Source organism: Callithrix jacchus, chromosome 7 (genome assembly GCF_049354715.1).
Source record: "Callithrix jacchus isolate 240 chromosome 7, calJac240_pri, whole genome shotgun sequence".
NCBI classification, from domain to species: Eukaryota; Metazoa; Chordata; class Mammalia; order Primates; family Cebidae; genus Callithrix; species Callithrix jacchus.
In genome coordinates, this window is record NC_133508.1 from 64,306,555 (window position 1) to 64,545,251 (window position 238,697).

General features: G+C 44.5%; 4 protein-coding genes, 2 long non-coding RNA genes, 4 other non-coding genes and 3 pseudogenes across 32 annotated transcripts; 8 read left to right on the top strand and 5 right to left on the bottom strand.

Annotated features, from left to right (window-relative positions):
* Positions 1-16,390: 16,390 nt before the first annotated feature.
* LOC118155378 (uncharacterized) lies at positions 16,391-26,742 on the bottom strand. 2 transcript variants are annotated; one of them, XR_013519892.1, is made up of 6 exons: positions 26,153-26,742; positions 25,641-25,802; positions 22,520-22,603; positions 20,879-20,970; positions 19,060-19,127; positions 16,391-16,526 (listed from the first exon to the last, which is right to left on the bottom strand). It is a non-coding gene; the product is annotated as an uncharacterized LOC118155378 (long non-coding RNA). The 2 variants fall into 2 exon arrangements; XR_004745841.3 differs by having other exon boundaries at positions 25,641-26,742.
* A 5,988-nt stretch (positions 26,743-32,730) lies between these two features.
* IFI6 (interferon alpha inducible protein 6) lies at positions 32,731-38,910 on the bottom strand. Of its 11 annotated transcripts, none has more exons than XM_009000744.4 (5): positions 38,819-38,910; positions 35,663-35,776; positions 35,099-35,179; positions 34,867-35,016; positions 32,731-33,130 (listed from the first exon to the last, which is right to left on the bottom strand). In XM_009000744.4, the coding sequence occupies exons 1-5, from the start codon at positions 38,871-38,873 to the stop codon at positions 33,030-33,032; spliced, it is 501 nt and encodes a 166-aa protein (XP_008998992.1). In that variant the 5' UTR covers positions 38,874-38,910; the 3' UTR covers positions 32,731-33,029. The 11 variants fall into 11 exon arrangements, with proteins under 11 accessions (XP_008998992.1, XP_008998991.1, XP_078187011.1 ...); XM_009000743.5 differs by having other exon boundaries at positions 35,651-35,776; XM_078330885.1 differs by having other exon boundaries at positions 35,651-35,846.
* Positions 38,911-40,835: 1,925 nt separating this feature from the next.
* On the bottom strand, positions 40,836-40,939 carry LOC118143393 (U6 spliceosomal RNA). Its single transcript, XR_004727614.1, has one exon. It is a non-coding gene; the product is annotated as a U6 spliceosomal RNA (small nuclear RNA).
* A 6,264-nt stretch (positions 40,940-47,203) lies between these two features.
* Positions 47,204-49,137, bottom strand: LOC100405503 (charged multivesicular body protein 1a-like; annotated as a pseudogene).
* A 5,107-nt stretch (positions 49,138-54,244) lies between these two features.
* LOC118155379 (uncharacterized) lies at positions 54,245-80,156 on the bottom strand. 3 transcript variants are annotated; one of them, XR_004745843.3, is made up of 3 exons: positions 80,099-80,156; positions 77,605-77,761; positions 54,245-54,498 (listed from the first exon to the last, which is right to left on the bottom strand). It is a non-coding gene; the product is annotated as an uncharacterized LOC118155379 (long non-coding RNA). The 3 variants fall into 3 exon arrangements; XR_004745844.3 differs by lacking the exon at positions 54,245-54,498 and adding an exon at positions 69,714-70,350; XR_008482646.2 differs by lacking the exon at positions 54,245-54,498 and adding an exon at positions 78,996-79,091 and having other exon boundaries at positions 76,335-77,761.
* A 6,474-nt stretch (positions 80,157-86,630) lies between these two features.
* Positions 86,631-121,879, top strand: FAM76A (family with sequence similarity 76 member A). 4 transcript variants are annotated; one of them, XM_054258992.2, is made up of 9 exons: positions 86,631-86,830; positions 88,142-88,206; positions 91,398-91,452; positions 93,406-93,558; positions 102,731-102,888; positions 106,396-106,482; positions 112,600-112,735; positions 118,310-118,411; positions 118,628-121,879. In XM_054258992.2, the coding sequence occupies exons 1-9, from the start codon at positions 86,750-86,752 to the stop codon at positions 118,685-118,687; spliced, it is 897 nt and encodes a 298-aa protein (XP_054114967.1). In that variant the 5' UTR covers positions 86,631-86,749; the 3' UTR covers positions 118,688-121,879. The 4 variants fall into 4 exon arrangements, with proteins under 4 accessions (XP_054114967.1, XP_035164248.1, XP_078187013.1 ...); XM_035308357.3 differs by having other exon boundaries at positions 119,300-121,879; XM_078330887.1 differs by lacking the exon at positions 106,396-106,482.
* LOC118143339 (U6 spliceosomal RNA) lies at positions 93,939-94,045 on the top strand. Its single transcript, XR_004727566.1, has one exon. It is a non-coding gene; the product is annotated as a U6 spliceosomal RNA (small nuclear RNA).
* LOC118155215 (thioredoxin domain-containing protein 17 pseudogene) lies at positions 97,786-98,217 on the top strand (annotated as a pseudogene).
* Positions 98,376-102,724, top strand: LOC128932608 (ribulose-phosphate 3-epimerase-like; annotated as a pseudogene). The gene has a single exon (XR_013519893.1). The product of XR_013519893.1 is annotated as a ribulose-phosphate 3-epimerase-like (transcript).
* Positions 121,880-132,675: 10,796 nt separating the features above from the next.
* STX12 (syntaxin 12) lies at positions 132,676-183,620 on the top strand. The gene is made up of 9 exons (XM_002750499.7): positions 132,676-132,894; positions 149,284-149,353; positions 152,430-152,529; positions 163,458-163,595; positions 167,496-167,539; positions 171,130-171,235; positions 178,946-179,018; positions 180,132-180,214; positions 182,398-183,620. Exons 1-9 carry the CDS (start codon positions 132,777-132,779, stop codon positions 182,494-182,496), a joined length of 831 nt encoding a protein of 276 aa, XP_002750545.3. The 5' UTR covers positions 132,676-132,776; the 3' UTR covers positions 182,497-183,620.
* Positions 183,621-184,919: 1,299 nt separating this feature from the next.
* On the top strand, positions 184,920-185,023 carry LOC118143390 (U6 spliceosomal RNA). Its single transcript, XR_004727611.1, has one exon. It is a non-coding gene; the product is annotated as a U6 spliceosomal RNA (small nuclear RNA).
* Positions 185,024-187,587: 2,564 nt separating this feature from the next.
* On the top strand, positions 187,588-207,414 carry PPP1R8 (protein phosphatase 1 regulatory subunit 8). 6 transcript variants are annotated; one of them, XM_078330890.1, is made up of 8 exons: positions 187,588-187,646; positions 190,975-191,035; positions 191,161-191,277; positions 195,538-195,691; positions 197,785-198,005; positions 199,941-200,085; positions 203,527-203,591; positions 205,986-207,414. In XM_078330890.1, the coding sequence occupies exons 5-8, from the start codon at positions 197,940-197,942 to the stop codon at positions 206,337-206,339; spliced, it is 630 nt and encodes a 209-aa protein (XP_078187016.1). In that variant the 5' UTR covers positions 187,588-187,646; positions 190,975-191,035; positions 191,161-191,277; positions 195,538-195,691; positions 197,785-197,939; the 3' UTR covers positions 206,340-207,414. The 6 variants fall into 6 exon arrangements, with proteins under 6 accessions (XP_078187016.1, XP_078187014.1, XP_078187017.1 ...); XM_078330889.1 differs by lacking the exon at positions 187,588-187,646 and adding an exon at positions 189,029-189,106; XM_078330888.1 differs by lacking the exon at positions 191,161-191,277.
* On the top strand, positions 192,919-193,084 carry LOC118143489 (small Cajal body-specific RNA 1). The gene has a single exon (XR_004727698.1).
* Positions 207,415-238,697: the final 31,283 nt, after the last annotated feature.

The window sequence follows — 238,697 nt, forward strand, 5'->3', positions numbered from 1 at the left end:
GTGACAGAGTGAGACTCTGTCTCAAAAAAATAAAAATAAAAAACAAAAAGAAAAACAGTAGCATCCGCTATCAATTCCAGCCTCTCTGACTAGTAGGGATTCCTGACCCCTCCTCAACCTGGGGTTCATTCTCCACTCCCACCACTATTACTTCAGCCTTAAAGCAAGAACCCGAAATATCCCTCCTGTCCGGGAGAGGAAGAGATGTGGTGGGAGGGCTGTTTGGTGGAGAAGTATATGTCTGTTGGGATGTGTGAGAGGCAGGAAGAGTGTGTAAACACAGAAGAGCGCGCGCGCACACACGTGAATGAGACAGAGAAAGAAGGCAATGACATGATGACTTTGCTTTTAGAATCAATAACTAGGGTATGGCATGCAGGCAGGTGTGTTTGTATGGGCAGGGGCGGGTGGGGATGCGTGTGTGCTTGGGTGTATCCCAATGTGACTGGGGTAACAGAGTAGTAGGATGCAGATAAGAATGCTTTTCTCTTAGAAGATGGGAAGACGGATGAGGAGGAAGACAGAGGAGCCAGTGGCGGTGCAGGGTCTCTGGAAGAGTGGCCTCACCCTAGCCAGGCAACATCACCTCTGACATCAAATGCTCCCTGCCTGGCCATTGGCCCTCATGTTCAATTAGCAAACAAGCAAACATTATCCTTGTGTCTTAGGTGCCAGTCTTAGAGAACACAGAGATGGGAGACTGGTCCCTGCTCTTGGGGGATTCCCCCCAATCTATCATGCTCGCTCTGTCTTTTTTTAAGGTCTGGCTCATAGGCATCTGTTCAAGAGGACTTCCCTGATTGCTGCCTCCTCCCCACACCCCACCCCCAGCAGAAACTCAGCATCTTCTGCCTAGTGCACCACTAATTCCTGGGGTATGGGTGTGTGGGATATGTGTTCCTCAAGGGCAGGGTCTGGCTCTTGGAGATTCCCCCATACCCACACAGGCCTGGCACACAGTAGCAGGCTTTCTGTGTATAGGAACCCCAGAATCAACCAAAGAACAAAGGAATTAACAGGTGAACAAATGAAAGCCCAGTGAAAAACTAAATAATTGAAAATAAGAAAGAATGAATGAAGAAATTTAAGAATTGATGACTGAATAGGCAAATGAATGGAAGAACAAAATAACAACATGTCTTCTCAGGCTGGGTGCAATGGCTCACGCCTGTAATCCCAGTACTTTGGGAGGCCAAGACGGGTGGATTACTTGAGATCAGGAGATCGAGACCAGCCTGGCCAACATGGTGAAGACCTGTCTCTACTAAAAATACCAAAGTTAGCTGGGCATGATGTCAGGTGCCTGTAATCCCAGCTACTCGGGAGGCTGAGGCAGGAGAATCACTTGAACCTGGGAGGCGGAGGTTGCAGAGGGCCTAGATTGTGCCATCGCACTCCAGCCTGGGTGACAGGAGCGAGACTTCTCATCTCGTCTTGTCTTCTCCATGGCTATCACAATCTGGAATTATATATTTCTCTGTTCATTGTATTTTTGTCTCTGGACCTCTCTTGACCAGATTAGGGCTTTGACCCTAATCTGAGGTCAGGAGACAGCTGGCACTTCTCAGGACAAGACAGGTGGATTATATGTCCTCATTTATCCTTTCAGAATAACCTTGATTAGGAACACAGACTCTGGGCCCAGACTGCCTGGTTTACAGACCAGCTCTGCCTCTTCCTAGCTCCATGACCTTGGACAAGTTATTTCACCTTTTTTGTTGAGACAGAATCTCACTCTGTCTCCCAGGCTGGAGTGCAGTGATGCGATTATGGCTCACTGCAACACCCAGGTTCAAGTGATTCTCATGCCTCAGCCTCCTGAGTGTCTGGGATTACAGGTGTGAGCCACCACACCCAGCTAATTGTTGTATTTTTAGTAAAGACGGGGTTTTGTTATGTTAACCAGGCTGGTCTCAAACTGCTGACTTCAAGTGGTCTGCCTGCCATGGCCTCCCAAAGTGCTGGGATTATAGGTGTGAGCCACTGTGCCCAGACCAAGTTATTTCGCCTTTCTGTACCTCAGTTTCCTCCTATGTAAAATGGAAATTTAATAGACCTCACCTCATAGAAGTCTTGGGAGAAATCAGTGAGCTGTTAGAGTAAGTGTTTGGCACATAGTAAATACCACGTAAGTGTTCACCATCATTCATTCATTCAATTTAAACTTCAAATCTTTGAGTCACTGCTCTGTGCCAGTCTGAGTGCTGGGACTCAGATAAGAATTGTGGCCAGTCTTTTTGGCCTCTATGTGGCACATGTTCCCTTTGAGGCATAGGAAGCTGGTGACCAAAGAGGTAGCAGGAGGGGCCTGTTGAACCCCAACTCTCTGGCCACAGCTTCCTATCCTTTCAGCCCGTGTACTCACAGGCTCCTTGAAAACAATTCTAACTTGGGTGTGGTGGCTCACACCTGTAATCCCAGAACTTTGGGAGGCTGAGGCGGGAGGATCTCTTGAAGCCAGGAGTTCAAGACCAGCCTGGGCAGTTTGGGAGGTTGAGGCTGCAGTGAGCTGTAGTTGTACCATGCACTGTAGGCTAGGTGACAGAGCAAGACCCTGTCTCTAAGTAAATAAATAAAACAATTCTAAAAACTGATTACCGCCGGGTGTGGTGGCTCACGCCTGTAATTCCAGTACTTTGGGAGACCAAGGCAGGCAAATCATCTGAGGTTGGGAGTTTGAGACCAGCCTGACCAACATGGAGAAACCCCATCTCTGCTAAAAATACAAAATTAGCTGGGTGTGGTGGTGCAAGCCTGTAATCTTATTACTCAGGAGGCTGAAGCAAGAGAATCACTTGAACCTGGGAGGTGGAGGTTGTGGTGAGCAGAGATCGAGCCATTGAATTCCAGCCTGGGCAACAAGAGTGAAACTCCATCTCAAAAAAAAAATATTGATATTGAAATCAAAATTGAAAGCCCAGCAAGCCCATTGAGACCTGGTTCATCAATTTCCCAGTTAGGCATCACTCTCCTCCTCTTTGTACTCCTGCTTTCAACCAGGCCAGATTCCGCTGTCAGCCCTTACAGTCATTCATTGGAAAGACCTGCCACTGTCCTGCCTCCCTCTCCCTCCAGTGTACCTGCCCGGAAAACCCAGGCCTGCAGGAATCTAACCATTTACCTTCTCTGAATGTGGAGGAGAAAACCACCTGCTATGAAACAGGGTCACAGCTCCCAGCCTCAGCAGGACACTAACCAGGCCCAGCAATCCTCCGGTCCATTTCTCAGTAAGCTGCCCAGATGACCAGCTCACACTTTTTCTTTTTTTCCTCCAACATCCTACCCCATCTCCTTCCTCCCCACTTGGACTCTAAATCCTCTCACCTTCTGGGGATGTCACACCTCTGTAACTCCATCTCTCCTACCATCCAGCTGTCCCTTCCACAGAATTATCCCCTTAACATAGAAACACATTCTAGAATCTCCTGTTTACAAAGAAAAAACAAAACCCTTTCCTTAGAGAATTAAGCATTTATCCTGTCTTTTTAAGGAGAAACTGTAGTTCATTTCTACTTGAAGCTCCTCTTTGTAGAAAAATGCCAGCTAGAACCAGGTGCAGTGGCTCACGCCTGTAATCTCAGGACTTTGGGAGGCTGAGGCAGGTGGATCACCTGAGGTCAGGAGTTCGCGACCAGCCTGACCAACATGGTGAAACCCCATCTCTACTAAAAATACAAAAAATTAGTTGGGTGTCGTGGTGGGTGCCTGTAATCCTAGCTACTCCAGAGGCTGAGGCAGAAGAATTGCTTGAACCGGGGAGGCAAAGGTTGCAGTGAGCCGAGATCATGGGACTGGACTCCAGCCAGGGCAACAAGAGCAAAACTCCATCTCAAAAAAGGAAAGAAAAAAAGGAAAATGCCAGCTAGATGTGAGCACACAGCAAGACGGTGGCTGCCGGTCCAGTGTAGTGGCTCACGCCTGTAATTCCATCACTTTGGGAGGCTGAGGTGGGCGATCATCTGAGGTTAGGAGTTCGAGACTAGCCTGGCCAACATGGTGAAATCCCATCTCTACTAAAAATACAAAAAAATTAGCTGGATGTGGTGGCGCACGCCTGTAATCCCAGCATGCCTGTAAGTCCAGTCCTTGGAGGCTGAGTCAGGAGAATCACTTAAACCCAGAAGGTGGAGGCTGCCGTGAGCTGAGAACATGCCATTGCACTCCAGCTTGGGCGACTGAGCAAGATTCCATCTCAAAAAAATTAATTAAAAAAAAAGAGGCCGGGCACGGTGGCTCATGCCTATAATCCCAGCACTTTGGGAGGCCGAGGCGGGTGGATCACGAGGTCAAGAGATCGAGACCATCCTGGTCAATAAGGTGAAACCCCGTCTCTACTAAAAATACAAAAATTAGCTGGGCATGGTGGTACGCGCCTGTAGTCCCAACTACTCGGGAGGCTGCAGCAGGAGCATTGCTTGAACCCAGAAGGCAGAGGTTGCAGTGAGCCAAGATTGTGCCATTGCACTCCAGTCTGGGTAACAACACTGAAACTCCAGCTCAAAAAATAAATAAATAAATAAAAAGATGGTGGCTGCCTACAGGACAAGAGAAGAGGCCTCGGAATAAAACCTACCTTGCCAGCACCTTGATCTTGGACTTCCCAGGCTCCAGAACTTTAAGAAAAAGGAAAGAAGAAAGAAAAGAAAGAAAGAAAGAAAGAAAGAAAGAAAGAGAAAGAAAGAAAGAAAGAAAGAGAAAGAGAAAGAAAGGAAAGAAAGAAAGAAAGAAAGAAGAAGAAAGAAAGAAAGAAAGAAAGAAAGAAAGAAAGAAAAAATGTCCTCTAATAAATATAGAAGGAATGTGAGAACTGGAAAAACTCAATTGAAAAAATTTTTAATTTTATTTTTTGAGATGGAGTCTTGCTCTGTCCCCCAGGCTGGAGTACAATGGCATGATCTCAGCTAATTGCAACCTCCGCCCCCAGGTTTAAGTGATTTTCATCCTTTAGCCTCCTGAATAGCTGGGACTACAGGTGGCCGCCACCATGCCTGGCTAATTTTTGTATTTTTAGTAGAGACGGAGTTTCACCATGTTGGCCAGGCCTGTCTCGAACTGCTGGCCTCAAGTGATCCACCTGCCTTAGCCTCCCAAAGTGCTGGGATTACAGGCATGAGCCACTGGGCCCAGCAAGGAAAAACTCCATTTTGTAATCGCAATTAAATCATCCATTTAAGGAATCATCAATGGCTGCTGGATGATAGTGTCTCACCACCTGGAATCCCAGCACTTTGGGAGGCTGAGGCAGAGGGATCACTTGAGGTCAGGAGTTCAAGACTGGCCTGGCCAACATGGCAAAACCCTGTCTTTACTAAAAATACAAAAATCAGTGGGCGTGGTGGCATGTGCCTATAGTTTCAGCTACTCAGGATGCTGGGACAGGAGAATCACTTGAACTTGGGAAGCGGAGTTTGAAGTGAGCCAAGATCGCGCCACTGCACTCCAGCCTGAGGGACAGAGAAAGACTCTGTCTTAAAAATAAATAAATAATCATCAATGATGTCCAGCAGGGTTGGTTCCTGATGAGGGCTGTCTTTCTGACTTGCAATGGCCACCTTCTTACTATGTCCTCACATGGCAGAGAGAGAGCAAACTCTCTGGTCTCTTAATTTTTTTAATTTAAGACAGTCTCACTCTGTCACCCAGACTGCAGTACAGTAATATGATCATAGCTCACTGCAGCCTTGACCTCCTGGCTCAAGCGATCCTCCCACTTCAGCCTCCTGAGTAGCTGAAACCACAGGAATGCACAACTACACCCAATTAATTTTTTATATTTTGTAAAGACAGAGTCTCAGCATGTTGCCCAGGCTGGTCTGGAACTCCTAGGCTCAAGTGATCCTCCCACCTTGGCCTCCCAAAGTGCTGGGATAACAGGCGTGAGATACCATGCCCAGCCTGGTGTCCCTTTTTATAAGGACACTAATCCTATCAGATCAGGGTCCTACCCTTAAGACGTCATTTAACCTTAATTACTTCCATAAAGGCCCAGTTCCAAATACAGTCACATTAGGGGTTAGAGATCCAACATCTGAATTTGGGAAAGATAAAATTCAATTCATCACAAATGCTAAAACCAGTAGGTGAAAAGTTTTGAAGAACAGCATGTTTGCAACAGTGTGAAAGGAGCCCCACACAGATGATTTGGTATTTGCAAAGAGGATGGCTCTTTTTCAATGAAGAGATCTGGTGGATGCCCCATACCAGTGCTTCCTATGTATGTATATAGCATCACTGTGAATAATTCTTTTTTTTGGCTGGGGACGGTGGCTCACACCTGTAATCCCAGCACTTTGGAAGGCTGAGGCAGGTGAATCACATGAGGTCAGGAGTTCGAGACCAGCCTGGCCAACATGGTGAAACCCCATCTCTACTAAAAATACAAAAAATTAGCCAGGCATGGTGGTGGGTATCTGTAATCCTGGCTACTCAGGAGGCTGAAGCAGGAGAATTGGTTGAACCCAGGAGGCAGACATTGCAGTGAGCTGAGATCACCGCACTCCAGCCTGGGTGACAGAACAAGATTCTGTCTCAAAAAATTAAAAAATGGCCAGGTGCAGTGGCTCACGCCTGTAATCCCAGCACTTTGGGAGGCCGAGGTGGGTGGATCACGAGGTCAAGAGATCGAGACCATCCTGGTCAACATGGTGAAACCCCGTCTCTACTAAAAATACAAAAAAAAATTAGCTGGGCATGGTGGCGCGTGCCTGTAATCCCAGCTACTCAGGAGGCTGAGGCAGGAGAATTGCCTGAACCCAGGAGACGGAGGTTGCGGTGAGCTGAGATAGTGCCATTGCACTCCAGCCTGGGTAACAAGAACGAAACTCCGTCTCAAAAAAAAAATAAATAAATATTAAAAATAAATAAATAAAAGTTGTCATTAAAAAAGGCAGGATTAGAGGATGACTGTTTTGTATTTTAAGGGACTTTAAAGAGACATCACCACCAAATGTAATGTGTAAACCTTGGTTAGATTTTTTTGGTAAAAAGACCCAACTATCACTGTGCATATTAGTTGATGTGTTTTTCCCTCTCCCTCCATGACTTTGGGTTCCACTTGGTTTTGTCACACCTGTAATCCCAGCCCTTTGGGAGGCCAAGGCGGGTGAATCACTAGGTCAGGAGTTCGAGACCAGCCTGGCCAAGATGGTGAAACCTCATCTCTACTAAAACTACATAAAAAATTAGCCAGGCATGGTGGCAGGCGCCTGTAATCCCAGCTACTTAGGAGGCTGACGCAGAAGAATCGCTTGAATCCAGGAGGCAGAGGTTGCAGTGAGCCGAGATTTCACCACTGCAATCCAGCCTGAGCAACAGGATGAGACTCCATCTCAAAAAAAAAAAAGAGAGAGAGAGAAGAAAAAACAAGAATGAAGGAAGGACAAAACTTTGCCTAGAGGACAGGGATGACTTCTCAGAGGATTCTGAAGAACAAACAGGTTGCCCACAGGTTAAATCTCTGATTCAGCCTCCCACTCAGTGGCTCTAGTGCCAGGGATGACACTCATTTTGGGGGAACCCATACAGCAGAACTCTGACCAGCGGGTGGAGTCTTGGGCAAGGAGGATTTCAGCTCAGGAGCAGGAAGAACTACAGCGGTGAGAACAGCTCAGCAGCAGAATAACTGGTCCCAGGAGGTGCCAAGGTGAGCACACAGAGGGGACTCACGTGGACTGACCTCATGCACGGGCCGGGGATGCATCCCCTTTGTGGGGACCCCCACCACAAGTCCCACCACCAAGTTTTGCCCAAAGGCCCTCCCACCTGGCAGCCTCTCTGTCCTCTTTTTTGCCCAGGCTCAGCCTTCAAGACAGAGGTATTTTCTCCCTTCTCTAAGCCCTCAGCACTTCTTGTCTGCACCACCAGGGGTCCTGTGGCACGATGTGCCTTTTAGGGGCAGGCAACTCTGCCTGGGTAAGAAGCAAGGCCTCTGACAGGCTGTGCAAACTTGAGCAAGTGTCTGCCTCTCTCTGGTCCCGTTTCCTTTTTTGTACAAGGACAAGGTGGGACAAGGTGCCACAGGAGGCCTGTTCAACCTTCAAATGTCTTGCTTGGAGTCTGGTCCTCTAGTCCTCTATGGCACTGGGGACTTCTAGGGGACAGGGACAATACTGGCTGAGGGCTGAGGCCCCTGCCAGGACCCCCCAGGAACAGACCCGGCCCATCACCCCGAAGTGTGGAAAGGCTGTAGTGTTACTCTCACCTCCATCTTTGCTAAACGCAGCATGGCTCAAATTTAGGACCCATAAGTTACTGGCTATGTGATCTTAGGCAAATGACTTAACAACTCTGGGCTTTGGTTTCCACACCAATAAAACTGGAATAGTAGTATCTGATTATTGGGATGAGGAACAAAGAAAACAACGGCTTCAAAAGTATCTTGTACATAGCAGGTATACAAAAAGTTGTCAGGAGCCAGGAAGGGAGGTCTGATGAGGAGTTTTGGAATCTCTCCATCACTACCCCAAATTCTAGTCTCTTCATCATCACAAGCTGCTTCATGCAGAGAGAAATACCTTAAATACTGTATGTCTAGATCTAAAGTAACCTGGGACATAGTAGGTGCTAAATACATATTTGTTGAAGGACAGAGTAATCCGATAACCAATATCTTACTTGAGCCTTGAAGCAAACTGGTAAGGGGCAAGACAAAGATACAGTTATCTCTGCTTCAAAGGTGAAGCCACTGCAGCTCAGAGAGGGAAAGTGACTTACCTAAGGTAACACAGCAGAGCAGGGCTCGGAACCCAGTTCCCTCCAGGCGCAGAACCCATAGTTATATCCCCCATCCATGCAGCCACTTTACAGACAGATTGCTAGGCTCTGCCTGCACTCGCTCTCACATAGGAGTATCCTGGGGAAGGTATTCTGCCGAACACACAGCAGGGCAGGGAGGCCAACTTTCCTGTCCCAGGGGCCCCACTCTGCTCCCTGATGCCCCAGAGCCCCTGCTGGGTCATCGTGCTCCTTGGCTGGAGGCAGCTTGGCCTTGGCCTAGTTGCCCTTTTGCCAGCAGACCCACGGAGCCACAGGACAGGCATCTCAGTGCAGCCCGATGGGGAATCTGGGCCAGGTACGGTGTCTGAGCCTGTGGGACTACCTTTCTGGGGCTGACCCACCCCCGGGGCTCACAACAAGTCACCCTGGCAGGTCAGGAGTGTGTCATCCCCCAAGGCCTGGGTACCCCCAACCTTCGGTGACTGCTGCCGTATATATTGTAAGACTCTTACCCTGGGGCTGGGAGGAAGGTTCCTAGAGCAGGTGGACTCTACCTGGCTGGAGTGCCGTGAGGAAGCCAGTGGGGTCATCACACAGCCTCCTCCCACCAAGAGTGCTTACACTCCCCTACACTGATGTCCAGCAGCCATTTGAGCCCTATGAGGACATGAGAACAAGCAGGGACCAGAGTGAGGACCACAGCAGTGCACTCCAGGGAGTCCATCTTTCCCTCAGGGCAGGACAGAGTAGTACAGAGGGGGTGGAGGGTGATGGAAGTGGCGATTTTCACTGGGGGTGGGAGTGAGGGCTGGGGTATTAAAGTGCAGAGCATTAGAATTGGGTGCTGGCATATTTCATGGGGACTGGAGTATTTAAAGTTGGAGCAAAATTTTCAAGTTGAGGCTGGATTTTAAGAGTAGAGTGGAGATTTGCCACAGGGGAGTGGGGCGGAGCTTCGCCGTAAGTGAGTGGCATGGAGTTTTGCTGTAGGGGAGTGGCGTGAAGCTTTACCGTAGGGGAGTGGCGTGGAGATTTGCCGTAAGTCAGTGGCGTGGAGTTTTGCCGTAAGTGAGTGGGGTGGAGCTTTGCCGTAGGGGAGTGGAGTGGAGCTTTGCCGAAGGGGCTGGAGAACTTCCGAGATGATCGGGGTATTGCACAGTGGGAGCTAAAGAGTTTCACAAAGGGCAGGGTTATTTCAGAAGGTGCTGGCATATTACGGGAGTGGGAGAGGACCCAGAGTATTTCAGCGAGATGCTGGAGTCTTCCAGGGTGGCCTAGAATATTTCAGAGGTGAGTGAGCATGGTGTATGGCCTTGGAGGCTGCCCAGGGAGCCCCCTTCAGCCCTGAGTCTGCAGGTCAAGGATCCTGGGGGTCCCTGGGAGTCCAGTCTTCTGCTTTCTCCTGCCCACTAGGGCAGGGCACGACTGAGCTCTCCAGCTCCATCACAGCAGTCCTTCTGCATGTGCCAAAAAGTGACACCAGGGACCATGGCCTTTGGGGCCAATGTCTGCTGTTTCTTCCAAGTCAGTGGCACCAAGGTGCAGCCAGTCCCAAGGCACCCAAGGCGGAGAGTCCTGCCTGAGCTCTGGGGCGTCCAGGTAAGGATCAGGTCAACCTGGCCATCCCTCTGCCTGTGGGCAGGACTCCCTTGCCTCCCCCAGCAGCTCTCTCCCAAGACTGGGACTCCCAGATAAGTAGGGAGCATTCCCAGGCACAGAACCTTCTGCTTCCAGGGTGTCTTTGCAATCTACTTCCATCTCTCCTGGTTTGATGGGAGGCTTGCTTATTTTCAACAGAGTATGGGTGTTCTGTTGGGCTCTGCCTCAGTGGCTCCTGGACCTTCCATAACTTGTGAGATCTGAGGCCCTTGGGGGCCAGGAGTGCTTGATACTAGAAAGGATGTCAGTGGGTGGTGGAGGGAAGAGATAAGTGCTGGTTCTGGGTGGCATCAGCCCCCCAGGGGACAATTCCTGTCCATTACACCAGGCACTGCTTTAGCTACTTACTGGGCTCTCCCTTTGACGAGCACGAGCAGACTATGCCAACTTCACCAGCTGTTGTTCACACCACAACACATTCCACCTTCCCTAGAGTGAGTAGCCCTAGAGGCTAACTTGACATAGGCTAGAACCCCTGACACGCTCCCTTCCAGAGCACCAACCCTGTGCCTCCTGTGTCCACACACTCAGCCACGCCCCAGCTGTGCAATGAGGTGGCACAAGGCTGTGGTTTCTCAGTCAGTGTCAGGTGCCAAGCCAGGACCTCCCCCCAAGATTGGGCTGTGTCCTCATCAGCCTGGAGACTGTCCCCTCACCTGCCAGCTGACTGAGGCTCCCTGGGAGTCAAGACACTCTGGGTGTGAGGGCAGGAAGTAGGGGCTCTCAGTGGTCCCCTAGGCCTTATCAGCACGGGAGGAGGGAATCCAACGTGATTCCTCTGAGACAGCGAGGCCACCTCGGCTTGGCATATGCCCAAGCCTTAGAGTTCCTACCAGAGGAGCAAAAGAAGAAAGGGAGGAGGAAACACCATTTATTGAGCACTTACTGTGTGCCAGATCTTGTCTAGACATTTACACATATTATCTCCCTGTGGTGGAATCACTTTGTTATATAAATAGAGAAACTGAGGCCAGAGAATTCCAGATGCTTGCCCAAGGTTACATAGCTAGTGAATGAGTGAAAAAGCTGGGGTGTGACCCAGAGTCTGTCCGAACTGACTAACATGGCCTCTTCTCCATAACTGAAATGGGCCTCTAGTCGAATCCTGACTCCTCCATCTACTGTCTGGATGACCTTGAACAAGTTGTATAAACTCTTTAAGCCTTAGTCTCCTCATCTGTAATATGGGTATATTAGTAAAAACCCATGTGATGCAATGAATTGGGATGATGCGTCTTAAATGTCTGACATGTAAGTGCACTGTTATTGTTAGACAGTACTAACCTTCGGAGCTCTCATGGAAGAGACATATCCCTGCCACCTGTTTGAGGAAAGATATAAAGCTCTGTTTCCAGGAACCCCCAGTCTGAAGGAGAGACCACTTTGCTTAACATCACCAGGGCCAGGAGAAGGGGAAGGGCAGGATGGAGTGGGCCACAAGCTAGAGAAAATTGGTCTCTAGCACCTGAGACTGGTTAGTTTTAAAAGATGCTCTTGTAGGGTCAATTTCATTGTCTTTTTTTTTTCTTTTTTTTTTTTGAGGCGGAGTCTCATTCTGTCCCCCAGGCTGGAGTGCGGTGGTATGATCCTGGCTCACTGCAACTTCCGCCTCCTGGATTCAAGCAATTCTTGTGCCTCAGCCTCCTGAGCAGGCGCCAACCACCAGGCCTGGCTAATTTTTGTATTTTTAGTAGAGACAGGGTTTCACCATGTTGGCCAGGCTGGCCTCGAGCTCCTGACCTCAAGTGATCTGCCTGCCTCAGCCTCCCAAAGTGCTGGGATTATAGGCATGAACCATTGTGCCTGGCCCATTGTCCCTGTTTTTACAGATGGGGAAACTGAGGTCCAGAGAGGTCCAAGAATATAGTGACTCAATGAGCAGGCCAAGGCCCTGCTCCAGGCATTCAGTCCCCTCTGGCTCAGGTGGGAGCAGATGTAATATCCCGGGTGCTCCTGTGCCCCACCCCAAGATATATTCTGCACGAAACTGAAACTCTTCAGCTTAGGTGCACCACCGTGTGCCAGGAACCCCATGCCAGACTTCATGGAACATGAAGGACCTAGTCCTCAGCCTCCCACTGTGTTATATGGATAGAGAAACTGAGGAGCACTCCCACCACTAGCATGGGAGGAGTTATAACAGCAAGGAGTACCTGGAGCTGCACAGGGAGAACTTCCTCCTCATCCTTAGGTGGGTCAGGGCTGGCATGGCTCCCACACAGGGCATAGCACCTTTGACTTTGTCATCTGCCCTCTTCTGCATCCTCTTTTTTTTTTTTTTTTTTTTTTTTAGAGATGGGGTTTCACCATGTTGGCCAGGATGGTCTTGACCTTGTGATACACCCACTTCAGCCTCCCAAAATGCTGGGATTACAGGCTTGCGCCACCACACCCGGCCCTCTCTTCTGCATCCTCATGGCCACCCTGCCACCTGATGAGATCATCTCCACTCCACTATTCAGAGGAGGAAACTGAGGTTCAGAGTGACAGAAGGCTTGCCCAAGGTCATACCAGGAGAATTCCGCAGAGGCAAGACTGGAAAGCAGGCTGGCTGGTTCAACTCCAAGTCCTCAGTCCTGCCCTGTCTTATTTTTAGGCATGAGTCCGCATCTCAACTCCTGCGTTCTCCCTGGCAGGACTAAAGAGGGCAAGCCTTCTGTAAGGCCACCCAGCAGAGCAGCAGACAGGTGGGCTCCCAGCCCTACCTTGTCCCCCAAATACTCTGTTGTTTGGACTTTTTTTTTTTTTAAGAGACAAGGTGTTTATCACCCAGGCTGGAGTACAATAGCATGATCCTAGCTCTTGCAGCCTTGAACCTCTGAGCTCAAATGATCCCCCTGCCTCAGTCTCCTTAGTAGCTAGGACTACAGGTTTGCACCACCACATGCAGCGAATCTTTAATTTTTTTGTAGAGACAGGGTCTTGCTATGCTGCCCAGACTGGTCTTGAACTCCCGGCCTCCAGCAATCCTCCCACCTTGGCCTCCCAAAATACTAGGATTACAGGTGTGAGCTTGGCCTGCACTTTATGTTTCCAGATCTGCCTTTCCCACTGGATCCTTGAGGGCCTGGCCCAGAGATGGCAGCTCTCAGCATTTGCTGATGGAATTGAAAAATAACATGTTTATTGAATATTTATAATAAGCCAAGTATATGCTAAGGGTTTTGTATACATAAGCTCATTTAATCTTCACAATGACCACGTAAGTACTATTATCTTTGATTTTTTTTTAGATGGAATCTCATTCTGTCGCCCAGGCTGGTCTCGGCTCACTGCAACCTCCGCCTCCCGGATTTAAGCAATTCTCCTGCCTCAGCCTCTTAAGTGGCTGGGATTACAGACGCCTGCCCCTATGCCTGGCTAAGTTTTGTATTTTTAGTAGAGATGGGATTTTACCATGTTGGCCAAGCTGATTTCAAACTCCTGACCTTGTGATCTGCCCACCGCCACCTCCCAAAGTGCTGGAATTACAGGCAAGAGCCACCGCACCCGGCCTATACCCGTTTACAGACAGAGAAAGCAAGACTTAGAGAAGATAAGAGCGGGGTGCCTAGTACAGTTGGTGCTTCTGATTCTCATTCTGAACTGACTGACTGAATGGATGGATAAATTAAGAAGAGAGAGGTGGGAGTGAGGTGGTCAAGGTTAAGGTGCCAACCTCACCTCTCATCCGGGTTCAATCATGCCCACAACCATGCCCACCATCTTGTCCCTGGCTCCCAACCACCTGAGGGACCACAGTCCTTGGGAGCTGGCCACTCTGCTGGGTGTGCTGAAATCCTCTAAGATGAATAAAGAGAAACCTTTCCTGCCAAGCAGCTGACAAGTTTGGTTCTGCCTGAGAATTGAGACTGCAGACTCCGTGGGGAGGGTTCACCCCCAAACGCCTAAGAGCTACCAAAAGATTACAGGTAAAAAATTAGCCCAGCTGCTTTCTCAGAGGCCCTAGGGAAATAAGGGAAGCTCGTTCTTTATTACAGCAAGAATTATTTCAGTTAGACTGCAGAAGGACTTGACAGAGAAGGGGAACAAACCAGATAGGGAATTCCTTATCGAATCATGGAAATGATACATGTGGTCCCTGTAGGCAGCTTTATAGGGTAAGCTTTGGAAAAGGAGGGAGGCTGAGTGAGTAGGAACCACGGTTCCCACAGTTCCTGCACAGGGGAACCATTGTCTAATGGAGGGGACATGTCATATCCCCCGGTCAAGAGCCAAATGAAAAGGCCACATGGAAAGGAGAGGGGGAGGGCACCCTGATAAAAGGAGTCCATGTGGTCACATGGGAGCTATTCCTGGAGGAGCAGGGGTGAGAGGAGTGTGAAGGTGTCCCAGGGAAGAAGTCGAGTTTATCAAACCTCTGCTGAGACCCAGAACCATGCTAATGAGCACTTTACATATGGTGTCACATTTCATCCATTCATTCAACAAATATTTACTCAATGTGCCAGGCCCTGTGCTAGGGCTTGAGGAGAGAGCTGTGAACAAGGCAGATCCAGGCTCCCCTCTTGGAACTTAGAAGTGGAGGAGACAGTCAACAGATGTGTGATGTCAGGGGTGATGCTTGCTTTGAAGGGAAGAAAGCAAGGAGGGGCTAGAATGTTGGCAATCAGGGGTCAGGGCTGAATAAGAGAAAAAACATTTTTTTTTAAGTGAAAGAAGGCCTCTCTGCAGAGGTGACATTTAGCAGTGACCTGAATGAAGTGAGGGAACCTTGAGCGCAAAGGCCCCAGGCAAGAGTCTGCCTGGGAGGCCTGAGCAAGGGGAACCGAGAGATGTGCTCTTGCTGGTGGACCTTGTCCGCTACAGGAAGGATGTTTGATTTTATTATCAATGTGATGGGCTGAGTAATATGGTTTATGTTTTAAAATAATTTTTAATTTAGTTTTTGAATAGATAATACATCCGTATGGTTCAAAAAGAAAAACATATTTTAAAACCCTGTAAAGTGTAACGGCTCTGCCAGCCTCACTCCTATCTCCGTCCCTCATCTCCTTATTTCTTCCCTTCTGCCAACCACATTCGTGAGTTTTTTGGTTGTCTTCCTTCCAAGATTTCTTTAGGCAAATACAAGCATATATTCACTTAATATTTATATAATACTTACTATGTGCTGGACCTTCTTATAAATTCTTTAAGAGATTATTAACTCATTTAATCTTTATAACCCAATCCTAGGAGGTAATTTTTTTTTTTGTTTCGAGACAGAGTCTTGCTTTGTTGCCCAGGCTGGAGTGCAGTGGAGTGATCTCAGCTCACTGCAACCACTGCCTCCCAGGTTCAAGCGATTCTCCTGCCTCAGCCTCCCAAGCAGCTGGGACTAAGGGGCACCCCACCATGCCTGGCCAATTTTTGTATTTTTAGTAGAGATGAGGTTTTACCATGTTGGCCAGGCTGGTCTTGAACTCCTGACCTCAGGTGATCCACCTGCCTCAGCCTCCCAAAGTGCTGGGATTGCAGGTGTGTGCCACCATGCCCAGCCTCTTTTTTTTTTTTTTGAGACAGGGTCTCGCTCTGTTGCCCAGGCTGGAGTGTGGTCACAAGCTCACAGCTCACTGCAGCCTCAACCTCCTGGGCTGAAGCGATTTTCCCACCTCATTCTCCCAAGTAGTGGGACTACAGGTGTGTACCACTACTCCCGGCTAACTTTTGTATTTTATTTTATTTTTTGTAGAACCCCTAGCCATGTTGCCCAGGCTGGTCTCAAACTTTTGAGTTCAAGTGATCCTCCTGCCTCAGCCTCCCGAGGTGCTGGGATTACAAATGTGAGCCACTGTGCCAGCCAGCTAAGTACAGTGCTCCCTATTTTACAGATAAGGAATCTAGAACACAGAGAGATGAACTAACCTGGCCAGGGTTGCACAGCTTCTAAGGAGCCATGTTAGTTCCTAGGGCTGCCATGACAAACTGAATGGCTTAAGACAACAGAATTGATTCTCTCACAGTTCTAGAGGTGAGAAGTCCAAAAGCCAGGTATTGGCAGGGCTCATGCCTTCTAGGGGCTCCAGAATCTGTTCCAGGCTTCTCTCCCAGCTCCGGGTGTTGCTGGGAATCCTCAGCATTCCTTGGTTTGTAGATGGTTCACTCCAATCGGCTGTGTCTTCACATGGCATTCTCCATCATCTCTGTCTCTGTGTCCACATTTTCTTTCTCTTATAAGGACACCAGTCATATTGGATTTAGGCCCACGCTGATCAGGAATGACCTCATCTTAACTTGATTATGTCGGCAAATACCTTATGCTCAAATAAGGTCACATTCACAGGTTCTGGTGGGCATGAATTTGGTAGGACACTATTTAACCCAGTACAGTAGCAGAACTTGCATCTGAACTCAGGCAGACCAGCTTCTGAGTGTGTGCTCTTAGTCACAGGTTATATGGTTATACTGCCACTCAGTAAGAATATATATAATTTATTATAGATTCATATAATATATATAACATACAACATTATTATACATATTATAAGAGATATATATAATTTCCCTTTTCCTACAAAAGGTAAAATATCATACTTGCTGCTCTATACCTTGCTTTTTAAATTTTTACTTATTTTTGTGACTGAGTCTTGCTCTGTCACCTAAGTTGGAGTGCTGTGCAACCTCTGCCTCCCAGGCTCAAGCACTCCTCCCACCTCAGTCTCCCAAGTAGCTGGGACTAAAGGCACATGGCACTACACCTGGCTAATTTTTGTATTTTTTGTAGAAATGCAGTTTTGCTGTGTTGCCCAGGTTGGTCTTGAACTCTTGAGCTCAAGTGATCCGCCCACCTCAACCTCCTAAAATGCTGGGATTACAGGCATAAGCCACCGCACCCTGCACCTTGCTTTTTAAAACTTAGTATCTTTTTTTTTTTTTTGAGACAGAGTCTTGCTCTATTGCTCAGGCTGGAGTGTAGTGGTGCACTCTTGGCTCACTGCAGCCTCCACCTCCCAAGTTCAAGCGACTCTCCTGCTTCAGCCTCCCAAGTAGCTGGGACTACAGGTGTGCACCATCACACCTGGCTATTTTTTGTATTTTTAGTAGAGATAGGGTTTTACCACTTTGGCCAGGCTGGTCTCAAACTCCTGACTGCAAGTGATCCGCCTCAGCCTCCCAAAGTGCTGGGATTACAGGTGTGAGCCACCATGCCTGGCCAAACTTAGTATCCTTTATTTTATTTATTTTTTGAAATGGAGTTTCGCTCTTGTTGCCCAGGGTGGAGTGCAATGGTGCGACCTTGGCTCACTGCAACCTCTGCCTCCTGGATTCAAGCGATTCTCCTGCGTCAGGCTCCCAAGTAGCTAGGACTACAGGCACACACCACCATGTCCGGCTAATTTTGTATTTTTAGTAGAGACAGGGTTTCTCCATGTTGGTCACGCTGGTCTCAAACTCCCGACCTCAGGTGATCTGCCCACCTCGGCCTCCCAAAGTGCTGGGATTACAGGTGTGAGCCACCACACCTGGCCCTTAGTTTTTATAAAACTTTCCCTATTAGAACACACAGATCACCGTTTCTGGTGGCAGGGTCTGGGAAAGGGGCATCAGGTGCCATGTCCAGCCTCGAAGGTGGCAAGAAGCCCCTGAAACAGCCCAAGAAGCAGGCCAAGGAGATGGACGAGGACAATAAGGCTTTCAAGCAGAAGCAAAAAGAAGAGCAGAAGAAACTCAAGGAACTAAAAGCGAAGGTCATGGGAAGGGCCATGGTGGAATTAAGAAATCTGGAAAAAGTAAGCTATTCCTTTTCCCTGAGGAGTTGGTGACTTTTTATTTCATCCGTATTTAAACACCTGTATTCCCTGCCATAACATCTTTTGCCACCTATAGCTGGATTAAGTGTTGGAGCTATTGCACATTTAAGAATAAACTTTGTAAAAAAAAAAAAAAAAAGAACACACAGATCTCCCTGACTCCCTGATTCTTTTTCATAGCCACATAGTATTCCATTTTATGGGTGGATTGTGTTCTACCTAATCTAGCCCCTTACTAATGGACAGTTGAGTTGTTTCCAATCTTTGGCAATTACAAACAGTGCTGCTGAGAATAACTTTAAACATACATGATTTATTACTCATGCAAGTCTATCTGAAGCATAAATTCCCAGAAATACGTTATCTGAATGCATTTTGATAGATTTCGCCAAAATGCCCTTTTACCAATTTATATTCACATGTGTGAGAGTCATGTGTGAGAGCACACATGTAAGAGTAGTACTATTTCCTCATAGACATGGTCACAGGGCCGGGCGAGGTGGCTCATGTCTGTGATCCCAGCGCTTTGGGAGGCTTAGGCAGGCGGATCACAAAATCAGGAGACTGAGACCATCCTGGCCAACATGGTGAAACCCCACCCATCTTTACTAAAAATACAAAAATTAGTTGAGTGTGGCAGTGCATGCCTGTAACCCCAGCTACTTGGGAGGCTGAGGCGGGAGAATTGCTTGAACCCAGGAGTCAGAGGTTGCGGTGAGCTGAGATCTCACCACTGTATTCTAGCCTAGAAACAGAGCAAGACTCAGTCTCAAAAAAAAAAAAAAAAAAAAAAGGAAAAAAAGAAATTGCCCACAGAATATGTTATTCAACTTTGTCATTGCTTTTTTTTTTTTGTAGCCAGACTGATAAGACATCTTAATCCGTTTTGTGCTGCTATAATAAAATCCCACAGAATGGAATAATAGTCATAAACAGAAATGTATTGGCTCACAGTTTTGAGGCTGGGAATTCCAAGATTGTGGGGCCCACATCTGGCATGGACCCTCTTGCTGGGTCGTCCTATGGTGGAAGGGCAAAGAGAGTGTGAGAGAGAGGAAGAGGGAACTGAACTTGCCCTTTTATAATGAACCTGTTTCCAAAATAATAAACCCACGCCTGCTGTAACAGCACCACCAACCCATTCATGAGGTGGAACCCTCACGACCTAAACACCTCTCTTAGGCCCAGCCTCCCAACACTGCTGCATTGGGATTAAGTTTCTAGCACCTGCTTTTCTGGGCATAATGTTCAAACTGTAGCAATATCCTAGTCTAGTTTTTCTGGTTTGCATTTCTTTTGAGTTTGAGCTTCTCTTCTTGTATTCAAGAGTCTTTGGATTTGCTTTTCTGGGAACTGTCAGTTCATATGCTAGGCCTCTGTTTCTATAAGATTGCTGGTCCTTTTAATCAATTTCCAGGAATTCTTTCTAAATGAGTGAGATGTTCCCTTGTCTGTGATCAGAGTTGCAAATATTTCCCCCCAGTTTGTCATTTGTCTTATGCGTTGGTTTATAGTGTTTTTCCATGCAGAAGTTTCTGATTTTTATATAGTTGACTTTATCAATCTTTTTTACAACTTTTTGATTTTTGAATCATGGTTAAACTTTCCCCACTATGAGATTATAAGTTCCCCCATGTTTTCCTCTAGTGCCTTTATGGTTTTATTTTAATTTTTCTAAAATTTAAATTTTTTTTTTTTTTTGAGATAGAGTCTCACTCTGTAGTCTAGGCTGGAATGCAGTGGCGTAATCTTGGCTCACTGCAACCACCGTCTTCCAGGTCCTGGTTCAAGCAATTCTCCTGCCTCAGCCTCCCGAGTAGCTGGAATTACAGGCACACACCACCATGCCCAGTTAATTTTTTTTTTTTTTTTGAGACAGAGTCTTGCTCTGTCACCCAGGCTAGAGTGCAGTGAGTGGCGTGATCTTGGCTCACTGCAACCTCCGCCTCCCAGGTTCAAGCAATTCTCTGCCTCAGCCTCCCAATTAGCTGGGATTACAGGTGCCTGCCACCATACCTGGCTAATTATTTTCGTATTTTTAGTAGAGACAGGGTTTCACCATGTTAGCCAGCCTGGTCTTGAACTCCTGACCTCATGTGATCCACCCACCTCGGCCTCCCAAAGTACTGGAATTACAGGCATGAGCCACAGCACCCGGCCTAAAATTTAAATCTTTTATCCCACCTGGAGCTCATCCAGGTGTTCAGTGTGGGCCACAGATCTAATTTTTTTTCCCTAGTTGGCTATCGAGGTGTCCCAACACCACTTATTAAAGAGTCCATTTTCCACTTTGAGAGGCCACCTTTATCAAATACTAAATTCCCGTGTGCAATTAGGTCTATTCCTGGACTTACTATTCTAGTCCATTGGTCTATTTGTCTGTTCCTGAACCAAACCAAGTTGTTTTAATTATTATTTTTGTTTTGTTTTGTTTGAGACTGAATCTCACTCTGTCACCCAGATTGGAGTGCAGTGGTGTAATCTCGGCTCACTGCAATCTCCGCCTCCCGGGTTCAAGCAATTCTTCTGCTTCAGCCTCCCGAGTAGCTGGGGTTACAGGTGCCCTCCATCACGCCTGGCTAATTTTTGTATTTTTAGTAGATACGGGGTTTAACCATGTTGGCCAGGCTCATTTTGAACTACTGACCTCAAGTGATCCACCCGCCTCAGCATCCCAAAGTGCTGGATTAAGGTGTGAGCCACTGTGCCGGCCCTAAATTGTTTTAATTTTTGAGGCTTTACATATTTTATAGTAGTCGGGTGAGTGTTACCTTTTCTTTTTCAGAATTTTTCTAGCATTCTTTTTCTTTCTCTTTCTGTCCTTTGTTGTTTGTTTTCAGGGGTGGGGAACCTCAGGAGACCTCTTGTAGGGGAAAAGAAAATCAATAATTACATGTCATTTGGTAGTGGCTAAGAAAAAAAAATTAAGCGGTAAAAGAACAGAAGGCAACTAAGGAGTAATATTTGGATGGGAAGCAAGGGAAGGCCCCTGGAGGAGGGGGAGATACCTGAGTGAAGGGAGGGAGACCACGTGGCTACTTGGGGGGAAAACAGGCCTGGCAGAACCAAGGGCGAATGCAGAGGCCTGAGGCAGGAGCATGCCTGGCATGTAGAAAACAGCAAGGCAGCCAGTGTAGCTGGAAGGGAGTGACCAGAGCAGAGAGTGGGAGGCGGTGAGGTAGATCATGCAGGGCCTTGTAGGTCACAGCAAGGACACCGGCTTTTCCTCTGACACCAGGAGCCATGGGGGTGGGAGTTGAGCAGAAGAGTGACATGTTCTGACTCCCGTTTTAACAGGATCACTCAGATTACTGCGTGGAGCACAGACTGCCGGGGTGAGGGCCGCGGCAGAGAGGGCAATAGGATTTGGGATGGGTGAATATATCGTAACTTGGTTTCCTTGTCCATTTTCCCCTACCTAACTTTGCAAGGACAGGCCCTGAGCTTATTCAGCTCTATGAGTGAAGTGCCAGGCCCAGAGTAGGTGCAGATAAACACTGTGTGAGGAAGAAGTGTGGGAGGACAGAGGAGATAGAAGGAGGCAGGAGACGCAGAACCCCTGGGAAATGGCTCTTCAAAGGCCACAGAAAGAAGAGGAAGCAGACATGATGACAGAGCCTGTTCCCCAGCAGGAACCCAGGCTGATAGGGGCTGAAGCTGGGGAGCTGGGCCCCCAGCCCAATGCCTGCCCAATCCCAGATCTGTGGCCTTCATCAGCAATCAGGTTATGTGCAGTTTATGCTGGAGTTCTGCCACCAAAGGGACCCTGGCGGGCATGGGGGGCGGGCTCTATTCCTCAAGGTGCAGGTGCAAAGGTGAGATCGCCTGGCAGAGAGGAGAGCAGCTTTCCTGAATCCTGGCACACAGAGGCCCTGAGAAAGGACAATTCGCCCCCTTTATAGACGGTAAGTTGAGGCTCCATGAAGGAAAGGAACTGACCAAAGATGATATAGCGAATAGGTGGCCCGGCCTAGTTTCAGGGGCTTGGCCTCTACAGGACACCTCCTTGGCCACTGCCTAATTTGGTCTGGGTCCCGCTGCAGTTTTGAGGAGTGACCAAGTACAGAAGGAAGGGATGACTCCTGGTGTTCAGCCAGCTCTTGGCTGCTGCCAAAGCACAGCTGGTGAGTCCTCACTGTGGGCGGGACCCAGCTTGGGGAACAAAAGCCACAGGACTCTTCAGGACCTCAGGAGGCTTAGGAAAGAATTGGCCTGGAAGTAGGGCAGGTAGATGAGAGGCACCAAGCTGAGGGGCAGAGGAAAGAGGTCAGGCAGGCCTGGCTTTGCCACTGTCTTGCTGTGCTATCTTAGGTAACTAGCACTCAGTTTGTGCATCTGTAAAATGGGAATAGCAACTCCTGCTTTACAGGGCTGGCATGGGGTTGAATGCGGTAGTAGACATCCAGTGCTACCTGAAGGCGCTTCCTTCTTAGCCTCTTCACTCACAGATTGGGGACCTGTTGTCTCTGTCTTCAGCAGATGCTGATAAGCTGCTCCTGGGCAAAGGGGAAATGGATTGTGATGACGTCTCAAGTCCCAGACCTTCAAATGGACCCAGGCTGTGGGGGATCTGGCCAGTGCCGACACTTAGTGGTTCTTTCAGGGCCAGGTGAGCCCGCACATGCCCTCAGGACAGTTGAGCAGGTCTGGGCTCTGCACCAAGTACCTCAGGCAAGGTAATCACTCTCCCTGGGCCTCAGCTCCGGGAAATCTCTTGGGCAGTGGTTGGGGTGGGCAGGAATTAGAGGCCTTCTAATTGCAAATGGAGTGGGCTGCTTCAAGAGTAGTTAGCTCCCTGCCTCTGGAGGTACGTAAGCAGGGACTGGGCAAGCACTGGGTAGAGATTCACTCACTCATTAAGTCAATAAACTCCTATTGAGACTCTTTTTTGGGCCAGGGCCTGTGGCCATCATTGTCATTAGAAGATATAGTGACAAGGCATCTTTACCCTCCTGTAGCTTACATTTTTTTTTTTCAGATGGAGTCTTACTCTGTCGCCCAGGCTGGAATGCAGTGGTGCAATCTCAGCTCACTGTAACCTCTGCCTCCCAGATTCAAGCCATTCTCCCTCCTTCAGCCTCCAGAGCAGCTAGGATTACAGGTGCCCAGCACCACAACCAGCTAATTTTTTTTTTTTTTTGAGACAAAATGTGTCTCTCTGTCACCCAGGCTGGAGTGCAGTGGCGCAATCTCAGCTCACTGCAACCCCTGACTCCCTGATTCAAGGGATTCTCCTGCCTCAGCTTCCCAAGTAGCTAGGATTACAGGCATGCACCACCATGCTCAGCTGATTTTTGTATTTTTAGTAGCAATGGCGTTTCACAATGTTGGCCAGGATGGTCTTGATCTCCTGACCTTGTGATCAGCCCGCCTCAGCCTCCCAATGTGCTGGGATTACAGGCATGAGCCACCACACTTGGCCTTTTTTTTTTTTTTAAAGATGGAGTCTTGCTCTATTGCCCAGGCTGGACTGCAGTGGCACCATCTTGGCTTACTGCAACCTCTGCCTCCTGGGTTCAGGTGATTCTTCTGCCTCAGCCTCCCGAGTAGCTAGGATTACAGGCATGTGACACCACACCCGGCTAATTTTTTTGTGTTTTTAGTAGAGACAGGGTTTCAGCATCTTGGCCAGGCTGGTCTCGAACTCCTAACTTTGTGATCTGACCGCCTCGGCCTCCCAAAGTGCTGAGATTAGAGGCGTGAGCCACCGTACCTGGACTGGCTAGAGTTCAAAGGCTTGATCTTGGCTTAACTGCAGCCTCAACCTCCTATACACAAGTGATCCTCTGGCCTCAGCCTCCCAATTAGCTGGGACTACAGGTGCATGCCGCTATGCCCAGGTAATTTTTAAAAATTTTTAGACCGGGCGCGGTGGCTCAAGCCTGTAATCCCAGCACTTTGGGAGGCTGAGGCGGGTGGATCACGAGGTCAAGAGATCGAGACCATCCCGGTCAACATGGTGAAACCCTGTCTCTACTAAAAATACAAAAAAATTAGCTGGGCATGGTGGTGTGTGCCTGTAATCCCAGCAACTCAGGAGGCTGAGGCAGGAGAATTGCCTGAACCCAGGAGACGGAGGTTGCGGTGAGCCGAGATCGCGCCATTGCACTCCAGCCTAGGTAACAAGAGGGAAACTCTGTCTCAAAAAAAAAAAAAAAAAAAATTTTAAGTAGAGGCTGGGCCTGGCAGCTCAAGCCTGTAATCCCAGCACTTTGGGAGGCCGAGGCTGGGGGATCACCTAGATCAGGAGTTTGAGACCAGCCTGACCAACATGGTGAAATCCGGTTTCTACTAAAAAAATACAAAATTAGCTGGGAGTGATGGTGCATGCCTGTAATCCCAGCTACCAGGGAGGCTGAGGCAGAAGAATTGCTTGAACCCAGGAGGCGGAGGTTGCAGTGAGATGAGATCGCACCATTGCACTCCCATCTGGGCAACAAGAGTGAAACTTCCAAAACTCAGTCTCAAAAAAAAATTTTTTTTTAGTAGAGATGGGGTCTCGCTATGTTGCCCAGGGTGGTCTTGAACTCCTGGCCTCAAGCAATCATCTCACCTTGGCCTCCCTAAATGCTGAGATTACAGGTGTGAGCCACCACTGCCAACCTATAACTTACATTATAATGGGGAGATATTAAATAGTGCCAGGAAAGTGTGTGCTCCATACTGTAGGGGCTGGTCATGAAAACTCCAACCTCCTACCCCTATATAAAGTGACTTCTAAACTGAGATTTTTTTTTTCTTTTTTTTGAAATTGAGTCTCTGTCACCTCTCTGTCTCCCAGGTTCCAGCGATTCTCCTGCCTCAGCCTCCTGAGTAGCTGGGACTGCAGGTGCATACCACCATGCTCAGATAATTTTTATATTTTTAGTAGAGATGAGGTTTTGCCATGTTGGCCAGGCTGGTCTTGAACTCCTGACCTCAGGTGATTCGCCCACCTTGGCTTCCCAAAGTGCTGGGATTATAGGCGTGAGCCACTACGTCCAGCCCTAAACTGAGATTTGAAGAACAAATACAAGTTAAGTAGGAAAGGGAAGGGTGTTTGGGTCTGAGAACAACAGGTGCAAAGGCTCAGAGGCGAGAGAGAGAGAGAGAGAGAGAGAGAGAGAGAGAGAGAGAGAGGGAGGGAGGGAGGGAGGGAGGGAGGGAGAGAGAGAGAGAGAGAGAGAGAGAGAGAGAGAGAGAGAGAGAGAGAGGCAAGGAGGGGAGTGGCTGCACTGAGTGAGGTCAGCAGTCACTCACCAGTTAACTGAACTGGACCCACCTTAGGCGTAAGGATCCAGCCACTCCCATAATGGTCAGGGATGAGGAGTTAGCCAGGTAAAAGGTGAGAGGATGGGTCAGGGAAGAAGTGATCCCAGCAGTGGTTTGTGTCACTGGGCAAGAAGAAAGACAGCTCAAAGTTGAGTCGGGCTAGAGCCTGGCTGGGAGCTTGGCTGAGAAGAGAGACCTAGGTATTGTAGCCTGTGGGTCTTGCCAAGTGGCCTCAGGGCCATACGGAGTCACTGAAGGGTTTTGTGCAGAGGAGTGACTCACCCTCGGTAGGAACACGTAGGAAGGTTGTCCTGGGATGCCCTTTAAAGTCCCAGCGGACCGAAACCTCAGAGCCTCTGGGCGTGGGGGCGGGGCTCAACCATCTTAGGCACAACCTCATTCCAGCCATCAGGGAGGATGACGAAACTCACTTGTCAGAGGAACCTTAGAGAAGTCAAGAGACCAGGCTAGAGGGCTCTGAGCTGTGGGGTGGGAAGCGTGGGGAAAGAAGAGGGTGAGGGCTCAGGGAAGGAAAGTGAGAGCCCGGACACCAGGAGGCGGTGCCTGCTCTTAGCTTGCCTCTAACTCCCGTGGTTCAAGAAGGCCTGGCTCCCAGGACCCTGGGGCTAGAAAGACAATTGACTCATCCTAGGAAGCGGGGAGCCAGGCCCCCGAGGTTAAGAGGTTAAGTGAAATTGCTCTAAGCCACAGAGCACATCAGTGGCAGGGTCAGGAAGAAACTAGTAACCCTGGAGCACCTAGCACCAGCACCCCCAGTGCAGGGTGCTTCATACCTTGCATCATCTCATGCAGGTGTCGCTTCATTTTACAGACAAGCGGACTAACGTCCAGGAGGCACAGACCCTGTTCTGGGTCACACAGAGTTAGGGCTAGGAAACCAGGTTTGCAGGCGCCTGGCTTCCCGCAGCATCTTTGGTATATTTTTAGTAGAGATGAGGTTTTGCCATGTTGGCCAGGCTGGTCAACATGAGTTAGGGGTAGTGGGTAGGAGAAGAGAGTGTCAAGGAGGTTGAGGGGAAGGGTGGGGCTGTGTTTCTGGGACTTTCCTGGCTGAGGTCACAGGCCCCGAAATAGCCGCGCAGCAGAGAGCGCCCGGAGGCTCGGTCGCACCCTGTACCCTGCCCGCCGCGGGGAGCGGTCCAGCCGCAGCGCACGTGCTCCCCCAGTCCCACTGCCCCTCAGAACCGCGCGAGCCTAGCGAACCGCTCGGTGCCCAGTCTTCGCCTCCCCGGCCTCATGAACGTGACCCGGGCGACCCCAACGCGCGGATGCCCGTGCGGCCGCCCCATCGCCCCACAGCCTTCTGCGCGGACACCCGGCCTCCCCTTGCGCCCGCTGCGGCCACCACCTCCACTCAGACAGCGGCGGCGGTGGGTGTGGCAACGCGCTTGCCAATCAGGAAGTGGGGGGCCGGCTCCAGACACGCCCCTCTGTGACGTCACTCAACCAGCCCCGGATGCCCCGCCCAGTGGCCTCGCCTGGGAAAGGCGACGGGGGCACCGGTGGGTGCGGGCCCTCGAAGGGTGAAAATAACGCCCATGTGAATTGCGCGCATTATAACTGCCCTAAGAAAGGTAGCCAGAGCACTTTAAAGTGTATTTATTCAATCACTCCTCTTCCAGGCATTCATCCGTCCGTCTGTATGTATGTCTATCCACTCAGCCAAAGTAATTGGGCGCCTCCTGTGTGCCAGGTGCTGTGCTGGGTTCTGGCTATAAAGAAAGATGAACCCTGTGCTTGTCCTCATAATCTAGGGTGGAAGCCTGATGGTGACAAATGCTCACGCCATCGTTTTAATTGCAGCCATGATGAATTCTGGGATGGTGAGATACAGGCTGCTGCAATAACCAGGAGTCTAATTTGGATTGGTGCTCAGGTCCCTGGAGAAGTTACATCGAGCCGACTCCTGAAGCAACAAGTGTTCCAGGCAGAGGGAAGAGGTGGTGCAAAGGCATTGAGGTTACAGGCTGGAAGAGAAGGGAAAGGAAACTGAGTGAGATGAAGCTCTGGAGGTTTAGGGGAGCAAATTATTTAAGACCTTGGAGGCCATAGTAAGGCAATAGAATTTTCTTTTAAGTGCTATGGGCAGCCACTGGGTACTCAGTGTTTTAGAATCTTCCTACCTCTGTGTGGAAAATAGACAGGAGTGGACACAGGAATAAGAGTGGACCCAGGATGGAAGGTAGTAAGCTAGATGAGAGGGAAGCTACTGTGAGTGAGACATGAACAGACTCAATAAATAATTAGAAGATACAATCCACAGGCTGGCGGGTTGATGGATTGAATGTGGGGTGGGTGAGGCAGAGGGAGTTAAGATTAAGTCATTCATTCATTGGACAATTATTTATTGAGCCCCTCTGGATGCCAGGCACTGTTCTACAGAGGCAGACTCTCCGGGTTCAGATCTTTGTCCCATCACTTGCTAGCTGTTTGCCTCAGGGAAGTTATTTAACCTCTCTGTACCTTGATTTCTTCATCTGTAAAATGCAAATCCTAAGAACACCCAAGAGAATTATTGTAAGGATGAAAAGAGTAAATATATGTAAAACTTTGGACTTGGGTGTTTGGAGCTGGGTTCTGAGGCTGGAGACTTAGACTTGGGCACTTGAGGTTGGTGTCTTGGGCCTATTTCTTGGAGTAACCAAGGCTCCATTTCTTTACTGGCTTTATACAGAAAATTAAAAGAGTGACATGCAGTTGTTCCCACACTGTAAGACATAGGTATCAGTATAATTTTAAGCTCTCAGGTGATTCCAAGGTGCAGACAAGTTGGCAATTACTGTGATAGAGAGAAACAAGGAGGCTATTTTATTTCTCTTTCTTATTTTACTAATTTATACCCCTGTGGTATTTCAGGAAGGAGGCCATTTTAAAATAGGTGGTCAGGGAGGGCTTCTCTGAGAAGGTGACATGTGAGTGAAGAACAAAGAGTGAAGGAGCCATCATTGAAAAGTTAGGGGGGAAAGCCTTTGGGAAGGTGTCTGGCCTAGGCACCTGCATACTTAGAGGTGCTTTTGACCCAAGTGTGAAAGATTGAAGGAGAAATGGGCTTAGTTTGGTGGGTTCTGAGGATGAGTGATCATGGCTGAGTGAAGACTCCTACCCCTTCTGCAGATGAGAACCTAGAGCTACTAAAACATGTGGTTCTCTGGTAGCTATGGGTGCTGGGAGGCAAACTCTACTGGTTAATCAAGGCAGGCGGATCCCCTGAGGGCAGGAGTTCACGACCAGCCTGGCCAACATGGCAAAACCCCATCTCTACTAAACATACAAAAATTAGCTGGGCATGGTGGTGTACGCCTGTAATCCCAGCTACTCAGGAGGCTGAGGCGGGAGACTTACTTGAACCCGGGAGGTGAAGGTTGCAGTGAGCTGAGATTGCGCCATTGCATTCCAGCCTAGGTGACAGAGCAAGACTCCATCTAACAAAAAACAAAAAAAAACCCAAAAAACTAGCCACTTGTGGTGGTCCTTGCTTGTGATCCCAAAGTGGGAGGCTGAGGTGGGAGGATCACTTGAGACCAGGTCAAGGCTGCAGACTGTAGTGAGCTGTGACTGCACCACTGCACTCCAGCCTGGGCGATAGAGCAAGGCCTTGTCTCAAAAAAAAAAAAAAAAAAAAAAAAAGCTCTTTTCTGGGGCCATGCCCACACAGATAATGAACCACTGGGCACCTGCCAGCTTCTGACTCCGCACTGGACGCTTCTCTGGGAACTGGTGCTTGGAGCTGGGAAATGGGGGCTGCATATTTGAGGCCAAGTACTTGGGGCTGGACTTGGGGCTGGACTTGGGTCTGGGTTCTGAGGCTGGTGACTGGGACTTGGATACTAGGGGTAGGTGCTTGGACTTGCTTTTTGGAATAACCAAGACTCCATTTCTTTACTGGCCTCTACAGATGAGCCTGCTCCCTGACCTGACTATCCTTTCTATGGCCTCACGGCACACAGCTTCACAAGTATGACCTTCCCTTGTCTCTGCTGCTGTTCCGTGGAGGCCCAGAATGAGGGAAAGAGAAGGCTGCTCTGGGCCTCTTCATGGGGACTTCCTGGGACCCCTTTTCCTCCCCCTAAGCCAGGAAGCCCATGCTCCCTCATCTTCCACTCCTCCTCCCAGCCATCTGCTTAAAGGAAGTGGCTCCCCTGTTCTTCACAGGAAGCTACAGGCGTCCGGCCTCAGTAGCCTCCAGCTACTGTTGCCCAAGCCCTTGGCTGGCCCCAACCCCTCTTTCCAGGCAGAATCTAGTGATGCCCAGTTCCCAGCATCCCCCTCTGCTGCCCAGCCAGGAAGTGCACGTTGCGGGTTCCTCTCATTAACTTTCATCCTTGTGACTCAGATCTGGTAGTGCAGGCAGTGAGCCTGGAGGTGAGACCTGACTGCAGAGAGTCCTGAGTGCTGGGCTCGGGAGTTTGGAGATCCCCAAATTGTAGGACTGAGGACTTGAAGGGGAGAGGAGGAGGTGGGCCCTACAGGGATTCTCTGATGGACCACTCTTGTGAGCTTCAGGAGCTCCTGCTGCTGAGCAAGGGCGAGGTCTATTCATTTCCGTCTCTAGTTACCCCGGTGGGGCCAGCCCTAGGCAGGGCTGTTGGTAATTGTGGAGCGCTCTAGGATGATGAAGGCTGATGGAATCCAAGATAGGACTGTACTGCCACCTGGTGGTCATACAGGCACATAGCACCATGAAATTGTGAGAGCCCCTGCCGTGGTTCAAGAGAATGGAGGGGCCTGGAAGGCCCTCAAAGAACAAGGAAATCTCTAAAGTACTTTATTTAAGAGCAAGACACTCTTAACTGGAGCACGTGAGAAGGACATTCTAGGTCTGGACGAGAGTCCAACCCCTTCCCTTCCCCATTTTACAGACTAGGAAACCGAGGTTCAGAGAAAAGTGATGAGGACATAGGACCTCTCCATTGGCAGTCAGAGATGGTATCTATTTTTGGACTCTTTTTTTTTTTGAGGCAGAGTCTTGCTCTGTCGCCCAGGCTGGAGTGCAGTGGCGCGATCTCGGCTCACTGCAACCTCCACCTCCTGGGTTCAAGCGATTCTCCTGCCTCCACCTCCCAGGTAGCTGGGACTTCAGGCACACGCCACCATGCTCAGCTAATTTTCATATTTTTAGTAGAGGCAGAGTGGAGACTAGCCCTGCTAGTTTCTAGTTACCCTCATTTCTGACCAAACATGGCATCTCCCCGCACTGTCACCCACTTTAGTCACCAAAGTTGGCACTACAGAGTGGCTTTTGGCTGCTTCCAAAAATAAAATTCATCCTCAGAAAGCCAGGATCTGACAGGGCTGAGAGGACTCAGAAGCATGTGCTTCAGGCTCAGCAGATGTTTTAGAGGAGGAAGCTCTGGAGACCATGATATCTAACACCCCCACCCCTAGTTTTGAAAACAAGGAAGCAGTCCGGGCATAGTGGCTCATGCCTGTAATCCCTGCACTTTGGGAGGCTGAGGTGGGCCAATCACTTGAGTTCAGGAGACCAGCCTGGCCAATAAGGTAAAACCCCGTCTCTACTAAAGATACAAAAAATTATCTGGGCATGGTGGCACACACCTATAATCTAGCTACTCGGCAGGCTGAGACAGGATAATTGCTTGAACCTGGGAGGCAGAGGTTGCAGTGAGCCGAGATCACACCACTGCCCTTCAGCCTGGGCAACAGAGCAAGATTCTTTGTCTCAAACAACAACAACAAACAACAAAAACCCAAAAAGCAAGAAGACTGGGACCTCAAGAGAGTACATAGCTTGTCTGAGGTGACTCATCCCTGAAACTGGGCCGAGATTCAGCTCTGTGCCTCTATGAAGGCCGTTGCCAGGGAGGCATTCAGTCCGGGTGCAGTGGCTCATGCCTGTAATCCCAGCACTTTGGGAGTGAAGCTCAGGTGGATTGTCTGAGGTCAGGTATTCAAAACCAACCTGGCCAACATGGTGAAACCCCTTCCCTACTAAAACTACAAAAATTAGCTGAGGGTGGTGGCAGGTGCCTGTAATACCAGCTACTTGAGAGGCTGAGGCAGGAGAATCACCTGAACCCGGAAGGCAGAGGCTGCAGTGAGCCAAGATTGTGCCACTGCACTCCAGCCTGGACAACAGAGTGAGACTCTGTCTCAAGAAAAAATAAATAAATAAATAAAAGCGCATTGAGCACCTCTCGCCTTGCAATGTTGAATTCTGGTGTGTGTTCACCCTTCTGCCGCAGGCTGTGGTTCCTGAAAGCTGGCAAAGGTGAGGATGAGTGAAAGGAGTTGGGGGTGGGGAGGTGGTGACAGGGAAGGAAAAGAGGTGGTTCCTAATGTGTGCACCGTGAGCCCCACGTAGGTAGAAACTGGGTCCCATCCTCTGTGGTAGCCTTAGCCCCTGCTGTCACTTGCAGAATGGAGGCAAGTAGTTATCCTGTGCAGGCTGGTCCCAAGGGATCCTAGGGAAGGCGGAGTCTCCCTGCAAAGAACTGGTCATTTCCAGTATCATTCAGCCCAAAGACTGCTGAGGCCTGAGATCTAAAATCCCAGAACAGAGCTGTCCACCTCTCTTGGCCTTGATGTTATCCAAGGGAATAAGTGGAGGGGGCTTCTTCTGAAGGCAGAGACCCTAATTTGGTGCCCAACTTTGGAAGAAAAGAAGAATAGGGCCTGTGAACCCAGAGAGTAAACCCTGACTCCAAAGTCAGATGATCTAATTTCTGGTTGTCACTTGGCTGTTTCCTCTTTGTTTATGCAAGTCCTTAATCAATCATAACTGACATTTACGGAGTGCTTCCTGTGTGCTTGGGCTGTCCTTTCTTTCCTATGCAGAAGGGCTATGAACTCCATATGCAAACTGTTCTCCCTATTCTAAGAGTCCTATGAGGAAAGGGAGGCCTTGCCGAGCTCTCACAAAGCTGCTGTTACACCCTTTCCTTAGAGTGAGGGGCTGGTCTTATATTCTCCATCTGAAGATGATCACATCATGAGAGAACGGAGACCTGGCTTCTTCATCTCTGCCTAATCAGAGAAGTAGCGGGAAGCTTCTCTCAGTGAGAACAAACTGAGTTCTGCCTCCCCAAGCACCCTGTGGAATCGAGCTTGCCCATGTAGACAGGAGTCCCTGCTAGGCAGGAGTCCAGAGGAGGGGATGTCTGAACTGAGTCTGGAAGGATGGAAGGGTGTTTTTCAGGCAGATGAGCTTCCAGAGGCATTCCGGGCAGAGAGACCAACATGCGCTAAGGCCCAGAAACAAAATTGACTGGTTGTGTTCCGGGGGCTGTGGCTGACTCGAGGGGAAATGGGAATGGGGGTGTATGGATGGCGCAGGCCACAGCCAGATTGTGCTGGGCTTCTCGATGCAGACATGACTGACAGCAAGACAAAGTGTTTTCCGGGATAACTTTATTCCGTTTTCTCATCTAGGTTTTGGGGAGACTGACAGAGAAAATTCTAGATTCTGGGAGTGGTCAGTACATGCTTGTAATCCTACTTGGGAAGTTGAGGCAGGAGGATCACTTGAGGCCAGGAGTTGGAGGCTGCAATGCGCTATGATTGCATCTGTGAAGAGTCACTGCACTCTAGCCTGGACAACATAGTGAGACCCCATCCATGAGTTCTAGGGAAAGTTCTAGATACTAACTGGCAGAGTTAGGGCAAGGTGGAAGAGGTCCTGGGAGCTGCTGGCTACTCCTCATCCTCTGTCTCCTTGCTATCTATGTACTTGTAGGTAGTGTAGCCCAGCAGGGCACCGATCTTTCCCATGATGATGCTGCTGCCACCGGCCCCTGTAAAGCAAACACACATGAGTCACTGGGGCCCAAGTGCCAGGCCTGGGAATCCAAATGTCTGGAAACCATTGTTTGAGTCCAAGCCCTCATTTCTAAATGGAGAAACAGAGACCCTGAGAGGGGATGGCACTACTGCAAAGTGCATCCCATTTTTACCCTGCCTTGACAGCCCAAATCAGAGACGTGTTTCAGTGATGAAAACGGCAAAAATAATGGCTCCTTCACGTCATGTCTGCCATGAAAACATCGTGTTATTAATCGTGCTAACAGCCTCCTCCTTGGAGCCCTCACTGTGTGGGTGGGGGGATTCACAAGACAGGGATCATATCATTTTGTCACAGCTATGTGGCATGTGAGAGGACAACTATTTTACAGCCCAGAGGTGTCCCTGGGCTCACCCCCTCTTCCCCTCCCATTGCAGGGCTGTGGCCCCCTCTGAGGAGGGCTTTCTTCTTTTGGGCTGGTTCTTTGGGCTTTTGCCATCCAGAATTGAGAGATGTGAGGTTCAGAAAGGCAGAGGGAAGTTTGTCGGGGGCAGGTTTTCTCCAGGATTTTGGAGGCCTCAGAGAGAGAGGTGGGGGTGGGAGGGAAGAGAGGAGAGAGAAGGAAGTGAGGCAATTTTTTATGAGTCACTCTGGGCAGGCACAGTGGCTCATGCTTGTAATCCTAACACTTTGGGAGGCCAAAGTGGGAGGATTGCTTGAGCCCAGGAATTCAAGACCATCCTGGGCAAAACAATAAGACCCTGTCTCTACAAAAAAAAAAAAAAAAAACAAATTAGCCGGTGTGGTGGCAGTATGCGCCTCTAATCCCAGCTACTTGGGAGCCTGAAGCAGGAAGAGAGCTTGAAACCGGGAGTTCGAGGCTCCTGTGAGCTGTGATCACGCACTGCATTCCTACCTGGGCAGTGTGAGACTTTGTTCTGACATAGATAAATAGATCGACAGATCGATCAATTGATAGACAGGAGAGTCACTGTGAACTCTGTATCTGTTCCCTTCATGGTGTTCAAAACATGCAAGTCAAGACCAAGGTTGGTGTGAGATTGATTTGAGTTACTCTACTGCATGTCTGTGCCACTGTGGTCTCTGAGATTGAGCGGATTCAAAAAATGTTAAACTGAGGATGATTATCCCAATGGACAGATGAGAAAACTGAGGCTTGTTGTGATTTGGCCAAAGCATCAGTGGGGCACGTAGCCTTTGAGGTTGAGAATGGGGCTCCTGGCATCATACTGACTGGGTCAGAATGTAGGCTCTAGTTTAAACTAGCAGGGAGATTTGAGCACATTACTTATTTCCTGGCCGGGTGCAGTGGCTCATGCCTGTAATCCCAGCACTTTGGGAAGTCGAGATGGGCGGATCAGCTGAGGTCAAGAGTTCAAGGCCAGCCTGGCCAACATGATGAAACCCCATCTCTACTAAAAATACAAAAATTAGCCAGGGGTGTGGTGCCATGCACCTGTAATCCCAGCTACTTGGGAGGCTGTGGCAGGAGAATCGCTTGAACCCAGGAGGCAGAGGTTGCATGAGCCGAGATCGGGACACTGCACTCCAGCCTGCATGGGTGACAGAGCCAGACTCCGTCTCAAAAATAAATAATTATTTAATTCCTAGTAAGCTACTTAATTACTTGAGTAAATTACTTCCTGAGTGCCTCAGTTTCCCCATATGTATGACGAAAATAATAGCAGTAAAGAACGTCCCACCAGGGGGCTCAGGCAGTGCACTCACCGAGGCTCTGCAGCGTGGCCACCAGACCCCCGGCTGGCACGCCGCCCCCGTTCATGATCGCAGACCAGCTCATCAGCGAGGCAGCCATCGAGTTGGCCGCGATGCCCGCGCCGGTGAAGCCCAGCGCCGGCAGCCCGGCAACCGCGAGTCCTGGAGGAACAGGAGCGGGTGAGGGAGCGCCCGCAGCAGAGGCCGGTCCCACCTGCCGGAGTTCCCCGCCCTCTAGACCCACCTCCTCCGACCGCCATGTAGGTCAGGGCCTTCCAGAACCCGGAGCCGCTGTCTTCCGAGCTCTCCGAGCGCCTTTTCTTGCCTGCAGGAGAGCGGACAAAGCGTAGTAGGGGCTTTGGGGTGGGGCGCAGGGGTCACCTATTCTGTTTCTGATGCTCAACGCTATTACAGGATGCGGGGGGCGCCGCTCTCCTACTCAGAGAGCCTCACAGAGGGGAAGGGACTTTTCCCAAGGTGCCGAGCCTGAAACAGAACTGGCATGGAATAAATTTCGGTAGGATGGAGGAATGGACAGAGTAGTGGGATTTGAATGTGGGACTCTGCGGACACCAACCCTGGGCTTTCCATTGGAATGGACGCCAGGATCTCTACGGAAGCACGCCAGGGTCTCTACATGAAACTCTTCCCTTTATCCCACACGCCGCCCATCCTCCAGCACCCCTATCTGCCTCCTTACCTGTCCCCTTACCTGCATCCTTACCCACATCCTTACCTGCCTCCTTACCTGTCCCCTTACCTGCATCCTTATTCACATCCTTACCTGCACCCTTACCTGTTCCCTTACCTTCATTCTTCCCTGCCTCCACTCCGCTGCAGGTGAAGAGCAGTAGGTAGCACAAGAAAAGCGATACCGCCTTCTGCCGCATGGTGGCGCCGCGCGCAGGCTCCGTCGCTAGACCTCGGAACAGGCGAAAGGGAGATGGGCCCCGGGGCCTTTTTGGAACTCATCAGCTCCGTGATTTTCCCTTCTAATTTGAGACGGAATCAGTAAAAAGCAGCGAGGTCCGGTGAACGGAATCCAGGACCCCTCTCGGGAGCCTAGGGAATCCGTTTCCTCTCGGCATTAGTGGCAGAGATGTCCCTGCCCCAACCGGTGGGTGTGCGGATTCTCACGGTGCCTGGCACATGGTAAGCTCCGCAGATGTCAATATCATGACTGTGGTTGTTCTTGGCCTTGTGGTTGTGTGGCCAAGTGACCTTGGACCGGATACTAGGGTACTTTGCTTCTCTGGGCTTCAGTTTATTTATAAAATTGGGGTACTAATAGAGCCTATTTGAGAGTGTAGTTGTGAATTTATAAACTGTTCCACACTGTATCCACGGCACTTAGAACACAGTACCTGATGCGTAGAATTTGCTTAAAATAATTTCTTTTCTTTTTTTTTTTTTTTCAAGATGGGGTTTCACCATGTTGGTCAGGCTGGTCTTGAACTCCCGACCTCAGGTGATCCTCCCGCCTTGGCCTCCAAAGTGCTTGGATTACAGGCATGAGTCACCACGCCCTGCCTAAAACAATTTTTTTTTTTTGAGATGGAGTTTCGCTCGTTACCCACGCTGGGGTGCAATGGCGGATCTCAGCTCACCGCAACCTCCGCCTCCTGGGTTCAGGCAATTCTCCTGCCTCAGCCTCCTGAGTAGCTGGGATTACAGGCATGCGCCACCATGCCCAGCTAATTTTTTGTATTTTTAGTAGAGAAGGAGTTTCACCATGTTGACCAGGATGGTCTCGATCTCTTGACCTCGTGATCCACCCGCCTTGGCCTCCCAAAGTGCTGGGATTACAGGTGTGAGCCACTGCGCCCGGCCAACAATTTTTTAAAAGATAAACTCATTCTTACAATGCATTGAGCGTCTACAGTCACCAAAACATTGGCCTCACATCAACTTAATTTTTTCAGAAAGAAAGCACAGAAGGGTGTGTGGAAAGAGTAAGTCAGTTTCCCTCGCTGTACAAGAGGCTTCTGACAGTGGATGTGTGGGGGTTTCTCCCCACCAGCAATCAAGCAATCAGTCCTCTGCTAAACACCAGCTGAGGGTCCTCGAAATCAATTCTGATGCCAGCTATTCATAGCTAGTGGCCAATCCCACGTGTTGAGGGTTCAGTCCCCCAAACTGTCAATCGAAAGCCCTAGGTTGTTTTACCTGTATCCCCATTTTCTCCTGTATACCTGCTTCTGACTGACTGTAAATTGGGGTTCCCACAATTCCCTCCTGGAGCTTTGTTCACTTGCTGGAGCAGCTCACAGAACTCAAGGAAACACTTTCCTTACATTTACTGGTTTCTTTCTTTTAAAAAAAAATTGGTTTTGTTGTTGTTTTAGACAGAGTCTCACTCTGTTGCTCAGGCTGAAGTGCAATTGGCTCCGTTTCAGCTCATTGCAACCTTCACCTCCCAGGCTCAAGAGGTCATCCTGCCTCAGCCTCCGGAGGAGCTGGGACCACAAGCATGCACCACCATGCCCAGCTAATTTTTTATTTTATTTTATTTTGAGATGGGGTTTTACCATGTTACCCAGGCTAGTCTTGAATGCCTTACTTAGCTCAAGCTATTTGCCTGCCTCAGCCTCCCAAAGTACTGGGATTACAGGCTTCAGCCACCGTGCCCAGACACATTTACTGGTTCTGTATAAAGGATATTACAAAGGCTACAGATGAAGAGATGCACAGGGCACGTGTGGGAGAAAGGACACCCAGTTTCCATTCCTCTCCAGAAGCACCACCCACTTGGAACCTCCCTGTATTCAGCTATCTGGAAGCTCATCAAACCCTGTCCTTTTGTGTTTTTATGGAGGCTTCATTACATAGGCACAATTGATTAGATCATTGCCCATTGGTGATCAGCTTAACCTTCAGCCCCTCTCCCCTCGCCAGAGGAACTACCAGCCGTCAGCTTATTACACAGTTATCACTTAAAAGATAGTTATCACTTTGAATTCCAAGGATTTTAGGAGTTGTATGCCAGGAACCAGGGGATGAGAATATATATTTCACAATATCACAAGGAATAAAGGTCATACAGCAAATTGTGCAGCGTGGATACACATTCAAGACTGTCAGAATTCAGAACCCTTTCCTTTATACCACAAAACTGGAAAATGCATATGCCCTCAGACTCACCCCCAGTGTAATCTTTGTCAGCACAATGCTATTTCTTATTAAAAAGAAAAACAAGAAACTCCTCTCATGTATCGAATACTTAGCACTTTTTGGCGTGAGGTCCACTTGTACCTATAACAACCCCATGAAGTAGGTACCATTGTTATCAACCAGGTGTTATAGATAAGGAAACTGAAGCTCAGAGTGGTTAAGTAATATTTCCAATGCTACCTAGCCAGGGCGTGGCAAAGTCAGGGTTTAAAACTGCAGTTGGCTAATACCCAAGCCCACATTTTCAACAGCCACTCCAGATGGTTTCATCTATCCTCAAAGATGAACTCACTGTCACATTGGATCCTATAATAAAGGGACTTCTAAAATCATGCAGTCCTTTGAGCAGGTAAGACAACTTAATCTTCCTTTTACAGAGAAAGTAATTAAGGCTCCAAGAGGTGACAAGTTTAAAGCCACAGATCATTGATGTGGCACATGTAAGCTGCATCTCATGCCTCTTGGGTTTTGTATCCCCATCTCCCTAAAATCTCCAACCCACTCTCTTAGGCAAGTCCAGCCCAGGGCACTAAAAGGGACCCAGGGGTGCTGCCTCCCTAGAGAAGGGGCCTCCCAGCTCTCAGAACATGATGCTTACAGGCAGGCAGGCAGCCTGGCAGAGGGTGGCAGCTTGATGCCCACACTTCATAGCTCCTGAGTTTACCTTGGAGGAGAGAAGAGAAGCAATCTTCCTGCCCGGAGCCTGCTGATAGATGGGCTCAGCGGCAAGTAAACGGTTCTCTGGCTGAAGGCTGGCTTTTTATCATCACTCACACATCCCCCCACATCTTACCCCAGGCAGCCAATCCCTGTCGGAGTTTCTGTTCCTGCACTGTGCAGAGTTTCATTTTCTCCTCTCTCCCAGTTCCTGCACTCTGCAGTTTCGTTTTCCCCTCCCAGATCCACCCAACAGAAGCATTTGTGTGCCGCCTGCTGGCAGAAAAATGTAATTCAAGCTGAGGACTTCTGGAGCCGCTAGGGTATTCAAAGCATATCACACGATAGTGAGAGCCACAGCCATTCTGGGTTTAGTGAAGCCTGATCACCAGTTCCTCAGGCCACAGAGGCCTTTCACCATTCATTCCAATTAATAAACAACACCTACCATTTATTGAGCACTTTCTGCATGCCACTGTCTGTGCAAAGTGCTCTATTTACGTGATCTTTTTCCAACCTCACAGTAGTCTTGTGACGTATCATATGCTGTTTATAATCCCCCAGAACTTTGGAAATTAAGTCGCTTTGTTCCATTGTTCTCTCAGGCTGACTGCTTCTGGGTCATGGGCATATGGTAAGACCAGTGAAGCCTGTGTTCATGTGGCCATCATGATACATCTTGAGTTTCAAGATGGGTCCCCTGGCCCTAGGTAATGAACTGAACATTCTTTAAAGCCTTTGGGTGGTGATGCTTGCAGAAGCACTATGGGTCAGAAATGCAATATATATTTGGAGAACATAGAAATTCCAGTAAGGATGAATCATTGCCTTCTCCCAGGGTGGAAGGAGTCTGAAATGATTGACCTGCCACCAGATGGTTGGCTATTTTCATTGAGCAATTTTGCCATATTGCTACCTGCTGCTGGTAGACTGGCTATATTTTGGCAATTGCTAAATCAGCTTTGGTGAGAGGGAGCCCAAGTTGTTGGACTCATTTCTTTTCTTTTCTTTTCTCTCTTTTTTTTAATGGAGTTTCACTCTGTCACCAGGCTGGAGTGCAGTGGCATGATCTCAGCTCACTGCAACCTCCACCTTCAGGTTCAAGTGATTCTGCTTCAGCCTCCCGAGTAGCTGAGATTACAGCCTCGCGCTACCATGCTCTACTAATTTGTTGTTGTTGTTGTATTTTTAGTAGAGTTGGGGTTTTGCCATGTTGGCCAGGCTGTTCTTGAACTCCTGACTTCGGGTGATCTGCCCACCCGGTCTCCCAAAGTGCTGAGACTACAGGGTGAGCCGCTGAGCCCAGCCTCTTTGCCGTTTTGTTGGCTTGTTTGTTTGTTAGAGACAGGGTCTCACTCTGTTACCCAGGCTGGAGTGCAGTGGTACAATCATAGCTTACTGCAGCCTCGACTTCCTAGGCTCAAGCAATCCTCCCACCTCAGCCTCCCAAGTAGCTGGGACTACAAGCATGTGCCACCACACCCAGCTAATTTTTATATTTCTTGTAGAGATGGAGGTCTCACTACATTCCCCAGGCTGGTCTCCAACTCCTGGCTTCAAGTGGTCCTTCTGCCTGGGGCTCTCAAAGTGCTGGAATTACAGGTGTGAGCCAATGCACCCAGCTTCCATCACATATTGAATTGCTGCTCTACCTTTCTGATAATACCCAACTTAGGATATATAGCTACCTGGCATCCAGTCAGATGCCTAGTCACTACTGGGTCTGGTGACACATCAGGGTCTCTTTTCCCAAAGGGACCGCAGTAAGCATAGCCTTACTCCAGAATCCTAAGAATCCTAACTGCAATTCTCCTATTTGGGCTTTCAGAGACTCTCTACAGAATCTTCCCCCAACCCCCTATGGAATCTTTATCCATCTTTCCACAGATATAGCCAGCAACATTGCATCTGTAGGATCATATAATCAGAAGTGGCAGCATAGCTTGTTTCATGGCCTGAACCTGCTACACAGCTAAGGGGAAAGAAAATAACCAAAACAACCTAATGTGCATTTTCTATGCTCTCACTCAACACAACAATCGCCACAGAAGACTTCTGTGACCAGATGTGTGGGTGGGGGGTTTTCCCACAACCCAAGCAGCAGATGCCAGCTGGGTGTCCTCCAATCCAATTTCTAAAAAAATTATTAACCTAAATATATGGAACGCTTCACAAATCTGCATATGATCCTTGCAAAGGGGCCACACTAATCTCTGAATTGTTCCAATTTTAGTATATGTGCTCCTAAAGTGAGCACTTTTTCTTCTCTTCAGACAGGTCTCACTTTGTCACCAAGGTTGGCTCAATCACGGCTCACTGAAGCCTCGACCTCCTGGGTTCAAGCGATCCTCCTGCCTCAGCATCTCGAGTAGCTGGGACTACAGGGGTGAACCATCATGCCCGGCTAATTATTGTATTTTTTGTAGAGATGGGGTGTCGCCATGTTGGCCAGGCTGGTCTTCAACTCCTGACCTCAATGGATCTGCCTGCCTCAGCCTCTCAGAGTGCTGGGATTACAGGCATAGGCCACTGCACCCAGCCTCTCATTCAATTCTGAAACTGTGGATACCTGGAGATAGAATCGGATCCTACAGGTTGAGGGATTCCTCAACACTGACCCCCAAGACATAAATCAGGGCTTCTGAAATTTCCAACTGATTGCAAGTTGGGGTTCTCATGACCTTTTCTTTTCTTTTCTTTTCTTTTTTTTTTTTTTTGAGATGGGGTGTGGCTCTGTCCCTCAGGCTGGAGTGCAGTGGCACCATCTCGGCTCAGTACAACCTCCACCTCCTGGTTCAAGTGATTCTCCTGCCTCAGCTTCCTGAGTAGCTGGGATTAAAGGCCCATGCCACCATGCCTGGCTAATTTTTGTATTTTTAGTAGAGATTAGGTTTCACCATGTTGGCCAGGCTGGTCTTGAACTCCTGACCTCAGGTGATCTACCTGCCTTGACCTCCCAAAGTGCTGGGATTACAGGCATGGGCCACTGCACCTGGCCAAAACTCCTGTATTTAATGTCTGCCATCAGGTCCTTCCTGCAATATGTGGGAATTATGGGAGCTACAAGATGAGATCTGGGTGGGGACACAGAGCCAAACCATATCATTCTGCCCCCGGCCCCTCCCAAATCTCATATCTTTACATTTCAAAACCAATCATGCCTTCCCAACAGTCCCCCAAAGTCTCAACTCATTTCATCATTAACTCAGAAGTCCACAGTCCAAAGTCTCATCCTAGACAAGGCAAGTGCCTTCCACCTATGAGCCTGTAAAATCAAAAGCAAGTTAGTTACTCCCTAGATACAATGGGGGTACAGGCATTGGGTAAATACAGCCATTCCACATTGGACAAAACAGAAGAGCTCAGGCCCCATACAAGTCCGAAATCCAGTGGGGCAGTCAAATCTTAAAGCTCCAAAATGGGGCCGGGCGTGGTGGCTCACGGCTGTAATCCCAGCACTTTGGGAGGCTGAGGTGGGTAGATCACAAGGTCAAGAGATTGAGACCATCCTGGTCAACATGGTGAAACCCCATCTCTACTAAAAATACAAAAAATTAGCTGGGCACGGTGGCATGTGCCTGTAATCCCAGCTACTCAGGAGGCTGAGGTGGGAGAATTGCCTGAACCCAGGAGGTGGTTGCGGGTGAGCCGAGATCACGCCATTGGACTCCAGCCTGGGTAACAAAAGCGAAACTCCGTCTCAAAAAAAAAAAAAGCTCCAAAATGATCTCCTGTGACTCCATGTCTCACATTCAGGTCATACTGATGCAAGAGGTAGATTCCCATAGTCTTGGGCAGCTCCACTCCTGTGGTTTTGCAAGGTACAGTCTCCCTCACAGCTGCTTTCATGGGATGGTGTTAAGTGTCTATAGCTTTTCTGGCTGTACAATGCAAGGTGTCAGTGGATCTACAGTTCTGGGTCTAGAGGATGATGTCCCTCTTTTCATAGCTCCACGAGGCAGCATCACAGTAGGGACTCTGTGTGGGGGCTCCCACCCACATTTCCCTTCTGTGCTGCCCTAGCAGAGCTTCTCCATGAGGACCCTGCCCCATAGCAAACTTCTGCCTGGGCATCTAGGCATTTCCATATTCTGAAATCTAGGTGGAGGTTCCCAAACCTCAGTTCTTGAGTTCTGCACATTTACAGGCTCAACACCAACTGGAAGCTGCCAAGACTTGACGATTACATCCTCTGAAGCCACAGCTGGAGTGGCTGGGATGCAGGGCACCAAGTTCCTAGGCTGCACACAGCATGGGCACCCTGGGTCTGGCCCATGAAATCACTTTTTCCTCCTAGGCCTCCAGGCCTGTGATGGGAAGGGTGGCCACAAAGGTCTCTGACATGCCCTGGAGACATTTTTCCCATTGTCTTGGTGATTAACATTCAACTTCTTGTTACTTATGCAAATTTCTGCAGCCAGCTTGAATTTCTCTCAGAAAATGGGATTTTCTTTTCTATTGCATTGTCAGGCTGCAAATTTTCCAAACTTTAATGCACTCCTCACTTTTTTTTTTACAGTGTTTCCCTTTTGAAACAGAATGCCTTCAATAGTACCCAAGTCACATCTTGAATACTTTGCTGCTTAGAAATTTCTTCCACCAGATACCCTAAATCATCTCTCTCAAGTTCAAATCTTTCACAGATCTCTAAGGCAGGGGCAAAATTCCACCAGTCTCTTTACTAAAACATAACAAGAGTCACCTTTGTTTTAGTTCCCAAAAAGTTCCTCATTTTCATTTAAGACCGCCTCAGCCTGGACCTTACTGTTCATATCACTAACAACATTTTAGTGAAAGACATTAAACAAGTCTCTAGGAAGTTCCAAACTTTACCTCATTTTCCTGTCTTCTTCTGAGCCCTCCAAACTGTTCCAACCTCTACCTGCTACCCAGTTCCAAAGTAGCTTCCACATTTTCGGGTATCTTTTCAGCAGTGCCCCACTCCTGGTACCAATTTACTGTATTAGTCCATTTTCATGTTGCTGATAAAGACATACCCAAGACTGGGCAATTTACAAAAGAAAGAAGTTTAATGGAGTTACAGTTCCACATGGCTGGGAGGCCTCACATTCATGGTGGAAGGCAAGGAGAAGCAAGTCACATCTTACGTGGATGGTGGTAGGCAAACAGAGAGAGTTTGTGTAGAGAAACTCCCATTTTTAAAAACCATCAGATCTCATGAGACCCATTCACTATCATGATACTAGCATGGAAAAGACCTGCCCCCATGATTCAATCATCTGCCACCAGGTGCCTCCCACAACATGTGGGAAATATGGGAGCTACAAGATGAGATTTGGGTGGGGACACAGAGCCAAACCATATTATATGCTAATTTTTTATTTTTTGTAGAGACAGGGTCTCGTTTTGTTTCCCAGGCTGATCTCAAACTTCTGGCCTTAAGCAATCCTCCCACCTTGGCCTCCCAAAGTGCTGGGATTACAAGTGTGAGCCACCATGCCCAGCCTTACATTTTTCATTCAAGATTGGTGCATAGGTACAGCTATTTGATTGGTTTTAGGCAGTGTTTCTTTTTGGGAAGTGTGCATCTAACATTTTTTACAGAGGGTGTGATAGTCTTGGGTTTTCTACTATCTGATATAAGCAAAGCAGGACAATGAAGGGGAAGTTAATTGACAAAAAGGGCTATTCATTAAGAAGGTGGGTGGGTTTTATCCCTGACATCATGTAATTCTCTCTAGTCATTGTACAGAATAAGACAAATAAGAAAGCGAGTTAATCTATAATCTGAGAAACAGAAGTAGTAACGACATGTGATTGGAATCACAGTTACATCTCTCTCAAAGCTTAAGGTGTTTGTGGGGTTCCAACAAGGTTTACTTTTTATTTATTTTCACACTTCTTTGATCAACAGGGCAGCCTTCCAAACAGGATGTTGTCCATTCACCTTGGATCTGCCATCCACAAACCAAGCTGTTTGCTGGCCAGTTGAGAGTTGTTATGGGGTACTGTAGAAGCCAGCAGCTCCTCACACAACTTGGTCCTAGCAGAAAAGAGGCTCCCTTCTTGTATCTCCTCCTGGTACTCCCCAGGTAGCATGCTCCTTATACCCTATTTCCATTTTATTATGAAACTCTTCTGGTCATTGTTGTCCCCATTTGAGTGTTTCTGTGACATCACCTATAATGGCATGGGTATTACAGGTGTCAGGATCATTTTATGTCCTTCAGTCACAGGGGTAGATTCAGTTAATGCCCCATAACAAGTTAGTAAGTGCCCCTCAAGTGGAAATTGTCTAGTCCAAAATCTCAGTAGTCAGTAGTCTTTGCTCGCAGGTGCTCACAGGCCTTTTTTTTTTTTTCTTTTTCTTTTTTGAGATAGTCTTGCTCTGTCGCCCAGGCTGGAGTTCAGTGGTGCCATCTCTGGTCACTGCAACCTCCGCCTCCAGGGCTCAAGCCATTCTCCTGCCTCAACTTCCTGAGTAGCTGGGATTACAGGTGCCCACCACCACACCCAGCTAATTTTTGAGTTTTTAGTAGAGATGGGGTTTCGCCATGTTGGCCAAGCTGGTTTCGAACCCCTAACCTCAAATGATCCTCCTGCCTCGTCCTCTCAAATTGCTGGGATTACAGGCATGAGCCACCATGCCTGGCTGCTCAGGGGCTTTTGTGATAGCCCCAGTAAATGCTCCACAGAGAGCTATCAAATGGAGAATTTGTCCCTATCAGCACTCCAGCTTCTACTCTACAGCGTGAGCTTGGGTTTCCATTTAGCTTGTCCAACTAAAATGGCCAGAAGGGAGCATTCACACGCCTTCTGCTTTACAGTTTTAGGTCGGGGGAACAACCCTATTGTTTTCAGTGCTGATTTCCATAAACATTTAGGTAAAGAAGACACAGCCACTTTATGTAAAGCCTGTTTAGGCATTCCACTTTCAGAATCCTATTGACCAGTACATTTTTTTTTTTTTTTAGACGGGGTTTCGCTCTTGTTACCCAGGCTGGAGTGCAATGGCGCGATCTCGGCTCACCGCAACCTCCGCCTCCTGGGTTCAGGCAATTCTCCTGCCTCAGCCTCCTGAGTAGCTGGGACTACAGGCACGCGCCACCACGCCCAGCTAATTTTTTGTACTTTTAGTAGAGACAGGGTTTCACCATGTTGACCAGGATGGTCTCAATCTCTTGACCTCGGGATCCACCCGCCTCGGTCTCCCAAAGTGGCCAGTACATTTTTATGTTATGGCAACTTCTCTTCACCCACTCCCCAGACCATTTTATTCTCTTTTGAACAGTAAGTGTTTAGGTCCCTAGCCAGAGGCCATGCCTGGAAACTCTGGCCTGTCAATCTTACCTTGATTAACCAGTCTAACCATCACCCCAGGCAGTTCCAGTTGGGGTAAATCTTTACCTTCCTGCTTTTAAAATTACTCCACACTGGGGGAAATAGAGCAAACTGGTTTGGGGCCCTTAATGTTGAAGACCAGCAGAGACTCTTTGGTCTACCCAATCTTCAATAGTGTTGTATTGAGACATTTGTTTTGGTGAGCATGGTGTCTCATGACTGTAATCTCAGCGCTTTGAGAGGCCAAGGCTGGCGGATCACCTGAAGTCAGGAGTTCAAGACCAGCCTGGCCAACATAGTGAAACCCCATCTCTACTAAAAATACAAAAATTAGCCAGGCATGGTGGCAGGTGCCTGTAGTCTCAGCTACTCAGGAAGCTGAGGCAGGAGAACTGCTTGAACCCAGGAGGTGGAGTTTCCAGTGAGCCAAGATTGTGCCACTGCACTCCAGCCTGGGCAACAGAGTGAGACTTCGTCTCAGGGGGAAAAATACATTTGTTTTCACTGCATTAATTTTCTTTTTAAAAATCTTATTAATTTCCATTTTATTCATCCCATTTCTTAATAACCATCTAAAGATTTCCATCCCGCTCGGATGAGTCTCATGACTCTCTCCTTTCTTTTTCCTCTTAGTGTCACCCTTATCAGTGTTTTCTTCCTTCTTTACCCCCCTCCCTCCCCTCCCTCTCTTCCTTCCTTCCTTCTTGGTGGGGGGAACTATTCATTTATTTACAACAGCATTTTAGGAAAAGGGCAAACATGGCTCTCTCCTTCGACAGACCCCTGCCTCGGTGCCCAAGGAGACAGGGCAGAGGCAGCTCCTGCCCAGCCCATAGCTCTGTGGAGCCCTGCACCCTCTGGGGGGGCAAGGTAGCTCCCCAGGGCTGTTATTCGCAAGGGACAGAAGGACCTTTCAACACCCACCATGTGAGCCAATTTTGAGGGAAGCTGGAGAGAATCATGGACAGATGGTGCCTCGACCCTCGCATGTCCAGGACCCAGCAATGGCATCTCCTCCCCAGGGCCTCTGAAATCCTGAGAAGAAAACCAAATGAGCTGAGTGAGGGTCTCATGCTTCTGTTCATAACAGCCACGACACCGCTGCAGTCCTGGTGTGGGCTGCGTAAGTGCAGCGCTGGGCTGAGGAGGCGCCGGGACCCACTCTCCCCACCTGCCACCTGCCCTTTCTACTTTAGCAAATGACAGCAAAACCCTGAAAGTTTCAAGAAAATGAAATAAACTTTAGGAGACAAAAAAAAAAAAAACCCACAAAACAGCAGGCTGTGCCCAAAACCCTCTCTCAGAGTCCCCCTCTCTGAGTCCTTCTGATGAGCTGCTGCTGCTGGTGCCCGTGTGGCCACAGCACAGGTTTTCCTAATGGAGCCACTGGCCCAGCTGAAGGTGACTCTCCCAAGCTCCCTTCACCACCCACTCTGGTTTCCACGCTGGGAAGTCAGGACAGGGTGCAGTCGGGGACCTAGTTATTTACAGGGGACAGTGACACCCAGGCAGCATCACCGAGGCCCCACGCACACACTCCATGCTGGTCAGCGCAGGGACAGACCCCTGCCGAGAGGACACCACAGCACAGTCCACGTAGCCCAAGGCACCTCCAGAGGTGGCAGCTGGGCAAGGATGAGGACCCCAGGCTGGGCACTCCTGGATTTGGAGCTGGGCAAGGTACTGTCCCCATGAACTGGGCAACTTTATGAACTAGGGAAGCTGAGGGCAGGAGGTCCAGGGAGGCTTAGCCAGCTGTCAGGAGCAGCCCAGACCCCACCCCTGGAATGATGGAGGAGGAGGAAGAGGAGGGTCATCATCTGTAAGTGCCACCAAGACAGTGTTGGGTGGCACTTGATGTTCCCCAGCATACCCAGGCCACTGGTGCCTCTTCAGCCTGTGTCCGTTCACATGGTGGGACCTCCTGCCCATTGGTGGTGGGGGCAGGGGGTGTGGAGAGGCCTCCTCCAGGAGCTGCCTGGAGAACAGGACAGCCCTGACCCCCACTGGCTGACAGTGAGCGGCATGTCTGCTCTCACGTAGTCTGAAGGTCCCCGCAGTGTTGGGCAAAAGTTTACATGGCACCCACTGGCCAGACTCCCTCAACTCCACAGAGGGCAGAAGAGAGCCTGCTGACCTCCCAGCTGTTGGCCCCAGAGTCACAGAAGTCACCTCTACTCGACACCAGGACACAGACCCACCGCCCAACCTAAGAAAACAGGAACAATTCCAAGGCCACCCAGGCCAGGCAGGTGAGAGGGGCTGCGTGGCAGTAGCTGCCAGCTGCAGCTCTGCAGGGTCAACAGAAAGGCAAGAGTCAGTGGGGAGGGGCCAGGAGCCTTGCGGCACATCACAGAGCAAAGGAGGCAGCGCCGGCGGCAGGGTGCAGCTCATTCCTCAGGGCGGCCAATGCCGGTGACAGCTGTTCTTCCTGGCTTCACATGGAGCTCTTGCCCCGGCAGAGGCACCCTTGGACAACTGGCTGAGCTGCTCTAGGACCTCCAGGCCATTCTCCTCTGCACAATGGGGCTGTCCGCCTGCTCCTGAGGCATGGTCCGTGCAGTGGCCCAGCTCATGGAATCCTCCATCACTTGCGCGTGCATGGCCACTTGCTGCTCAAACCTGTCCATCACTGCAGAAGCCTTCTACAGGTCCATGGTGTTCAGGGCCTTGTCCGGGGCTTTGGTCACCCACACCATGTTCTTGGTCACTGCCTTCATGGTCATAGCTGTCTGCACCTTAGAGGCCAGTGTCCAGGCGGGATGCCACGCGGAGCCGGTTCACGCTTCTGTTCTTTTTTAAATGGGGTTTCACCATGACGGTCAGGCTGGTCTTGAACTCCTGACCTCAGGTGATCCACCCACCTTGGCCTCCCAAAGTGCTAGGATTACAGGCGTGAGCCACCACTCCCGGTGACACTGCTGTTCTTCTTGCGAATGTTCTTCTTGTTCTTGGTGTACACAGGTGCATTTTTCTGCTGAAGGGCCTTCCTCACTTTGGCCTAGGAGTGCTTTTCTGCCTTCTTTGCCAGTTTCTTCAGCTGCTTCATGATAAATTTCAACTGGAACAGGGTATCGTCCATGGAACATGTTATCCTCCATGGCCAGTCTGACAGGAGCACCCCCTGGAAAGGCAGAAGGGACATGAACTCGGGAAGGCATCAAGTCCCAGTGGCACTTGCCTCATTTCTTAAAAAGAATTTTAAAATGTTTGCCTTCTTGGGAGAAATCCTTTGATTCTCCTCTCTCCCATTACCTATTCTCTTGTTAATTGTCCTAATGTTTTTATTATCATCCTTAAGACCCATGAGGGGAAGTTGAGACAGCAAATTTGGTAAGGCTTCTCTGACTATAGCTCAATTTTGCAGAAGTAAGGTTACAGGAGGTGCCCATGCAAAAGAGGCTGCCTGAGCCACAGCATGTATCATGGCCTGGGTAATAGGCACTGTCATGCAGGAGTCCTGTTGACCCCAGTATGAGAACAGGGATGGCACTGTGTCCTAGAGGCCAAAGAGACATGGAGCCAATGAATGAGACTTAGGGTTTGCTGAGTGGGTTGTACATACAGGGATGGTCAAGTGGTGGCAGGCTGGCCAGCTACCCTTTGTAAAATGCAGTTGAGGCTGGGCGCGGTGGCTCAAGCCTGTAATCCCAGCACTTTGGGAGGCCGAGGCGGGTGGATCCCGAGGTCAAGAGATCGAGACCATCCTGGTAAAGATGGTGAAACCCCGTCTCTACTAAAGATACAAAAAATTAGCTGGGCATGGTGACGCGTGCCTATAATCGCAGTTACTCAGGAGGCTGAGGCAGGAGAATTGCCTGAACCCAGGAGGCGGAGGTTGCGGTGAGCCGAGATTGCGCCATTGCACTCCAGCCTGGATAACAAGAGCGAAACTCCGTCTCAAAAAAAAAAAAAAAAATGCAGTTGATACAGCATTTTCACTCAGCACCTTCCACCTAGCAACCTCTACCCAGCAATTTCCATTTAATCCAAAAAAAGGGACTCCATCCCCTGTATGGCCTGTGTTCCAAGGAATGAGCCAGGGGTTCAGATGTCCTTCATAGATAAGGAGGAAACTCTGTGTTGGCCACTCCTGGATTCCTTAGCTCAGGACTCTGAACACACATTCTTCTCAGACCCCAGGGTCATTCTCAGGGTATGCTTCAGTTAAGTTATAGCTGTCAGGTGCATCTGCCCTACAGGCATCTTCATCGGGTGAATGCCTGGTCATTGTAAAGCCAGTTCCACATGGCTTGCATATGAAACCGATCTGGGGTGTTCCATCTGACATTTATAGGGAGTGTAGAGGCCAAGGGAAAAACTTCTCCTTTGCCCTCTCAAGAATCACTGAAAATTCAACCCACAAAATGCAGATTAGCAGAAATGTCATACAAATTTATTAATGTGTACATGATAGAAAATCACAGAGTGATTATCCAACATCCCAGTGAGGCCCAAATACATCTATAGCCTTATTTCAGAGGGGATGGGGGAGATGGGAATATAGGTAATTCTGTCGAAGGGCAATAAATGATTACCAGGGAGAATGAATGGGTGGGGGCGGAGGAACAGAGATTAACTTATAAACAGGCTGGGCATAGTGGCTCCTACCTATAATTTTGACACTTTGGGTGGTCAAAGTAGGAGGATTGCTTGAGGCTAAGAGTTCAAGACCAGCCTGGGCAACACAGTGAAACCTTATCTGTACAAAAACTTTTAAAATCCACTGAGCGTGGTGGTGCATACTCGTAGTCAGGAGACTGAGGCAAGAGGATCGCATGAACCCAGTAGTTTGAGGTTGCAGTGAGCTATGAATGCACCATTGCACTCCTGCCTGGGCAACAGAGAGAGACCCTATCTCAAAAACAACAACAACAACAACAACAAACGTGTAAATGGTTCTCTTGGAAAATGAATGAGCACCAAAGGGAGATATTACCTTGTGACTGAGTCTGTTCAAGAATGCGGTTACATTGTTGGTCTTCTTTTGTGTGATAGATAATAAAATCACAGGGAGGGGAAGGAGAAAAAATTGCTCTTAGAGAGCCCATCCAGTCTTCACGTGAATAGGGGAAAGTCTCTTCTAGTGTCTGTGGATCTCGAAGGGCCTATAATTAAAAATATTCATTATGCCAAAGGGGGCTACATTTTGGGGTGAAGTTTCCAAGCTCCTTCAGGAGAGTCCCCCTTGTCAGGGTAAACACATTTTACAGTGGCTTTTATCCAATCTACCCGGCTAGCTGTCCCTCAGGAATAACCTCCTGTGTGTGTGGATCACATCTAGCCACCTGCAATTGTTCTGTAGTGAGCTGTGGATCCTGCTTCAACTTCAACACTCTTTCATTCTGCAGCATTTAAAACCAAAGACACTGCTTCTTAGTTACTCTTGCAATCCGTCTTAGCGATGATTCCTCAGGAAGCTGAAGATAGCAATCTATAAAATGGAACTATTCCTTCACATCATACCCTTTAGTCTTATAGTGACTTGGTTTTGCTCTTCCCCTACATTGACTGTCTTCTCGATCACCCAGTTCTGAGTCATTTTGTTTCCCTACATAGGTTTTCCCTTGGGGATCAGCTTGGAGACTGGTGGCTAAAGCTCAGACTCACTAAAATCTGAACTTGGTTATTTAGCACCAAGGTCTGACCCAGCACTCTCTTTTAATTTCATTTTAGCTATTACAGATAACAGTAAACAAGAATATTTTTGTTTTTGCTTATTAGTTTGCATTTCCTTAAGCATCCAGTGAACCAACTCCCCAGGAGTTGGTTGCCTCTAAATTCCATTCATAACTTTTATCTTTAGTAACTGAGCACAGCACAGCTGCAGCTCTAAACCACGGGTGACCACATGGCTCCTCAGGCATCAAAGGTTCCTCATCCCCCACCCTTTCACCCTTTCTCTTCCCAAACCACATCTTTCCATGAGCCCAGGCCATTCTAGCAAGTCCCACTTCACTGACAACAACTCTGCCAGGATGCGGGAAACAACACTTAAGGTGCCTTTTCTATTCTCTCACTTAACAACAACAATCAACACAGAAGACTCATGTGACCAAATTTGTATGTGGGGATTTCGCCATACACCAAGCAGCAGTCACCAGCTGGGTGTCTTCTGATTCAATCCTGACATATCTACCTGGAGATAGTGTTACCAGAAAGTGTTCTTGATCCAGACCCTGAGAGGGTTCTTACTGGATCTTATGCAGGAAAGAATTTAGGGCAAGTCCATAGAGTAAAGTGAAAGCAAGTTTGTTAAGAAGAAACAAAAGAATGGCTACTCCATAAACAGAGCAGCCCTGAGGGCCACAGGGTGACTGTTTTTATGGTTATTTCTTGATTATATGCTAAACAAGGGGTGGGTTATTCATTAGTTTTCTGGGAAAGGGGTGGGGATTTCCAGAACTAAGTTACCCATACAGGGTAACTTCCCAACATTGACATGGCAATTGTAAACTGTTATGGCACTGGTGGGAGTGTCTTTTAGCATGCTAATGCATTAAAATGAACATATAATGAACAGTGATGATGATCAGAGGTCACTTTCGTTGCCATCTTGGTTTTGGCAGGTTTTGGCCAGCTTCTTTCCTGCATCCTGTTTTATCAGTGGGATCAGTGGGGTCTTTGTGACCTGTATCTAGTGTTGACCTCCTGTCTCATCCTGTGACTAAGAATGCCAAACCTCCTGGGAAAGCAGCCCAGCAGGTCCCACCCTTACTTTACCTAGCCCCTATTCAAGATGGAATTGCTCTTGTTTGAACACCTCTGACATATTCCCCCCGACTTTTATGAGGGGATCCTTAAGTGTCTAAGGGTTGTAGACCTATCCTCTGTAGCTTCTTCAGGCTGAATGGGGTGATGATATTTTTGCCTAATTATTAGGGTCTCTTGTATGCAGGGTAGAAAGGAGCTCAATCAGTTATGGTGAAGGACATTCATAACTCTTCTAGGTATCAGCTTCTCTTCTGACAAAAGGTGCTATGTGGAAGATTAATAAATGTTCAATTTAAGAAAATGTTGAGTAGGCTTATTTTGCATTTCTATACGAAAAGTACAATAGCAATATATTCCACAGCAGTAAAGCAAATAAGTAAAATTATCCCAGTAAACTGAATAAGAAAGCTTTTAATGAACTTGGCTATTGTTGGAACCAAGTTGTTATGGGGTTGCTAGCCAATTCCAATACATGCCCAGAATTAGGATACTGATCTAGATTTATACATTACCTATCTCTCTCTTTTCTTTTGAGCAGCAGCCAGAGATCACTGATTGATTTATAGAAATAAGCAGGGTCAGTCTAAATTTCAGGAAAAAAACCTGAAGAACAAAGATGAGATTAGAATCTAATAGCAGATGTATAATAGTTTTTGAAACATAAATTTTTTCTCTCCAGTCCCCATTTTCATTAAAATAAGTCAAGGTAGGACTGATTTATTTGCAAAATAAGCTTTAGTCTTGTTATACTTGACCTGATTATATGAAGTGAAGTAAGAATAATTATTTGCCATATAAGGCTTCTTTGAAAATTGGCTTTGATGGAACTTTTTCCCATAAGTAATCTCAAGACTTTTTATTATTTATTTATTTTGAGACGGAGTTTCGCTCTTGTTACCCAGGCTGGAATGCAATGGCGTGATCTCGGCTCACCACAACCTCCGCCTCCTGGGTTCAGGCAATTCTCCTGCCTCAGCCTCCTGAGTAGCTGGGATTACAGGCATGTGCCACCATGCCCAGTTAAGTTTTTGTATTTTTAGTAGAGACAGGGTTTCACCATGTTGACCAGGGTGGTCTCGATCTCTTGACCTCATGATCTACGCGCCTCGGCCTCCCAAAGTACAGGGATTACAGGCATGAGCCACCACGCCCAGCCTAATTTTTTTTGTATTTAGTAGAGACAGGGTTTCACCACGTTGACCAGGGTGGTCTCGATCTCTTGACTTCGTGATCCACCCGCCTCGGCCTCCCAAAGTGCTGGGATTACAGGTGTGAGCCACCATGTTGGGCATTCTCAAGACTGTTTAAAGCCTTGAGACCAGCCATGGATTTGTCTATCTATGCCTGAAAATACCTGTAGGAGTTGAGTTAATTCCTCTCCAGGTCTCAAGATAATTTGGGGCTCCTGGACTTGTTAGAAAATGACATTCTTTACTTACTATAGATCAGGAACCCTGTACAGGGATTGCATAGACAAGGTATGAGGCTAGTTTTCTTAAGTGGCTTTTTTTTTTTTTTTTTTTTTTTTTTGGCTCTGTAAGTTGACTTCGTATCTGAAAGCACACCATCTTAGTCAAAGCCTTGGTAAAATACTCTGTCTCCAATTGTGTCCTTTTATAAAAGAAAACAGATTCTTATTGTACTTATGCAAATAACTATGTTGCTCTAAATTAAGAATACTCACAGATAGTTTCCAAATTCTGGTAAACTCAGGTAGACAGAAAGAAAGAAGCTCAAAATTTTGCTCATAGGAGTATACTTTACTCAATTGTTGAAAGCTCCAAAGAAAAGTTGTCTTGACTGTGAAAAACAAAGGAGAAAGATTGGGCAACATGTTAAGCAAAACATCATAAAAAGAAAATTTTGGTCTTCCATTAGTTTAGTCTATGTAATTAATTCCTGTTTTGCATGATATTTATAATCACATTAGTTTTCCAAGAAAGTCTTGTAAGTTCATTCTCTCTATTATAAAGGCATACTTTCCAAAGTTATCAGAGAGCTGCATTCAAGAGTACTTGTCAGTACAATAGCTGATTATAAACCATCCTTTAAAGAGAATCAAAACAAGACAATTGTCTGTGGATGACAAAGTCTTAGGGTAGCCACAGTTAAAGACATAATTAATGCCAAACGCGGTGGCTCAAGCCTGTAATCCCAGCACTTTGGGAGGCCGAGGTGGGTGGATCACGAGGTCAAGAGATCAAGACCATCCTGGTCAACATGGTGAAACCCCGTCTCTACTAAAAATACAAAAACTTAACTGGGCATGGTGGCGCATGCCTGTAATCCCAGCTACTCAGGAGGCTGAGGCAGGAGAATTGCCTGAACCCAGGAGGCGGAGGTTGTGGTGAGCCGAGATCACGCCATTGCATTCCTGCCTGGGTAACAAGAGCAAAAACTCTGTCTCAAAAAAAAAAAAAAAGACATAATTAACTAGGAATTTGGGTTACTTCTGTGGGATACAACAATTGTATTTAACAATTATAATTATCACTGATAATGTACAATATGTCTTATCAGAATTAAAGGGGTTTTCCATAATTTTGGAATACATACCAATAACATATTTATACAAATACAGCTCAAAGAAAGCCAAACACCATTTCATATTTGACAATGCTTCCTGTATAATTTTAGTATACCAAATAAGCCAAATATATCATTTTTGGACTTTAGGGGGACCTAATATCTAAAGGATTAACTTGATCACCAAAAGATATAATTTAGAATTTGATTTTGGAGTTTGTCAAATATCAAAAGTTTAAAATTGTGATAAAATAAAATTTCAGGTCACTATAAGCCATTCATTTAGCCAAAATGATAACTCAAAGATTTTTAAAAGTTGAAAACCTTTACTCATTGCTAGAGGACTTAGCTTTCCAAATAATCTATTTTATCTCCCTTCTTTTTCTTGTAGTTTATTTAAAAGGCAAACAGAATCTTTCATTTTTTTCAATTTTCCATAAAAATCCTGTTTAGGTGAGGCAAAGTGGCTCATGCCTGTAATCCCAGCACTTTGGGAGGGCAAGGTGGGTGGATTGCCTGAGCTCAGGAGTTTGTGACCAGCCTGGGCAACACAGTGAAACCCTATCTCTACTACAAATACAAAAAATAAACTGGGAGTGGTGGCTTGTGTGTGTAGTTCCAGCTACTCGGGAGGCTAAGGCAGGAGAATCGCTTGAACCAAGGAGGCAGAAGTTGCAGTGAGCTGAGATCACACCACTGCACTCCAGCCTAGGAACAGAGTGAAACTCCATCTCACAAAAAAAAAATCCTGTTCAAGAGAGAAAGCCAAATTTCACCTTTGCATTAGTATATGATTATTATCAAACCCAATTTTAAATAAAGCCTTATAGACAAATCTATCCAATCTTTTTTTTTTTTTTGAGATGGAGTTTCACTCTTGTTACCCAGGCTGGAGTGCAATGGCACGATCTCAGCTCACTGCAACGTCTGCCTCCTGGGTTCAAGCAATTCTCCTGCCTCAGCCTCCCAAGTAGCTGGGACTAAACAAAAGCCCTTTGAGAACAGGGCCAGGAAAGCATGCAGTTTCTAGGGCCTAAGAAGCAGGCACAGCTGGAATGCAAAATAGACCCCCCAAAATTAACAGTCTCATTTTTATACTGAAAGCAAGTTTATTAGAGAAGTAAAGAAACAGAAGAATGACTACTCCATAGGCAGAGCAGCCCTGAAGTCTGCTCCTTGGCTATTTTCATGGTTATTTCTTGATCATATGCTGAACCAGGGGTGGATTATTCATTAGTTTTCCAGGATGTGGGTGGGACTTCCTGGAACTGAGAGTTCTCTTGCTATTATTTTATTTTATTTATTTTTTTGAGACAGAGTCTTGCTCTGTCACCCAGGCTGGAGTGCAATGGTGCAGTCTAGGCTCACTGCAACCTCCGCTTCCTGGGTTCAAGTGATTCTCCTGCCTCAGCCTCTCGAGTAGCTGGGACAACAGGCATGTGCCACCACAGCTAGCTAATTTTTGCATTTTTAGTGGAGACAGGGTTTCACCATATTTGCCAGGCTTATCTCAAATCCCTGACCTCATGATCCACTCACCTTGACCTCCCAAAGTGCTGGGATTACAGGCATGAAGCACTGTGCTCAGCCTATTTTACTTTTATTTTATTTTATTTTTTGAGATTGAGTCTTGCTCTGTCACCCAGGCTGGAGTGCAGTAGTACAGTTTCTGCTCACTGCAACCTCCACTTCCCGGGTTCAAGTGATTCTCCTGTCTCAGCCTCCCTTATGGCTGGGACTACAGGCACACACCACCATGGCCAGCTAATTCTGTATTTTTAGTAGAGATGGGGTTTCACCATGTTGGCCAAGCTAGTCTTGAAGTCTTGACCTCAGATGATCTACCTGCCTCGGTATCCGAAAGTACTGAGATTACAGGCATAAGCAACCATGTCCCTCTTCCTTTTAGACCACATAGGGTAACTTCTAGATATTGCCATGGCATTTGTAAACTGTTATGGTGCTGGCGGGAGTGTTTTTTAGCATGTGAATACCTTATAATTAACATATCATGAGCAATGAGGATGAGCAGAGGTTACTTTGTCACTGTCTTGGTTTTGGCAGGTTTTGGCCGGTTTCTTTACTACATCCTGTTGTTATCAGCAGTGTCTTTGTGATCTGTATCTTGTGCTGGCCTTCTGTCTCATCCTGTGACTAAGAATGCCTAACCTCCTGGGAATGTAGCTCAGCAAATCTCAGCCTCATTTTGCCCAGCTTCTTTTGAAGAGGGAGTCATTCTGGTTCAGACACCTCTGAATATAGCATCAGATCTCACAGGTTTAGAGCTCATTCCTCAAGCTCCCCCAGCCAGTCACAAGTCCAGCCTCCAGAACTTCTAATGGACTGGCTTCAAATTGGGGTTTCCATGATCCCCTCTTTGGGTTTGATTACCCCTCTTTGGGTTCAATTAACTTGCTAGAGCAGCTCACAGAAGTGAGTTTCAGGGAAACACTATTTATGTTTACCAATTTATTATAAAGATTATTAAAAAATATACAGATGAAGAGATGCATGAGGGTGAGAAATGAGGGAAGGGGTACAGAGCTTCTAGGACCTTCCTGGGCACACACCTTCCATGAACCTCCACGTGTTTAGCTATCCAGAAGCTCTCCAAACCCTGTACTTTTAGGTTTATTTGTTTGTTTGTTTTGTTCTTGAGACAGGGTCTTGCTCTATCACCCAGAATGGAGTACAGTGGCATGATCTTGGTTCACTACAGCCTTTACCTCCCAGGCTCAAGTGGTTTTCCCACCTCAGCCTCCTAAGTAGCTGGGACTATAGATGCACCACCAAATCTAGCTAATTTATTATATATATATATATATATATATATATATTTAGTATATAAATATATAATTAGTAAATATATATTTAGTATATAAATATATATTATATATATAGTATATAAAAGTAAATATATTTTATATACTATATATATACTATACTATATATACAAATATATATAAATTTATATATAGTATATATAGTTTTGTTTTTGTTTTTGTGGGGTTTTTTTTTTGGCGGGGGAGGAAGGCAGGAAGGGAGGGAAGAAGGACGGTAGGGAGGAAGGAAGGGATGAAGGAAGGAAGGAAGGAAGGAAGGGAGGAAGCGGGGAGGGAGGGAGGGAGGGAGGGAGGGAGGGAGGGAGGGAAGGGAAGGAAGGAAAAATCAAGCAATGAGAGAGACATTGCCGACCTAGAGGTTTACAAGTTGATTTCTTTTTTTTTTTTTTTTTGAGAGAAGGAAAGAAAAAAAGAAGTAAAGGAGAGGAAGAAAGAGGGAGAGTAAATGGAAATATTGCTTTATTTTGAAAAAAATTGGGTATTGATGGCCAATCAATGTTTCATTTAAGCCTATGGGTAGGTGTGATGTGGTATTGACAGGAATGTATATTTTGTGTATTTGAAGTGGAGAGCTCTATAAATATTTATTAAGTTTACTTGTTCCGGATCTGAGTTCGAGTCCTTGATATTCTTATTAATTTTCTGTCTCATTGTGTCTGAGTCTCTATGTATCTGGGTGTTAGGATCGTTAGCTCTTGTTGTTGCATTGATCCTTTTACCACTATATCTTTGTTGCTTTAAAATCTATTTTATCCGATATGAGAATTGCAACTCCTGCTTTTTATTTATTTATTATTTATTTTTGCTCTCCATTTGGTTGGTAAATCTTTCTCCATCCCTTTGTTTTGAGTCTTTGTGTATCCTTGCATGTGAAACAGGTCTGGATGTAACATGCCATTGGGTTTTGGCTGTGTCTTTTGATTGGGGGATTTAGTCAATTTAAATTTAGGGTTACTGCCATTTGGTGTTGACTGGCTGTTTTATCCACTCGTTGGTGTAAATTCTTCTTTATGTTGGTGCTCTTTACTTTTTGGTGTATTTTTAGAAAGGCTAATACTGATTGTTTCTTTCTGTGTGTAATGCTTCTTTCAGAAGCTCTTGTAAAGCAAGAGCTTTACCACCATTATCTGGTGGTAATAAAATCTCTGAGTTCTTGCTTGTTCATAAAAGATTTTCTTTTTCCTTCAGTTGTGAAGCTTAGTTTGGCTGGATATGAAATTCTGGGCTGAAGGTTCTGTTCTTTGAGGATGTTGAATATTGGCCCCCACTCTCTTCTGGCTTGTAGAGTTTCTGCTGAGAGATCTGCTGTAAGTCTGATAGGCTTGCCTTTGTGGGTAACATGACCTTTCTCTCTGGCTGCCCTTAGTATTTTCTCCTTCGTTTCAACCCTGGTGAATCTAACGATTATGTGCCTTGGGGTTGCTCTTCTTGAGGAATATCTTTGTGGTGTTCTCTGTATTACCTGGGGTTGAATGTTGACCTGCTTTGCTAGTTTAGGAAAATTTTCCTGAATAATATTCTGAAGGGTATTTTCCAGCTTGGATTCATTCTCTCTGTCGCATTCAGGTACACCTATCAAACGTAAATTTGGTCTTTTCACATAGTCCCACATTTCTTGGAGACTTTGCTCATTCCTTTTTGTCCTTTTTTCTCTAATCTTTTCTTCATGTTTTATTTCATTAAGTTGGACTTTGACCTCTGATATCCCTTCTTCTGCTTGAACAATTCGAGTGTTTAAACCTGTGCATACTTCTCGGAGTTCCTGTATTGTATTCTTCAGTTCCATTAATTCACTCATACTCCTCTCTAAGTTGTCTATTCTCAGTAGGATTTCATCAAACCTTTTTTCAAAGTTCCTAGTTTCTTTACGTTGGGCTACAACATGGTCTTTTAACTCACCAAAGTTTGTTATTATCCATTCCTTGAAGAGTGATTTTGTCATCAGGATGAGCTCGTTCTCCATCAAGCCTTGTTCCATTGTTGATGTGGAACTGTGATCATCTTTAGAGAGAGAGGCGTTCTGACTTTGAGTATTCTCAGCTTTTTTGCACTGGTTTCTTCCCGTCATTGTAAATTTATCCTCCTGTCGTCTTTGAAATTACCAACTTTCAGATTAGGTCTCTTGAGTGGACGTCCAGGTTGTTAGTTCCCAGGGCCAGAGCAGTGGCATTAAAACTGATGGTGCTTTTCTGCCCAGGATTCTCCTGTCTGGCTTCCTTCTTGTGTCCGTAGTAGGCGACTCTGCCTTCCCGGGGCTCCAAACCTCGGTCAGAAGGGGAACCGGTCCCGTTTACTCTGCGCCGAGCGCTGCCACACCGAGGTGCCATCACAGCTGCTGCACCGGGCTCTGGTGTCCTGCTGGGGACCCGTGTGGGTCCTCCGAACCTGTTTACTCTGCTCAGAGAGCTGCCGCGCCAAGGTGCCGGCGGAACCGCTGCGCCGGCCACGAGAGTCGCGCTGGCCACCCGTGTGTTTCCTCCACTGGGGGATCTTCTGCTCCGTGAGCGACCAGAATTTGTCTGAAAGTGTGGCATCCTCTAGTTCTTCGCGCCTTCCCTGAGAGCTGCAATCCCGGGATGTTAGCGATTGGCCATCTTGGATCGTTCTCGGTTTTTTTGGTTTTTGTAGAGAGGAGGTCTCCCTATGTTGCCCAGGCTGGTCTTAAATTCCTGGGCTCAAGTGATCTTCCCACCTTGGCACCTCAAAGTGCTGGGACTATGGGCATGAACACCACACCGGTGTCCTTTCGTTTTTTAATGACGGCTTCATGATGTAGTCATAATTGATTAAACCATTGGCCACTGGTAATCAACTTAACCTTCAGCCGCTCTGCCCTTCCCATAGGGTAGTGGGGGTGATGTTGAAAGTCTCAACTTCGTAATCTTGCCTTAGTGTTTCCAGTCACCAGCCTCCACCCTGAAGCTACCTAGCAGTTGCTAGCCCTCAGTCAATTATTAGCATACAAGAAGACATCACTTTGGAAATTCAAAGGATTTGGGGAGTTGTATGCCAGGAAACAGTAATGAAGACCAAAAAACATATTTTTTCACAACATCACAACAGCCTTCTCTTGCTCTGGACACAACTCACCATTGACAACCTTCCAATAGAGAGCTGAAGAAGTATTTCTTTCTTTCTTTCTTTTTTTTTTTTTTTTAATGGAGTCTCCCTCAGTTGCCCAGGCTGGAGTGCAGTGGCGCGACCTTGGCTCACTGCAACCCCTGCCTCCCGGGTTCAAGCGATTCTACTGCCTCAGCCTCCCAAGTAGCTGGGACTACAGGCACGCTCCGCCACGCCCAGCTAATTTTTGTATTTTTAGTAGAGATGGGGTTTCACCATGTCGGCCAGGCTGGTCTCAAACTCCTGACCTCGTGATCCACCTGCCTTGGCCTCCCAAAGTGCTGAGATTACAGGCATGGGCCACTGTGTCTGGCTGCCATTGGAGAAGTATTTCCATGTGTAAATTCTGCCTATACAATCTAAAGAGACCCCCAAAACACTGAAATCCAGAAAATACTAACAATGTGGAAGGACCATGAATCTTCACATACAGTAGTTCCCACATTGTCTGAGGTTTTACTTTCCTGGGGTTTAGTTACCTGCAGTCAACTGTAGTCTGAAAATATTAATAGAAAATTCCAGAAATAAATAATAAATTTTAAGTTGTGTACCATTGTGAATAGCGTGGTATTCACACTAGAGATTTCTTGCCACCCCTCTCTATCTGCCCAAGATGCAAATCATCTGTTTGTCCAGAGCATTCACACTGTATCAATAACCGGCCCATTAATCATCCACATCATCTGCTCCTGACATCCAGTCATCAACATCATCATGGCTTACGATCCATGATCATCAGAAGCAGATGGTCCTTCTTCTGATGTATCATCAGAAGGTCAATGGTAGCCTAATGCTATGTTACAATGTCTGCATCAGTCACTTCCTTCATCTCATCACATAGTCATTTTATTATCTCCCATTACCCAAGAAGGGTGAGTACAGTACAGTCAGGTATTTTAAGAGAGACAGCACATTCACATAACTATTATTACAGTATAACATAATTATTCTATATTATTATTAATTAGTCGTTAACTCTATATTATTATGTTATTGTTAATCTCTTACTCTGCATAATTTATAAATTAAACTATCATAGATATGTATGTATAGGAGAAATATACATAGGATTCAGTACTATCTGTAGCTTCAGACATCCAATGGGGGTCTTGGAACGTATGCCCCATGGATAAGAGGAGACTCGTGTAATTTATCTCAGACAACTATGGTGCTTACCACTTCCTATTTGTGTCCAATTAGCTCCTTAAGACTATATTATAACAGAGAGCTGGAAAGTGAATAAAGCTCTGAAGGGAGAGAGTGAAGGAGTTGTCACTGTAACATTGTGATGTAAAAGCAAACTGCCTTTGGTCCACTCCTCTCATGGGTATTGGAAAAAAGCATTCATCAGATCAAAAATCATGCACATCAGCTAGAGGTTGTGCTGATACCCTCCAGTAAAGATACTGCATTCAGTAGAGAGGAGCTCTGACTGGGGCTATTACCTGATTAAGTCTACAGTAGTCCATCTATTATCCACTATAATCATCTGTTTTTCCAGAGGCCAGACTAGTGAATTGAAGGGTATATGATAGGGAGCATAACCACAGCCAAAATATTAGATACGAAGTAACACTGCTAAAATAAACCGTAGTGTAGCATGATGGTTAATTTTGGGTGTGTTAGCTTGGCTAGGCCATGGTACCCAGATATTTGGTTAAACACTAGTCTAGATGTTGCTGGGAAGGCAGTTTTTAGATGAGATCAACACTTAAATAAGTAAACTTTGAATAAAGAATAAAACAGATTACCTTCCATAATGTGGGTGGACCTCATCCAGTCATTTGAAGGCCTTAAGAGAAAAAGGACTGACTCCCCCAAGGAAGAGGGAATTCTGCCTGCAATCTGCCTGCAGACTCAAGCTGCAACATCAACTCTTCCCTGGGTCTCCAGCCTGCCAGCCTACATTGCATATTTGGGACTTGCCAGCCTCCACAATTACATGAGCCAATTCCTTAAAATAAATCTCTTATATATATACACCATCATGTGTCACAGAGAGACAGGAATATGTCCTAAGAAATGTGTCGTTAGGTGATTTTGCCATTGTGTGAACATCAGAGATTGTACTTACACAAACTTAGATGGTAGCACCTACTACACACCTAGGCTATATGGTATAGCCTGTTGCTCGTAAGCTACAAACCTGTACAGCATGTAATTGTACTGAATCCTGTAGGCAGTTGTAACACAATGTTAAGTATTTGTGTATCTAAACATATCTAAACATAGAAAAGGTACAGTAAAAACGCAGTATTATAATCTTATGGGACAACTGCCAAATATGCAGTCTGTCATTGACTGAAACATCATTATGTGGCACATTACTGTATATACACATATACGTATGTATATACATACACGCACACACATAAATATACACAGTCCATTAACACTGTCTGTGGAGAACACTGACTAATACAGGTAGTTTCAGGAGCTTCCGCCTGGCTCTTCCTATCCTAATAGCTTTTATTCCACAGGTCATGAAATCAGTAAGAGGATTCTGTTAATTTCTATGAGACCCATTGGCTTTAAGGTCCATTCCATCTATCACCTGAGCTCCTTTAGCTCTTATTCTAATCAGGAAGTCATGATGGTATTTTGTTTTCCAATTTCCATGATAGCACAGACTCTACAATCATCTTTGAAAATTCTAGATAGTCTTCTTGTCATTGAATGAACAGTTACCCTGGTAAATGGCAGCAGATCAGCCCCCAGGGAAAGACTGGAGGGATATTTACTATATATAATGACGGTAGGATTGTAGAGTCATTCCTTAAGGGGGACTTAATATACTCCCCTGTATTTAAGTGGTTCTGGTCCTGTAAACTTTGGTCAGGAATCTAGCTAGGTGTGGTGGATGAGGAGAGAGGATCACTTGAGCCCAGGAGTTTGAAGCTGCAGTGAGCTCTAATGGCACCACTGCACTCCAGCCTGGGTGTCAGAGCAAGAAAAGAAAAAGAAAAAATTTAAAACATCAAGATGAGGGACCAGAATTTCTATTGTGGCAGCAGCTAATGTCAGTCTTCTGGTTGCCAGAACTTTATTTAAAAAAAAAAAAAAATTGGCCAGGCACAGTGGCTCACTCCTATAATCCCAGCACTTTGGGAAGCCGAGGCAGTGGACCACCTGAGGTGAAGAGTTTGAGATCAGCCTAGTAGAAACCCTGTCTCTACTAAAAGTACAAAAAAATTAGCTGGATTTGGTGGCAGGTGCTTGTAATCCCAGTTACTTGTGAGGCTGAGGCTGAGAATCTCTTGAACCTGAGAGGCGGAGGTTGCAGTGAACCAAGATTGCACTCAGCCTGGGCAGCTGAGTGAGACTCCAGCTCAAAAAAATAAAATAAAAGTAAAAATCAAGGACCATCCAGTTAGCTGTATCCCATTCCCATAATCAAGGTATAGATCCTTGAAGGTCAAGGCACACTCATTATCACTCTGTCTCTGCTGCCTTTGACACTAATTCTACTCACCTGATCTTGGTTGTCACTTCTGCCATTCTGGAATCTCAACATTAGGATTGACATGAGGGATGTCAGTTCCATGGCAGTGTCACTTACTTTTAATCCAAGTGTACTGAAGACAGACATCACTGACCTACTCAGTGTAGGTGTGTTCCCTTATCAGTGAACTTCTTATTGTCTTAGTGAAAAGAACATCCTCTGGGCCTTCCTAAAGAACACAGTCTGGTGCTGAGTTCTTGAATCTATGTTCCTACCTTCCTGAACTTCCATACCTCTTCTTAAATACTCTAGGGAATTCTAGTATATTGAGCCCATTTATTGTAGGCCATCATCCAGCCCAAGCTCTAAGAAACATCTTTGCAAACTATTAAGATTGTATTTCAATTATCTATTGTAAAATAACAAGCCATCCAAGTTTAAGGACTTAAAACAATAGCAATTTATTACTTCTCACAATTCTGCTTATCTGGGTTAGGCTTAATTAAGGGTTTGCAGATTTAAGGATGGGGGTGGGTGGGTGGGGAAAATAGACTCCATCTCTTGATGTGGGGAGTGCCATATACACAGAAGGAGGGAAGGATTTGATAATGACCTTCTTTGGAAACTGTCTACCAGAGACCAGCTCCAGGCATTTTTGCAAGAATATTGACGCCTGAGTTACTGAAGAGTAGTTTATGTCAATATATTCCCCATTAGCCAGCCTTATATTCTGCCTGGTTCCCTACCCTCACTGCCATGCCTAAAAATCCTGAAATTACTCCCATATGTATTCACTATGTCTTTCACGTTCTTTGATGTGTAGCTTTTTTATTCTGAGACCAATAAGTAAATTTCCACACTCAAGATTTCTAGGAATTGACCTCAGTTATTTGAGGGTGTGATGGAAACAGGTCTTAAGGAGAACAAATGCCGTCTTATGAAGCACCTGCTTCACATGAAAGCACCTACTCACATGAGTCAAAAGGAAATTGTTCTTCCCTGGCAAGAGGAAAGGGGCTGCTTTTGCCACCCAGAACTCAGGAGAATTTGTAAGGTAAAGATTCTTAGGTTTGTCCACCATAATGCTCCTATCCTCTGTCTCAGGGTCCTACTTTTTCCTTATCAGTGCCTTGACTTTGACATAGGAGACCTACCAGATCTGTTCGTTTAGGATTTTTTGCAACTTTGCACTTTATACCTGATCCTGGATTTGATTTTCTCCCCTCCCCTCCCTCCTCCCCTCCCTCCCTTCCCCACCTCCCCTCCTCTCCCCTCCCCTCTCCTCTCCTTTTCTCAACTCACTGCAACCTCTGCCTCCCAGGTTCAAGTGATTCTCCTGCCTCAGCCTCCCAAGTAGCTGAGATTACAGGCACACACCACCATGCCCGGCTAATTTTTGTATTTTTAGTAGAGACGGGGTTTTGCCATGTTGGCCAGGTTGATCTGAGATCGGATCAAACGCCTGATCTCAGGTGATCTGCTTGCCTCAGCCTCTGAAAAGTGTTGGGATTACAGGCGTGAGCCACTGCACCTGGCCCTGGATCTGATTTTCCATGTAGTATTCCCTTTGCCACCAATAAAAGGCTTAATAACTATAATGCCAAATGAAGGGAAGGGTTATTATCTTTCCACTAATTGCCAGCAATGAGGTCCTTATTGCATTCACATAGGTGACGAAGCAAACCCTGAAATCATACCCAGAAGATCTCTTTTGTACTGAATATCAGCTTATGTTCCCTAGAAAACACATCAAAGCATGAATCAAAGGTTGTATGCTGATGCTTTCTTCGGGGTTGCAATCCCAAGGACGTAAAAGTCTGACTTCGGTATTGTGTTAACTCCTCCCATCGGGCAGTTGCTGGGGAAATCAGAGCCTCATATCCTTAGCTGGGTCAGACACGAGTGTTTCAGTTGCTGTGGTCCTCATTATAGCAAGCTAATCAAGTTCATGCCAAACACTAGCACTTGTCTCCCCATGAAGCTGAGGCAGCCAATAATATCTGGAGATGAGACAACAATGTTGGTTGCTGGGGCCCTTTGGTCCCATATGATAGAACAATATGTTTTTCTTGAGCTATTCATCTGCTTTCAGTAAAATTGCAAAAGGTTTTGATTTTTAATTCTAAAATCTGTTTCTGTAAATTTTCAGCCATCTTCCAAACTACAGCTTTTTTATTTACAGACTCCATTTAATTTTCCTAGTTTCCAGTTAGAAATAGTCTAATGAAGACACTCCAGTCTTCATTTAGAATGATTATTTCATTTCTCAAGGTAGAGATTTCCTCTTGAAGCTTCTCAGGTGCGTCTCAGAATTTCACCATTTGCTGTTGATATAGTTTAGATTTTTGTCTTGCCTAAATCTCATGTTGAATTGTAATACCCAGTGCTGGAGGTGGGGCCCTAGTGGAAGGTATTTGGATCATGGGGGTGGACCCCTCACAGCTTGGTGCCGCTTCATGATATTGAGTTCTGACGAGATCTGGTCATTTAAAAGTGTGTGTATCCCCCCTTGACTCTCTCTTGCTCCTGCTTTGAATGTGTGATATGCCTATTCCAGCCTTGCTTTCTACTATGAGTAAAAGCTCTCTGAGGCCTTCCCAGAAGCAAATGCTGCTATGCTTCCTGTCTAGTCTATAGCCTGTAGAACTGGGGGCCAATTAAAACTCTTTTCTTTTCTTTCTCTCTCTCTCTCTCTCTCTCTTTTTTTCTGAGACAGGATCCTGCTCTGTTACCCAGCAGGCTGGAGTTCAATGGTGTGATCTTAGCTCACTGTATCCTCAACCTCCTAGGTTCAAGTGATCCTCCTGCCTCAGCCTCCTGAGTAGCTGGGACTAAGGTGCATGCCACCACACCTAATTTTCTATTTTTTGTAGAGATGGCATTTTGCCATGTTGCCCAGGCTGGTCTCGGACTCCTGAGCTTAAGTGATCTGCCTGCCTCAGCCTTACAAAGTGCTGGAATTAGAGGCAAGAGCCACCATGCCCAGCTAAACCTCTTTTCTTACAAATTACTCAACCTCAGGTATTTCCTTTTTATTTCTTTTTTTCTTTTTTTTGAGATGGAGTCTGATCTGTCGATAGACTGCAGTGTAGTGGTGCGATCTTGGCTCACTGCCACCTTCGTCTCCCGGGTTCAAGCGATTCTCCTGCCTCAACCTCCTGAGTAGCTGGGACTGCAGGCACATACCACCACGTCCAGCTAATTTTTGTATTTTTAGTAGAGAAGGGGTTTCACCATGTTGGCCAGGATGGTCTCAAACTCCTGACTGATCTGCCTGCCTCGGCCTCCCAAAGTGCTGGGATTATAGGTGTGAGCCACTGTGCCCAGCCAGGTATTTGTTTATAGCAATATAATAATGCCTAATATAGAAAATTGGTACCAAGGAGTGGGGTATTGCCATAAAGGTACCTGAAAATGTGAAAGCAGCTTTGAAACTGGGTAACGGGCAGAGGTTGGAAGACTTTGGAGGGCTCAGAAGTGATGAAGATCAGGGAAACTTCTTCTCAGAGACTGGTTGAATAAATGGTTGTGACCAAAATGCTCATAGTGATATGGACAGAGAAGTCCAGGGTGCTGAGGTCTCAGATGGAAATGAGAAACATATTAGGAAGTGGAGCAAAGATTGCTCATATCATGCCTTAGCAAAGAGCTTGGCTGGATTCCATTCATGCCCTAGGTATTTGGCAGAAGAAATTCCTAAGCAACAAAGTGTTCAAGATGTGCCCTGTCTGCTTCTAATAGCCTATGTTCAGATGCAGGAGCAAAGGAATGACTTAAAGTTGGAACTTATATTTAAAGGAAAACAGAGCATAAGTGTTGGGAAAATTTGCAGCCTAGACTTGTGGCAGAGAAAGGAAAAACTTTTTCTTTTTTTATTTCAATTATTTTTGGGAAACAGGTGGTTTTTGATTACATGGATAAGTTCTTTGGGTGATTTCTGAGATTTTGGTATGCCTATCACCTGAGCAGTGTACACTGTACTCAGTGTATAGCCTTTTATCCTTCGCCTCCTTCCTTCTCTCCCCCAAGTCCCTAAAGGCCATTATATCATTCTAATACCTATGCATCCTCATACCTTAGCTCCCACTTATAAATGAGAATATCCAATATTTGAATTTCCATTCTTGAGTTACTTCACTTAGAATAATGGTCTCCAACTCCATCCATGTTGCTATAAATGCCATTATTTTATTCCATTTTATGGCTGAGTAGTATTCCATGGTATATACATACCACATTTTCTTTCTTTTTTTTTTTGAAATGCTGTCTTGCCCTGTCACCCAGGCTGGAGTGCAGTGGGGCAATCTCGACTCACTGCAACCACCACCACCCAGTTCAAGCAATTCTCTGCCTCAGCCTCTCAAGTAACTGGGATTACAGGTGCCCACCACCATGCCTATATTTTAAAAATTACTCCAAAATATTTTAAATAATTGATTAAAAATTAAAAAGCAGCTAGGTGTGGTGTCTTGTACCTGCAGTTCCACTTACTCTGGAGGGTGAAACAATAGGATCATTTGAGCCCAGGAGTTCCAGGCTGCAGTGAGCTATGATTGTGCCCCTGTACTCCAGTCTGGGTGACAGAATGAGACACTGTCTCTAAAATAAATACATAAATAAATAGGGCAGGCATGGTGGCTCAGGCCTGTAATCTCAACACTTTGGGAAACTGAGGCGGATGAATTGCTTGAGCCTAGGGATTCGAGACTAGCCTGGGCAACATGGCAACACCCAGTATTTACAAAAAGAATACAGAAATTAGCTGTATTTGGTAGTATACACCTGTAGTCCTATCTACTTGAGAAGCTGAGGTGGGGGGATCAATTGAGTCCAGGAGGTCGAGGCTGCAGTGAGCTGTGATGGTGCCACTGCACTCCAGCCTGGAGATGGAGCGAGATTCTGTCTCAAAAATAAAATAAAATTCTCAAGCAATTACTAGATGAAAAAGAAGAAAAGTAAAAAAAATTAAAAATAAAACCACAAATTATAGACATTAAAAAGTTTTAAATAAAAATTATTTAAAGCTGCTATATTTTGTTTTTGAAAATTTAATCAAATCTCATTAATTAAAAAAAAACCTCTGCCATTTTAGTGCTCAAGATCCATCTAAATGTCAATAGGAAGAATTTGTACCATGCTCCACCCATATTACACGTAGATCTATCCATACACAGATAAGAAAAGATTTATTCCATTGGAAAACATTCCATGCTGCCATGTCTAACTGTTGTTGTGAATAACAAGGTAATTTGCAAACACTTTCAGTTTGGAAAAGTAATTGAAGCTGAAAGAGAAGCAAGAAATTGACACTGGGCACCTCCAGGAAATGATACTCTGTTATTCAAAAATTAATTGCCTTAATGCTATCAGAAAGGATTTGGCAAATCAATTAAGTTGTCTTTTTTCTTACCTAAGTGTTTCTACCTCTCTGCCCTTTCCAGACTCCAAAGCGGTGTCTGTCTCTGATGTTGGTAGTGATAACAACCTGTAAACCTTTACAGCAATCAACACAGTCCATTTTTGTTTCTAGAACACAGGGCAAGACATTTTAGAAGCATTCCCTGTAGCCTGAATGGTGCAAGTCCTGGAGCAGATGTTTATTATTATGGGTCAGGCTGATCAGCCCTGAGCTTCAGATTCCAGGTGATAGAGGCACTCACGTCATCCTTATTTTTCTTGTGTTTGTGGTACGCAGCGTCCTCTAAAACACAGGATCTAGGTCTAAGGATAATAGTAGTAGTAAGGGCTCAGATACTGAGGGATATTTGAAACATTTTGTCTGCATCTCTCGTTTCTGAGTTTGGATAACAGGAGTTCAACTAGAGAAAGATAATAGTATTTTGATAATGGAACCAAAAGCATTTACTGATAGACCAGATATGGGTTATAAGAGAAAAAGAGAAATCAAAAATGACACCAAGCTTTTCTGCCTGAACAACAAGAAAAATGGAATTGTCATTTACTGAAAGAGGGAGGACAACAGAAGGTACTGGCCATTTTTAGACGTATCAAGTTTGAGATGGCTATGGACCTCCAAATGGAGATGTCAAGTTCAGAGGAGAGGCCAGACTAAGGACAAATTTCAAAATCATCAGTGAGGCCAGGTGCAGTGGCTCATGGCTATGATCCCAGCACTTTGGGAGGCCAAGGCAGGTGGATCGCCTGAGGTTGGGCATTCAAGACCAGCCTGACCAACATGGGAAACCCTGTCTGTACTAAAAATACAAAGGTGCCTCGTTAGTGCAGTAGGTAGTGCGTCAGTCTCATAAAAATACAAAAAAATTAGCTGAGCATGGTGGCACATGCCTGTAATCCCAGCTACTCAGGAGTCTGAGGCAGAATACTTGAATCTGGGAGGTGGAAGTTGCAGTAAGCCAAGATCGCGCCATTGCACTCCAAGAGTGAGACTCAGTCTCAAAAAAAATAATAATAATAATTAAAAAATCATCAGTGATACAGAAGCCAAGAACTAGACAAGATCTCCTAGGATGAGTCAAAACAAAGAAGAGGTCCAAGGACTCTTACTGTTCCTCCTAGCTGAACTCCACAAGAGCTAGCCTCAACCATGCAGAGAGTGGAAGGAACGTGTGTACTGACAGAGCAGGAACAGACAAATACCACCAGTTTAAATTCCAGCTCCCTTTGTAGCCTCACGCATTTCAGGAAATCACTTTTCACTGCAAGTAGCGGAAAGAGCAAACAGTAAAACAGATAAAACAGCTCAGGCACAGAGGGAGGTGGGGGGAAAGTCTTTTGGGTCACTGCCAAACTTCACCCTCATACAGTGGTCCCCAGTAAAACAGTGGGCCTTACTAAGCACATTCCTTTCCCTTCAGGTCCACTAAGAAAGGGAAGCTAAAAGCAGACCTGGGGGGATATGCCTGCAGCTGCAGAAAGATGCATGGGAGAACAAGCACACAACTCTCCTTCCCAGATAAGCACAACAAAGAGACACAGAAGCAGTCCAAGCCTCTGATAAACTCTCCCACCCTGAATCCTTAAAAACTAGTAGTCTGTAAGAGAGTGTGCCTCTGACCTAACTTGGCCAAAAGGCACCTCTCAAGTTTTTCTCTAAAATAAATCTGTCTTGGCAGGGCGTGGTGGCTCACACCTGCAATCCCAGCACTTTGGGAGGCTGAGGCAGGCAGATCCTGAGGTCAAAAGATTGAAAACATCCTGGCCAACATGGTGAAACCCCGTCTCTACTAAAAATCCAAAAAAACAAAAAAATTTAGCTGGGCGTGGTGGCGCATGCCTTTAATCCCAGCTACTCAGGAGGCTGAGGCAGGAGAATCAGTTGAACCAGGGAGTTGTAGGTTGCAGTGAGCCAAGATTGTGCCACTGCACTCCAGCCTGGCGACAGAGCGGGACTTCATCTCAAAAAAAATAAATAAATAACGGCCGGGAGCAGTGGCTCATGCCTGTAATCTCAGCACTTTGGGAGGCCAAGGTGGGCGGATAACCTGAGGTCAGGAGTTCAAGGCCAGCCTGGCCAATATGGTGAAACCCCGAATCTACTAAAAATACAAAAAATTAGCTTTGCTTGGTGGCAGTTTCCTGTAATCCCAGCTACTCAGGAGGCGGAGGCAGGAGAATTGCTTGAACCTGGGAGGTGGAGGCTGCAGTGAGCCAAGATCGTGCCATCGCACTCCTACCTGGGCAACAAGAGCAAAACTCTGTCTCAAAAAAAAAAAAGTGAAATAAAAAACCTTTCTTCAATGGCAAGCCATTTTTTCTTGTTTCTTTCCTCTTTCTTTAATTCTTACAGGTACCTGGATGACAACATGGAGCACAGCCACCAGCAGACCTGGAACGTTAGCCCCTAGACCATGATATAAGGCAAAAGTAAACTTCTAACTTGTTCCAGCCATTGAATGATTGTTCATTTTGTTATAGCAGCCCAACCTTACCCTGGGTGACAAAACTTACGGAGGTTCTCGCACCCAAGATAGTCCAGAAGAAGAGAAGGGACAGTTGACTGTTCCTTCTGCTTAAGGGTGGCAATGGTAACCGAAATCATAATGTTTGTCCCTTTGTGTCTGGCTAGGATAGGCAAATTCATAGAGAAAGGAGAATAAAGGTTACCAGGGGCTGGAGGCTGGAGGTAGAGGGGAAAGGAGAGTTACTGCTAAATGGGTACAGAATTTTTTGGGTTTTTTTGAGACAGGTTCTTGCTCTATTGCCCACAGGCTGGTCTTGCTGTGTTACCCACAGTGCAGTGGCGTGATCTTGGTTCACTGCAGTTTTGACATCCTGTGCTCAAGCCATCTTTCCACCTCAGCCTCCTAAGTAGCTGGGACTACAGGCACGCATGCCACCATGCCTGGCTAATTTTCTGTATAATTGGTAGAGATGGGGTTTTGTCATGTTGCCCAGGCTGGTCTCAAACTCTTGAGCTCATGCAAGCCGCCTGCCTCGGCCTCCCAAAGTGCTGAGACTACAGCACAATGAAAGCTAAAAAACTTCCTATTAGACTGGGCTCGGTGGCTCAGGCCTGTAATCCCAGCACTTTGTGGGGGCCAAGGCAGGACTATAACAAGGTCAGGAGTTTGAGACCAGCCTGACCAACATGGTGAAACCCCGTCTCTACTAAAACTACAAAAATTAGTCAGGTATGATGGCACCAGCCTGTAATCTCAGCTACTTGGGAGGCTGAAGCAGGAGAATTGCTTGAACCTGGGAGGCAGACGTTGCAGTGAGCCAAGACCGCGCCACTGCACTCCAGCCTGAGCAACAGAGTGAGACTCCATGTAAGAAAGAAAAAACTTCCTATTGGGTACTATGGTAACATAGGGGTGACAGGACAATAGAAGCCCAAACCTTAGCATCATGCAATCTACACTTGTAACAAACTGTGGAGATACAAAACAAGATGGCCGATCGCTAACATCCCGGGATTGCAGCTCTCAGGGAAGGTGCGGAGAACTAGAGAACGCCACACTTTCAGACAAATTCAGGTCGCTCACGGAGCAAAAGATCCCCCAGTGGAGGAAACACACGGGTGGCCAGAGCGACTCTCGTGGCCGGCGCAGCGGTTCCGCAGGCACCTTGGCGCGGCAGCTCTCTGAGCAGAGTAAACAGGTTCGGAGGACCCACACGGGTCCCCAGCAGGACACCAGAGCACGGCGCAGTGGCTGTGACGGCACCTCGGCGTGGCAGCGCTCGGCGCAGAGTAAACGGGACCGGTGCCCCTTCTGACCGAGGTTTGGAGCCCCGGAAAGGCAGAGTCGCCTACTACGGACACAAGAAGGAAGCCAGACAGGAGAATCCTGGGCAGAAAAGCACCATCAGTTTTAACGCCGCTGCTCTGGCCCTGGGAACTAACAACCTGGACTTCCACTCAAGAGACCTAATCTGAAAGTTGGTAATTTCAAAGACGACAGGAGGATAAATTTACAATGATGGGAAGAAACCAGCATAAAAAAGCTGAGAATACTCAAAGTCAGAACGCCTGTCCCTCTAAAGATGATCACAGTTCCACATCGACAATGGAACAAGGCTTGATGGAGAAACGAGCGCATCCTGATGACAGAATCACTCTTCAAGGAATGGATAATAACAAACTTCGGAGAGTTAAAAGACCATGTTGTAGCCCAACATAAAGAAACTAAGAACTTTGAAAAAAGGTTTGATGAAATCCTATTGAGAATAGACAATTTAGAGAGGAGTATGAGTGAATTAATGGAACTGAAGAATACAATACAGGAACTCCGAGAAGTATGCACAGGTTTAAACACTCGAATTGTTCAAGCAGAAGAAAGGTTATCAGAGGTCAAAGTCCAACTTAATGAAATAAAACGTGAAGAAAAGATTAGAGAAAAAAGGATAAAAAGGAATGAGCAAAGTCTCCAAGAAATGTGGGACTATGTGAAAAGACCAAATTTACGTTTGATAGGTGTACCTGAATGCGACGGAGAGAATGAATCCAAGCTGGAAAATACCCTTCAGGATATTATTCAGGAAAATTTTCCTAAACTAGCAAAGCAGGTCAACATTCAACTTCAGGTAATACAGAGAACACCACAAAGATATTCCTCAAGAAGAGCAACCCCAAGGCACATAATCGTTAGATTCACCAGGGTTGAAACGAAGGAGAAAATACTAAGGGCAGCCAGAGAGAAAGGTCATGTTACCCACAAAGGCAAGCCTATCAGACTTACAGCAGATCTCTCAGCAGAAACTCTACAAGCCAGAAGAGAGTGGGGGCCAATATTCAACATCCTCAAAGAACAGAACCTTCAGCCAAGAATTTCATATCCAGCCAAACTAAGCTTCACAACTGAAGGAAAAAGAAAATCTTTTATGAACAAGCAAGAACTCAGAGATTTTATTACCACCAGATAATGGTGGTAAAGCTCTTGCTTTACAAGAGCTTCTGAAAGAAGCGTTACACACAGAAAGAAACAATCTTTCTAAAAATACACCTTTCTAAATATACACCAAAAAATACACTAAAAATACACCAAAAAGTAAAGAGCACCAACATAAAGAAGAATTTACACCAACGAGTGGATAAAACAGCCAGTCAACACCAAATGGCAGTAACCCTAAATTTAAATTGACTAAATCCCCCAATCAAAAGACACAGCCAAAACCCAATGGCATGTTACATCCAGACCTGTTTCACATGCAAGGATACACAAAGACTCAAAACAAAGGGATGGAGAAAGATTTACCAACCAAATGGAGAGCATAAATAAATAAATAAATAAATAAAAAGCAGGAGTTGCAATTCTCGTATCGGATAAAATAGATTTTAAAGCAACAAAGATACAGTGGTAAAAGGATCAATGCAACAACAAGAGCTAACGATCCTAACACCCAGATACGAGACTTAGATTGAATGAGACAGAAAATTAATAAGGATATCAAGGACTCGAACTCAGATCCGGAACAAGTAAACTTAATAAATATTTATAGAGCTCTCCACTTCAAATACACAAAATATACATTCTTGTCAATACCACATCACACCTACCCATAAGTTCAAATGAAACATTGATTGGCCATTATTAATACCCAATTTTTTTCAAAATAAAGCAATATTTCCATTTACTCTCCCTCTTTCTCTTCCTCTTTCTTCCTCTCCTTTACTTCTTTTTTTCTTTTTTTCTTTCCTTCTCTCAAAAAAAAAAAAAAAAAAGAAATCAACTTGTAAACCTCTAGATCCAGGTCGGCAATGTCTCTCTCATTGCTTAATTTCCTTCCTTCCCTTCCCTCCCTCCCTCCCTCCCTCCCCGCTTCCTCCTTTCCTTCCTTCCTTCATCCCTTCCTTCCTCCCTACCGTCCTCCTTCCCTCCCTTCCTGCCTTCCTCCCCCCACCCCCAAAAAAATAAAACAAAACAAAACAAAAAAAACTGTGCATGTATCCCGTGAATCCAAATAAATAAATAAGAGCCACTCCCATCATCCTATGTTCCTTTCCCTGCTTTATTTTTTCTTTCTTTATTTTATTTTTTAAAGAGATAGAGGTTGCTCCATGTTGGTCAGGCTGGTCTCGAACTCCTGACCTCAGGTGATCTGCCCTCCTTGGCCTCCCAAAGTGCTGGGATTACAGGTGTGAGCCACCACGCCCGGCCCTCCTGCTTTATTTTTTAGAATTTAGAATCCCCTGAAATTGCATTATTCAATTTCAAATAAATATATTTACTTATTTATATATATTTATATTTAAATAAATAAATAAATAAATAAATTTGTTCACATATAATCTGTCTCCCTCACCCAGAAATGGAAGCTCTAGGAGGACTAGGTCTTAGTCATTTCATTGTTGTGCTTCCAGGACCTAGCACTGTGACTGATACTTAGTAGATGTTCAATGCATGTTTATTGAATAATTAAATTAGAAATTATATCCAGTTTTTTAAAAAGTCTTATTTCGTCCAGGTGTGGTGGCTGACGCCTATAATCCCAGCACTTTGGGAGGCTGAGGCGGGCATATCATGAGGTCAGGAGCTTGAGACTAGCCTGGCCAATATGATGAAACCGTGTCTCTACTAAAAACACAAAATAATTAGCCGGGTGTGGTGATGCCTGCCTGTAGTCCCAGCTACTTGGGAGGCTGAGGCAGAAGAACTGCTTGAACCCAGAAGGCGGAGGTTGCAGTAAGCTGGGATCGTGCCACTGCACTCCAGCCTGGGCAACCAGAGTGAGACCCCGCCTCAAAAAAAAAAAGAAGTTTTATTTCTGAGTTTGTGGACTGAGAATTCATACCTGCAACAGAAGCCAGTTATCAACTTCCCCTCTTCCAACCTGGACCTATGCCATCCTCTTTACATGGAGATTTTCAGGAAATTGTGAATAAGGAGGCAAGTATGACAGTCTGGAAGAGTTGACCCAGTTGAAGCTAAATGTCCCCTCTCTGAACTTCCATGATCTCAGTGGACAGCACAATTCATTCATCCACTGTTCTGTCAATGGATAGCTATTTATTTTTCTTTGTTATTGTTTTTGTTTGTTTGTTTGTTTTTCTGAGACGGAGTTTCACTCTTGTTGCCTAGGCTGGAGTGCAGTGGTATGAACTTGGCTCATTGCAACCTCCACCTCCCAGGTTCAAGCGATTCTCCTGCCTCAGCCTCCTGAGTAGCTGGGATTACAGGTGTCCACCACCACATCTGGCTAATTTTGTATTTTTATTAGAGACGGGGTTTCACCATGTTTGCCAGGCTGGTGGTAAACTCCTGACCTCAAGTGATCTGCCCGCCTTTGCCTCCCAAAGTTCTGGGATTACAGGTGTGAGCCACCTCAATTGGCCAGCTATTTATTTATCTTATTTTTCTTTTGCAACTATGAACAATACTCCCAGAAACATTCTCTTCTCCCACTGCTCCCTCAGGGGCACGCCCACCTGCTGCTGCCAAAGACACATGGAGGAAGACTCCATAAGAGCAGAAGGGAAAAGTTTTGACAGTGTAGACATTCAGAAAACACAGGTATGTTCAAGAGAGTTCAGGAAACATCAGTCACGGTCCTCACTTTAGATTCCCAGTAGCTGATGACACTGTTGCTAGTTTCTCCTGCTCTTTCTTCTTCAGGCTTCCATGAAACCATTCTCTCCTCTCCACTCTCTTGCTCATGGATCCCTTGCAGGCATCTGCTCCTTGACCAGATGTGTTAGTCTGTTCTCAGACTGCTAAAAAGAAATATTCGAGACAGGTAATTTAGAAGAAAATAGGTTTAATTGGTTCATGGTTCTACAGGCTGTACAGGAAGCGTTACATCTTCTGCTTCTGGGGAAGGCTCAGGAAGCTTCCAATCATGGCAGAAGGCAGAAGAGGAACAAAGCGTCTCACATGGCAGGAACAGGAGCAAGAGAGAGGTCTTGGGGGGAAGTGCAGCACACTTTTAAACAACCACAGCTCACAAAAGTTCACTATTGGGAGGACAGTATCTAGTGGGAAAGTGCTAAACCATTCATGAGGAACCGCCCCCATGGTCCAGTCACCTCCCACTAGGCCCCACCTACAACACTGGGGGACTACAATTTCACATGAGATTTGGGCGGGGACACAGATCCAAACCATATCACCAGTCCTCTGTTGGATGGAGTTCTTGGCTCAAGAAGATGACCGGGAGGCTGAGGCACAAGAATGCCTTGAACCTGGGAGCTGAGATTGTGCCACTGCCCTCCAGCCTGGGTGACAGAGCAAGACTCTGTCACACACACACACAAGAAGTGGCATTGTCTCTTCTTTCTCTAGGCTTCCAAGATAATATCATACCCAAGGCTTTAAATACCACATTCCTGCTGACATTCTCCACAAAACTCTGTCTTCATCCCAGAACTCACTTCTAAGAGATCTACAGAATAGAGCCTGCTGCCTACATGATGTCTCAACCAGATGCCCCGAGGCATCTAGAACTTAACATGTCACAACAAAACTCTTGGTGTTGTCTCTGAAACCTGCCCCTCTAGTCTTCCCTTTTGCTGGAAATGCTACCACCATACACATAGCTGAGCACACTGACCATAATTTCTTCCTTTCCCTCACCACCTCCCAAATTCAATCCATCCCTAAGTCCTGTTTATTTTACCTCCAAAATAGATGTCCAATCTGTCCATCTTTTTCCACTGCAATCTTTTAACCATCATCTCTCATCTAGATGCCTGCAATAACGTCCTAAATGATCTCTCTGCCTTTACTCTGGCCCCCTGTAGTCTTTTCTCCTTCTAACAGCCAAAGAAATCTTAAAAATATAAATCCAGGGCTGGGTGAGGTGGCTCACACCTATAATCCCAGCACTTTAGGAGGCTGAGGCGGGTGGATCACCTGAGGTCAGGAGTTCAAGACCAGTCCTGGCCAATATGGTGAAACCCCATCTCTAGACATATTGTGTGTAATATTTGGCTGGGTACAGTGGCTTACATCTGTAATCTTAGCACTTTGGGAGGCTGAGGTGGGTGGATCACAAGGTCAGAAGTTCGAGACCAGCCTCCCGAGCAACATGGTGAAACCCCATCTCTAAAAGAAAAAAGAAAAGAAAATAATGTTTTTTCTTTTTTAAAAAATAAATAACATTTTCCCCAATAATGTTACTTGCCTGCTTAAAAACTGCCACTGGAGATGTCCCAAGCTTGTATCCCTGGGCTTATACCCACCTTGCTGCTCAGCCTGCTAGCTAGCCCCCAAAAGGTTGTAGCCAAATGTGGTCTCTCCTTCTCCCACCCCAAAAGACTCAAATGCTGTGGTGACAACTGCTACCAGGAGAACAAGTTCTTCCCCAGTTCCTTGAAGTGATTTTGAAGACCACCCTGGGCCCAACTCCTACAGAGCCACCCCCTCCCTACAGCTTCAGGCCTGAAGAATATACTGGGGACCAGAGGGACATTGACAACCAGGCCTTCTGAGTCACCTCCTGCCTGGAATCTTGCCGTCAGCAGCCTCCTCCCCACTGCCCCCTGGATCAAGCTAGAGACTGTTGGCACCTCAGGAATGTCCCTGCCCATCCTGCCATGTCTCTGTTCATTCTCAGATTCAACTTACTGCTTTTTCTGCCTCTGTTTCCACCCCAGCTATCTCTCTTGTCCTGAGGGATAGGCTGGAGTGACAGTATCTGCCCACCCCCCAACCCAAGAAAGAGGCTGCCAGAAGGAAATTGCTGACCATCGGAGGTGCCCAGCAGCAGAATAGGCTACGCTGAGGGGTAGTGAGAGCCCCATTTCTGGAGGCATACAAATCTTCACTGGACAGCCAGCTCTGAAATTTCATCAGGGCACTTCTACACCTGTGGGAGATTGGACTGGATGAGCTCTGAGTCAGCTCCAATCCTACCTGAATACAGAACTAATTGTACTCACCCCAACACATGATAAACACATGTCCTCACTGGAAAAAAAAAAAAAACAACCTGCCACTGGCTTCTTTCCCATTGTACTTTGAAAAAACTCCATATCCACAGTAGGATTTACCAGCTCTGCACGTTTGGTACAAGTTTGGCCCCTGCCATCCCTGGCAACGTCTTCACTTACCCTCAGCTATACTGGCCTCTTCTCCATTTCTTGAACACTCCATGTTCTATTCCATCTCAAAGTCTTCCCCTTCTCCTCTGCCCAGAACATTCTTGGCTAAGTCACATGGCTAAGTCCTTCTTGACCTTCAGGTCTTGGCACCTTCTCTGAGGGTTTTTCCCTGACCGGCTCTATCTAAATGAGTCCCCCTGCCTTCTCCTCTACCCTAGCATTGTCTGTCTCTGTGACATGTCTTTTAATTCACAGTCCTTGCTTTTTGGCTGTCTTTTCCATTGCATTGCTGGCTTCATAAGGACTGTGATCATGGCTTTTCTTTTCTCTCTTTTCTCTCTCCCTTTCTTTCTTTCTTTTTCTTTTCTTTTCTTTTTTTTTTTTTTTTTGAGACGGAGTTTCGCTCTTCTTACCCAGACTGGAGTGCAATGGCACAAACTCACCACAACCTCCGCCTCCTGGGTTCAGGCAATTCTCCTGCCTCAGCCTCCTGAGTAGCTGGGATTACAGGCACGCACCACCGTGCCCAGCTAATTTTTTGTATTTTTAGTAGAGATGGGGTTTCACCAAGTTGACCAGGATGGTCTCGATCTCTTGACCTTATTATCCACCCACCTTAGCCTCCCAAAGTGCTGGGATTACAGGTGTGAGCCACTGTGCCCGGCCTTTCTTTTACTTTCTCTCTCTCTCTCTCTCTTTTTTTTTTTTTCCCAGAGGCAGGGCCTTATTCTCTTGCCGAGGCTGGAGTGCAGTGGTGCAAATATAGCTCACTACAGCCTCTAATTCTTGGGCTCAAGTGATCCTCCTGCCTCAGCCTCTTGAGTAGCTAAGACTACAGGTGCGCACCAGGTGGTAGAGACAGGGTCTTGCTATGTTGCCCAGGCTGGTCTCAAACTCCTGGCCTCAACAATCCTCCAACTTCAGCCTCCCAAAGCAGTGGATTACAGGTGAGCCACCATGCCTGGCCATATCATGTCTTTTTTTTTTTTTTTTTTTTTTAAGACAGGGTCTGCCTCTGTCGTTCAAGCTGGGGTACAGTGGTGTGATCTCAGCTCACTGTAACCACCTCCCTGGTTCAAGCTATTCTCCCACCTCAGCTTTCCAAGTAGCTGGGACTCCAGGTCCGTGTGACCATAACCACCTAATTTTTTTTTCTTTGTAGAGATGGGGTTTTGTCATGTTGCCCAGGCTGCTCTCAATCTCCTGGGCTCAAGTGATCCTTCTGCCTCAGCCTCCCAAAGTGTTGGGATTACAGGCTTAAGCCACTGTCTTTTTTTTTTTTTTTTGAGATGGAGTTTCGCTGTTGTTACCCAGACTGGACTCAGCACCACCTCCGCCTTCTGGGTTTAAGCAATTCTCCTGCCTCAGCCTCCCGAGTAGCTGGGACTACAGGCACGCACCAACATGCCCAGCTAATTTTTGTATTTTTAGTAGAGACGGGGTTTCACCTCATTGACCAGGATGGTCTCGATCTCTTGATCTCGTGATCCACCCGCCTTGGCCTCCCAAAGTGCTGGGATTATAAGCGTGAGCCACCACGCCCGGCTGCCACTGTCTTTTTTATAGAGACTTGAGCCTCATGTCTTTTTTATACATCAGTGTATCCCCAGTGCCTAGCCCAGAGCCTGGCACAAATGCTTTATAGAGTTTTGTTGAATGAATGGAGTAGGCACACTACCGCCTCAACGACAGGGCCAGACCTTGTCTTTAAAAAAAAAAGGAGACAAGATATGGCCAGGCACCATTGCTCACCTGTAATCCCAGTGCTTTGGGAGGCCAAGGCTGGAGGATGTTTGAGGCCTGTAATCCCAGCACTTTGGGAGGCTGACATGGGCAGATCACTTGAGCTCAGGACTTTGAGAGAAGCCTGGCCAACATGGCCAAACCATGTTTCTACTAAAAATACAAAAATTATCTGGGCGTGGTGGCACAAGTCTGTAATCCCAGCTACTTGGGAGGCTGAGGCAGGAGATTCACTTGAACCCAGTGGTCAGAGGTTGCAGTGAGCTGAGATCGCACCATTGCACTCCAGCCTGGACAAGAGCAAAACTCCCTCCTAAAAATAAATAAATAAATAAAAATAAATGAAGATTGGTTGATTGAATGGACCAATTAGCCTTGCACTGAGTGAAGGGGTTATAGAGATGACCCAGATATGATGGCCCATAGTCTGATGAAAACAAGTATGTAATTGTAAAACTGGTAATACAATGGAGATCAGAACTGAAGGCAGTGGGAACACAGAGAGGCTCTTACCTCAGTGCAGCGCTTGTTTGTGAGAAGAGAGGCTGTGTTTACACGACTCAATGCACCAGCATCTCTCTAAAAGAAATGCAGTTCTGGCCGGGCGCAGTTGCTCACACCTGTAATCCCAGCACTTTGGAAGGTCAAGGTGGGCGGATCACGAGGTCAAGAGATGGAGACCATCCTGGCTAACATGGTGAAACCCCGTCTCTACTAAAAATACAAAAATTAGCCGGGTGTGGTGGTACATGCCTGTGGTCCCAGCTACTCGGGAGGCTGAGAGGCATATGTTGCAGTGAGCGGAGATTGCACCACTGCACTCCAGCCTAGCGACACAGCAAGTTTTCGTCTTAAAAAAAAAAAAGAAATGCAGTTCTTTTTCCTCTTCTAATACTAATGTACATTAGTGTGCCAACTTCCATGTACTCTTTCTTGTTTGTTTTGTTTTTAATGTGCTCAGAGTCATACAGCTTCTAAGTAGTAGAGCTGGGATTCAAAGTCAGGCAGTCTGGCTCTGAGCTTGCATTTGCATTTTTTTTTTTTTTTTGAGGCGGAGTCTTACTCTGTTGCCCAGGCTGGAATGCAGTGGTGCAATTTTGGCTCACTGCAACTTATGCCTCCCAGGTTCAAGCGATTCTCATGCCTCAGCCTCCCAAGTAGCTGGGATAACAGGTACCCACCACGATGCCCCGCTATTTTCTATATTTTTAGTAGAGATGGGGGTTTCACCTTGTTGGCCAGGCTGGTCTCGAACTCCCGACTTCAAGGGATCCCCCTCTCGGCCTCTCGAAGTGTTGGGATTACAGGCATGAGCCACTAAGTCTGTCCGATTATATTCTTTTTTTTAAGACAGTGTCTCACTCTTGTTGCCCAGGCTGGAGTGCAATGGCACAACCTCGGCGGCTCACTGCAACCTCCGCCTCCTGGGTTCAAGCGATTCTCCTGCCTCAGCTGCCCAAGTAGCTGGGTTTACAGACACCCACCACCCCCCGCCCCACTGCTAATTTTTTGTATTTTTAGTAGAGATGGGGTTTCACAATGTTGGTTAGGCTGATCTCGAACTCCTGATGCATCAGGTGATCCACCCTCCTCAGCCTCTCAAACGCTGGGATTACAGGAGTGAGATCCCACGCCCGGCCTGCTTACATTCTCTTTTTTTTTTTTTTTTTTAAGTAATTTGAGGCCAGATGTAGTGGTTCATAACTGTAGTCTAGCACTTTGGGAGGCTGAGGTGGCAGGATCACTTGAGGCTAGGAGATGGAGACCAGCCTGGACAATACAGCAAAATCACACCTCTATAAACAATACAAAAATTAGCCTGGAGTGAAGAACATGGTGACATATGCTTGTAGTCCCAGCTCTTCGGGAGGCTGAGGTTGCAGGATCACCTGAGCTTAGGCTGCAGTGAGCCGAGATTGTGCCTTTGCACTCTAGCCTGGACAAGAGTGAGACCCTCTCTCAACAAGTAATGATACAAATAATTTGAAATGAAATTCACATAACATAAAATTAAGCATTTTAAAGTGAACAATTCAGTGGTAGTTAGTATATTCACCATGTCGAGGCTGGGCTCAGTGATTTATGCCTGTAATCCCAGATTTTGGGAGGCCAAGGTGGGCAGATTACTTGAGGTCAGGAGTTTGAGACCAGCCTAGCCAACATGGCGTAACCCATCTCTAATAAGAATATAAAAATTGGAGGGAAGGGGAAAAAATATAAAAATTAGCTAGCTGTGGTGGTGTGTGCCTGGAATTCCATCTACTTAGGAGGCTGAGGCAGGAGAATATCTTGAACCCTGGGAGGTGGAGGTTGCAGTGAGCTGAGATCGCACCACTGCACTCCAGCCTGGGTGATGGAGATTCTGCATCAAAGAAAAAAAACCCGGGCACAGTGGCTCATGCCTGTAGACCTAGCACTTTGGAAGGCCAAGGGAGGCAGATCATTTGATCCAAGAACTCCCGGAGGTCAGAGTTCAAGATCAGCCTGGTCAACATGGTGAAACCCCATCTCTACTAAAAACACAAAAATTAGCCTGGCGAGGCGCCATTCGCCTGTAATCCCAGTTACTCAGAAGCCTGAGGCAGGAGAATCGCTTGAACCCGGAGAAGGAGGTTTCGGTGAGCTGAGATTGCCCCACTGTACTCCAGCCTGGACAACAGAGTGAGACTCTGTCTCAAAAAAAAAAGTAAAAGAAAAAAGTATATTCACAGTGTTGTACAACCACTACCTCTATCTAGTTCCAAAACATTTTCATCACTCCAAAAGCCCCTTACCCATTAAACAACTTCCCCATATTTTCCTCAATGCAGTGTTTTTATTTGTATTTGCATATATATATATATATATATATATATATATATTTTTTTTTTTTTTTTTTTTTTTTTTTTTGAGACAAGGTCACCCAGGCTGAAGTGCAGTGACATAATCATGGCTCAGGGAAGCATTGACTGCCCAGGCTCAAGAGATCCTCCTGCCTCAGCCTCCTGATTAGCTGGAACCACAGGCATGTGCCACTATGCCTGGCTAATTTTGAAAAGTATTTTTGTTTTTTTAGAAATGGGGTCACACTGTGTTACACAAGCTGGTCTTTTTTTTTTTTTTTTTTTGAGACGGAGTTTCACTTTGTCACTGAGGCTGGAGTGCAGTGGCATGATCTCGATTCACTGCAACCTCTGACTCCTGGGTTCAAGCAAATCTCCTGTCTCAGCCTCCAGAGGGACTATAGGCACCTGCCACCATGCCCTGCCAATTTTTGTATTTTTAGTAGGGCAGGGTTTCACCTTGTTGGTCAGGCTGGTCTCGAACTCCTGACCTCAGGTGATCCATTCGCCTCGGCCTCCCAAAGTGCTGGGATTACAGGCGTGAGCCATTGCATCCTGCTGATGAGACCCAGGCTGATCTTAAACTCCAAGGCTCAAGTGATCCTCCTGCCTCGGCCTCCCAAAGTGCTGGGATTCCATTCCATCCCGCCTCATGTACTGGTTTTGATTCTCACAATGGCCTAATTGTTCAATTGAGAAAAATGAGGCTGTGAGTAGTTCAATGATAGATCCAAGGTCATGTAGTTAATTGTGGAGCAGTGATTTTTGAACCTTTGCTTTCTGATCCTGAATGTTTGATTAATGCACATCTGCGGGCGAACTTACAAGGAGATGGCTTTATTTGGGTTCAGAGAGAGTAAATTTTGTTTAGGCAGGGAAATAGAAGCTATGTTTGCTTTTAGTTGTAAAAAGCCCACGTTGAGGTAAAACTGCAATTAGTACTGTACAGGCGGTTGGCACAGCCAAGGAGTAACCTAAGCCCAAGAGCAGCTACAGGGCAGGACTTGGATAGGTCAGCAGTGCAGGGAGCTTTGCCAACACCTCAAGAACAAAAAGTCTGTCATTCCTTGGGCAGCTCCTGTACGTGCCAAGCTGAAGCCAAAAAGAGGCAGAGGCACCCAGAGGGCGTGGCTTGCCTTCCAGAAGCCAGGCATTGCCAGGAATCACCAGGTGGTTGCTTGCGAGAGAAGCTAGGGGTGAAACTGGAGAAAACAAAGTAGGAAGCAGGCCTGGGCCAAGTGCATCCCACTCTCATGGGGGCCTGCAGGCCACCGAACGCCTGAGTAACTGTCCAATCCCTCCTGGAAAGACCACCATCTGTCTAGAATCCCTCTTCTGCAACATAGGGGTGCCCTCTCTGGGGCTCTCTTTTTCTCTCTGAAGGCCCACGGCCCCACAGTTCCCAATTTAGGGATCTTAAATTGAGGGCACACTTTTAAATTGTCCTTCATAGTTTCCTCTTCTCCCTTGCGTGAGGCTGGACGGGACCCTCCTGCTCCGATGATGGGAAACTTCTCTCCCAAACTCCCCACCTTCTTTGGGCTTGGGCGGCTGCAGAGTTCCAGTTAACGGTGCGCCGCCCTCGTTCCAATTGTATCCACAGTGCTCCCAGAGGGTGCAGCTCCATGGAAACCAAACCATCACAAATCTCCGAAGGTATCGCGAGAAGCGCGGATGCGTCTGAGGCAAGGGAGAGGCGGAGCAAGGGCGGGAACGCCGAGCAAAGCGGGCGGAGCCTGAGCGCTTCCGAGGTCCGGGCCTAGAGCCTGTCCCTCTAGGCGGCGCCCCCGCGTGACTGCGCTTTACATAATCGCGGCCTTGAGCGTCACAGTGGCGTACTTCACGCCAGACCGAATCAGAGTGGGCGAAAGCTCCGTGTTCCGCCCCTTCCCACTTGATCGACGTCAAAGCGCACCAGTGAATAGGTGTCTAGAGTTCTCGAGCCCGCCCAAGCCCGTCCGGGTCCGCCCCGACCCGCCTGCGCCCGCCGCCTGCCACAGCCAGCAGCCTGCCGCCGCCGCCGGGTTGTGCCTCAGACTGTCAGATAAATCGGCGGGCCGGGCCGGCGGGCCGGTGAGCGCGGCCGGTGCCGGACATGGCGGCGCTCTACGCCTGCACCAAGTGCCACCAGCGCTTCCCTTTCGAGGCGCTGTCTCAGGGGCAGCAGCTGTGCAAGGTGCGCGGGCTGGGGCGGCGGCCGGGAACTGGGGACGCAGGAGGCGCGGCCCAGAGCTCCCTATTCTGTGGGGACGTCTGGCGGGGTCCCTGAAACTGGGTGTGGCAGACCCGCCAGGCTGAGGAGCGGCACCCACCCCGCTGGGGGGGCCGGCGGGGCACGTGCGGGAGCCGGGGCCCGGTCCAGGTTCTCGCGGCCGGCGTGTCCGGGCGCTTAGCAACGGCGGGGATTGTTCTCGGACCCCGTGAGGTCGGGGGAGGGACAGCGGGTCTCCTGCTTGCCCTGACTGGTCGCCCCCGGGATCCCTTTGCGTTGCCTCCCCTGCTGCCGCGGTCTCCCTGGTCACAGACTGGGGGACCTCCTGCCCCTCCTGGGACTGAACTCCAAAGTTGGGTGCTGCCTGGGAGGAGTGTGTCGAACTCGGGCTCCTCACAGGCACTTTTTCGACTAGTTTCAGAATCGGAGGCGGCAAGGATTGATTTTTTTAAGAAAGACCCACACTCTTTGGCCAGTTGCAGAATCGGAGGCAGCAAGGCTTTATTTTTTAAAAAGCCCCACAGTCAGGCTCACAGATCAGAGGGATCACTTCTCAGTATCCAGTATTCGTTCTTGCCTAACTAGTTGCTGATCAGTTTTTACTCCTGAAGGTCCAACTTCTCTTTTTCTTTTAAGTTGCTTCATCCCACTTTGCCTTTTTAAGTGACTAGAGATGCTGTGAGGCAACAGTTAAAAAGTCAGCAAACCGGCTGAAGAATAATATTGAGGTATTCCCAATAATCCAGAGTTTGTGTTTCTTGATTTGAGTAACTCATAATGGTCTGTCATTTTTGCCTCAGAAAGTCATCACTTTCCATTTGCCAGTCTTTAGATACCAGGTCCGAGGGAATGCAAGTGCTTGAGTGTGCTTTTTGGCCTCAAAATATGCATATTATGATTTTAGGGAAGTTATGTATATATAAATACTAATAATTTTAATCCAGTACTTTCATTTTACAAGTAAACTTCGAAATCACACAGTGGCAGAAGAATCAGGTCTGGAATTCAGGGCTTCTGATTCCCAGTGTGGGGCTTAATCATACATATGTTTGTTTTACAGTTTATGGCTAGTTCCATATAATCCATATAAGTTCTTACTTAACTCTCACATCAACAGTAGAGAAGTAATACCAGTATTAAAATAAGGCCCAGAAAGTTTAAGTGACTCACTCAAGCATAGTAGCTATGCTAGAAATAGTACCCAGGTTGGCTTCCTACTGAAGGCTGTTTCCATTTGTGACTGCCTTTTAAAATTATATCCTCATTTCATTTCAGGAATGTCGGATTGCACACCCTGTTGTGAAGTGCACCTACTGCAGGACTGAGTACCAGCAAGAGAGGTAGTTTTGTTGATCAAGAAAGATATTAATAGGCTTCTTTCCCCTTGAAATCTGTAATTGGTTGCATTTTATGTACAGATTTGTAATCAGCTGCATTGTAACATACAGATCTGTACAGACTCTAATTGCTAAATATTTAGGTCTGTGATCCATCTTGAGTTAATTTGTATGTGGGGTGAGATATACAATGAAGGGTGTATATTACATATATTGTTTCCTAGTTATTATCCATTGATTGCTTAAGTTAAAGTTCTTTTTAAGGCCCTTGATCATTTTATATTGTGGTTATAATCTTTTTGACAAGAAGAAACCAATCCAGCAACAGAAAACATGAGCCTCATGTTTCAATATGTATATATACAGAGATTGAAGAATTTATAAGCCCAAAGAAGATACTTTTGGAAATGTGACAACCCTGATAAGAGTTTGTTAGCTCCCAGCTACTCGGGAGGCTGAGGCAGGAGAATCGCTTGAACCCGGGAGGCGCAGGTTGCAGTGAGCCAAGATCGAGCCATTGCACTCTAGCCTGGATGACAGAATGAAACTCTGTCCCCTACCAAAAAAAGAGTTCGTTAGCTCTAGTCACATTTGAAACTCACTTGCCATTACACTTTCCTTGGGCAAATCTCTCTTTTTTGTTTGAAACAATCTCTCTCTGCCAGCCAGGCTGGAGTGCAACGGAGCCATCACAGCTCACTGCAGCCTATACCTCCCAGGCCTAAGTGATCCTCCCACCTCCCAAGTAACTGGTACCACAGTTTCACCATGCTTAGCTAATTTTTTTATTTTTGTAGAGACAGGATTTTGCCATGTTATCCAGGCTGGTTTCTTACTCCTGGGCTCAAATGATCCTTCCTCCTTAGCATCATAAGATGTTGGAATTACAGGTGTGAGCCACCACGCCTGGCCAAATCGAATTTTTTAAAGTGTGAAATGCAGGTATGGGTGGTCAGACATCTCTAGGGGACATTTCCATAGCAACAAAGTAATTTTTTGGTATACCAAGTTTGACTTTTGTGGAACTTTTGTAAGTATAGGTGATCCTGCTTTGAGCAAGGTGGGGTCTATTTGTTAATTCATCCATAGACCTAGAAGCCCAGTTTTGTTTTGTTTTTTTAAATTTATTTTTATTAATTTTTTTTTGAGACAGAGTTTCGCTCTTGTTACCCAGGCTGGAGTGCAATAGTGCGATCTCGGCTCACTGTAACCTCAGCCTCCTGGAAGCCCAGTTTTAATTAGTCATTTGAATTATAAGAATATCTTCTCCAAGCCGGGTGTGGTGGCTCAAGCCTGTAATCTCAGCACTTTGGGAGGCTGAGGCGGGTGGATCACAGGGTCAGGAGTTCGAGACCAGCTTGACCAACATGGTGAAACTCTGTCTCTGCTAAAAGTACAAAAGTTAGCCTGGCATGGTTACCTGCGCCTGTAATCCCAGCTACTTGGGAGGCTGAGGCAGGAGAATCGCTTGGGCAACAGAGCGAGACTCTGTCTCTCTGTCACCCAGGCTGGAGTGTAGTGAGATGATTTCAGCTGGGACCACAGGTGCACACCACCACACCTGGCTATTTTTTTTTGGTGTATCTTTAGTAGAGATAGGGGTCTTGCCATGTTGCCCAGGCTGCTCTAGAACTCTTGAGCTCAAGCAGTCAGCCTGCTTTGGCCTCCCAAAGTGCTGGGATTAAGGTGTGAGCTACCACACCCAGTCTGTCATGGATGTTTTCAAACATAAAAAAAGGTTAAAAGAATTAATGATGATGGGGAGGAAGGCAGCACATCACACTGTCATGTGTGTACCTATGCAACAGTCTTGCATGTTCTTCACATGTACCCCAAAACCTAAAATGCAGTTAAAAAAAACAACTAGCGAACACCCATATACCCTCTACCTAAATTCTGTAATATACACTTTAGTATATATTCACCTGTCCATCTGTTCATTTCTCTATCCATCACTTGTATCAATCCATTTTACTTCTAATGTATTTAAAGTTGCAGACATCAGTATACATAATCCCTAAACATTTCAGCATACACAGCATTATTTAGTATTAAATATTTGTTTACCCTTTTTTTTTTTTTTGAAACAGAGTCTTGCTCTGTTGAGCAGGCCAGAGTGCAGTGGCTGCAATCTTGGCTGACTGCAATCTCTGCCTCCCAGGTTCAAGTGATTCTCCTGCCTCAGCCTCCTGAGTAGCTGGGATTACAGGCACATGCCACCACACCTGGCTAATTTTTTTGTATTTTTAGTAAAGACAGGGTTTTGCTTTGTTGGCCAGACTGGTCTCGAATCCCTGACCTAAGGTGATCCACCCATCCTGGCCCCCCAAAGTGCTGGGATTACAGGTGTGAGCCACTGTGCCTGGCCTAAATATTAACAAAATATTTGATCACAGTGTTTTTTTCCCCACCTCTGGTGTTTTCATATGCCTTTACTTAGGAAGGAGAACAGAGAGTGATGTCAACAAAGATAGAATCTCTGAGGTTATATTCCAAATACAAATACTTTATTTGTCACCTGAAATTTCTCAACTATTCATCTGAATTAAGGAGAATTTATTTTTTTTCCTGCCAGTCCATTTTAGTATAATATTTTGAGGGTCTTCTCTGTATCTGATAATTTTATTTATTGATACTTGTGGATGTCATAATAAAAAATAACTCACTCTCCATTTTAGCCAAAGCCTCACTTTATTTGAGATAATAAAACCCATAACCATGTAATAACTAAAAGACTTACTAGAGGCTAGGTGTGGTGGCTCATGTCTGTAATCCCAGCACTTTGGGAGGCCAAGATGGATGGATCACTTGAGGTCAGGAGTTTGAGACCAGCCTGGCCAACATGGCAAAACCCCGTCTTTACTAAAAATACAAAAATTAGTTGAGTTGGTGGCATGCGCCTGTAATTCCAGCTACTTGGGAGGCTGAGACATGAGAATTGCTTGAATGTGGAAGGCAGAGGTTATAGTGAGCAGATCACACCACTGCATTCTAGCCTGAGGAAAAGAGTGAGACTCTGTCTGAAAAAAATTAAATAAAGATAAGAGTTGTTAGAAAGATACTCACACTTCTTAACCAAGCATCCAGACCATAATTCACCTTGGCCCTTAGCACTGAGCAAACTCCTTGGGCTTCAGGAGGAATCAGTTTTCAGATATTCTAAGAAAAGCCTGTGTCTCTTTCTTCCTTAACAGTAAAACCAATACAATATGCAAGAAATGTGCTCAGAATGTGCAGTTGTATGGAACGGTAAGTAGGATTTTTTTAAAACCTAACAGTGAGTACTACGGTCTTGTGGAACCTTACCTTCTGTGACCTACTAATGTCATTACAATATTTTTATTGTAAGAGATAGTTATGTGTAACGTATCTAGTACTGATTTCAGCTTTCAAATTTAGCTAATGCTTATTGTTAAGGAATTCTGTGTTTATAGTCACACTGCCAGGATTATTATTATAATTTTCCTTGAGAGGCTTCAGTAACCAGTATGGAAAAAGAAAGGGAAAAATGGTTTTTTTTTTTTTTGAGACCAAGTCTTGCTCTATTGCCCAAGCTGGAGTGCAATGGCAAGATAGCTTACTGCAACCTCCACCTCCCAGGTTCAAGCAATTCTCCTACCTCAGCCTCCCAAGTAGCTGGGACCAAGTGGCAGGCACCACCACACACGGCTAATTTTTTGTATTTGAGTGGAGAAAGGGGTTTCACCATGTTGGCCAGGCTGGTCTCAAACTCCTGACCTCAAGTGATCCACCTACCTCTGCCTCCCGAAGTGCTGGGATTATAGGCGTGAGCCACCACAGCTGACAAGATGAATTTTTATGACTTGACCTTTTAGTTTGGTAGCAGTTGACAAGTCATTTTGATGAATTCTTCTTTTTTTTTTTTTCTGTCTTAGTGTTAGAGTTCAGGATATTACGTGTTTGTTGGCATTCTCCTAACATGTTTATATACTGATAATAGCAAAGAGGCCTTTTCAGAAATTTGGAAGCCCTTGCTAGTTTCTCCAAAGAGCTGGTTCTGTTGAATGTCTCATAGAAGTCTCTGCATACATACTAATGGGCTTTTGTTATGTGTTTATTTATTTAAAAATCAATAGTTCTGTGCAGAAAAACACTTCACATAGTATTAAGAATTGGGCTATGCCGGGCGTGGTGGCTCACACCTATAATCCCAGCACTTTGGGAGGCTGAGGCAGGTGTATCACAAGGTCAAGAGATCGAGACCATCCTGGTCAACATGGTGAAACCCTGTCTCTACTAAAAATACAAAAATTAGCTGGGCATGGTGGTGCATGCCTGTAGTCCCAGCTACTCGGGAGGCTGAGGCAGGAGAATTGCTTGAACCCAGGAGGTGGAGGTTGCGGTGAGCTGAGATCACGCCATCGTACTCCAGCCTGGATAACAAGAGTGAAACTCAGTCTCAAAAAAAAAAAAAAAAAAAAAAAGAATTGGGCTTTAGGCTGAGCAAGGTTGCTCACACCTGTATCCCACTTTGGGAGACTGAGGCAGGCAGATCACCTGAGGTTCGAGACCAGCCTGACCAATGTGGAGAAACCCTGCCTCTCCTAAAAATACAAAATTAGCCGGGTGTGGTGGTGCATGCCTTTAATCCCAACTACTTGGGGGCTGAGAGAGGAGAATGGCTTGAACCCGGGAGGCAGAGATTGCAGTGAGCAGAGATCGCACCATTGCACTCCAGTCCAGCCTGGGCAACAAGAGTGAAACACCATCTCCAAAAAAAAAAAAAAAGACTTGGGCTTCATGGCTGGGCAAGGTGGATCATGCCTGTAATCCCAGCACTTTGGGAGGCCGAGATGGGCGGATCACCTGAGGTCAGGAGTTCAAGACCAGCCTGGCTAACCTGGCAAAACCCTGTCTCTACTAAATAATACAAAAATTAGCTGGGCATGGGGGCTGGCGCCTGTAATCCCAGCTACTCTGGAGGCTGAGGCAGGGAGAATTGCTTTAACTGGGGAGGTGGAGGTTGCATTGAGCTGAGATTACACCACTGCATTCCAGCCCAAAAAAGAATTGGGCTTCATTTGGTCAATATAAAAGCAGATTTATGAAGTTGGCAATACATTTGTACCATGATTAATGAACTACAAAGTAGAAATTATTGCAGTGGTATTTTAAATTTTTAAATGCAGTGGTATTTTATGATAGTAATTCATACTTGACCCTTTCTTCCCCCTCTTTAAGCCCAAACCTTGTCAGTATTGCAACATAATTGCGGCATTTATTGGGAATAAATGCCAGCGCTGCACAAATTCAGAGAAGAAGTATGGACCACCCTATTCTTGTGAACAGTGCAAGCAGCAGTGTGCATTTGACAGGAAAGATGATAGAAAGAAGGTAAATCTCTGTTTTTCTTGATTTTTTTCCTTTTAGAGAAATTAAGGTGGGCTAACTGTGTTAAAAACACATTTAACAGGCCAGGTACAGAGGTGCAGTGGCTCATGCCTGTAATTCTAGCACTTTGGGAGGCTGAGGCGGGTGGATCACGAGGTCAGAAGATCGAGACCATCCTGACTAACCCAGTGAAACCCCATCTCTACTAAAAATACAAAAAGTTAGCCGGGCATGGTGGCAAGCACCTGTGGTCCCAGCTACTGGTGAGACTGAGGCAGGAGAATTGCGTGAACCTGGGAGATGGAGGTTGCAGTGAGCCAAGATTGTGCCACTCCACTCTAGCCTGGGCCACAGAGCGAGACTACGACTCAAAAAAAAAGCCAGTGCTTGCTTTGGCAGCACATATACTAAAATTGGAACAATATAGAGAAGATTGGCATGGCCCCTGAGCAAGGATGACACGCAAATTTGTGAAGCGTTCCATATTTTTCATTCACAGCAAACTGACACAAGAACAGAAAACCAAACACCGCATATTCTCACTCATAAGTGGGTGTTGAACAGTAAGAACACATGGACACGGGAACGGGAATATCACACTCCAGGGCCTGTTGGGCGGTGGGGGAGCTAGGGAAGGGACAGCAGTGGGTGGGGGGATTGAAGAGGGATGTTTTAGGAGAAACACCTAATGTAGGTCATGGGGGGATGGATGTAGCAAACCACCATGGCATGTGTATACCTATGTAACAATCGTGCATGATCTGCACATGTACCCCAGAACTTAAAGTATAATAATAAAAAAAAGTTACACACTCAACATTTAACAAAGAAAGATTTCTCAGTTTCTTTCCTGGTTCTATTATTGACCTTAAAGAAGATATTCATATTTTGTTTTCTTCATTCATAAAATGTGGACCATTGTTTTCTAACATTTCACAAGAATGTGAATTACAGTATCACATAAGTAAAGTGGTGATTGGCAGAATTCTATAGAATTCTGTAAAGGAGAGACTGTAACTTAATCAAGATGGAGTGGCGTTACCAGTTTTACTCTCTGGCTGTTTAAATGTTTCTATCTGTTGAAATTAAAGATTACAAGATTACATTAGAGGGAAGCTCTATGTGGAAGGGTGTACCTTTATAGAATCAGAATGATTTAGAGTTCCTTCATATTACTCTTGCTTAAAACCCTCCAGGTGTTTCCAGTTGTGCTTAGAATAAAACTCAGATCCCTTCAGTGGCCCACAAGGCCCATACCCAGCTCTCAGTCTCATCTTCCATCATGCTTCCTACCTCTCACCTTGCTCTAGCCACACCGGCCACCCTGTAGTCTGTCTGATATGCAGGTCTCATTGTGACCTTTGCACTGGCTGTCCTTGTTCCTAATGCATCCTTTTCTAGAGTCTCATAACCAGCTCCTCATGTCAGGTCTCAGCTCAGATACCACCTGCTCACAGTGAACTTTTACTGACTTCCTCAGTCGATATTTATCATATCGTTTTATTGTCTTCATAGCATCTCACATCTTGAAACTAGGCTTGCTTATGTGGTTGCATGTTTGTCCACCCCCACTAGAATGTGAGTTCTTTGTCCATCTTGTTCTCTGCTTTATTTCCAGTGGCTTGGCACATAGTAGGTACTCAGTAAGTATTTGTTGAATAAAAGATTGCAGTCGAGAAACTCTTTTTCAGTGGCCCGAAATGCTTTTAAGAGGTGCTAGGGCTTAAGGGCTGACTCTTGCTTACCAAATTCACTAACTTACAGTGGGAGGATATAACTTTCCAGTGACCAGGATACTCCTGCCTGCCAACCAGGGCACCTCTTCCCTGTATCAAGATACTGAAGGTCTGAATTAGTAATCAGGAGGCAACACAAGCAGCAGTCCCCCAAACCTGGGTTCCATCTGACTCCTGGAACTAGCTGAATGACCCTAGCTACTTACCCTCATTATGCATCACTTTCTTAATCTTTCTTCATGGGAATAACAATAACTTCACAAAAACATGGGTAAATGTAATTCAGATAGGTATATAAAATAATATTGAACCTGGCACATAATAGAACTCAGTAAATAGTACCTGTATTACTGATTGGAATAGTTCATTTTTATTAATTTGGTTTTACTAGAATTCACTACCTTTCTGCTTTATTAGTTACAACCCTGTCTAAAGTGTTTGAGTATTTTTAGAGATCTACAATTACACGTTCATAAACTTTAGGAGAGAGCTAAATTTAGGGATTAAGAGTGGGAGATCTGGACTCAGAATGTGTGGATTGAAATCTTGGTTCTGTCACTTATTAACTGTGTGACTTTTGGCATGTTAATCTATCAGTGCCTCAGTTTCCACATCTGTAAATGGGGATGAGCTGATCTCAGTGTTGCTACAAAGGTCAAGATATTAGTAAAGCTCTTAGAATGGAGTCTGGTACATGATAAATACTGAGCGTTACCTATGATGATTTGTTTTTGATAGTTTAATTCTCAGAGGATGCTATTTTATTTTATTTTTTTGAGAAGGAGTCTCACTCTGTCACCCAGGCTGGAGTTGAGTGGCATGATCTCAGCTCACTGCAACCTCCACTTTCCCTGTTCAAGTGATTCTCCTAACTCAGCCTCCAGAGTAGCTGTGATTACAGGTGCACACCACCACGCCCAGATAATTTTTGCATTTTTAGTAGAGATGGGGTTTCACCATATTGGCCAGGCTGGTTTCGAACTCCTGACCTCAAGTGATTAGCCTGCCTCTGCCTCCCAAAATGCTGGGATTACAGACATGAGCCACCACCCAATGCTCTATTTTTAAAGTTTCTTTTTAAGAGAGAGATCTGAGAAAAATGTCCTATGGATCTATGTGCAATTTTGATGTTCATTGTTTGCTGTCTTTTTGTGCAGTTGTATTGCTTCCAGACCCTTCTTTAGTGAAAGCTCTTACCTGGGCAAGGTCTTTTAGGGTGTTTTAAAATTAAGCCTTCAAGGCCAGGTGCAGTGGCTCATGCCTGTAATCCCAGCATTTGGGGAGGCTGAGGTGGACATATTGCTTGAGACCAGGAGTTCAAGACCAGCCTGGGAAACATGGCAAAACCCTGTCACTATTAAATACAAAAAACTTGGCCAGGCACAGTGGCTCATGCCTGTAATCCTAACACTTTGGGAGGTCGAGGCAGGCAGATCACTTGAGGTCAGGAGATTGAGATCAGCCTGGCCAAGTGGTAAAACCCTGTTTCTACTAAAAATACTAAAATTAGCCAGGCGTGGTAGGTAGTGCCTGTAATCCCATCTACTCAGGAGGCTGAAGTGGGACTGTACTCCAAGCTGGGCACAGATCAAGACTCCATCTCAAAAACAAAACAAAACAGAAAAACAAAAAACAACCAGAAAAAAAAGAATTAGCCAGGCATGGTGGTGCATGCCTGTGGTCCCAGCTGTTTGGGAGGCTAAGCTGGGAAGATCACTTGAGCCTAGGAGTTCAAGACCACAGTGTGCTGTAATCATACCATTGCACTACAATGTAGGTGAAAGAATGAGACCCTGTCTATAAAATAAATAAAATTAGGCCTTCAAGCCAGGCCTCATGGCATGCTCTGGTAGTCCCAGCTACCCCGGAGCCTGAGGTGGGAGGATCACTTGAGCCCAGGAGTTTGAGTCCAACCTGGGTAACATAGTGAGACTTTGTCTCTAAAAACATAATAATAATCAGACTTTCAGGTTGTATCCTATAACCATGAAATTAACCAGATTGAAGTTTGATTTCAAAGTTCATTTTTATGTTCATTAACAAAAAATTAAATGCCTATGATATACCAGACACTGTTCCGGGTATTGGAAATACGCTAATGAACTGGACAGACGACCTTATTCTCACAGAGCTTATTATGTGTGTGAAAGAGAAATGGGTGAGGAGAAAAATAAATGAACATAAATTTTAGATATTAGTGCTATAAAGAAATTAAGTATATAATAGGGATTAACAGCCTATACTGGGCAATCAGGAGAACCTCTGAGGAAATAACAACATTTGATTGGAAACTAGGATGATGAAAAGGTGGTAGCCATGGGAAGCTCTGTAGGACAAAAATTCCAGAAAGAAGGACCAGCTGTGGAAAAACCCTAAGGCAGGAATGAGCTTGGCACATGATTAGAACCGAAAGAAAGTGGCGTGAACATGGGGAAGAGGAAGGAAATGAGGTAATAGAGGCAGGTAAGGGGCTATATGTAAGTCAACATAGGCCATGAGGCACACTGCAGATAGCTCACTACACTACAAGGAGGTGAGCGCATGAAGCTTTGAGGAGTTCACCTGGGCTGTGCAATGGCACAATGGCAAGACCATTTTCACCTACTTTATTGGTTCTAAGTATGCTAGAGGGAAAAGCTGGTGCCCCTATTGCATGCATGCTAAACCAGTCATATGAGAGGGGCTGAAGCATGTTAGTGAAGGGTGTGCGTTTGGCTACTGCCAAGTAGAAGAAAAGCCTTGTTGGAAAGATCCAAATAATGACTTCAGAAGAAAACCTGGAAGTAACCACAGCACCTACACTACTTAAATATGAGACACCTCAAAAACTGGTAGAATCTAAGTGTCTTCAGGCCAACCTTGTGGAAATGTTTTTCTGTAAAGATTAAGATTTCATGATGGCAGTTATGTCTTGATTTTCTGATTTGCTCTAGTATGAAAAAAACTGCATAGGCAGAGTGTCGTGGCTCACACCTGTAATCATAGCACTTTGGGAGGCCGAGGCAGGTGGATCACTTGAGCCCAGGAGCTGGAGACCAGCCTGGACAACACAGCAAAAGCCCATCTCTACAAAAAATACAAAAAAATAGCAGAGTCATGATGCACGCCTCTAGTTCCAACTACTTGGAGACTGAGGTAGGAGGCTCACCTGAGCCTGGGAAGTCAAGGCTGCCATGAGCTGTGATTGCGCCACTGTACTCCTGCCTGGGGAAGGTTGTGAGACCCTGTTGCAAAGCAAAATTGCATACTTGCTTTGAATTCATGTTAGCAATAAATGAATAAATGATGATGTTAAAAAAAATAGGCTATGGTACAGAGTTTGAATTTTATGCTAACTATAATGAGAAACCATTGGGTTTTAAGGAGAGAAGATGGACTTACAGGGTAACTTACTTCTGGGAGCCATTGCTTTGGCGTTAGGCTGCAAGATTGGCTTGTCCATCCTCAACAGCAGCCTGGCCAGTTTAGGGGTCAGCTGCCTCCATTTGATAGACTCTGGGACCATCTGGATGTAATGGATGGCTGCTTTGTTCTCAACATCACATTTGGTTATCCTGTGGTAGAAAGCCTTCAAAAGCAGCTAGTCCAGGACCCTTTCTTTACATGCATGTGATGGTGTCTAAGCTGGAACAGGAGTAAAGCCAATGGCTATAGCAGAAGCCAGCCAGTACACCTTTCATCTTGAGGCTACTAAGAACTCAGAGGCTTTGATTGAAAACATTTGGGAGAATGGGTTGAAGGTTGGCCTTGCCATCAAACCAGGGGCAATACAGTTGAGTATTTGGCACCATGGACTAATCAAATAGATATGGCCTTGGTTATCACAGTAGAACCTGGGTTTGGAAGCCAGAAATTCATGGAAGATGAGATGCCAAACATTCACTGGTTGAAGACCCAGTTCTCATCTTTGGAAAAGAGGTCGATGGTAGAGTAGGTCTTGACACTGTCCACAAGTGTGCAGAGGCAGGAGCTAACATGATTATGCCTGGAAGCATTGTTATGAGGAGTGAAGACTCTAGATCTGTGATTGACTTGTTAAGAAATATATGTTCAGAAGCCACTCAGAAATGTTCCCTTGATCAATGAGACCACAAGGAGTCCATTGTTGCTGCTCATGAGATCTCCTTTTTACCAGAAAACAGGAATATTGACTACCAATCATTGCAGCTGAGGTGGTACTGTTTCTCTGAGCAATTATTCATTCTAATGATTAAAATTGATTGTGCAGAATATTCTGAGGTTAGAAACTGGCATGTCGAACTACATTTTTAGTGAAGCAATTTAACAGTGTGGTGAAGTACTCAGTTTTTACTGGGAGACTTAAATTTTTTTTTTTTTTTGAGATGGAGTTTCACTCTTGTTACCCAGACTGGAGTGCAGTGGTGCGATCTCAGCTCACCGCAACCTCTGCCTCCTGGGTTCAAGCAATTCTCCCGCCTCAGCCTCCTGAGTAGCTGGGATTACAGGCATGTGCCACCATGCCCAGCTAATTTTTTGTATTTTTAGTAGAGACGGGGTTTCATCATGTTGACCAGGATGGTCTTGATCTCTTGACCTCGTGATCCACCCGCCTCGGCCTCCCAGAGTGCTGGGATTATAGGCTTGAGCCACTGTGCCTGGCAAATTTTTTTTTTTTTTTTTTTTGAGGCAGGGTCTCATTCTGTCACCTAGGTTGGAGTACAAGTAGTACAGTCTAGACTCACTACAGCCAGTCCTCCCTCCTCAGCCTACCAAGTAGCTGGAACTACAGGCACACGCCACCATGCTCAGTTAATCTTTGTACTTTTTGTCAAAACAGAGTTTCTCCATGTTGCCCAGGCTGGCCTCGAACTCCTGGTCTCAAGCAATCTGCCTACCTCACTCAGCCTTCCAAAGTTCCGGGATTTGGGTGTGATCCGCTGCGCCCAGCCAACTTGATTTTTATAAAGAATAAAAATATGGCTGCATTAAGGTTACAAACAGAAATGTGTCTTAATGCCTAAGGAGGGCATATTAACTACACTATAAAAAACCTTTTCCATTTACAGTCGAGAGAAAATGAAAAATTTTTTTTCTGTATTTCTAAAAAGAGGATATAATCATTTACATTTAAGAAACCCTTTAGCGGCTATGGGGAAGTGGCTTATTGGAGGTAGGGTGATCATTTGGGTAGCTCTTAAAATCAGTAAGAGATGAAAATGTCTTTAGTAGAGTGGAAGCAGTGGAGTTAGAAAGAAGTGAGTAGTAGATTCAGACTGATGGACTTGCTGATGGGTTGGGGATGGAGAACAAAGTGGCTTTGCAGATGAGATGAAAATCACTTCAGGTAAATGATGATGTGGCTTACCCATGTTCAAGATGAAGTACAAGATCTAATTTCAGGAATAAGAAATGAAAACTAAAATTCCATAATGTATCAGCATACTTCCTGCCTAACCTGAGAAATTCCAAGCAGCCCTGCTGCCCTGTCACCTGTCCTAGTGTGTCCTCCAGGGGTTTTTCAGTCTGAATGCTGCACAGAGACACCACAGCTTCAGAGGGTGGCAGAAGACACATTATGTTTTCCTAGCTTTGTGCCCTGCTCCCTGGTGCAGTTACTTCTGCTCAAAGGAGTCAACTTTTTCTACTTCAAACAGTGCCATGGCAGGCCACCACCAGGGACTGGGCCCTGGAAGCTACTCATTCATTAGTCTTTCTCTGGGGACCCTCTTTCTGTCTGAGAGATGGTATCCAGCGTACCATTTTGTGAACTATTTTTAAGGTATTAAAACTGAGGTACAGGAGGGCGGGTTTGGGGAGATGTTGGCCAAAGGATTTCAGTTATATAGGAGGAATAAATTGAAGAGATCCATTGTACAACATGGTGAGTATATTTAATAAAATGTACTCTTGAAAATTGTTAAGAGAATAGATTTTAAGTGTTCTCACAAAAAAAAAAAAAAAAAAAAAGGGAGGCCAAGGTGGGCAGATCATGAGGTCAGGAGTTTGAGACCAGCCTGGTTTCACCAACATGGTGAAACCCCATCTCTACTAAAAATGCAAAAAAAAATTAGCTGGACTTGGTGGCAGGCACCTGTAACCCCCAGCTACTTGGGAGGCTGAGGCAGCAGAATCACTTGAACCCCGGGAGACAGAGTACAGTGAGCCACTGTACAGTGAGTCACTGTACACTGGAGTACAGTGAGCCAAAACTGTGTGCCACTGTACTCCAGAGTGGGCAGCAGAGCAAGACTTTGTCTCAAAAAGAAACAAAAAACAATATGAGGTAATAATGTTAGTTAGCTTGATTTAGCCATTCTATATGTATATTTTTAAATATTTATTCATTTTTGAGACAGTCTTGCTCTGTTACCAAGGCTGTATGTAGTGCAGTGGCATGCTTACAGCTCACTGCAGCCTTGACCTCCCAGGCTCAAGTGATTCTCCCACCTCAACCTTCCTATTAGCTGGGACTACAGGCATGTACTATCATGCCTGCCTAATTTTTGTTGTCTTTCTTTTTGTAGATGGGGTTTTGCCATGTTGCCCAGGGTGGTCTTGAACCCCTGGGCTCATGTAATCCACCTGCCTCAGCCTCCCAAAGTGTACATATTTCAAAATAGCATGTTTTACACAATAAATATATACAAATTTTGTCATTAATAAAAAACGACCAGGTAAAGTGGCTAATGCCTGTGAGTCCAGCATTATGGGAGGCCAAGACAGGCAGATCACTTGAACTCAGGAGTTTGAGACTAGCCTGGGCAACATGGCAAAACCCTGTCTCTACAAAAAAATAGAAAAATTAGCCAGGCATGGTGGTACTCACCTGTAGTTCCAACTACTCAGGAGGCTGAGGTGGGAGAATCGCTTGAACTCAGGAGGTAGAGGTTGCAGTGTACTCCATTCTGGGCAACAGAGCAAGAGCCTGTCTAGAAAAAAACAGTAACAACTGATTAGGTGAGCCTGGTGGCATGTACCTAGTCCTGGCTACTCAGGAAGCTGAGGCAGGAGGATTGCTTGAGCCCAGAAGTTTAAGGCTGTGGTGTACTGCGATCATACCACTGCATTCCAGTCTGGGTGAGACCCCATTACTGGAAAAGAAAATCTAAAATACTGAAGCATGAATTTTATCATTCATCTTCTGTCTTCTCCCTGCTGAGTTTTCCTTAATGAGAACCATAGTCTTCTGAGAACTTTACTCTTGTCCGTGTTTGCTAAGTTGAAGAGAAACAAAACAAAAAGACATAAAATTAGCAGCTGAAATTTATTAAGGAACTTTTATGTGCCTGGCATCATGTTAAGTGCTTTACCTACATTATGTCACTAGATTCTTGTAGCAGCCCTTTGTGACATGCCCAAAGTCACAACTCAAAAGTTTGAGAACTGGGACTAAACCCAGAGGTTCTGGCTCCCAATACCACGTTTGCAGCCACTGTACTAAATTCCCTCGTCTTTATCTTTGTCTCCTCGTCTTTCAGGTAGATGGGAAATTGCTGTGCTGGCTGTGCACACTTTCATACAAGCGGGTCCTTCAGAAGACCAAAGAGCAGAGGAAACACCTGAGTAGCTCTTCTCGTGCTGGCCACCAGGAGAAGGAGCAGTATAGTCGCCTGAGTGGTGGTGGCCATTATAACAGGTAACTTCAAGATGCATAAGATAGAACTAGAAGTGCTTCAGATGTAATACTCACACAATCATCACAGAACATACCATCTCATATAAATTTTCTGTATTCTCTGTAGGTAGTCTGTAGGAGGAAGCTCATTTGTCATATTTTATAATTCATATATCTTCCAAAGACCAGAGAGATGTCCATAAAGTGTCATGATTTCCTGACTTTGTGTTGTGTCTGAAATGTTTTGGAACTTACTGTACATGTATTGTTTTCACCCTTAGAGTGGATTCTCTCTCTAGAAGATTGGACATTTTACTTTCTGAGAGATAGAGCTTTTTCAATGCATATTTAGCCAGGAGGCTGATAGATGTTCTAGGTTTGTCCTGGTGGCAGCTAGTCAAAAAGATGTCTTTTCATTGTTGTTTTAAGCTTCTTTTCAGAGTATCTAGTGTTGTTAAGAATTCTGGCTCTGGATGGAATCCTGGCTCTGTCAGGTTCTCTGTGGGGATCTTGGGCAAGTTTTCTCATCTATAAAATGAGGGAAGTAATAGTATTACCTTATGAGGTTGTCGTGAAGATAAATTAGATAGTACATGCACAGTGATTGTTTTATAACTGGCATAAAGGAAATATTCAATACATTTCAGGTTTTTTTTGTTATTACCGTTATGACTTTGTTTAATCGGCAAGCTCTATCATGGGTCAAGGATGCTGGTGGGAATGAAGAGCTGAATAAAAGTCATGCTGCTCTCCAAGAGAATACATTCTGGTAGGAAAGACAGACTTATAAACAGATCATCTTAGTGTAATGTAATGGGTACCACAGTAGAAACTTGTCAAGAATGCAGACATGAGAGTAGTAATTAACTGCCTTGAGAAGTCAGGCAAGCTGACTTGCAGAAGAGCTGGCATTAGAGCTATATCTTAGGATGAGTTGGAATCCTCAGGGAAGGAATGGGCAGAGGCATTCGCAAAGGTATGGAGGGTATGAGACCACATGGAACCCTGGAGAACTGTAAGTCCTCTTATATTGCTGGAACTTATGGTTGGGAGCTGGGGAGTGGAAGGAAAAAGGGGTTCTGCATCCTAGTAAGGAATGTAAACTTAATCGGTGAGGGGAGTGGTTAGTGGGAAGCTATTGAAGGGATCTATGCAAAAGAGAGTCCAAATCTTCATTTAAAAAATTAACCCTGACTAGTTTGGAGAAGGCATTGGAAGGAAAAGGGACTGGGGGCTAATTAAAAGGCTTTTTTGTAAGAGTCTGGGTATGAGATGTTAAAACAAGAACCTCACCTGAGGCAGTGGAAGATTGAAAAGGCTGATTCAGGAAGATGCTTTGGTCGGAGTATTATGAGAAACTTAGATAATCTGATGAACAGACACATGAGGAAGAATGAGTAAGTGAAGGATATTTAGATGAATAGGTAGATCTTTAACTGAGACAGAATGTAGGAAGTGGAGAAAACGTTTAGTTTTGAAAAGTTGAGTTTGAAGCATGAAGAATTACTTTCAGGAGTTTAGCCTAGAACTTAGAAGAGAGGTTTGGACATGGACCATAGGTAGCACATAAAGAATCTGGTTGGGCACGATGGTTCTCACCTTTAATCCCAGCACTTTGGGAGGCCAAGGCAGGCGGATCACAAGGTAAAGAATTCAAGGCAAGCCTGACCAACATGGTGAAACCCCGTCTCTACTAAAAAAAGAAAAATACAGAAATTACCTGGGAGTGGTGGTACACACCTGTAATCCCAGCTACTCAGGAGGTTGAGGCAGGAGAATTGTCTGAACCCGGGACAGGGAGGTTGGGTTGCAGTGAGCCAAGATCATGCCACTGTATTCCACCCTGGGTGACAGAACGAGACTCTGTGTCAAATAAAACAACAACAACGAAAGAATCACTGGGGGTAGGGATTATTTGAAAATGCAGATTCTGGCCAGACACATGGGCTGACTCATGCCTGTAAACCCAACATGCTAGGAGGCCGAGGTGGGAGGGTTGCCTGAGACCAGGAGTTTGAGACCTACTGGAGGAACATAGTGAGACCCCATCTCTACAAAAAACAGTATTAGCCAGGTATAGTTCCAGCTACTTGAGTGACTGAGATAGGAGGATCACTTTGAGCTTTGGAGTTTGAAGCTTGCCATGAGCCATGAATGTGCCATTGCACTCCAGCCTGGGCAACAGAGCAAGACACTGTTTCTTTAAAAAAAAAAAAAAAAAAAAAGATTCCTGCTGCAGTCCCACTCAAGAATTTAATTCAGTAGGACCTAGATAGAGTCCAGGAATCTACATTGTTTTATAAAGATCCCAGATGCTTCTAATGTAGGTGATATAATTTCCAACCACTATGCTAGGTAGTTGTTAAAATCATGCTCTTAAATGCTGTAATTCAGAATTCAGATTCAGCACTGAGAACAGAACTCTAGAAGCATTCGGTATTTAAGGATTAGGAACTAAGATGCAACTGTCACAAAAGTGGGATGACCAAACAAGGAGAACATTTTAATACGGATGCAGTGATCAGTGGTATCAAATACTAAAGAGAGGTCAAGTAAGAAAAGGTCTGAAGAATCCTTTGGACTTGGCATTTGAACACCCATCAAAATGAAAGGGTTGCATAGCAGAGACAGACTTCCAGCTTTTGTTTCAAGATTAGTTTTGAGTGAACTTACTGGGGCTAAAAACTGATTTTTAGTCTTGTAATAGGACTGAGATACCAGTAGGTTAACACAAATGTGGAGAACTAGACTGGCAGGGCATGGTAGCTCATGCCTGTAATCCCAGCACTTTGGGAGGCCGAGGCAGGTGGATCACTTGAGGTCAGGCGTTCGAGGCTAGCCTGGCCTACATGGTGAAACCACGCCTCTACCAAAAAATACAAAATTTAGCTGGGCACGGTGGCACGCACCTGTAGTCCCAGCTATTTGGGAGGCTGAGGTGGAAGGGATCACTTGAAGCCAGGAGGCTGAGATTGCAGTAAGCCAGGATCACACCACTGCACTCCAGCTTGTGAGACAGAGTGAGACTCCATCTCAAAAATAACTAAATAAATAACGAGACTGGGAGTTCAAATATATTGACCTAGTTTCTAGTTCCAGCTTTACTACTAACTAGCTATATGTCCTTTGGTGGATAAGTTTATCTTGAGCTATTTCTGCACAGTAGAAATAATAATTTATTGATACCTCACAGAATTATACGATACATGTGAGACAGTGACTGTAAAAGTACTTTTTAAACCAGACGACAGATTATACTTGTTACTAAAGTTTTATTTCATAGTCACTAATAAGGCAGGTTATATTTAACTGATGAAGGCCAAGAATTTTTTTGATCCTGTGGAAATTAGCTACCCATCCATCCAGGACCTACAAAATCATCACCTTGGTAGATTCTTTATTAGTCAATAATTATTAGCTTTTGCTTAGATGAGCTATCTTACATTGGTCTATTTGACAGACTTTCATTGTGATGTTTTGTTAATCTTTGATTTCTAATGTGTGTCTCTCTATTTTTGCCATTAAAAGCCAGAAAACACTTTCTACATCTTCAATTCAAAATGAAATCCCAAAGAAAAAGTCCAAGTTTGAGTCAATCACAACTAATGGAGACAGGTGAGCCAGTTGGAGTATGTGTGCGCACACATTTGAAATGCATACACAGTTCCTGAAACAGGAATACATTTTAGAGTCTGCCTTGGAATTAGTCTGTGTCTATCAGTGAACCTTATAAATAATAAGCAGTCCTGATATTTGTTTATAAATCTAATCTTGTCATTAAATGATAAGAACTTGTAACTGATTTAATAGCAATTGAATTCTGCAGTCTACTAAATGACTCCCCTACACTAATTCCTAATTCTTTTTTTTTAAGAGACAGAGTCTCACTCTGTTGCTCAGGCTGGAGTGCAGTTTCGTGATTTTGACTCACTGCAACCTCCGCGTCCTAGGTTCAAGCGATTCTCATGACTTAGTCTCCCAAGTAGCTGGAATTATAGGTGTGCCAGCATGCCCAGCTAATTTTTATATTTTTAGTAGAGACGAGGTTTTGCCATGTTGACCGGAACTCCTGGCCTCAAGTGATCCGCCCACTTCAGGCTCCCAAAGTGGTGGGATTATAGGCATGAGCCACCTTGCCTGGCCTCCCCCACACTAATTCTAAGAAGTCCAGAGCTGGATGCTTTTCTGTGTGATCTGTGCCTCCAGGCAGGAGAGGAGTTGATCTTGAGAGGTAAAGACAAGTTGAGATTAAGACAGTGTTGCCAAATTTGTGAGGGATAATCCACACTTCCTTAGCATTCAGAAAGCCAGTCCAGTACAGATTCTGGATCAGGAGAGAATAAGATGTATTTACATATTTTTGTTTCCTTTCAAGCCAGTCTAAATGCATACTTTTAGTCTTCACTTTTCCTCTCCCCTCCTCAGTGATACTTCCTCCTCTGAGCTGCATGGGTCCTAATATCCAGAGTGTCCCGTCTGTATTGCTACAGTGGGCTGCTTCCCAACAGAGTCTTGGGACCAGCCGTTTTCCTGTTCCTCCAGGCCTGGCCATCCTAAAGTGAAACCACCTGACACACTTCCCTAAGATCCTGAAAATCATCTGCATTCTGAAAACTCCTCCCATTCACAGTTCTCCTTCCCAACCAGTAATGGATATAGGAGCAGACCAGCATGTAGGCTTACCAGGACTGATTTTGTTTATTTAGAAAGATACAAAACGTTCTTTCCCATTGCCTTTTTTGTTAACTTGCTTTCAGGCACTATAAGATTTTTAGAACTAGTTTCAATGATTTTAAACTTCTTGAATTGAACCTTCTAGAATTCTTAATTTAGGTAGTCAGATTACATGGGGGAAGGAACCATAAAGAGCGTCTTTCTGGCCAGCTTTACTGTTCTCTCAGAAGCTAGTCTGGCCATTGTGAAGAAAATAGATGTCGCACAGGTTGTCCATCACCTCGGCCAGCGTGTGTGTCCCTATAAAAACTACTTCAAGGAATGAACTTTTTGAATGCCCTGCTTTATAAAGGCCTAAGTCAAGCCTATCCCTTTAGATTCATTTCTGTTTTGTGCTCATTTATGATCCAGGCTGTGTTTGAATGACCTGGAAAAAGCTCATTCGTATCCTCCAGTTTAACTGACCAGCCCTTAACATTCACTTTCTATTAGCTTATTTTGTTCTTGAGATACTGCCACTTTTCTTGCTGTCCATTGCTATGGATACATGAAGCTAAAAACTCAAGTTTTCTGTTCAGTGTTTTATTGCATCCAGTCATCAGCAATGCTGTTTTTCTCAGGTAAGAAGCTGATTCTTGACATAGGTAAATGGTCTTTCATGATGTCCTCCAGAAAAGATATTAAATGGTCATTTTGACCAGGCACAGTTGTTCACACATGTAATTCCAGCACTTTGGCATGCCAAGGCTGGTGAATCACCCAGGAGTTCCAGACTAGCCTGGGCAACATGATGAAACCATCTCTACAAAACATACAGAGATTAGCTGGGCATGGTAGCGTGTGCCTATAGTTCCAGCTACTCGGGAGGCTGCAATGGGAGGATCACCTGAACCTAGGGAAGCTGAGGCTGCAGTAAGCTATGATTGCACCACTGTACTCGAGCCTTGGCAGTGAGACTCTGTCTCAAAAAAAAAGGTTGGGGGGCAGGCGGGGCATTACAGGCTCACACCTGTAATCCCAGCACCTTGGGAAGCCGAGGCGGATGGATCTCCTGAGGTCAAGGAGTTCAAGACCAGCCTGACCAACATGGTGAAAACCTGTCTCTACTAGAAATACAAAATTAGCCGGGCATGGGGTGCATGCCTGTAATCCCAGCTACTCAGGAGGCCGAGGTAGGAGAGTTGCTTGAATCTGGGAGGGGAGATTGCGGTGAACCAAGATCATGCCATTGTACTCCAACTTGGGCAACAAGAGTGAAACTCCATCTCAAAAAAAAAAAAAAAAAAAAAAAGCAGGAGATAATTTTTTCCTTAAAATGACATGCCAATTTATTTTTCAAAGCAATTTACCCTTATAATTTGAAAATTTGGAAATTTTTTCTGCTGTCACAAAAACTATTTTCATATATACATAAATTCCATTTGAATGTTCCTATATTAGCATTTTTAACATTTTATTCTACTTGTTTGCATTTCTTTTTTTTTAAATGTTCATAGCATAAGATAAATTACATTTTGCTGTCCTCTTTACTTTTTTTCTTTTCTTTTTTTTTTTTTGAGACGGGGGTTTCGCTCTTGGTACCCAGGCTGGAGTGCAATGGCGCGATCTCGGCTCACAGCAACCTCTGCCTCCTGGGTTCAGGCAATTCTCCTGCCTCAGCCTCCCAAGTAGCTGGAATTACAGGCACATGCCACCATGCCCAGCTAATTTTTTGTATTTTAGTAGAGACAGGGTTTCACCATATTGACCAGGATGGTCTCGATCTCTTGACCTTGTGATCCACCCGCCTTGGTCTCCCAAAGTGCTGGGATTACAGGCGTGAGCCACCGCGCCCAGCCTGTCCTCTCTACTTTTTGTGGGATTTTTTTTCCTCTGCATTTACTTTACTTTGAGAAAAGCATTCTGACTTTTTTTTTTTTTTTTGACTGTCCTTTTTTAATGTCATGCAAACCAAAATTTCACTGTCTACCTATTTCTTTCCTTTTTTTTATTTTTGAGACAGGGTCTCACTCTGTTGCCCAGGCTGGAATGGAATGCAGTGCCATGATTTTGACTGCAGCCTTGACCTCCTGGGCTCAGATGATCCTTCCACCTCAGCCTCCCAAGTTGCTGGGACTACAGACAGTCACCACCATGCCCAGCTAATTTTTGTATTTTTTGTAGAAACAGGATTTCACCATGTTACCAAGGCTGGTCTTGAACTCCTGAGCTCAAGTGATCCTCTCAAAGTGCTGGGATTACAGGAATTAGCCACTATGCCTGGCTTTTTTTTTTTTTTTTTTTTTAAGACAAGGTCTCACTCTATCACCCAGGCTGGAGTGCAGTGGCACAATCATGGCTCACTGCAGCCTCGACCTCCTGGACTCAAATGATCCTCCTGTCCAGCCTCCTAAGTAGCTGGGACAACAGGCACGTGCCACCACATTTGGCTAATTTTTATTTTTTGTAGATGGGATCTTGAACTCCTGGCCTCAAGTGATCCTCCTGCTTTGGCCTCCCAACATGTTGAGATTATAGGCTTGAACCACTGCACCCAGCCCCTAAAATATTCATATACTTTTAAATTTATGCTCTTACTCTTTTAATTCCTCATGTTTTCTGCAAGTTGCTGACCAGTGGTTTTCCACTGACCTTTCTATACTACCACATTCTCTTCTCTTACTTATTTAATATTGAGGCATATTTGATTATTTTCCCTCCTCTTTTACTTTATTCATTAGCCTTCCATTTTGTACAGACAACACATATTAGCTTTCAAAAATGGCTTTATAAATACTAAAAGAAAAATTAAAAATTTAAATACTAAAAGAAAAAATAAATAAACAAAAATGGCTTTATAAGATACTTTATTCTTTTTTTCTAAGTATCCTGCAAAATTCACAGTCTCTGTCTCAATATTTTCGAATTTGTTTGTTAAAATTATAACAAAAACTTTTCAATTTTAGAAAAATTGAAGTTAACTTCAAGTTTTTCTTCCTCTAGAAAACACACTGCTTTTTAATCATGTTTGTTTATTGTTCCATAGGCAATCAAAAAAGCAATCTCAACAGCTGATGGCATTCAGGCACACCTTGTGGTTTATTGTTCCTAAAGGACATTCTTTTTTTTAAGTCATAGTTTCATTTTATTCTCCCTCTGAAATGTGTCTGAAAGATTAGACTTACTCTTATAGCCTTTGAGATCAGACTCAGGACCAATATGTAGGGTTATAGAGAGGCAGGTTTTGGCTCAACCTCAGGAAGATTGTTTTTACATTACAAGCTTTTGTAAAAGATAATTTTTCTGGAGAAGTAGTAGTTTCCTGTTATTGGAGCCATTAGGAAAGAAACTGGTTTTTCTGCCTTGTTACCCTAGCCACCTTTTTTCATTTCTAGCAGTTCTTGTTGAACCAGGAATTAGAGAGTTAGTGAGGTCCGGCCCTAACACAGGACAGAAAGGATGATTTTTGTCAACAATTTATTGGTATGGGGGAATCCTCTTGCAAGAAGCAGGAAGGGTAGAGCATTAGGAGCTTTGGGGACAGCAAAAATTACTTATATTAGCTCATTACTCTAGTTATGGGTTTAAATAGATTCTGTTCTGTTGAAGGAAGACAGGTCCTTAGCAGGTATTGAAACAGATGTGAGACTGCAGCTATAACGGTACTTCCAGATCTAAAACTAGTGGAGACTGTAATAGGTCCTTTCAGTACTTTTTCCTGCATGGCTTGTTTTATGATTTTGCATTTATTTTTGTTATGCAGTAATTCCACCCATTCATTAGTTATGAGAGCATTGATTCATTCTTCCTCTGACAGTCTTCTCATATGTTTCATGTAGACTGAGGAGGGTAGGAATATTCTTGTCAATTATCTATGTCTTCCAATTCTAGCCGTAGAAATGTTTGACTTGGTAACTATAAGGAAGTTTGTCCATTGGTTAGGCTTGCTCTTTGGAGTTTCTTCCTGTGTAGAGAAATGCTGGTTACTAGATGTGGTTTAGGTTATAAGAACTGTGAGTTGTTGCTATATACAGGGAGTTGAGAATGAGTATTCCAGTATCTGCTTAGGAAAAACAGGTTTGTGTTTTACTTTAAAGATTGTCCTGGGAAAAGTAAAGAGTGTTCTTTGGGAATTCTCTAGAGGACAGGATTTGACCCTCTTGGCACTGATTCCTTGAGTCTGAGGCACTTCTGACTGGCCATTGAAAGCTATGGACCCTCACTCTAAAAATCACCCATTATATGTGTAGACAAGATTGTACATATACTTTGGGGGATTTACAGATTCTCTGAAACTGTCCCTTCTTAAGAGGCTCTGCTAAAAGGACATAGAGTCCACCTGGCACTTCAACAAAATGGAGTGCTCTGATGCTGTTACTGGGAGGAATCTGTTGAAAGCCCAAGTTGTGGTATGACTCTAGAGTTTGCTACCTCTTTGTTGCTTTCCTAATGCAGTGTTATAGACGTCCTGATATTGGAAATGACAATCTGCAGCCCAATTGTAGTGTAGGGGAAGCTGGCTTCATTCCTGTTTCACCTTTTTGAAAAAGAACTGACTGCTCTTGGGTGGGAATGCAGCAGTTTCTTAGCAGATACACTGCATCATGGTGCTTTGGGACAAAAGACAAGGCCCTGAAAGATGAGCTGTGAGGGGAGCATTACAGAAAAATGCATGAGCCCACAGTTTATAATTCATCTGGAATTCTAGGGAATTGATTTAATCACAAAAGTTACGACTGTTTTTTAGTACATCATCGGGGATCTTTAAGGAACCTGAAATAGTATCCTTAGCTCTTGGGATGTGGCATTTATTTTAGTCCTAAATGTGAGAACATGCTGCAGGGATGCTGCCTGGTCGTGACTTCGGTTGGTAGAGTTATCTGATGGCCACCTTACCTGTGCAGTTCAACAAATGCTGTTGAGCCCAGCATACATGGTGCAATGTGCCTGATGCTAGGATTCAAATAGTTACTCCCTGCCTTTGAGGAGCTTGCAGTCAAGAGGCCTAGGATGCATCCTCAGGTAGAGAAAAGTTTATCCATCCAAGTTACAATATTTTCCCCTGATTTTTAAATTTAGCTTCTCCCCAGACCTGGCTCTGGACTCACCAGGCACTGACCACTTTGTCATCATTGCCCAACTGAAGGAAGAAGTAGCTACCCTAAAGAAGATGTTGCATCAAAAGGATCAAATGATTTTAGAGAAAGAGAAGAAGGTATGGTTTAGTTAATTCCTCTCTGACCAGAATGATACAAGGGGGAGATATGTGGTATGGAACATGATAATAACTCTTTTTAACTGATGTTTGTTGGGTACTTAACATTGACGCTTTGAGAGGCTATGTCAAGATTGGGATTGGGATATCTTGGGGAGAGGCTGGCCATCTGCCAAGATGACTCTTGAGGTGGCATTGCTTTGGTCAGTCCACTCCAGCCAATTTGGCTCAAAAAGCTGATTTTTCTCAGTACTTGTAGCTTCCACTCGGAGAGGATGTTTTGTTTTGTTTTGTTTTGTTTTTGAGACAGGGTCTCAGCTATGTTGCCCTGGCTAGAGTACAGTGGCACAATCATGGGTTACTGTAGCCTCTACCTTCCAGGCTCAGGCAATCCTCCCATCTCAGCCTCCTGAGTAGCTGGGACTATAGACATGTGCCACCATACCTGGCCAGTTCTTAAAAATTTTTTTGTAGAAACATGGTCTTATTACGTTGCCCAGACTGGTCTTGAACTCCTGGTCTTAAGTGATCCTTCCACCTCGGCCTCCCAAAGTGCTAGGATTACAGATGTGAGCCACTGTGCCTAGCCTCACAGAGGACATTTGTTAAGTGAGCTTACAGAGACAATGTATAAAAAACCAGTGTTCACATCTCAGTTCATAGTGGAGCATGTAACAGCACACTGTTCTTAGCATGAGCTACCAAGAGAGGCTATAATCAGAAGATGCTGAATAAGCATAGAGTTGGAACAAGAGGAGGTAGTTATGTGACTGGAATGTTCAATGCTGTCCAGCTAAAAGACCCTAATGTCTCCTCTTATGGGGATGGCTATGTCTGTGGGACAGTAATACTCAAAGTTCGTGGGCCAGGTCTCCCTTCTCCCCTTCCTGAACAGCATTCAGTAAGCCTTCTACATGACTCTTATGTCACTGTGCTTCCACTGCTGACATCTCTTTAAGTGACCCATTTTTAATATGTTAATATTTTAATATTTTAGTATCTTCGGTATTGTTATTTTTTTTTTTTTTTAAGATGGAGTCTCACTCTGTCACCAGGCTGGAATGCAGTGGCGTGATCTCAGCTCACTGCAACCTCTTTCTTCTGGGTTCAAGCAATTCTCCTGCCTCAGCCTCCTGGGTAGCTGGGACTACAGGCATGCACCACCACACCCGGCTAATTTTTGTATTTTTAGTAGAGACGGGGTTTCATCATGGTGGCCAGATGGTCTCAATCTCTTGACCTTGTGATCCACCCACCTCGGCCTCCCAAAGCACTGGGACTACAGGTATGAACCACCATACCTAGCCTTGTTTTTTTCTTTTTTTGTTTTTTTGAGACAGAGTCTTTTGTCATCAAGGCTGAAGTACAGTGGTGCAATTTCGGCTCACTGAAACCTCTGCCTCCTGGGTGCAAGTGATTCTCCTACCACAGCCTCCCGAGTAGCTGGGATTACAGGTGCCCGCCCACCATACCTGGCTAATTTTTCTATTTTTAGTAGAGACAGGATTTCGCCATGTTGGCCAGGCTAGTCTCGAACTCCTGGTCTCAAGTGATCTGCCCGTCTCATCCTCCCAAAAATGCTGGAATTACAGGCATGAGCCAATGTGCCCGTCCTCAGTGTTAATATTTTATTTTCACATCAGAATATCTTCTATCTTATATTTCTAATATCTTCACATTAATAACTTTTTTCTTTTTCTAAACTTTTTTTTTTGAGACGGAGTTTCGCTCTTGTTACCCAGGCTAGAGGGCAATGGCACGATCTCGGCTCACTGCAACCTCCGCCTCCTGGGTTCAAGCAGTTCTCCTGCCTCAGCCTCCTGAGTAGTGGGGATTACAGGCACGCGCCACCATGCCCAGCTAATTTTTGTATTTTTAGTAGAGACAGGGTTTCACCATGTTGACCAGGATGGTCTCGATCTTTTGACCTTGTGATCCACCCTCCTCGGCCTCCCAAAGTGCTGGGATTACAGGCATGAGCCACTGCTCCCGGACTTCTTCACGTTAATATCTTCAGAGTAAGACCTGTCTTATTCTGGTCTGATAGTTATCCTCCCCGTTTACATCCTTACTCTGATTCATGTCTGTTACCTTATTTTCAAGTTTTCTAAAGAGTATGTCATTTTTAGGCTGGGCACAGTGGCTCACACCTGTAATCCCAACACTTTGGGAGGCCGAGGCAAGCAGATTGCTTAAGCCCAGGAATTCAAGACCAGCCTGGGCCATGTGGTGAAACCTCATCTCTACAAAAAAAATGCAAAAATTAGCAGGGCTTGGTGGTGTACACCTATGGTCCCAGCTACTTGGGAGGCTAAGGTGGGAAGATCACCTAAGCCTGGGAGGTCAAGGCTGTGGTAAGCCATGATTGCATGACTGCACTCCAGCCTGTGGGTGACAGAGCCAGATCCTGTCTCCAAAAAGCAGTAACAAAAAAATCTCATTTTTGCCTTAATATAATAATTTTTATTGGGTGCTAACTTATATTGGGTGCTAACTTATATTGGGTGCTAACTTTGTGCCTGGCTCTGTTTTAAGTGCTTTATATGTATTAATTCATCTGTTTATTATTTTTCCCACACAGAGTCTTGCTCTGTCACCCAGGCCTAGAGTACAGTGGTGAGATCTCAGCTCACTGCAACCTCTACCTCCTGGGTTCAAGCAATTCTTGTGCCTCAGCCTCCTGAGTAGCCGAGACTACAGGTGCACACCATCACACCTGGCTGATTTTTTTTTTTTGAGACATGGTCTTGCTCTGTTGCCCAAGCTGGAGGGCAGTGGCACAATCTCTGTTCACTGAAACCTCTGCCTCCCAGGTTCAAGCGATTCTCCTGCTTTAGCCTCCAGAGTAGCTGGGATTACAGGCACGTGCCACCGTGGCTGGCTAATTTTTTTTATTTTAGTAGAGACGGGGGTTTCACCATTTTGTCCAGGCTGGTCTTGAACGCCTGACCTCAAGACGTTTTTGCCTGTCTCAGTTTTAAGTGCTTTATTTATATTAACTGTGTAATATGTATTATCAAGTGATCTACCTGCCTCGGCCTCCCAAAGTGCCGGGATTACAGCCGTGAGCTATCACGCCCAGCCTGATTTTTGTATTTTTAGTAGAGATGGGGTTTCACCATGTTGGCCAAGCTGATCTCAAATTCCTGACCTCAAGTGATCCTCCTGCTTCAGCCTCCCAAAGTGCTGGGATTACAGGTGTGAGCAACCATGCCCAACTCATTTATTCTTTTTTTGTTTTGTTTGTTTTTTGAGACGGAGTTTCACTCTTGTTACCCAGGCTGGAGTGCAATGGCGCGATCTCGGCTCACCGAAACCTCCACCTCCTGGGATCAGGCAATTCTCCTGCCTCAGCCTCCTGAGTAGCTGGGATTACAGGCATGCGCCACCGTGCCCAGCTAATTTTTTGTATTTTTTTTAGTAGAGACGGGGTTTCACCATGTTGACCAGGATGGTCTCGATCTCTTGACCTCGTGATCCACCCGCCTTGGCCTCCCAAAGTGCTGGGATTACAGGCATGAGCCACCATGCCCAGCCCTCATTTTTTCTTATAATAAGCCTTTGAGGTGGGAATTGTTAAAATCATTTCATAGATGAAGGATGCCTCCAGTATTTTTCCTCTTAGGCGTTTCTAATCCCCTCCTCTAGATCTTTATGTTGTTTTGTATCAAGTTCAGAATGCTGTGATTCAGTCTGAATAGCTAAGACATTGATGTTAAATTCTTTACTTGCATTCATGTAATTTTTTTTTGAGACGGAGTTTTGCTCTGGTTTCCCAGGCTGGAGTGCAATGGCATGATCTTGGCTCACTACAGCCTCCGCCTCCCAGGTTCAAGCTATTCTGCCCCAGCCTCCCGAGTAGCTGGGATTAAAGTCATGCGCCACCACACCTGGCTAATTTTGTATTTTTAGTAGAGATGGGGTTTCTCCATGTTGGTCAGGCTGGTCTCAAACTCCTGACCTCAGGTGATCTGCCTGCCTTGGCCTCCCAAAGTGCTGAGATTACAGGCATGAGCCACCACGCCCGGTGCAATTTCTACCTCATTTTACAGATGAGGAAACAGACCCAAAGAGGTTAATATGTCCAAACCACACAGCTAGTATATGGCAGAACAAGGGACTACAAGTCTTTCTGGCTCTACTGTTCTTTCTACTGTGCTATGCTTTCCTCTGCTAAGAAGGTGGAGATTAATAGGAAGAGATCTGTGTTCTTTCCACTTAACTACATGACTGTCAAGTGAAAATGGCCTGAGTATATTCTCTCCATGGGCTAGATCAGAATGGCACATAAAAGGATTTTTGTAAACAGGGACAAAATGGACACTTGTTTCTACTGCTTTGCAGAATTAGGGTTTTATTTATTTATTTATTTGGAGACAGGGTCTTGCTCTGTTGCCCAGGCTGTTGGGCAGTGGTGCAATCTCAACTCTTGGTAGACTCACCCTCCCTGACTCAAGCTATCCTCTCATCTCTGTCTTCTAAGTAGATGGAACTGTAGGCGCTAGCCACCACACCCAGCTAATTTAATTTTTGTCTTTTTTTTTTAAGGCATGGGGTTCCACCATGTTGCCCAGGCTGGTCTCAAACTCCTGAGCTCAAGTATTCCGCCCTTTTAGCTTCCCAAAGTGCTGGGATTACACGCATGAGCCACTGCACCTGACCCACAGTTGGGGTATTTTTTTTTTTTAAGAGACGGGGTCTCCCTGTGTTGCCCAGGCTGGAGTGCAGTGGCTACTCACAGGCGCGATCCCACTACTGATCAGCACGGGAGTTTTGACCCGCTCCGTTTCCGACCTGGGCCAGTTAACCCCTCCTTAGGCAACCTGGTGGTCCCCCACTCCTGGGGGGTCATATATTAATGCCGAATTTAGTGTGGACACCCGATCGGCATGGCACACTACAGCTTAGAACTCCTGGGCTCAAGCAATCCTCCAGCCTCAGCCTCCCAAGTAGCTGGGACTACAGGCACACGCCACTGCACCCAGCCAGAGTTAGGGTTTTTAAAAGAGCAAAAACAAATAGATTGTTTACCAAAGCTTTCAGGATCAAGGTCAACACTCCTCAGCTTGGAATACAGGCCCTTTTGCCTCAAAGCTTAGCTCACACATCACCTCTCTGATTTAGAATTTCCTTGAATAGCAGTCAACAAAAGGAGGTCTGGGGTTTGAAATCTAGCTCTGCCCCTTGCTAACTCTATATATGATCTTGTCCACATTACTTAACCCTTTCTTAAGATCAGTTTTTTCCTCTATAAAATGGGACTACTACCCCCACAATGTTATAATAAACATTTACTAAAGTAATATGGTCAGTTTTTCTGTAGCATAGTAAAAGTTCAGTAATTGGTAGCAGCTATTACTCTCAAGTAGTCAGAAATGTTAGTTTAGGATTTTGTTTAATTTTCAGGAAAGCTTTAGAAAAAGAGGGTGTGGAACTCCCAGGCTTAGATTTAGATATGGATCTTCCAGAGAGCCCTGGATTTCATTAGTTTGGGTGACCATTTAGCTCTCTGAAACTAAAATTTTTTTAATTGCACAGAAATTTCTTCTGGTCATTCTGCCTTGTTTCCCTCAGATTACAGAGTTGAAGGCTGATTTTCAGTACCAGGAATCACAGATGAGAGCCAAAATGAACCAGATGGAGAAAACCCACAAAGAAGTCACAGAACAATTGCAGGTGACTCTGCTTATTTTATGTGCTAAAATTGTGTACCTACCTGGTATACCTAGCTGATTGTATTTTAAGTGATCACCTCTTTGATTTCTTTTTTCTTCTTCCCAAATCTTACCTTGAAACATCTTAGATTTCTTTTTTTCTCAAGCATTGACAAATTATGTTAATTCCCCTTTTAGATTTTTTCTTTTTAAGACAGATTCTTTCTCTGTTGTCCAGGCCAGAGAGCAGTGGCACGATCATAGCTCACTGCAGCCTCAACCTCCTGGGCTCAGGTGATCCTCCCACCTCAACTTCCAAGTAGCGAAGACTACAGGCACGTGCCACCACACCCCACTAATTTTTTTAAAATTTTTTTTGTAGAGACAGGCTTTTACTATATTGCCTAGGCTGGTCTTGAACTCCTGGCTTCAAGCGATCCTCCCACCTCAGCCTCACAAAGTGCTACAATTACAGGCGTGAGCCACATGCCTGGCCTGTAGATATTTTGTATTGTTTCACTCTTGGATGTGTTCTGATCTTTTCCCCTCAAAAAGAGTAGAATTATTAAGTATGTTCTTCGATTTTTTAATGAACCAGATGTGATTCCAGATGTCTGAATTATGGATTCTGTTTATCTAGCTCATGAAGTTACTCTATAATTTGTATTGCATAAAGCATTCTTTAATTTTATAACAAAGTTAACAGAAGTTTGAGGTATACTGATTAACCTCTGACAAATACTTTTTTTTTTCCTGAATCAAGTGTCAAGCCCTAGGGCTTCCTGTTTTCCATCTCTAGAATTATTCATCTCTTTCTGGCCCTCCACATCATCTGCCTTAGCATCTGCACAAAAAACAGATCCTATCCTGTTTAAAGCATTCTTCTTGCACTGATTTTTTTTTTCTTTAGGCCAAAAACCGAGAGCTCCTGAAGCAGGCAGCTGCCTTGTCCAAGAGCAAGAAGTCAGAGAAGTCAGGAGCTATAACCTCTCCATAACAGACCTCAAGGAGGCTCCCTAGCAACAGCAAATGGAGTTGTCCAGGGTTAGGGTTGGAGACCTGGCTGTTCTGTGGGAATTGCAAGCTTTCTTAAGAAATCTCTATTTTATTACAGTTATCCTTCTTTGTGTGATTGCAGTGGGCTGAATGGAAACACCTGGTTTGTGCTGTGTTATGACTGCATGCTTGAGTGTTTGAGATTTCAAGCTCGATCTCTTTCTCTCACTAATAGGACTTTTCTTTTTTTCTTTCTCTTCTCTCTCTTTATTTTGGGTCTCCTTTTTTTTCTTTCTTTCTTTTTTTGTGGTAGTCACTGCTCAATGTAATGTGCAGATTTTTTTTTTGTCTGTCATTGCATCCTGCCATACCCATGAGCAAACAGTTTGGCATTAATTATATATCACTGCCACCTTCTGAACTTTGAAAACTGCCACCTTCAGACTTGGTATAATGGAAGAGGCTTTCTCTCTCCAAAAAACCTTTTGCTTCAGGGTATACTCTTGGGTTTTTTTCCAGAAATATTATGTATGAACTTTGTACTATGTATAGGCAGAGTTTTATTTATTTTTTAAAAAAAGAAACTTTTTCTTGATAAAGGAATAATGATAGCCTAGCTAGTTCTTGTAAAAGTGATGCCTCTTGAAAAAAAAACAGTCCTATTCACTAGCTTTTAGTAAAAGAATCAGATCTTTTCTTTCTTGTTACCTTGGAGTCTTGGAAATGGATTGCTAAGGTGAAACAATTCAATGCATAAGTATGGAGCTAAGTGCCTTTTGGAGGATTTCTTGGAAGAGCATTTATGGAGATACTTAAGGGAAGTAGCAAAGATTTGAACTGTCTGTCTTTTTAAGTAAGGGCAGAAAGCAAGGTTGTCCAGGTTGTACTGGACACTTCTCTCCCCACCCTTTTCCTGATTGTTTTGTGTGATTGATTTTAAATTTTCACACTGCCACTTCTTTAAAAAAAAATCCTTTATTTGCTTATATCAGTTGTTTTACTGGGCTGCTGTCAGAGAACTTTTTTTTACATGAGCAGATTAAAAATGGAATAAGATGGCTGGGCGTGTTGGCTCACACCTGTAATCCCAGCACTTTGGGAGGCCGAGGCAGGTGGATCATTTGAGGTCAGGAGTTTGAGATCAGCCTGGCCAACATGGTGAAACCCTGTCTTTACTAAAAAAATACAAAAATTAGCCAGACCTAGTGGCGCGCACCTGTAATCCCAGCTACTTGAGAGTCTGAGGCAGGAGAATTGCTCGAACCTGGGTAGCGGAGCTTGCAATGAGCTGAGATTGCAACACCGCACTCCAGCCTGGGCGATGGAGTGAGACTCCGTCTCAAAGAAAACAAAAAAAGGAGTAATATTTGAACTACAGAACATTTTTAGGGTCAGCATGAGCTGCTCAAGTAAGGACTCTGAGTCTGATTTGGAAAAGTGGTATCACTGTACCTTCTCCCCACTCCTCACCCACCTGCGCCTGTACACTCCCTGCTTTTAATGGAAATGTACTGAAAACAGTTGCTTCTTAGAAGCACGTTGCCTCAGCCAGAGTTATGTGTGCCCTGTCTTCCCTTCTTAACCCTGTAGGCACATGGATTTACTTTTCCAGGAAAGGAGATAGATGGACATTTCTAGGCATACTCTCAGGTCCTCTATGTGATGTTTGTGAAACGAATTAGGGTATGTCATGTATGCCATGAAACAACAAAACCAACTACCCCAGAATCATTTATGCAGGGAGTACTAGAGTTAGAAATAATAATGAGGGCAGATAACATTTGTACCTCAGTCTACCAAAAAATTGTAGCACTAAATTTAACTTCTAGGCATTTCCTGGAAGCAATGCTCTATAATTTGTGATAGCATTCTCATAAATGGAGTCATGCACAAATTGGACAGAGATGTGGAAATGGTGGTTTTCTTCTGATAAAAGATACAGTGGACCATGTCGCTTATGTATCACCCTATTAGGGGATATAATTTTCCCTTCTAAGCAAGGGAAATGGCAGTGCTAAATAGTTTTGTAAAGTTTTTGAATGAGAAACTTTTAGGTAAAGATAAACTGTCATATTTTTCAGATGCACTTGCACTGACTATGGGGGAAAAACTAGGGGGAAAATGACAGTCATGGTTTTTTTTTTATTTTAAGGACTGAAATTCTGTTACATGATGTTTGACAATATAAAAACACATATTTAGTTTTATACTAAATCTTTTTTTAAGGTGTTGGCATTTAATATAAAGCAAATTCACACATTTTCTAACTTTCCATAAGTTCCAAAAAGGGAAAGAAGAAACCTCAGTCTTGAAATTTTGATTTTTAAAAATCATGACACTGTTTTACCATGAAATTGAGTAGCTAACTTTTGGTAACACCTTTTGTTTCTTTGTATGTTTATAATAATGGACATTTTAAAACACAGGAGTGTTTTGGTTTGTACAGACTTTGACAAATGTGTGTTAATAAAAATTCATATTGACTCAAGTGTAATTATTGGATTTTGTTTTTATTTCTTGCTGATTTACCAATAGACATACCCCATTGTCCCCTTCAGCCTAGAAAAGTTTGTCTTGCATGTAGATGTAAAAAATTAAAAGCATTACTGCTAACTGGAAATTTCCTGTCCGTTAGAGAATAAACTCATTCTCATTCTGTCTTCTATGGCTTTGTTTTGAGACAGAGTCTCACTCAGTTGTCCAGGCTAGAGTGCAGTGGCAAGTGGCTCACTGCAGCCCTGACTTCCTGGGGATTCTCCCACGTCAGCCTCCTGAGTAGCTGGGACTACAGATGTAGCACACCACCATGCCCAGCTAATTTTTTGTAAAGATGGGGTTTTGTCATCCAGGCTGGTCTCCAACTCCTGGGCTCAAGCCATCTGTGCATCTCAGCCTCCCAAAGTGCTAGGATTGCAGACATAAGCTACCTTGCCCTCTTTTGGTGATTTTCTTTACCAAGTATAGCTGCTCATGTTGTGACTATGCTAGGCAGTGCAGTTACAGCAGTGACAAAACTAAGTTATTGTCCTTATAGGGCTTCCATTTAGTGGAATATTGGACACCACCACACCACCATTTTTCCTTGATTAAAAAAAATTTTTTTGAGACCGTCTCTCTCTCTGTCACTTAGGCTGGAGTGCAGTGGTGCGATTGCAGCTTGCTGCCACTTTGACCTCCCAGGCTCAATTGATCCTTTCACTTCAGCCTCCCAAGTAGCTTGGACTACATGCGTGTATCACCATTCCTGGCTAATTTTATTTTTTGTAGAGATGAGGTCTCACTATGTTGCGCAGGCTTGTCTTGAACTCTGGACTCAAGTGATCCTCCCACCTTGGCTTCCTAAGGTGCTGGGATTACCCAGGTGTGAGCTACTATGCCCAGCCATGTTCTTTGATTTTTATATCTATCATTTTTCAAAATATAATACAGAATGAATCTTCATGAAGTATGAGTGAAAGCTTTTTGAAATGTCATCTCAGAAGGAGAGGAATGTATTCCTTTGATTCTTTTTTTTTTTTTTTTTATCTCCCTGTGGTATTTCAAGAAGGAATATATTCCTTTGAAACCCTAGAGCCAGTAGGTTTTAAAATGAGAAAGAAATGCCTTTCAGACACTGTCACTGTTACATCCTGGTCATTCTGTAAACCCAAAGCTAATTTTCTCAAAATAAGTTGAAGACAGTTTTATTTTGTAGGCTATGTTTTTGTTTTTTTGAGACAGTCTTGCTCTGTCACCCAGGCTAGAGTGCAGTGGCGCAATCTCAAGTCACTGCAACCTCCACCTCCTGACCAGGCTCGTCTCCCAACTCCTGACTTCAGGTGATCCACCTGCCTCAGCCTCCCAAAGTGCTAGGATTACAGGCATGAACCACCACACCCGACCTGTTGTTTTTTTGTTTGTTTTGTTTTGAGATGGAGTTTTGCTCTGTCACCCAGGCTGGTGTGCAGTGGTGCAGTCTCGGCTCACTGCAACCTCCGCCTCCTGGGTTCAAGCAATTCTCCTGCCTCAGCCTCCTGAATAGCTGGGACTACAGGCACTTGTCACCACAGCTGGTTAATTTTTGTATTTTTAGTAGAGACAGGGTTTCAACATGTTGCCCAGGCTGGTCTTGAATTCCTGGACTCAAGCAACTCACCTGCCTCTGCCTCCCGATATGCTGGGATTACGCATGTTAGCTATGATGTTAGCCACTGTGACTGGTGGTAATCAGATTTCTTACATGGTCACCAAGACTTCAAGCACAAGTGTTCCAATGCCAAAGCTTAAAATGCATTATATCCTCTGTCCTGTCAGAGGTCACATAAACCTCACTTCTGCCATAATCTATTTGCCAAAGCAGTCAGAAACCCACCCAGACTCAAGGAGAGGACACATGATCTCTTCTCTTGATGGGAAGGTGTGGAGACAAAAGTGACTCCACCTTGGATACTAATCTGCCATGTTGACTTCTGATTAGCCCCAGAGCTGTAAGTGTGTCCCAGTTTCTACTTTATTTACTGTCTCTGGTGTAAGAACATGTCAACCTTGTTGTTAATTGCACAAATTATCTACGCTGCACATGGAATTTTTGCCTGTCCTGGAGGATTGCCTTTCATTAACTGGCTTCCTAGAACACGTATACCTTTTCACTATGATATATAAGCTTTGGGTCTGGAGAGTAACAGCACAGAAATCTACCTATTGTGGCTGCCCAAGACTATGTTTCTGTCTGTAAATTCCCTCAATCAATCAACCAATACCCACAAACTGGATTTGTCTGCCTCCTCCTTTGGCTTCTCAGCTCCTTTGGCATTTGGATGTCACTTTGCATATAAGGCCCTTTCACAGGACAGAGGACAACAAAGTAGAAGAGGATGTGAGATGGAGGCTATTGTGCTGACCATCTTATATAATACAATCTGCCACACAGCGAATGGGTTTTGGAACTAAACCAGATTGGACAGAGCAAGCTGCAATGTCCTTTATGTCCTACCTTCAGACATCACACTCCATCATTTCTGCAATATTCTATTGGTTACAGAGGTCAAATTACTGATACTTTAATGTGGGAAGAGACTGTCTAGGTGCATTAATACCAGAAGATGACATTGAGGGTCCACCTTGGAGACTAGCTACCACATTGACTTTTGGCCAATAGGATTAAGTAATGACTGTGTGAACCTCTGGATTTTGAAGATAGCAATAAAAATTACCTTTTGTAGGAAAGTTCATATCTCTTAGCTATTACTGGAATCCATTAATTCTCTGCCTATCAGGGCTTGCCAGGCTGTCCCTGCAGCAAATTGTCAACCCTACTTGAAAAGTGAGACTGTGTGGTGCTATGATGTCAGACTGCCTGAAGTAGAAACTTCCTGTCTCTACTTACCTTAGAGTTGTTGTGAGGATTAAATAATACATATAGAAGTATTTTTTTTTTAAGAGTCAGATCTTGCTCTGTTGCTCAGGTTAGAGTGCAGTGGCATGATCGTAGTTCACTGCAGCCTCGAACTCTCGGACTCAAGCAATCCTCCTACTTCAGCCTCGAGAAGCTGGGACTGAGCCACTATGCCCAGCTACATGTAGAAGTCTTTTTTTTTTTTTTTTGAGATGGAGTTTTGCTGTTGTTACCCAGACTGGAGTGCAATGGCACGATCTAGGCTCACCGCAACCTCCGCCTCCTGGGTTCAAGCAATTCTCCTGCCTCAGCCTCCTGAGTAGCTGGGACTACAGGTGCTCACCACCATGCCCAGCTAATTTTTGTATTTTCAGTAGAGACTGGGTTTCACCTCGTTGACCAGGATGGTCTTGATCTCGACCTCATGATCCACCCGCCTCGGCCTCCCGAAGTGCTGGGATTATAGGTGTGAGCCACCGCGCCCGGCCAACGTAGAAGTCTTTAGAACAGTGCTTGGCACATAGTGTGCACTCAATTTTGTAAGCTATTATCTATGACTTCTACAGAATCAACATTTTATGTTTCCTAAGAAGGAAGGTGATAGAGGGATAAATTAGAATGAACAGGTATGTTTATTTGTTTTTTGCTTCCAAAGTCACTTTATTCCTAGGTCACTTCTAGGCCTTTATTGCAACTCACAACTTTTATACCTCTTTTTCAACTCCACATTACCCATCTCATATAGCCACTTTATTGCAATGATTTCTAGAGTGCCATTTGAGTATACGTATACGTGTGTGTGTTTGTGTAGCTATATAATTGGCATACACTAAAATAACCCTTCTTAGTGAACAATGAGTTTTGACAAGTGTATACAGTTGTGTAATCACTATCATAATCAAGATATGGAACGTATTCATCAACCCCCAAACTTCCCTTGTGTCCTTTGGAGCCCTTCCCTTCACACCAGCCTTTATGCAACCACTAATTTGATTTCTATTCCTATAGTTTTGCCTTTTCGAGAATGTCATATTGCCGGGTGCAGTGGCTCACACCTGTAATCCCAGTACTTTGGGAAACCAAGGTGGATGGATCAGCTGAGGTCATGGTGAAACCCCATCTCTACTAAAAACACAAAATGAGCCAGGCCAGGAGTGGTGGTGGGTGCCTATAGTCCCAGCTACTTGAGAGGCTGAGGCAGGAGAATTGCTTGAGCCTGAGAGGCGGAGGTTGCAGTGAGCCAAGATTGCACCATTGCACTCCAGCCTGGGCAACAAGAGTGAAATTCCATCTCAAAAAAAAAAAGAGAGAGAATGTCATATAAATGAAATCATATAGGATATGGCCTTTTGTGTCTGATTTTTTTTCACTTAGCATCTGTGTTTGAGATTTATTCGTGTTGTATGTCTCAGTAATTTATTCCATGTCCCAGTAGTTTCTTTTTATAGGTGAATAGTTTTTCACTGTATGGATGTACCACAATTCATCTCTTCAGCAGTTGATGGACACTTGAGATGTTTCCGGTTTTTGGTTATTATAAATAAAGCTGCCTTAAACATTTGCATACAGGTCTTTTAATAGAAATGTGTAGCAGTGGAGCTGCTGGATTGCTGGGTTGTATAGTAAATTTATTCTTAACTGTATAAGAGACTATAGAACTATTTTCCAAAGTGACTGTACCATTTTGCATCCCCACCAGCAATATATGATGAGTGTTAATTTTAATACAGTACTATTTGCAACCTAAGTCAATCTCCCCATTAACTCCTCCCTACCAGTCCCTTGGAAGCTCATCATACTGATAGTGATAGTGATACTTTATGATCTCGCCTCACTGCAACCTCTGCCTCCCAGGTGCAAGCTATCCTCCCACCTCAACCTCACAAGTAGCTGGCACTACAGACATGCACCACCATGCCCAGCTAATTTTTGTAGAGACAGGGTTTCCCATGTTGTCCAGGGTGGGCTGAATCTCCTGAGCTCAGGTGATCCATCCTTTTGGCCTCCGAAAGTGCTGTGATTACAGGCATGAGCCACTGCACCTGGCCCTATTCTGACTTTTAATAACACAGATAGATATAATTTGGCTAGTTTTTAACCTAAAGACGAAATGATACAGATTGTACTCATTTTATGTCTGGCTGCTTCTCCTTTTTTTTTTTTTTTTTTTTTAAGAGGCAGAGTCTCTTGCTCTGTCACCCAGGCTGGAGTGCAGCAGTGCAATCATAGCTCACTGCAGCCTTGATCTTCTGGCCTCAAGGATCCTCCCACCTTGATCTCTCAAGTAGCTAGGGCTACAGGCATGCGCCACCATACCTGATTAATGTGCATCTGGCTTCTTTAGCTATGCTTTGTTGGGAAGAGGTCACCTATGTTGTTCACACAGCAGTAGGCCATTTATTTTTGTGCTCTATAATACCACAGTTTATCCAACCCTCTATTGATGGATATTTGGGGTGTTTCCAGTTTGGAACTAGTGAAAATAAATATTGCTATCAACTTTATAATACCACCAAATTTGAAATGATGCAAGCACCCATCAATAAGAGAATGGATAATCAAACTGTAAGTAGTGGCCGGGTGCAATAGCTCACACCTGTCATCCCAGCACTTTGGGAGGCTGAGGCAGGTGGATCACGAAGTCAGGAATTCAAGACCAGCCTGGCCAAAATGGTGAAACCCCATCTCTACTAAAAATACAAAAATTAGCCAGGCACGGTGGCGGGTGCCTGTAATCCCAGCTACTCAGGAAGCTGAGGCAGGAGAATCACTTGAACCCAGAAGGCGGAGATTGCAGTAAGCCGAGATCATGCCACTGCGCTCTAGCTTGGGCGACAGAGCAAGACTCCATCTCAAACAACAACAACAAATCTAATTATATTCATATGAGGAAACTAATAAGTAATAAAAAAGACCAAACTACTGATGCAGGCAACATCATGGATAAAGCTCAAAAACACTGTGTTAATTGAAAAAAGCCAAGCACTAAAGAATATATAAAATATGAAGTCCAAGAGTAGACAAAGCTAATCTGCAGTGATGAAAATCAAAAAGTAAAGACAAGGTATGGTGGCTCACGCCTGTAATCCCAGCACTTTGAGAGGCTCAGGCAGGGGGATCATTCTAGACCAGCCTGACCAACGTGGTGAAACCCCATCTCTACTAAAAATACAAAAAAATCAGCCAGGCATGATGGCGTATGCTTGTAGTCCCAGTTACTCGGGAGGCTGAGGCAGAAGAATCATTTGAACCCAGGAGGTGGAAATTGCAGTGATCCGAGATTGCACCACTACACTGCACTCTAGCCTGGGTGACAGAGTGAGACTCCGTCTCAAAAAAAAAAAATCAGAAAGTAATTTCCAGTGATGAAGGAAATGAATTAGAAAGGAGCATAAGTCAAGGAAACTTTCTGGGGTGATGATGAAAATGTTCTATCTCTTGGTTAGGGTGTGGAAGTAATACGGGTGTGTACAAGTGTCAAAATCCATTGAGCTGAATGCTTAATATCTGTGCATTCTATTGAATATCAATTATAACTCAGTAAAAATTAAATGTAAGGGCTGAGTGTGGTAGCTCACTTCTGTAACCCCAGCACTCTGGGAGGCTGAGGTGGGTGAATCACTTGAAAGCAGAAGTTTGAGACCAGCCTGGGCAACACAGCAAGACCCTATCTCTACATAAAATACAAAAATTAGCCAGGTGTAGTACACATGCCTGTTGTCCCAGGTACTTGGAGACCTGAGGTAGGAGGATGGCTTGAGCCAGGGAGATTGAGGCCACAGTGAGTCAAGATCACGCCACTGCACTCCAGCCTGTCTCAAAAACAAAAAAGTAAATAATTAAGTATAGAAAAATGCTGCTTAGACCTAAAAATGCTCCTATGAACTATACCTGGTTTTTAGAACACATATAGTTGGGTATATAGTTACAAATAGAATTGCTGGGTCATAAGGTGCATGTGAATCCTGGCTCTGTCACTTAACAGCTGTATGACATTAGGCAAGTACCCAGAATCTCCAGTTTCTTTCCTTTTTTTTTTTCAGACAGTCTTGCTCTTGTCACCCAGGCTGGAGTGCAATGGCACGATCTCGGCTCACTGCAACCTCTGCCTCCTGGGTTCAAGCGATTCTCCTGCCTCAGCCTCCCGAGTAGCTGGGATTACAGGCACCCACCACCATGCCCTGCTAATTTTTGTATTTTTAGTAGAGATGGGGTTTCAGCATGTTGGGCAGTCTGGTCTCAACCTCCTGACCTCGTGATCTGCCCACCTCAGCCTCCCAAAGTACTGGGATTACAGGCGTGAGCCAACGCGCCCAGTCAGAATTTCCAGTTTCTTTATCCATATTAACCAAGGAGTTAATATCACCTTGATGGGTGTAAACACATGAAGACTACTTTCATTAACAAAAGTATGTAGTGCTGAGAGACATTTTCTCTAAAGTCACAGATTTTTAGAAAATTTGCTGTTCGAATTATCAGTTAAGAATGGAATATATCACTCTTACCTGGAGGATCAGTTACTTTGACACAGAAGAGCAGCCTCAATTTCTAACCCAGGTGCAGAGCTTCAGATAAGGGATTTCCAGGCACAACATTCTACATTTATCTTGGCATCATGGTTTCCTAGGAAACAGATCCCGAGTCCTCTTGTTAGCTGGGGCCTGATGATAATCCGTTTACACATAGCCTGGTGTGTTTTGGGGCTATCAAAACACTGCTTCTTTAAAATTTTATCTACATTTCTTTCCCCCAAATCCTAGAATAACTAATTACCTGCCTGTGTTTTGTGACATGCTCCATGATTCCTTTGGTGTTCAGTTTCCCTTGTAGCAGCAAGTTAATAAACTTAACTTTGTCAGACTACAGGTAGTCTTTATCAGATGTGCTTTATTTTGGAGATTACTGATAATGTAGACAAAATGTGTTCACACTGCCTGGCACCTAATAGGCATTTAGGAAATGATAAGATTATTATTTTTAAATTATTCATGTGTTAATTTAATGTTTGTTTGTTTGACATCCAGTATTTGCAAGGCACAGATTTACTGCTATGAGAGATGCTCACTGCAACCTTCACCTCCCAGGATTAAGCTACACTCCTGTCTCAGCCTCCCAAGTAGCTGGGACTAAAGGCCTGGGCCACTGTCCCTGGCTAATTTTTGTATTTTTGGAAAAGACAGTGTTTCAACATTTTACCCAGACTGGTCTTGAACTCCTGAGCTCAAGCGATCACCCCGCCTCAGCCTCCCAAAGTGCTGGGATTCCAGGTGTGAGCCACTGCACCCAGCTTAAAAACCACTTTTATTTTGTATGGAGAAAGAAAATACTATTTTTAATTCCTAAAAGAAAAATACCTTTAATGAACTTCACTTTAGTGTCAAATGTAAATCAAAAATTTCTCAGGACTATTGTATAGGGAAAAAAGTGTAATTTTCATGATTTGCTATAAGATTTTATATAAAACTATGGATTCTGAAAAAGGGTAAGGTTTTATAATAATAACCAAAACAGGCCAGGCTTGGTGTCTCATGCCTGTAATCCCAGCACTTTGGGAGGCCGAGGCAGGCAGATCACCTGAGGTCAGGTGTTCGAGACCAGCCTGACCAACATGGTGAAACCCTGTCTCTACTAAAAATACAAAAATTAGCCAGGCTGTAGTGGTGTATGCCTGTAATCTCAGCTACTCCGGAGGCTGAGGCGGGAGAATTGCTTGAACCTGGAAGGTGGAGGTGAGCCAGGATTGCGCCATTGTACTCTAGCCTGGGCAAGAGAGCAAGACTCCATCTCAAAAAACAACAACAACAAAAATTCTTTATAAAGAGAAAAAAAAATGCTCTCATAAATTCTCCAACGAAAAATAGAGATAGGCGGCCGGGCGCGGTGGCTCACGCCTGTAATCCCAGCACTTTGGGAGGCCGAGGCGGGTGGATCACGAGGTCAAGAGATCGAGACCATCCTGGTCAACATGGTGAAACCCCGTCTCTACTAAAAATACAAAAAATTAGCTGCGCACGGGGACACGTGCCGGTAATCCCAGCCTCTCAGGAGGCTGAGGCAGGAGAATTGCCTGAACCCAGGAGGCGGAGGTTGCGGTGAGCCGAGATCGCACCATTGCACTCCAGCCTGGGTAACAAGAGCGAAACTCCGTCTCAAAAAAAAAAAAAGAAAGAAAAGAAAAATAGCCACGCTTAAAAAATCCTAAGGCTGGTGGGCAGATCCCTTGAGCCCAGGAGTTCGAGACCAGCCTGGTCAACATGGCCAAACCCCATCACTACAAAAAATATATAAAAATTAGCCGGGCATAGTGGCACATGCCTGTAATCCCAGCTACTCCAAGGCTGAGGTGGGAAAATCGCTTGAGCCCAGAAGAGGGAGGTTACAGTGAGCCGAGATCGTGCCACTGCACTCCAGCCTGTGTGACAGAGCGAGACCCTGTCTCAAAAAAATTAAATTAAATTAAAAAGAAAATAAAGAAAAAACCCTAAGGCTGAATACAGGCTCATTCACTTGGGGTCTCCTTTCACCCAGGCAAGCAGCTTTCTGTCTCTGCATTTTCCCAAGACTCCAAAGCAGGCTGGGGTGGGGTAGGGTGTAGAACACAGGAAACGCAGCCAGTTCTCCTTCACTTCTCACCATCTTGATCTCCTGCCAAACCAAAATCCTATGTCTTTACTTTTAACATACGCTTACAAAAATGCAGCCTTCTGTGGGAACATTGAGATCGTGCATTCCAAATTACTTAAGGGGATGATTTTTAAATTTAAAGAGTCTAGTTCTCCAAGAAATTCCGGTTTGGGATAGAGAGGAATCTGGGAGAGATTTAGAAGAGAATGAATTTTTTTTTTTTTTTTTTTTTTGAGACGGAGTTTCGCTCGTTACCCAGGCTGGAGTGCAATGGTGCGATCTCGGCTCACCGCAACCTCCGCCTCCTGGGTTCAAGCAATTCTCCTGCCTCAACCTCCTGGGTAGCTGGGATTACAGGCACGCGCCACCATGCCCAGCTAAATTTTTGTATTTTTAGTAGAGACGGGTTTCACCATGTTGACCAGGATGGTCTCGATCTCTTGACTTCGTGATCCACCCGCCTCGGCCTCCCAAAGTGCTGTGATTACAGGCGTGAGCCACCGCGCCCGGCCGAGAATGAATTTTAGAAAAGTAGCGAGATCAGGATAGTCAGTTTAGCGTTTGGATTTTGCAGTCAAACTTCAGCAAAGTGAATTAACCTCTCTGGTCTTAATTTTCTCAGTGGAAATAGGGAAAATAATAATGCTTACTTTGATGAGTTACTTTACTTCAACATTTAAAAAACCGACTCTCTGTTAGCTAGTCTAATGATAAAAGTATAGATAGAGCATCGTCCCTTGCTGTGAAAGATCTTATGAACAAGTGAATTGCGGTGAGGAGTCACACATAGTATGTGCTCAATAAACATTATTACTTTATTGTTTAGATTAGAAGAGAGGGGGAGGGAGAATTGAAAGCGGTTTGGAAACCGCAACTACTACCAAAGCCCTGGGGAATGGAAGTAGAGAGGAATTTCGGGTTATGATTTGACTTCGGGTCTGAGTTTCAACGTTGAATTCTCCCATATTTGAGCCTGAATTCTCAGAAGAGAATAGGATGTAAGGGCTGAGATCATCTGGTACAGTTTAATGTAAATCGAATATTCTTGCCTCTCGTCACTATGCCCTGGCGAGAAGCACCACCTCCACCCAAGCGCATCCAATCTCAGCCCCAACTAGGTGACATCATCGCCCCGCCCTGTATCGCTAGGCCTCGGGGAGTCGTCTTGTCTCTAAGCTACAGTCCCCGCCCCAGTCCCAGCGGCGCCTGCGCACTATGGAGCAGGGTGGGGATGACGCGTGCGCGCTGCGTGAGGGTGGGGCTAGTGCGCACGCAGCCTCAGCTCCTACCCCGCCCTTGCTCTTCCCGGTTTCTCCGTCAGCCTGCGGCTCCCGGCTGGCGGCTGCTTCCGATAGGAGAGCGGTGTAGGGCGAGCAGGTCTCAGCTCCTCGTCATGTCATACGGTCCCTTAGACATGTACCGGAACCCGGGGCCCTCAGGGCCCCAGCTCCGGGACTTCAGCAGCATCATCCAGACGTGCAGCGGCAACATCCAGCGGATCAGCCAAGCCAGTGAGCCGGGGCACCGAGCTGGGGGGCGGGAGCTGTCCCGGGGACAGGCCTGGGTTAGGCTGCCGGGACGTGGAACCCGGCTGGGGCTACGGCCGAGGCCACATCTGGGGCTGTCTCGGGTTGTTCACTCTGGGAGCGGTGGGCTGCCATCCCTTAGTCTGTCAGGCCCGTGCTGCCCTAGGGTCCCCCGCCCCAGCTGAAGCTCGAGTTTCTTTTCTGGAGTTCTGCCCCCACGGTACTGGGGCCAAAACAGTCGACTTGGCAGCCCGAGGGTAGGAAGGGGCATGTGTGTCACCTCGAGAGCTGTGAGTGCGTTGACTTGGCGCAGTGGTCAGCCGAGTTTCTCCTGTCATCCACCTTCCTCCCTATCCACCTCGCTTTCCTCTTAGGCCAGTTTGGATGGGGTTGTTTACTGATTTAGGCTTCAGGTTTACATTCCGCTCAGCCCCTGGCTCCTCTGAAATCAGCAGCTTTCAATTAAGGGAAGTGGAGAGTGCATGTGTTTGGGTGACTTCATACACAGTTCTTCCTGTAATGAATTCGGAAATCAGACACAATGACTCGTATTTGAGAGGTGGGATGACTTCTGTTTTAATAAAGAGAATTCACCAACAACATTTCAATTTACATTATTTTGTCTTTTTGTAACAAAAAATTGGGGTATATTTTTGATTTCAGACAGATGAGGTTTTTGTTTTCCTTTTATACTTAGCTGCTCTTGAATAAATCTGGTACACAGGGAAGCTCAGAGCCACAACCACATAGCAAGTAAGGCATGGTGGAGTTGTTGGTGGAATTCAGAATGGTATTGTTTGTCTTAAAAGTCCCTCCTCCCCATTAGGGTCTGAGTGAAACTGTAGCTGAATGAGCCAAATACAGGGTGTTTCTTGTGCTTGAAATTCATCTTAGAGCTTTATAAACAGGAGATCAACAGCAGCTTTACTTGGAAAGAATGGTGATCATTCTCCTTGTTGTTTATTATTGTGTTTTGTGAGCTTGGTGTACTCTGATAATAGGTAGAACTAGTTAGTCCTGAATTATAATTATATTCTATATTTTAAAGAATATCACTTTGCTTTAGTTTTTTAATTTTTTAAAAAAATTTCTTTTTTGTAGAGATGAAGTCTCGCTATGTTGCCCAGGCTGGTCTCAAACCCCTGGGCACAAGCAGTTCTCCCACCTCAGCCTCCCAAAGTGCTGGGTTTACAGGCATCAGCCACAGTGCCCAGCCTAATTTTTTTTAATTTTTGAAAGTTTTAAAAAATTAAATATTTTTAAATTAGTTTTTTGAGACAAAGTCTAGCTCTGTCATCCAGGCAGAGTGCAGTGATCTGAGAGAAGTGGTACGATCCTAGCTCACTATAACCTTGAATTTCTGATCAGCTTCCTAAGTACTGAGGACTACAGGGATGCACTATCATGCCAGGCTAATTTTTAAATTTTTTGTAGGGATGGGGTCTCACTATGTGGCCCATACTCACTTTGCTTTTATAGTTAAATGTATATTATAGAATTTAAGAAGTAGAAAGTTTCTGATCAGAAGGGATTGAGACTGGGAGATTTGGAAGAAAGGAAGACAATGTGGCCTGTTAAAATCTAGAAGTAAAAAAAAGTTAATATGACCACTGGTTAGAAAGTACAGTACTTTTTGTTTCAGTTTCCGTTTGTGAAGGAACTGTAATACAGGTTAGATCAGAAAATTCTAGTTCAGGACTGAAATTTTCTTGTCGAAGCTAAGTCTAATTTTAATATCTGTGAAATATTCATTCAACATGTATCCATCTATCCACTTTATATATATATGTACACATACATATATATTTTAACCAGAATACTCCCAAAGGTAGCTCCAACATACAGTTTAAATTTAAATTTTTATTTTGAGACAGGGTCTTACTCTGTTACCCAGGCTGAAGTGCAGTGGCATGATCTCAGCTCACTGCAGCTTCAACTTCCCTGGCTCAAGCAATCCTCCTGCTTTAGCCCTACAGGTAGCTGGGACTACAGGTGTGCACCATCATGCCTGGCTAATTTTTATATTTTTTGTAGAGATAGGTGGCTGGGTGCGGTGGCTCAGTGGCTGGGCGTGGTGGCTCATGTCTGTAATCCCAGCACTTTGGGAGGCCGAGGCGGGTAGATTACAAGATCTACCCTGTAATCTAGCGAGACCATCCTGGCCAACATGGTGAAACCCCGTCTCTACAAAATAAAAATGAAAAAAAGAGATGGGGTTTGGCCATGTTGCCCAAGCTGGTCTTGAACTCCTGGGCTTAAGTGATCCACCCAATAGGCTAGGATTACAGGTGTGAACCACTCTGCCTGGCCTTCAACCTTCATTTATTTGAGTATGTAGTAAGTATTGGAACTGGCATGGATCTTTCAACGGGGAACCTGTGGAGTACATAACCAAAATATAAAGTTGAAAGGGACTGGTGCTATAGAGGAGATATAAATAACATGCAGGTATTCTGGGGAGAGAGATTTCTTTTTTTTTTTTCTTAGACAGAGTCTTGCTGTGTTGCCCAGGCTGGAGTGCAGTGGTGCTATCTAAGCTCATTAAACCTCTGCCTCCCAGATTCAAGTGATTCTCCTGCCTCGGCCTCCTGAGTAGCTGGGATTATAGGCGCACGCCACCACACCTGGCTATTTTTTTTTTTTTTTTTTTTGTAGTTTTAGTAGAGATGGGGTTTCACCATATTGGTTAGGCTGGTCTTGAATGCCTGACCTCGTGATCCACCCACCTCAGCCTCTCAAAGTGCTGGGATTACAGGTGTGAGCCACTGTGCCCGGCTGAGATCATTTTTAATTGAGAAGGCATTGTGGCATTTGAGTTATGTCTGGAAAGAGGATAGAAAGATTTGGACCTTTGAAGGTAAAGAGAAGAAGAAAATTCCAGGAGATAATAAAATGAATATGCATCATAGTGGGAAAGCATAGGATATATCTAGAAGAGTAATTTAATTTGGCCAGAGTGGTAGATTCCAGAAAGTAGTGGGAAGAAAAAGAATTGAAAGGTAAACTGGAGCGCAAACATGAAGGATGTTAAATGCTAAGCTAAGGAGCTTGGATTTAATTATTTAGGAAAGTGTGAATTGAATTCAAGGGGAGAGAGACTGGAATCAGAGATACCAGTTAGGGCTGTGAAAATGAAAGGAAAGGACAGGATAGGTTTCCTTGGTGATAGAATTGGTAAGATTTAGCTATTGATTGGGCATTGGGCCCAAGGGGATCATTGAATTCAACTGTGAGTAATATTAATAGCTAACATTTGAGTACATACTGTGTGCCAGGCAGTATGAAAAATGCTTCATATGCATTATTTTATAACAACTCTTAAGCACCAGCATCATTTGCATGTTATGTGTTAGGAAACAAACTGAGAAAGATTAAATAGTTGCCCTGCTAACAAATGACAGTATATGAATTTGGAACTGGGTCTGTCTTTTATGACCAGCAATTTGTCTTTTTATAATTTTTGATTATTATTACAGTTCTGAGCTGTGCTCAGTGGCTGACACCTGTAATCCCAGTACTTTAGGAAGCTGAGGAGAGATTACTTGAAGCCGGGAGTTTGAGACCAGCCTGGACAACATAGCAAGACCCCATCTCTACAAAAAAATTTAAAGATTAGGCCGGCCATAGTGGCTAACGCCTGTAATCCAAGCACTTTGGAGGTCAAGGCGGGTGGATCACCTGTGGTCGGGAGTTCAAGACCAGCCTGACCAACATGGTGAAACCCCATCTTAAAAAAAAAAAGAAAAAAGAAAAAAAATTTGAAGATTAACCAGACATGGTAGCATGTGCCTGTAGTCCCAGTTACTCAGGAGGCTGAGGCTGGAGAATCTCTTGAGTCTAGGAGTTGGAGGCTGCAGTGAGCTGTGATTATGCCACTGTACTCCAGCCTGAGTGCCAGAGCAATACTTTGTCTCTAAATAAATAAATTAAAAATAAATAAATAAGTAACAGTGCTATAGCAGTTAACATTTCAGGTTTACAAATATGCAAATAAATTGTTGTTGTTGTTGTTTTTTTTTTTGAGACGGAGTTTCACTCTTGTTACCCAGGCTGGAGCGCAATGGCGCGATCTCAGCTCACCGCAACCTCCGCCTCCTGGGATCAGGCAATTCTCCTGCCTCAGCCTCCTGAGTAGCTGGGATTACAGGCACGCGCCACTGTGCCCAGCTAAGTTTTTGTATTTTTAGTAGAGACGGGGTTTCACCATGTTGACCGGGATGGTCTCGATCTCTTAACCTCGTGATCCACCCGCCTCGGCCTCCCAAAGTGCTGGGATTACAGGAGTGAGCCATCGTGCCTGGCCAACTTGTTTTTTTACTCTCCAGAGGACACTCTGTAGGGGAAATACCTGAAGCCATGGTGCTTTCTCTTCTTGTGGTGTGTTCATCTCCTCTGCCAGATTTTTAGCTCCTTTGAGGCAAGGGACATGACTTACTCATCTTTATATTTCCAGTACTTATCTCAGTCCCAAACATGAAAGATCCGTTGACCCACTATGCAACAAATATTCTTGGAGCACCTGCTATGTGCTGGGGTAAAGCAGTGAATAAGAGATAAAATCCCTTTCCTGCCTGTGTGTGTATGTGTGTCTCTGTGTGTGTCTTTGTGTGTGAACACACATATGTACATACACATAAAAATAATGTCAAGTAATAATAAATGCTCTGAAGAAAAAGCAGGCAAAGTGGATAGAGAATGAGGCAAGAGGGAGGGTGAGTGTTTCAGTTGATCAAGGAAGGCCTCTCGGAGGAGGTGACATTTGAGTGAGTAGACGTGAATAAAGTGAGTGAGAGAGCTGTGTGAGTAGCTGGGGAAGGCATTCTAGGTAGAGGGCAAGAGCAAGGACTTTGTGTTCAAAGAAAAGCAAGAAGGAGGCTCATGTAGCTGGAGTACAGTTAGAAAAGGGAGGCAGAATAGGAAAAGAGGCCAGAGATGTAACCAGGGATTACATCACATAGGATCTTGATGCATAATACATTGTATCCAATTGATTTGAATGAATGAGGCATTTCTACCGTTTTGGAACTCTTCCTGACTCTTTCCCCTTGTACTGTGTGGTACCTACCATATCCTATGACCCTAAGCAGTGTGAGTTGAAATTTTTCCCTTGGAATTGTTTGGTGAGAAATGGAGAATTTGAAATCAATGGGATGATGTTGCATCTACTCAGTTATCGAGCTAGTGCCTGTCCCCAAACGTCTCCAAGAAGCCCTCAGTTACCAAGCTAGTGCCTATCCCCAAACGTCTCCAAGAAGCCAGCACACCCAAATATACCCTTAGAATGTAAGCTCACAGACATATATATATGTACCCACACGCCCATACAGCCCTGCAAGGAATTGTACCCATTAGAAGTTTGAGAGAATAGTTACTCTTTTTCTAAACTGTTCAACTACAGATTTGCAGTTGGAATTGCTGGGCACATCAGCCTGAGATACAGCAGCTCACTGTGTGGGTTGTTACAGGTACAGCTGAGGCTGACTGCCTGGTACAAGTGGTGGTTGTCAGTATATGCTGGGTACAGAGGAAAAATATTTGACTTACTGTGGAACAAAGCATCTGGGCAAGTAATGCTGAGGCAGATATAGCTAAAAACCTATTGGCCTCAAAGTTAACTCTGAAGGGATTAAGAAAAGCATTTCTGGCTGAGTGCGGTGGCTAACGCCTGTAATCCCAGTACGTTGGGAGGCCAAGGCGGGCAGATCACCTGAGGTCTTGGCTCCTCAGAGTGCTGGGCAACAGAGCAAGATTTCATCTCAGAAAAAAAAAACAACAGCATTTCTGTTATTTATGTTGCTAATTGATGTGATCTTGTTTACTAACAAAATAAGAAGAATGGAGTTCTCACTCTGTCACCCAGGCTGGAATGCAGTGGTGCAATCAAAGCCCACTGTAACCTGAAACTCTTGGTCTTTAGCGACCCTCCTACTTCAGTCTGCCAAGTAGCTAGGACTGCAGGTATATGCCACTGCACCTGGCAAATTGTAAACATGTTTGAGAGATGGGGGTCCCGGTGTGTTGCCCAGGCTGGTCTTGAATTCCTGACTTCAAGTCATCCTCCGACCTCAGTCTCCCAAAGCAGGAAGAGTTGAAATTTTAAAACGGATTGTTATAAAATCCTTGGGGTTCTACTTTCAAAGTTATTTTCATGTTTGCCCTTTATTTTTTGTTTCTTTGCTATCCTCTTAAGTCTTCATCAGCTCAACATCTGTTTTCCAACAGCATACTCATAGTGTCTCTGATTATGGTCTCGCCTCATTCTAGTTTATACTGATAATGCTATCAGCAATATGTCTAAAGTCCTGTTTTCATTATACTGCTCACTTCCTCAAGAGCGTACAGTGGCTCTCTCGTCTGCTGAATCAGATGTTAACATTCCACCTTGCTTTCACTCTCTATAATTTTAACACAAATTAGCCATATTTTCTACTCTCCTCACTCTTTGCTAGGCAGGCTATTTTCTTTACGTTCCTCAACTCCATATTTCCGTTTATATTTTGCTCATTTGGTTCCTCCTTTTTTTTAGTATCTTTCCTCTCCCTATCTCATTGGCTATCTAAGTTATACAAATCCTTTGAGTTGTGCATAAATCCTGCTCATAGCAAATAAGTCTTCCTTTGCTTTTTTTTTGAGACAGAGTCTTGCTTTGTCTCCTAGGCTGGGGTGCAGTGGGGCGATCTCGGCTCACTGCAACTTCCGCCTCCCAGGTTTAAGTGATTCTCCTGCCTCAGCCTCCTGAATAGCTGGGATTACAGGTGTACACCACCATGCCTGACTCATTTTTGTATTTTTTGTGGAGACAGTGTTTCATCATGTTGGCCAGGTTAGTGTCAAACTCCTGACCTCAGGTGATCTGCCCACCTTGGCCTCCCAGAGTGCTGGGATTTCAGGCGCCCAGACTTCCTTTGCTTTTGAAAGATAAAGTGAAATCAGAAAGATCATGGACTCTTCGGGGTCAACGGATCTGTGACTGAAACCCTCCTCCTCCGTGTGTTAACCTCAAGCAGGTTATTTTCCCTGTAACCTCATTTATAAAATGAGTGGAATTATTAAAAGGGGATGTTTGAGGCTGGGCACAGTGGCTCACACCTACAATCCCAGCACTTTGGGAGGCTGAGGCGGGTGGTTCTCTTGAGCTCAGGAGTTCAAGACCAGCATGGGCAACTTGGTGAAATTCCAGCTCGACCAAAAATACAAGAATTAGCTGGGTACAGTGGCACGTGCCTGTAGTCCCAGCTACTTGGGAGGCTGAGGTGGGCAGATCACTTGAGCCCAGGAGGTCATGATACTGCACTCCAGCCTGGGTGACAGAGTGAGACGCTGTCTCAAAAAAAAAGGGATGTTTGAAAGTGTCTACTATACTGCCTGGCACATAGTAGGCACTTGGGTGACATTATTGTTATTTTTTTAATTTATTTATTCTTGAGACGGAGTCTCACACTGTTGCTCGGGCTGGAGTGCAGTTGCACCTTCTCAACTCACTGTAACCTCTGCCTCCCAGGTTCACATGATTCTCCTGCCTCTGCCTCCCAGGCAGGGGGCACTACAGGTACACATCACCATGCCTGACTAATTTTTTGTAGTTCTAGTTGAGATGGAGTTTCACTATGTTGGTCAGACTAGTCTTGAACTCCTGACCTTGTGATCCTCCTGCCTCAGCCTCCCAAAGTGCTGGATTACAGGTGTGAGCCACCATGCCTGGCCTAATGTTGGGGATTTTTTTTTTTTTTTTAGACAGAGCCTCACACTGTCGCCCAACCTGTAGTGCAGTGGCATGATCTCAGCTCACTGTAATCTCACCACCACGCCCAGCTAATTTTTTTGTGTTTTTAGTAGAGACAGGGTTTCACCATGTTGGCTAGGATGGTCTCGATCTCCTGACCTTGTGATCCACCTGCCTTGGCCTCCCAAAGTGCTGGATTACAGGCGTGAGCCACTGTGCCCTGCCTAATTTTTGTATTTTTGGTAGAGACAGGGTTTCACCATGTTGGCTAGGCTGGTCTTGAACTTCTGACCTCAGGTTATTCACTCTCCTTGGCCTCTCAAAGTGCTGGGATTACAGGCATGAGCCACCACACCTGACCCCAGTGGTGGCATCATTAATGCTTGTTGAATCCCTAGCCTCATATAGTTAAGTAGTTAGATAGGCAGGCTCAGGAGTCATTCTGCCAGGATTTGAATGCTAGATTTTTTTACTAGCTGTGTAAACATATTGCCTTACCTATTTCTCAGTTTTCTCATTGTTAAAATGGAATTAATAATACCTACTTCATAGGGTTGTGATGATTAAATGAGATAATTCATGTAGAGTGCCTGCTGCATAGTAAGTGCTGAAGAAATGTTAGCTATCATTTTGGTGTTTTTCCTTTGAATGCATAATACAAGCAGTTTTCCCTCATGGTTTAGCATTTACTTACATATTCTTTAATTAATTCAAGCTTTCTGACATTGTCACCCCAAGCAGAGAGATCACTGTTAGTTTTGTGGAGACAGAGAGACCTTGCATTATACATTTCTCTTTAGCCACAGTGCCTGGACCAATAGTGGAGATGTAGTTGGCATTCAATATGTACTTAATTGATATTATCACTGCTAAGTACATTTTTCTTGGTCTTGAGTTTGATAGTAATAGCTGTCTTTAATTGAGTGCTTTTATGTGCCAGACATTGTTCTAAATTTAGCTTCGTATCATCTCATTTCATCCTCACAACAACCATATGAAGATTCTCTTATTCTTATTTTTTAGGCGAGGAAACTAAGGCATAGAGGAGTGGAGACTTACTTAAAATCACTTTGCTAGGAAGTGGCGGAACCAGGACAAGCATAGGCATAGGAAGTGGTTTTTTGTTTGTTCGTTTTTTTGTTTTGAGACAGGGTCTCACTCTGTCACCCAGGATGGAGTACAGTGGTGCCATCATAGCTCACTGCAACCTCGAACTCAAGGGATTCCCCGCTGCCTCCACCTTCTGAGTAGCTTGGACTACAGGCACATGCCACCATGTCTAGCTAATTCTTAAATTTTTTGTAGAGACAGAGCTCACTTTGTTGCGCAGGCTGGTATCAAACTCCTGGGTTCAAGTGATCCTCCCACCTTGGCCTCCCAAAGTGCTGGAGTTGCAGGCATGAGCCACCATGCCTGGCCACATAGGCAGTCTTAATTCAGAGCCTATGATATGAATTACATAGAACCATTACATATTCTGAAGCTGAAATAGTTAATGGAAAATTATACTTTTGATACTTAATATCCATGTTCACTTTAGTTTAGATCTTTATTATTATAGCACAGTGGCTTTTTTTTTTTTTTTTTCAAGACAAGTTTTCACCATGTTGGTCATGCTGGTCTTAAACTCCTGACCTCAGGTGATCCGCCCGCCTTGGCCTCCAAAGTGCTTGGATTATAGGTGTGAGCCACCATGTCTGGCCTACAGTGGCTATTTTTTAAAGTCAGGTTGTGGGGGTACGGTGGCTCACACCTGTAATCTCAGCACTTTGGGAGGCCAAGGTGGGCGGATCGCCTGAGGTCAGGAGTTGGAGACCAGCCTGGCTAACGTGGTGAAACCCCGTCTCCACTAAAAATACAAAAATTAACTGGGTGTGGTAGTGGGCGCCTGTAATCCCATCTACTTGGGAAGCTGAGACAGGAGAATTCCTTGGACCCGAGAGGCAGAGGTTGCAGTGAGCTGAGTCCATGCCATTGCATTCCAGCCTGGGCAACAAGAGCAAAATTCCATCTCAAAAAAATAAAAAAAATTTTAAAAAGGTAATTTTCATTGTAGTATGAAATGAAAAAACAGAATGTAAACCTAATTTTCAGAGTAAAACACTGAGATGACTTCATTTTCATGATCACCACATAGGCTATCATTTTCTCATTTGGTGTAAATAATGTTTTTTGTTGTTGAATTTGTTTTATTTTAAATACTGAATTAGAGTATTAGATCCTGTCAAATGAAGAGAAATCTTTTTCCCACCTCTATGGTAGTTACTTTCAATATAATTTGACTTTGCTTTGACTTTGCTTTGGATGAGGTTCATTTGGAGATGCAGATTCTGCTGATATCAGCTAAAAGCACGTAAGGAATTTGCAGTTTAGAGTTGTTCCTAGTGTGGATGTTAGCTGTACTGTATAATAATTTGATTTGCTTCATGCTCTTTTATATGTTTTAGCCAGGATATGCTTTTTAAAATGAGAGGTTAGTGATAGGAGAAATTGAGTCCTAGCTTTGTTGTTGTTGTTTTGTTTTGAGATGGAGTCTTGCTCTGTTGCCCAGGCTGGAGTGCATTGCTGCCAGCTCAGCTCACTGCAACCTCCACTCCCGGGTTCAGATGATTCTCCTGCCTCAGCCTCCGGAAAAGCTGAGACTACAGGCACATGCTACCATGCCTGGCTAATTTTTATATTTTCAGTAGAGACAGGTTTCACCATGTTGGCCAGGCTAGTCTCAAAACTCCCGACCTTAGGTGAACCATCTACCTCAGCCTCCCAAAGTGCTGGGATTACAGGCATGAGCCACCATGCCCTTGGCACATACCCACCATCATGAGGCATAGTTTTAAAAAGAACAGAATTGCTCGTATAGAACTGAAGGACTTGTCTTTACCTTTGGCCTAGTCATCTGGTTTCTAGGATTATGTAACATTTTGTAGGAAATACCCAATTATTTTCATTCAAAAACTTGTAACACATCCATCTAACATAAAACCTTCATTTGCTAGAATGCTTGGAAAGGGAGTTTTCTCATTAACCAAGTTAGCCAGAAGATTCAACTCATCTTGGTAAAAATATTTCCAAAAAACATCACTCTACTTTTTTTTTTTTTTTTTTTGAGACAGTGTCACTCCGTCACCACCAGGTGCCAGCCTGGAGTGCAGTGGCGCGACCTTGGCTCACTGCAACCTCTGCCTCCCGGGTTCAAGCAATTCTCCTGCATCAGCTTCCGGAGTAGCTGGGACTACAGGCGTGCGCCACCGCACCCAGCTAATTTTTTTTTTTTTGTGTATTTTAGTAGAGACAGGGTTTCACAGTGTTGGCCAGGATGTTCTTGATCTCTTGACCTCGTGATCCGCTCGCCTTAGCCTCCCAAAGTGCTGGAATTACAGGTGTGAGCCACCGCACCCGGCCCACTTTACTTTTTAAAATTTTTATTTATTTGTCTCTTTATTTACAGACAGGGTCTTGCTCTGTCACTTAAGCTGGAGTGCAGTGGCATGATCATAGCTCACTGCAGCCTCAAACTCCTGGGCTTGAGTGATTCTCCTGCCTCAGCCTCTTGAGTAGGTAGGACTACAGGCGTGTGCCACCTTGCTTGGCTAATTTTTAAATTTTTTGTAGAGGCGATTCTTACTATGTTGCCCAGGCTGGTCTTGAAACCCTGGCCTCAAGTGATCTGCCCACCTCAGCCTCCCAAAGTGTTGAGATTGTAGGTGTGAGCCACTGTGCCTGGCCTCATTTTTCTTTTTGATATTTTAAGTATACTCAAGGGCAAATAAATATATGTGTAAACACATTGTTCCTTTGTGTGCTTTAGTTTTACTGAAGGTTGCATCTCTTAGATTTAAAATACATGAGTCATTGAGTTACTAGTTTTGAACAAATCCCTGATGTTGGTGGTTTTAGAGGGAAAATACAAAAAGTTCTGCTTCTCTCGGTTCCAGTAAACTACGACACTGTTGTACTTAAGATTTGAGTTTTAGGGTATCTGACCTAAGTCTTGCTGGAAACTTTAAAGAAAATATGTTAATATTTAGGTATTTAGAAACTGTGAATGAAGGCTTAGATTAATTCTGGTATTTAGCTAGCAGATGACCCTATAATGTCCCCAACAGCCCCACTTCCTCAACCCCTCTTTATCTCCACCCCCCCCCCCCCAAATTCAGGTCATCTCAACGAAGGAAATCAGAAAAGTCTAGATGAAGAAGAGTTCTCCACTGAGAAAACACAGAGAACAGCTGATTATTAATTGATTTTTTTCATATTCTATAAAATTCCCGTAGCTCTGTAGCTTATTTAATAAGTTTTGATAGATGGTTAATAACTTGATACTTTGGCATACTTCTAGAGAGTTTCTAAGGAATGTTCTACTTTTTAAAGACAGTCAATAAGAGATCTATCTCCTTAACTTTTTTTGTCAGATCTACCGTTATGTGTCATCATATATTCAGCCATTTTCTGGATGGGCATGTGTGTGTTAGGGATTATACATACACAAAATGAGTAGAATGCAGTCCCTGCCGTCTAGAGGCATACACTCAGTCCAGTCCTATTTGTACCTTGCATTTGCGAAGTTTTAAGTCACCGGTGGAACCTTTCTAAGCCAAACTTCTGGGTTGCAAAAGTATTCCTTGGTTACACAGCATAATTCTGGGACTAGAGCTATTTCACTGTTACTGAATTTTAGAATTGAGCAGTGGTGGGAGTACTTAGAAATCAGTTTTCACATAGTTGTAAGGATTTAATGAGAGAAAATAAAAACCTGACACAAATAGTTTAAGTATTCAGTAAATGTCAGTGAAATCTGAATATCATCTGTAATTAGTGAAAAAGAGACCCAGTCAAATGAAATGACTTGTCTAGAGGCATGCATCTAGTTAGTCATCAAGTCTGGCTTAGGTTTCAGTCCTCATTTTTCCTAGCTTATATTCTTCATTCACATCTTCTGCCTCAAAGACATTGCCATAAATGTAAAAGGGAGGCTAACTCAATCAATAATTAATTATGTATCACCTGGGTACCTGGCACTCTGCTGAACTCTGGTAAGTATAGAGGAGTATTCCCGTAGGTGCCAGGGAGCTGGGGAAGGGAGCAGGTTAGAGCCAGGACATCAGCCTATCTGGAGCAGAGAGTTATTAAGTTAGGGAGTTATCAGATAAGTAGGGTGGGGCTAAGTGGAACACTGGGAAATCTAGGCCTGCCCTGTGTGACTACATTCTTTTTCCTGTAAGACTCAGCCTTTGAGAGAACGTAATGTGGCACATTCCATTGGAGTTAGCCCTGGGTTTGAATTCTGGTTATAATGACACTTCTCAAAACCTCCTATCAGTGATTTCCCATTTCATTAAAATTCCAAGTCCTAATAATTGTTTGCAAGGCCCTATATAATCTGGGTCCCTACGACCTCCTTGGCCACTTCTCTATCCTCTCTTGCTCACTCTGCTTTAGCCATCCTGGCCCAAGCACTCTTGCTTTGGGGACCTCGTACTGATTACCCTCTTCTCCTAGAATACTTCTCCCCCAGATAGCTGTGTGGCTTGATCTTTCACTTCCTTTGGATCTGTGCTCAGTGTCACCTTATCAGAGAGATCGCTCTGACCACCCTATATTAGTAGTATCCTCTGCCCACCACTGTCACTTCAGCCCTTACCTGAATTTATTTCTCTTTATACCACTTATCACTATCTGATATGTTTATTATTTGTCTCTTTTCCTTAGAAGACTCTTGAAAGCAAGTGTCTTCTAGGACACTAAGTGTCCTAGTGTAGAGTAGGTACTCTACTCAGAATGAATGAATGAATGAATGAGTTCTGTAATTCTCACGAGCCTCATTGTGCTCATATGCCACAATGGAATAATAATACTTACTGAAAGGGTTGTTGGAGTCAAATAAGTTAATGCTTGTCAAGCCCAGTGTCTAGTACATAGTAAATGCTCAGTAAATGAAAATTCATGCCCTCTTCCATAAATTGTTTTTATGGCTGTCCAGTTAATAGCTTTAGTGGTATCCTGATTCCCATTTGACTTAGACAAGAAGGACATACCACATGTTAGTGATGAAGACAAGTGGTTGTCATACATAATGCTATCTTAGCAGAATGCAGAAATTATAATGTTTTATGTTTTTCTATGGAACCACTGAGCTATAGGTAACCCTCACTTAGTAGAATAGATATCTTTTAGGGAAGTCTTGTCAAAAGGCAAATTTTGAATTAAGTGAATCCTGTATTTCTGTTATAAGACTGGAATCACATTTTTATTACAGAAACATAGTTTCAAAATAAGATGAAATCTGAAGTGCTACCAACCTGTATATACTTGACTCTGGAAATGTTTGCTTTGTAACTCCAACAAATGCAGTAATTTTGGTTAGGGAGCAATAACTTCCTACTAAGGATTGAGTTGTTGCATTTCTGTTAAGGAATAGAAGCAACCAGCAATCAATTAGAAGATTTTTGCCTAATCATTGCTTCTTATCAGATTTAGGGACTATTAGCATGTCTTGTTATTGAAAGGTAACTGGTACTCAATAAATTTTAGCTTACATTTTACTAATCTTGGTGACCAAATTAGGGACAAGATTATGACTGTGTTCCCCAAATATTGTTATTATAAGAGTACCATTACCAGCCAGGCATGGCGGCTCACACCTGTAATCCCAGCACTTTGGGAGGCCAAGGCTCACCTGAGGTCAGGAGTTTGAGACCAGCCTGACCAACATGGAGAAACCCCGTCTTTACTAAAAATTCAAAAAATTTGCCAGGCGTGGTGATGCATGCCTGTAATCCCAGCTACTTGGGAGGCTGAGGCAGGAGAATCACTTGGACCCGGGTGGTGGAGATTGCATTGAGCTGAGATTGTGCCACTGCACCCAGCCTGGGCAACAGAGTGAGACTCCATCACAAAAAAAAAAAAAAGAGTACCGTTACCAAAAAGTGAATTTGGAACAATTAATTTTTATATTTCAGAATTCTAATAAGTGAGGATTCATTCTTATTGGACATGGGAGCATTATATGTATATTGCCCCTATAATATTCACAAATTATACAATATATATCAGTTTCCTCATTTTCCTCCACTGAGCTGGTCATTTAGCAGGCTGTTTCACAAGTGAAACTGGCATTAATCTAGAGAGGATAGAAAGGGCTCTCACAAAGAAGGTTGAATTTGGCTGGAAGAGCCATATACTTATTGTGTTGTTATTTCTTAAAGTTCTATTGAAACTTGATGATAAGTGTGTTTCCTCTGGTCAATGAGTGCTCTGTTCATATGTTCTGTACTCCATCTACTTGTAATAGAAGACAATGAATGCTCTTGGAAAGCAAGCAAACAAGAAATCATGTAACTTAACTTCCAACATCTATGAATGAAGAAATCTCCCCAACTGTCCCCAGTAACCAGAAAGAGAAAATAGAAAGCAAGACATAAAAGAAATGAAGGGCTCTATTCTCGTTGCAGAAATCAGTAAGGGGCAGAAGTGTTTAGAGCCCCAGGCAGGCTGATGTTAGAGTATTCCTCTTGAATGATAGATGATCAGTTCCCCTGGACCTCTGCTTTCTTGGTCTAGGATAGGGACTTAAACATCCAGGATTCAAATATTACCACTCCTAGTCCTAGCAAATATCTGGAAAAAGCTAGAGAGGGCTGCACAAAAGCACAAAACCATATATTTGACTGTAATGTGGTATAGAGAGCACAGTTGAAAGAACATAGCCATTGGAATCTGATGTCCCTGGCACTGGATTTTTTGCTCTGCTACTTATTGATTGTATATACTTATATAAAATACTTAACCTCTCTAAATACATTTTCTTACCTGCAAAATGAAGGTATATCTACTTGAGATTGCTGTTGTGAAAATTAATAAGAGAATATACACAAAGCTCTTAGTATATACTGCCTGGAACTTAGAGGTGTTCAATTGGTGGTAACCTATTATTAATAATAAATATACATTGTCCTTCCAAAAATATTTGCTATAGAATTATTGTATTTGATTTGATTTTTTAAATTGTTGCAAATTGATATCTGGCCTAGAGGCCCTTCTAAAGGCGTTAAAAATTTTAACAGGGCCGGGCGCAGTGGCTCAAGCCTGTAATCCCAGCACTTTGGGAGGCTGAGGCAGGTGGATCATGAGGTCAACACATCGAGACCATCCTGGTCAACATGGTGAAACCCCGTCTCTACTAAAAAATTACAAAAAATTAGCTGGGCACGGTGGCGCGTGCCTGTAATCCTAGCTACTCAGGAGGCTGAGGCAGGAGAATTGCCTGAACTCAGGGGGCGGAGGTTGCGGTAAGCCGAGATCGCGCCATTGCACTCCAGCCTGGGTAACAAGAGCAAAACTCCATCTTAAAAAAAAAAAAATTTTTTTAACAATTGCAATGGGAGATCTAGAAAAATTAGCAAATATTGGGGGGATGATAAAACCACCACCTACTAGTTAGTAACATAGTTACTCTACAGGAGAAAGGTGAACCTTGTAATTAGTTTTTGGAGGAATGTGTGTGTCGAGGTTTTGATCGTAGCATGGTCTCTATTAGTTTGCATGTATTAATATTTATTTTGAGTGTGAAGAAACCAGGGAGCTTAGAAGTAGGGTACTTGTGATGAATGTATTTTTCTTTTAAATAAATCTTTTTCTTCCTATCTCCCCAGCTGCTCAGATAAAGAATTTGATGAGCCAGCTAGGAACTAAGCAGGACTCAACCAAGCTACAGGAAAATCTGTGAGTAACTTCCTGACAAGGTTGGGTTTTGTGAAGACCATTTGAGGACAGTGTCCTTGCTGCATGGCAGCTTAGGTTTCAGGTCTGGGAAGTCAGAGTGAGAGGCAGTGGGTCATAAAGTAATAGTTAGATTTAAAAAGAGGGGCAACAAAGTATATTAATGGATTGTGATCTCCACTGCCTTTCAATGTCCTTGAACTCTAGTTCTTTCTCCTCTTAGGCAGTTTAGCAGAACAATTTAGGGAAGTAAAGAAGGGAACTTGTACCACTGTTACACTACTCTGCTCACAACTCTGTCTAAATAAGCTTCCTTGTTGGCATAGGACTCCTAATGATCTAGTCTAATTGGATTTCCAGCTGCAGTCAGCCTTCCATATCCATTTCTTCTGTACCTGTGGAATCAACCAAGCACAGATAGAAAACATTCAGAAAAAAGGTTTTCTACTGAAGATGTACAGACTTTTTTCCTTGTCATTATTACTGAAATACAGCATAATAATGATTTACATAGTATTTACATTGTACTAGGTACTATAAGTAATCTAGAGATGATTTAAAATATACAAAAGGGGGTCCTGGCACAATGGCTCACTCCTGCAATCCCAGCACTTTGGGACGCCAAGGCGGGTTGAACACCTGAGGTCAGGAGTTCAAGACCAGGCTGGCTAACATGGTGAAACCCTGTCTCTACTAATAATACAAAAATCAGCTGGGAGTAGTCACAGCTGCTCGGGAGGCTGAGGCAGGAGAATAGCTTGAACCCAGAAAGCGGAGATTGCAGTGAGTTGAGTGAGACTGTCTCAAAAAAATAAAAATAAAAATAAAAAATAAAGTATATAGGCTGGGCACAGTGGCTCACGCCTGTAATCCTAGCACTTTGGGAGGCCTAGGTGGGTGGATCTCCTGAGGTCGGGAGTTTGAGACCAGCTTGACCAACATGGAGAAACTAAAAATAGAAAATTAGCCGGGCATGGTGGCGCATGCCTGTAATCCCAGCTACTCGGGAAGCTGAGACAGGAGAATTGCTTGAACGCAGGAGACAGAGGTTGTGGTGAGCCACGATCATGCCATTGCACTCCAGCCTGGGAGACAAGAGCGAAACTTCGTCTCAAAAAATAGTAATAGCTGGGCGCCGTGGCGCGTGCCTGTAGTCCCAGCTACTCGGGAGGCTGAGGAGGTAGGATCGCTTGAGCCCAGGAGCTCTGGGCTGTAGTGCGCTATGCTGATCGGGTGTCCGCGCTAAGTTTGGCATCAATATGGTGACCTCCTAGGAGCAGAGGACCACCAGGTTGCCTAAGGAAGGCTGAACTGGCACAGGCTGGAAATGGAGCAGGTCAAAACTCCCGTGCTGATTAGTAGTGGGATCGCTCCTGTTAATAGCCACTGCATTCCAGCCTGGGCAACATAGCGAGACCCTGTCTCTAAAAAAAAACTAAAAATAAATAAATAAAAATTTTAAAAATAATTATACGGAGGGGTATGCATAGGTTCTATGCAAATGTTAAGCAATTTTATATCAAGGATTGGAGGGAGGAGGCCCTGGAACCAATCCCCCATGAATACTGAGGGACCACTGCCTATATCTTATTAGCAAAAGGTATTCAGAATGGCCCAAGGGGAGCCTGAGGGAGAGAATGGCAGACTGATAGTAGGGACTCCTGACTCTTTTTATCACATCCTCTTCTGCTCCATTTCCGCTTTTAGTGCTATTCTTTATCTTTAAAATGTACTGAGCAATATTTTTTGTTTCCTGCCCTAGGCAGTATGAGGTGAAAGAATGACTATTATTGTGAGCTTTTTCCAGGGAAATATGAAATATCTCTGGATATTTTAATACTGCCTGGGATGTTCAAGCCCCTGATTGAGTCCCTCTTGCTTTTGACTTTTTTTTTTTTTTAATCCTGGAGAACCATTTGCAGTAAAAAACAAACAAACAAAATATTAATAATTAGTAGTGTGGTATGTTAGCCCATTTGGGCTACTACAACAACATATCATAAACTGAATAGCTTATAAACAACAAATTTATTTCTCATAGTTCTGGAGGCTGGGAAGTCCAGTGTCAAGGCACTGGCAGATACAGTGTCTGGTGAGGGCCCGCTTTTTCATAGATGGCGCCTTCTTCCTGTGTCCTCACTTGGTGGAAGAGGCAAGGCAGCTCTTTGGGGCCTCTTTTATAAGGGCACTGCTTCTATTCATGAGGTCTTTACTCTCATGATCCAATCACCCCCCAAAGGACCCCAACTCATAATACTGTCACCTTGGGAATTAGGATTTCAACATATGAATGTTGCAGGGACACTAACATTCAGACCATAGCATATGGTTTCACTGTCCTCCCAGAAAACCTTTGTAGAAATGGCTGAGTAGTAAAGGAAACCACACACGAAAGGAGTACTTTTTGTATTTCTGCTTTCAGTTCCACTTACTGTGTTACATATACTTTCCTCTGCAATTCCCCTTCCTCCGTACTCCTTTTGTATTTTTAAACAGGTAGGGCTTCTTTGTTTTGAAGAGAAGAGCCAGAAAGTCAGGTATAAAAAGCAGGTAGGAAGCCAAGGATAAGGCTGGAAAAGAGTGAGCTTTAAGCAAGAGCATGGGATTAGATCTTTGGAGGTGATTCACTAGAGTAGGTAGGAAGCTATGCTTTCAATACACATTTCATCTAACCATCTGTGCCTAGCTCTAGTCAATGACTGTGACAGACACTTAACGATTCAGAACTCCTGGACAATAAGAGAGTTCAGTTTGTTTAAACTACTTGATTCAGCTGTGAGCAGCAGTTGTTCTTTTTATATTTTTATCAGAACTGCTGACATGCTTTTCTTTTCTTCCCTGGTCTCTGCTTCCTTCAGCAGGTTATTGAAGCAGATTCTTTCTGCTCGGTGAAGATACCTTGAAGTGGGTTTGCCTGGGTAATATGTCTGGAATGTGTTGTGAACCTGGGCATCTAGGGACTCATTTCTTCAAATCGCCCTTCATTCCCTTCATTATGAGACACTCTCAGAACAAAGCGGTTTGAGTATAGCCCTCTCAAGAAGTGAGAACATCCTGAAACATATCTTTTCTCTCTTAGGCAACAGTTACAACACTCCACAAATCAGCTCGCCAAGGAAACAAATGAATTGCTGAAAGAATTAGGGTCCTTGCCCCTTCCCTTATCTGCTTCTGAACAGGTTGGTATTTTCTGTTTTGTTTTGTTTATTAATAGGAAAACTTTGTGTTAATAGAAAGGCAGTATACAAAAAAAATACGTTGGCCTTTGTTTCTAGACAGACTTCCTCTGCACCTCAGTTTCTTCTCCATAAAGTGGGGGATATGTGACTGTGGGGGCAATAGAAAGAATGTACACACCAGGTGTGGCAAATTGCCTGCATTTAGTAGGTAATCAATATATGGTGGCTGCTGCTATTAATAACATTATTAATATATTCATAAAATGGATTTAACTGAAGAGGAATCTCAACATTTGTATGTCTTTGGGGTTTGGCTAGCAGTTTTATGTTTGTAGGCTTGCTCCTTTCTCCTGTTTTTTTTTTTTTTTTAATTATTTTTATCATTGTTGTTATTTTAGATATGGGGTCTTCCTCTGTCACCTAGGCTAAAGTGCAGTGGTGCAATCGTAGCTCACTGTAGCCTCACACTTCTGTGCTCAAGCAATCCTCTCCCCTCAGCCTCCTGAGTAGCCATGACTGGAGGCATATACCACCAGAACCAGCTAATTTTAACAGTTTTTTTTTTGTATAGACAGGGTCTTGCTTTGTTTCTCAGTCTGGTATCGAACTCCTGGCTTCAAGCAATCATCCCACCTCCGCCTTCCAAAGTGATGGAATTTCAGGCATGAGCCACGGTGCCCAGCCTTCCTAGTTTGTTTAGTATCCATTATCTGTAAATTTTTTTTTTTTTTGGGCGGGGGAGGAAGGCAGGAAGGGAGGGAAGAAGGATGGTAGGGAGGAAGGAAGGGATGAGGGAAGGAAGGGAGGAAGCAGGGAGGGAGGGAGGGAAGGGAAGGAAAGAAATCAAGCAATGAGAGAGACATTGCGGACCTGGATCTAGAGGTTTACAAGTTGATTTCTTTTTTTTTGAGAGAAGGAAAGAAAAAAAAAATAAGTAAAGGAGAGGAAGAAAGAGGAAGAAAAAGAGGGAGAGTAAATGGAAATATTGCTTTATTTTGAAAAAATTGGGTATTAATAATGGCCAATCAATGTTTCATTTAAACTTATGGGTAGGTGTGATGTGGTATTGACAAGAATGTATATTTTGTGTATTTGAAGTGGAGAGCTCTATAAATATTTATTAAGTTTACTTGTTCCAGATCTGAGTTCGAGTCCTTGATATCCTTATTAATTTTCTATCTCATTGAGTCTAAGTCTCGTATCTGGGTGTTAGGATCGTTAGCTCTTGTTGTTGCATTGATCCTTTTACCACTGTATCTTTGTTGCTTTAAAATCTATTTTATCCGATACGAGAATTGCAACTCCTGCTTTTTATTTATTTATTATTTATTTTTGCTCTCCATTTGGTTGGTAAATCTTTCTCCATCCCTTTGTTTTGAGTCTTTGTGTATCCTTGCATGTGAAACAGGTCTGGATGTAACATGCCATTGGGTTTTGGCTGTGTCTTTTGATTGGGGGATTTAGTCAATTTAAATTTAGGGTTACTGCCATTTGATGTTGACCGGCTGTTTTATCCATTCGTTGGTATAAATTCTTCTTTATGTTGGTGCTCTTTACTTTTTGGTGTATTTTTAGAAAGGCTAATACTGGTTGTTTCTTTCTGTGTGTAATGCTTCTTTCAGAAGCTCTTGTAAAGCAGGCCTGGTGGTAATAAAATCTCTGAGTTCTTGCTTGTTCCTAAAAGATTTTCTTTTTCCTTCAGTTGTGAAGCTTAGTTTGGCTGGATATGAAATTCTGGGTTGAAGGTTCTGTTCTTTGAGGATGTTGAATATTGGCCCCCACTCTCTTCTGGCTTGTAGAGTTTCTGCTGAGAGATCTGCTGTAAGTCTGATAGGCTTGCCTTTGTGGGTAACATGACCTTTCTCTCTGGCTACCCTTAGTATTTTCTCCTTCGTTTCAACCCTGGTGAATCTAACGATTATGTGCCTTGGGGTTGCTCTTCTTGAGGAATATCTTTGTGGTGTTCTCTGTATTACCTGGGGTTGAATGTTGACCTGCTTTGCTAGTTTAGGAAAATTTTCCTGGATAATATCCTGAAGGGTATTTTCCAGCTTGGATTCATTCTCTCCGTCGCATTCAGGCACACCTATCAAATGTAAATTTGGTCTTTTCACATAGTCCCACATTTCTTGGAGACTTTGCTCATTCCTTTTTATCCTTTTTTCTCTAATCTTTTCTTCACGTTTTATTTCATTAAGTTGGACTTTGACCTCTGATATCTCTTCTTCTGCTTGAACAATTCGAGTGTTTAAACCTGTGCATACTTCTCAGAGTTCCTGTATTGTATTCTTCAGTTCCATTAATTCACTCATACTCCTCTCTAAGTTGTCTATTCTCCATAGGATTTCATCAAACCTTTTTTCAAAGTTCCTAGTTTCTTTACGTTGGGCTACAACATGTTCTTTTAACTCACCGAAGTTTGTTATTATCCATTCCTTGAAGAGTGATTCTGTCATCAGGATGCGCTCGTTCTCCATCAAGCCTTGTTCCATTGTCGATGTGGAACTGTGATATCTTTAGAGGGAGAGGCGTCAGAGTCAGAATACTCTGACTTTGAGTATTCTCAGCTTTTTTACGCTGGTTTCTTCCCATCATTGTAAATTTATCCTCCTGTCGTCTTTGAAATTACCAACTTTCAGATTAGGTCTCTTGAGTGGAAGTCCAGGTTGTTAGTTCCCAGGGCCAGAGCAGCGGCGTTAAAACTGATGGTGCTTTTCTGCCCAGGATTCTCCTGTCTCATTTATCTGTAAATTTTAATGAAGCATCTTTCTTTCATGTTTTGTGGCTACCTTCATGTTCTGTCATGAGTTATTCACAGATCTCAGGCAGGTTAAGGAACTGCTCAGGCAAAAAGAGTTCTCTTTTCAAGTCATTTTATTCAGTGGCCATTTAAATTTTTAAAAAACACAGAGTTTTTACTGAGATTCATTGTTTCCTTAAAGTGCCACATTCCATCCCTCCATTGTGGCTTGACTCTTGTACCTGTCATTCATGATTTACCTCAGGTCTCCAGTAAAAAAAATTTTCTCTATCTACCTTCCTATTATGATTCTGTTTTGCTTTTAGCTTCTATACCATTTGTGGGGACACTAAACCGTTTTTGTTGTTTTTTTGAGATGGAATTTCACTCTTGTTGCTCAGGCTGGAGTGCAATGGCACAATCTCGGCTCACTGCAATCTCTGCCTCCCAGGTTCAAGCAGTTCTCCTGCCTTAGCCTCCCAAGTATCTGGGATTACAGACATGCACCACTACAATATGACTAATTTTGTATTTTTAATAGAGACGAGGTTTCTCCATGTTGGTCAGGCTGGTCTCAAACTGCCGACCTCAGGTGATCTACCTGCCTCGGCCTCCCAAAGTCCTGGGATTATAGGCATGAGCCACCGTGCCTGGCCAGGGGGCACTTAACTTTTATTGCTTTTGTAATTTTATTTTATTTTTGAGATAGGGTATTACTCTATCACCCAGTCTGAGTGCAGTGGGAATCGTAGCTAACTGCAGCCTTGAACTCCTGGGCTCAAGGGATTCTGCCACCTCAGTCTCCTGAGTAGCTGGGACTGCAAGTGCACACCACCACACCCAGCTAAATTTTTACATTTTTTGTAAAGATGGGGGTCTTGCTATGTTGTCCAGGCTAGTCTCAAACTCCTGGGCTCAAGTAATCCTCCTGCCTTGGCCTTCCAAAGTGCCGGGATTATAGACATGAGCCACTGTGCCTGGCCTTTATTGCTTTTTTTTTTTTTATTTTTATTTTTTTTGAGACAAAGTCTCACTCTGTCGCCCAGGCTGGAGTGCAGTGGCATGATTTTGGCTCACTGCAACCTCTGCTTCCTGGGTTCAAGCAGTTCTCCTGCCTCAACCTCCTGAGGTGCTGGGATTATAGACATGTACCACCACACCCAACTAAGTTTTGTATTTTTAGTAGAGACGGGATTTCACCATGTTCATCAAGCTGATCTCAAACTCCTGACCTCGTGATCTGCCCACCTCAGCCTCCCCAAGTGCTAAGATTACAAATTTGAGTCACCGTGCCCAGCCACATAATGCTTTTTATTGAACTTTTTAAATGATAATGTCCTATCCGATGGCTCTGAAGACAAAACCTTTCAACTTCCCTGTCCTGAGTTGTTTTTCAAGGTATGGGTTGTGGCTAGTGGAACATGAAATCATTTTAGTGTATTGTGATCATAATTTAAAAAAAACTTAAATAGAGTAGAAGTATCAGAATCTGTACTATGTAATAATGGTAAATATTACATGAAACTATTGTTTCATACATACATGTGTATATGTATGGATGGATCATGATGTCAAATTCTTTTTTTTGAGACAGAGTTTCATTCATGCCAGGCTGAAGTACAGTGGCACGATCTTGGCTCACTGCAACCTCCATCTCCCTGGTTCAAATGATTCTCCTGCCCCAGCCTCCTGAGTAGCTGGGTCTACAGGCGTGCACTACCATGCCCTGCTAATTTTTGTATTTTTTTTTAGTAGATACAGAGTTTCACCATGTTGGCCAGGATGGTCTTGATCTGTTTACTTTGTGATCCGCCCGTCTCAGCCTCCCACAGTGCTGGGATTACAGGCATGAGCCACTGCGCCTGGCTTTTTTTTTTTTTTTTTTTTTTTGAGACCGAGTCTTGCTCTGTCATCAGGCTGGAGTGCAGTAGCAGAATATTGGCTCACTGCAACCTCCGCCTCCCAGGTTCAAGCTTTAGTCCTGCCTCAGCCTCCCAAGTAGCTGGAATTGCAGGCACCCATCACCATGCCTGGCTAATTTTTATCTTTTTAGTAGAGAGAGGGTTTTGCAGTTTTGGCCAGGCTACATTCGAACTCCTGACCTCAGGTAATCTCCCCAGCTAGGCTTCCCAAAGTGCTGGGATTACAGGCATGAACCCAGTGCTCGGCCCATGATGTCAAATTCTTATTGTAAATCTCTGTCAAAAAAAAAAAATTCAAAAGCACTAGTTTAACCTGATAAACTGTTCCATGTAGCATATCTGGAATTTTGGCCCCCATTTGCAGAAAAGAGAGGGGACAAAATGCTTTGTCATCCTGCTACGAAGTGGTTACCCTTTGGTTGTCTGTATATGGACTGTTTGTTCTAATTGTTACTTATGCCGATGTTTCAGTTGTGGGCCATTTCCCCCTTGTCATCTAATACTCCAAATTGCTGCCAAATTACCTGTTTCTTCCTCCCAACCATGCACTTAGGGAATACACACTTGTAGATAGTTTTCATAGTAATAAAAAAGGAGTCAAAGGGTCTGATGCAGAGTAGTGAAAGTATTTAAGAGTTAAATCGTAGCCTAAGCAAAATATAAACAGAAAATCAAAGCTGCTGCCAAAACAAAATTCATCAAATGTCTTTCAAAACCAAATAAAAGTTATTTTTGGATTATGCATGTTGTTGTTCCTTTCCATTATCTTGGATCATTAAGAACACAAAATAGGTGGGCGTGGTGGCTCACACCTGTAATCTAAGCACTTTGGAGGCCAAGGAGGGTGGATCACCTGAAGTCCGGAGTTCAAGACCAGCCTGACCAACATGGTGAAACCCCATCTTTATTTAATAAATAAATAAATAAATAAGAACACGAAATAGATCTACAAACATATTCTCTCTGTTGAAATTGAATTCCTTGATTCCCCTCCTTTTGTTATGCTCAGTATCCTTTTGTCTTTCTACTCTTTTCTCTAATTAATCTTATCCCCATCACCCATCTTTTCACTGCTGTCTTATACATCAAACCATACTCCTACTTTAAGTTTTTTTTCTATACTTATATGCTATCATCAGTGATCTAGTTACACAGTCCAGTGGCTTTTGAGGTTTTTTTGTTTGTTTGTTTGAGAGGGTCTCACTCAGTTGTCCAGGCTGAGGTGCAGTGGAGTGGAGCAATCATGGCTCACTGTATCACTGGAGCCTCAACCTCCCAGGCTCAAGTGATCCTCTCACCTTAGCTTCCCAAGTAGCTGGGACCACAGGCATGTGCCAACACACCCAGGTACTTTTAAATTTTTTATAGAGGCAGAGTCTTGCTGTGTTTCTCAGGCTGCTCAAACTCCTGGGCTCAAGCAATCTTCCCTCCTCAGCCTCCCAAAGTGCTTGGAATTACAGGCATGAACTATCACACCTGGCCCTTTGTAAAAAGTTTTTATTTACTTTTTTTTTTTTTTTTTGGAGACACTGTTTCACTCTGTCACTGAGGCTGGAGTGCAGTGGTGCAATCTTGGCTTACTGCAACCTTTGCCTACCGGGTTCAAGTGATTCTCCTGCCTCAGACTCCCAAGTAGCAGGGACTACAGGCACACATCACCACATGAATTTTTGTATTAATGGAGACAGCGTTTCACCATGTTGGCCAGCTTGGTCGTGAACTTCTGACCTCAAGTGATCCGCCTGCCTCGGCCTCCCAAAGTTCTGGGATTACAGGCGTGAGCCACGATGCTGGGTGTATTCACTTTTTTTTTCTGTTTCCTCTTGGCTATCCTGTCTGCACTGAAACTCTTTTCTTGCCATGATTCTCTTTCATTCTCTCCCCCAACTCTGGAGATCCCCAGGTTGAGTCTCAGCCTCCTTCCTAGACTCCATATCCTCTTAAGAGTGGGCATGCCCCAAGGTTGTGACATTGATCCTCAAATTCTTTCACTGTATGCTTTCTCCCTCAGGAGTCACCTGCTTTTATGACCTCACTTTCACCTTTATAATCATGACCTCCAGATCTTTTTCCAACATAACCCCTACACCTCTAAGTACTTGGCCCATATCTTCAATTCATGTTCTGACATCTCCTCCTGAAATAAACCACTTTCACATAAAACTTGTCTTATACTGAGTTTTTCATGTTTTACCCAAACCCCTTAACTAAGTTTATTGACAATATTTACCATTACAGAAAAGTTTGTGCCTTTTGACCTGATATTCTCTTTGATGCAAATTAGTTCTAAGGGGGAAAAAATAATTCTGAAGGTAAACATACTCACACACACACACACACACACTCTCTCTCTATACACACACACACACACACACACACACACATACTTTGGAGCCAAATTTCTTGAATTTAAATCCATCTTTGTCACTTACTGTGTGATCCTGGGCAAATTACATTACCTCTGTGGTACTTTGGTTCTCTGACATGTAAAGTTGGGACAGTAATAATGCCTAATTTGTAGGTCATTGTATAGGTAAATGAATTATTATATAAAGCACTTACAGTAGAACTGGTACAATGTAAACACTATATAAATATTAGCTTTTACATTGGGCTCACTTTAACTTTATAATATTTAATAACTGGGAAAAATCTAGAAGGAATATTAGCGTAAAATTTAGGTGAACTTGATGGAATATATGTAACGGTTAAAGATCATGGCTGGGCGCAGTGGTGCACACCTGTAATCCCAGCACTTTGGGAGGCTAAGGTGGGTGGACTGCTTGAGTACAGGAGTTTGAGACGCAGCCTGGGCAACATCTCTACAAAAATTAGTCAGGCTTGGTGGCACGCATCTGTAGTCCCAGCTACTCAGGAAGCTGAGGTGAGAGGATTGCTGCAGTGAACCGAGATCGCACCACTGCACCCCAGCTTGGGTGACAGAGCAAGACCCTGTCTCAAAAAATAAGAGAGAGATCATAATTGTGAAGAGCTTGGTAACATAAAAAATGTTTGTGATGTACTTTAAAAAATGATAATATTTTTGCATGGTAAGGTTAGGGAATGATGTCCTCCCCCTTATTGTTATAATTTTGTTTATGCACAAATAAAAATCTCAGGAGAAAAAAGGTTCCCATCTAAATTTGCTTTTAATATAACCATCATTCTCCTAGGTTTGAAATTTCAGTCCTTCTTGACTTTATCTTTCTTTCCCTACCACCAGTCAAAATGTTTCTTAAATTTATTTCTTTGTGATCTTATTACTGATACTGTGTCCTCCTAACTTTAAATTTAGACTATTGGTAATCTGTTTGACTTGTTTCTTTTTTCTATTCCACTTTTTTCTTTTTTTTTTTTTAATTACTTATCCAAGACTGACACCAATACAAGTATCTATTCCACTTTTTATACCATCACAGACTAATTTTTCTAAATTACTATTTTGTACCCATCACATTTCCTGCCCAAAGATCTTCATTACTCTTTTTTCTTTAGAAGTTGAACCCCAGGCTGGGTGCGGTGGCTCACGCCTATAATCCCAGCACTTTGGGTAGGTGGATCACGAGGTCAAGAGATTGAGACCATCCTGGTCAACATGGTGAAACCCCGTCTCTGCTAAAAATACAAAAATAGCTGGGCATAGTGGTGCATACTTGTAGCCCCAGCTACTCGGGAGGCTGAGGCAGGAGAATTGCTTGAACCCAGGAGGCAGAGGTTGCGGTGAGCTGAGATTGCACCATTGCACTCCAGCCTGGGTAACAAGAGCGAAACTCCATCTCAAAAAAAAAAAAAAAAAGAAGAAGAAGTTGAACCCCAGACTCATTACCTTGGCATTTTGTTTTGTTTTGTTTTCTAAGACCAAGTTTTGCTTGTGTTGCCCAGGCTGGAGTGCAGTGGCACAATCTCAATTCATTGCAACCTCTACCTCCTGGTTCAAGCGTTTCTCCTGCCTCAGCCTCCCAAGTAGCTGGGATTACAGGTGCCTGCCACCATGTTTGGCTAATTTTTTGTATTTTTAGTAGAGATAGGGTTTCACCACGTTGGCCAGGATGTTCTTAAACTCCTGACCTCAAGTGATCCACCCACCTTGGCCTCCCAAAGTGCTGGGATGACAGGTGTGAGCTATTGCGCTCAGCCTAGCTTGACATTTAAAAGCTGCTATGGTTGACCCCTTCCTTACTTTTCCAACTTTGCTTTTTAGCTACTCTCATTACTAAACCTGTAGTTCCAGCCAAACTATCTGCCTAGAGATCCTCTTCAAATTCTGCCACCATGCCTTTGCTCACACTGTTCTCTTGCTTGGATTTGCCTTACCCCTTCTTTCTGCTTATTCATGCCTTCCTCTTACTTCACTGTTCACCTTTCTGGACAACTTGGGTTCTTATTGATCGTTCCTATCTCTGAACTCCTATAGTCCTAATTGGATGTAGCAGTTATTTATTATGACTTTGTTACTTGTCTGTGTCCTTTATTTACAAATAGATGGTAAGCGATTTGAGGTCGGGGTGAGTTTTTACTTCTGTGTTCTTGGAATAGGACAAATGCTCTCAGTATGTGGTGTGTGTGTGTGTGTTTTGTTTGGTTTTGTTTTTTGAGACAGGGTCTCACTCTTCTCAGGCTGTAGTACATGGCACGATCTCAGCTCACTGCAGCCTCGACTTCTAGGCTCAAATGATCCTCCTGCCCCAGCCTCCTGAGTAGCGGATGTACATCACCACACCTGGCTGATTTTTGTATTTTTTGTAGAGATGGAGTTTTGCCATGTTATTTAGGCTGGTCTCGAACTCCTGGGCTCAAGTGATCCTCCTGTCTCAGCCTCCCAAAGTGCTAGGACTACAGGCATAAGCCAGTGTGCCCAACCTCAGCATGTGTTTTTTAAGACATAGGTAACAAGCTTAGTAGAGGTATGTCTTTAGATAAACAAAGTACTTATCAAGGTCTCAAAGATTTTAAACCTCACTAAAAATAGCCTGTGAAATGATTCTACAGTTTTCAGGGAAGCTGTGAACTTAATATGGATGAATAGAGTTTTAATGTGTTAGCCAAAACCAATCTCTATTTGGGTTCAATTGGAGTCCAGAGGTATTTATTCTCTTTTGGATTCTCCAGGGCACCAAAATTCTGAATTGTAGTTCTTTGGAGATTATTTTAGAAGTTAAATGCAAAGTGTGTGCAATGGCTTATGCCTGTAATCCCAGCACTTTGGGAGGCCAAGGCAGTAGATCACCTGAGGTCCAGAGTTTGAGAATAGTCTGGCTAACATGAAAAAATCCCATCTCTTTTTTTTTGAGATGGAGTTTCGCTCTTGTTACCCAGGTTGGAGTGCAATGGCGTGATCTCGGCTCGCCGCAACCTCCGCCTCCTGGGTTCAGGCAATTCTCCTGCCTCAGCTTCCTGAGTAGCTGGGATTACAGGCACGTGCCACCATGCCCAGCTAATTTTTTGTATTTTTAGTAGAGACAGGGTTTCACCATGTTGATCAGGATGGTCTCGATCTCTTGACCTCGTGATCCACCCGCCTCGGCTCAAAATCCCATCTCTACTAAAAATTAGCCAGGCCTGGTGGTGGGCGCCTATAATCCCAGCTACTTGAGAGGCTGAGGCATGAGAATTGCTTGAACCTGGACAGCAGAGGTTGGCAGTGAGCTGAGATCATGACACTGAACTCCAGACTGGGCAACAGAGCAAGACTCCATCTCAATAAAAAGAAGAAAAAAAAAGCCCGAGCGTGGTGGCTCACGTCTGTAATCCCAGCACTTTGGGAAGCCAAGGCGGGTGGATCATGAGGTCAAGAGATCGAGACCATCCTGGTCAACATGGTGAAACCCTGTCTCTGCTGAAAATACAAAAATTAGCTGGGCATGATGGCGTGCCTGTAGTCCCAGCTACTTGGGAGGCTGAGGCAGGAGAATTGCTTGAACCCCGGAGGCGGAGGTTGCGGTGAGCCGAGATTGTGCCATTGCACTCCAGCCTAGGTAACAAGAGAGAAACTCCGTCTCAAAAAAAAAGAAGAAAAAAAAAAGGTTAAATGCAACCCAGTTCCCAGGTTTGTCAGAATGAAAGAAGAAAAATTTTGACTTGGTCTATAGTATTAACCAGGGATTTGAGCTAGCAAAGAGTAAATTTATCAATTTAAAGAATAGACTATTTCATAATCATTTTTCTATTTGGAAATCTTTAAGGGTATAATTTTGCCTTTAAGGGAAATTAAAACCAAGTGATTCTGGGTTAATATGAAATCTCAAGTTGTTGCTTAATTTCCTTAGCGCCAGCAGAGACTTCAGAAGGAACGCCTCATGAATGACTTCTCTGCAGCCTTAAACAATTTCCAAGCTGTGCAGAGAAGGGTATCCGAAAAGGAAAAGGAGAGTATTGCCAGAGCAAGAGCTGGATCTCGTCTTTCTGTAAGTTGATTCCCAAAAGAAAACCTTTGCAGTTTCAGAATGTTCCTTCCCAAGTTTGTAGGCTTTTTTTTTTTTCTTTTTTTGTTTGACCAATAAACATATAAGCTAGCTGCTGTGAAAATGGTAGGTTGGTATAACCTACCTAAAAAATATGTATGCATGGGATCAAAGCCTAGAAAGGAATCTGAATGAGGGTTAAAAGATACAAGAGGAAGAACTATGTGTAATTTTCTTTTTCATTTTGATAATATTGGTCTTAACATCAAAAACAATGAATCTCTTTCCTGGAATATAACAACAGGCTAGTTTATTTGGACTAGCCCTCTGTTTTTGAAAAGGATTATCAAATACTGGATTTTAAAAATCCAACTTCTCAAAAGTATCAACGATTTATGAAAATATTAAGGTAAAGCCTGAGAGGTAAGCAGAACACTGAAACTGCTTTTGCACTGAGTATATTTACTGAAGGCAAACTTGAACTTCAGTTTTGATGTCCTCATGACATTAGGAGGATAAAAGTCAAAGCCAAAGGTCCATGCAAGGTAGAGAATATAAAAGAAAGTACAACTCAGATTAAACTGGGCCCTAAATGACTATATCCTTATAATATCAAGTCAAAAGTAAGCTCTCCTTTCCCCCAGCAGATTGCAAAAAGATTGCATTAGCACTGAACTGAGCAGATGGAGGAGGGCAGGAGGGAGGAGAAATCCAGACAGTAGTTTGTACCACAAAGTAACCTTCTTAAGACAGATTTTCTGCTCAAATTCATCCTATCTGAATGGTTTAGTGGTCCTGGACTGGTAAAGCCACCTATGTGCTGGGTAGAAGCAAACACAAATTCCTTCTGTAAAAAGACACCTTTGTCCTAATGCTGAAATAATACTCCCAAATAATTTTTCTAGGGCAGTAAGTACCATTCACTAATAATAACCATGTATACAAAGAACAATTATTCTTATTATGTAGAAACAGTAGTGAAGTGAAACATACCTACAAAGACTTTGTACATTAGAATTATAAGACAACTATATTCATTGTGTTTAAAGACATAAAAGGTTGAAAGCTTCTGCAAGAAACTACAGAAAGCTGTGAAAAGGTGTCAAAAGAATTTCTAAAATGAAAAGATATAATATGGAAACTTAAAATTTTTGTGGATGGGTGGTTTAACTAGAAAATTGGTTAGAAGATATTGTCCAGCATGTAGCATGGGGGTAAGAGGTTAAATATGGAAGAAAGATTATGAGAATTGGAGAATGGAGTAAAAAGATCGAATGTGGTTTTAACTGGATTTATAGAATGAGAATAGGGCAAACATAGAACAAAGGTGATATTTGAAGAAATAATGACTGTTAATCTCCAGAACTTATGAAAAACACCAGCCTACAGTTTCAAGAAACCTAACAGATCCCAGGCAGGATAAATGAAATCTCTAATCTAGATACATCAAAGACAAATTTCAGAACAGAGACAAAGAGAAGAGTCATAAAGATAGCTGGAAAAACAATAGAATACCTTCAAAGATAAAATAGTTATATTGGCAGTTGACTTCTCAACAACAGTGGAAGCCAGAAGTAGAGTGCTATCTTGAATGTTAATGAAGGACAGTAACTGTCTACCTAGGATTCTAAACTCAGTGAAAATATATGTCAAGAATGAGGGCTAAAGACATTTTCAATCAGAAGTGAGTTTTCTATCAGCATACCTTACTGAAGGAAATTCTAAAGAATGTATTTCAGGTGAAAGGAAAGTGATCTCAGATGGAAAGTCTGAAAAGCAGAAAAAATGAAGAACAAAAAAAGTGGTATATGTGAAAAGACAAGTCACAGACAGGGAGAAGACATTGCTATATTTGTTTAATAGCAAAGAACTAGCATTTAGAATGCATAAAGAATTCCCATGAATCAATATGAAAAAGATAGAATAGAACAAAAGTTGTCAAACTTTTTGATCTCAGGACCCCATTACACTCTTAAAAATTAATTTCTCTTCTTGAATCTTAAAAAAAAAATTACTAAGGACCCTGTATTAGTCCGTTCTCACACTGCTATAATGAACTGCCCAAGGCCGGGCGTGGTGGCTCACCTCTGTAATCCCAGCGCTTTGGGAGGCCGAGGCAGGCGATCATGAGGTCAGGAGTTCAAGACCAGCCTGGCCAACTTGGTGAAACCCCGTCTCTACTGAAAATACAAAAAATTAGCCGGGCATGGTGGCAGGCACCCATAATCTCAGCTACTTGGGAGGCTGAGGCAGGAGAATTGATTGAACCTGGGAGGTGGAGGTTGCAATGAGCTGAGACCACACCACTGCACTCCAGCCTGGGCGACAGAGTGAGACTGTCTCAAAAAAACAAAACAAAACAAACAAACAAAAAAAAACTGCCCAAGACTGCGTAATTTATATAGAAAAGAGGTTTCATTGACTCACAGTTACACATGGCTGGGGAGGCTTCAAGAAACTTACATTCATGTTGAAAGGCACCTCTCAGAGGGCAGCAGGAGAGAGAATTAGTGCCCAGCGAAGCGGGGAGCCCCTTATAAAAACCATCAGATGTTGTGAGAACTCACACTATCACGAGAACAGCGTGGGGAAAACTGTCCCTGTGATTCAGTTTTCTCCATCTGATCTCGCTGTTGACACGTAGGGATTATTACAATTTAAGGTGAGTTTTGGGTGGGGACACAGAGTCAAACCATATCAGACCCCAAAGAAGTTTTGTTTATATGAGCCATATCTATTAATGTATACTGTATTAGAAATTAAAACTGAGAAAAGTTTTAGATGTTTGTTTATTCATTTATAAATAATATACTCATTACATATTAATATGAATATAAATTAGATTTTTTTATGCACATAGGGAAAGAAGGAATTAAACCAGATTTTTAATTTTAAAAAATTGTGTTTCCAAGAAAAAAATTAGTGGGCAGAGTAGTAGTATTTTCATTTTTGCAAATACATGTGATATTTTTACATACACAGACTTTTTTTGCAAATACAGACATATTTTTGCAAATACAGGCATTTTTTAAGTGTCTGGCTTACCAGAAGGCAGCTAGATTTTCATAGCTGCTTTTGTTTTTTAACCACCACATGTAAATGATTTATATACCACCATTACAGTATTAGAATATTCTGAATTTGACTAGGTACCTACTTTTACCGGTGAATTTTATACTTTCATATGTTTTCATTTTACTAATTAGCATGCTTTTAATTCAGCTTGAAGAACTCCCTTTAGCACTTCATGCGAGGCAGGTCTAGTGATGATGAACTCTCAGCTTTTATCGTCTGGGATTGTATCTGCTGCTATATTCAGTCTGTTGTGATAGGTTGTTCTGGTTGAAGTATCTGAAGAAAATCCAAGCTGGCAGAAATATACAGTTGGAAAAGGAATATTTTTATAACCTTTTCAGATCGTTGTTGATACTCTTCTTTGATACTACATCAAAACTTGACAAAAGTTACATTGTAGAATCAAAAACCATAATAATTACTTCATCCTCTGTTACATTAACATCTGTTGGTCTGTGTTATACTTAGATTGGATCTTTTATCCATGCATGATTTTTGTAGCATCATGTATTTATCATTTTTAGCCCTCTCTCTTACCGTATTATTTTCCACCCTTTTCAGTATGGTTTCTGTTCTGGACTCAAACTGGAATGCAGATTTACTTCAGCCACTTTATACCCACTTTATACCCAGACCCACAGTCTGGTATACCACTTTATACCCATTTCTTAGTTGAGACAGATTGCCAGAGTCCAGTGTCATCTTACGGATTCTGTTGGTGTCAAAGGATATTGCTTCTTTATATTGTGCTAAGAAAGCCCTTGTTTTGTATATCTGTCTGTGACATGTTTCTGGATGACAGCAGCAGTAATGCCATCTATTTTCTAGGCAGAAGAGAGGCAAAGAGAGGAGCAGCTGGTCTCATTTGACAGGTAATAGAATTATTCATACAACCTGCTGGATAATTGAGATGGGAATCTATCTCATTAATACTTTTAATTTTAAAAATTAATGAAAAAAAATGGAGGGCAAAATAAAGGGGGACCTGGGGTGGATAACATAATCCACAGAATAAAATTAAAAAGTCAAAACCATGGGCTTTTTCGAGATCTTTGAGTTATAGAAGGAATAATTTCAAGGTGAATAAAAAATTCAAAGAAACCATTGATGTCTATGTGTTAAGCAGAGAGCTTGACTCCCTAGGAATAAGTATGAACCCACACATCTACAGATTAGGAGGTCTAAGTCATCTTACCTCTAATTCAGATTAAAGCCCTTCACAGTTCTTGGGTCTCTGTTTACTCATCTATAAAATGGAAGCAACCCAGCTGTCTAGGAGTATTGAGAAGAAAAGCAGACAATTTGTATCTGAATGATGTTCCTTTTTTGTTTTTTTTTTTTTTTGAGATGAAGTCTCACTGTTGCCCAACCAAGAGTGCAGTGGCGTGATATCAGCTCACTGCAATCTGCACCTCCCAGGTTCAAGCGATTCTCCTGCCTCAGCCTTCTGAGTAGCTAGGACTACAGGCGCCCACCATCATGCCCAGCTAATTTTCTGTATTTTTTTTAGTAGAGATGGGGTTTCACCATGTTTGCCAAGATGGTCTTGATCTCCCGACCTTGTGATCTGCCCACTTCAGCCTCCCAAAGTGCTGGAATTACAGGCGTGAGCCACAGTGCCCAGCCCTGAATGATGTTCTTAACATTTCCAAACTAGTCCCATAGAAGTTTATTGGTGGTATTAGTTGAGAACTTGATGTGTTTTAGCATAGATACACATCCATCCCTTCCCATATACTATGAGCACCTCAAAGGCCTGGGGACTCTGTCTTAGTTTTGTATCTCTGGCATATAGAGGACATTCTTTAAACATTGTAGAAGTGAAGTTATGATACTGTTGGGAAAACACATAATAATGGGATTTCTTTTTTTTTCTTTTTTTTGAGATGGAGTCTCACTCTGTTGCCCAGGCTGGAGTTCAGTGGCATGATCTCAGCTCACTACAACCTCTGCCTCCCAAGTTCAAGCAATTCTCCTGTCTCAGCCTCCTGAGTAGCTGGACCACTATAGGCATGCACCACCACACCTGGCTAATTTTTGTATGTTTAGTAGAGACAGGGTTTTACTATATTGGCCAGGCTGGTCTCGAGCTCTTGACCTCGTGATCTGCCTGTCTCAGCCTCCCAAATTGCTGAGATTAAAGGCATGAGCCACCATGCCCAGTCAATAATGGAATTTTAAAGTGTTTTATATCTAGCATAATAAGCAATATGTCTTCCTTTTAAATGCTTGAAAAAAAAAAAGGCAGTGTGGCATGGTGACTCAAGCCTGTAATCCTAGCACTGTGGGAGACTGAGGTGGGTGGATCACCTGAGGTCAGGAGTTGGAGACCAGCATGGCCAAGATGGTGAAAACCCATCTCTACTAAAAATACAAAAATTAGCTGGGCATAGAGGCGAGACCCTATAGTCCCGGCTACTGGAGAGGCTGAGGCAGAAGGATCACTTGAACCCGGTGGGTGGAGGTTGTAGTGAGCTGAGATTGCACCACTTCACTCAGCCTGGATGAAAGAGTGAAACTCTGTCTCAAAAAAAAAAAAAAAAAAAAAAGCCGGGCACAGTGGCTCATGCCTGTAATCCCAGCACTGTGGGAGGCCGAGGCAGGCAAATCACAAGGAATCACGATTTCGAGACCAACCTAACCAATATGGTGAAACCCCATCTCTACTAAAGTACAAAAATTAGCTGAGCATGGTGGTGCATGCCTGTAATCCCAGCTACTCAGGAGGCTGAGGCAAGAGAATCACTTGAACCCAGGAGGTGGAGGCTGCAGTGAGCCAAGATCGCACCACTGCACTCCAGCCTGAGTGACAGAGCGAGACTGTCTCAAAAAAAAAAAAAGAAAAAGAAAAAAGCAACCATGCATGGTGGCTCAAGCCACTCACAGCACTTTGGTAGTTTGAGGCAGGAGAATTGCTTGAGGCCAGGAGTTTGAGACCAGCCTGGGCAACAAAGCAAATAAAGAAAGAAGAAAATAGTTATAACGCTTCATTAGCTTTCTGCTAAGAGAGTTTTTTATGGGTTGTGGGGTTTTTGTTGTTGTTGTTGTTTGTTTTTAAGATGGGGTTTCAGCCGGGCGCAGTGGCTTCACGGCTGTAATCCCAGCACTTTGGGAGGCCAAGGCGGGTGGATCACGAGGTCAAGAGATCAAGACCATCCTGGTCAACATGGTGAAACCCCGTCTCTACTAAAAATACAAAAAATTAGCTGGGCCTGGTGGCGCGTGCCTGTAATCCCAGCTACTCAGGAGGCTGAGGCAGGAGAATTGCCTGAACCCAGGAGGCGGAGGTTGCGGTGAGCCGAGGAGATCATGCCATTGCACTCCAGCCTGGGTAACAAGAGCGAAACTCCGTCTCAAAAAAAAAAAAGATGGGGTTTCACCATGATGGCCAGGGTGGTCTTGAACTCCTGACCTCAGATGATCCACCCACCTCAGCCTCCCAAAGTACTAGGATTACAGGCGTGAGCCACAGCACCCTGGTAGGTTGTTATTTTTTACTTTTTTATTTTTTGCGATGGAGTTTCGCTCTTGTTACCCAGTCTGGAGTACAATGGCGCGATCTCCGCTCATCGAAACCGCCGCCTCCTGGGTTCAGGCAGTTCTCCTGCCCTAGCCTCCTGAGTAGCTGGGATTACAGGCACGCGCCACCATGCCCAACTAATTTTTTGTATTTTTAGTAGAGACGGGGTTTCACCATGTTGACCAGGATGGTCTCGATCTCTCGACCTCGTGATCCACCCACCTTGGCCTCCCAAAGTGCTGGGATTACAGGCTTGAGCCACCGCGCCTGGCCCGTTTTTTGTTTTTTAATAGAGACGAGGGTTTTTCTGTGTTAGCGTTAGCCAGGTTGGTCTGAACTCCTGGCCTCAAACAGTCCTCCTGCCCTAGCCTCCCAAAGTGCTAGGATTACAGGCGTGAGCCACTGGACCTGGCCTGTTAAGAGGTATTTAGCCCAAAGCATAACCTCAAGGAAATTTCTGAAAACCAGGAGATGTGATTCTGTTGAACTAATTGGCAAGACACTGATAGGTCACTTAGCTTGCTCTTCTCCATCCACTTAGTACTAAAGGTGCCAATGCAGCTTGCACTTTGAGAGTGCCCTGTAAGATGATAGGTCAATATAATTCATTGAGTTCAGATCTCTGGCTACTTTCCTTGTCTGGCAAACCCCAGCGAGATTACAGAGTATACCCCTAAATAGAAACAGCCAGGAGTCCCATCCCTCATAATTCTGCTACATGTCCACTTTGCCCATGGAAGCTGAGTCTTTGTTTTCCTGGTATCATCAGCTCTTTGATTCTGGATATGACGAATGTGGCCCTCCAGGGCTTTGTATTGATAATAGAAGAGTGGAACCCTGAAAATGGCTTTGCATAGGTTCTGCTAGCAGTAGAGATGTTGGAGATATGTCTTGTTATGCCTTAGAGAGGAGAAATCACCTAAAGTGCTTGTCTCCCTGCAGCCATGAGGAGTGGAACCAGATGCAGAGCCAGGAGGATGAGGTGGCCATCACTGAGCAGGATTTGGAACTTATTAAAGAAAGAGAAACAGCAATTCGGCAGCTGGAGGTGAGAACCAGGTCATTTTTTGGTTTGGCTCAGTGTGTCTGCAGGTATCTGGACTCCTTAGTTCACCTTAATTCTCTCAATGATTATGAAAAAGCGTAAAATGTGTGATTTGTATTTTTTTCTGTCTCAGTGTAATCATGGTGGATTTGAACTACTGCTTTTGTTTTTTTTTTTGAGATGGAGTTTCACTCTTGTTGCCCAGGCTGGAGTGCAATGGCACAATCTCAGCTTACCACAACCTCTGCTTCCCGGGTTCAGGTGATTCTGCTGCCTCAGTCTCCCAAGTAGCTGGGATTACAGGCATGTGCAACCACACCCAGCTAATTTTTGTATTTTGAGTGGAGACAGGGTTTGCCATGTTGGCCAGACTGTTCTTGAACTCCTGACCTCAAGTGATATGCCTGCTTCAGCCTCCCAAAGTGCTGGGATTACTGTCATGAACCGCTGTGCCTAGCTAAAATATCCTTAAACCTGAGTTTTCTCCGGTTAGCTTTCTTCAAAGGTAGAGGGCTGCCATCACTGGGATGGGGGGAAGGAGAAAAGGAGGGAGAGAAATTTTGAGCTCCTCCTTGGCCTCCATCTGCAGCAGTGGTTCTGAACCCTGACTGCACATGAGGATCACCTGGAGAAGATTTTTTTTTTTTAATGCACCAGCTTTCATCCACCAGTAATTATTTGATGGGATAATGAAATTCTCACTTATTATATGTTAAAAACAGGCAAATATCTATAATTTTATATGGTTCAAAGTAATAATTTCTGGGCATGAGGCCCAGGCACAGGCATTATTTTTTAAGTTCCCCAGATGATTATAATGTGCAGCCAGGGTTGAGACCCACCCACTGCCCTAGAGGCCATTACTGTCTGTATTTATTTATTATTTATTTTTTGAGACGGCGTCTCACTCTGTTGCTCAGGCTGGAGTGCAGCAGTGCATTCTTGGCTCACTGCAACCTCTCTCTCCTGGGTTCAAGCGATTCTCCTGCCTCAGCCTCCCAGGTAGCTGGGATTATAGGTGCCTGCCACCACACCTGGCTAATTTTTGTATTTTTAGTAGAGACAAGGTTTCACCCTGTTGGCCAGGTTGTTTTTAGATGGGATAGTTTATCCTTAAGTTATGATTATTTCATTGCCTTCAAAAATGTCTTGTCTTTATTCTTTTTCACCTACTGCTGCTAACTGAATTAATTGTCTAACATTAGAAATATGCTGAGCGCAGTGGCTCACACCTGTAATGCCAGCACTTTGGAGGCTGAGGTGGGAGGATTGCTTGAGCTTGGGAATTCAAGACCAGCCTGAGCAATATAGCAAGACCTTATCTCTACAAAAAATAAAAAATTAGCCAGGTGCTATAACATGCACCTGTGTGTGGTGCCAGCTACTCAGGAGGCTAAAGTCAGAGGATCACCTGAGCCCAGGAGATCGAGGCTGCAGTGAACCATGATCATGTCACTGCAGTCCAGCCTGGGCAACAGAGCAAGACTCTGTTTGAAATAATAATAATAATAATAATAATAATCTTTCCTTTAAAAAAAAAATTACAGTTGACCTTCCATATATGCAGGCTTCACATCCTCAGACTCAAGCAACCGTGGATTGAAAATATTCAGAAAAAAAAATTAAAAGTAACAATACAACAATTTAAAAAATACAAATGTAAAAAGCAATACAGTGTAACAGTATTTTACGTAACACATTGTATTAGTTCAATACATCAATACATTACTAATATAATGTAAGTGCTTTGTAAAATAGTAATGTAACATTATATAAATAATGTGGAGTTGATTTAAAATATAGGTGAGAATGTTCATAAGTTATATGCAAATACTATTCCATTTTATATCAGGGGCTTAGAGGGAGAGAGTCCTGGGACCAATCCCCTGCAGATACTAAGGGATGAATACTGTTATAGTAGGGAATGGGGTGAGACATATGGACCTAAGGAAAGAAATGTAATGGATGCCAGGAGTACAGTGGATCATTTCACATTCAACAGTGGAAAGTCCAAATCCCTTAGGTTCAATTTTCATATCTAGGCATTGCCAAACTCTGACATACAAATTCTATGTATGGCAAAACTAGGTTATTTGCTCTTTAACTGAGTTGGCTTTCTGTTTATATGACTTCTCCTTTGCTTTAAGGCACAACTCATGTCCTACCTCTTCTGCAAAGTCTTCCTTTTCTTCACACCTTTCTTTTTTTTTTTTTTTTTGAGACAGAGTCTTGCTCTGTTTCCAGGCACCAGGCTGGAGTGCAGTGGCGCGATTTCGGCTCCCTACAACCTCCGCCTCCCAGGTTCAAGCAATTCTCCTGCCTCAGTCTCCTGAGTAGCTGGGACTACAGGTGCGTGCCACAATGCCCAGCTAATTTTTGTATTTTTTAGTAGAGATGGAGTTTCACCATGTTGGCCAGGATGGTTTTGATCTCTTGACCTCATGATCTGCCCGCCTTGGCCTCCCAAAGTGCTGGGATTACAGGCGTAAGCCACTGCTCCCAGCCTTCTCCACACCTTTCTATACCATTAATTCAGTCATTTCCTATACAGCACTCTTTCTTCTTATTTTATTGTGCACTTGTTCTCCACCCCACCCCAGTTAGATGTATTCACAGCAACTAGCAGACTGCCCCAACTATGGTAGACTCTTAGCAAGTGATTAAAATGCTGACAAGACTTGCTTTAGCAGATAGTCTACTATAGCAGACTCTTAGCAAGTGATTGAAATGCTTGCCAAGTTATGATTCCAATTCCCCTTCAAACCTGGGAGTTCTCATCCAATTTCCATAGGGTCATGCCCCATATAAGCATCTCTTTAATAAGACAGGTTTCCATTGTCCTCCTTCTGCCTGATCATGAGTCAGAAAAACCCAAATATAGGTTGGACGTGATGGCTCACACCTGTAATCCCAGTACTTTGGGAGGCCAAGGCTGGTGGATCACTTGAGGTCAGGAGTTAAAGACAGCCTGGCCAATTTGGTGAAACTCTACTAAAAATACAAAAATTAGGGCTGGGCACAGTGGCTCATGCCTGGAATCCCAGCACTTGGTGGGAGGCCAAAGCAGGTGGATCATCTGAGGTCAGGAGTTCGAGACTAGCCTGACAAACATGGTGAAACCCCATCTCTATTAAAAATACAAAAATTAGCTGGGCATGGTGGCACATGCCTGTAATCCCAGGTACCTGGGAGGCTGAGGCAAGAGAATTGCTTGAAACTGGGAGGCAGAGGTTGCAGTGAGCCGAGATTGTGCCATTGCACTACAGCCTAGGCAACAAGAGTGAAACTCCATCAAAGAAAAAAAAAGTAGCCAGGCGTGGTGGCCAACACCTGTAATCTCAGCTACTGGGGAGGCTGAGACAGGAGAATCACTTGAACCTGGGAGCTGGAGGTTGCAGTGAGCTGAGATTGTGTCACTGCATTCCAGCCGGATGACAGAGCAAGACTCTGTCTCAAAAAAATTAAAAAGAAAAAAAGAAAAGAACAGAAAAGAGATCTAAGATTGCTGATCACTAGCAGCTTGGGATCGCAACTCCCAGTGAAAGCACAGAGAACGAGAGGACGCCATACTTTCAGACGAATTTTTGTTACTCATGGACCAGGAGATTCCCAGCGGAGGAGCCTCACGGGTCACCAGCGCGACTCTTGCGGCCATTGCGGCGGTTTTGCTGGCACCTCGGTGCGGCGGTTCTTGGTACAGAGTAAACAAGACTGGGTCCCCTTTTGGTCAACATTTGGAGCTCCGGGAAGGCAGAGTTGCCTATTCAGCTGATTGAAAGAGGGACTCAAGAAGGAAGCCAGACCGGAGATTCCCGGGCAGAAAAGCACCATCAATCTTAATGCCACTGTTTTAGCCGGCACAGTGGGTTGCTCAGATTCCGGTGCTGGGAATCAACAACTTGGACATCCACTCAGAGACCTAATTAGAAAGTCGGTAATTACAAAGACAACAGGCGAGTAAATTTACAATGATGGAAAGAAACCAGCCTAAAAAGGCTGAGAATACTCAAAATCAGAATGCCTCTCCCTCTACAGGGGATCACAGTTCCTCATCAACAACGGAACAAGGCCTGATGCAGAACGAGTGTGTTCCGTTAACAGAATTAGGCTTCAGAAGGTGGATGATAGGAAACTTCTGTGAGTTAAAAGAACATATTCTAACCCAATGCAAAGAAACTAAGAACTTTGAAAAAAGGTTTGACGAAATCCTAATGAGAATAGGTAATTTAGAGAGGAATATAAGTGAATTAATGGAACTGAAGAATACAATATGAGAACTCCACAAAGTATGCACAGGTTTTAACAGTCAAATTGATCAAACAGAAGAAAGGATATCAGAGATCAAAGACCAACTTAATGAAATGAAACGAGAAGACAAGATTAGAGAAGAAAGAGTAAAAAGGAATGAGCTAAGTCTCCAAGAAATATGGGACTATGTGAAAAGACCTAATTTACGTTTAATAGGTGTACCTGAATGTCATGAAGAGAATGAATCCAAGCTGGAAAATATTCTTCGGGATATTATTCAGGAAAACTTTCCTAACCTAGTAAGGCAGGACAATATTCAACTCCAGGTAATACAGAGAACACCACAAAGATATTCCTCAAGTAGAGCAACCCCAAGACACATAATCGTTAGATTCACCAGGGTTGAAATAAAGGAGAAAATTCTAAGGGCAGCTAGAGAGAAGGGTCAGGTTACCCATAAAGGGAAGCCTATCGGACTCACAGCAGATCTCTCAGCAGAAACCCTACAAACTAGAAGAGAGTGGGGGTCAATATTCAATATCCTCAAAGAAAAAAATTTTCAATGCAGAATCTCATATCCAGCCAAACTAAGCTTCATAAATGAAGGAAAATAAAATTTTTCATGAACAAGCAAGCATTCAGATTTCATCACCACCAGGCCTGCTTTACAAGAGCTTCTGAAAGAAGCGCTATACACAGAAAGGAACAACCAGTATCAGTCATCCCAAAAACTTATCAAAGAGTATCTCCATAATGAAGAATCTATATCAACTAATGGGCAAAATAGCCAGCTAGCATTAAACGACAATATTAAACTCACAAATATCAATATTAATCCTAAATTTAAATGGATTAAATGTCCCAATCAAAGACACAGAAAGGAAAATTGAATAAAAAGTCAAAACCCGGCCAGGCGCGGTGGCTCACGCCTGTAATCCCAGCACTTTGGGAGGCCGAGGCGGGTGGATCACGAGGTCAAGAGATCGAGACCATCCTGGTCAACATGGTGAAATCCCGTCTCTACTAAAAATACAAAAAATTAGCTGGGCACAGTGGCACGTGCCTGTAATCCCAGCTACTCAGGAGGCTGAGGCAGGAGAATTGCCTGAACCCAGGAGGCGGAGGTTGCGGTGAGCCGAGATCATGCCATTGCACTCCAGCCTGGGTAACAAGAGTGAAACTCCGTCTCAAAAAAAAAAAAAAAAAAAAGTCAAAACCCATCCGTATGCTGTATCCAGATCCATCTCATAAGCAAGGACACACAAAGACTCAAAACAAAGCGTTGGTGGAAGACTCATCAATCAAATGGAAAGAAAAAAAAAAAAAACACAGGAGTTGTAACTTTGTCTCTGACAAAATAGACTTTAATCGTAACAAAGACTGAAAGAAACAAGGACATTATATAATGGTAAAAGGATCAATACAGCAATAGGAGTCAATGATCATAAATATATATGCACCCAATATAGGAACACCCAGATATATAAGACAAGTTCTCAATGACTTACAAAGAGACTCGGACCTCCCGCACAGTAATAGTGGGAGACTTTGACACCACATTGTTAATTTCAACGGATCAACGAGTTAGAAAATTAACAGGGACATTTATGATTTGATCTCAGACCTGGAACAAGTAATTCAGTGAATCTTTATAGAATTCTTCACCCCAGGTCCACAGAACATACATTTTTCTCAGTATCACACATTACACCTATTTTGAAAGTGACCACATAGTTGGAAGTAAATCATTCTTCAGCATTTGCATAGCATTTCACAGTCTTAAATGAAATATTGGTTGGCTGTTTGTTTGTTATTTTCTTCCCTTATTCCTTCCTGTCTCCGCTGTTAAGTACAATTATCGGCATAAAAGAGGTTTTTAATACCTATTTTTAGATTGCATTCCCGCCTGAGCAATCGAACAAGACTCTTGTTCTCTCTACCCCTTTCTTTCTCTTTTTTCTTTCAAAAAAAAAAAAAAATACCCCAACAACTTATAAACCCAATAACTACCGCACAGCTTCAACATGTCTTAGAACAAAATTCCCAAAACATCAAGAGACCTATATACAAATTAAGTTAAAAAAAGATTCCATAATGAAATCTACAGTTCAAAAAAAAAAAAAAGGAAAGGAGGGAAATGAAAGAGAAAGAAACAAGGAAGGGAGGGAAAGAAAAGAGAGAGGAAGGGAGGGAGGGAAAGAAGGGGAAAGGAAAAGAAAGAAAAAGGGTGAGAGAAAGAGGCCAGGCACGGTGGCCCACACCTATAATCCTAGCACTTTGGGCGGCCCAGGCGGGTGGATCACAAGGTCAGGAGTTCGAGACCAGCCTGGCCAACATGGTGAAACCCCATCTGTACTACAGATACAAAAATTAGCTGGGTGGCCAGGTGCAGTGGCTCACTCCTATAATCCTAACACTTTAGGAGGCCGAGGTGGGTAAATCAAGAGGTCAGGAGATCGAGACCATCCTGGCCAACATGGTGAAACCCTGTCTCTACTAAAATTACAAAAATTAGCTGGTGTGGTGGCACATTCCTGTAATCCCAGCTGTTCAGGAGGCTGAGGCAGGTGAATTGTTTGAATCCAGGAGGCAGAGGTTGCAGTGAGATGAGATTGTGCTACTGCACTCCAGCCTGGGCAACAGAGCGAGACTCTCAAAAAAAAAAAAAGAGAGAGAGAGAAAGAGGGAGGGAGGGAAAGGAAGGAAAGAAAGAGAGAGAGGAGAGGGAAGGGAGGGAGGGAGGGAGGGAGGGAAAGACCCAAATATAGGGGATTTTGCCAATGTTCAGTTCTTCCACTGCTGTTAGGAAAACAAGCTGCAGTTCAGCCCACCAAGCTGATTTATTTTTACCTTCTTTGATCAGAGCAGCAAACAGGATGTAGTCCATTCTCCTTGGAACTCCTATCCACAAACCATCAGATTTTGTCCATCAGTTGGGAGTTCCTATAGGGCATTGTCCAGTGATGATAGAATCCAGCAATTCCTCACATAGTTCCAGAGTCAATCCCAGGGGAAAAGAGGCTCCTTACTTGTCGCTCCTCCTTGCATTCCTCAGATAGCATGATCCTGTGTAAACATTTAAATTCTGCAGTACACAGTCCCAGTGGTTGTCGTAGAGAGGTACTCACTGGCCTTTGTCACAAAAGGCCTAGCAGCCTCCACATAGGGCTATGACACCAGGAATTTGTCTATATCAGTACTCTAGCCTTCTGCTGTACTGTTTGACTTGGGGAATCTTACTGGTTCCCATGTAGCATGTCCAGTTAAAGTTGCTTAAAGGGTAAGGTTATGTGCCTCAGTTTTACAATACTGGGTAGGCAGCAATAGATTATTTTCTGTTTATGGAGAAAGCTTGCTTTATATAGCCTTAAAAACACATGTGTTAATAGCTAAACTTTAGGTACGTGAAGGAAACAAATCTTCTAACATGTTACTTAATGTTAATTGTTTTTTTGTCTTCCTTAGGCTGACATTTTGGATGTCAATCAGATATTTAAAGATTTGGCCATGATGATCCATGACCAAGGTGATCTGATTGGTATGTATTATTGAAAGCTTTAACCTCAAGGTGAGTTGATAGTATTTGGCATGCACGTGCAATCCCAGCTACGCAGGAGGCTGAGGCTCAAGCATCACCTAGGAGTTTGAGGCCAACGTGGGCAACATAATGAGAATCTGTCTATTAAAAAAAAGTAAGAAAAGGAGTTAGTCATATCAGCTATAGAATTAAAGTGAGTTTAGGAATGCCACTTTAAAAATTACCAAATTTATTTTTCTTGGCAATTTCCTTATGTTATCAAATGTAGAAATTAAAGTGAGGTTTTGGGAATATTCAGTCCCATTGACTTGTTTCTTTGTAAGTCTTTGTTTAGAGAAATAGCTGTCAGCTTCCCAGCTTTTATCTCTACAAACTTGCAAAATTATGGGGTAACTCTATTTTTAAAGCTTTTTAAAAAGCTTTCTACATGGAAATAATTTCAAATTTATTAAAAGTTGCAAAAATAGGCTGGGCATGGTCACTCACACCTATAATCCCAGCGCTTTGGGAGGCTAAGGCAGGAGGATCACTTGAAGCCAGGAGTTCAAGACTAGCCTGGGCAATATCGTGAGACCCTGTCTTTACAAAAAAATTAGCCAGCCATAGTAACATTCACCTGTACTCCTAGCTACTCAGAAGGCTGAGGTGGGAAGATCACTTGAGTCCACGAGTTTGAAGCTATATAGTGAGCTATGATTGTGCCACTACACTGTAGCCTAGGTGATAGAGTGAGATCCTAGCTCTTAAAAAAAAAAAAAAAGTAGCAAAAATAAAAATATTACAAGGACCTTCTTTATACCCTTTACCCAGATTTACCTCCTGTTAACATTCTATCCCATTTGCTTTATTATGTATTCTTTCTCTGTCTATGAGTATATACATAATTTTTTCTGAATCATTTATGGGTGAGTTAAATAATTCCTAGCCCCCAAAAATTTGATGTTTTTTTCCCAACGAATAGGGCTAGTCTCTTATCAAGGTAGTAACTTGATTTCATGGTGGATAGTTTGGATGGTGGTAGTGAAACTAGACCCATAACATCAGAAATCTGTTCAATTTGCAGTCTTGAAACATCTGAATGTGTTAAAACATCCTCTGTCCTTCCTTTTGCAGATAGCATAGAAGCCAATGTGGAAAGCTCAGAGGTACATGTTGAAAGAGCCACTGAACAGTTACAGCGAGCTGCTTATTATCAGGTAAAAGTGGATACCAAAGAAAATCATTCTGTGTTTTAGACTTTTTAGGTTATCAGAGTACGTTGACATTATTGAGAACAGCTACAGGCTTTTGCTTATATTTACCTAAAGGAAAGTAGTCATAATTGCAGTCCCAGTTCCATTTTTAGTATTTTTCTTTGCAGATAGATCTACAAAAAATAATCAAACCCTGAATAAACCTACCAGAAGCCTCTTAACTGCAAAGCTAACCCTATAAACTAGCATGAGGCTGGGTGTGGTGGCCAACGCCTATAATCCCAGCACTTTGGGAGGCCAAGGTGGGCGAATTATGAGGTCAGGAGTTCAAGACCACCCTGACCAACATGGCGAAACCCCATCTCTACTAAAAATACAAAAAATTGGCTGGGCGTGGTGGCGCACATTCTTGAACCCAGGAGGCGGAGGTTGTTGCAGCAAGCCAAGATCCCGCCATTGCACTGCAGCCTGGGCAACAGAGCAAGACTCCATCTCAAAAAATTTTTTAAAAATAAACTAGCATGATACCTAAATATGGCATAAGGCTATTTTATGTCCTGAACAGCTGAATGTGTTTCACTTAGGATAGTAAGAAGTTAAAGTAGAAGACTTCATAGATATTTATGTTGACTGTTGCCATAGAGGATGGACATAGCAACTTTGACTGCTATTTATATATGAATAAATAGGAGTAATTATTCTGGAACTGTTCCTGTGATGTGAACTCCTTCTTTGTATTAGTTGAAACTCTGGTTTTTTGACTTACCCAGATCTTTATCTCAGCCTACAAATAATGTAAATGGAGTCCTTCTCATCTCCCTTCAATTTGTTGTTGCATGGCTTTTTAGAAATAAATCGCTTTTCAGCTATTTTCCATGTTCCTGGGATAGCTGTATTTTACTTGAGAGTGCTCGTAAAGAAATTTGTATTTAACAATAGTGTTTCCTTTAAAAACCATGTGATGGGGCCGGGCGCTGTGGCTGAGGCAGGAGAATTGCTTGAACCCAGGAGGCGGAGGTTGTGGTGAGCCGAGATCGTGCCATTGCACTCCAGTTTGGGTAACAACAGCGAAACTCCGTCTCAAAAAAAAAAAAAAACCATGTGATGAATTTAGTGTCCAAAAGTAAAGGAATAATTAAGTAAATTATATACATTCACGCAATGTTGTATATGAGAATTAAGAGATGTTTATGAAGAGTTTATAATAGAAAAATGTTTATACTAAACATTAATTGAGGAAACACATCAAACATCATACAGTGTGACCCCAATTATGTCAAATAATACACATAGATAACAAATCAGAAAGAAATACAATCAAAATGTCGACAGTTTTATCTATGGGTGATTTTTTTTTTCTCCCTCTGCTTGCTGTATTTATTTTATTTTTATTTTTATTTTTTTAAAGATGGTGTTTCACCATATTGGTCAGGCTGGTCTTGAACTTCTGACCTCAGGTGATCCACCTGCCTTAGCCTCCCAAAGTGCTAGGATTACAGGCGTGAGCCACTGCGCTCGGCGTTTTTTTTTTTTTTTACAATGAACATAACAGTTTATACATATTATAAAATGTTATTAAAATACAGATGCACAAATAACTTACTGCACATAATGCCTGGCAGCACAGGTATAGCTCCTTTGCAAAATGTGGGGACTTGGAATTAAAACTTTAAAACCTGCACTACTCAACTGGGCATGGTGGTTCACGCCTATAATCCCAGCACTTTGGGAGGCCGAGGTGGCTGGATTACAAGGTCAAGAGATCGAGACCATCCTGGTCAACATTGGCGAAACCCCATCTCTACTAAAAATACAAAAACTAGCCGTGCATGGTGGCATATGCCTGTAATTCCAGCTCCTCAGGAAGCTGAGACATGAGAATCACTTAACTTGAGAGACAGATTTCAGTGAGCCGAGATTGTACCACAGCACCCCAACCTGGGTGACTAAGTGAGACTCTATCTCAAAAAAAAAAAAAAAAAAAAAGCCAAACATATGAAAAACACTTGCACTACTGCCTAGTGCTGCTGACTGTTAAAATTTCTGGGAAAGTCTCTACATAACTTTGCATTGATAGAGTTAATCTTTAATTACAAGGAGGCAGATTTATGAAGCATTCTTGGAGTCTTAGACATAACAATTTTACTTGTTTCATGAATGTTTTGTTTACATATTTCTTTCCTCAGAAAAAATCTCGCAAGAAGATGTGTATCCTGGTGCTTGTCCTGTCAGTGATTGTTTTAATCTTGGGACTCATTATCTGGCTAGTTTACAAAACGAAGTGATTGCCTCCGATCCTTCTCTCACTGAGCTGTTTTCACCGGCAAGTTGGAGTCTTGCCAGAACAAACTGATCACAAGAAGACAGCATACTGTCATCCTGTAATAATTTAGTTAGAAACTAACTACTAACTAGTCTTTGGAATTAGTGACCTATGGAGACAGTGTTTATCAATTTATTGATTTTATTTCTCAAATTAGGAATTAACTTACGTGGATTTTGCTTTCTCTTGTATTCTGATTGCCCTTCATCATCCCAAGTGCTTACTGAAAATTCCATTCTAGATACTCTTGTTTTGACAAATGACACTACAGTCTTGTAATATTGTCTTTTATGTATATACAAAATTTATCTTTTTACTAGCAACTGAGATAGAATTACTTTCTGGCACCCAGTATATTGGAGTCTTTCAGAAACTGTATAATAGGCCAGCAGTTTTTATTATTTAACATTTTCATTTGAATTTCTAAGAAGCCTATTCTCTACTTTGAAAGATTTTGGTACTATATTTAATTGAAAGGTAAAAAAATAGTACATGTGATCCAGAGTAAATGAGAAGTCTCTGTCTGAGCTGGTCAGTTACTGGAGTACATGTTACTAATCTGGTTTAAAGTTTACTTCTTTATCTGCTAGTGTCATCCACAGCAGTTCATCTTCATCCACACTAAGCCATCTTGTTAGCTTTTTAAAGAAGTTAATTTAATTAACATTACTATACTCTATGGGGTCCCTCTCCCACCTGTCTGCATAGAAAGGGAGAATTAGACATAGCATGCTTTTGAAAAGCAAATAGGAATTGTTGGGAATGATTTAATCTTTTCGTTGTTGTTCACTTGTGGTTCTACATTCCTGGTGAATGATGAATGTTGCTGTCGAAGTGCTGACCCCTACCTTATAAGGGTTGTTGGGCATTTGAAGACAGGAAGATTTTTAAAGATAGATTGAGGTTGGTTTAAAATTTACTCCTGTGAACCAACAATAAAGCAAAGAACAGGTTCATTTTTGTAAATAATACTGGTTTTGAATATGATATTAGACAACCTAATTTATAAACAAGAGTTTAATCTCTCCATGCGTAGTTTTAGGCAAAAAAAGATGTTTCAATAAAATTGCTGTCTTGTAATATAAATGTTGTCCACTTCCCTTTTTCACAGGCCTAGAATACTTAAAGGGAACAATTTGTTTAGGCTCCCAGATAAATGTGAATCTGGCCAACAACGTTGGTTCATCCTTTAGTGAATTAGAGGATTTGGTTACCCTATAAATGAATATTTATATTCATTCCTCCTATTGTCCTTCTGTTATTATACTTAATCTTCTAAACTAAACTAATGTGAACAGTAGGGAAACAAGGGCCCAAATGCATAAGTTTCTTTTATTTTCTTTTTTTTGAGACGGAGTTTCGCTCTTGTTACCCAGGCTGGAGAGCAATGGCGCGTTCTCGGCTCACCGCAACCTTTGCCTCCTGGGTTCAGGCAATTCTCCTGCCTCAGCCTCCTGAGTAGCTGGGACTACAGGTGCGCACCACCATGCCCAGCTAATTTTTGTATTTTTAGTAGAGATGGGGTTTCATCTTGTTGACCACGATGGTCTCAATCTCTTGACCTCGTGAACCACCCGCCTCAGCCTCCCAAAGTGCTGGGATTGTAGGCGTGGGCCACTGTGCCCAGCCTCTCTATTTTTTTGTAATGATTTTTTTAATTTAAAAAAAGAACAAGATAGAGCTGTTGGAGTGGCACAGTGGCCTAAGGAGCAGTGTCAGAGATAGTTCCTTGGTTCTATGATCACTGACCTTTTAACTCCAAATTACACTTGGACTTGGATACATCATTTGTAACATTCCAGGAAAGAAAAACGTCTTGTTTGTGAAAAAAAGTTTGCTACCTGGCTCAGGAGTTTAACTTGCAAAGCAAAATTAAAAAAAAGAAAAAGAGAAAAAAGAAAGAAAGAAAAACAGTTTGCATTTGGGTTAAAGAAAGTGACCATGTTCTGTAATACTGTATGACCCAGTGGTGGTTATAATGGTGATCATGGAGAGCAAATATGAACTTGGCTTAGATTTTAAATGGCCTAGAATTTGTAGTAGTTGCCAAAGAGGTTCTTCTCCTAGGTGGTCCTAATAAACCTATTCACAGAATTCTTATCTGTGCCTTGATTATCATTGTCCATCATGATCTAGGACAGCAGTTAACATGACTTCACATTAGAAACTAAAAACATACACTGTCCATAAAGCATTTTGCTTTATGAGGGTGTAAGTAAGCATACAGTGCCACTACATCAGAGGCCAGTGTGAATATCTGCTGTGCTAGAAACAGAACGTGGCCAAGGAGCAAAGAATTAGAAGGGTAAGATGTAGCTTTTAGGTTTCTTGGGTCTATAGTCAGCACTAGAAGGATCACACAAGCTGAGAAATTGAAAGACAAAGTTGACTTTGGGGGCACATATATAAAATGGGAAAAATACAGAGAAGATTAGCATGGCCCCTGCACCAGGATGACATGCAAATTCTCTCTCTCTCTCTCTCTCTCTAAATATATATATATATATATATATATATATATTTTTTTTTTTTTTTTTTTTTTTTTTTTTTTTTGAGACGGAGTTTCGCTCTTGTTACCCAGGCTGGAGTGCAATGGCGCGATCTCGGCTCACCGCAACCTCCGCCCCTGGGTTCAGACAATTCTCCTGCCTCAGCCTCCTGAGTAGCTGGGATTACAGGCACGCGCCACCGTGCCCAGCTAATTTTTTGTAATTTTTAGTAGAGACGGGGTTTCACCATGTTGACCAGGATGGTCTTGATTTGTTGACCTTGTGATCCACCCGCCTCGGCCTCCCAAAGCGCTGGGATTACAGGCTTGAGCCACCGCGTCCAGCCTTTTTTTTTTTTTTTTTTTTTTTTTAGACAGGGTCTCACATGTTGCCCAGGCTGGAGTGCAGTGGCGCAGTCTCAGCTCACTGCAACCTTCACCTCTTGGGTTCAAGCGATTTCAGGCTCCCAAGTAGCTGAATTACAGGTGCTCGCCAGCACACCCAGCTGATTTTTTTTTTTGTATTTTTAGTAGAGACCGGGTTTTACCATGTTGGCAAGGCTGGTCTGGAACTCCTGCCCTCAGGTGATCCACCCACCTTGGCCTCCCAAAGTGCTGGGATTATAGGCATAAGCCACTGTGACTGGCCAAAGTGCTCTGTATTTTAAAAAATATATATTCTCTATGCTGCTCTTCTTGCTAAAAAATAAAAATACCAATATCTAGCTCCCCCAACTCCAAGATTTTAATTTAGTCTGGAGTACAGCTTGGGCATAGAGATTTTTAAAGGCCCCAGGTAATTCTTACCTGCGACTGTGGTTGAGAAGCATTGGTTTGGACGTCAAAATCTAGACTGGGGTGCAAAAGACCTTAGCTCTGCCATTAACTTGCTGAGGGTATTTGAAAAAGTCACTTAACTTATTGGCCCCAAGTTTTTTCAGTAGCTCTTTTCCAGCTACAAAATTCTCTGATTATAAGGACCCACGGGAGTTTAATGTGAACATACAAATTGTATTTCTGCCTCTATATTCCTTTCATTTTCTCATCCCCTTTTCTACTTCCTTTATGCAATAAACTGTGGTACTGTATAAGGTAAAGTAGAAATGTTACTCTGGCTACATCATCTAGGAATGTTCCAGAATAAGAACCTGCTAGATGCTAGACAGATGCTCCCATGGGAGTGTATGTCTCTGTGTGTGTATGTGTATTTGTTCATTTTGCTGAGGGGTAGGGATGGGAATGTTCACCCATGGCAATGCAAAATATCAAAATAAAATTATTGTTTAGTCTGTGCAATGCAAAACATTCTGAGCTTCTTCCATTCAGTATTTTTTTCTATTCAGAGACTGTCCTCAGTCATGGGAATGCAGCTTTTGCTTTTGGTCACTAATTGCAGAACAGAGCCAAACTCAAATCTCAGTCCATCCTGTTCCCTAAAGCTGGGAATCACCTGCTGCTTCCTTGCTTTTCAAAGCATAGTTAGGGCTGGGTACGGTGATTCATGCCTATAATCCCAGCACTTTGGGAGACCAAGGTGGGTGGATCACCTGAGTTCATGAGTCCAAGACCAGCTTGGCCAACATGGTGAAACCCTGTCTCTGCTAACACCTGAGGTCAGGAGTTTGAGACCACCATGGCCAACGTGGTGAGACCCCCATCTCTACTAAAAATACAAAAATTAGCTGGGCATGGTAGCGGGCACCTGTAATCCCAGCTACTCAGGAGGCTGGGGCAGGAGAATCGCTTAAACCTGAGAGGTGGAGGTTGCAGTGAGCCGAGATCGTGCCATTGCACTCCAGCCTGGGCAACAAGAGTGAAGCTCCATCTCAAAAAGAAGTAAAATAATAAATAAAAATACAAAAATTGGCCAGGTGTGGTGGTGTGCGCCTGTAATCCCAGCAACTCGGGAGGCTGAGGCAGGAGAATCGCTTGAACTCGGGAGGCAGAGATCACACCATTGCATTCCAGCCTGGGAGACAAGAGCAAGATTCCATCTCAAAAAAAACTTTTAAAAAAAGTTTTCTGGCAGGGTGAGGTGGCTCATAGCTATAATCCCAGCACTTTGGGAAGCTGAGGCAGGTCGATCACCTGAAGTTGGGAGTTTGAAACCAGCCTCACCAATGTGGTGCAACCCTATGTATGTGGTGGCACATGTCTGTAATCCCAGCTACTCGGGAAGGTGAGGCAGGAGAATCACTTGAACCCAGGAGGTGTAGCTTGCAGTGAGCTGAAATTGTACCACTGCACTCCAGCCTAGGTGACAGTGAGATTCTGTCTCAAAAAATAATTTAAAAATTAAAAAAAAAGCTTTCTGATGTCAATATGCCCCAAATGTCTTTAGATCTTATTCTAAGGAAATCTATCAAAGGCTAAGATGGTAGTCTCTTTATTGAGATACAAAAATTCAAAGGTAGCTAGTGCATCAGTCTTTATTTTAAAAGGTTAAGGGCCTAGATTGCTGCCCTCTAGTTTGCTGGTATATACTGACATCATTGGTGACCAAACAAAGAGCATTTTGCTTTATGAGGGTGTAAGTAAGCATACAGTGCCACTACATCAGAGGCCAGTGTGAATATCTGCTGTGCTAGAAACAGAACATGGCCAAGGAGCAAAGAATTAGAAGGGTAAGATGTAGCTTTTAGGTTTCTTGGGTCTATAGTCAGCACTAGAAGGATCACACAAGCTGAGAAATTGAAAGACAACATTGACCTAAGATGCTATCAGGTCACTGCTAGCTAGATATGGCTTCAACGCCACGTTACGCCTGAAAGGAGCATAGAACCTCAAAGGCCCACATAACTTGTGTAGATAAAAATATCTTCTTTTCTATTAGACTCAAAAACTTTTGGGACTAATTCCTTCTCAAAAATCATGTCCTTGTGTTCAAAGGAGGAGGACATAGGATTATTTCTGTTTTCTTGAAACCAAGTTTAGATTTAAATTTTTCCAATCAGCCTAGCTTACTTTGGAATCACAAGGCTGAAAAGGAGGATATTAACAGGCCTAGACGTGGATTAGAAAAAGTGAGTAGGGTGCCACTTTTTGGAGAAGGGTTAGATGAGGAGAAACAATAAGTAATCACTCCAATCTCCAAGTTTTGCCCTTTAGCTTCTCTGCTTTGAGGGCAAAAGGCTGAAGGTCTTTTTTTTTTTTTTTCATAAATACTTTTTTATTTTATTTATTTATTTTTTTTATTTTTTACAAAGACGGGGTTTCACTATGTTGGTCAGGCTGGTCTTGAACTCCTGACAGGTGATCCGCCCGCCTCGGCCTCCCAAAGTGTTGGGATTACAGGCGTGAGTCACCGCGCCCGGCCAAGGCTGAAGGTCTTAACCTGAACGCTGGAAGAGAATGTAGTCCCCAGATTTTTTTTTTTTTTTTTTTTTTTTTGAGACGGAGTCTCAGCCTGTGTTGCCCAGGCTGGAGTGTAATGGCGCGATCTTGGCTCACTGCAACCTGCTCCTCCTGGGTTCAAGCGATTCTCCTGCTTCAGGCTCCCGAGTAACTGAGATTACAGGCACCCGCCACCACGCCCGACTAATTTTTGTATTTTTAGTAGAGATGGGGTTTCTCCATGTTGTCCAGGCTGGTCTCAAACTCCTGATCTCAAGCGATCCGCCAGCCTCAGCCTCCCAACGAGCTGGTTATAGGCGTAAGCCATCGCGCCGGGCTTAGTTCCAAGATTTTAGAGCCCAGAAGCATTTGCAGGAGGACGTAGTGGGAGTCTGCCTCCCCTCCCTACAAAGCCTCTTCTCCTTTGACACCTCCTGGCCAAGGAAAACTCTAACCACTGGAGACTTCCAGACACGTCCAACTCCCTCAAACGCTGGAGAAAAAAAAAAATAAAGAAAGAAATCCCAAAATTTATTCTGTCCCCACCAGAAGCACCTCCCCGCTACGTCCGTGCGTGCGTGAGCACGTGTACGCACAGGCTGCTGGGATGCTGCTTCCCCCACTACCCCACCCCGCTCGGTCTTCCAGTTTCCCGGCGTGCTTCGGGACCGCCAAATGGGAGGGGGAGACGCAAGATGGCGGCAGCCGCGAACTCTGGCTCCAGCCTCCCGCTGTTCGACTGCCCAACCTGGTGAGTGGCGGGGCGGCCAGGGCTAGAGTGGACTGGCTGGAGCTAGCCTGGGCTGGAAGGGCGGCTCTTTCTTCACTTTTCTGCGGCTAGCCGAACGGCTCAGAAAACCTGGAATGGTTGAGGAAAAACTGTTCGCTGCACCGGGCCGGGCGACGTGTGGAGGAACCGAGAGCCTGGAGCCCAGGCCCAGGAACTGAAGATGAAGAAACCCGGGGTTGGGGGCACAAAGGCGCTCACTTAAGCAGTCCCTTTGAGTGATTAGCCGGTAGCTGGGGAGCTTCAAGGCCTTGGCCCGAACTTGCGCCCAACTCCTGACTGAGTGCCGGGTGCTCTCTTGGAGCATCGTATCTGGTCCCTTCCTGTACGTCCCGAGCGCGCTCGAGACAGCCCCGGCCCCAACCCTGCCTCTGAGCCCCGCATCCCTCTGTGGTTGCTGCGTCCCTCGTGCGGCACTTGTCTGTCTGCCACAGAGAACATGAGGGTAGGTTAGAGCCATCCCTGCCCTCAGGGAGCTCCCAGTCTGTGGCACGAATAAGTATTAGTAATGGTTGGAATGAACCCTTTTTATCCCTTCGAAAGTTCTTGGAAATAGTGAAATAATTTAATTTGGTATTTGAGTAGGGTACAAGTTGAATAAATATGAATTACCTCACAAAGAAACGCATCTGAATTAAGAGCTTTTTCTGCTGTAGCTCATCGCAGTGTACTGCTTATGTTACTTGTCTCTGTCTCCATTATATTGCCATCCTCAAGGGCAAAGACTGCATCTTTGTATTCCAGTTCCTAGGCCTGAGTCAGGCACACAGTAGGAATTCAGAAAGCATATTTTGGATGTAACATTCTTCTTCTTCTTTTTTTTTTTTTAAGACAAAATGGCCTTTTGTCTGGTGCATTGTTCTTTCCGAAGAAGAGAGTTTGGGGCAGGATTGTGAGATGACTATGCTGCATCTTCAGTTAGACAAGGATATGTTTTTTCATGTGCAAAGAGGTTCTATTGAGGTGATTTTTTTTTCTAACCTCAAATTAGCAAACGCAAAAAGCAAGCGAATGTATGGCTATTTTCTGGATTCCTTTGTACTTTTGCAATACTTTGTTTCTTCAGTCTACGAATTCTATATCCATTTTGATCCCACGCTGTATTGATTTCAAATTTGGGCCAAGACAGCAAACACAGAAAACACTGAGATCACCTACCATTTCCTTAGGGTCTGGTAGGTGCCAGGCACTGTTAGGTGCTTTGACATATGTGAATTTGCCTTGAATGGTATGGCTTTAGGAGTACAGAGGAAAGTTTCTTTAATCATGCTGTTGTAGAAAGACCTGTTCAAGGGTAATATATTCATTTGGTACCTTGTTTCATGGGGCATGATTTTGAGTTGCCCTAGTTCCATAATTACGCACCTCTGATTTGGTCTCAGAGCTCAGGAGAGTGCTCTTTGCTTACTCTGTGATGCGACTAATCTTGATAAGTCTAAAACAACAACTAGTTTATTCGACCTTTATATGATATTGGAGTAGGGGTAAATTTCAGATTCAAACTCCAGGTGACCAGACCACCCCAGCTATCGTACTTGCACTCTCTATGCAGCTCTTTCTCTGAGTTGAAGATCCAGTGTCAAAATATAGGTTTTTTGGTGCTGCTCTAAATACAGATCCACTAAAATCTGTTTCAGACCAATCGAATCACTAGGGAAGTAAGTCTCAAACGTAGAATGGAGCTGTAATAACAGTGAAGTGGATGACATTTCTGCTTGAACATGAACTAATTATAGGCTGGTAGGAGAGCTGCAATGTTGAATGGGACAATGATTGTACATAGCATTTATAAACTGATCCTGAAAATGCTTTTTTCTGTTTTTATTTTTCAGGGCAGGTAAGCCCCCTCCTGGTTTACATCTGGATGTAGTCAAAGGAGACAAACTAATTGAGGTATGGAAATACATGTCTTTCTGTCCACCACACAAAAAATTTTTGCCAGTGACTCACTTTTCCACCCCCTCTCCTGTGCTTTGTTTTTCAGAAATGATACTTTCTTTCTTTTTTCTTTTTGAAAGGAGTCTCGCTCTGTCACCTGGCTGGAGTGCAGTGGCGTGATCTCAGCACACTGAAACCTCCACCTCCCGATTCAAGTGATTCTCCTGCCTCAGCCTCCCGAGTAGCTGGGATTACAGGTGCCCATCACCATGCCTGGCTAATTTTTTGTATTTTAGTAGAGACGGGGTTGCACCATGTTGGCCAGGCTGGTCTCGAACTCCTGACCTCGTGCCCAAAGTGTGGGGATTACAGGCGTGAACCACCACACCTGGCCTTGAGCCGCTGTGCCTGGCTGCTACTTTCTTGCTTCCTGTTTTTTTTATTGTTGTTAAAAGCACATGGTGACATAACACATTTAAAGCTTATATCTACTACAGACACTTAATTTTTCGTGACTTCTCTCCAAATGAAGGGTTTTAATAGGTCATGGGTCCTGTGGGCGCTAGTCAAACTGGAAGCTCTGTTAGCTTGGTTAATTCCCTCTCCCTGAGTACATGGAGTTGTGTGGACCGTGCAAGGTATGCAATAACTGAAGAAAGTGAATGATATATATAATGAGTTTAACTTCTAAGTTAATTTTAAGATATTCAGGCTCAACTCCTTATAAGAAGTATGGTAAACTAAGACACTTACTCAACAAGATAACGGAATTGTGGTGAAATTCATTCATTGATTCTTTCAAAGCATGTATTGAGTGTTTACTATGTGCCAGTTACTGTGCTTGGCATACAGTTTGCAGCAGTGAGCAAAACCAACATGATTTCTCCCTCAAGTCAGTGAGTGGGAGAGAGAATCACACCAAAAACTTACATAATTATATTTGAGATAAGTACTGTAAAAGTTGAGAATTCCAGCTTTTATACAAGTCTCTAGAGAGAACACTACATAGGACTTCAAGAGAACATGAGTTTTTATGAACTATTAGTTTGCATAAATTTTTCATAATCCTTATGGTATTATTTATTTACCAAGAAATGGATATTGAGCCCACTATGACCATGTAGCTGTGAGTCTCTCTGTACTAGACCAATGTTATATTTGTTTGTTCAGCTAGAATTTAGGTTCAAGGCCCCATTATTGAATGTAGTTTTTTCATTGTGGTTTTTTGGCATTTAATAAAAATGTTGTAATTCTATGGTTGTTAGATTGAAAAGCTGAGATCTAGATCTTTTGAAGGTTACTCTAAATATATTCTTGTCATGTTTGGGATGTTGTAGCGATAACCAGGTATTTTGCAAAGTAGTAAGGCATGCACGAGTTTTAATGATTTCTCCTGTTATTAATACATCATGGCCTCAGCCAGTCACCTAGAGCTCCTTTGTCATGGGTTCTTCTCTCTTAAAGATTTAAAACCTCAAGATTATTCAAAGAAATAATTTAGCTAAAATATCTGTAAAACCTTTTTTACTATAGATTGTTCCACAGATACAAAATGTCTGTTGCTAAATAGCACAAAGATTGAAGACATATAGGGATCTGTTTTTGTTACTAGAATTTAGTAAATCTTTAGTTTGTAACAGGAAAAAACAGAGATGCCTAGTCTTAATGATAACATCACATTCCTTTGTGAAATAATTGGTATTATATTTTCAAAGCAGTCTTAACTTGCCACACACTCCTCTGATCATTGGTTTCTATTAGCTGATAATGTTCTCTTTGGGGGCTATTAAGTGTGCTGAGTTGCCACAGAGTTGTCAAGTTACAATCCTTAGACATCACTGTATTATTCTTGAGAGGTGTAGACCTGAGATGTGCCTATTTTTAGATTTAAGCTTGATCAGCACTTGATACTAACCGAGCTATCTATATCCTAGCCTTGTGTCAAAGGCTTATGATGTGTTGTGATAGCTGGGTTCAAGAAGTGCAATATTAAAACAAAAGCCATGAGTCTTTTAAGCCCAGTGTGTAAAGATACATTCTGAGTTATAACTCAGAGGCACAACTGGATAGTGGTACTGGCCATAGCTAGTCAAGAAGCTATGGCTTTAGTGACTGTTGAAAGACCAGGGCATTATTTCATTCACTTGGACAGAAGCAGCGTATTGTTCAAAATCTAACACATATCCTTGGTTCTAAGATATACTGTTTTCTGTTAAAATTCTGTAAATTTTGGTCAGATGTAGCAGCTCACGCCTGACCTCCCAGCACTTTGGGAGGCTGAGGCAGGCAGATCACCTGAGGTCAGGAGTTCAAGACCAGCCTGGCCAACATGGTGAAACCCAGTCTCTACTAAAAGTACAAAAATTTTCCAGGCGCATTGGCACATGCCTGTAATTCCAGCTACTCGGGAGGCTGAGGCAGGACAATCACTTGAACCCAGGAGGCAAAGGTTGCAGTGAGCAGAGATCGCACCACTCCACTCCAGCCTGGCTATAGAGCGAGACTCCATCTCAAAAAAAAAAAAGAATTTCTTACATTTTAACATTTCTGTAATTGGGGTGCCTTTAATACTGAATGTGTACATTTAGTTTGAAGATGCTCTTTTTTTTTCCTCTGAAAGAGAAATTCATAAATCTCTGGTATGTCTAGTGGCACCCTAGATTCATAGAAATTTAGTCATTGTTATTTTCGAACCCAAGAGCTGGTGTTCTTTCATGTTTCTTCAGTCCAATCTGTGTGTACTGTGGTTAGCAAATTTAAGTTTGTGACAGCATGATCCATGTGCATATAAATATGAATGAGAAATGCAATGAGATTCAGCCCGAATAGATATTACCTAGAGAGAACAAGATGTTGAAATTTCAGGGCTCTCTCTTAATCCTGAAATAATGTCTTTATTTTGAACTCAAGAAACTTGGGTCAAAGTAAACATGAAGGTAACTGACTGAGCTGTCAGGCTATTGTTGAATCTTGGTTCTCCATAGTAGTATGGGCCCGGAACATGCTCTACCAGCAGCAGATGATCGCTGCCAGACAGGGTTTCCCAGAGGTGACCCACATATCCAAGCTAGCTTGAATTAATTGAACCTTAAGGCTGAGCTTCAAAGAAACTGGCTAAGTGATTGTTTAAGGAAGAGAGGAGAGTGTGACCCACAGTACTTATTCACTCCTTAAAATATTCCTTGCCATATGGTGCATCTTTTGATGTAAGTAGAATGAAGAAAATATGTAATGTAGTGGTTAAAACAGCTTAGACTCTGAAGCTAGACAAATCTGAATTTCTAACCCAGCCCACAAGTATCTAACTGTGTGAACCTGAGTATGTTAATTTCTTTATGCCTCAATTTTGTCATTTATAAAAATAGGAAGAGAATAGTATTACCCACCTCATAGGGTGGTTGTGAGGATGAAATGACATAACGTAAAACTCATAACATAGTGTGTGGCATAGAGGCCCCTAGCAGTTGTTACTGTTGTCAATGCTGAAAGTGTGCTGCATGAGGTGTATCCTTTGGTTTTTGTAAGGGGAGAATAGTAGCCCATTGTGAGTTAAAGGACTTAGCCAGGAATGAAATACAAGCCTCTTGATTACCAACCTGGTACTAACTTGACTATATTCTACTCAGCTTTGTGCTATATTTTCTCAGGGATTTTAGGAGTATAGTGTGAAATGTGAACTAGAGTTTAATGAGACCTTGTGTTTAAAGGAAAAACACAGCATACCTGAATGAGAATTATTCCTCAGGTGCTCACTAGACCGCTAGCACTGGAAGAAGTGTTAGTAATAACTCACCTAGAGTCTTTTGTCTATAACAGTCCAGTTTATAATCCTGTGTAAAGGCATTACTGATCCAGGATTAAAAGAAATACAAGGACAGGTGTAACAACTTCTTTATAAAGCTAAATTCAGCTGAGGCTGGACATGGTGACTTATACCTGTAATCCAGCACTTTGGGAGGCAGAGGCTGGCTGATCACCTGAGGTCAGGAGTTCAAGACCAGTTTGGTCAACATGGTGAAACCTCGTCTCTATTAAAAATGCAAAAATTAACTGGGCGTGGTGGTGGGCACCTGTAATCTCAACTACTCAGGAGGCTGAGGTGGGAGAACTGCTTGAACCTGGGAGGTGGAGGCTGCAGTGAGCCGAGATCATGCCACTACACTCCAGCCTGGGCAACACAGTGAGACTCCATCTCAAAAAGAAAAAAAATTATTTTCATACCAAAACTAGACAATTAAACACTATGTTGGGGAGATTAATTACCATCCATTCTCCAAAAAAAATGTTATTTTAATAAATTTTTCTGAGCGCTTTATGTTGAAGAATAATGGGAGATTTTTTTTCTCCTTGGAAAGGATTTTTTCTTTTTTCAATGCAAGGAAATGGAGTTTACTCAAATCAATCTGACGGAAAGGAATTTTATCTATTCAAGATTTGCTCCTTATTTAATTGGAACAGTTTTTAGTAAATGCTGTTGAAACAAGATTCAAGTAATACTTAATTTAATATTTATTTAGAAACTGATTATTGATGAGAAGAAGTATTACTTATTTGGGAGAAACCCTGATTTGTGTGACTTTACCATTGACCACCAGTCTTGCTCTCGAGTCCATGCTGCACTTGTCTACCACAAGCATCTGAAGAGAGTTTTCCTGATAGATCTCAACAGTAGTAAGTAATTCCCTCCCAATTCACATGTTACCTTTGGGCAATATGATGCTGTTTGGGTTCTTTAGTTTGGAAATCATGTTTTATGGGAAAAGTTAATGTTTGGTTTTTAAACCCACCTTTCTCTATTTCTGTGATTTTTCTGTTTTCCTGACATAATTGATAATTGACTGTGGAGAGAAGAGGGCTTTGGGGAGCACCGTCCTGGAGGAATCAATAAGCACATATGAGCTGGATATGGTGGCACACACTGTTAGCTACTCGGGAAGCTAAGGTGGGAGGATCACTTGAGCCCAGGAGATCAAGGCTACAGTGAGCTATGATCCTGCACTCCAGTCTGGACAACAGAAAAAGACCCCATCTCTTTTAAAACAAACAAAAAGCTGGTTGCAGTGGCTTACTCCTGTAATCCCAGCACTTTCGGAGGGCGAATCATTTGAGGCCAGGAGTTTGAGACCAGCCTGGCTAATATGGTGAAACCCCGCCTCAACCAAAAATACAAAAATTAGCTGGGCGTGGCAGTGGGTGCTTGTAATCCCAGCTGTTCAGGAGACTGAGGCAGGAGAATCAGGAGACAAAGGTTTCAGTGAGCCGAGATTGCGCACTGCACTCCAGCCTGAGTGATACAGTGAGATTCTGTCTCAAAGAAAAAAAAAAAAGAAAAGGAACTAGGGACCATGCGTGTTCAAGTGTTTATAGGACCATAATAAATTGTGATTCAGTTTAAGCAGAAGCCATGAGTAGTTCCATTAATGTAATAGAGCAGCAATGCAGGGCATTTTCAGAATGCATGTCTTGAGGAAAATTTAATTATTCTGGCTCTTTATCCCAGCTCCGTTTTGCTTTGACTATGAATAATACCAAGTTTTAATTCCATAAGAAGCCCAGGTGCGGTGCTTACACCTGTAATCCTAGCACTTTGGGAGGCCGATGTTGGTGGATCTCTCAAGCCCAGGAGTTCAAGACCAGTATGAGCAACATAATGAGACCCCTGTCTCTACAAAAAAAATACAAAAAATTTGTCCCACATTGTGACATGCGCTATGGTCCCAGCTGCTTGGGAGACCGAAATGGGAGGATCATTTGAGCCCAGGAGGTGGAAGTTGCAGGGAGCCATGATCACACCACTGTACTCCAGTCTGGGTGACAGAGCAAGCCCTCTCTCAAAAAAATAAAAATAAAATAATTCCATAAGCATACTCCAATTAATAAGAGTTTAAACTTCGCCTAAGACAATCCACAGAAGTGCAATTGAGATTTAACTGCCTGGGGCCCTGAAGTTTGTTCATTTTGCCCATGTATGAATACAGTGTAAAATGGAAAGGGTTCTGCTTCCTGGGCATACCATGTTGGAGTCCACCACTCTCCTACTACCACACACAGAAACACACACTCACATATCACCCTAATCTGCTTATGTAAGGGACTTGGAGAGCTTTGTCTCACAAATACTTACTTGTCTTTTCTCTTCCATTTCATAATATGCAGAATGCCAACAGGGGAAGATATTCAGAATCTCTAGTAGGATTTTGGCTTGCTTTGGCATTGATATTGCACATGTTTCAGTCAAGCTCACTCTTGTCCTGGGGGAAACCTAAACATAACTGGTACCAGCCCAGCAATTTCTATGTTCCTTGACTTGGGGCTGGAGAGGGAAAACCACAGTGATGCCAAGCTCCTGTTTTAGGAGGTATGGCTTCTGCTGGGTTGGAGTCTTTCTTATTTGACCCAGAGTGGAGCCAATCCTGTATGGCAGCAGAGAATAGGCAGTGGTATTTGTTATTTGGGGGAAAAACAAGTTTGGGGATATAAGAAACCCACTGAAGAGATTGAAGGCTCAGTGAAGGAGTTTCCTTCTCGCTGTAACACATGATGGATGTGGTGGACCCAGTGCTATTTTCATTTTTTAAAATGCTTGGTGTTTTGACCATAATCCTGAATATGGCATTTTTAAAATGAATTGAAAACAGACGAAAAAGCAAAACTGATGTGCTAGGGGGAAGCCGACCTGATAAGAGAGTTGGGGATCGTATTCTGCCTTCTAAAACTCAGGTTGTTTTTGTTTTCCCTTACGTTTCTGATTTGGTCATTCCCAGCACACGGCACTTTCTTGGGTCATATTCGGTTGGAACCTCACAAGCCTCAGCAAATTCCCATCGATTCCACGGTCTCATTTGGCGCATCCACAAGGGCATACACTCTGCGCGAGAAGCCTCAGACATTGCCATCAGCTGTGAAAGGAGATGAGAAGATGGGTGGAGAGGATGATGAACTCAAGGGCTTACTGGGGCTTCCAGAGGAAGAAACTGAGCTTGATGTAATTTCCTGTTTATGTCACTGTCTTATCTTTTGGGATCCTAGTTTTTGCCTTATATAGCTGTTCTGTGTAGCTGGAAATGCCAGTGACTTAGCAGCAGAAGGTTCTGTTGAGTCTAGTAATGGGCCTTTGGCAATATCGTGTGGCCAGCTGTGACACCTCTCAGCGAGTCACATTGTATGGATTTGATTATGTATCACCAGGCCTAATAAGGAGGCTGGGTCTGGCTGGGCGTGGTGGCTCACGCCTGTAATCCCAGCATTTTGGGAGGCTGACGCGGGTGGATTGCCTGAGCTCAGGAGTTTGAGACCAGCCTGGGCAACACGGTGAAACCTCGTCTCTATTAAAATACAAAAAAAAAAAAAAATTAGGCATATCAGTGCATGCCTGTAGTCGCAGCTACTTGGGAGGCTGAGGCAGGAGAATTGCTTGAACCTGGGAGGCAGAGATTGCAGTGAGTGGAGATCGCACTGGACGACAGAGCAAGACTCCATCTCAAAAAAAGAAAAACAAGCAAACCAGGTCCCTGTGTCCCAGCCACTAGACCCCTTAAGCTGTTTTGTGCACCTTCACTGGCTGTTAGAAGCTAAGACTGGAAGTTACATTTCTCTGTCCCTTAACTGCTTAGAGTTAATGCTGTCCAATATGGTAGTCACTAACAATATTTCAAGTATTATGTAGTCACATATGGCTAGTGGCTGCCATACTGGATAGTGCAATGAGAGAATGTTTTTATCCTCACAGAAAGCACTGGCTTAGAGAGACTGACACTTTCATTCATTTATGTAACTTTTTTTGGTGCTGTCTGAATAGCCCAGGAATCTTCTGAATAGAGCCAGACTGCTTTTGTTTTTATGGGACTCACTGCCCTGAAGGCCATGAATTTTATAAGATTTAATTTTAGGGTACTAGAAGTTTTCCTTTTTTGAGGCTGACCCCAATAGTTTGTGGTGTGGCTATACCTTCACATGTCTGTCACTGCACTGGTGTGACTGGTCTGTTCAAATAGACCAAATGCAGTCATGTCCTTAACCACCCACATGCATTTACTATTCCTGTACACCAGAGCAGTTTCCCAGCTCTTAGGAAGAAAGGCACAATAGAAATTGTACAGTTTAGAAGTCGTTTTCTTGTGAAGAAGTAGGTTCATAGCCAGGGACCTTGCTGGCAGTCACCGTTGCCCATTTCCCCTTCAGGCCGCCTCTATCCAGGCTGCTTCTGTGCTTCCATGGCTTTTAGTTCAGCATGTTAGATGCTCCCTGGATATTCATTCTTAAGACATTTAGAGTATCTCAAACTGGTGTTTTGTACCAGAATGGAATAATTTCAGTGGATTGGGAAGAGGCAAGCAGCAGGCCAAGTTAATTATTGAGATAGTTATGAATAGAACTGGGACCAGACACACAACGGGGAATGACAAAATATTAACGCCGAAAATTAAGGGCACTAGCAGTCTCTTTAATTTTAAAGGAGAAAGCTACTGGGAAAGAAGCAGCCAATTGTCCTTTTTCATCTCTATTTTGTTACTTGAAAACAATTATTGATGTTCCTCCCAGCCACATTTCCTTTTAATTATCAGCTTGTTGTGGACATGAAGACATGAGAGTCTTTCTTTAACAGCAAAAGATAACACAACTCAAGTATTTGCACAGATGGACATGTTCTCAGCTCAAGGCCCTTTACTTCCTTTTGAATATCACTGCCCCACTAGTCAATGAGGATGTTCCTTCCACATTCTTTCTAATGAGATTTGAGACTTGTTAATATTAGTAGTGTCGGCATAGTATGGATCTTCTCTAAATGCAGAAGAGTCTCATCTGTCTTTGTAAGTCAAGATTAGCCCCTCATGCCTTCCTGACCTTTATTTAGTATTATTTTCTCCATCAGATTCCCTTTGTACTGACTCCTGTCTTTCCTGTATGAACCCTGGCTTAGAACCTGACAGAGTTCAACACTGCCCACAACAAGCGGATTTCTACCCTTACCATTGAAGAGGGAAATCTGGACATTCAAAGACCAAAGAGGAAGAGGAAGAACTCAAGGGTGACATTCAGTGAGGATGATGAGATCATCAACCCAGGTGAGGTGTCTTGCTAGTTCATTCTGATGAAAAAGCTGTGATTGGCCCAGGCACAGTGGCTCATGCCTGTAATCCCAGCACTTTGGGAGGCCAAGGAGAGTGGATCACTTGAAGTCAGGAGTTCAAGACTAGACTGGCCAACATGGTGAAACCCCATCTCTACTAAAAAAAAAAATATATATATATATATATATATATATATATATATATATATTAGCCTATATATATATATATATAGGCTGCTTTATAATATAATATATATATATTAGCTGGGTATGATGGTGCTTGCCTGTAGTCCCAGCTGCTGGGGAGGCTGAGGCAGGAGAATTGCTTTAACCCAGGAGGCAGAAGCTGCAGTGTGCGGGGATTGTGTCACTGCACTCCAGCCTGGGCGACAGAAAAAAAAGAAAAAGAAAAAAAGCTGTGGTTGGCCAGGCATGGTAGCTTATGCCTGTAATTCCAGCATTTGGGAGGCTGAAGTAGGTAGATCGCTTGAGGCCAGAATTTCAAGACCAGGCTGGCCAACATGGCAGAACCCTGCCTCTACAAAAAATATAAAAATCAGCCAGGAGTGGTGGCACACACCTATATAGTCCCAGCTACTCCAGAAGCTGAGGCAGGAGAATCGCTTGAACCTGGGAGGTAGAGGCTGCAGTGAGCCGAGATCATGTCACTGCACTTCAACCTGGATGATGGAGTGATACTGTCTCCAAAAAAAAGTTTCCAGGGTGGGACCTAGAAGTTTATATAATTTTTAGTTTTTCTTTTTTTTTCTTTTTGAGACAAGATCTCATTCTCTCGCCCAGGCTAGAGTGCAGTGGCACAGTCATGGCTCACTACAGCCTTAACCACCCAGGCAGGCTCAGGTGATCCTCCCACCTCAGCCTCCTGAGTATCTGGGACAACAGGTACATGCCACCATGCTCAGCTAATTTTTGTATGTTTTGTAGAAACAGGGTTTTGTCATGTTGCCCAGGCTGGTCTTGAACTCCTGGGCTTATGCAGTCCTCCCGCATCAGTCTCCCAAAGTACTGGATTATAAGCATGAGCTCCCATACCTGGCCGAAATTTATATTTTTATATATATATATATGATTTTTTTTGAGATGGAGTTTCGCTGTTGTTACCCAGACTGGAGTGCAATGGCATGATCTCGGCTCACTGCAACCTCCGCCTCCTGGGTTCAAGCAATTCTCCTGCCTCAGCCTCCCGAGTAGCTGGGACTAAGGTGCACACCACCATGCCCAGCTAATTTTTTTTTTTGTATTTTTAGTAGAGATGGGGTTTTACCTTGCTGACCAGAATGGTCTTGATCTCTTGACCTTGTGATCCACCCACCTCGGCCTCCCAAAGTGCTGGGATTATAGGCGTGAGCCACCGTGCCCGGCCTGAAATTTATATTGTTAATGAGCTCCTGTTTGTACACAGCCAGCAGTTTGGGAACCACTGGACTAGACAAATTTCTTAAGTCTTTTTCAGGAGTGAGGACCGGGTCTGCTCTGTTTTTCTCATTGAAAGTTAGTGCCCTAGAGCTTTCTTAGGGAAGGGTATTCCAGCAGTTAGTATAGTGATTAAGAGCATAGGCTCTGAAACCAGAGGGACAATGAAAGAAGATTGGGGTACCTTTTTAGAGACATTATCTCTCTCTGGGATCCTCTCTAGGATGGGAAAAAAAAAAGAGAGAGAGAGACGTTATCTCTTTCTTTTTATTTTGTTTTTATTTTTTTATTTTTTTGAGACGGAGTTTCGCTCTTGTTACCCAGGCTGGAGTGCAGTGGCGCAATCTCGGCTCACCGCAGCCTCCGCCTCCTGGGTTCAGGCAATTCTCCTGCCTCAGCCTCCTGAGTAGCTGGGATTACAGGCACGCGCCACCATGCCCAGCTAATTTTTTGTATTTTTAGTAGAGACAGGGTTTCACCATGTTGACCAGGATGGTCTTGATCTCTTGACCTCGTGATCCACCCACCTGGGCCTCCCAAAGTGCTGGGATCACAGGCGTGAGCCACCGCGTTATCTCTTTATTGATGAGCTTGGATATTTTTTCCTTTCTCTTCAATATAGAAGCCATTCATTCACTGATCATAGATTGATTGATGGTGAGCATAATAGCAGAGTGTGCTCTTTAAAGGCATCTGAATATGTGAAAATCCAGACTTAAAGCAAACAAACCCAAGGCTAATTCTAATTACTCAAATTAAATAGGGATTCTTTGTTTTCCAAGGGGATTCCTGAGAGTGTTTCTTTCAATAACAAGCAACCTCATTTAATATATGATTGCTGCATCTATTAGGGAAACTATTGCTATATTAAGTTAATTGGGGCTTGGAGTAGTTTTCTTTAGTAGTGATACATAAGTTGGTGCCTGCCTGTTTCTACACATTAAACATTCAGTGAGCCGGGCGCGGTGGCTCATGCCTGTAATGAGGTCAAGAGATCGAGACCATCCTGGTCAACAAGGTGAAACCCTGTCTCTACTAAAAAAATACAAAAATTAGCTGGGCATGGTGGTGCGCGCCTGTAGTCCCAGCTACTCGGGAGGCTGAGGCAGGAGAATTGCTTGAACCCAGGAGGCAGAGGTTGCGGTGAGCCGAGATTGTCCCATTGCACTCCAGTCTGGGTAACAACAGCGAAACTCCGTCTCAAATAAATAAAATACAATAAAAAATAAACACTCAGTGAGAAAACTCCAGCATCCTTGGTGATCCAGCCCAATCATCCCCTCTGCTCCAGAAACACTTGCACACTTCTTTTGAAGCACCTCTGTGTGTTGTAGCCTATCTGGCTCTGTAACTGGGTTCATCAAGGGCAGGACAGTATCTTGCTCCTTATTACCTGTGTAGATGGGGCATCAGCCTTTAGTGCAAATCTTATTTATATATAGTTCAGGCCATTCAAGTCAAAAGGCCAGGTTCAGTTTGAAGCCCTAGCTTTGAATCCAAAATCTGTGTTTTTGGCTAATAAACAGGCATTAGCAAGGTATGTGGTATGTGACCTATTCACATGTCATTGTTTTGTCACTAATATGGAACGGACAACGTCTACTCTTTTTTTCTTTCCCCTCACAAGAGGGAAGTATACAGAATGAGAATGAACTTGGGGAAGGCAGCACAGCACAGTGGTGCAGATCACAGGCCTATTTCAACTACCTGGACTCAAGTCCTGGCTCCTGTCCTTTCCACCAGAGCAACTTGGCCAGTCACTTTACTCCTTGTAGCCTCAATTTGCTTTCTCATCTACTCAATGTTGATTGTGGTAGTACCTATGTCACAGTGTCTTTGTGAGGATTTAGCACAATGCCCAGCACCCAGGAAGCACTCTCAGTGTTAACTGTATTTTACTATTTTCATATGAGTTTTGTGATGGTTTGTTTACAGTGAGCTCTGTACCCGTATTCCTCCCAGTATAGTACCAACCCAACCCAGCCCTCATTTCTTTTTGCAGAGGATGTGGATCCTTCAGTTGGTCGATTCAGGAACATGGTACAAACGGCAGTGGTGCCAGTCAAGGTAGGAAGCTCATGAAATGTCATACAGACTGTGGTTAAAAACCTGCTCTTTATGTATAAGTTGCTGTTAAGTGCTTAATTTTAAAATACATACCATGTTGCTCTCCCATTTTTCATTCTGTGGAAATGAAAATTGTGTTTAGGGAATCCTGGAGTACCACAGAGAGGCTGTAGGTAACTAGCCAGCTTGATGTTTCATGTAAATAATGTGCAATGTAATCTGTAAATTCATCTTCCAGAGGGGTGCAGAGAGAGGCCCACCTTCTTTTGGCCTTTCTCTTCAGACTCAAAATAAGCTATTAAGTGGAAGAGATGCATTATTGCAATACTGCATAGTTTGCCATGCCTTTATTTTATAAGTAGCAATGGCACAGATTAGGAATGTCAGCCCAGATGTGGATTAAGTTTAAAAATCAGGTATGTTGGCCAGGCGTGGTGGCTCAAGCCTGTAATCCCAGCACTTTGGGAGGCCGAGGCGGGCGGATCATGAGGTCAAGAGATGAGACCATCCTGGCCAACATGGTGAAACCCTGTCTCTACTAAAAATACAAAAATTAGCTGGGCATGGTGGCCTGCACCTCTAGTCCCAGCTACTCGGGAGGCTGAGGCAGAAGAATTGCTTGAACCTGGGAGGCGGAGGTTGCAGTGAGCCAAGATTGTGCCATTGCACTCAGCCTGGTGCCTGGCAACAGAGTGAGGCTCTGTCTTTAAAAAAAAAAAAGTTATGTTGAAGAACCAAGAGGTAGAAGTTACAGTGATGCTCCAGTCATTCAGCATGTGGAAGAACTACCAGATAGCTAGAACTATTCAAAGAGCAACAAACTTCCCATTAGAGTAGTAAGATCCCTGTTAATAATTGAGATATTCAGAAAGTGATCGGAAATGCTGGTTAGAGATTATATAGAAAAGTTTACTTTTCGGGCCGGGTGCGGTAGCTCACGCCTATAATCCCGGCACTTTGGGAGGCCGAGGCAGGTGGATCACGAGGTCAAGAGATCGAGACCATCCTGGTCAACATGGTGAAACCCTGTCTCTACTAAAAAAAATGCAAAAATTAGCTGGGCATGGTGATGCGTGCCTGTAACCCCAGCTACTCAGGAGGCTGAGGCAGGAGAATTGCCTGGACCCAGGAGGCGGAGGTTACAGTGAGTCGAGATCGTGCCATGGCACTCCAGCCTGGGTAACAAGAGCAAAACTCCATCTCAAAAAAAAAAGTTTACTTTTCATTAAAAAAAAAAAAGTCTCTAGAATATGTTAGACCAAATAAGATCTGTCAGAGTTCCTGCTTAGGCTTTGTTTAATCCAAAAGTGGGTGAGGAGGATGTTTCATGAGCTTTAGTCTAGTCTGGAAACGTAGGTGATGCCCCTTGAGCTCTTTTTCTTTTTCTTTTTTTGGTTATTCCTTTGGAATGTGTTCTTGTCATTAAAGTACAAAATTAGGTATTTTTAGTTTTATGTCAATTTTATTGCGGTATAATTTACATGTGATAAAATGCACACATTTAAGTGTACACTTTTGACAAATATATATGTAACCACCACCATAATCAAGACAGAGAGGACTTCCCTCACCCCAAAAAGTTGCCTCATGGCCCATTGCAGCAGCCCATTTCCAGGCCCAGGCAGCCAGTAAATATTTTCTTCACTGTAGGATGGTTTTGCTCTCAGATTAATGTTTAAAAATTGGACACCAAACATGAAGATACCAAATTTTTTCCCCCTCAAAAAAAAGAAAAATATCTATTGCCATCTTTTATTGCTTCCATTTTCTAAAAGAACATTTCTTAAAATGTTTGTTTGTTTACTTATTTTTGAGACAGAGTCTCCCTCTGTCACCCAGGTTGGAGTGCAGTGGCACCATCTCAGCTCACTGCAACCTCCGCCTCAAGTGATTCTCATGCCTCAGTCTCTGAGTAGCTGGGATTACAGGCACCCACCACCAAGCCTGGCTAATTTTTATGTTTTTAGTAGAGACGGGGTTTTGCCATGTTGGCTAGGCTGGTCTCAAACTCCTGATCTCATGTGATCCTCCTAAAAGGGCGTTTTAATATCAAAATAAGAAAGTGAGCTATATGACTTTAGGATAAAGAATAGTCATTAAAACTGATGTTTTACTTTATATAAAACTCACAACACTGTCCTTGGCTTGATGGAGGGTGGTGAAAACTTTGTTGTGCAGCAGGGTTTGGGAACCATCATAGATTACTGGGAACGTCTCCTCAAAACCGTAGGATTTCAACACCATGAAATAGGTTGTGTGGAAGAGAACACACTAGAAGTTAAGAACATTTCCCAAAGCCATTTTTCTAAGGCTAGAGTGGAAAAAGCTAACCACTCTTGGGCCTCACCTCTTGTCTCCTCTCTCCAATCTCTCCCCTCTCCTTATGAACCATAGAAGAAACGGGTGGAGGGCCCTGGCTCTCTGGGCCTGGAGGAATCAGGGAGCAGGCGCATGCAGAACTTTGCCTTCAGCGGAGGACTCTACGGGGGCCTGCCCCCCACACACAGTGAAGCAGGCTCCCAGCCGCATGGCATCCATGGGACAGCTCTTATCGGTGGCTTGCCCATGCCATATCCAAACCTTGCCCCTGATGTGGACTTGACTCCTGTTGTGCCATCAGCAGTGAACATGAACCCTGCACCAAACCCTGCAGTCTATAACCCTGAAGCTGTAAATGAACCCAAGAAGAAGAAATATGCAAAAGAGGCTTGGCCAGGCAAGAAGCCCACACCTTCCTTACTGATTTGATATTTTTGGTCATGGAGAAGGGTGGGATTGGGTGGGAATGGGTGGAGGGGTCATGGGGAGCTAATGAACTAGGGAGAAAAACTTTCCATGTGTGCGGTATCGTCTTTCAGAATGTCTCCTGGCATCCTAACCATGTAATATGAAAATTGGGGGTGGGGTTGAAATAGCCCATAAAGACCTGTCTTCAGAACACTTTCAGTGTAGAGAAAGGTTTCTTATATCTCTTTCAATAAACTGCCCAGGGTCTTTCCTAGGCCTCCACTACCTCCTTTCTTTCTCCCACTTCTAGGATCATTTTTATGTAAAGTCAGATATCCCAGGCCCTCAGGTTGAATCCAGAGCTATAGAGGTTACAGTAGTATCACCAGCCTTGAGGGTCCAACAGCCTAATTTACATTCACGATCCTTGCAAGTCCCAGGTAGCAGAAGGGTTGCCATGGATCTCAGATTGATCAAAAAGAAGGCTTAGAATTCTGCAGTTAAGCTGTGGTTTAAACTGAAAAATGTTTCTTTGGGTCAGTGGTTTTGAGGTCCAGTAGTTAGACTTTTCTCTCTTGTCCTTCCTGTTGGAATGAAAACATTTCGATTTTCCTTCATCTGTGACTGGTGCCATAGACCAGGTTTATAGTGTTAACTTACAGTATTGTTTGAACTTCACCTGTTTTACTTGTCAAACCTGAGCACTCCAGTTGCTGAAGTTTTCTTATTTAATTCCAGAGTACTGTCTTCTACTCTAAGGCATTACTTTTTAGTGTGTTATGAAGGCAATTTTCAAAGGATATGACCAGTTGGGGTAATTCAAATTAAAAAGGAAAAGATTTTTTTGCAAGTAACTGATGTCTCTAAGAGGAATTTTTAGATGTCAGTTTGGAGGCTCTTTCCCCCCTTGATTGAGAGCTCTCGTTATTCAGAGTTCCTAGACCTGGCTAATAAACATAGGAGACGAAGTTAGGAAACACTGATATGAGCTTTGTACAGAGATTTGTACATTTGTGTAATAGGCCTTTTCATGCTTTATGTGTAGCTTTTTACCTGTAACCTTTATTACATTGTAAATTAAACGTAACTTTTGTCATTTGGGTGCAGTCTGTGAATTTGTCTTGTAGTGACTGATTGCCACTGTTGTCAGGGAATGTTTGCTAAAGGCACAGCCACTGGGCTTAAGAAGTGATGCACCATCCCCATTTTATTACAAATAAAGATGCTCCTTGATGAGTGTGGAAATTCTAATGAGAGATTCTAGTCCCCAGACTGAAGCATCACAAACCAGCGTGAGTTCAGAGGTGCTTGGTGCCCTTCATCAGGAGACCTCATGAGGGGAGACTGGTCCTTAGGGCATTGGTGTAAGCCCCATCACCCACTCTGCTGTTGGAGCTCTGCATTTGAGCCATAGCTTGGTGACACGGGAGCAAACGGAAGCTAAAGGTGAGTACATTTAGGAGGGATTTCAGCAAGAATTTGAATTGAAGGGATATGTCTACATACAGAATCTCATTTGCAATAAGTACACTGTGTGTGGGACTTACATGTGGCTTTGGGATGAAGATGCCAACCAGGTTCCAGATCACTTGGGTCAAGTGCAGACTCACAGCAGAAGCAGCCTTCTGAAGAACAGAAATCTATAACATCAGCTGTGCAGAGAGTTGACTTCTTCACAGGTCCTGTAAAAATGAGAGTCCTCGGCCTTCTCTACCCAGTTCTTCCCATAGTCGGGGAAAAGCTGGGTTGAGAGGGCGAAAAAAAAAAAAAAATGAGTGTCCTCATCAGGATAATACCTTCCTCTCATTATAGTGAAGATGGTACTGTTGGTAGTGGTGAACAGTCACTGAGCACCTGCCTGCCTACCTACCATGTATCCATTTATAGCATGTCATCTAGTTCTCATAGCCGCAAGAGGAATTCTGTTTTTATCCCCATTTTATAGATGAGAAAACTGAGGCTCAGAGACAAAATAAACTTCCCTATGATCCCCCTGTACTGAAGACCGGATTGAAACTCTAGTCTGAATCCAAGTTTGAGTTAAGGTGGGGAATATGCTTGGTCCATGGGCGGCACACCATTGTGGTCACAAGACTGTAGTTGTATTATCTCTCCTTGGTGTTTGTTTTGTAGTTTTGTTTTGAGATGGATTCTCACTCTGTCACCCAGGCTGGAGTGCAATGGCATGATCTTGGCTCACCGCAACATCCACCTCTCGGGTTTAAGCAGTTCTCCTGCTTCAGCCTCCCAAGTAGCTGGGATTAAAGGCCCCCACCACATAGGGCTCATTTTCTGTGAAGATGGGGTTTTACCATGTTGACCAGGCTGGTCTTGAACTTCTGACATCAGGTTATCCACCTGCTTTGTCCTCCAAAGTGCTGGGATTACAGGCATGAGCCACCATGCCCAGGTTACATGTTTTGTAGTTCTTAAAAAAAAAAAAAAGTCCCAACTAGACAATATAATGGAAATATATTAAAGCATATTAGATCTAGTTGAGATAAAATCAGTCCTTTCTGATGAGAAGGTTATGCCATGCATTTTTTTTTTTTTTTTTGAGATGGAGTCACGCTCTGTCACCCAGGCTCAGGTGATCTGCTTGCCTCCCCCTCTGAAAGTACTGGGATGACAGATGTGAGCCATGGCACCTGGCTGATACTTTTTCTACTTTAAAGCCCCAATTGACTTGAGCAGAAGCAGAACTGGGAAGGAGGCATGTATGTGTGGAAATCTGGCTTAACTGGCACCATATTTCTGATTTCAATTATGTCTTAGGTACCCCTCAGAGATAAGCACCCCAAGATGGGGCTCAACTGCCTCTTAGCCTTAATCAGCTCTGGATGACAACCACAGAGAGAAGCCCCTCCTGTTCACTACCAGGATTGGCAGTGGCCTCACACTCATGTGGGCACAGTGCTGCTGGGGGACACAGCCTATCCCATCCTGGGACACAAGCCCACCCTGGATGAGACTGCTGGTTTCCCCAGTCTTGTGCCCATTGATGGGCCACCTGCTAAGGAGGGGAGGTAGATCGTATTCCCCTTCCCAGGGTGGGAGAAGTGGTGAATCCTGTGGAGAAAGACATCTACTGACAGAACAGCCTGTTCCCCAGGGGATCCTGGCCCAGAATCATCTGTTTGATGACCGCTTGCCAAAAATATGTTCACTACTACATATAGATCAGAATTTCAGAGTCAAAAGAGACCCAGCCAGACCCCTCATTTTGCGAATGAGCAAACTATGGCAGTGAGGATTTGTTTCATTCAACTTGTGTGAATCAGACGTCCATGTCTTGGGCATGTGGAAGAGCACCACCCCTGCTACCCCCACTGCTACAAGAGGATCACCTAGAGGGAGACAGCCACGCACTCATGATGCTGTCCAGACCCTTGAGTGGAAGGATGGGGTGAGTGAGAATGGCAATAGGAATTTACTACCTGAGGTGTGTGGAGCAGTTTTCCCAGCAGAGGGCCACAGTGATGAGGGAATGTGTTCTCTTTCCAGGGTCCACAAGGGGACGTAGTTTTACGGGCAAGAACTTACCAGCGCCATATTTTCTCCCCCTCCCATCCATCTTCATCCAGGGGATTTAACCATTTATGTTTAAATTTCTTGGGCGCAGGAAGAAACAAAAAGTCAGTCACTGCAGTGGAAGTTCTAAGGAACTCCTTTCATTGGCCCAGGGCCTTAGAGAAGGTGGGGGTTCTTCCCAGGTTAAGCGTCCCCTTCTTCCACACCACTCTGGACTCCATGTTTGGGTCCCGACCTTTGGAAGCTGCTTTTCCTCTCCTAAACTCCAACTCTCTCTCTCAATTCCCTACCACTCAGCGTGGAAGCTGTCATTCCTCTCCTGGATTCCATCCTTCTTGATTCAGTGTGAGAGGAGCTTTCCTTCTCTGGTTTCCCGCTTCTGGAAACCCTTCTCACTCAGTGTGAGTGAGCTATTTCTTTCCCTTCTCCTTTTTCTTTCTACTTTCAGTAAAATCACTTTCTACAAACACTTGAGTCTGGCATTTATGGATTTCCTCTGTCATTCTTAAGAGGGCAATAGACTAAGAACCTGGAGAAACGTCCTCTCAGGGGAACTGAGGGCACCCCTGAACCCCAATATACAAAGAGGTGTGGAGAGAGGACATGGGGTGGGGCTTGGGAGAGGGGAGGAGAGCCCGCCATGTAGGCCTTGCTAGGAAACTACCAGGAAGGCACTGAAGGATTTCTTTTTCTTTTTTTTTTTTTTTTGAGACAGTTTTGCTCTTGCCCAGGCTGGGTGCAATGGCATGATCTTGGGCTCACCACAACCTCCACCTCCCGGGTTCGATTCTCCTGCCTCAGCCTCCCAAAGTGCTGGTATGATAGGCACATGCCACCACGCCTGGCTAATTTTGTATTTTTAGTAGAGACAGGGTTTCTCCACGTTGCTCAGGCTGGTCTCGACTCCCGATCTCAGGTGATCCGCCTCCCGAAGTGCTGGGATTAAGGCGTGAGCCACCACACCCGGCCTGGATTTTTTTCTTAAAAAAAAGCGAAACAAAACAAAAAATATATATATAAGACATGCTCAGGTAGATATTTTGGAAAATGCAGAGAAACTAATATCACACACTCTCATTCAGAGTAGGGGAGGCTTCCTTGGGAAGCTCTCAGGCGCGGGCAGTGACTGGTCAGGTTCAGATGATAGAAAATCCCAGGGGGTCCCTGGTCTCTTGTGAGTCTCTCCATGCAGGGAGATAAGCAAGTGTTCTGGTGCTCCTTCTCACAGCTCAGCAAATCTAGAGGTAAGTCAAGGTATTTCAAGAAGACTAAGGGGAGAGTTTCTCCGTTAGGTCTCCCTGTGGGAGGGGAGGGGGGCTTCAAAGAGTGTGACACTGGATATCTCCTCGTGGTGGAGGGGAGGGCGCCCCACGAAGGGGCTACCTCGGGAGCACAGGTAGGGCAGAGTGGACTAAAGGTTTGCATGTGCCGGGGTGGAGGGAGAAGGCCCTTGAATGCCTGAAGATTTGGATGTTCTTTGTGGTGAGGGAATAAAACCATTGCCTGCTTCCCTGAAGGGAATTGAATGCTGAGGCTTGTACCTCTTTCTTTTTTTTTTAAGATGGGATTTCACCATGATGGCCAGGCTGGTCTTGAACTCCTGACCTCAGGTGATCCACCCACCTTGGCCTCCCAAAGTGCTAGGATTACAGGCGTGAGCCACTGCGCCCGGCCCTCTTTTTTTAATTTATTTTTTATTTCTGAGACGGAGCCTCGCAGTGTCACCTGGGCTGGAGTGCAATGGGACGATATTGTTTCACTCAACCTCTGCCTTCCAGGTTCACATGATTCTCCTGCCTCAGCCTCCTGAGTAGCTGGGATTACAAGCGCACACCACCACACTCGGGTAATTTTTTGTATTTTTAGTAGGGATGGTGTTTCACCTTGTTGGCCAGACTGGTCTTGAACTCCTAACCCATCTGCCCACCTTGGCCTCCCAAAGTACTGGGATTACAGGAGTGAGCCACCCTGCCCGGCCAAGGCTTCTACCTCTAAACAGAGCACGGGTGCAGTTCCGGTGTCCGCCAGCAGGCTGGACTCTGTGCCCACTTTTGGACCTCCAGGGCTGTTGAGGCAGGAGATGGGGAGTGCGGGAAGGAAGAGAGTCTGGCTCACCCACTGGGCACTTTATGTGAGTTACCCCCTTAGTTCCCCCCACAGCCCTGAGAGGAGGTTGGCAGTGTCCCCATTTTACAGACGGGGAGCTTGAGGCGCAGGGTGCATGGACCCAGGTCACAGCCACAGCCCTGGCAAACCATGCAGTGGGCATTCTAATCCAGCCCTGAGGTTTTGGAACAGGAACAGCGCGGGGGAGTACCTGGCCCACACTGCCTCCCCTGCCTCTTTCCAGGTCTGTGACAGGCTGTGGACTTTGGTCCCTTTCTGAGTTTTTTCTTTCTCAATTTCCTGTCCCTTTTGTCTCTATCTCTGTCCCCTTTGTGGTATATGGGGTTTCAAGTGCTGCTGAGTCTCCACAGCTATGCCAGGTTGGGGCTGGGCAGCTCACCATAGAGGCTGGCACCCATGGCTCGGGGCAGGGTTACCAGCAGGAAGTGCACTCCTGAGCCCCTTACCCTGGCTCCCAGCTTGCCTGCCCCAGCGGCCCCCACATCCCCGCCACCCCCATCAGGGCGCCTGCAGACCCCATGCCCCATCCTGTTCCCAGCGGTCCTCCCTCTCCTTTGGGTCACTGGCAGCAGCATACAGACTCACCATTATTGTCCTAACCTTTGTGTAAAATCAGCCAAATCCTCTTTTTTTTAAAAAAAAAAAAAAAGGGTTTCACCATGTTGGCCAGGCTGGTCTTAAACTTCTGACCTCAGGTGATCTGTCTGCCTCAGCCTCCCAAAGTGCTGAGATTACCGGGGTTAGCCACCGTAATCAAGAGGTCAGCCAAACCCTCTTGATTCCCTCCCCGCCAGCTGCCCAGCTGCCCTCCCATTTCTCTGCTCCACTTGCCGTCCCCAGTTCCTCTCCTCCATTTGCTGTTGAACCCACTCTAGTCAGGCTCTTCCCTCAAACTCGCTCCCTCTACAGTCAATTATGTTTGCTTCTCGGCGGCCCCTCATTTCCCTCCGAGAGCCAGCCTCACCCTGCCCTGCATGCCCTTGCCCTCCCATCGCCTCTCTGCTTCCCTTTGCTCGCTCCCCTATAGACACCAGGCTTCTAGCTCTTCCTTCCACCCTCAGGTCACATGCCTGCCCTGCCCCTTGGTCTGGACCTCTCTCCCAGACGTCAGCAGGGGTTTCTTGCTCCCTATCCCTACGTTGAGAAAGAGAAAAGCAGGCCCTGACCTCCAGGAGCCAGCCTGGCACCCAGTGGGGCTTCAGTTTTCTCCAGCTGAACGCAGATGACTTCGCAGGACATCAGCAGCAAACAAGCCATCCTGTGACAGTGATGGATAATGACACAAACCAGGCCACTCCAAAATCATGTCTGAGCACAGATAAAACGTGAACATTGTCCAAGCCACAGAAAGGACCAATCATCCCTGCAGTGGGCATTGACTTGTAGCCCCTAAAACATTTGTCCAGGACCTCAGAATGTCAGAGTTGAAGGAGGATCTTTGCACATGTAATTAAGGTCAGGATATTGAGATGAGACTGTCCTGCATTAAGGTGGGCCCTACTCTAGGAATGATCTAAGAGGAGACAGAAGAAGAGAAGACAGACACACACAAGGGAAGGCCATGGGAAGATGCAGCGGTTAGAATGATCTTTCTGCAAGCCAAGGAGCACAGGGATTGCCTCAGAGCTTCCAGAAGGGTCTTTGGTTCTTGTCCTGGTCTGGCTGTTTTCCCATGTACTGCATCTGTTCTGTGACTGCTCTAGGCATTCCTCCTACTACAAACTACTATATGGTTATAGAGAAGGATTTTATAAATCAGCACTAAATGTGTCAGTACAGCTCCAACTACAATACCTATGTGATTACATAGAAATATTATATAGAACTAAGTATGTTAGATGTAAGAATTAAGTATGAGGGCCGGGCGCGGTGGCTCAAGCCTGTAATCCCAGCACTTTGGGAGGCCGAGGCGGGTGGATCACGAGGTCAAGAGATCGAGACCATCCTGGTCAACATGGTGAAATCCCGTCTCTACTAAAAAAATATAAAAAATTAGCTGGGCATGGTGGCACGTGCCTGTAATCCCAGCTACTCAGGAGGCTGAGGCAGGAGAATTGCCTGAACCCCGGAGGCGGAGGTTGCAGTGAGCCGAGATCGCGCCATTGCACTCCAGCCTGGGTAACAAGAGCGAAACTCCGTCTCAAAAAAAAAAAAAAAAAAAAAGAATTAAGTATGAGTATATAAGCTAGATATATGTAATCAGTAAGTTATACTTCAGGCACTAATTCTATAAACTAATATATGATTATATATAAAGGATTATATAAAGGAAATAGCTGAGTAGTAACACTATAAGATATTCTTCAGGTTTTTTTTTTTTTTTTTTTTTTGAGACGGAGTTTGGCTCTTATTACCCAGTCTGGAGTGCAGTGGCACGATCTCAGCTCACTGCAACCTCCGCCTCCTGGGTTCAGGCAATTCTCCTGCCTCAGCCTCCTGAGTAGCTGGGATTATAGGCATGCACCACCATGCCCAGCTAATTTTTTATATTTTTTTAGTAGAGACGGGGTTTCACCATGTTGACCAGGATGGTCTCGATCTCTTGACCTCGTGATTCACCCACCTCAGCCTCCCAAAGTGCTGGGATTACAGGCTTGAGCCACCGTGCCCGGCCTTCTTCAGGCATTAATTGTGCCTGGGGTCTGGACAGTTCTTCTTCCTCGGTGGCCATAGGGGGTATTACCCACATCCAGATGCCCCTGTGTTCCTGGAGTTCTGTAGCTGGAGGGCCGAAGGCCACCATCTCAATGAGGCCAACCCTCCTCACTCCCAAACCCTGATCCCTACCTCCCTACTTGCTCCACTGTTCCCACAGCACCCTCCCCTCTACTGCATACTGCCCTATGGTGATATCATTTACTGTGTAGTTTTTATGGTCTGCCTCCCCTCATTTGAGGGTAAGTTCCACTAGGGGCAGGGGCTGTTGTCTATTTTGATTCCCAGTGTATTCAAAATGGCTGGAACAGCCTAGCACATCACTGGCAATTCATAAAAATGTGTTGAATGAGGCTGGGCATAGTGGCTCATGCCTGTAATCCAAGCACTTTGGAGGCCAAGGCAGGCAAATCACCTGAGGTCGGGAGTTCAAGACCAACCTGACCAACATGGTGAAACCCCATCTATAAAAAATAAAATAAAAAAAAAAAATGTGGGCCAGGAGCCATGGTTCACACCTATAATCCCAGCACTTTGGGAGGCCGAGGCGGGTGGATCATGAGGTCAAGAGATCAAGACCATCCTGGTCAACAAGGTGAAACCCCGTCTCTACTAAAAATACAAAAATTAGCTGGGCATGGTGGTGCGCGCCTGTAGTCCCAGCTACTCGGGAGGCTGAAGCAGGAGAATTGTTTGAACCCAGGAGGCAGAGGTTGCGGTGAGCCGAGATTGTGCCATTGCACTCCAGTCTGGGTAACAACAGCGAAACTCTGTCTCAAAAAATAAAAAATGTGTTGAATGAATGAATCAGTGTTGGGACAGGAGCAAACCAAAGAAGCACCTAACCAGCCTGGCCACCAGGAAGGCTTCGCAGGAAAGGAGCTGTCAGGGCTGGGATCCCAAGGATAAATAAATAAAGGTTATCCAGGCCCAAGAGTGGGGAGGAGAGGCTGGGGGCCATGGCCCACACCTGTAATCATAGCACATTGGGAGGCTGAGGTGGGTGGATTAGGCCAAGGTGGGTGGTCAGAAGTTCAAGACCAGCCTGGCCAACATGGTGAAACCCCATCTCTACTAAAAATACAAAAAATAAATAATAAGAAAGTGTGGGAAGAGTATTCTGGGCATGTACAAAAGGCCTGGGGAAGCAAGGAGGTGTTTCAGGATTGAGGAAATGTAAGCGCTTTGATGCGGCCAGACAGAATGTTTTGGAAGGAGAAGGCAAGAGCTGAGGCTGGAGGGTCGTCGGGGCCAGGACACGAAAGACCAGGTCCTCAGGAGCTCAGACTTCACCCGAGGGCCATGGGGAGTCCTGCAAGTGTTGAAGCAAGAGGTGACAAGTCAGAGCTGCGTTTAGGAAGAGGAGAGGGGCTGGTCGCCGTGGCTCACACCTGTATCTCAGCATTTTAGGAGGTCGAGCCAGGAGGATCACTTGAACCCGGAAGTTTGAGACCAGCCTGGACAACCTGGAAAAACCCCAAATACCAAATATTACCTACCAAAAATACCAAAATTAGCCAGTCTAATAATTCTGTCTCTAAATAAATAAATATATCTGTATTTTTTGTTTTGTTTTAATAATAATTGTAATTCCTCATATGTTGTGCAAGGAGATCAGAGAGGAAAATCATATTAATTTGATGTTTGTGGAAGAACTGTGTGAATCCCATTTAAAGTCACCATGATGTGAGGATGAAATCTTTCTCTTTTTTTTTTTTTTTTTTTTTTTTTAAGGACAAGCAGGTGGGAGGGAGGCACAGTCCTGGTCAGATGAGGCTGGAGGTGGGAAGACCAGCAGTGAGATTGTCTCAGGGCAAGATGATGCAGGTGGATCACCAGAGGTCAGGAGTTGAAGACCAGCCTGGTCAACATGGTGAGATCCCACCTCTACTGAAAATACCAAGGTTAGCCTGGCATGGTGGCAGGTGCCTATAATCCCAGCTACTCTGGAAGCCGAGGCAGGAGACTCACTTGAACCCAGGAGGTGGAGGTTGCAGTGAGCAGAGATCACACCATCGCACTCCAGCCTGGCGGACAAGAGACTGAGTCTTAAAAAAAGAAAAAACTGCTGGGCGCGGTGGCTCACCCCTGTAATTCTAGCACTTTGGGAGGCCAAGGTGGGTGGATCATCTGAGATCAGGAGTTTAAGACCAGCCTGGCCATCATGGTGAAACCCCATCTTAAAAAAAAAAAAAAAAAAGATAAAACAAGTTGGTTCTTATCAGATGCTGCTGCCCCTCAGCCTTAGACTTCCCAGCCTCCAACACTAAAAGAAATAATTTTTTTTTTGAGACAGAATTTCACTCTTGTTGCCCAGGCTGGAGTGCAATGATGCAATCTTGGCTCACTGCAACATCTACCTCCCAGGTTCAAGTGATTTTTTTGCCTCAGCCTCCCAAGTAGCTGAAATTACAGGTGCCTGACACTACACCTGGCTAATTTTTGTATTTTTGGTAGAGACAGGGTTTCACCATGTTGGCCAGGCTGATCTCAAACTCCTGACCTCATGTGATCCACCTGCCTCAGCCTCCCAAAGTGCTGGGATTACAGGCGTGAGCTACCACGCCCGACCAAAAATAAATTTCTATTTGTTTTCTTTTTTCTTTCTTTCTTTCTTTCTTTTTTTTTTTTTTTTTTTTGAGAGGAAGTCTCACACTGTTGCCCAGGCTGGAGTGCAGTGGTACAATCTCGACTCACTGCAATCTCCCCCTCCTGGGTTCAGGCAATTCTCCTGCCTCAGCCTCCCGAGTAGCTGGGACTACAGGTGCCTGCCACCACACCCAGCTATTTTTTTTGCATTTTTAGTAGAGATGGGGTTTCACCATGTTGCCCAGGATGGTCTCGATCTCCTGACCTTGTGATCTGCCTGACTTGGCCTCCCAAGGTGCTAGGATTACAGGCCTAAGCCACTGCGCCCGGCCAATAAATTTATTTTCTTTATAAATTATCCAGTTAGGCTGGGCATGGTGGCTCACGACTGTAATCCCAGCACTTTGGGGAGCCAAGGTGGGTGAATCATGAATCACAAGGTCAGGAGTTCAAGACCAGCCTTACTAAGATGGTGAAACTCCATCTCTACTAAAAATACAAAACTTAGCAGCTGGGTATGGTGGCAAGCACCTATAATCCCAGCTACTCGGGAGGCTGAGGCAGAGAATTGCAGTGTTTGCAGTGAGCCAAGATTGCACCACTGCACTCCAGCCTGGGTGACAGAGCAAGACTCCGTCTCAAAAAAATAATAATAATAAATTATCCAGTTATTGGCATTCTATTATAGCAAGAGGAAACAGACTAAGACACTCTCCTCTCCCTTTCAGGTAGAAGAAGCAACCTAAGTCCAGAGGCTGTTCCTTCTCTTGTGCCATCCACATGGTCTCAGCCTTGAATCCAGGGACACGGTACTGCCACCAAACTGAAGTCATGTTTCCACAAAACCCTTCAACCCTTAGGGGAAGTAAGAGCAGCAAGGAGATCCCAGCAAGGAGTTCCTATAGGGAGGGCTCCAGAGGCCCGGTGAGAAAGGAACTTGCCCCAGGGGCCTTCCTGTTCTGAGGATCATTGTGGTTGTGGGGTTGTACCTTGACTAAAAACTCTGTTTCAGTTTATTCCTGGCTGGGGGACTTTGGGCACAGAGTTTAACCTCTCTAGGTGGCAGTTTTCCTATCTATAAAATTGAAAGAACCAAATAAACCCACATTTCGGGGTTTCCATAAACTTAATGAGCCAGCCAGTTACAGTTCTCCTTCCGAGTCCCAGGCCTCTGCACCTGTGAAGATTCAACTCTGGGCTGGGCACAGTGACTCATGCCTGTAATCTCAGCATTTTGGGGGGCTGAAGCAGATGGATCACCTGAGGTCAGGAGTCTGACACCAGCCTGGCCAACATAGTGAGACCCCATCTCTACTAAAAATACAAAATTAGCAGGGTGTCGTGGAATGCGCCTGTAGTCCTAGCTACTTGGGATGCTGAGGCAGGAGAATGGCTTGAACTCAGGAAGCAGAGGTTGCAGTGAGCCGAGATAGAGCCATTGCACTCCAGCCTGGGCGACAGAGTGAGGCTCTGTCTCAAAAAAAAAAAAAACTCTAAAGATGAAAAAGTTACCCAGGCAGGAGGGCATGTGAGTTCTAGCAGAGGGACTGGCGTCTGCAGAGCCCCTGTGGAAGATGCCCCAAGATCACCTTTTCAGGAAGGTGGAATAGAGGCAGATTTTCCCCATTTTCTTCTTCCAAATCACCCCTCACAGTGACAAACAAGAAACAGAAACTTCATCTTCTAAGAAAAAATTTCTGACCTTAAACTACAATATTGTAGAAAAATGTCAAGTGCTCCTGATTCCAATATGGTTAAATAATGAAACGATCGAATAATTTTGTTTTTTCTCTACTTTTAGAACATGGCCTCCTCAAACCAGCTCTTTTTTATTTAAGTTTCATTTTATTTTATTTTTTTAAAGCCGGTCAAATTTAGCAGTGGGGGGTTGTATACCAATTTTAGTGACACTAATGTTAATAAGTTCTGATAACCCACTACCATTGTAGCAGGAGCGGCCGAGGGAAAGGATCTCTCAGACACCGAATACAGGAGGAAGGAATTCATTTCAGCTGGGAGCAAGGTGGCATAGGTGCCTAACAGCCAAGCTCATCTAACAAAGGGAGGTTCAGCCTTTATATAGGCTTCTGCTTTAGATGTTACACGTGGAAGAATCTTAGGTTCATAGTTTTAGGACTCACATGTGACAAGGTCTCTGTTTACAGTTTCAGGAATTACATATGAAAGGGTTCCGGTTTACAGTTTTAGGACTCACATGTGACAAGGTTTCTGGTTTGATCTTGTTTTAAGTAAAAATAGTGCCTTCTGGAGAGTTTCCCTAAGGCTTAGCCTGTTGTTTTCGGGAAAGAGATTCAGGAGGCGCCAGCTGACCTACTGTCTCTTCTATTAAGATGCACAGTGGAAGACAGAGGGGGAGGGAATCCCAAATGCCTGGGTCTCCCTCCTCATTCCCCTCTTTGAGACCCTCACTATTTTATAATATCAGTGAGAGGTCTCACTTTCATTCTCACTTTCTAGATTTTTTGAAGAAACTGATAATGTTTCATGTAATATACTTGTGATGTTATTTTCGGCTAACTACAGCAGTGATGAATCCCCTAATCATCTGAAGGAACAGGCGGAGTAGGCAAGGGAGCAACAAACAAACGCCTATTATTATTATAACACTGATGATGAGGCTTTTGAATCCTCCTAAGGATGAGAACCAATCTCTAAATGAGGACTCAGGGTTAAATCCGTGCCACACCTGTACAGGCACGTGTGCCAGTCTGGTCATGTCCCACACAATACTTTCCACTGCTTGCCCCTGCTCATCTATGTGCAGACAGCAGTTGGTTAGATTGAATTTTCTACAGACTCTTCTTTTGGCTGCTAGCAAATAATCTAGCATTTCTCATTTGAGTTTCGTTGTTGTTGTTATTGGGCTAAAAGGGACAGCTTTGCCTGTTTCATTAGTGAGTATTTTCAAAACAGCCTGCAACCGGCTGATCGGGTTGAGCATGTAAATAGGAGTCTGGTATCCCCCTGAGCTATCCTCTGCCCATGTGGCTGGCCTATAATACTTAATAGTTTTCTCTAGTGGTCACTCATTATCTGTCTATTCTCCTATCTTTAGGTTTCTTTTTCTCTCTAGCGAGTAGACTGAATACATTAACAGCCTACTTGTCTTAACAGATAATAGGAAGAAAGAGGGCTTAAAGATGCCTATGACACACTACCTGTCCATCTCACGGATTACACACCTCATACTGAGTACTACTATATAAACAGGTTCCTTTCTTTGTCCCCCTGGACATTTATAAGAACTGTAGGACAAAAGAATGGCAGTAACTTTTACGCTCTACCTGGTGTACACACTGAGGGCATTCTTTAAAATTAGTTAATGCTCCTACTGTACAAGTCTAAATATTAAGAACAAGTCTTACGATTAAGTTCCTCATGCTTCGGCCGTGCATGGACTAGCCAGCTTCCGGGACGTGGCTGGAGCAAGGCTTGTTCTTTTAAGGTGATTCTGCAGTCCTTGCCTTGGTCTAAGTCTCAGCTGTTGCTGGTTTTTATGACGCTGTGGTGGATTCAGGCTGGGATTCCTTCTACTTTCATAGCTGTGGAATTGGTCAGGATCAGGTCTGACGTTCTTTCTATTGTGGCTTTAGAGGGACTGTACTCCTGTCCTTTATCTATACATGATTACCTAGTGAGAAAGGGTGAACTGGGGAGAAAAAGGCTTACAGAACATGTGTTATTTACTCAGGTTGAAGTATCCTAAGCAATTCTCCCTAGGGCTAGTAACTAGCATCCTAACTCAATCTCTCCCCACTTCTGAGGCGTTCATAGGAGTGCCTAAAGTAGGGGAGGGTGCCTATGGTATAAGACTTCATAGGGGAATATCCTGTTTTTCCTAAAGGGGTCCTCTAATTTTGAATAACACTAAGGGAAGTGTCTGCACTCACTCTAATCTTGTTTGCTGACACACTTTCTCTAAGCTGTTTTTGATGGTCTGGTTCGTTTTTCCACTTTTCCGGAACTCTGAGGTTGGTAGGCAGCATGCAGTTTCCAGGTGATACCTAGGGCCGTTGCTGTTTTCTGGACTAAATCCTCCACAAATGCTGGTCCACTGTCTGATCTGATGCACGGTGGCAGTCTAAACTTAGGGATAAGATCTCGAACCAGCACATGGATTACTTCACGGGCTTTTTCAGTCTTACTCAGAGTATGTGCACACCAGGACTGATAAATACTTGTGCCCTCTACACTTGGACATTTCAGTAAAGTCTACCTGGAGATCTTTTTTTTTTTTTTTTTTTTTTTTGAGACGGAGTTTCGCTCTTGTTACCCAGGCTGGAGGGCAATGGCACAATCTCGGCTCACCGCAACCTCCGCCTTCTGGGTTCAGACAATTCTCCTGCCTCAGCCTCCTGAGTAGCTGGGATTACAGGCACGCGCCACCATGCCCAGCTATACCTGGAGATCTTTAAACACAGCTGCTCTATAAGCTTGAATGTCAGGGAGAATAGTTGGGACCCTGCCTCACGTTGTATTGCCAACATGTAATGAATGCATCGCTGTGCCACGGTTTTAGTTAAGGCTGATAAGTGTAAGCTGTAAAAGTGCCGACTCAGCATCTTTTTAAGAGACTCTTGACTTAAACGAGTGGTCGCCTATATGGCTTGTACAACCACTGCACATAGCAGGCCCTGGTATTTGGCAGGCTTACCAATGAGGTCTTTGGTATTCATTAAAGTCACCGCTGTGTGGGGTGCTTTGATATTTAAATTCTTCTCAGAGTTGAGGCTAGAATCTTTTATTGCCATTTTTTTTCTTCCTTTTCTTTTTTTTTTTTCTTTTTTGACAGCATGAAAAGGCTGTGTTAAAATCGGCTAACTCTAAAGGCAGGGCCAACAGAAGTTTCATTTTTAGCTTCTGCCTCATTCAAGGGGTGTCTTGTCTTCTCCCCTCCCCCTTTTGTCACTGTGTGTAAGGGTTTGGCCAGTACTGCAAAGTTTGGAAATCTACAATTTATAAAACCTACTGCTCCTAGGAGCTCTCTCACTTGCTTTTTCGTCTTAGGTTTTGTTAAGTTGCAAGCGGCTTGCTTCCTCTCTGCTTCTAGGCTGCGTTCCCTCTTCCAGATGGTGAGCCTCAGATTTTTTTTTTTGAGACGGAGTTTCGCTGTTGTTACCCAGACTGGAGTGCAATGGCACAATCTCAACTCACCGCAACCTCCGCCTTCTGGGTTCAAGCAATTCTTCTGCCTCAGCCTCCCGAGTAGCTGGGATTACAGGCATGCACCACCATGCCCAGCTAATTTTTTTGTATTTTTAGTAGAGACGGGGTTTCACCGTGTTGACCAGGATGGTCTCGATCTCTTGACCTCATGATCCACCCACCTCGGCCTCCCAAAGTGCTGGGATTATAGGCATGAGTCACCGTGCCCGGCCTGAGCCTCAGATATTGCATTTGCTTTTTGGCAAATCAGGGCTTTCCTTTTAGACACTTTATACCTACAGTTTTTTAGGTGTTAAGTAAGGTATTTGTTTGCACACTTGATTGCTGTGGGGTGTCTTAATAGAAGGTTATTAGCATACGGAGGCAGCATGCAAACAAGAAGCTTCTGGGGGATGGTCACAGGCTGATGCCTCACTATTGATGATGAGAGAGTTTCTGAGCCCTTGGGAAGCTGGGTTTAGTTAGGTGCATTGAGTAGTTACACCTGCTTCTGGTTTTCTCCTATTGAAATGCAAAACTTGTTGACCCTCTAAGGCCAGTCCTATGCTAAGGAGGTATTTTTTAAGTCTAATTAAGTGAACTGACTATTTGCTGCTGGCAATAATCCTAATTGCGTGTGTAAGTTGGGTGCAAAGCCACGCAAACTCTGCACTGGCCTGGGGTGATATTAGTCCTCTGCTTCTGGCTAGGAAGTCTCTACCCTCCTTCCCAAGGGACAGTGAAAGCCTGGATGACCCCCGACTGGGGCAGTTTTAGCTGCAGGTAGTCTCCTTTGTTGAATGGGATAGTGGCCCTCGATTTGCACAACAGGTTTTGCCGGGCGGGGGTGGGGGGGCAGGGGCAATTCATTAAGTACACGGAAGTCTGTTCTCTTAACACCTTAATAGATTTAACAACACTGGCTTTGTTCCTTTTGATGGGGGTTACAGGGCTGTCGTCCGGACTATGGGCTCTTTGGGGGCATATGAGTCCAGCCCCCTCCTTTAGTCTAGTGGCCTTTCCGTTAGATTGAACAGAGCCCTTTCACGCTCATTTGGATCCTCCTGCTTAGGATCGTCCTGTTTCTCAGTTAACTGTGGACATTTTCTCTTCTAGCGTCCTATTTCTCAACAGAATGCACACTGATCGCATTGCAGGTCCGGGTGGGCAGACTGTGGGGGTTTCCAGGAACCCGCTTTTTCTATACTCTTAGGGGTTCTCGTAATCTGCATGAACATGCTCCTCTAGCTAATTAGAAGCAGCTTGGAGTATTCTCGGCCTTTCGTCTGTGTTAAAAAGATGCATACGCAGCTAATGGCAGTCAGCCCAAATAGGGTTATGAGTCTGAATAATAGTTTGCAGTAGATCAATGAGAGCTTGGGGTTTCTCGGTATAAGACGGGTTATTTTTTATTTTTATTTTTTTTTGAGACGGAGTTTCGCTCTTGTTACCCAGTCTGGAGTGCAACGGCACAATCTCAGCTCACCGCAACCTCCGCCTCCTGGGTTCAGGCAATTCTCCTGCCTCAGCCTCCTGAGTAGCTGGGATTACAGGCACGTGCCACCATGCCCAGCTAATTTTTTATATTTTTTTAGTAGAGACGGGGTTTCACCATGTTGACCAGGATGGTCTCGATCTCTTGACCTCGTGATCCACCCACCTCGGCCTCCCAAAGATCTTGAGCCACCGTGCCCAGCCTAAGATGGGTTATTTTTCTAATTGATAAGTTCAGCCGAGGTGAATGGCAGGTACATCAAAACGCGCCTTTCTACTATGTGGCTGTCCTCTTTCACTCCTGTGTACCTCTGCTCTCTCAAAGGCATCTGCACCCCGGCCTTGGGTAGCAGACGAGCTGCCAGAGGGGTAGTACCCTCTGGGAAGCGGGCAGCAATAGGCGGAGTTTTTTACATTCTCTTTTTGTTTGCTCTGGAGAATTTAAGGGGTGTGCAGCTCTGGAGGGAATGCCGAGGCCTCCGGCCCAGGGGCAGGGAGAGGGAGGGGGAGGGGGAGGAGGAGGAGAAGGAGGAGGAGGAGGAGGAGGAGGAGAAGGAGGAGGAGGCGGCATTATCGACAAAAACTCTTCTGCCACTGGGTCTACCAAAACTTTGGGAGTTGTCTCTGCCAGGACCTTGAGATTCTGCATTTCTCGGTGGCGAGGGGTGGTTTCTAGCAGTCTGTCCCTTGGCTACTAAAACAGTTGCTACCTGCTCTCTTAGCCACTTTGGAGGGTTTAACACTAACTGCAACCACGAGTCTTCATTTTTTTTTTTACATTCACGTCAATCCTTTTACAATGGCCCAGAGGCTTCTTCACCCTAGCCTTCTGTGGCTGTCTCTAATTCTTACAAATTGCTCCATGCATGAGGCCCTTCCTAATGGGCCTGATACCTTTTACGACTGATGAGTCCAGTCGGACACATCTACACACACAGATACATCCAATTGCTCTCCTTCTAATTCAAAACCATAAGCAAAAGTTTCCAAGGTTACAGAGAGAGCTACTTTCCAACGTGCCAATCTGGCACCCGTGGGGGATCAGGCCACGCTTCCACCCAAAATGGGGTGGGCTACTTTCCCGGGTTCAGTCTTACCAAATTCAGTGTCCAGACTTCCCCAAATATTCGTTCCCCCTCAGTGTTCAGCCACTGGGTAGATCGACACTGCAAGGCCTCCTTGCTCCGCTCTGGCGAGGCTTTTCCACCAGGCAAGTACCTGCTCGGGAGCACTCTCAGGATGCGCCACCCCAGCGAGCAGGAGTCCCCCCGAAGGGATGCTCCACAGGGCTAGGCAAACTACCTAAGAGACGTTCCTGCTGTCTGCTATCTGAGACTCCCTTCCCGGCCAATGCACCAAAATGTAGCAGGAGCGGCCGCAGGAAAGGATCTCTCAGACACCGAATACAGGAGGAAGGAATTCATTTCAGCTGGGAGCAAGGTGGCATAGGTGCCTAACAGCCAAGCTCCTTTAACAAAGGAAGGTTCAGCCTTTATATAGGCTTATACTTTAGATGTTACACATGGAAGAATCTTAGGTTTACAGTTTTAGGACTCACATGTGAAAAGGTCTCTGTTTACAGTTTCGGGAATTACATATGAAAGGGTTCCAGTTTACAGTTTTAGGACTCACATGTGAAAAGGTTTCTGGTTTGATCTTGTTTTAAGTAAAAATAGTGCCTTCTGGAGAGTTTCCCTAAGGCCTAGCCTGTTGTTTTCAGGAAAGAGATTCAGGAGGCGCCAGCTGGCCTACTCTTTCTTCTATTGAGATGCACAGTGGAAGACAGAGAGGGAGGTAATCCCAAATGCCTGGGTCTCCCTCCTCACCATCAGACCAGCCTAAATTTTATTTCTTTATTTGTTTTTGAGATAGAGTCTCGCTCTGTTGCCCAGGCTGGAGTGCAATGGTGCAATCTTTGCTCATTGCAACCTATGCCTCCCGGATTCAAGTGACTCTTCTGCCTCAGCCTCCCAAGTAGCTGGGATAACAAGCACGTGCCACCATGCCCAGCTAATTTTTGTATTTTTAGTAGAGATGGGGTTTCACCATGTTGACCAGGCTGTTCTCAAACTCGTGACCTCAAGTAATCCGCCTGCCTTGGTCTCATTATAGGTGTGAGCTTGGCCAGGTCTGCTGTTTCTTAGAGTGCTAACTGCTGGAATTCTAATGCCTGAACCTTAGAATTAAAATCTTCCTAATAAACAACCACTATGAAACAAGCCTCAAAGACTAAACGCGGTGGCTCGCGCCTGTAATCTCAACACTTTCGGAGGCTGAGGCAGGTGGATCGCCTGAGGATGAAAGTTCGAGACCAGCCTGACCAACATGGAGAAATCCTGTGTCTACTAACAATACAAAAATTAGCCAGGCAACGTGGTGCGTGCCCATAACCCAAGTTACTCCAGAGGCTGAGGCAGGAGAATCGCTTAAATCTGGGAGGTGGAGGTTGCAGTGAGCTGAGTTTGTGCCACTGCACTCCAGCCTGGGCGACAGAGTAAGCCTCCATCTCAAAAAAGAAGAGAGTTCCTGTTTTGACACCTATTATGTCTGATTCTTAAACTCATTTTTAGATGGAGAATAGCAACTACTTCTGATTTTTTTTTTTTTTTTAGCTTCAAGGGAGAACTGATACTTCCTCATCTAGCTAAGCCTTTTTTTTTTTTTTTTTTTTTGAGTCAGTTTTGCTTTGTTGCCTGGGCAACAGAGTGAAATGACATTTCTTAGGTACTTCTAAGCTTTTTTTCTTTAGAGGGGTGGGTCAACGCAGAAGATGCTCTTGTGGTAGGTTAGTTAAAAGAAATCTATGAAATCTCAACTGGGTGCGGTGGCTCACACCTGTAATCCCAGCACTTTGAGAGGCAGAGGCAGGTGGATCACTTGAGGCCAGGAGTTTGAGACTAGCCTGGCCAACATGGCAAAACCTTGTCTCTACTAAAACTACAAAAATTAGCCAGGCATGATGGTACACGCTTGTAATCCCAGCTACTTGGGAGGCTGAGGCAGGAGAATCGCTTGAATCCAAAAGGCAGAGGTTGCAGAGAGCTGAGATGGTGCCACTGCACTACAGGCTGGGTGACAAAGTGAGACTCCATCTCATAAAAAAAGAAATCTCAAAAGTAGAACAAGAGGAAAGGGAATGACGAATTGATCCAGAAGCTCCAACATCTACTGAAAGTTGTTCCCCTAAGAGAAAACCAACCAGGCAGACAAAAAACAACCAAGGAGGTTACCAGAACTTAGGGGCATGAGTTTTTAAATTTAAAAGACCCAGCCGGGCGCGGAGGCTCAAGCCTGTAATCCCAGCACTTTGGGAGGCCGAGGCGGGTGGATCACGAGGTCAAGAGATCGAGACCATCCTGGTCAACATGGTGAAACCCCGTCTCTACTAAAAATACAAAAAATGAGGCCGGGCGTGGTGGCTCAAGCCTGTAATCCCAGCACTTTGGGAGGCCGAGACGGGTGGATCACGAGGTCGAGAGATCGAGACCATCCCGGTCAACATGGTGAAACCCCGTCTCTACTAAAAATACAAAAAAATTAGCTGGGCATGGTGGCGCGTGCCTGTTATCCTAGCTACTCGGGAGGCTGAGGCAGGAGAATTGCCTGAACCCAGGAGGTGGAGATTGCGGTGAGCCGAGATCGCGCCATTGCACTCCAGCCTGGGTAACAAGAGCGAAACTCCATCTCAAAAAAAAAAAAAAAAAAAAAAAAAAATACAAAAAATGAGCTGGGCATGGTGGCGCGTGCCTATAATCCCAGCTACTCAGGAGGCTGAGGCAGGAGAATTGCCTGAACCCAGGAGGCGGAGGTTGCGGTGAGCTGAGATCGCGCCATTGCACTCCAGCCTGGGTAACAAGAGCGAAACTCCATCTCAAAAAAAAAAAAAAGATCCGCAAAAGCCCAGAAGCAAGAATGCAAGACCCGCATCTGGCTAAGCGTGTGAAATACCAGAGTACCAGGGCCACAGGAGAAGGCTCCCAGCCCTCGCGTGTGAGGGGTCTGGAATAAGAACGGCATTGAACTTCCCAACATCAAAAGTAGGACTGCAGCCTCTCAAGTAGCAGGGACCAGAGGTGTGCGCCACAGCTACTTGAGAGGCTGAGGCAGGAGAATCGATTGAGTTCCGGAGGCAGAGGTTGCAGTGAGCCAGGACTGCACCACCGCACACCAGAAACAATTCCTCCAAATTTGTGGGGAACATTGTTTTAACCGGGAACTCTGTACCAGCCAGACCATTGCTTAAGAATAAACAATCCTACACTTTGGGGTTTAGGTTTAGAAGCAGTCTTTTTTTTTATTATTATTATTTTTTTTTAGAGACGGGCTTTCTCCATGTTGGTCAGGCTTGTCTTCCTCACCTCAGATGATCCGCCCGCCTTGGCCTCCCAAAGTGCTGGGATTACAGGCGTGAGCCACTGTGCCTGGCCTAGAAGCAATATTAAAAAAAAAAAAAAAAAAAGTGTAGCAAAGAATATCACTGAACCCCTTGATTAAAAAAAAAGTAAAAAAAAAAAGAAAGAAAAGGGAAAAAAATTGTGGTAAAATATGCATAATATAAAATTTAGCATCTTAGCTGAGCGCAGTGATATAAATGCCATTTTAAGATGGTAAATTTTAGATTACAGATCACACCTGTAATCCCAGCTACTCAGGAGGCTGAGGCAGGAGAATCGCTTGAACCTGGGAGGCAGAGGTTGCGTTGAGCTGAGATTGCGCCATGGCACACTGCAGCCTGGGCAACAAGAGCGAAACTCTGTCTCAAATATTACTACTACTACTACTACTACTAATAATAATAATACAAAAATTAGCCGAGCGTGGTGGGCACTTGAGATCCCAGCTGCTTGGGTGGCTGAGGTAGGAGGATCACTTGAACCTGGGAGGTGGAGGTTGCAGTGAGCCAAGATCACATCACAGCACTCCAGCCTGGGCGACAGAGCAAGACTGTCTCAAAAAAAAAAATTACCATCTTAACCATTAAAAAAAATTGTGACATAGTCCTCAGGAAACCCTGAGAAATGTGTCCTCAACCATCTTTAAGTGTACAATTGTGTAGTGTTAAATATGTTCATATTGTGCAACCAAGCTCCAGGACATTTGCATCTTGTGAAACTAACACTCTTCACCCATTAAACAACTCCCAATTTCCCCTCTCCCCTAGTGGCTGGGGAAAAGCCACCCTTTGACATTCTTTTTTATTTTTTTTGAGACAAAGTCTCACTCTGTCATCCAGGCTGGAGTGCTGTGATATGATCTCAGCTCACTGCAACCTCCACCTCCCAGGTTCAAGTGATCCTCCTGTCTCAGCCACCCAGGTAGCTGGGATCTCAAGTGCCCACCACGCTCGGCTAATTTTTGAATTATTATTATTATTAGTAGCAGTAGTATTTGAGACAGAGTTTCGCTCTTGTTGCCCAGGCTGCAGTGCCATGGTGCAATCTCAGCTCAACGCAACCTCTGCCTCCCAGGTTCAAGAGATTCTCCTACCTCAGCCTCCTGAGTAGCTGGGATTACAGGCATGTGCCACGATCTCAGCCCACTGCAACCTTCACCTCCCGGGTTCAAAAGATTCTCCTGCCTCAACCTCCCAAGTAGCTGGGATTACAGGCACCTGTCACCATGCCCAGCTAATTTTTGTATTTTTAGTAGAGTTTCACCACATTGACCAGGCTGGTCTCGAACTCCTGACCTCAGGTGATCCACCCGCCTTGCCCCCCACAAAGTGCTGGGATTGCAGGTGTGAGCTACTGCACCTGGCCTCCGTTTGACTTTCTATGAATTTCACGATTCTAGGTTCCTCATCTGAGTGGAATCAGACAGTACTTGTCTTTTTGTGATGGCCTTATTTCACTGAGAACAATGTCCAGAAGCTTCCTAGTGGCATGTGTCTTAATGTTATTACTTTTTTTTTTTTGAGATGGAGCCTTGCTCTGTCACTCAGGCTGGAGTGCAGTGGCGCGATCTCAGCTCACTGAAGCCTCCTCGTTCCGGGTTCAAATGATTCTCCTCCCTAAGCCTCCTGAGCAGCTGGGATTACAGGCGCTTACCACTATGCCTGGCTAATTTTTTGTATTTTTAGTAGAGACGGGGTTTCACCATGTTGGTCACGCTGGTCTTGAATTCCTGACCTCGTGATTCGCCAACCTTGGCCTCCCAAAGTGCTGGGATTACAGATGTGAGCCACCGTGCCCAGCCAATGTTATTCCTTTTTAAGGCTGAATAATATTTCACTGTATGTGCTGGGCACAGTGGTTCATGCCTGTAATCCCAGCACATCGGGAGGCTGGAGAATTGTTAGAGCCCAGGTGTTCAAGACCAGTCCGGGTAACATAGCAAGACTCTTTCTCTACAAAAAAAGTTTAAAAATTAGCTGGGCTTGGGGGCACACACCAGGCTGAGGTGGGAGGATCGCCTAAGCCTGGGAAGTTGAGGCTGCAGTGAGCTGTGGTCGCACCACTGCACTTCAGCCTGGGCAACAGAACAAAACCGTATCTCCAAAAAAATTTTTTTATTTTTATTTTTTTGAGACTGTGTCTCACTCTGTTGCCCAGGCTGGATGGAGCATAGTGGTGTGATCTCAGCTCACTGCAACCTCTGCCTCTTTGTTTCAAGCAATTCTCTGCCTTAGCCCCCCGAGTAGCTGGGATTTCAGGCACCTGTCACCACATCCAGCTAAATTTTGTATTTTTAGTAGAGACAGGGTTTCATTATGTTGGCCAGGCTGGTCTTGAATTCCTGACCTCATGATCCACCCGCCTCAGCCTCCCAAAGTGCTGGGATTACAGGTGTGAGCCATCTTGCCTGGTGAAAAAAATTTTTTTAGGCCGGGCGTGTGGCTCACACCTGTAATCCCAGCACTTTGGAGGATCACCTGAGGTCAGGAGTTCAAGACCAGCCTGACCAACCTGGTAAAACCCTGTCTTTATATTTTTTTTATATAAAATAATAAATAAAAAAAAATTTTTTTTCAAAGAAAAAAATCCGAGAGAGGAGTTGAATGAAATTTCCACCACACAGGAGCATAAGCCAGACCCCTGAAGCTCTACAAGCAGACACGCCTGCCCCTTAAAGATATGCTGAGCATCTTTTCCCAGAAGTGACCCATTTTACTCCCAGTGGAAACCTTTGAGGGAGGGAGCACTCCTCCCCCATGAAATCCACAGTGTCTCAGAGGGGCCATGTAGGGGGCTGTTCATGTTGTTTTTGTTAATATAAAAGTACTTCAAGGCCAGAGTGGGCACAATAGTCAGACACTGTCTCTAAAAAAAATTTAAAAATTAAAAAAAAGACAAGGCTCAGACTGGAAGAAAAAAAATTGTTTTAAGTACTCAAACTGTGTTCTGGAAAATCCAGAAAACAGATAAAAGACAAGACATGCCCTTTTGCCACCATCGTGCCTGGGAGCTATGAGCATTCCTGCACGAGACCTGTGGGCTACTGTGGCGCTGTCTTTGCACCTGGTCGTTATGTTAGGATGCCACAAAGCCCCTGGGCCAGGGGGTGGATCTTGCTCTCCCAGGGAGGCAGCAACTTGAGGACCACTTCAGGACCCACAGGCCTGGTGTGTATCTGCTCTGATGGGCAGCCTGGGTGCTGGGAGTATCTTTGCATGGCAAACTGCTTGGCAGTGGGGGAAGTAGAATACTTCCTCTTCAGGCAGGGCGTGGTGGTTCATGCCTGTAATTCCAGCACTTTCAGAGGTCGAGGTGGGTGGATCATCTGAGGTCAGGAATTTGAGACCAGCCTGGAGAAACCCCATCTCTACTAAAAAAAATAATAAAATTAGCCAGGCGTGGTGGCACATGCCTGTAATCCCAGCTACTTGGGAGGCTGAGGCAGGAGAATTGCTTGAACCCAGAAGGTGGAGGTTGTGGTGGGCTGAGATCACGCCATTGCACTCCAGCCCAGGCAACAAGAGTAAAACTCCATCTCAAAAAAATTCCTCTTCAAAGTTTCCTTTCTTGTTTAAGAAAAATCATAAGTATTAGAAATAATAGTTTGTTTTAAACACTTTCTTCAAAGCCTTCTTGCTTTTTGCTAGCAGTTCTTTGTTAAGCCCTATCCTATGTAGCTGTTAGACATGCTCACAGGCACGTAGAACATTCTATGTCCTTGTACTTTAACCAAGATGTCTGTGCTGAATGTGCTCACAGGCATTTCCCAGCTCACAGCCTATGCCCCCTTTCTTACTTGGACTTCCTTTTTGTTCTCCATTGCTTTTACCTCTTCAGAAAAGTTTTAAGTTGTTAACCAATCAGGTTTTGCTTTAGATTGTGAGGTCTGGCTCCAACCAATGAACATCAGACACAGCAGTAAGGACAACCCCAAATGCATAGGGATAAATACGTCTGCTTTTCCTTTGTTCATTGAACTCTCCTGGCAAAATTGCTAAGAAGGGTACCCTTTCTGCAGGAAGTAAAAAAAATTGCTTTGCTGAGAGATCCTTTGTGCCAGTACCACACAAAAATATACAGATAACAGCAGCATCACATGGTGGGGACACTGGTGACTTCCAGCCAGCATATGGAGGGCTTTGAGCCCCTCTACAGGCTCAGTGATGTGCTGGGCCTCCATCGCTTGCCCTCAGAGCACAGGCATTCTCCCTGTCCCTGCCACACTGGTCACTGTGGCCAGCTGCCTCCTGCACTGTCCAAAGGAGGCCCTGAGCCATCCATCTTCAGACTCCGAAAACTGACAGAGATGGGCTGATGAAATGAGGAACTGCTCTTCCCAGAAGTTGCAGGCCTCCTCCTCACAGCTGGTGTGGCGGGGGGGGGGGGGGACACTTCCTTTCTGCCCCTGCCCTACTGAGGAAACCTGAGCATCCTTCTCTGCACCATTCAGCTCTTGAGGAGCCAAGGGGAGATCCCCAGGCCAGTGCTCCCAAACTGGGGAAGTGAAAAGGGCTTGGGTTGTGACAACCTGCAGGCTCAGTTCAAATTTTCCAATTTTAGTTCCTCCATTACATGGGCAACCGCAAGGAAGTCAGGTCCGATGGAGAGTCTTATCTCCTCAAATAGAAAACAGGGTGTTGAGAGAAATAAAGATGAGAACTCTTGTCAGAGGAAAGAACAGTGTCACATATGATTGTAGATATGGAGCACTGGGCATGTTCCCATGTGCCTGTGTTACACTAACGTTTTCACCCACACTGGGCTCCTGCCAGCCTTCATTGTACTGAGGGAGACGAGACTAAGGCTAGGAAGGATATGGAACTTGCCCAAGGTCACACAGCTAAGAAGTAGTGGAGCCAAGGTTTGAACGCAGCTCTATCTCCAAAGCCCATCCTCTACTGAAATTCTGTGTCTGGGAGACCTCATAAGTGCTGAGGCAGGAGTCAGAAGACTCAGCCTATTTCCATATAAATAATGAAGAAGAAAATAACTGGGCCAGGCATGGTGGCTCATGCCTGTAACCCCAGCCCTTTGGGAGGCTGAGGTGGGCGGATCATGAGGTCAGGAGATCAAGACCATCCTGGCTAACATGGTGAAACCCCGTCTCTAAAAAAAAAGAAAATAACTAGAGATCCTAGAGATATAACTATAGTAGTTATTCATAGGTAATCTTAGTTATTTGTATGTGATCTTAGTTTTTCATAGGTGATCTTAGTTCTTTTACTAATGCCTCTCAGGTCTCCAAGTGTGAACCTGGGGTGACATTGTGAAAGGAATGACCCTAAGCCCTCTGTCACACCTGTGTAAGGGCTGCTGGAGGGCGGCTCAGCTGTGTGGCAGTACCAGTGCTGGGAAAGCGCCCGCTGTTTAGCCAGCTAGGAAAGGAGATGTTCAAAGATGGCTGAGACGTCTCCTTCCTTGGGGGAGTGAGGAGAAAACTCCGCTCCTCCAACCTCTTCCCGTAGGCCTGACAACTGTCAGAAAGGCCCGCAGACATCCAGGGGCTTAATTGTCTCTAGATGACGCTTTGCTTCAGTGGTCACGTTCTATTTCCACTCTCATGATCTGCTTCTGCACCTGGTTTCTTTTTTCTTAGAGGAGATAAACAGTAAAAGTAATTAAATCTTAATGTCTTTGTTCTTTCTGGACAAGTATGGAAAAGTGCTGGACCCCACACTTCTTCTGCAGGCCAAAGAAAAATCTCAATTCTTCATTTCTCTCCCAGGTGTTTCAGCAGATTGTGGAAGTTTGATGGATTTCTGGTTAGCCCGGTTATGTCTAGAAGTTCGTAGGGTCCAGCCCTTCAGGGTCCTTTGAGCCCCTCTCTGCTGGTGTGGAGATGAGAAACTGTAGAAATAAAAGACAGAAGACACAGAGATAGAGAAAAGTTTGGGCCCAGGGTCTACTGCCAACCAAATCGCGGAGCCCAGCCGTGGCCCCCGTGTCCGCACACTCTGACTTTCATTGAGTACAAAGCTGGGGGCGTGGTAGGTAGGACGTGGCCTTGGTGGTCAGTGATAGGGTCAAGCACATTATGTGTCATACGGGTAGGGCCCAGCGCTTTCTAGTAGCTGAGATGAGGTGAGGAGCATAATGCGTCAGCACTTTTCCATACTTCCACATAAAGACATTAAGATTTATTTACTTTTACCGATTATCTCTTCTAAGAAAAAAGGAACCAGGTGCAGAAGCGGATCATGAGAGTGGACGTGGGACGTGACCACTGAAGCACAGCTTCACTTGGAGACAATCGAGCCCCCGATGTCTGCGGGCCTAACTGAGCCCTCAGGCCTACCGCAGGAGCCTGGAGGAGCAGAGCTTTCTCCTCACTCCCCAGAGGAAGGAGAAGTCTCGGCCGTCTTGAACGTCTCCTTCCCTAGCTGGCTAAACAGCGGGCACTTTCCCAGCGCTGGCGCTGCCACACAGCCGAGGCGTCCTCCAGCAGCCCCCACATGGGCGTGGCACAGGGCTTAAAGCGTCTTGCCTTAGGGTCATTCCTTTCACAATGTCACCCCAGGTTCACAGCTCAAGACCTGAGAGGCATTAGTAAAAGAACTAAGATCACCTATGAATATTAATAACTAAGATTACCTATGAATAACTACTGTGGTTATATCTCTAGTTATTTTCTTCTTCACTGTTTATATGGAAATAGGCTGAGGCTTCTGACTCCTGCCTCAGCACTTACAGGGTCTGCCCCCCACAAAGGAGCCCAGCAGAGCTGGGTTAAAATCCCAGTGTCTTCTTCACTTGGCATGACCTTAGGCAAGACCCTTGACTTTTGTGAAGCCCGAGCCAGGAGGTCAGGGCTGCAGTGTGCTGTGTTCGCACCACTGCACTCCAGCCTGGATGAAAGAATGAGACTGTCCACTCTCAAAAAAAAAAAATGGCTGGTTGAGGTGGCTCACACATGTAATCCCAGCACTTTGGGAGGTTGAGATGGACAGATCACAAGGTCAAGAGTTCTAGATCAGCTGGGCCAACATGGTGAAACATTGTCTCTACTAAGAATACAAAAATTAGCCAGGCGTGGTGGCCAGTGCCTGTAATCTCAGCTACTTGAGAGGCTGAGCCAGGAGAATTGCTTGAGTTTAGGAGGCAGGGTTGCAGTGAGCCAAGATCATGTCCTTGCACTCCAGCCTGGGTGACAGAATGAGACTCCATCTCAGAAAAAAATAAAAAAAACTAGAAAGAAATACAACAAAATGTTAGTAGTATTTTGAGTGGTGGGGAAAGAATGCCCACTTTTATCAAATGTTCTTCAGTTAGAACTTATTCATTTTATTTTAAACTTTTGTTAACTCTGATTAAAAGTCTTCTGTTACTTTTTTTTTTTTTTTTTTGAGACAGACTTTCACTCTTGTCACCCAGGCTGGAGTGCAATGGCGCTATCTCGGCTCACCGAAACCTCCGCCTCCTGGGTTCAAGCAATTCTCCTGCCTCAGCTTCCTGAGTAGCTGGGACTACAGGCATGCATCACCATGCCCAGCTAATTTTTGTATTTTTAGTAGAGACAGGGTTTCACCATGTTGACCAGGATGGTCTCGATCTCTTGACCTTGTGATCCACCCGCCTCAGCCTCCCAAAGTGCTGGGATTACAGGCGTGAGCCACCGCGCCTGGCCGTCTTCTGTTACTTTTATAGTGACAACAAAACTAAATAAAGCCTTTGTGTCAGGTCTCCACGTGCAAGCCTGGACCCAGAAAGTCTGAAGCTTGCCTGCCTCGGCTAATCGTCCACCCCGCACCTGCATTTGCCATTGTCCCTAATCGCCCAGCAGAGCTTCCTGGGACAAGCTCTTACCCCACCCTGCCATCTTAACTGTTCTCTTTTTAAATTTTTTTTTTTTTTTTTTTTTTTTGTCAATCAATGAGAGCATGTAACGTTGCTCAGGTTGGCCTTGAACTCATGGCCTCGCCTCCTCAAGCGCCAGGACAACTGGCCGGAGCCACCGTGGCCCCCAAGTGTTCTTATGATAATGTGAATACCTCTCACCCAACCCTGCCATCTTAACTGTTCTTATGCTTATGATAACGTGAATGCTCCTTGCCCCATCCTGCCATCTTTTCTTCAGCCTTACCCCACCCACCATTGTAACTGAACTTGTGGCCATGTACACTCCTTGCCCCTACCCCCCACCACTGTAACTGATTTTACTGCGCCACACCCCACCCCACAAAAATTATCCCAACCTATAAAACCAGTTCCCACCCTTACCCCCTTCACCTGTCCTTTCTCTCATTCATCCCACTTGTACCCAAGAGAGAAATAAAATGGCCTTGTCACCCACACAAAGCCTGTTTGGAAAATCTCTTCATTAAATGTGTTTAATATTCAGTACTATTGGACGTGAATAAAATTTTGCACAATACCTATATCATCTTATTCAATCCTCAGAATCTGCTGAGAAAGAATTATTTCTCCTATCTTATATTAAAAAGTTTTTTAGAGACAGGGTCTTACTCGGTTGCCCAGGCATGATTATGGTCACTGCAGCCTCCACCTCCTGGGCTGAAGCCACCCTCCTGCCTCAGCCTCCTGCGTACCTGGGACTACAAGTGCATGCTATCATGTCTGGCTATTTTATTTTGTTTTATCCATTTCTTTATTTTTTGAGATGGAGTCTGGCTCTGTCACCTAGGCTGGAAGTGCAGTGGTGCTATCTCGGTTCACTGCAACCTCTGCCTCCCAGGTTCAAGCTATTCTCCTGCCTCAGCCTCCCATGTAGCTTGGACTACAGAAGCCTGCCACCATGCCTGGCTAATTTTTGTATTTTTAGTAGAGACAGGGTTTCACCATGTTGGCCAGGTTGGTCTCGAACTCCTGACCTTGTGACCCACCCACCTTAGCCTCCCAAAGTGTGGGAATTGCAGGTGTGAGTTACCGTGCTGGTCTTTATTTTCATATTTATTTATTTATTTATTTATTTATTTTTTGAGACGGCGTTCGCTGTTGTTACCCAGACTGGAGTGCAATGGCACGATCTTGGCTCACCGCAACCTCCGCCTTCTGGGTTCAAGCAATTCTCCTGCCTCAGCCTCCCAATTAGCTGGGACTACAGGCGCGCACCACCATGCCCATCTAATTTTTGTATTTTTAGTAGAGACGAGGTTTCACCTTGTTGGTCTCGATCTCTTGACCACCCGCCTCGGCCTCCCAAAGTGCTGGGATTATAGGCGTGAGCCACCTCGCCCGGCCTATTTTTATTTATTTATTTGAGGTGGAGTCTCAGTCTGTCACCCAGGCTGGAGTGAAGTGGCTCCATCTTGGCTCACTGCAACCTCTACGCCCCCCCCTGCCCCCCAACCCCAGGATCAAGCAAGTCTCTTGCCTCAGCCTCCTGTGCAACTGGAATTACAGGCTCGGGCCACCATGCCCGGCTAATTTTCTGTATTTTTAGTAGAGACAAGGTTTTGTCATGTTGGCCAGGCTGGTCTTGAACTCCTAATCTTAGGCAATCCACCTGCCTCAGCCTCCCAAAGTGCTGGGATTACATGCATGAGCCACCGTGCCGAGCCTCATTTTATTTTATTTTATAACAGGCAGTGATCCTCCTGCCTTGGTCTCCCAAAGTGCTGGGATTATAGGCATTAACCACCTCACCCAGCCTCTTCTGTTTTTTTTTTTTTTTTTTTTTTTTGAGATGGAGTCTCCCACTGTCTCCCAGGCTGGAATGCAGTGGCGTGATCTTGGCTCACTGCAACCTCTGCCTCCTGGGTTCAAGCAATTCTCTTGACTTGGCCTCCCGGGTAGCTGGGACTATAGATGCACACCGCCATGCCCTGATATATATATATATATATATATATATATATATATATATATATATATATATATATTTTTTTTTTTTTTTTTTGAGACGAGTTTCATCTCATTGCCCAGGCTGGAGTGCAATGGCGTGACTCAGCTCGCTGCAACCTCCGCCTCCTGGGTTCAAGCAATTCTCCTGCCTCAGCCTCCCGAGTAGCTGGGATTACAGGCACGCACCACCATGCCCAACTAATTTTGTATTTTTAGTAGAGACGGGGTTTCACCTGGTTGACCAGGATGGTCTCGATCTCTTGACCTCGTGATCCACCCGCCTCTGCCTCCCAAAGTGCTGGGATTACAGGTGTGAGCCACGGCGCCCGGCTATATTTTTTTGTATTATTTTAGTAGATATGTGGTTTCCCTGTTGTCCAGGCTGGTCACGAACTCCTGAGCTCAGGCAATCCGCCCACCTCAGCCTCCCAAAGTGCTGGGATCATAGGCGTGAGCCACCATGCCCGGCCTTCTCACTGTTTTAGAGAGTAGGAAACTGAGTCTCAAGCAAAGTGACTTGCCTAACATCACATAAGGAACAAGAGGGAAGCTGTGATTTGAACCTATGTTGGTCTGAGGGACAGGGAAATGGAAAAGACTTATCTTGTGCCTGCGGGGTCAG

Coding starts and splice junctions, on each gene's coding strand:
- IFI6 (XM_009000743.5), bottom strand. CDS start 38,873: ATGAAACTCTGCACAGTGCAGGAACAGAAACTCCGACAGGGATTGGCT. Junction 35,180..35,650: donor GAATGAAGGTAAGGGAACAG/GTAAGGGTGCAG, acceptor GCTCTCCTGCAG/GCAAGAAAAGGCGCTCGGAG. Junction 35,017..35,098: donor CTACATGGCGGTCGGAGGAG/GTGGGTCTAGAG, acceptor CTGTTCCTCCAG/GACTCGCGGTTGCCGGGCTG.
- FAM76A (XM_035308357.3), top strand. CDS start 86,750: ATGGCGGCGCTCTACGCCTGCACCAAGTGCCACCAGCGCTTCCCTTTC. Junction 86,831..88,141: donor AGGGGCAGCAGCTGTGCAAG/GTGCGCGGGCTG, acceptor ATTTCATTTCAG/GAATGTCGGATTGCACACCC. Junction 91,453..93,405: donor ATGTGCAGTTGTATGGAACG/GTAAGTAGGATT, acceptor CCCCTCTTTAAG/CCCAAACCTTGTCAGTATTG.
- STX12 (XM_002750499.7), top strand. CDS start 132,777: ATGTCATACGGTCCCTTAGACATGTACCGGAACCCGGGGCCCTCAGGG. Junction 149,354..152,429: donor ACCAAGCTACAGGAAAATCT/GTGAGTAACTTC, acceptor TTTCTCTCTTAG/GCAACAGTTACAACACTCCA. Junction 152,530..163,457: donor CCTTATCTGCTTCTGAACAG/GTTGGTATTTTC, acceptor TAATTTCCTTAG/CGCCAGCAGAGACTTCAGAA.
- PPP1R8 (XM_017974458.4), top strand. CDS start 189,051: ATGGCGGCAGCCGCGAACTCTGGCTCCAGCCTCCCGCTGTTCGACTGC. Junction 200,086..203,526: donor TGATGAGATCATCAACCCAG/GTGAGGTGTCTT, acceptor TTCTTTTTGCAG/AGGATGTGGATCCTTCAGTT. Junction 203,592..205,985: donor CGGCAGTGGTGCCAGTCAAG/GTAGGAAGCTCA, acceptor TATGAACCATAG/AAGAAACGGGTGGAGGGCCC.